Here is a 281,032-nt window from a genome sequence, read left to right on the forward strand (position 1 = left end):
GAGGTCCACCTCCCCCCACAGACCTTTCCACTCGCCGTTTGACAGCATTTGCTTCTCAGTTTATTATCTTGCGGTTTGAAACAATACAGGAAGGATGTAGGTGTTTGCAAGAAGAAAGAGAAAGAGGAGGGGGAAGGGAGGAGGGCTCGCCAGCCACTGTCGGGCTCCTTGGTGGGTGTCACTTGCTGGAAACTGCTCGCCCACACACATTATTAAAGGTGATGAAATTAATTTGGGGGAGAACAGAGCAGAAAAGGGTCAAGTTCCCACCAGAGTTGGACTGGGAGAGGCAAAGATGCTCTTATGAGTACCCTCAACCATGGGTGATGGCTGTCCTCCATGGCAGCCCAGGCTGGTTCCTCTTGAAAATCAAAAGGAAGCTGCTGATGGGGATGAACTGGGAATGCAGCACAGGATGAAAGTGAAAAATTAGACTAGCCGGGACCAGGATGAGGTGTAGGCAGGCCCCAGCCAACAACCCAAGGACTGTAGGAGGCCCAGCAGCGTGCAGAGAGCTCGGGCAAGGCGCTGCCAGGAGCCCAGGTGCTGTGGGTCAGTCCCCATGGGTTTGCTGTGAAACACCTGATGGCCAAAGGGATGGAGCTTGCTCGTGCAGCCTACGTAGGTCCCAGTGACTTACATCTGCCATGCAGCGAGCACTCGGGAAGGAGTGAAAGCAGAGTGAGGAACGGACAGAGGTGAGCACTGCGTCTCACCTGGTAACGGGGAACATCGCAGGAACAGCAGCGAACGGGTCTGAATAAGGAGCACTCTGGTCAAACCCCATATTTCCACTACGCGGTAGCATTCTGACATTTCTCCTAAAGCAGAATAAAAACAAATATTTGTGTAAAATTCCCCATATTGTATATAACATCCCTCCTTAACAAGAAACCTCACCAGACCAGCATTACTTTGAAAAACTTCACTTTGGAAAAATATTGAATTGCTTTTTGGAAAGATACCCTTATCTTCAATTTTATTGCATTGGTATTATGTTACTGTCACGTCTGAAGTTGGGCTTACAGCAACAAATGATCAAACTAGTATTTTTTTTTTCCAAGAGAAACCTCTCCAGGCTGCACAGACCACTGTGGCTGATCTCCAAAGTGCCGGGCACCCCATGCAGGTGACCATCCATCTCCCGTGCCCAGCCTGCCTGGGAAGCCTGGGACCTGATGTGGTTTCCCCCGCAGGGTTTTGTCCCAAGTCCACAGCAGGACCATGGCACGGCAGTGGGGCCATGGGAGAACGGCAGCGCCTTGGTGCAACCGCACAGCCCTTGAAACCACACAGCAGCTCGACTCTGCTTCAGGGTCCCGGGGCACTGATGCCCAGGCACTCAGCGTGACCCCATCCCCACAGGAGGGACCCCGGCACTGGGAAGGGAGCTGGCAGCTCTCCAGGGTGGGATTTGAAAGGTGTATCGCTGCTTCGGTGACAGGAAAGCTGTTCTCTTGAGCGGCGTTATCTCATCTATTTTGCAAATACAAATGTGATAGAAATCTGCAAAATAAGGAATATGCATTAACTTCTGAAAAGTTTTGACTACATATCATTATCTGTAATTTCACTGCTTTGATTTGCATATTCATAAAAGAAACATACAGCACGGATGTGTCAAAGGCTTTCAGATGAACACAAAAAAAACCGGCAGACTTGCAAGCTCAGTTCTGAAGTAATTGCCAAGACGCCTTCGCTTTCCCTGATGTTAGTGTAATATTTTGTCCCTGAGCTTACAAAGCTCTTCCTAGGTCCTGGTCTGGTTTGCGCAGTTCCGAGGGCGTGAGCAAGCATTTTGGCTGGGCAATGCGCCTTTACATGCAGGAAAAGCAGCCCAGTTGGATAATACACGTGGTCCACAAGCAAGACAGCTTGGTGGGTTTCCAGCCTGGATGCTGGTATTTGGGCTATCCCAGCTCTAGCAGCCCTGAGCATCCACCGACAAGTGAGGTGACATGGGTGGGCAGGCTGCACCCCGGCAAGCTTTAGGTGCTCAGCTTGTACATGCCCCATCCCATCTCTATTAGCAGGCACTTTCAGAGGTGTTGTGAAGCCCTTATTTTTCATCCATGCAACACAAACAGGCAAACCTGAGGCTGCCATCCCTGCAGGCAGCCGAGGAGGTGGCAGCACCTGCAGCACAGCTGATAGTAAGGTGATAAAAAGTGTGAGTGACTTGGCTTTTAACTTATTTCCATGCTTTTAAGCTGTTGAGTAGGTGAAGCAACTGCAACTGCCGCTGCACCAAGCCACTCTTTGTGCTGGTACTCTCAGTATCACAGCAATGTTATTCCAGTACTTTTGGGGCGCTTGTGATTCATATCTGAGTCTCTCCATCTTTATAATACACCTGTACCAAAGTCTTTCCTTCCTTTTCCTTACCTCCTCCTTTTATAGAGGAGGAGCTCATCAGAGATGGGGTCCCATGCTTTTGTCCATGCTCCTGGGGAGAAGCAGCACCCCACCGCGTCCCCCCCAGCCGCTTGCACCCAGCTCCGGCAGCACCCGCCGGCACAGAGCTTGTCAAGATGCTTGGAGAAATGCCGGTTGCTGTTGAAGGAAAGCAGGTGTGGCAGGAGAAAAAGGGGAAAATGTTATTTCTCAGTTTCCCTTTGACATTTTTCAGGCGGGGAGCAGTGGGTTTTTTTAACAACAGAGAGCAAAGCAGAGCTGACAGGCTCAAATATACACTGGTCTTCAATGTTGTTTTGGGTGGAGAGTGTGAATTCTTGGTTATAAAAATAAAATGTTCTGGTTTTGAAAGCTTAACCCTTCCCCTCCCCCAACCACCAGAAAGTTAACCACTTTGGCAAAATTTTACAGAAACATTTGACATTTGGTTGAAGGCACTCTCTTGCTGAAAAGGTGTTGTGCACCTTGTGTGTGTTGGACGCGATGTGCCGAGGCAGAAAGGATCTTCCCCAACATCATGCCCATGCTCGTGGCCATGTCTCATGCTCCTCTGAGATGTGAGCCAGGGGGAAATCTGAGTTTCTTGGGGGATTTTGAGACCACTGAGAACGTGGCCAAGCTCAGGCTTCTCCGTGCATGGCCAGCACCAATGCCAGCCACTGTCTCACCCCAGGGGCATCCACGGACCAGCACCACCACGCCGCCTCTCCAGCCGCACTCCCCAGAGCAGCCTTCTGCTGTGGGTAAATCAGCAATTTTGCTTAATTGCTACAAGCATTTTTTTTTTCTGTCACCAAACAGATTTTATTATAGGACATAAATAAATTTGTCTCTTTAGAGAGCAAATGTAAACCCAATAAGCAAAGACACGTTATCAGGTTAACACATCATGGCATAAACAATGCCATGGGCTTGCTGAATTGCCGGCGCTGGGCTGGGAGCAGAAGTGGGAAGGAGCTTGGGCCATGGGGATGGCCGGTTCTCCTCAGAAATGCCCACAAAATATCCCACAGGCACCTGAGACTGGGAGTAGGTGAACGTGAGAGAGAAGGGGAGGTGGGTCAGGCCCAGGCTACCAGGATGAGGCGTAATCCATCTTGCTTTTCTTATCCCACAGAGCAAGATGAATGGTTTGACTGGAGGGATTTCATAATCCTTTCTCTCCCAAAAACAACCTGCAGGAGTTCATGCCCAGTTTCAGACCAAGCCCAAGTGATTTTTTTGATGGCCGTTGTGGTGCCCAGCTGCATGGAGGACTGGAGTTACAGTTTGTAAGACACCTTCTGAGATTTTGAACTGGAGCAAAAGAGCAAACAGAAAATCCCTAAAAGGGGAAATTCCGAACAGAGGTGTTTGTGGCGGACCCAAGGGTTTTACTGAGAGATTGACTTCTTAACTATTAGCAACAGAGAATTTACAAAACCCCCTTTTTTTTTTTTAAGGCCATTCAAAATGAGAAAAAGAGATATTTATTTCTGCAACTGCTGATTGGAGATATGCCAAAATTGCCAGTTATTCCCTTTCAAAGGGAAACAGTGGGAGATCTCCCTGTTTTCCATTTCTGCTCTTGCCAGCTTGTCCCCTCCAACCCTGGGCCATGCCACAGTGCAGCCATTGGGCACAGGACAGCACCACCAGCCAAAAGCTCCCTGTAACCTGTCACCATGTCCCCTGCTGCTGCACAGAGCAAAAGTCCTCAAAAGACTGAGGCAGCAAGGAACATGCCCTCTGTGAGACATGGTTTGGCGTTTTCTTTTCCAGCCTTTACAGTCCTTCCCCCGCTTGGTTGCTGGGTGGAGACAGACAAGAGAAATGCTTTGACTGTCCAAGGAAGGCTTCAACCAGCATGTGTCAATGCTGATGATGCACAACTAGGTGCTGGTTTAACTGGGATGGGGTTTCGTAGGGTGAGGGGAATCAGCCCATCTCTTGGAGCAATGCCTGGTGCCCTGATTGCTCCCATTTCAACCCAAAGTAGCCAAATTCCCCCTTCCTAGATCAGAGCCAAATCCTGTGAGTAGGATGTTTTCTCAGAGTCTTGTCATGGAAGGGAGAGACCGAGTGGGAACAAGTGTTAGTGCTTGAGCATTGGCCTTGGGTTTGGGGCTGAATCAATCATTCTGGCACCAAAGCATCTCCTGTCCCAAAGGCATCCTGGGTATGGAGGGCAGGCCCAGAGCAGACTCTGGCATCACTTCAGTGAAGTCCACCTGCCACCCCTGTCACTACTGCAGCCTCCCTGGCAAGGGGATGGGTTCGCATTGCAGCTGGGGAAACCAGTCAGCAGCCCAGGGAGCAGCCTGCACCCTTGACTTGCAGCACCTAGAGGAAAAAAGGGCACCCCCAGCTCCGCAGCAAGCAGGGATGGAGGCTGCAAAGCACAGCCCTGCGAGGGAGGAGGGCTGAGCTGGACCTGCCACGCTCCTGCTGCAAAGGCTGAGGCTAAACCCATCCCTAAACACAGGGCTGCTGGTCCCTCTGCATTACAGGGCTTGGCGTTTTCTTTTTTCATGCAGCTGCAAAGTCCCTCCTCTGGCTAGCGTCCAGTTACTTATGTGAAGGCAAAAAATAAGCTCGCCTTTTGGTTTTAAAGGGAAGCCTGAAAATGGAAACACTGCATGCTCAGAAAGCAAAACTGAATACCCAGAACTCAAGATGTATGATTTTAAAAACAGATTTTTCTAGTCATCCACCCAATGGGTGTCACGAATGATGATTTTTGAACATTCAGCATCGACTCCAGGTTACCAACCTCTACCTGCAACTGCCTGTCCCCTGAGCCTGGAGGGCAGCCCAGGTCACCGAGCAGTGGGAAACCCGACCCAGGCATGTGCCCGATGTGGTGGGGCTGCCCTCGCTGCGTCACAGAGGCAGCACCTGTACCCTCGCAATGCTCCAGCACGCTGGCCAGAAGCTGGACACACAGACCTTTTGCAGCCAGTGTGTTGGGTGAGATGGGCTAATAAGCAGAAGCAGGGACACGCTGTGTTTCTCAGAAAGCTCACCTGGGACTTTCCCTTTTCTCACAGCAAGAAGCAGCCTGGGAAGGTCTGGGGCAGGCTCTGGGCTTTGCAGCGATGTGGTGGGGTGCATCTGAGGTCCCTGGGGCGGCAGGGCTGGAGCAGGCAGGACAGGCCACAGGGTTCAGCTCTCCAGCTAAAATCCCTGTGTGCAGCCAAGTGCCTCCTTCCCAGGGAAAGCAGCCATTCCTGTGGGGGACTTACCAGGTGCCTCCTGCTGGGAACAGCCCGACTTTGGCCCATGTCCCCTCCCAAAGTGCACCCACCCCTGCTCCCCTCCACACCCAGTCCCCAGGGTCCCTCCAGCTCCTGTTTCCTACCTTCTCTCCTGTTTGCAACCCCTCCTCCTCCTCCCTGCAACCCACCAACAGACATGATAAGGCCCAGTATGTGCCCAGTGTTCACCCACCTCATTGCTGCCTTATGAGGACACTGGGAAAAGAACATTTACAACCACCCTCATTGGAGGAGACCCCTGGTTGGGCTTCCTCAAGCACCCAGCCACAGTTGGTGTTTGCAGCCATGGCTGTGCAGCTCTCCCCTGTGAACCTTGGATGATGAGCAGTCTCCAGGGAAGCATCCAGATCTGCAAGTCTCCTTTCCCCCAGGCAAAGCTAGGTCAGCACCCACGGTCCTCTCCATCTGTTATCCCTTTCCCACTTGTCCTGTTGGACCTCTTTCCTACTCAATAGGACAGGGTCCTGAGATCACCCTTCTCAATAGCAGCTGGTGTTGTCCCCCTTTTCCCATGTTCACTCTTTCCTGATCCTCTTTTATCTTTTCACCTCCTTTGGCCCTACCCCCTAAACATCCCACAAGACCTGGACAACCCCCAGGTTCTCTTATTCAGTCCCAAACTCCCACCCCAACACATTCCATAAGAAGCACCCTTCACCCCCTTCTTTCTTGGCATGGGTCCCTGGTGAGCAGTTCCTCCATGGGATCCCACAGTGACAGGGACAGTGGCTTCCTTGCCACCCCTAGTAGCCTGAGAGGACAAGGCTGGCCAGGTGCCACATCCAGCATTACTCCTCTGAGTCCAGTCACTGCATCTATTTTAGCCATTAGCCTGTTTTCCTTACAAATAATCACACCTCACCTTTTGGGCCCAAATTGCAGAGAAAATAACTCAAATTGCATCTTTTGTTAAAATGAATCACTTCGTTCTGATGAAAGGATGGTATTTTCATTTAACTTTTCATCAGCAGAGAAAAAAGCACATTCAAGATTTTTTGAAACCGAGGAAGTTCATGTTAAAAAAGCAAACTGACCAGAATTCTCTCATTCTTTTTTGAGTTACTTTTGTAGTTTCACATTAAAAGCTCCACAGCACTGACAAGGAGTCACAAATATTTTCTAACCCCCAAATTTCTATCCTGGAGCACTGTGCCCAGATCTACTTTGATGTGACATGGCAGTGACAAGCATGACAGCCATGGAGCTGCTCCATGGGTGGGACCTGCCCTTAACCCAGCGATGGTGGGTGACCACCAGCACCACGGATTGGAAAGTGGCATCAGCTGAACACCAACCTCCTTCCCACAGGCCCATCCTCAAAGGCTATCAAGGTAAGTCCTTTATGTGTATCTACATCCACCCCTGCAAGCCATGGGCTTGGACAGCCAGTGCTCCTCACTCCTGCCTGAAACCAGTATTAATGTGTGCACTTTTCAATTGTTTCTGCTGGTCTTTGTGTTCTCTGAAGCTGCTCGACCCAGACAAGTCTCCAGTATTCCTGGCCAGGGCTGCAGTTCCTGCAGCAGAAGGAACTGGTCCAGCTGGCAGTGGGTACAATCAAAATTGTAATTTTAAAAATAATTTTCAATTTATTCCCTTCTCTATGCAACTCAGATGGGAGTTAAATTGATTTTTTTACACTGCCTTCATTTAATGTACACAGCTCTTTCACTCTCTCTGCATCACTGGAAGAAGCCTATGAAAATCAGTTAAATAAACACATCTGTGCTCAGAGCCCTGGAAATGCAGAGTGGGTGTCTCACTGGGGAAAACAGAGTGGTTTGCAGAGTCCAGAAACAGACCTCTCACGTACGTGGGGGCTTAAGAATATCACACCTAGAGGAAGCCATGTAGACCAGTGCCTCAATTTGAGACATGAACTGGGGGCAAGCCAAGGACATCGTAGCAACATGCACAGTCTGGTCTTCTGCTTCAAATGGTGCTTGATGCCCAGAGCCCAATGCGCAGGAAGCACAGTGCCAGCACAGCCAGCCGGTATCAGCGTGGCTAAAAGTGTCACAGAGCATCCCGCATGGTGTTTCCCACTCTACCCTTCAGCCACTGGAGGCTGTGTGGCAACCGCCATTGCCCTCGCCATCAGCATCACCCTGTGGTCCTTCTGCTGAGCTCTTCTGGGGATGACAGGGAGACTTAGGTGACAGACCCAACCACCAGCACTGTGTAGTGTCAATGTAGTTCCATTAGTCCCTGCAGAAACAAGGAGATGGGAAACAGGTGGTACTGGGCAGGGGTGTGGACCTGGAAGAGGCTGGGATTTCCCTAGAATGACCCTTTTGGTGACAGATTTCACCCCAGAAGAATCAAATTGCATGGAAAATGTTGTTGGAAGTGTGCTGCTGAGCAAGTCTGAAAGCCCAGGCCACACACAGGCTGTAGGAAGGTTGCAGCAACCACACGGTGTACCTTCAGCATCTCACTGGCATGGTCTGAGAGGTCCCGAAAGACATGTCCTTCCCCACCCTGGAACCACCAGTTCTTTCAGGAACAGGATCCCTGGCTTTGCATCCAGGCTCTGCTGATGTAACACACCGCCATCCCCAAGAGAAGTCCTCCCAGCCTCCCGCAGGCCCCAACGGCCTGTCTTCCCCACCTTGTCCCCTCCCTAGTCCATGGCATGAACTAGATCTGAAACTGGAGTCAAACCAAAACTCAGACTCATTTCTTCCTACAGGAACTCTGGTCTCATGTCTGATTCAGCATGTTGCTGCATAATTTCAAGCCCTGCCCTGAAATAAGGACATTCATTCCCTCCTTGACAGGAGTGCTCAGACAACTCCTGGACTCTCACTTGGGTTAGCTGCTTCAGGCTGCATCTCTACAGCACATGCTACCTTCCCCACATGCTGTTGTGTGGTGAGCAATGAGACCTTGCACATACTCCCAGGCCTCCTGCTCCTTCCTTTACTGGGTAACCTCCTCTCAGAGTGGGAACTGTGTCACTGTTGTCCCGGGATAGCTGCAAAGGGCACCCTGGGCCAGACTCAGTCCAGCTCCTGCCCTGCGTGGGACCTGCTCTCTGCCCACCAGATAGCTCTTGCAGTGTGAACAGAAGATGGTCTCTTTGATCCACAAGGAAACTGAAACAGTTCATCTTTGACATCATGCTAAAGCCATCTTAGATTAATTACCAGCTCCAATGGAAGGTGCACCGCAAGCCAGAGGCAGAAAATATCTTGGCTAATTGTAACAGGTCCTGGGAAAAAACAGTTCTGGAGTAGCCAGGTGAGGTGGGAGCTTTTGGGTGCCAGCACTGTGCCTGGCTCACCAGCTGGCCCACATATGTAGTCAGGGCCCAGAAGAGAAGCCGGTGCTAGCACCTTTACCTTGCCCTACCTGCAAAAGAGACTTCAGCCCTTGCCTCCACATCGGTGCATCACCACCAGGTGACCCAGTCTGACTGCAGCTGTGCTGCCAGCACTGCCCTTGATCTGCTTGGGTGGTCAGCAGGAGCAGGTCTCCAACAGGGAACCTGGAACATCAGGGTAGGAACAGGCGATGTGGAAACTGTTACTCTTGAGCCCTCCATGACAAGCCTCAAGTCCCCATGTCACTGTGAGGGAGCAGCAAGAGCAGAGCTGCTCTTCAACAGACAGGGAGCAAGGCAGACCCTGAGACAGCAGCCAGGTCCAACCAAGAGTCCAGCTCATAAGGCAATATCGTGGTGATGAAGCAGGCCCAAGGTCAATCCTGGGAGTCAGACATCAGGTTTAAGACCAAACTCAGCAACTACCAGACCAGTACCCCGCAGCACAGCTTATGACTAAAGGCCAACTGCTGAGCTTAAATAGAGCTCCTAGGCCCAGTGATGTGGCTGGAGGCTCCACGTGAGGCTGGTCAGGACCATTAAGGCTTATTAGTGTCCTCAGAGCCCTGACAATCATCTTTGAAAAGGATAATATATAAAACGGCTCCCATTGCCCTGGGGAACCAAAGGTTTCAACCAAATGTTTATGGACTTTTCTGCTTGGAGAAACATGGTGACACTCTCCCAGGCAGGTGCCAACTTCATGCCCACCATGCAAAGCAGACGTAACTGGGGGGCGGTACCTCTGTGCCCCAGGAGCAGGCATCTCCTGTGGGTGGAGGGGAGGAAGGAGAAGGATGATCTGGGTGGCCACGGTGACAACATGGCTTGAAAGAAGGCACATCACCTCTGGCTCTAGGGCTGGGGCTGCCCAGGGACCGTGCAACCCCTGGGGGAACTGGGGGTGCAGAAGTACCTCCCACAGGTGGAAACCCCCCCTGGATTTGCCCACCTGGACCCACAGGAGTCATGCATGCAATGGCAGATGTTTTCAAGGGAGTTTGGAAGAACACAAAACTTCTTTGGGGCCTGTTTTCTGCACTGACTATAAATGTTTGTTCGATGAAGAACATGCTCCCAGAGGTATGTACCTAATGGATCTCAAGGAGCCACCATCTCTTTGCTGATGGTTTATAAAGCTCAACTATTCAACCACTGGAAAAACAGAGACTTAATAAAGGCATATTTCCAATATACAAAAAATTAATGAATTTGTATGGTATCCTGCCTACAAGATGCATTAATTTAGATAGACAGCACTCAAGGCTTTAAGAGCTGGTACTGCAGAAGGTGGACAGAATGAAAGCAAAGGAGAGTAAACAGAGGAGAGATATCTAAGTGCCCATGACATTTGTTCAAATACTTTATTTCAATCAGCTTAAAAGGGAAACATAAAGCTGAGGTTGCTCTAGGAAAGGGAATGAAATTGAAAACCAAGTAATGCTCTGAGTGCAATTCAAAGGGAGCTGAGAGGCAGCTGTCTGCTGCAGACAGGGCGTGAGCAGCCCCACCAAGGACATGCTTTTGCTCTTCTGATGATATTTTTGTTTCCAAATACCATCTCACGTTGTCTTGTCTGTGGAAGAGGAGCCACTCCAAAAAACAGTGCCTGAATGACACTGGGAGAGTTTCACCTGCACAGACTAAGTAATCTCACGTTTATTTTGCCAAGTATCCAGCATTTAAAGCTCATGTGCAATTTGGTTTAGAAACACCAAGAACCATTGCAGGGAAAAAAAAGCAAAAATAGAAATATCATCTCAGAAAAGGTGTGAAATTCCACTTCAACGTTAAAAATTCCTCTTTCCAATTCTCCAGCCTCTTTCATGCGAGCCGGGAGCATGCCAAGGGGAGGTGTGCGATGTCCTAGCCGGGTGTACTTCCCCGGGCAAAACTGTCGGGTGCCGCTCTAAAGCAAGACTTGATGGAAGCTGCTCCAATTTCCATTACAACCCCAACCATGCCCCGCAGCGAGGCAGATGCTGGGCTGTCCTGGCGCCTCCATGGCATCAAACAGCAGCACCAAGGTGGATGCTTAGGTGGAAAAGTGGATTTGGGGCAAAGTGCTACTTCTGGCTTGGTTTCCAAGGGAAGTTGTGATATTTTTGTTTGAGAAATAGAAACCCAGCAAGCTGAAGAAGAAGACAGGCTGTTCATGACCACCTTCACTACAGTAGACTGTGGGGTAAAAAATGTATTTGTTCAGCAATGTAATTTACTTCTAGTAACAGAAGAAAAAGGTGGGGCTGTTGATTTATCACTATTTTGTTTGTTTTCTTCTTTTTTACATTCATTAGCTCACAGGGTTTCTTTTATCTGTGAGCTGTCTCTGACAGTATTCAATACATTTAGCATTTCTATAAATATGTAAATATAAGATCTGTATGTGTAAACACACATGCATAAATAAAATGGTATCTGTATTTGTGTACATATAAAAGCTAAATTATCTGCGATTTATCCAACATCCTTTATTTCTCCTATATGCATTAAGTTCCTAAATACATATAGTCTTTATATTTGTATGAAAATAGTACCTATGAGGAATACAGATAAAAGACTAAAAAGTGTTTCTGGTGGAAAAGTAACTCCTAGTTCTTTAATTTCTTTTTACTTGTTCCCTAGAGCAGACAGTGGAAGATACATAAATAAGTCTGCACACATTTATTTAACCTCTTTGTTTAGCTGTTTCTCATGTGGTTTGTATCAGAGAGACTGAGCTGATACCAAGAGGAGCGAGCGATTCTCCCAGGAGCTCCTCTGCTGCTGGTGCTTTGGTCTGGGTCCAGAGCAAAGTTTGGAATTATGAGTAGGGAAAAATAAGGTTGTACCAAATAAGGTAAAGGCTGAGAGGAAGGAAAACATCCCAGGGAGACCTTGAGCTGAGTTTTCCTTGAACCTCGGGCAAATGGGAGGCTTACGTCTCTGAACTGTGTGCGAAGAGCTGCAGCGTCTTGGGGAACTTCCCCTTTTCCCCATGCACACAATTCATCCTAGTTAATGCTGAACCTTCTCTGGCTGTTAGAAAAGAAAATCAGATGAGAAAATTCCCTGTCCTTATTAAAAACCATGAGATTGTCCAGCAATACCCCAAGATCCCAGCTGTCTCCCAAAGGGTGATGCCTCTCAGTCACCACGATCTCTGCTGCCACCTCCACCCTCTGCCCGTCTCCTGGGAAGTTTTTGCTGGGGCAAGGAGGAAAGATCCTCCCATAAAGGCTGGCCCACGGCTTGGGGTATTTTGTAAGCATCAGAAAATGGAGCCCAAAGGGCCAAACAGAGCTCAAAGAGCCAACTGCTGCTCATGGAAATGGGCACAAGGACCACGAAAATCAGCGGTGTTAGTTCAGATGATGCATGAGCAGTGTGAGCCCAAAGATTGCTGCTCATTCTGACTTATTTCGGGACAAAGCAGTGCTCCAGCCAGGCAAAAGCTCTGGGGGTATGCAAAACTTTGACTCGTTTGCAAGACAATATTCGAGGAGGAGGAGTGAGGAGGAGGATGAGGAGGAGGAGGATGAAGAGGTGGAGGATGAGGAGGAGGAGGAAGAGGCAGAGGATGAGGAGGATGAGGATGAGTGAGGATGAGGATGATGAGGAGGAGGATGAGGAGGAGGAGGAGGAGGTGGAGGAGAAGGAGGAGGAGGATGAGGATGAGGATGAGGATGAGGATGAGGATGAGGATGAGGATGAGGATGATGAGGAGGATGATGAGGAGAAGGAGGATGAGGATGAGTGAGGATGAGGATGGTGAGGAGGATGAGGAGGAGGAGGAGGTGGAGGAGAAGGAGGAGGATGAGGAGGACGAGGACGAGGAGGAGGAGGAGGACGAGGACGAGGACGAGGACGAGGACGAGGAGGAGGAGGAGGGCCGGGCCGGGCGGGGCGCGCTGCCGCACGGCACGAGCTCCCCCTGCAGCGCTCTGGGAAAAGCGACCGCGCCGCGCCGCCGGCCCGCAGCCTGCCCAGGGATAAAAATAAGCCCCAACTGTCTGCTTTGAGCCAAGAAATCACCCCGGCAACTGGTATCATGCCAGGCCGGGGCGCGGGTGAGCCTCCAGCGCGGCAGGCAATGCTCGGAGGGTCTCCGAGCCCTCCTCTCCCTGTTTTCCCCATTTCCCATGCCTGCCCGGATCGAGTTCGGATTTGAGTCAACACTGCCGGCTCCAACACCCAGCAGCACCCGAGGGAGACCCACAGCTGGAGCTGCTGGGGGGTCCCTGCAGTGGGGGGGGGGGTGGCAGGGGGACCGACCGAGCCCCCGCATCCTCCCACTGCCACCAGCCCCCAGCACCTGGCTCCCACCTTTCTGCTCTGGGCAATTTTCAGGAATCTTTTACAAACTGCATTTATTTTGCACCCTGTGCCTATAGGTCTAATGGAAGAAAAAAAGCCACTGATATTTTGGGACTCCTGAAAGAGCCATTTCCTAAATGCCAGTGCCCTGGGATCATGTCGGTTAGAGCGCCATGCTCTACCCTGTTGCTGGTGGCTTTGGATGCAATTTTGGATTTGCTCTCTAATGGAGCAGTGAGGTAGTCATAGCTCCAATGGGATGCACTGGGCATTAACGCTGTCCTGGAGCCAAGAACCTCGATTCCAGCTTTTAGGCTAAAATAACACGGAGATCCCTGCCACCCCACAAGGGAAAAGGAGAGGCTGAGGATGCTGAAAAGCATGCTCGGTGGGACCCAGAGCAAATCCCCATTTGGCTGCAGGATACGGAGGTGGGGGCTGGAGCCCAGGTTTATGGGGTTATAGGGCTGGGATTCACCAGTTCCCTGGCCCTGGCATTTTGGTGAGAACATGAGCAAAGCCTGGCAAAGCCCCACCAGCACAGGGGATGCTGCACTTGCCCCTGGCCACAGCAGCATTGCCAGGGGCTCTGCAGGCAACTTGCACTGCTCTTGCTTCCCTCCAAGATGTGACGGTTATGGGAATTACCATCCACTCATCTCTCACGCCCCTGAGCTAACGTCCTTGGGATGAGGATGTGCTGTGGGACAGGGGAGCTAAGACGTAGTGCCCAAGTCCTGCATTTATCTATGGGTCTCAAGAGCCCCTGCTTTCTCCAAGATATCTGTAGAGATGACTTTTCCCTACTGCAAGGACACCCACATAGGGTTTTCTCTGGGCAGCAGATTACGCGAGCCCCAGGTCTATGCTCTTATTAAAGCCCCTGGAGAGGGACTTCTGCCGAGAGCACAGGTGCCGGCAGCATCCAGGGATGCCATCTCCCTTCTCTCGGTGTCCAGAAGGATCCAGAAATATCTCCAAGTGTTTTGTCAGGAGAGATTTAGGCACTGGAACAGGCTGCCCAGGGAAGAGGTTGAGCCTCCATCCCTGGAGGTATTTAAAAGATGGGTAGACGTGGTGCTTAAGGACATGGTTTAGTGGTGGACTTGGCAGTGTTAGGTTAACAGTGGGACTCGATGATTGTAAGGGTCTTTTCCAACCTTAACGAATCTATGATTTCCTGGACCAAGTGCTGCCAATCTGCCCCGGGTGCATGCGAGCATGGAAGGGGACTTCATGGTTCGCCACAGTCAGTGTGCAGAAGGAGGAGGGAGAAATAACAGTTAAAGTAAGGTCAGCTTTTGCTGGCATCCCAGCAGCCAGAGAGGTTGGAGCCAGCACGGATGATGCAGCCAAACAACCCTCCAGCCCATGAAGGATTTGCGGGTCTTTCCCAGGCAGAAGGCGAGGTTATCTCCATCAGCAATTGCTAATGATGCTACAGAAACCTTAATGGTCAGGGGCACCAGTGGGAAACACAAAGTGTTAGTGGTTTCTGCCAGTGGGGATATGGTCGTGGATGTAACCACAGCGGGGAGATGACAGCTGGGAAGGAGGGGAGCAGTGAGCTGGGAGTCCCCATGGGTCCTCCTCCGCCAGAGCCCTGGCTGCCCAGCTTCACTGGGGACTCACAAAAAGTGTATTTTGACTCCATCCCTTCCTGGGCTCATCTGAGCAGCTCCCTTCCCTGTGGCAGGAGCAATGCCGGGCCAAAACGCCAGCTTTGGCAGGGCAGGGCTGGGGAGAGATGCTGGAAAAGAGAGAGAAGAGACCCGATGAGTGTGTCGAAGATGGGGAGGACCAAAAGCAGGAGCATCCCCAGCCAGCTGCCATCATCCAGCCAGGCACAGCACATTCCAAGCCCCCTGGTCCCCCTGCCCTCACCTGGACCGGAGGGAGCTCACTTGCAGAGAGGCCATTCCCCTCCGGATTTGCGGGAAGCAGCACAAGCCATGAGCTCCCAGAGGCTCCCACAGGGCTGCAAAGGGGGGACAGTGGCAAGTGGGACAAGGACAATTAGCCCCCGAGCTCCCCTGCCACCCGGTACTCCTGGGGTAGGGCCACTTCTCTTTGCCCCTATATTTTTGGGTCAATTTTTCTCCTTTTTCTCCCCATTCCTGGGCCAGCTTCCCTGCTCCATGCTGCAGACAGCGCCTCCAGGAAGGGTTCAGGCCGGGGGGCCCCAAGGGGGTGTTTTTACCCCATACCTCGGTGCTGCCAGCAGGCAGAACCCAAAGATGCACCAGATTGAACACCCCAAAACCCAGAGAGAACCATGAAATAGCCCCAAACTACTGAGCAGTCCCCAGCACTCCCAGGCTCCTGTGGCTGCCAGGGCATCCCTCCTCCCTCTTTGCTGAAGGATCTGCTCCTCCACGGATGGTCCTGCAGCCCTTGCGTGGGAGTGCCAGGGCCACGGGCATGGGGGACATTGAGGTCCAGCCAGGTGCTCCACACCCAGAGCAGCGCAGCTTCCACAGGGGATCCCAGCACTGCATCCCACCCCAGGCAGGGTGCTGAGCGGTGCCCACTGTGGTGCAGACGGCTCGACTTTTCCACTGAGCTGCTCACCCCATGCTGCTCCTGGCTGGGTAGAAAATCCTGGGTATCCTATGGGAGAAAATACAGCTTTTTTTTCCTACCCCTTTTTTCAAAGTGTTCTGCAAACCTCAACACATCCTTTTTTTACCATTGGTGAAATGCTGATTTGCCAGCTCCAGTTTTCAGCCTCTTTACAAAATTCAAACCCAGGAAAAGTTCAGCCAATAAGCTGGCTTTCCACAATTTTCTCTTTGCCAAAAACTCAAAGCCTTCCCAAAAACCTGCTGCAGCTCCGTGGCTCACAGCTGGCTGGCACGTGTCCCCGCAGTCCACACATGCCACGAGGATGCTCGGTGCCTCCCGAAGCTGAGGCTTTGGCTACTGCCACCAGAGCTCAGCGGGGCGCCCCCGGGGCTCCCCTGCACCCCACGCCACCTTGCACCAGCACAGCCCCATGACTTCCAGCCTTTGCCACCAGATTTGCATCACTCCAGGTATACACGTTGGGGTGGGCCTCCTCCGCGGTGGTCTCCGAGTCATGTGCACGGGAGCACGGAGGAGATGGAGGCAGCTGAGGCCTGGATGCAGCCATGGGAAGCTTCTCCATCCTCCTGCCAGGTCTGCATCCCCCCTCCCGACCTGCGGCAGGCTGCAGAACTGCCGGGATCACTTTCCTGACTCCTCTGGCTCATTCTTCACTCTGCTGCCCAATATTTCATCATCCACCTCAGCAAAATGTATATTTCCCTTTTAAGAGCTCTCCTAGAATAATATATTTTTTTATTATCGTGACAGTGAGGGCTCCTGTTGCCATGGATATGTGCCCTTTGCTAGAGCAGGAGCTTTCTGGGTGTTGGAAATTCTGCTATTTTTCCTGATCTACAGCATTTGATTTTTTTTTTTAATTTGGTATTTATTCCCATTATCATCATCTGAAACAACAGATCATTTATATTGCATATGGATATGTCATTAGTACAGTAAAGCCTTCAGAAACAACCTTCTGCTTTTAGAAGGAATTTTTTTAGGAAAAAAATCTACCATGCGGCATTGGTAATATATATTATAACAAAACCACAGAAACTCTGAAAAGGTCTCATCTGTATCTCATCACATTATACATTAAATCCCATTTCTGGCTTCAGGACTCCTGAATGAGTGTTATAAAACCAAGTCCAATTTTATGTGGTTTTCATACTCTTGCTGTAGAACAAACCTGTATCTTCTGGTTGTCAATTCAGCCGTCCTCCCGTCCTGAGCCTCTTGAAACCTAATCTATTTGAGAACACATAGAGCGAAATTAAATGGATATATTAAATGAAGAGATAGATAGATAGATAGATAGATAGACAGACAGACAGACGGATGGATGGATGGATGGATGGATGGATAAATCAAGTCAAATCATTCCCTTACAGGCAAGTGTTGTAATATTTACATTTACAAAGGTATCACGCATACACAAAGATATTACAAGAACTTTTCCAACACACTTCATCCCTCAGGGTAATTAGTGGTGCAGGATTGCGCTCTGCTTCTGCTGCTCCCAGCTGTCAATGCACACTGGGAGGGAGCAGGAATATGCCCATTTTACAGAAAGGAAAACTGAGGCACGGAGCCAGCCCATACCTGGTCCCAAAGCAGATGAGCAGCAGAGCTGGGGAGAAAACATCCAGCTTTCCCTGGTTTTCTGCCGAATCTTTCCCCAGTGTTTTTAGTGACCGCATCCATACCAGCTGCCTCCTCCTTTCGTGGCGAGGAGGAGGATCGAGTTGTCACCTGTGGGCTCGTTTTCCTCTGTCTCGTCAGGACCGGAGATGCTGCGTGAGACCCATTTGCTTCCCTCTCCTTGTACTCTCAGCTTTTTTGTTACTTTTTTTAAAAATCAAAAATAGTAGAAATTAGTCAAAGCAGACTAAAATCACATGGGAACTCCCAGATGAGCAAACACTACAGAAAAGGTCCAAGATTTGCCTACAGTAAGGCAAAAGGTTTGCTGCTGAAGTTCTAAAGGGAAACTGCTGAAGTGAGGTACCAAGTGGATTTAACAGTTTATACAAACCTGCATCGAGCAGATGCTGATACTTACTGGGTTCAAAGATTATAGCTGGGTGGGAGATGGTTTAGACAGTTTCCCCAAGCCCCGGTGAAGCCCTTCGCCCTGCACAATGCTCAGCCAGCAGCTTTGTGAGGGACCCCTGGGTGCCCAGGCTGGGCAGCTCCTCGTGCATCACCCCCCGGGTCTCTGCAGCATCCATGGCCCCCCAGGTTCAGCAAAGAGATGGGGGGAAGATGAAAATGCGGGTGTGCGTCGCTGTGTTTCACCCCGGAGGGCTGGAGGTGCTGGAGGACCCTCCGCTGTGGTGGCCAGGACCCGGGACCCCCCCCCGGGTGATGCCAGCAGGGAGGGAAAGGCTGCTCAGAGCCCCTTCGCCTGCTGCTGGGGCACACGGGAGGGCCCTGGGAAGGGACGTGGAGCTCCCAGAGAGTGTGTGATGGCACGGGAGCATCAGCTGGAAAAGGGAAATAGGGCCCATTCCCATGGAGAAATGGGGATGTCCTCATCTGCTGGTGGGAAACCGGTTAAAAGATGTCTATATCCCCACCCAAGCCTTGCGGAGACACCACCGCTGCCAGAACTGGAGGCACGGAGAGGTGAAGGGATGCCCCAGCGGTGCCCAAAGAGATGGAGGAAAAGCTCCCGCTGAACCAGGGGGTCCTGCCTGGGCAAGGCCTCTCCCTGCCCGCACCAACCAGCTCTGTCCCCACCCCAGACAAGCAGATTGCCGCCCGAGGATGCGGCTGAAAACCTCCGCTGTCAGCCACCCCACAGCATTTCGGGGGAGAGTCTCCTTGAGAATGTCACGCATTAAAACATATCCCACCGCAATTTGATTTGCCTCTAATACAGAGGGGAGAAAAGGGTTATCCATGACTCATTTCTTGTGCCAGCCGTGCAATTTTGCATCACGCTCTGTCGCCATGGAGATGTCACACACGTGGGCTGGAAGGGGACCAGGCACAGCACCGGGGCAGCAAGGAGGAAACAAATATTCTCCATGAAGAATGAAAGGAGGAGGAACAGTGGCAGCCCAGTGGGTGCAAGGCAAAATATTAACTACCGAGGTGCGGAGCTGAGGTCCCTGCAGGTTGGGGACACACTGGGTGCTGGGCACGGCTTCCAGCAGCACCCATGGGGCAGGACTGGGTGTTTGGGTGCCCCATGCCAGCGTCCCAGCATTGGGGCCAGCTGCAGTTAGTGAAGCCCCCACAGTTTTCTAGAGACAGCCACATTTGAGAGCTGACCACATTTAAAGTGCAATTTTTAGGTGCAATTTGATAAAAGTGAGAAATAAGCCTTTTTAAAAAGAAATGTTGCTTTTTCTGTGTTTCTCTTATTTCTTGATGAAACTGGCAGGCTGTTGCACTGAGGATGCACATTGCCACAGATGCAGCTGCTGACGGCGTGAGCGCGATCGTGCAAGCGGCCGTGCCCGAGCCCCCATCAGTGCTGCGGTGTGCTGGTGCTTCACAGCGCCCGAACATCTTTATCTCCTCTGTCCGACCACTGCACCCTGCCTGACCTTTCCTCCCACCGCCACCACCAAGCGGCACCCGAGCAGAGCTGAACACTGCGGGAACATTGTGCAGACAGCACTCTCGTTCCTCTGAGCAAAACATTCCTGTGTCCGGCTACTTTGGGAAATGCTGTTCGATGCAAAGTGGTGGCAGACACAAATGGTGATCCCGGTTCTCATGCAAAATCCTAACGGGATGTCCCCACGCAGCAGAACAACATCAGTACTTTAGAAAAGCAGCACATGGAGCATTGCTGGGAAAATATGGCAATAAGAAGTGTTTTGGACATGTCATGCTCTGTTTTCTGTAATTTAAACAGATCTATTAATTTCTTCAAATGTTGTATTAGCAAAGACAGAGAAGGGTCATGACTCAGCCAGGTGGGACAGAGTATTTCGGACTGTTTAAGCCTATTTATGGGACAAGGATGTTCGTGGGCAGGGTGGAGGGTGAGCTGTGTTGCCCCAGTTTGCAGCCCATCTGCTTTTGCTGCTTTTTGGAGAGGCAAGAGGAACACTGAAAGTCAGCAGCAGCAGTATGGGAAACCTTATCCAAACATTTTTTACTGGCTTTAACTTAAGTGGCTCAAGTGGGACGTTATCACACAGGAGAAGAGGCAGGCACCGCTGTGTGAGCCCAACCCGGGGAGCCACGGTGGAATGGGTGCAGGACCTGGGGGCTCCCAGGGGTGTTTTGGCTCTCAGCACACTCCAACATCCCACCAGCTCTATATCCTCACCAGGCAAACACTGCTAAATGCTCAGGGCTCGGTTCCCCCAGAGACGGGCCTGGAAAAGCCCATCCATGCCCAGGGACGTGCACAGGGACGGCACAGCCGAGCAGCCGCCGCGGGGCACGCGTGGGGCTGTGGACCCACAGCAAGGGATGCACCAAGGGATGCACTGAGTGCTCACTTATCGGGCGAGGATACAGCCAAGGCTGAATGAGAGAAAACATCCTCATTACTGCCTTGGATCCTTAACATTTAATGTAGCTTCTCCGCTCCCACAAGGCTCTTGCCTGGGTAAGATCACTCCTGTTTACATTAATCAAAAGCCAAATACAGTTTCCCTGCACCCCGAATGGGCGACGTCTGTGGGATCGCCAGGGCCAGCATGCCGCACTAAGTCCAGATGAATATTGACTTTTTAATGACAAGCACTCTAGTACAAATACCAACCGATGCGATGCAGGCCCAGGCAGGCAGCTGAAGGGGGCCGGCACGCCTGTTATTCAGCAAATGAATTATTTGATTCTCGTTCCCTGCAGCATGCTGTCTGCTAGGAAATTTTCATTCGGTCTCTCTAACTCGAGAACCAATTGTAAATGTCAGCGCTAAATGCTCAGATTTAAGTGTTAGGTTGTCTTGTTCGATTACGGCACTAAAAGGTCAGAGCCGACTAATGGAAAGTACAAGCAGTATCAGGAGGGAAACAGTGTTCTGCTGTGGGTGAGCAAACACCTGGGGACAACCTAATCACTCTTCCCACAGCATCTCTCTCCTCTCCAGCTCCTTCATTCGGGGCTGTTTTCCAGGTCTCGTAACCTGGAAAAGCCATTTCTGGGGAAAATTCCTGCTTGCGACGTTGCTGCCAGGGTTGCTGACAGCGCCGGGTTTCCCCATGGAGGAAACAGAGAGCTCACCTTGCCGTGTCCCAGATGGATTTGTTCCCAAAGGGAAAGGGATGGCAGGAGAGCCAGGCTGCTGCCAGCCCCACTGCCATCACCCACTTCTCTCCATGCACAGCTCAGGTCGGCAGCGAAGCATTTTGGGTGCCAATGTCTCTGTGCCTCCATTTCCACCCCCACTTTGGCCAGCCTCTGGCAACCTGCGCCCCAGGAGCTCCACACAGAGCAAAATCAGGCTTTTTTTTCCTCCTCCTTTCCCATTTGCCATCTGTTTCCCCAACACTCATAGCATCTTTAAAATCCCCTTTCCCTGAGCTCTTTCAGTCATGGTGGCCAAATAAAACTACAGTTGCCTCGAAGTGACTCAGCTGAGGAAATCTGCTTTTTATCTGTGCCCGTTACCATCATTCCAGTTCTATAAGCCCAGTTCATTATATTTATTTTAAAGCCACTTTGAAAAATATTAGTCCTTCTGCCATAAAAGTGCCTGAAAGAATAAAACCCCAATGAGCTGTTCTCCCTCCCTGGGGAACAGCATGGTGTGATCCCAAGCAGGAGCGCTCATCGCCCCATAGAGATGCCATCCTGCACCAGGAGCCCGTCCCTGCTGCCAACCCTGAAACCTCCCCTGGGCAGAGAAATTCAGTGCCAATTCCAGGTGAATGTTTCTGGACATTTACATCAATGAGAACTGAGGATTTTAGGAAAACTAGGAGTTTTAGGAAATAATTGCAATGATGTTTTTTCCCCAAGACTTTGGCGTCTCTGATAAGTGCTTGTCTTGATCCTTCAGCACCAGCCTGGAAAATAGCCACTGTCCCCAGGATGCTCATGCCACCTCTCCGGGCATCTTCCCGGGAACCACAGATGCTGCAGGACTTAGGAAGATATCTCCAGCTGCCATGGGCTCCTCTTGGGGAAGCAGTTTCTATCCTCTGTTTCTGGGTGGTTTATGTTACAAAGTCCCACATCACTCTGAGAAATAAGAGGCGGTTGTCGTATTCACAGGCCCCTTTGCAAGCGCATCATTGGGGAAAGGGTCCCATTAAGCAGAGGATGGTGCCAGAAGGGTGAAGTGGCTGAGAAATCACCATGAAATACATGGGAGGGGGGAATCCCAATCCCATCACTAATTTCAAATGCAAAGAAATCAAAGAAAAGAAACATCCTATCTCTGAACTGAGCCATTTCTTTCACAGCGCAGGCACAGAGCGGGACGGTCTGCCTGAGCTGCACTGCTAAAGTCAAGGCAGCTTGTGGTCTATAAGATTAATAGGAAATCTGCTCTGGATTGGGAGTGATTCCCTCTTTTATTGGAATGAACCCCAAAGAGTAATGGCTGTAGGGCAGGAAGAGGAAGGTAAATTGCAGTAATAATGTGTTTCTTTGTGCAGACATGCTTTTGATCATAGAAAAATACACCATCTGTTTCTAAATTACTTGTTGTATTGATTTAACAGTTAGTAACGTGGGGTTTTTTTTCTTTTTTTTCTTTTGCAAATCCATTTTGCAAGGTCTCCTGGAAATCTGACAGTTATGTGCAATAAAAAGTAGGGGCTTGTTCATCATAAAAGATTACTGCTGCCAGGCATGGGACTCTGTGTGGGAGGGATGGGCTGTACCTGCGTGGGCTCCTCAAGCCCCCTCCTCTCCAGCACCCTGTCCTGCAAAGAGCTGAGCAGCTGAGTGCTTATGTGCCCCATAAGAACCATTTCTTTACACCAAATAAGCTGTTCCTGAGCTTTCTCCCTGCTCAAACCGCATGCACCCCACTGCCCTTGTTGCTTTGCTTTTTTATTGCTTTCCTTCCATTCTTGGCAGCTCATGGCCTGCTTCTCCCCCTGCACCCCAAAGGCTGCAAGAGCATCAGGGTGCCTCGACCTGCGAGCTGTTCCACACATGGCAAACCACGGCCTCCCCCAAACGCCTCCCCCAAGACGCACACCTTCACAGGGGCAGCAAGGGCAGCCTCTCCCCAGCCCCAGTAAGCTTGCCCGCCCTCGTCTGCCAAGGACCAGTTCATCTTCATTAGGCAAATCATTAATTTTCCAGTTGAGATTTGCTCTAACCAGAGCAGAACCCCTGCAGCTCGCAGCCTCCTCACCTACAAGTGCCACCTCTGCTTAATAAGCACCCAAGAAGCAGCACTTCGCACACACAGCCGATCCGGGATAACCGGGATTCCCTCCCTCAATCGAGGCTCCAAAGGGAACGCCCGCTGCAGCCCAGCCCGTGATGCTGCCGATGCACCCCACCACTCTGATCAGTGCCGCGCCGGGCACGACTCCATACAGTGCAACAGCATGCATGAGGTATCATTAAAACTTATATTATTTTGCTGCTAATTAGTTGCTATTATTCAGCCTGCAGCCTGAGCATTAGCCTTCTCCCTGGCTAATGGCTTTCCTGGGAGACTCTGGGCTCCCCCACGTACAGGGTCAGGACAAAAGAAGGTTAACCCAGAATTTGTCACTGTGCAGCAATGTGAACGTGGCCCTTTCCCGTCCCGGTGTCCCTGTGGGGGTGCAGATGCTGTGCTGAGAGCTCTGCTGCTGCTGCCGACCCGGGGTGCTGGGCTAGCACATCTCACAGCCCGGTAGAAACATGTTGGCAACTCACACCTCTCATTAAACCATGCCAACGGCTGCCGGCACCAGCGCAGCGCGTTCCCCAAGGAGACGGGGGGACCACTGGGTGCCTGACTGCTCTTGCCAAGCTCCCGGAGACCCCTCAAGGGCCAATGTCCACACACAGCCTTGGTGCTTCGCATTGGGCATCCTCTGGCCATTTCTGGGCATCCTCTGTGGCTCACCCGCAGCAGCCGCCGCCGCACCACAGCCCCTCGCTTTTTGGGAGAGAAAAGGCTTTTCGATGCCGAGCCCCACACTGACAGGGATTCACCTGGGGCAACAGTGGAGGAGATTAATCTGGGAAGCACTCAGTAAATATTGGCTGTGCTGCGCACGTGCCGGGAGCCCACAGACACCATAACCATGCCACGGAGGCTGCCTTCACTGCCTGACTTTTCCAGCAAGGCTGGCACATGAAGGGAATCTTCAAACCCTCTGCTTTGAACTGTCCAGCCAGGCAGTTACTTTTACTGGAAAAAGAAAAATATAAAAAGCAAAACACACAACTTTTTTGAGTTTGGAAACAATGCTCACCCTCCGCTGAGCATCCCAAAGCATTAAGCAAAGGTTATTCAAACCCACCTGGTGTTGCCAAAGCTGGTGCAGGCATCAGCATGTCCCTCTCTGCTGCGTCCAGCTCAGTGTCGGGAGCCTTAAAAGACTTTTTGTCCCCATCTGAACACACCCTACCCCCCGAGTCCCCAGCACCCCCAGACCAACACCACCGGCTCACAGCAACATCCCACAGCCTCCAAGCAAACCCTTCCCCCCCCCAGCAGAAAACATCCCAAGGCACAGCCCAGGTTATCACCCACAGACAGATTTTCTACTTCTCCAAGCGAAACCAGGAGACACATCTTGGCTCCTGCTGGTTGTGATCTGCAATGTTTATTTGACACCCCCCCCCCCCCCCCAAAAAAAGGCATTTTCATGCAGAATCTTTTGGTTCATAAAAGTTGTTTCCCAGCAGCCACCTGACAACCTTCCCCCCAAAACTGAGAAATAAAGTGGCCCAGGAGTTAGCAAAATAAAACGAACCGTCCAACTCCGACAAAGAAAAGTGGTTCCTATCATTCAGTATAATATGGAAAAATTTGGCAAATAGAGCTGAACCACAGTTCCCATCTCTCAAGCGCTACGCAGCTGGCTCCAGTCTCCAGCCCTCCGGTTGTCTGTCTGGGGGACAGACACACGTCCTTGTGCTGCAGGACCTGGGGACTCTCCGGGGGGTCCAAGCCAGGCAGGCGAGAGCTGTCGCATCAGCATTTTTAACTGGGCGATATAAATATAAAATATCGATACAAACAGGTTCTTTGTGCAGAAAATATCATCTCACAAGGCACTGGGGTGATGACCGTGTGGCCGCTCATGGTGGGCTCTGACCGGGCTTCTCCAGCCACTGCTGAGCATCAGAGTGGGAGGAAGGAGGGGAAGAAGGGACCAGAGAAGTCCCGGTGCTGCCATCCAAGAGGGATTTCACCCCACCGCTGCCCCCAAACACCCCGGGAGTTAATCTTCCCAGCCAGATGGTGCTTTTCCTTGGTGGGGGTGGCGTGACCCTGCGGGGGCTCCGGTCTCCTTGGGAGGGCTTGGGGCTGGGGCTGGCCTGGAGGGAGGTGCATAGATCGGCCAGGGGCTGGGACTGCTCTGCCCAGCGTTCCGCTCCCTCTTCACGCCAGCAGCCCCAGCCGGGTCACCTTGGCCGAGAGGAAGGAGTGGATGATGAAGACGATGGTTTTGGGGCAGGAGTGAAGGTCCAGTTGCTGCAAGAAAGGAATGTTTGCAATGGGGAGGGCTGTGCCTGGAGCAGCCAGCTTTCTGCTTGTGGTGGGGAGGGCAGAGACCACCCAGAGCCCCCCAAACCCCACCACAGCCTTACGGGGGCCCTGGAAGGGCTGTGCACCATGGGGGCTGCGTCCAGCCAGGGGCCGGTGGATAAGCCCTGCCTCACCCCCACATGCCAGGCAGGATGGGTGATGTGCACAGGGTGGGTGCTCTGCTCCCCCTCTCCCCCCAGGACCGGTGGGAGTGTGGGTGGGGGGTGGTGAGGGTAAAGCCAACTCACAATCTCTCCCTCCGGGCCTCCAAAGTCCAGGTAGAGCATCTTGGTGCCATCATCGGAGGACATCTGCAGCTTCTCGAAGGGCTGCTGGAGCAGGATGGTCTTGCTGAGCCCAGGCTCGGTGGTGGAGATGGTGAAGCCCTTGTCGATGTGGATGGACAGGGTGCAATCCTGCCCCTTCCATGTGCAGGCTGGGGACGGGGACAGGGGTGAGATGGAGGCCACCCGCCCCGCAGCCGGGGCCCTCCCCAGCTCCCCGCTGACCTGTCGAGACCTCCTGGACCAGCTCGGCGGCGCCGTGGGTGCCGTCCACCAGCAAGCGGGTCCACAGCGCCAGGTCGCGGGGGCTCTCCAGGCTGAAGAGGTGGGTCTGCACGCCCAGCCGGGTGCCGGTGCGCAGCGCGAACGACAGCTCCGCCTCGTACAGCGCCGAGCCCTTGGCCGGCCCCGAGTGCACCAGCCTGCGGCACCGCACCGCGCCTCAGCACCGCGCCGCGCTCCGCATCGCGCCTCAGCACCGCGCCACGCTCCGCGCCTCAGCCCCGCGGCGGCGGCTCCGCGGCGCGGCCGGCAGGGGGCGCCGCAGCCCCGCGGATGCGCCCCCGCGCGGCGCCGGCGGCTGCCGCGGCCGGAGGGTGCCCCCGCCTGAACCCCCCCGGGCCCGACACCCTGCCACCGCCCCGGGGCTCGGCCACCACCCCTGAACACGCTTTGCCACCATCTCCAGTGCCCTGCCACCACCCCTGGACACTGTCACCACCCCCAGGACTGTGCCGTTATCCCCACTGCTCTGCCATCATCCCAGGGCCCCGCCACCACCCCTGGACTCTACCATCATCCCTGGGCTCTGCCCTGACCCCTAGACACTGCCACCCCCCGGGGCTCTGCCACCACCCTGGGGCTCTGCCCTGACCCCTGGACACTGCCACCCCCCTGGGGCTCTGCCCTGACCCCCAGCCCCTGCCACCACCCCCAGTCACTGCCACCACCCTGTCCCCCGTGCAGGGCAGGAGGGCACTGGGCCAGTGGCCCCTACCTGGTGGCAATGAGGGGGTAGTTGTGCGTGGGCTTGCCCAGGGCATCGCGGCTCTGTGGCAGGCTGCCGTACAGCAGCAGCTCCTTCTCGGTCAAGACAGCCAAGAGGTTCCTGGTGCCGGCGCTGGGGAGCTGCAAGGGGAGGGGGTCAAGGCCACTGGCAGCATGGTGGCAAGGGGCAGGAGGGGGCATGGGGGTACCTGCTCCGTCAGCCAGCCCACGTGCTTGATATCCCGTCCGGCCACCGTGCCAGCACCCGCCAGCTGGGCTCGCAGCTCCTCCTTCACCCGTGGCAGCAGCGCGCCCGCGTTGGCCTGGATGGCGCTGAGCCACGACTGTGCCGTGGCCTCGTCCTTTGCCCGCAGGAAAAGGGCAATGCGTCCATCTGCCGAGCACACCTCCAGGTACCTGCAGGGACACAGCCCCGATGGGTCCCCGCCAGCCCTCAGCACCCCGGGGCACCACAGTGGCATCACCACCACCTAGCACCATGCCCTGACCTGTGCTCCGGGTCGGCGGGGAGGCACTTGCGGGACACATAGCACATCTTCAGAGGCACAGTCCTGCCCTCCCGGAGCTCCCGAGGCGGTAGGAGGGGGGACGACCGCTTCTGCAAGGCAGTGGGAGAAGGGTCCCAGCTGACCGTCGCCCCCGCAGAGGAGTTCTTGAAGTAGGGGGAGATCTCCTTCATGTACTTCACTGCAAGAGAGGCAGCACCCAGCTGAGGGCATAGCATGGGCCATGGCAGCCTCATCCTGCCCACCAGCACCCATGTGCCCCCCTGAAACTTCTTGCATCCTCCCTGCACCGAAGCTGGTACCTCCTTTGCTACCTCCCCAGAGCCATCACCCATGGGTGCTGCAGCAGGTCCTCTGCAGGGTGCGGGGAGGGGATGGCACTGGTGGGCGAGGTCATACCAGAGGATGACATGACACCTAGGATCCTCCCAGTGCCTCTGCCCCACCATCCCAGCCCGGGGAGCCCGCTAGGGGGGTAAAAATGGCCTTTTCCCCCTTTCTTCTTTCCTTTAACCCAGATCAGTTCACAGATCCAAGCCTGAGTGGGTCCCTGGGGCGGCACATGGAGGCAGGGGGGCAGGGAATGGGCAGGAGTCCCAGGCCAAAATTACACAGTCCAAACTGTGCTGGTACAGCCTGTCCCACTGCCAACTGGGAACAACAGCTCTCAAATACCATGGCTTAGCCCCAGGAAAAGCCTCGAACTGCGTGCTCACAGCTCGGATATCCCTGCCCCATGAGTTATAAACCAAGGACAAGAAACCAGCTTTCAGTTCCCAGCGAGTCTGGCTCCGGAGCCAGAGCCCTCAGAGCCGCGCTGGGACAGCCGCTGGCTCCCAAGGTTTAGGGGAAGGGGGAGATGAAAATCACCGTGAATTGATGGGGCCCTGTAGCTACATCCTGAAAATTAGGCCGACAGCACCAGCCAAAAAGCTTTGACTGAGCAGGGGAGGATGGCCCCCATGCCGCAACCCAGTGGGACCAGTCGTGGTCCTGCCCTGGGGGCCATGTGGGACCAGCCGGTGGCTCTGGGGAAGGGCTTCTCTTTGGTGGCCCTTGGGGAAAGGACCACGGGACAGACACGTGCCTGTTGCCGTGTCCCCACCCGTCACCGCTGGTTTCGCTCCAGCTCCAAGTCAGCAGTGTGGGTGGCAAGAGGGAGACAAGAGCTTGGCTTTGCAGCCAACTCTTGTAGGTGGCTGGTTCATGGACCAGCTCCATCACTGCAGGAAAGCCACAGCAGCCTGATTGTGAGCCAGAAAAAAGCCCTTTTCCCACCAGGAGAGAGTCTGCACGCAGAGCCTACCATCCCCATCCTTCACCTGCCCACCACCACCCATCTTCCCCTTCGTTCCTATCCCAGTGAGCTCCCCAAAACCTCTGAATCCTGAAATCCCGCAGATGAGCAACGGTGGGGCATGCCGGGGAGGCAGAGCCCCGCGGGGTCCCCGCTTAGCCCAGCCCCAGTGGGACGCAGCTATAAATGGCTGCGAGGCCGCTGCGGCATGTGGGTCAGGTTACCCCGCACGGTGGCCGGGGCCAAGGAGGCGGCGTGGGGCTACCAGCCTCGTGCCCTGCACCTCCCGTTATAAATAGCCGCTGCACTCCCACAGGCATTTGAACCAGGCTGGATTTTACCCTGAGTTATTAATCTTGGCAGCAGGGACCGGCCATTATCCCGGTGCCTGGGAACTAATTGGAGTTCAGAAAGATATCATTCAGCCGCTGAAACCCAAGCAGCGTCCCCGCGCCAGCCTGTGGCTCCCTGGGCATGCGGAGGACGTCACTGGCATTAGCTGTGCGATGGTGGGGTCACGTCCCGACGGAGCAGAGGAGGAGAGGAGCAGTGCCCAGCCCGGGACAGAGCACAATTAGGAAATGGCCAGTGCGTGTGCCTCTCCGGCACATGGCTTTAAGGAGGATTTAAGGCTGGTGACAAAGCACCAACAGGTTCCTGCAGCACGGGGGGATCCCGAGCCGGCGCAGGGAGCCAGGATGTGATGGGGGCCATGGTGCTCCCCGGGGAGCTGCGCACCCAGGGCCGGGCCACCATCCCATGGGAGCTGCTGTGTCCAACGACAACAGCAGCAGGCTGCATTTCAGAGACGCACAGCACGGCTGGGGGACACAGTGTGACAGTGCCATCCCCAGCCCGCTCTGCAGCGGCAGCCACTGCACCCCTGCCCATCCCTGCAAAGCAAAAACAAAGCTGTGGAGTTTTCCCGGCACGGGCTTTATAGTGAATTGACTTACACTTCTGCCACTCCCTTCACTGCAGCGGAATCGCCTGGTATTGAATGGATTAATTAATTACACCCATCTCATTAAAGCAAATGACTGGGACCATATTATGCATCATCTCTGCTACTCGTAACTGTAATTCTTGTACTGGTGTTTGGTGGTTTTTTTAATTAACACCTTGCAGTGCTGGGGCTCCCAGGCTGGCAGCCCTCTTCTTGTTAGCCAGCACCCCTCCCAAAATCACTCGGCAGAAATACTCCACCTCCAGCAGGCAAAGAGCCCTCTCGGCGGCTGCTGGGCAAATCCACGCGGTCTCCAAAGCCACGCTGCCTCCACGCAGGCTCTCTGCTCCCCTGGGGAGACGGCCTGTCCCACTGAGCTTCTCTGGCACGGAGGAGAGGGGACAAATAGGACATCTAGCCACTCTGAATAACACTGAATAACTCTTTATTTTAGGTTTTGAGGTAACAGCAAAAGTCTCTGGGGAGGCCACGTAAGAGCAGCTGCTTGTGGCATTGCCGGAGCGTCGTGTGCACCCCGAACCCTGCAACAAGCTGCACTGGGGACGTGTTCAACCGAAAGCCCTAGGTCTGCCCTGCTCCTGTCTCTGTCGCAGTTGTTTTTTTTCCCCTCAGCACTCCAGAAAGAGGGGCAAAACCATCAAAACACCTTGGGTTTACTTCTTGGGTAACAGATCCTCCCCCTCCACAAACCCATCCCTCTCAAGGATGGGGAACAAGCCCGAACCAAGCATTGCTGCGCCCTCGATCCTGAGTCACCACAACCTGCCCCACACACGCCCTCGTGGCTCAGCACTGCCCGAAGCAAAGCTCCTGACCCCAGGGGGCTTTGCCGAGGAGCCACAAACCTTCCTCCAGCCAGGAAAGCAGCCCCAGCCACACGGACACCCAGCAGCAGGCTTGAGAGCACCCACCTGCTGCTCGGGCCACCAGCCGGGTGCTGGCACGCTCTGCTTCAGCCCAGAGATCACAGCACGGATTCACAGCGGAGAGGCTTAAGCCTGCACTGCCAGTCATGGGTAGGATGGGTCCCACTGTTTTCCCGCCAAGAACTTTCCAGCAGCATCCGTACAGTGCTATGAGTTAAAAAGGTCCAACCGTACGAGAAGGCTTCCAGAGAGGTCCTGGAGATCCAGTGCTGGCCCTAAGGAGATGCTAGGCCCATCTCCAGCTGGTCTCTCTCTGCCTCAGGACTAACGATGCAAAATTAACACATGAAATCGGAGGGGTCAGCAAACACACATCCCAAAGAGACACTCTGAAACGACCTATAAACTTCAAGCCGATGCTGTGATGTGCTTCCAAAACGCTCAATACAGAGGCTGCCACAGCCACCCTGTCCAGCATCCCACCCAGCGACCGACCCCTGCCCCCGGCTCCGAGCACGAACAAGGCAGCAGCTGCTGGTCCCAGCTGCCTCGACTCAAACACTTCTACTCCACAGAGGAAGATGCCATGGGATGTTGCAGGACGGGGGTGCCACTGCTGTCCCTGCCGCCCCAGGACCCTGTCCCAGCCCTCAGTGCCAAATGCCATGCCCCAGCTGTTTCCTAAATATTCACCTGTGCTACATGGCCAGTGGTGGTGACCCATGACCCAGGGGGATCATGAGACAGCTCTCCATATTTCCACGGGAGGAGAAACATCCCCAGAAAACTCCCCAGGGAAAGCAAAGCTTCAGGGCAGCGAGGTGTGGAGGAGGCAGGAGACTGTGGACCCTCACTGTCTCTCTGCATCATCCCAGGGCAGGTCCCAAAGCCTCTGTTTCTGTTTTGGTTCCTTACCACGTTTAAACCATGAGAGCACACATAGTGTGGCAGAGGGCAAAGCCCAGCCGCTCAGGCGCCGAGGACCATCACACCCGCCAGAAGACATTCACTTCAGTGTCCCATAAAGGGCTGGAGGCCACCTCAGGGCTTCCTCTCCTGAAGCCCTTCTGAGCTCCGAAGGGTGGCAGCGACAGGGCACTGCACAAATCCTGGCTGCCACCACCCGCCTCCACTCAAAACCCCCTTCCACTCTGCATCGTGTGCTATTTACCCCAGGGTCACCCAGATTTTGTGGGTATTTCACATTTCACACCATCCACATCTCCACCGTCTGTGACCTCCTGGGCTTCCCAGGGTTTGGGCAATCAGCCTGCCGGAGCCAGGCATCCCCAGCACTATACCCTGCCGGCACCCCTTAGCTTTTCTAAATTTCAAGCTTCTAAGTTATTACTTGGCCGAGCGAGTCCTGGAGAGCTGCGACAGCCCCAGGAGCTCCCCTGCAGCCAACAAGCCCCGCGCTGCCATGGAGGCAAGATGCCTGCGGCTGTCCCAGCTCCTCCTCCCCACTGCTCCCAGTTCTCTCCCCGTGCCAATACGGCACAGGGACCTTGCTGGGAAAACCACTCCTGGCACCGAAGCCCATCCTAGGGCAGCTAGAAGTGTGTTTAGCAGCCTTTCCCCCGCCATGGAGGGTCTCTGGATACCAAGCAATGCAAAAAAGAAAAAAAACAAAACAAAACAGGGAAAAGTAAGGTAAGGGAGAGCAACTCTCCCCAAAATAACAATGTAATATAAATACAGTCGAACTCCTCCTGCAAGTATCAAGAGAGCAGTTTGGCATATCCAAAAAAAATCTTGTCAGGACACACTGAGAAATATATGCATGTCGTCATGCCCAGCCAGCAACGACATCCAGGAGCCAGAAGCCAAGCTGAGCAGCCCGGGGTGAGATCTGGCACGTGGAGCCACTGCCGATACTTGGATTAAAACACGTCACCTCCCAGCTCTGCCATTTTGGAGAGGCTCACCCCAACAAACCGTCCCGACGCATGGACGCAGTAACCATAAGGGAAGTCATAGTCGCCCCTGGCAGCGCACGGGGACCAGAAAGCACCTGCTTGATGTTAAGGCCACCATGTCGCTTTTCACCATGCCCTAGAGCGAGCCCAAGCAGGAGAAGGGAGCGGGGAAGCTCCCCCCTTGCCACCCTTCAGGCCCTTTAAGGCCACCCTCTGCCCCCCAGCCCTGCCACCCCTCTCCAGGGCAGGGCGCTCGGCCGGCCAGCTCCTGGAGAGCCACTGGGGTGTCAGGTAAGAGGCAGGGGACACCCCGTCCTGAGGCAGGGCCATCACCTCTGCAGGGCAGCGACAGCCCGACAGGGACCACACCACGGTGCCAGCCCCGCCATCCTCCACGGGCAGGGCTGTACCAGACCAGCAAACCCAAAACGGGGAGATGGAGATGCACCATGTGTGTACCCAATGTCCGCAATCAGACGAGCAGCACAGACCCCTGCCCCACTCCGGCTGTTGCCTGTGACATCCCTGAGCAACATCACGCCACGGGAGCCCAACGGCATCAGCTACAAACTAATCACAAAGCCTCCAGCGTGCCGTGGCGGGAGCCAGCCCAGCACCACTCTCCTCCCAAGGGTACCTGCTGGGAGTTTTAATTAATTAAGAAGCCCAGCGGGTCAGACCTGAGCTCAGCGAGCTACAGCGAAGGCCCTGCCTGCAGCTGCCTCCTGGGAGGGCAACCTGGCAGCACCCGGCTCCCCAGGGGGATGGAGGAGGAGGAGGACGAGGACGAGGAGGAGAAGGTGGTCCAAGGAGAGAAGTTGTTCTCTACAGAAAGGGCAGCTCATCTCCACCTCCTGCAGGACCTCTAGCAGAAAGGAAACCCATGCCAAAGTAAAGGATGAAAAGAAAATAACAGAGAGGGTGGTCTGAGAACAGCAGCTATGGGGAGGAATTTCGCAGACTCAGAGAGAAAGAGGCTCTTGTATTTCTCTTTGGTCAAAAAAAAAAAAAAAACCCAACCCCACCAACAACCCTATCTGCTCCCAGCAGCTGTGCAGAGCAGCACATTCCTCCGGCTGAACCGTGGTCCTGCGGCTCCCAGGAGAGGAGGAACCCACAGCAGAAAGGGCTGAGCGAAGCTAAAAACGAAAATCTGGAGCTGAGACAATCTGGGGAAGGCGCAGGAAAGCAAGAGCCACGGTGGTCGCTGGCAGCAGAAGACACAGAGCTCTTCTTTGTCCAGGCAGAGCCCAGAGCACTGCTCCCAAATAAACCCTCCCTTTGGGATCTGCAGTGCTAAAACCGCATTGGGAAGGGTCTTTGGTGCCGAGACCCTCCTGGTCAGCTGGGGTGGCCCAGGGGGCTGGTGAGGTGAGGGAAGGGCGAGGGGAGGGGAAGGGTCCCATCCTGGGGGACAGACCCTGGGTGCTGACGCCTGCCCGGCCAAGCTGGCAGAGGGTGGGCAAGTGCAAACAGACACAATGCAAAGCGTAAACGGGAGAAAAGCGGGGTCCCTCCTCCCACGGTCCCAACCCACTAGCCCTCACCCACTCCCCAGGCAGAGTTCAGGGGGCTCCCACAGCCTGCCAGCCCCCACAGGGCTGGGAGACTCCAGGGACCGGCTGCCCGGTACCAAGAGGGAGCCCATTCCCAGAGGACCGGCTTCAGTCTCCCCTGGGACTGCATGGGCTACAATCCCTGGGATGTTTGTAGCCTCAGCTGCCAGATCTGGGGGGGCCATGGTTGGGGTTCAGCTGCTGGACACCCCCCAGATAGGCAGCTCCTGCAGCTGCGCTCCTGAGCTGGCCCTGCCTGCACCCAGCAGCCTGCTCCTCCTGCCTGCCCAAAATCCGCCCCAGCAAACAAAACCATGCCCAGCAAGGAGGGGGGTGCCAGTGTATCCCCTCCTGGCTGCTGTAAGGCTGCAGAGCCGCACGGCTCCGCTCCAGCCAAGGATGCGGGTTGAAATGAAAATCACAGAAAAAGCAGAAAGTCTTCCATGGCCCCAGGAACCGCAGACCTCAGGGTGACATCATATGATAGAAGAGTTGCAAACGCCATAAACCCACACCACACCTCCCATCACTGCCTGCCTGCGGTCTCCAGAGAGGGAGATCCCAGCAGTTACCTCCGGCTCTCCGGATGAGCTGATCAACCAGTGTGCACATGTTGGTTTCCATTTGAAAAAGTATGCAAATGTGTATACAGATGCTGTGCCACCCCGATGCTCCCAACACATCGCAGGGAAAAATGGGGGTCAGCCCTCCAGAAGCAGGAGGACCCTCGTCCCCCCTCGCATCCTCATCTCCTACCTTCCAAGACCACCTCCTTGCCCGTCTTCTTCAACGCCTGCACCGCCTCGTCGTGCGTCGCCTCGGACAGGTCGGTCCCGTTGACAGAGAGGATGGCGTCCCCCACATACAGCGCCTCGGTCTGATCCGCTGCCAGCCCCTTGAATATCTTGGAGATCAAGATGGGCATTTTATTCTCTCGGCCACCTTGAAACAGAAGAGAAACGAAGTGGTTGTGGCTGTTGTAGCACCCGGAGCAGACGGTGGGGAGGGGGATGCTCGGGTACCCACCGGCCGCAGCGAGGCTGAGCCCTTCTCCCAGTGCTCAGCCGCGCCGTGCCAGGACATCCTGCTGCCCCGTTTCCTCGGATGCCCATGGCACACTCGTAACAACCACAGCAGCCAAAATACCACGAGGCTTTTACAGCAGACAAAGATGATTGCTCCAAAACCACGCCGAACAGTCGCAGACTTCCTCGCAAACACATACCCTTGGCCATCTCCCCATCAATTTTGGCAGGAAAGCATTTCTTTATTTGCATTATTAATCGTGTGTGCTGAGCGACCATCCCTGCTCTGAGGACTTCATGATCTAAGTAGATAAGACAACTGAATGTTTTTGGAGAGGCAAAAGAGCCAGAGGGAAGTGAACCAATCTGGCTGTTTGCTCCTCTCCGCACAGTAGCCCTATTTACCTGCTGCTCCCCATTCTCCAGCCTAAAGGGATGCTATTCAAACCTCCCAGCGGCTCAAGGAGATCACTTTGCACGTTAACTTTTGAACCCGCAGGGAGATCCGAGCAGCGCTGCTGCCTGCGTGCCAGGGAGATGTGGTGCAGCAGCTACCACCAAGCCCCAGCCCGGGCAGGAGCAGCCGGGGATCAGCAGCCCCGACGTACCCTACGCCCAAGACGCCCCATCCCGAGGAGCCTCCGTGAGATGATCTCTCAGCCCGGAGGGAGATGTTGAGCCCAGCCTGCTGTCACCGCCCGCCCCGGGGCTGCTCCTGTGCCACAGGCATTTCCTCGCTCAGACGCCTGCCAAGCCCCTGGGAGGGCTCTGGTTATCAGCTGTCAGAGGCCCCTGCGGGGGCTGCTCCGAGCCGCCGAGCCCGTCCTTACAGCAGCGGCTCCTCGCCCGAGCTGCCTGCACCGAGAGCCCCTGCCAGGACCAGGAGCCTCGGCCAGCTCGGCTCCCCGCCGTCCTGCCAGCCAGGGGAAGGCCAGCCCAGCAGCTATGGCGCCCGTCCCCTCGCCACGTCCCAAGGCAGGACACCTCACCCACATCCCGGTTTGCGGTGAAGCATCCCCGGGTGAAACGCGGCTGGCACGCATTTTAATGGGGAAGGGTCAGCAGCCCAGGTGAGAAGGAGCGATGTCCTGCCCCAGCAGCAGTGGTGGCACCGGCAGGGCTTCTAGCTCCCAGTTTGGGTGGCAACTACTTGGTTTTCACATACGTCACTGCGAACATAAAGTTTTAACTGAACTAAGTGACGTTCCTCCTTTCCTGGGAGATCCACATAACCTGGCAGCCAAGGGGTTATTACGAAGAGGGCTTTATGCTTCCGAAAAGGAAGGGCTGGCAGGCTCGGGCACCCCGCAGACCCAGCCGGCAGCACCGTTTCGGTCCAGTCCCAGCACCCAGACATCCACATCACAAAACCTCCCCACTTCCAGAAGGAGCTGGAGGCTGCAGCCGCGTCCCCTCCGAGCTGGGAGAAGAAGCCACGTCAGGAGGCGAGAGCCGCCCTGCCGCTGCCCGCAGGGCTGCCGAGCCCACTGCCTGCCCTGCCCGCACACGGAGTCACGAACCCTCTCGCCCACGCACCACGATGGCCCTTTGCCTGCCTACTTGCTGCCCGTTTCATTCTCCTTTCACGGAGTTCCCAACATGCTCGGAGCCGTGTGAAAAGCAAAGGCAGGCAGAAATGCCATCCCTGCCCCAAGAAGTTTCCAGCCTGAAGTTCAGGCGAGCCACCAAGGAACGGAGCAGCTCGGGAGGGAAAGCAGGGATTATAACACAGAGGCTTCCCACTGCTCAGCTCTCCCGGAGCGGACGTCTCCAAGCGCGTTGGTTTAACACCCCAGCTCTCTGTGCCTGGAGGTCTCCAAGGGGTTTACAATTGCTTCCTTCGTTTTGCCGACAGTGTAAAAGGGGCATTTCTCAGCACAGGGGCACGGAGAGGACACGGGCACGCCGGCAGAGCCCTCCCTTTGGCTGCAAAAGGGAAGCTTTTGTGTAACCGGGTACCCTGCGCGTCCCACCTGCCTCATGAGACAGCACCCTACCCCTGCCTGCAAAGGGGCAGCAGGAGCCCCCTCCAGCTCCCCAACGCCGGGGACCGCCGCTCCGGCCAGGGCACGGCGGGCAGGGGCTGGCCGGTCACCGCTGCACCCCACAGCACCGCTCCTTCCCTGGGCTGGGGATGCTTCGGGTCCCATCGCTGCCACGCGGCCCCTTCCTTGCCCTGCACGCAGGCTGGGCAAGGCGTGAGGACCCCAGCCCCTGCCCCAGCCCCGCTCCCCCCGCCGGCTTTTATTCCAAGCCCGCTGGAAAGGCGGCAGCAACAGGTCCCGGTGCCCGGTTCTACCCCCCGCCCCGGGACCCCCCCGCCGCCCCGGCCCTCACCTTTGATGCTGATGCCGAGCCCCCCCACGTCCTGCTTGACGACGCGCACCGTGCGCCTGATGTTGGCGAGCGCCTCGGGCACGGCGGAGCCCGGCTCCCCGCCGTTCAGCTGCGCCGCCGGTGCCTCGCCGGGGCCGGCGGCGGGGCCGGGGCCGTCGGCGGGGCTCACCCCCAGCACGTCCTCGGCCAGGGTGAGGAGGACGCGGAGCCACTGCCCGCCGGGGCCGCGCAGCTCCAGCAGCCCGGTGCGCGGGGCGCGCCTGCCCGCCGCCATCTTCCGCGCCTGCCGCGCCGCCCCCGCCGCTCCCGCTCCGCGCCGCTCCGCGCCCCGCGCACCGCCCCGCGCACCGCCCCGCCGGGAGGGCGCCAGCGGGGGGGGCCCTCTCCGGCCCGGGACGGGGGGCCCGGGTGCCCGGTGCTCCCCGCTGCGGCCCGGGACGGGGCACAGGGAGGCATCCAGGCCCCCCGCGGCTCCGCGGCTTGTCCCGGGTCTAGCCCTGGACGTGCCGGTGGCCGCCGTGCTGGGCTGCGTCGCGGGAGTTGCAGCGGGCTCAGCCCCTGGTCCCCCCCGGCAGTCACAGCCCCCCTCGCCTGCAGCCCACTCCCACGGCGGGGTGCCCGGCGGTGGCGGGGTCTGGCGGCCCAGTAAAGGCACTGGGTGAAGGCCCGGGACATCAATCTGCACGGCTGGGCGGGATGCTCGGGCAGCCCAGGGAGCACCCCGCTCCCGCACCCCTGCCCGGGGGGGCCGCCCAGCCAGACCCTGCGGGGCGCCTGGGGGTGGGTGCTACGTTACAGGGGTTTCTATGCCATGCACCAGGTTTCCAAAACGCTTTTGGCTCCTTTAGAGGGGCCGGCAGCAGCCCAGGGGCAGGCGGGGGCTCTGGACGCCCCACTGGGCAGGGCAGGGCAGGGGCTGTCTGCAACCAGCCCCGGACCAAGGAGTTTCTTGGTAGCCAGTTTCTTTGGGGTGACCCCAGGGCAGGCACCTCCTAACAGCCCCAGCCGGTGTGAAACAGCAGCGAGGCAGAGGGAGATGGTGTTTACAGACACTCAGAAGAGTCTGTGTTGCTTTTCCCTTGCTTGTCCTGTTTCTTGAAAACAGGAATGATATTTTGTTTTCTTTGGCAGACGGGCATTTTTTTCTGCAGCCAAGAGGCAGCAATTAGGAGTAGAAAATACCTCTAGGAGTGGCAAATACCTCTTGGTGCATCCCCTTTGCCCCTTGCACTCAGAGAGCTTTTAGCGGCTCCAGAAGCCTCTGGGATGGCGCTACCGAGGTGCCTGAGCCTCTGCAAAACACAAGGATTTATAAGAATTCAGTGACATTTACCGCAGGCTGGGAAGGGGACACAGCGAGGGACTCTGGCCGCCCGGAGCAGGGGGGTTGCAGTGTGGGCTGTGCAGCACAGCCCTTCCCCGGCCGGGGGCCGCAGCCAGGCCTGAGCATCAGCCATGCACAGGGGGGAAAAATGCTCCCCGGGCTCCCTCCCACGCAGTCGCAGCTGTGGAATTTCTTGAGGTTGCAGCAGAGGAAACCGTGAAGGTTATTTCTTTACAAAACAGACTGTTCAAATATTCCTGATTTTCTTTTTGCTAAAAAGTCCAGGGTTTGGCTTAAGTGACTCCTTGCCTTTGCAGGACAGTGCTGCTCGCTGTAGCAAGTACTTCTACACCACCCCGTCACCCAGCCAAAGGTATTTCCCTATGACCCTGTCCCCTCCACACGCCACGGGGCCATCCGGACCCCGCTCCGGCTGCCTGTGCCGCTCAGTTCGTGTACAGCAGAGGCGAATTTTGTCCTTTCATCCTTGAGTCGAGACAGGGCTCATTTTCCCTGTGCCACCCGCTCTGGGAGCACTCACTTTATGTGCCAGCTAGGCAGTTGCAATCAGCAGTTTGTCTGGGGTTTTTTCCTTCCCAGTGCTGCTTTCCAGCCTTTAAGGCCATGTTCCGTCTGAAGCGGCAGCGGGAACCCTAAATAGTGCTTTTAGTGCAGCAGAATGGCACCGTTTGGGTGGTTGTCTTTCATTTCTCAACTCTGTGCCCAGCAGTGTGGACGCTGAGAAGCATGGCCTGGATGCAAGGAAGCCATCCGGATGGTGTCAGTGCCAGGCAGAGCGAGGAGCCCTGCCTTTCCCCGTGCACCATGGTCCCTGGAGCCAGGGCACAGCACACCAAGTTCACCTCCCTCACAAAAACAGACACGGAGGTGCCTGCGCAGCCCCTGTGCCGCTCCCTTTCCAGCAACAGATTTGCCTAAATAAAAGCATCACTTATTTCCCCCAAGTCACCCATGTCCCTGCCCCGGGGTCGAGGGAGCTCTGAGTTTGCAGAGACGTTTGCCGCAGCCCATCCCCACCAGCAGATCTCCCTCCAGCCCCCCTGCAGACAGCCTTCGTTAGAAGATGGGTTTCATTAGCACAAAGGCGCTGAGCCTGGGGAAAGCGGATGCGGGACATGAGGAATCATCCTGGAGCTACGGGGGCTGCAGATACGACAGACCTGTTGGCCCAGCCGCACTCGAGGACTCCTAAAGCCATTGGGGTCACGGCAGAAAACTCATCCACGGCCTCCACTGCTGCACGGGCTGCTCTCTCCTTCCTCAGCAATTAATATTCCTTTGGCAATTGCATCAATTACTTATGTGGGATGGAGACCCAAGGCAAGTAGTGCAGGTGTTGGTTTCTTCTAATGCAAATTGGGAGCCCAGAGTGCCTTTAAGACCCTGGTCCCAAATGGGGAGGCCCAGTTGAGCAGGGGTTACGTCGTACGTCAGGAGGGGAGCAGCAGGGCTCAGCAGACTGGCGCAGCATTGGGGGTCTTGGCTCCAGGCTTTAATCCAAGACAAAACCCATTCACTGGCTCCTCTGCACAGCTGGGTCAGGCAAGAGCTGTGGCCTGGGGAGGCTGGGCACTCCATGTTCTTGGGGGTCCTGCTGTCCCCCAAGCAGAGGTGCTGCTGCTTTTGGGACTTTCCTGCAGGCTTTGCTCCCCTGTTCAGGCTCTCAAGCCTGCTTTTGCTCAGGTTCCTTCAATTCCTACGAATTCCTTCATGTCCCAGGGCTGGGAGCCCAGGGCATGGGGTGGTCCCGGCTCGATTTGACCCTCTGCAAGATATCGTGAGCCTAATTCCCGTGCCATGGTGCTGCAGGATGGACTGCGGGATGGGAGGGGGGAGGACGAAGGCTCAGGCGGGGGCTGGCACGCGGGAGTGAGTCGCAGCTTCCAGGCATGCCAGCGGCGTTCGTCAGGGCTCCTGCTGGAGGGAAGCAGGCGGGGGGGGGGGAGTTGCTTGAAAAATTGCTATTCACAGAAATAGAAACTTCCCGCAGAAACACGCGTGCATTGGTGACAAAAGCCCAGATGGGAATTTCTCCCTGGCAGCAGGAGCGGTGGGAGGGGAAGGGGCCGGGGTGCACGGGAGGCTGCAGTGTGGGGCCAGGGGTGCTGCCAGGGCCCTGACCCTGGCCCTGGGGGTAATCGCTGCTTTTTAGCTGGAAAGAGCCTCCAGCCATCCTCCAAATGGTCCCCAGGAGGAGGACCTGGCAGTGCGGGCAGCAATGGGCTCCATGCCCCCCACGCCGAGCCGTGCTTTCTCAGCGACCTGTTCAGATGCTGCTTCCCCAGCTGATTTCCATCGCAGGGCTGAGCCCGTCCTGGCATTTTCTCTACATAATCTCTCCAGTGCCCCGAACTTCATCGTTAAGCAGCTATTTTTAGACTCATTTCTTGGCATAGCCAGGAGCTGTGTCAGAACCCACCAGTCTATTTATGGAGTGCCGTGAGATGTTTTGTTACTTGTGTTAATTAAATTAATCCCTTCTGAAACAAAATTAAAGACCTTAAAAGCTCACGTTCAGTCCCTGGGACAACATTCCCAAACCGTGGGGATCCAGGTAGCATCTCAGGCTGCCAGTGGTGCTTGGGATGCTCCCCGACAGTCCTTAGCCCTCAGCACCGGCAAAGTGCTGCTCTGCTCAGGAATTCATGGAGGGCACGGCACCGACCCTGCCCTGCAGGACTGAGCCCCATGAAAACCCTGGAAGGGCTGGGAAGGGAAATAAAGTAGCTTTTATTGTATAGGTAGATCTTCATATAGATAGATTGTAATATAGATATTAATAGATTTAGATATGCAATACGTATTTAACAGATGGATTAATCCTTTGTTGAGCAGAAAATGGCACAAAATGGCATTGCCTGACTTTAAAAATCACTGGAATCTCCAAATCCTTTAACTTGAGAGCACTTTCTCTTTGCTTTGGGACATAAGTAGTCCCTACAAAGTTTCTTCCATCTCAGTCCAGGCTCTTCTCTCACCGGATCCCTGTAAGATAGCCACAATCAATCAGCTGGGTTCTTGAGGTGTGAAAATACTTTTGCTATTGTGTGGCAGATCTTATCAGGGCAGGATCATTTCCATCAAAGAACAAGAGACCGAATGGGAAAAAGCAGCACCCGGGAGCTAAAATAGCTTTGGGAAAGGCGAAAGTTGTCATACATTAAAGCCCAATATTCACTACCTGCTGCAGCTTCTGGCTCTCAGATGCTCAAGCAGCATCAGTGTCAGGGACTTCAATCAGCCCCTAGGGTAATTTAGCGGGCATAAATTAATCATAAAACTCAGCACATGAACTGCAGATTGTAAAAACTGCTGTCACATTTACAGTTTCAATTGGGTGGATTCACCCCACTGGTCTCTTCCGCAGGGAACGGGGCAAACACCCCGTGTTTTGGTTAACTTGCAGCTCGCAAATGGAAATGCTGGTTCCTCCCTACCGGGCACTAGGGAAGAGGCATCCCTTGGACTGCAGAGTCGGTGGGATACACTGCTGGAGATACCACCCACGATTCTGTATGTCCCCTGGCACCGTGGCTGCAGTTTTTGCAGCACCAGAGCCAGAGCTCATGGGGAAACTGAGGCACAGAGCAAGGGCGGGCAGGTCCTAGCTCAAACCAGGCCTGCAAGGAGAACTGGGTGCATCGCTGCCATGTTGCCCGGCTGCACGGACGATGCACAGGCACTCAGAGATGTTGTCTGCTGGCCAGCACTGGTGATGTGGCCTCTCCTGTGGGCACGGGCGTCTTCTCTCCGGGCAGCATGTGCCCAAGCAATGCGGCATGCCTGCTGGGGTGTTTGACCTCTGGGTGCTTTATTTAGTGATATCAAACCCTTCCCTGCTCCTCAGCTGCTCCAGCCTGGCTTCAGTTGCATCCCACATGTTTGCTAGGGGGGTTGCTAAAATCCTGGGGTGGGCTGTGAGTTCAAGGGGGCGATGGACAGACAGACAAACACTTGCAAGCAAAACCCTCCTCCCTGGCAAATGCAGTCCGACACACAGAGAGAGCTTCTGGATGCGGCCCTGCAGACAGGGACCCCCACGCACCCCTCCCAGTGCCTCTGTGCCCATGCAAATGCCGATGTGCCCCAGCAAAGCCGCAGGCTGAAAGCTTCGTCCCCTCCTGGCTCCTCCATCGCACTGGGATGCCCGTGGGAGATGCCAGGTCCCCCGGTGCAGGGACCTGGCAGCATCCTGGCACTTGCAGCTCCCCTGGGCTTTTTTTAACGCAACAAATACAGCTTCAATAAATGTCACTTCTTTCTGCTGCCATTTTTTTCTCTCCAGTGGCCCGTCAACATGACAACACCGAGGTCGTCTGGAGCAGGAGACCTTGATGGATGTTATTTCATTCCCTGGCTCAGGGGATGCTGCAGGAAGAACCTCCTGTCCCAAGCACAGCGCAGAGGGGCAGGAGGGATGGGAAGAGCCTTGTCCCCTGGGAAAAGGTTGTTTATAAGCCCAGAGGGATGTTCCCCCAGGTCTGGCTGGAAAGCCACCTTCAGCACCAGGTTTTTGAGTTCAGCGCATCCTTCTACCGAGGGTTCACCTTCCCTGCCAGGGCCACGTCTCTGCAGGACACTGCTGGCCTTGTGGATGCCGCGGGCAGATGATGGACCCATCCTCCCAGGGACTGTTCCTCCTTGCCACGAGTGGGGCAAGGAACAGCTCTGGGACGAGTTTCAGTATCGCTCCGTGGAAAAAGGCAACTGCAGGATTTCAAGCTGACAGCAGATGCCAGCAAAGAGCTGCTCTGCAGCCAGCTGGGGCCTGTCGTGGGCAGGGGGGTGGTCAGAGCCCCCCACCCTGGGCGCTGGGGCACCTTCTGCCCAAACCCACCCATCTGGCTGGGTGTGGCCTGCTGGAGGGCAAACCCCTCCTGGGACCCGGAGGAGTGCAGGCGGTGCTTTGCAGCCAGCTTAGAACCCCCACGCTCAGCTCTCAAACTGCAGCATCCACCCTGACCCCCTCCCATCCTGGGGGAGTGAGTGGGGCAGCGGCTGCTGCAAAACTGGTGGCACCAACAAGACAAATGGGGGACGTTGCTCCCTCCAGCTCATCTCAGCAGGCATGACTTTGTGCCTCAGAGCCCCGGGCCAGCACCCACGGGGGACAGGGGACACACTTCGCCTGGGCAGGCCACTGCCTGCTCAGCCTGTTGGTTATCATAGACTCACAAAGTGGTTTGGGTTGGAAGGGACCTTCAAACACCATCCCCTCCAGCCCCTGCCATGGGCAGGGACATCTTCCACTAGATCAGGTTGCTCAAAGCCCTGTCCAACCTGACCTTGATGCCCCGATGATGGGGCATCCTCAACTTCTTTAGGCAACCTGCTCCCATATCTCACTACCCTCATTGTAAAAAAATTCCTTCCTTATCCAGGCTAAGGGGGCACTGGAGAGGGATTCTCACGTCTTCTCACTGCCCAGTTAGTCTGGGCTCTGGGCTAGCCCCAGCCCGGGATTTTGTGGGGTGGTGTCCAGCAGGGTCCCCTGCATGCCCTGGCTTTCTGCTCAGCACCGTGGCCCCAAACACCACCCTCCTCTCCCTTACCAAATTGCTTTCATAAGGACCCGGGAGGCACCTCGCGCTCTCTCTCTGCTTGGCAGGCGTCCGTGACACTCCTGCTCCACAACAAGAGCTATTTTTACCCCCTAGCTGCACACACGCTCTGCCGGCTCAGCCTCCTGCCCTCCCTGTGCCCAGTACCATCCCCGGTTCCCAGCTGGGAGCCCACTGCAGCTGGGACCAGGCTCTGCTTGCACGTCCCAAGCACCCCAGAGCCGGTGGGGGGATGCAAGGCCCCTTCCCTTTGTTGGCAGGCATCATTTCTGCGGGCCCCATCCACTGCCCCATGCAAAGCTCTTTTTTCAGCCTGACAAGTAGCTGGAGCTTCTTTTATAGGAGGACATATACATATATATGTGGCTCCTGCTCTTTCCCCCTTACCCAAGGTCTTTTCAGGTCCCCAGCCCAGGTCCCTCAAGCGAGATCAGGGCTCCCTGGGGGCTCGGTGCTGGGAGCTTTGCCAGGTCTTTTTGATGGTCAGGAAAAGGTGTTGGACCTGGAAAAGCCCTGGGTTCTCGGGTTCAGGGGCCAGGCAGGGTCTCTGAGCACTCCCCATCCTTCCCCAGGCTGCTGGACCCCATGTGCCTCAAGGGGACCCGCCACAGCCCTGAGCCCCGGGCTGCTGCTGGCAGTGGGACGTACACTGGCCATCTCACTGCTGCTTTTAAGGGCTCCCTAAATCACGCATCAGGGCAGCGGCTTGAACCCACATGGCTAGGGGAAGGCTGAGCAGGAGGATCCATCTGCATTCCAGGGTGGATGCTCCAGGCATGAGCCCTGAGGGGGCTTGTGCAGGGGCTGGAGGGGCTGCGGCAAGGGGATGGGGGGCATCACCCCTGCTATGGGCTCCCCATCCAGCCCATGGCATCTCCAAAGGAGCCCCCCAGCACAAGAGGGGACCCAGGGGCAGCAGCAGTGGCCCCCCTGGGGAAGGATACCCTGAACATCACCCACTGCCCCAGGCTGGCCCCCGCTCACCTCTGATACAGCCCTTTGCTCCTTTCCAAAGAGAGGTTTTAATTTACCCTCTTGGCTGGTGAAATCCTATCCCAAGCAATTCCCCAGCCGTTCCTCCAAATCACAGTAATTACTTCATTACTTTGATATTAATAGAATTCATATGGCCTGGAGAAGATAATTGAAATTAGCCTTGCACCACCGGCGAGGGGGAGCAGAGGGGGCAGCGGGAGCCTGAGCTGGCTCCGGATGAGGGGTGCAGGGCTGTGCCCTGGCTGGATCCTGGCACTCACAGTGGGTCCTGGGGCCAGCGATGCCCATAGGGCTGCAGCCTGGCCAGTCCTGGCCCCAGGCATGAATTGTCGCCTGGAGTTTGCCTGATGGTACCAGAAGTGCGTAGGCAGGATGGATGCCCATGCTGGTCCCTGTTGGGCTCCTGCGAGTCAGCCTGGGAGTATGCTTGGCCGGACCCTGCCCCTGCTCTCGAGCTGCTCACCCTCTCGTTGTCCCCTGCCTTGTCCGCTTCTCCGGGACAGGGCATCCAACAACCCCCATCAGCAAAAAAAAAAAAAAAAAAGGATTCATTATCTGGAAGAGCAACAAAGGCAGCATGGTGCTGAATAGCTCTCACAGGCGATGCTGTGCCCCTGCAGCCGGCCACTGCCCGGTGGGGCCGTGATGGAGCCGTCCCGCCGACCCTCCAGCCCCGGGCGCGAGTGGCTCCCACCCCACCTGCTCCCCGTCAGATGGGAGGTGACCCCCGACAAAGGCCGGGGCCACGTCTGCCACCCTTGGGCTTTGCCCTGACACGTGTCTCCTTAACCTCTTCCTTGGGACCAGCTGCTACCAGGGGACCCTCCTTTGTGGCCCCGGCGCGCAGCAGACGAGTCTTCCCATCTGGCCGGCAAGGCCTTGTCTGTTGGAGACCCCCTGCCCTGGCTTATAACGGCATTAACCTCTCCCGCTGTGCCCTGCCCCACTCCCACCCCCCTCCGTCAACTGTCACCGAGCACCCCAGGTCCCCACGGGGCCCTCGGGCTGAGGACAGCCTGCATCCCGGGCTTATCACACCGTCCAGCTGGCACCTCGCAGGGATGGGCATCCCTGCCTGCACCTCTAACACTGCCTGCCTGAGAGCTAACCCAAGTACAGAGCGGGGCTGGAAATCTCTCTTCTCCTCTCCTAACACCGTGGCATAAATACTGCATGTAAATGCTGTATACAAATGTTGCATATAAATGTTGCATGTAAATATTGCAGGTAAATGCTGCATGTTGAGGCGGCATGGTATAAATGCTGCATGTCACTGCTGCATGCTGTATGCGCTGCACACAAATGCTGCACAACATAAATGCAGCAAATAAATGCTGCTTACAGATGCTGCATATAGAAATGCAGGGTCTGGGAGCCATAGGGGCTGGGGGAGCAGGGGGCAGCTGAGGAGAGTGCCAGAGCTTGCAGCAGCTGTGCTGCACCCAGCCGGGATGTCAGGCAGGCAGACTGGGCTGGCTCACCCCTCAAGAGGGCACAGGAGATGGGTGTCAGGAACGACGCCTGGACAGGGACCAGGCAGGACAAAGCAGGGGGGGAATTTGCCTCCAGGGGCTTGAAAAGTTCCTGCACTCATGGCTGCAGGTGGGGTGAGTCCGGCCTTGGCTTCTGCAGTGCTGGGGCTCCGGACCAGTACCCCAGCGCAGGGGCTCCATCCCAACCCCACTGCCACCAAGCCATGTGGTCCCCTTGCCCCTTTCTTGGTCTGGCACTGAGCTCCCCAGGGACCTGGGGGATGCTGGGGGATGCTGGGGCACCCCGGGGTGCCTGGCTGGCAGGGGACCATCAGTGATGGGATGCAAGGAGCAGTGTGCAGGGTCAGGCCCTGGAGCCCGTTGGGGAAAAGAGCCAAGGCAGAGGCTGGCATCCTCTGGCTGCTGGAGGCCCCGCAGGCTCCTCTGTCCGGTCAGCGGTGTCCCCAGGCCAGGGACAAGAAGAGGCGAGACTCTGCCACCGCCACCTCCCTTGCCAGACGTCCCTCCCTGAGGAGGTGTTATCTGCTGCTAATGCTTCGCAGCAGCCTCCCCAAAGCTTGCGGGCTTGGCAAGATGCTCCGAGACTGCATTTGCTCCAAATGGATTGTATCGGGGGAGAACAAAGCACTGGAGAGTTTTCAAAGCAAAGTCATGATCGCAGCCCGCAGGAGAGGCAGCCAGTCCCCTCCAGCAGCACCTCGCTGGGGACTCAGCAGGGAGTGGGCTTGGCCCCAAAACCCTCTGGGCAGTGTGCTGGTGCCCCTTGGCTGTCCCCTCCTGGCCCCGGCTCTGCTGTCCCATGATGGTGGCCAGGCAGGAGCCATTCAACAGGTGCTGGCCAGAAGACAACAGCTCCATTTTCACTGAAAAATGTTTTGCTGCAAAATCTGGCCTTGCTCCAGCTGCAAATGAAAAAATAAGGTTACTGGGGTTTTTTTTTCCTCCTCCAAAGTTTCTTGGAAAGCTGGTGCGGGCCAGGCTCTGGAGCAAACGCTGACCTCAGCATCATGCCATGGGGCTGGGGGTTGTTGCATGGGTGCTTGCCTGCTTCACTCCCCATCCCTGGTGCAGGCAGTTCCAGGCAGCAGCTCCTAGGGCAGAGCAGCTGGCAGAGCGGACTTTTTTTCCTCCAACGCCCTCAAGGACTTGGGGGAAAATAAGGGAAATATTCTCTCCTCCATCGATCTTAGCATAAATTGCAATTGCATTGTCAGGAGGGGTGCTAACACGGAGGCTTCCCCTGCGCAGTCATCGCGCCGAGCCCTGGGACCGTCAGCAGAGACGGCCACGGGGGATGCCAGGACTCACCCAAAGCATGACAGCCATATGTTGCATGAAGCAAGGCGTACACCGTGCTCATGGCGAGGTGTCCCCGAGGAAGCAATGGCACACAGGGAACCATGCTTGTCAGGAAGGACTGGAGGAGAAGGAACCGTGTAGGCAGAGGAAGGAATAAGAGCAGAAAGTCATGTTGGCTTGGCTTCCCCTCCGATACGCAGAGAAGATGGTGTCAACAGTGAGTCAGCTCCAGGAGGTATGTGAAATCATAATTGAAGAATGCTGAGAAAACAGCAACATCCCACAAAAAAAAAAAAAATGTGGGGGAAAAAAAACCAACAACCTTCAAGCAAAAGCAACAGCGTTGGTGTAGACTCCAGAGCCTCAGCACTGGGCAGAGACATGAAAGAGGACGGGTTTAGTAACTGGACACTCTTCAGGGTGCAATGGGATAACTGCAAAATTGCATCAGGGCCGGGGAAAAAGGAAAACAAACCCACGAGCAGGGGGTTTTGCTGCGGGACAGTCAAAGGGCACCACATGGCCCTGCAGCATCTGGCCCTGCAGCGGTGGGCTGGAAAGACCCACGTGAGATCCCAGAGACTCTCCCAATGCATTTCCAACCCACGAGAAATGTTGCGGCCGCGAGGGCTCCTTTGAACAAGTGTCATCAAGAAGCTGAGGAAACAATAGAGCTGCACAATGCCAGGCTCTGCAAAATGCCTGACTCATGGCACCATTGCATCTTGAACAACAAACTCGTTTGTGCCAGATTAGCAGGAGGGAGAGGGGCAGGGACTGCTCCATGGAGGCTCAGATGTCCCCGTGGCCACAGCAAGAGAGATGCAAAGAAAGCGAGCAGCCTCCTGCAGAAGGTGTGGAGTGGTTCACTGACAGCCAAAGGGGGAAAGACATGGGAAAATCAAGAAAAATGTCACAAATTCAGAAACTCAAAGAAAAAGGTGTAACCAGGCAAAGGGAGGTCTGTGCGCCTTGCGGGGAGAGGCTGTGAGTGGAAGAGCTTTGCTGGGGGCTGCGGGCAGCCCAGGGGGACAGTGCTGGACGGTGGTGGGATGGGGAGAGGGGAAGGGTCCTGCCCATCACTGCTGGGGACTGCACCCCGTCCCAGCCCTCCAGCCCTCCTGGAAAGCCCCAGACACCCAGGCAAGGAGGGGAGCAGGGACTCAAAGAACGGGGCGTTGCACAGTCCTGGTGCAAATGCAGCAGAAAGCAGGGAAAATATCAGTGCTAAACTCAGAGCAGCAGCAAAGTGGCAGGAGAGTGAGCTTCAGCTGGGTGTCCATGCCCAACAAGGCTGTGAAACCTTCTTCATCTGCACACTGAAGATGGCCAGAGGGGTAGGGGGAAACCAGATGAAAATTCAGCAGTGACATAAGCCCAGCCCACGTGGCCCACAGGTAGCATGGAGGGCTTCAGGCTGCTGCCCCAACATCACAGCACCGCCGCGATGAGCTACATGGGGTGAGATCAGGTCACACGTGGCACTCAACCCAGGACAGGAACTCATCCGTGGGGACACAAGCCACCCCCGCCCACCGGGAGAGCACCCATGCCCTGCAGCATCCCCACGGGTGTGTGAGCTGGGCACCAAACCATGGCTGCAGAGTCCCAGCTGGGGACCAGGGCTCGGTGTTGGGAACCAAACAAGTGCGAAACGGCAACAAAAGATGGTCTTTTGTTACCATAAATAAATCAAACAATCCAGCCAGTTCAATGTATCCTTCAAAGCATGCCCACTGGGTAAGACAAAAATGATGGCAGTAAGGAATAACTGTGTGAAAGTGGCTCCCAGTGCATGCTGAGGAGCAAGGGTAGGTAGGAGCACCATAAACTGCACTTTTCATGGGCATAGGCATTTGCAGCAGTGAATATTGCATACTAGCAAACAGCCATCACTGAAGAGATGCTACTCTAGATGGCTGACATATTCATAGAATCACAGAATGATAGAATCGTTTAGGTTGGAAAAGACCTTTAAGATCATCAAGTCCAACCGTTAACCCAGCACTGCCAAGTCTACCACTAAACCATGTCCCTAAGCACCACATCTCCCCAGCTTTTAAATACCTCCAGGGATGAGGACTCAACAACTTCCCTGGGCAGCCTGCTCCAGTGCCTGACTGCCCTTTCAGTGAAGAAGTTTTTCCTAATATCCAATCTAGACTTCCCCTGGCTCAATGTGAGGCCATTTCCTCTTGTCCTATCATTTGTTACTTGGGAGAAGAGACCGACCCCCCCTGGCTCCAGCCTCCTTTCAGGCAGTTGTAGAGAGCGATGAGGGCTTCCCTCAGCCTCCTCTTCTCCAGGCTGAGCACCCCCAGCTCCCTCAGCCGCTCCCCATAAGACTTGTTCTCCAGACCCTTCACCAGCTTTGTTGCCCTTCTCTGGACACGCTCCAGCACCTCGATGTCCTTCTTGTAGTGAGGGGCCCAAAACTGAACACAGTATTGGAGGTGCAGAGCTGGTAGCATTTCCAGCTCTACCCTCCAGAGGTGGGCATTGACCATGGCTCTGGGGTGAGCAAAGCCCCTGGCAGAGCTGGGCTAGGCTGTAGCTTGGTGCTAGATCCTCACTGGGCTCCCCAAGGCAGGGACCTGCCTCCAAAGAGCTAAAAGCAGTGTGGGAAATGCCCATAGGGACTGTGGGACAGGTAGGCAGGGGAGGTCCTCCTCTGGTGGTCCTCCTCTGGTGTCACCATCTGTGCAGCTGCAGGTTCCACCCCCCCAAACTGTCCCAGCCCCGCAGAGCTCTTTGCCCTCAACAGGGAGGATGAACAAAGAGGGTTTACATAATCCCATGCGATCTGCATAATGCACGGCCCCCAAAACGTGCCGCTCTCACCCACCATGTCACACAGAGCTCCTGGATGTTCCTCTCTCTTCTCAGCCTGCTTCCTCTTTCCCTGGCCATGTATTGCAGCCAGGAGCGAAACCACACACTGAGCAGCTCTCCCAGCCCTCTAGGCATGGGTACCCACAGCCCAGCGCTTTTAGGGATGCTGCCAGAGGCACCCGTAGCCTGACAGGCAGCTTTTGCTCTGGGACATAAACACCACACGGTCGACTGGGGAGAGGTCAAACGTGAAAGCATGTTGAGACATTTTCATGGGGACACTTTGAGGGTGCCACGCTACTGGTGGCTTGTCCTGAAAGGTTCCCTTCTCCACTTCCCCCATTGCCTCTATCCCACCCCCAGGGAAGGAAACTTCTGCTCGAGCTCAGGTGCTGAGCTTTAGCTGGGGCCGAGTATTTCAGAACCACAAAATTCATCCCCCTCAAGCTGAGAAAAGAAACCGCCCCTTGGTGATTGCTGGTTTTGCTTTAAAATATGAAAGCGCAGCAAAAAATAAACCCCACCGGTCCCTGCAGCCGGCTGCTGTGAATGCAGAAGATGCAAAGCCTGATGTGTTTTCAGGGCTGGAAGTGGCCACATCCAGCGCCTGAACCCGTGCCGGACACAACCCTTGGCCTTACTGCTAGCTGCGATGACACAGCGACAGATATGCAACACAGCCGGCTGCAACGGTGCCACGTGGAAGCAGCCCGGCACAAAAGTGGATCTTTCCCCATAAATCACCCCAAAGGGAGGGTGCATCCAATGCCAGCAGTGCAGACCCAGTCGGGTAGCACCTGGGGATGTGCCCGGGCGCCCGCTCACCGCTGGACAGGCACAGGCAGAGCTGGTAGCATCTCAGCATCTGCAACCATCTCCAATAATACCACCCAGAGGCTCCAAAATGTTGGGGAAAAAATAAATATAGCTCAAAAGAGACTAAGAGATCGAAGGGAAATGGCCATTAGCAACCCTCCATCTGCAGTAAAAAAGCCAGCCATGTCCGGCACTCCGGATCTAATGGGTTTTTAATATTCTCGTGGCACGCACTGTGGTATATATGGTAAGAGACACTTGGAGGTCTTGCATGAGCACCATTACTCGGGGGGCTGCTCGCGGAGTTCAGGCTCTTCCTTTCCCTGCCAGCTGCCTTGTAGATGTAGATGTTTCAATTATTCTGTCAAGCTGCATATTCCAAATTAAGGCCAGAGAAGTGTCTCTGTCTTATATAGAAACAAAAAAAAAATATATCCCTAAAAGGAAAAGAAATGAACTCAGAAATTAATAAGGCTGATTGACAATGCTGCTTTGGAAACTCTGGTACCATATGGCATCCTTGAATGGCTGCAGTGCTGTTAGGATGGAGCTGACCAGCTGGAGAGTTACTGTGGGTTGTTTGTAATTGTAATAATGGATATCAGATGGCTGGTGTGGAGCAGTTTATAAATGAGAACAGACAATGAGCCGCACTGTTTGTCAGGAAATCATTGCTGATATGGGCTTTGCGCTACCCACCGCTCCACGTTTGAGCTGGCTGCTCCCAGGGCACCCTGTGCTGCCGGTTGGTCCGGCTCCGGCCGGGAGAGGTGCAATCCTGGGGCAGGTACCGCATCGGCAACCGGGGCGGGTGGTCCAGCCATGAGCAAAACTGCCAAAAAAAACCCCTCACCCTCCTGGTACTTTGGGCAGAGCCCCAGACGCCACTTGGAGATGCCGGTGAGGCTGATGTCCTCATGCAAAAAACATGATGTGCAGCCAGGTGCCTCTTTAAGGGAGCCAAAGCAAATGGGGATCCGTCCAGGGATCCACCAAAGCCTCGGGAGCCATCCAGGCTCTCAGGGCTGATGGGGGCTCGAATGCTGACACTTCCAGATTGGTTTTTGTGCTGAACAGCCAGAAAAATCATGACATTTCAGAATTTGCCATTTAATGGATTTTTTTTTTAAAGTTGGTAACAGTGAAATTCATTATTTCGATTTCTGCTGATCTCCAGCTCTATGGCTTATCACATAAAACAAAGCCTGAGTTTGGAACGAAAAGGTCACATGCTTGTTCCCTCAACTTTTCCAAAATGAAATTCCATCCAAATTAACACAGGGCATTGCCCAGCTGAAATTTCTGCTCTGCTCCAGCAGAAGCCACCCTGGGCCACATTGCCTGGCAGCTGAGGGCATCAAGCCCCTGCCCGGGGGGACCAGGGCAGGAGATGACTGGGAGAGAAGACTGTATTCGAGGATTAGATGTTACGCCTATTTTTATTTCCCTAGCCTTCCTGGTTTTCTTTTTTCCCCAAAACTTAAAAAAAAAAAAGCCATAACCAAATTGGACTACGCACCCCCCCACCGATACCCAGAGCCCCTTTGCTGGGGCGACCCGCCAACAGCCGGCAGTGCCGGCCAGGCAGAGCCAGGCGATGTGGCAGGGTAGGAGGAGCACACCCATGTGTCATTTCACATCACTCACACGCACGCCCGCGAACGCAAACACAGCTGGTCGCTCTGGCAGGTCTTATTTTGGGCTCGGCAGCCCCGGCGCAGGGATGGAAGGAGTCCCGGCACTGCTGGGTTTTCTCCCTGCTCAGCTTCAGGCTGATGGCATCTCTGGTGTTGGGGCCGGGGAGCAGCGGGTGCTCCGGGACCAGCCGGCCGGCAGCAGGGACAGCTTTCTAGGAAAGTAATCTCTGAGGGAAGGTGGTCAGGACTGGAGCTGGGGCCACGGCACATGCCAAGCACCGGGCAGAGCATCCACGAGGCAACGTGCCCCTCTGCAGGGCATCTCCACAGCCTTGAAACGCTCCTACCTCTCCAGCTCGCTGCACAGAGGAATCGCGGCCGCTGCAGGGGTATCCGGGAACCCCCACATCCAACGCACCAGCTGCTCTGTGCGATCCCGCCAGCTGCGTCTGGGGTGCACAGGGAAGGGTGGACAGAGGTGCTGGCGGTGCAAGGGCATGGCCTGGGGGAATTGTACCTAACTTGGCACCCTCAGCAAAACCCCTCCCTCTGCTCCGCCATTTCCAGCCCTCGCTACCCGTAACAGAATTGCTGCTCTCTGGTTTTGTTCAGATAAGAAATGAAATATTTCTTATATATATATTTATTATATAATATTATATATCATACATATTTTTATATATTTACATGTTTATATGCTTATACATATTCTTATATAAATATTTCTTTCATATTATTCTTCCATATTATAGAAATATTTCTTAGAAACCCCAGGGTGTACAAATCCTCAGATAAAACCCTTTGTCAAGCTGGAAATGGGCAGGGCAAAGCAATTAAAGTCCGTGATCAAAATCAGCAGGCAGGAAAACTTGCTCTAAACCATCACCCCTAACCAGGCTCTGTGGTTATTTCCCTGAAGAAAGACCAACTCGGGCTCCCAGCTCTGAAAACATGCCCATTTATACCGGGGCATGACTCTCCCTCAAAGCCCCAGCATTTGTTTTTTTCCAGTTTGGAGAGGATTATTTGAGTCTGCTTATTTGGAGTCTCGGTTTCTAGGCTTTCATATAAAATGCAAGTAACCCATTCATTTTAATAGCAGAGATTCAGAGTTTGTCTTAGTTATATCAACCACTATTTAGGGAAAATTGGCATTCGATTACCATGCACCGAACATCATAACCAATTGGTTTTAATCAGTAAGGGGACGCTGAGATGCAGTGCAGACATGAGACACAAGCGTGTTTTGGACACCCCCTCCGGAGCTGGACCTGGCTCAAGAAGCGGGAGGGCTGACGACATCCCCCAGACCCAGCCATTGCATCCCTGTCCCCGCATCCCTGCAGACCTCCGGGTGACCTGAGCGCATCCTCCTGGCTTTAGCCTGAAGTTGTCACTCGATAGGAAAACTCCCCCACTTTCTCTAACTCAACTTTGGCTGACCTCATCAGCGAACTGGACTAATCGAAGGAAGCAAAGTCAGAAAGTAGCCCAACGGCCCTTCCTGACAAGGCGATCGCTGTCAAAGCTTGTTCGTCGCATCACCCAGCCCCCTGTAATGAGCTGCAGGTTCCCCTTTTGACTTTGGCATTGTGGATGCATTGCTTACCGCTCACTATCACGTTTTAAATCACCGTAACTGCAAGCCCTGACATACGTCATCTGCAGTTTAAATGCAAAGAGGTTTAGATTTCAAAAGAAAAAGATATTCAGCATGAATCCTTACTCAAATACACTATTTTTTCCAGCACAGGCACTCTGGAAATGCTGTGCACTCCAGGCTGGGTGCAGTCCTTCACTGGCACCCGAGCATCCTATAGCTCATGCAGTTCGGTGCGCTCAGCTTGGCTTGACATCACTTTCGGGGTGTCATCTGTTTAATCGGTCCCCATCACCCCCTGCGCTGCCCGCAGAGGGGCCCCACTCACAGCCGTGCCAGCGTCGTTGTTGGCTTTTATTTTACAGGGGTAATAGAGCCTACCCACATCCTCCCGGCCTCGGCTCGCCCCAGCTCCCACCCACGCACCGCCAGCATTAATGGGTTTACTTTGCCGTGCCTGGCAGGTAACGGCCTCTGAAAGCGAGTGTCAGTTTGTCATCCCAAGCCAGCAGCTGTGCGGCAGGCGAGGAGCAGGTGGCAGCCCCATGTCCCCTTGCATGGCGTGCGATGCTCGTGGGATCAGTGTGTCCTGGAGGGCCGGATTCAGGATCACCGTCTCCCCTCTGAGCCCTAACGCATCCCCAGCCCTGCTGGCTCCCCGTGCCCCTTCTCCTCCCTTCCAAGGGAGGTTGAAAAATGCACCAAGAATCTGCTGGGGGGAGTTGAAAATCCAAGGTAGGAGCCGGCTGAGCGCCGGGATGGGCACATGGTGGCTGTGAGCATGACCCCCACACAGCCACGCCAGCGCAAAACCCTTGGTGAGCTGCTGGGTGGGACGAGCGCACCCACAGCCAGATGCAGGACATGGGAGGTGATGAGCACCACGGCTGACTGCGAAGAGCTGTCCCCAGCTGGGAGGAAGATCCTGAAAGCACCGTGCCAGGGATGAAGCCGAGGAGGTGCGTTAGGAGCAGAGGGGTGAAATAAAGTCAAACAGTGGGTGATGGCAGAAGTGGCGAGCTGCAAGATGCACCTAAAGCTCCTTCTGCTTCAGACATCTGCAAAAACGATCCTATTAAAACTGAAATTGGGCTCCTACCCCTGCCTCCACTCATCCCCTATTTACTGAGATCCTGAACACCTCCAGGGTGGCAGCTGACTTTTGCTCTGTGTCTGTGTTGGGCACATATGTCCCGTTGCATTGGAAAATGACAAAAAATGATAAAAACACTGTGGCAAACCCCAGAAGAGGGCTGGGTGCACACGTGAAGATGGGGACAGCCACCAAAGCTCTTCATGGAGGAGCAGCAGAAACCAGGAGTGTGCAGTGAGCCCCCATCCCCAAGCCTGACTGTGCTCTGATGGGGGCTTCAGCTGTGATTTGCAAAATGATCACCCCTTAGAGAAAGAGAAATTATGGGGTTTACCCCACGGGTGCGGATTCAGCTGGAAATGGAGCACAGCGGCCAGGCTGGAGGCGATGCTGCCGCCCAAGCAGGGTTTCCCACCTCAAGACAGCCCTTCTGCTTCCCCAGAGCCCCTCTGGACAAGGGTCCGCTCCAAGCATCCCCAAACCCTTCGTCCTCCAGCCCATCTGCCACTTGAATCCCCGCTCCCCGGCTGCGACGTCGGGGCACCTCCCGCTCCTCATTAGAGGTCACAGCCCCTGAGCAAAGATTAATCTGGCGCTTGTGCGAATTTATCTGCTTGAAAAGAGAGGGACCGGCTCTGACCTCGCAGTCTGGAGGCTGGTGGGGAGTTTACTATCCCCTGAGCTGTCAAGCCAATTCCCTGCAGTACCAAGCTGTTGTTCTTGGCATCTGCTAGGCAGAAAGACTATGAAACACCCCAAATATCTGTTTGTTTTAAAAGGTAAATATTAATTTCAGGATGCTGTTTACATAACCAGACTCTTCGAGCTTGAAGTCATTGCCTTTTGCTAGTTGTCACATGGTATTAGTGTGTATTTAACATTTATTTAACTCTACTTGGTCCTGCTTGTGCCAGATGGCAGGCAGCCTGCGTGGCTAGGCACGGGCTTAGCTGAGTGCTGCTCTGAAGTGAGAAAAGGGGGTGGTTTGAGACTGAAATGAAGTTTGAGCAGTTTTGCGGCTGCAGGTCCCTGAATGGCACTGATGCACACTGTGGCTCCATGTCCCGAAGGCTGGGTGGTGTCCCTGCCCCCAGAGCACGGCAGAAGCCAAAAGCAAGACAACCTGGGAAGCATCATCCTCTGACAAGTCCAAACCAGTGCAGGGGCTGGGCTTTCCTCAGCTCTTGCTGTGCACTGAAGCCAAGGCAGGGTCTAACAACTTGCCTTTGACTCTCTGGCTCTGCATCACCTTGGCCTGATCCTGCCTAGCACTGAGCCCCCTCACTGCATCGGGGGAGCAGGGCTGTGGACCCTGGCAGAGACCTGTCCCTGCAGAGGCCATCGCGGTTTGTGTGCACTGTGTGGGAAACAGAGCGCTGAAACCCTGAGCTGCAGAAGTGTGCGGGTGTCTGGCTGGCCAGTGACCTGGAGCAGCAGATGACATGGGAGAGGACCCACTCGCTATCTCCTGAGATTCTGAACGTCAAGTTTCTTCATCTCAATGAAGAGCTGAGAGATCTCGCAAAGTGATGCACATCCCTGATACACAGCCCCAACAACCGAATGCTCACACGTCTCTTTTCCGCCCCTCCAGTCATTTACTCAGCCAGCACAGGGCATTTTGGGGGTAATGCAGCACTGCTGGTGTCACTGCTTTCTCAAACAATAAAGAAATGCAGCCAGATCGCCCTTGGAAAACAAATACGATATTCAAGACAGTATCACCATCTTTATGGCTGCAGCAGGCACCCATCAGCTTGAATATGCAAACGAGGAAGATCTGAGATGGTTTCAGGGAGGATTATGGTTTCTAAGCTGGACTGGATGCTCTCAGGTTCAAAAGTTTGAAAAAAGGGACCTGTATCCTAATATCCCCAGATTTTATCACAGAATTATTGCCTGTTTGAGCTCGATAGCTGCTGTGAGCTCTGCCTCCCACCTAGTGAACAGGTCTCATCCCACCCCTCCTCTCCTCCAGCGGTTCGAAGAGATGCCATCCTTCTCCCCCTGGGCACGCCTGCCTCTCCGGGCAATGCTGACCTGCTTTTATGCGCTCGCATCATGCCAGGAGAAACACACCAGGACTGACCTTGGGAAACTCCACCAAGCTCCAGACCTCCCCTTCTGGCACCATCTGCCCCGCTCTCCTTTCACTCCGTTCTCGCCAGTGTTAATGATGCTTGTACTAAACTTTCTGTTTTGCCTTGTTTTGAAAACCAGTTCCCAGCCAAGAAAGCAGGCAGGTTACCCTGCCCCGTGAGATAAACCCTTTATCTCTTTTCCCACTCATTTTTATGACAGTAATTACTCTTTCTTCAGCATTTTTAGAGCTACACACACCTGTGTGAGGAGAGATTTCCAAATAATGCTCCCTCTTGCTCTTGTGTTCGCTGTTCTTTGATCAGACCCATTAATCTTTGCCACTAGATTTGCCTGCCCTGTAGAGGGAATGGGAGGACTGAGCTGGTGTGGGGCCTGGGAGGGGACAGTGAAGGGGCAAGGAAGAGGCAAGACGAGACTGAAGGAGCTGAGCTGTGGGGAGAAGAACAGGCATATATCTTTGCCCAAGAGAGCTCATTCCAGCCCAGGGGGTCACCAGCTGAGACCTAGCCCAACCTGGGAGCTGTCCTGCTCCCTCCTTTTAAAATGGGTGTGCAGAGAGGGTAACAACCTTTGACTGCTCTCATTTAACTCATCAGCTGCAGGGACAGAGTCTAGGAGGGATATCTAAGTCTTTAAGACCTTCTGGTGATCCTCCTTGGTCCGTACCCTGCTGTACAGGGCCTCCCTTGGGGTGGGGGCTCACACAGATCCGCACCTTGGAAGAAGAGGAGCAAGGCTATGAAGTCCAGAGGCTGAGCTTCCCGCCTGCAGCCACCTTTGTCATGTTGGTGGACAAGCTTTATTCAGAGGGGGACTCAAGGCCATGCAATGAAGGAGGTTTCCTTTGGTAGGACCTTTGCAGGAGCTGGGGCAGAAGGTGGAAGGAGCACAGTGAGTGAAAGGGGATCAAACCCAGAAGCATGCTTTACATTGGTGCTCGGGTGCGGGTGAGGATGTGGCAGGACAGCAAACAGAAATGAAAAAATGCGTCATCAGAGCACAGCTCACTCAGCGTGGCACGAGCCGTACAGAAGTACACCATGGAAAAACACAGTCCACGACTTGACTGTCTGATATGCAATGAAATGTGATCATATGTTTAAAGACGATGGGGGCATTTCCTGAGTTGTGAAGTGCATGTGTGAATATTTTAAGAGGTTTTGTGTTTTATCAGCCATAGATATATAACGTGTAAGAGCCTGTGTATTTATAGTCATAAAAATGCTGTTTGCAAACTGTGGATGCTCAGTCGGGTGTAATATATGTACATATATTTAGACATACATATCTACCTCTCTAGGATGCGTGTGCCCACATACTGCACTGGGCTGAGAAGTCTTCTGCCTCTTGTCCCAAATACACCACGTTTAAATGATTAAAAAGCAGGGTTCCAAAGTCAGTCCATGTGCCTTTAGAGCTTCTTCTCTAATACACAAGCCTATTTCAAGGACATAGAGAAACACCAGCTAAGCGAACAGGTGTTGCTCAGTTGGACACAGAACATAAATCCATACTCATAAAGGCTGTGTGGGGTTTTTTCTCTTAGAGCAAATAAACCTTGCTCTGAGTACCAATGTACCAACAGAGCAAAAATTGCAACTGCCCCCTTCCTTTGATGGCTGTTGATGTTTCCCAACCCATACCCCAGCTCCAGAGAGCACAAGAGAAGCTCAGCTCACTGTATGGGTTAAAATCTGGGGGGCTGGAGGCAGGGAAGGGGTGCTTTCCTCAGGGCAGGCTACAGCAGCGTGTGTCTCAGGGTGACACGGTCCCCCCGCTTGCAGACCATCAGGATCCGGAGCTCATCCTCCCTACAGGATCTTGCCCATAGCCTCGCCCACAACCCTGGTACCACTCATCTCAGATCTCCTGAGAAAGAGCACAGAGAGCCCGTTCCTGGCTCACACCTCTCTGTCTCTGTAGAAGACACTTGCTGGAGGAGCGGCAGGATGGCCACATTTAAAACATGAGCTTGTTTCTGTGAGGAAGTCGCATATAACTATGGAAATGTCCCCAAAGCTGCTGTCCTGAACTCCTACATCTTTCATTGGCATTGAGGTCTGCAAAATCAGTCCCTGTATGTACCCTGTCCTGGTACTCTGCGGGTATTATGAGCGTTATTTAGCACAATCCTCTCATCTTTGGGGTTTCCGTCTGCAGCTGTTTTATCTTTAGGAACAAAGCAGCAATGCATGTAATGGAGCTGCTCTGTGCCCACCGTGGCTTTACCTTGGGCAGCACCAAAGCTGTTGAACAGAAAGGAAGATGAAAATACATTAGCTCCTCCTTCAAATCTTCCCCCAGCACATCTCAGCACTCTGCTTTGCGGCCCCAGCCCTCCTCGCCTCCTCCCCATTCCGAGCAGTGACACTTCACACCAGGGCACATCCCCCAAGGTCATGGTGCCCGGGAGGGAAAGGACATGGAGCAGGGGAGCAACGGCCCCAACCGTCAGCACAGCAGTTCCCATCTCCTCCTCCGCGTTCACGCACATGGAGGGCTCCAGCGTGGGTGAGACTTGGGGAGCTGCCAGGCTGCGGCTGGGGAGCACAGCCAGGTGGCTTGGGGAGCTGCTCCCATCATGTTGGTGAAGCCTCTGATGGAGCTAAATTGGAGGCTAGCTAAATTAAAACAAAGCCCTTATCAGCACCCCACACAACAGCCCTTTCTGCTTCACCAGTGTAAATTTGGCCACAGCAAGGCTGTAGATGACACTGAAATGGTGGTAAACACAGGCCAGAGCCAAGCTTCAGCCAGCATGGCAGGAGATAAGGGCCATGCAGGGGATGCAGGCTCCGGTGGACAGGCTGGTCCAGGGAAGCACTGGTGCCTTGCAAGGGGAAGCAGCAAAGCCACAAAGTCAAAACGAGGACGATGGGACTAGATGGATGCTCCTGTCATTTTAGCACAAATTTGGATCTGCTCCATCATGGGATGTCTGGGCCCAAGAGATGCCTGTTCCTGGCCAGCAAACTCAAAACGAGCCCATGGCTCCCTGAGCATCTAGAGCTAACCACTGCCAAGCTGCAGTGTGCTGCAGCTCACCCGCAGCTGAGCTTTCAACAGGCTGCTGGCCAGCAACCACCAGCCCAGAACTGGGGGAGTTCAAACCCATTTTGTAGGGAGCATGGTCCTACTGGGAAACAGCAGCCCAGACCTGTGTACCCTTTTTTCCCCGAGAGCCGAGTAGGGCCCACAGCTCTTGCTGCCTTGATTATACAGGCAGCAACTTGCGGGGATGGATAGAGCCTTAGGGCAGTCCGTTTTGATCTCCTGCTCCATCCCAAGAGCTCTCCTTCACTGGTGATGAGCTCTGCTGAGGCTGAGCCAAGAGACAGCAGGGCATCAAGAGCCACACTGGTACCAGCATGACTTGCTAACTGGTGATGAGGACATCTACCTAGGACAGGAGACTGGGTCCTGGCCCTGCTTCCAGGACCACATGTATATTTTATTGCTGGGAACAGAAACCCCAGCTATAACCCAATTTGCAGACACATGATCTTCCTCCTACAGCTACTTTCAAGTCTTTCGGGAAGTCCCTGACCCAGCGGGCCTCCTTGCAGTGTCCCTAGAGAACACCTATCATGGCAAACCCCTCCAGGATGGGAGCAGGGTTGCGCTTAGTTGTCGGATGCCGATCAGATGTCAGCACAAGGCTGCAGCCTTGGCAAACCCCGGGCAGGGCTCTCAGGCTCTCGGTGTAGCTCTCATGATCACAACTCCAGCATTTCTGGGCTTTGAGGTACCTACCAGAGGTAAATGGCACTCAGGAATTGGATTTTGACAGAGTCAAAACACTCGCGTCTCAGCTCAGATGTGGATATTTGACTTAACTTTTGGGTTATTTTCCATGTAAATCTAAAGGTGTTTTCCTGTGGTCAGACTCCCTGGGGCATTTGTGGAAAAGCAGCAGCCCACGGGAGATCTCCTGACACACAGAACTCCCTGGCCAACAAAGTCACACCTCACCATGAGACCTTGTAGCAAGGCTTTTCGGGTCCCCCCCTTTCCACAGAAGGACCATGGGGTTAGCTGGTCCTTGGGAAGAGCCCCATTCTTCCTTATTGCAGCCTTTCAATAGATAAAGGCTTCTAAGAAAGATGGAGAGAGACTTTTTACCAAGGCTTGTAGTGACAGAACAAGGGGCAGTGGTTTTAAACTCAAAGAGGGTCAGTTTAGATTGGACGTAAGGAAGAAAGTTTTTACAATGAGGGTGGCGAGACACCGGTTGCCCAGAGAAGTTGCGGATGGCCCATCACTGGGGCATGAAGGTTGGGCGGGGCTTTGAGCCACCTCATCTAGTGCAAGATATCCCTGGGGTTGGACTAGATGATCTTCAAAGGTTGCTTCCAAACCGCTCCACCAATTCTTCATCCCGCTCGTCCTGCAACTCTTGAAATATCATCTCCAGAACCTGATGTCCCTCCAGGCCAACCTGGCCACCTCACTGAAACCAACCCCTCCGGGCATGGGGCTGCAGCTGGGCTGTGGGAAGTGCCAGGAGGCATCTCAGACATTTTGGTTACAATACCTGAGGCCCCGGTGCTGGGCTGCGGACTTTATCAGCACCGGGGCCTCAGGTATTGCAACACCTCCATGTTAGCAGGGAGACCTCAGCGCAGAGGAGGGGAGAAGGTGAGATGGTTTTGGGGAGGCCATAAACAGTAATTAGGCTAAAGTTAATAATTAAATTCAGCTATAAAGCGTCGCCTCTGACCAAAGAGGGGCCTCCCGCTCCGCTAACCGGCAGCAGGCCGGGCCTCCCGCGGCCTTGGAGGGGCGGGCCGGGTAGGCCGCGCCCCCGGTCGCGTCACGGCGAAGGGCCGGGCCGGGCCGGTGGGGCCGCGGCGGGGAGCGGGAGGAGGCGCCGAGGAGCCGGGCGATGGTGGGGATCCCGGGCGGCTGCCAGTGTAAGAGCCGCGGCGCGGGGGGGAGGCGCCGGCCCGCTCGGCGCCGCTGGGACGGGGGCGAAGGGCCTAGCGGGGCCGGGCGGCGGCGGGGACGCCTCGGCCTGGCCGGGCCTCGGGCGACGGGGGGCGGCGCGGCCGGCGGCGGGGAGCGGGGTGCAGCGGGGGCGCCGGCCCCGCCACCGGGCTCAGCCCCCCCGGGCCTGCCCTGCCCTGCCCTGCCCGGCCGGGGGGTGCAGAGAGGGGTGCTGCGCCCTGCTCGGCTCTTCCAGCTGCACACGTTTATATATAAAAATGTATAATGTACGTGCTTGCCTGCGTGCGTTTCTCAGCATGCGGTTCATCGCCCTCAAAGTGTGAGGCAGCCGGGCTGGGAGCAGCCTCGGAGACCCCCACCTGCAAAACCCACGCGGCAGCGGGGGGCCCACCGGGTTTATTTTTAATTCCCAGGCTGCATGGGGGTTTGGTGACCCAGCGCCGGCACAGGGCAGGGCGGGCAGCGGCAGGGCTGCTGCCTGCAGCGCCTGGGGTCAGCCCTTGCTTGGCCAGGAGCAGGCCGGAGGCTTCAGTGGTGGACAGCCCCATGATGTGCGCTCAGACGGGCAGCGACCGGGCCGGTGTGTGCGTACGTGAAGCCTGGCCCTTACAGCATCCTCTGCTGTTTGGGGTTGGGAAGGTGAATAGCTGGAGCTCCGTTTTCATTAATTTCTCAAAACAGGAGGTTTGTTTCCAGAAGAAACAAACTTTGGGCTGGAGTGTGTCCAAAGAAGGGCAACGAACCTGGCGAAGGGTCTAGAGCACAAGTCTTGTGAGGAGCGGCTGAGGGAGCTGGGGGTGTTCAGCCTGGAGAAGAGGAGGCTGAGGCGAGACCTTATTGCTCTCTACAACTGCCTGAAAGGAGGCTGGAGCCGGGGGGGGTCGGTCTCTTCTCCCAAGTAACAAGCGATAGGACAAGAGGAAACGGCCTCAAGTTGTGCCAGGGGAGGATTGGGTATTAGGAAAAATTTCTTCATGGAGAGAGTGGTTAGGCATTGGAACAGACTGCCCAGGGAAGTGGTGCAATCAAAGTCCCTGGAAGTGTTCAAAAAACGTGTGGATGTGGTGCTTAGGGACATGGTTTAGAGGTGGACCTGGCAGTTAGGTTAATGGTTGGACTTGATGATCTTAAACATCTTTTCCAGCCTTAATGATTCTATGATTCTAAGAGTTGCACTTTCTCTGAAAGCGATGAGGTTGTCAGGAGAGCAGGGAAGTGCGTTGCTGCTGCCAAGGAGCAGGGTAGATGGTGAGCCTGTGCCTCCCACCATATTAACCTCCTGATCATTTTTCTCATCTGTGCTTGTGCACACAGCATTTGTTTATGCAGAGTCGGGAAAGGACTGTGAGCTGTCCCGGGCTGAGGAACGAGGTGCCGGATGGAGCCGCGATGTCTGCCGGTCATGGTGACAGCCTGGACGGGCCATTGCGCGCAGGGCTGGATCACGGCCTCGAGGCAACTCTGTTGATAAGTCCTAGTTCAGCGAAGGGAGAAAAGCAGTTAAAAGTGCATCCCAAAGCTCAGAGGAAATGAGGGAATTTTGAAATGAAGTGTAATTGCTCATAGGGAAGCAATGTGAAGATAGATGCTGACGCTCATGTGGAAACCACCCTGAAAGCTGTATTCCCAATACGGAGAAGGAATTACCCAGTGACAGAAATTGCAGAGGGTAGGCGAATACTTTATCGTGCTGCTTAGCGCAAAATGTGTGGAGCTGTTCGGGGTGAGGTTGTTATCCCTTAAGGCAGTTACAAATATTAGTCTGTCAAAGCGTGTGGACTTGAAACAGCCAGCGGCCCAGGCGGCTGCTGTGGGAGGAGGGCACAGCAAGTGAGCAAGCCATGTTAACATACACGAGGGTTTGCAGAACCCTGGTACCTGATTGATGGGCTCCTAACCTCTCTGCCAGGGAGGGCTCTTTGCTTTGTCCGCCTGGAAGAAAAGGCCCCACAGAAGGAGCTCGGGTGAGATCATCTGCTTTAGCCTCGCTGTCCAAAAGTCAGTCCTCTGTGCCTGATCTCCTTTCTCCAAGCTCCCTTTGCAGTTGCAGCGGAGGAACAGGCGCTTCCGAGGGTGATTCACCTCGCCAGTCTTGGACACCTCTCTCTGGATGAGATGAATTACATGCTGGAGGTGCCTGAGCTTTTTCATTGACTGCAAGGGGAGTCCAGGATAATTGGCTCAGGCTTTGGCAATGAGGAGTTAGATGAAACAAATCCCATCCCATGTGTCTGCATATGGTGCAGCTTGGTGGTGTATGCAGAAACTGGTCAGATTCCCTGTTTCTCTTAGACTGAGCACTGGGAGGAGGCAGGCCTTTGAAATCCTACTTAAAAATAATTGAAGCTAAGGGAGACAGCAATCTTGTGCCTAAAGCCATAGCTTCAGAGTGGGTATGTGAAACCAGTTCCTCTCTCAGCTGTGACACTTTCTGCAACCTTGGGCAAGTTGTTCAAATGTTTTGCTTGATCATGGCAGGAACGTATAAACATATATGTAGCCGCTCAGTTTTGCAATATTAAACCATGTCTGAGAGTAGAGCTTTTCATCTGGGTCCCGTTGACAGAACTGGCTCAGGAAGCGATTGCATTGACCTTATGCCAGCAGGTACAGCAAGGCTGTAGCCCCTGGCCTGGGAGGGTCACAAGCACCTGGGGTGCTTCGGATGGCTCAGTGGCAGGTAAAGCATCATTTCTTATGCAGCTTTGATACACCTGTGGCTCAGCATCCATTGGCGAAGTGCTGGTGATAAGCCCTGTGAGCCATAAAGCTGTTTTATAAGGATGAGCACATAAATATGCAGTACAGTCTTCGGCAGCTTTGTAAATAGAGCAGGTAATGATGTCCTGTTAGCGCCAGTTGTTGAACAGGCTGAACGCTGGCACAAGGCATCGCTTAGTTCTTGGGCCTAGCATCTGCCCACAAACAGTGCTGTATTTTATCTTTGGGCTCAAGCAAGTGAATAATCAGCTGTAGACTCATAATTTTTATAAGCACAAATTATATGCATTGCCCTGGTTATCAGCCCAGTGATTTCTGCTGTATTATAAATACAGTTACTGGCAATGTCAGGAGGTTGTTTGATTTCTTTGGGTATGTATTACAGAGAAGTGGGTCAGTGCTCAGTGTGAAAGTAATGATCCAGAAAGAAAGGAGAAATGTGGGACTCCTTTGAAACTTTGGGATGTTCCATATTGGCTTAAGGCACATCCTGACTCTTGTGAACATGCCTTTCTTACATGGATATTTCAGGGACTTAGTCTTGATATTCATGTGCCATAAAATAAAAGGCTTAAGGTGTTACTCTTGCCTTGAAACAGTGTTTGGGAGGGTGAAATATACTGACTTTTTAAAGCAGTCAGAAAAAAGAAAAAGGTTTTTTATTTTTTTATTTGCAGCTTCTCTGAGGATAGAAAAGAGCATATACTTCAGGTAGAGCTCATGTAGTTGGCTCCCTTAGAAGTAGGACTGGAGTGGAATAGCGAGCGGAGTACAGTTTCCATCAGCCTGGACTGCCAGGGCTTCCCAGCTAGGAGATCTTGCCATAAACCACTGGAGCGGGACTGCTTGGGTTTCCCTTTTGCTGTAAAGAACCAGAGGTAACCTGTTTGACTTCAGAAGAAGGAGGTGGCTGTAAAACTCATGCGAGTGAGAGTGAATCTCTCTCCCCCTCGGTTACAGAAAGTCCCAGAAGCAGTGGGACTTTCAGTTCCACCCAGACACATGGAAGACCTGGAGCTCTTCCAGACTGAAAATCACCTTCCTGAAGGCACTTGTTCAGCCAGTGTCTGGGGTGGAAAAACTTCTCCTGTGTCCTTGTCACCTTCCCATCCCTCCCTGCCGCACCCCACGTGTGTGCGCACCCATGTTTGATTCGGCTACGAAGGTGTCACTGGAGTTCGTTTTGGCTGTTTATGTGCAGTCCAGGTTAATCAACCCTGATCTTAGAGCTCAGCTAAAATGTTCTTCACTCCATTTCATGTTCTTCTAGAGAGAGAAGCACTAACTTCTACAGGTAGTAAATTATCTGGCAATTGGACTTTGAGGTCAAAATCTGCATGTTTGTCTCAAGGATGTGCTTTGCAGTGTTGGTATAATTTGAAGGATCAGACTATTCAGGCAGGGATTTTCTCTAGTGCAGATTTATGTTGGCATTTAAGATAGTAGTTGATAATAGCCCTCAACCTTGGGTTACAAGGATATTTTCAGAAGAGAAATGGCATGCTCTTGTCTTGACTTTAGGTCCACAGGTGACACTTTGAAGCTTTTTGAAATATTACATACTTCTCTCATTACAGGTATGGTTTTGAATGGAAAGTGTAGCATTAGCCATTTTTTTCTGCGGATGTCATAAAATAATCGGACGAATATTTAGGGAATGTTTGCAGAAATACTGCTGCTTTTTTCCAAGTGGACTCGATAGACACATCAGTTTGTTAGCATCAGTACCAGCTTCTCCCTGAACTAAATACATCCGCATTTTTTAATCCTTGTGATCTCTTGGGCATTGGTCTGTCGCTTCCTAATCGTGCACCTAGTTGCTGTAGCAGCAAGTTCCTCCAAATATATCACCTGGGACCTGCCTGCGTTTTGTATGCATTTTATCATGCCGTTTCTGACAGGAGGCAATGGGGGGAGGAGAAGGAGGTATAAAATCCTAAAGAAAAGAAAACAGGGAGGCTGTATGTGCTTGGTGTACGTCGGAGTAGGCTGGTCTGGCCAGGGGCTGGTGAGGGATGGTTGGGTCGAGCAGTCGCTGGCACTGGTGGGACTGGGCTGGTGGCCGAGAGCAGCTCGGCAGCGCTGGGGAGCTGATCCAGGGACCCTCCCTGACACCGGCCTGGTCGGCATAGAGTCTTCAGAGGCCTTATCAGGAGCAGTGAGCACACAAATGCTTAGCCTAATAACTCATTACATCCCGCCTATCTTTTGTGTCTGTTAGCCAACAAATATTTGCTTTATACTTCTAAGTTGCATCCTGCCTGCAGAGTCTCTTTGCATCTGGCTGAAGGTGCTTGAACAAACTGCGATGGAAGAGGGGCTGTAGTGGGGGGCGCATCTGTGCGGTCCCACGTTGTCCCGGGTGGGCAGAGCTCCGGGACTCTCACGGTTGTCTCTTGGAGCACGATCAGCTTTCTTTTCTTATGTGAGTATTGTGGGATATGATATTTTGTGGCTAGATTCTTGGGAGCAAACATTTCAGTCGGTCGTGGTTAAGCAGAAACTTAATTTAACACATTTTTAAAGGATGGGGATATCTCAGCCTGCAGCATTTCCAGGTGCGGATGAGATTAATTTGCTTATCTTAGGTGATGGCAGGTAATTGCATGTGCTGGGGAGGTACTGTAGTCAGGATGTTAAAACACAAAGAAGTCAAATGGCTCCCATGTTCCTCCCCCGCTGTGCAAGCTCTTTTGCATTAAAACACCCCGTCTAGCAGATCTGCAGGCAGGAATCTTCCCTCCTACTCCTCCCTGATTAGGTTTGGTGGGGGCCAAGAAGCCACTGATGAATTGTGTCTGTAAAGCACTGAACTTTTGAGGGGGGATGAAAAAAACCTTTGAAACATTTGCTGCCCTGGCACCGTGGATGTGGGTTGGTAACAGGGTTTATCTTCTGACATCATTAGGATCTCTGACATTTCTAGCTTAGAAACAATAACTCGCCTTATCCGTTGTCATGTTTTTCTAATTAAAAACAAAGCTTGGTAAATATTTTTTAAATGATTGAATTTCCCAAGTATGGAAAACACATGTTAGGAGTCAGGCTGGCTGCATCCAATGCGCCTTTTCCCATAGCGTCCCTTGGAGCACGTGAGTGCAAATACAGATTTAGAGCTGTGGGTGACAGGTTTATCTGGGATGATTGGCAAGGATTTATAAATGAGGAGGGGATTTACTTCGCTCTCTCTCCCTCCTCTTTCTCCTTCTCTTCCCCCCCCCCCCCCAACCCCGTCTCAGAAATAGGAAATTGGGATCACATTAAACCCTAATTGGTTTGGCTCCAGCGCTAGTTCGGTGGCTGCCAAATAGTTAATTTATTGCGTGAGAGTTTGGCCATGTGTTGAGAGGCAAATTTGCTTGAAGCAAGGGATCTTTGTAAACTGTACATCCATTCCCGTGCCAGGTCCTGTTTACAGCAGCACCGGAGCCGGGTGCGGGAGGTGCTTTCCACACCCGTCCCGGCAGGATGGCGAGGGGGAGACCCTGCCGCCCGGCTGCCGTTCCGCCTTTCTCTCTCCCCAGCCGAAATGCTTTCAGCAATAGTTGTCTAAAAGAGCTTAAAGTGGTTTTAGCTGGACTTGGCAATCGACATTTGGAAACTGCCGGCTAGATAAGACGTGGGAGGCTCTCAAGAGAATAAATGCATCTGTTTGGGAGATAACAGCAGGCCTGGGCTGTCACCGCGGAGCAAGGCCAGGTGGGGAGTCCCCGGGGGTGGCAAGATGGCTTTTCCTGGATGATGTGAGGAGGGGCAAACGGGAAGCAGGCGTATCTGGCTGGCTTCCCATGGCCCTGCAGGAGCCCTCCTTGTTCCTGCCCTTCTCCCTGAGGTCGGTGGCTGTCGGACATCCCAGATTTGTCGTTGCTTGCTGTTGGATCCCACGCATCTAGTTGCATTTGGCTCCTGTGAAGGTTTCTGGAGGTTGGGCTCCAGCAGAAGGGCTTGCATGGGCTTGAAAGACAAGCAGCCCTCACTTAGGCTATCGCGGACACCGCCTTCACTGGCACTTGAAAGGGACGTATTTGGATTAAAGAGGATGCTGCAGCCTGAGTTAAAGACTCTCGCTGCTAGCATGGCTCTGGTTTTAGTGTATGATTTGAAAGAGTCTGTGTAAGGAATAAATCCATGGCTGTGGCATTTTCTTTCATTTCTCGCTGAGTTAAATAACAAACTTTGTGTAAGGGAGCTGCTTCCAGCTCCGAGGCAACAGAATTATTACCGCCGTGCTCAGCGGCACCCTTTCTGTGTCAGCTGCTATTTCCATTGTGAACTTGATACCTGAAGGCTCAATATTGTGATCCTTTAATTTTCAGCTGCTAAAACGTACCATGCGAGTTGGCTAAAAGGGAAGAGCTCAGAGGGGAATTTGAAATAGTTATGCTGTGGGAGCAGTGTGTTTCCTTGGGTATTTCTTAAGTGCTGAGTGTTAAGGAGAAATTGATAGGTAGCAGCAATGCACTCTTAGCAATACTTTTCCTTCTGTAGCTCTTGCTTCCTGGGATGTAATAAAATCCATTAAGTTCTATTTATGATCTAAGGCCCAATATAGTAATAGTTTTATTTGGATAATTGTGGCTGTTGTACCAATAATCAGAATACTGAACACTTCCAGGCGTACTGCAAAACCCAGGCTGTGTATTTAGGGGAGTGCAGGGTTGGCACAGCCAAATGTTAGCCAGTTTTTCTGAGGAGTCAGAGAGACATCAGTTCAACAACAAAAAAAAGCCTAGACCAAGCCGAGCATCTTTGTAGGAAGGCAGTGGCTGCCGCGCTGGGGCTGTGCTGCCCTGGATTTGCCAGCCATAGCATGGAGGTGCTAGCAGGGTTAGGCAGGCAAAAGGGAGACAGATTGGACACGTATTGGAAGCAAACAGCAATGGTTTGTTTTGGAGAGCATCATTTCATCCTGAGGTCTGAAGGCAGGTTAAACATTCATCAGGGAGCCACTCCCCACTTGTGCATCTCCTGTTTAGTTTGAAATGCAGCCATTTCTGGGATAAGCTCCTGTAATTACTTTAAAGTACATTGTACTTCCACCACTTTTGGCAGCAAGGACGGAGGAATACTGCGCTCCATCGCCAGACAAAATAGAAATCAACAATTGGGATTTTTCTCAACGAGCGGATCTATCTTCTCTCCCATTAAATCTGAGTTGGATGGAAGCCTTGTGCCCATTTTGCATTCGTGATGCGAGCGTGGCGTTCTGCAGCACGCAGCCTGTGCAAAGATTTAAAGCAGCAAATTCTAGCCAGAAATTCTTTCTAGTGCTTTGCTTTCCTTCTGCTGTTTGCTTCCCTCTTTGCACTACGGATGCTAATGGATCACCCTCCTGTGGTGAGTAATGATACACGCTGTACTTTACGCCATACTGAGAAACTCTGTCGTCTTCAGGAACGTCAGATGCATTGCCACTCCTAAACCATCGCAGATCGGGCAGGACTGAAAAACCTTCAAGCCTAGCCTGAGATTACTTGTGTCAGCCCAAACACCTACCTCCTGTTTGTTCCTGGGCACGTGCTGGAGGATGTATCAGTGCTTGTGCTATGGCTGGGAGCATGTACAAGCTGATGCATCCAGGTTTCTAGCTTTCTGTGCATTCTCTACTCTCTTCTTCCTCCCCCTTCATAGATGGAAATTGTATTAAACTTGATGTCCTCATCGCAGAGCCATCTGTTTCCCAGGACCAAATTTTTTTGTTAGGAGACCTGCTTGGAGGTGGAGAGATGGAGGATGGTTTCCAGAAAAAAAAAATACGGTAAATTTGTGGCAACCATGAAGCAAACTAGTTTAGCAGATCTGGGAGAGCTTCCCCAGGACCTTCGTGGAGATGAAACCATTCAGGGCTGTGGGATGGAGAAGCACAGAGGCAGGAACGGATCCTGTACCTGGTCTCTGCTGTCACCTGTGCATCCATTTCTCCGGCCAAGCCACTCCTCACCTGTAAAGGCGTACACAGAAAGGAGAATTTAGAGATGCAGGCAGTGGCTTGTTCATAGAGCTTGTAAATCTGACTGTGGGGTATCAGGGACTGCAAATCAGCATCACACAAACTTGAATTTATGGTGGATTGTCTGCATCCATTTACTACTGTTTGTTTACTCCTCTGCTGCAAAATACCTGGCTCCAGATTACTGCCCTTAGTCCACCTGAGACTCCACATTTCAGAATACACTGGTCCATGCCTTCTTTTCCCCCAGGGAATGATTTTTTCTGTGAAAGTGTGGTCTGCCCTCTGTATCTAGGTATGCCGAGCACCTAGAAGTTAATTTGATGGAATCTTCTTGGGAAGAATCTTGGACAGCCGCAGATACTCCTCTTTTGGAAAGCCTATGGATGAGGACCTTGCACAGGGAGTGGCGGAGGCAACCTGTGCCCGCTTTGACGTTAACTTTACCATCCCTGCCGCCCATATCTAGTAGCACCCGCTTGGCCTTGCACTGCGGTACTCCTGAAATGTTCACAGGCACTTGTCCATCCTTTTTCTACTTGAATATACTTGTCTCATTGAACAAACCTTTTTTTTTTTTCCCCTGTGTTGTACTGATTTGAGCAAGAGGAAAAATAAAACCTCTTTGTCCATGTGAATGGGTACACAACTATCAGAGCACACAAACTGTTGGGCAGGTAATTTTTAGATGTTTCTTGATTTGCCTGCTACCAGTTTTATTTAAATGTTAAGTATTCAGTCACTGTGGCTACTGTGTTCATCAGGTTTTATTTCCCATTTAATAATTACAGCAGTTTCCCTTGAGCCCTGTACCTCTAATTAAGAAAGCGAAGTTTGATATAAATGGAATGAAATTTGTTACATTTTTATGGTAAAATATGCTTGCAAAAATAACATTTGTAGACTCAGTCACCACTCCGGAACATTGTTTACCACATCTCCTTGATGCTCCATCAGTGCTGATGATTTTTCTGATGGTGCATGGACAGTTGAGCAAACCATCGGAGACCAGGATCTTGTCGGTGCAGAAATTCTTGCCTTCAGTCTCACAGATACCAGATATTTTGGTTGGCATAGGACCTCTGCTTTCCCTTTTGCATGTGTCAATAAGGATTGCCTCAGTTCCCACCAGCACTGCACTTCTACCGTTCTTCTGGTGCTCTTGGTGCTGTAAGGTGGCCCAGGAAGCCTTGGAGAATCTGGCAGCACTGCAAGGAGCTGGTCCTGCTTCAGGTGGACTCTGGGCAGATGTGACTCAGCCACCATCCCGGCTCCGAGAGCCCCATTCAGTGAAAGCCCGCTGTTATTTCAGGAATATTTCCCATGCTCAGTGACCTATGAGCAAACCCTGTTAGGAACAGACGTCAGAGGTGCATCTCCTCGCACTGTGCCGCTGTGCTGCAGTGGTACCCCGGTGCCTCCCCAAACGCACCAACCACCCCTTTCTGCCCTGCATAAAGCCTCCCTCAGCAGAATTTTGCAGCAAGTTGATTTTTGCGCTCCTTTGTGCAGGATTTCAACAGCCATTGCTGGTCCTTCTGGTCTGAAGGCCAGGGTGATGCCGGTTCTCCAGTTAGCCTCAAAGAAAAGCAAAAAAACCCAGATGGGACAAGAAGTGGTGGCATGCGTGGGCTTGTTTGGGTGACCACGTGCAGTAGCCTTCTCTCTGCTGACTCTGCTTCTCCAACATGGGGTGAGTCTGTAGATCAGCAGGAACAACCAGGGTGAGGATGAGCCAATGGACAGATCTGCCTGCGTCCACGCAGCATGCCCGGTATTTAAATCCGTCACCAACGGTACTGTCCAAATGGCTGTGATTCTCCAAGCGGCAGCTCTGTGACTGGAGGTGCACCTCTTCACACCTGTTTTATAACACAGAAGCAAAATATTTGGGGCATCCAAATAATTTATCCCCTGACAAACAAATTCTGGCAGTGGGAGTGTGAGTTTCCATCTCATTAAGCTGTTGGCAAAGCTCTGGTAATTCCAGTCACTGATATAGCGCAGAAATTACCCCTCGACACGACTGGTTCTGTCAGGTCAGAGCATCACTGTTTTTTCTCAGCAGTCGCGTGTTTATACTTGAGGGTAAAATAAAGTGTTGAAATGTCAATTCATTGGGTTCTGCCCTGGTGCCGGAGCAAGGTCTCACGAGGTCAGAAAACAAGTGTCTGAGGATTTCTGTACAATAAGCATAAAGTGGATTTTTACATCTAAGTCGTAATGAGGAATTGTTTTCAAATCTAATGTTTTTTTTTAATGCAAAACCTGGCACTGATTCTCAGTTTTGTAGAGGCTTGAAGGTTCAGCTTGGAGGTAACCAGCTCAACTGCAGCCCAGGTTGGCTTTGACAAAGTTCCTGCTGTCTCACAGCTGTTTGTCTGTCTGTATGAAAGCAGCTGGTGGTTTTGGTCCACTTTCTTGGGGACAGGTCAGCTATTCCACAGTTGGTCCCATTTTCGGCACGCAGGACAGGTGCCATGAGTTGGAGAGATGGAGCTGGATGAGCTGGAGATGGTGGTGTCCTGGCTCCTCGGGCAAACAGAGGATGTGGCATTTTGTTGAAGGGGTTGCACGCAGATGTCAGTTGGCATGGGAAATTTGCCTCCAGCACTGTTACAGATTTTACGGTGTCTTGCAAACAAGAAAGAGCAGTCTGCTTTCCCTGCCTTGTGTTACGTTACATGGCTTGAGACAGGCACATACAAAATTCATTTTAGAGGTCCGTCATCCAGTCCCAGAGACTAAGGAATGTTTTAGTAGGGCTTTTAAAAAATTTATATGCTTTATCAAAGGTTCTGTTGTTTCCTCATTAAAGCGGGATTATCTCTCTGGGATTAGGTGTTCTGCGTGGGTCAAGACAGCCACACTCCATTTTCATAGTAAACTTCTGCCTGGAGAGATGTGCTGTGAAACGGCCAAGGCACGTGGGAGGCTGAGTACCCAGGAGATACAGGGATGCAGGTGTTTGGAAATGGGACCCAAGAGGAGCTTTTACAAATGTTGGTTTGATCAGACTTGACTCTTGAACACACGGAAAAATTTCAGTGGGCTGCACCTCCAGCACTACTTCTTATCATTCGAACGTCCCATCTCTGAGACTCCTTCTGGTGTTAAACAGCCTCTGTCGTTGGTGCGAACCTTAGGGGGTGAATTTGGAGCTTTTCCATGTGCCGAAACAAGAAGGCAGGAAAACATTTTAATTTGCACAAGTATCTTCTATAGTCAATACAAGTTGACCCCACAGGCTTTCTTGAACTAATTCCTGTCAGTTTGTCTTGGCAAGATCTAATTTTTGCCCTCAAATTATCTCCTTTCTTCCAAAAGTTTATTACATCTCATGGATTTTTTTTCCCATATAACTATGATTCTGAATTGGGTTCAAGTCATCTAAAAATGACTGCTAAGTAACAGATAGCTTCTTTTACTGATGCTGTAGTGTCCAGATGTTTGGAGCCTACTGGGAAGTGGTTTTGTTTGGGTTTTTTTAAGTGCACTGTCTGTTTCTACAGTTTGTAGTCACAGAGTTGCATATTCTTGTATTCCTAATATAAATATTGTCATCACTGAACAAGGACTTGCAGGAAAGTGGTGAAAAGAAATGCTGAAACAGCACTGCTAATCAGGTAGATGTATTACACTGCTGTTTAGTTGTAAGAAGTCTCCAAGAAGAAGAATGAACTCTTGGACTAGAAGCCTGCTCAGACTGCAGTATTAACTTGAAGAGAGGTGTTATTTGAAATGGCTGCTGTAAAAATCCCTCAGAAAATGATTTTAGTACTTCTCTTGCTCTGCTCATAATGATGTTCCCTGGAGGATATGTATTTGTCATCTATTTTTCTAGATCTGCAGAGAAGTAAAATTAAAAGTGCTTATGCTATAGCTTGGAGCATCAGGTCAAACACGAGCAGTGAACAGCACGCATGGTCTGCCTTCCCCTGCACCGAGCAGAGCATCTGGTGAGCCTTGCTTCCAGGAACACGTCGTGGTGGCTGGGCTCAGCTGCGGTGGCGCTGGAGAAGCTGCAGTGTGCCATGCTTGCGCCCGCCCTGGCCTGGGCTGAGGCCCACCAGCAGCCCCGGTTGGGTTGGTGCAACCCAAAGCTGTTGTGCGGGGTATGCAGCTGGTTGTAAGGTACAATGGTGGTCTACAGCCCTGCGTAGGACCAGTGGTGTATCTGTCACTCATCTCTTCCATACCTTCAGTTGTTTTTTTGGTGGCCCGTCAGTGGAAAGCTGTCCATGGTCATTAACTGTATGTAAGTGAGCCGTGCTGAACTCAAAACTCAGCATGCAGCATTTCAGGTTACTTGGGCTCAAAGCAGCCAGGTTACTAACCACGAACGCAGCATTTGTAATCCAAATGCTGATATGGCCTTAAATAGGGCAGGAGCTGCTGTGACTCTAATCTCCCCCTGCAACCCGGGCAGGGCTGTGGCAGGCCAGGTGTTTGCCTTTAACTGCAGCTGCTCCATCTGCAGAAACAGGTGGAGACATTCAGGACCGTCAGCAAAACACAGCTGGGAAAAGTTAAGAGCAGCCCCACAATGTGCTAGTTCACCTGGGCACAGCACACCCCAAAGCAGAATCGCCGGCGATACACATGGCTTCACCTCAGTGACGGCTCTGGGTCGGATTAATGAAATGAAGAGGAAGTAAATGTATGCTCAAGCTGGTTTATTTTTTTTTTCTCAGTAGCAACACAGCCAAATCAAATCAGCTATTTCCAGAACGCTGCCTTTTAACTGCCTGTGCCATCAAATCCAGCCCCAGTTCGGAGAAGCTTTCCTGATGAACATCTCTTTCATCTCCTACTCCAGGTTTTTATTATTGTTTTTAAAATTAAGATGTTTCTTTCTTATTCTTTCCCCTGAGATCTACTTTTTTTTTTTATAACTCATGGTGTAGAAAATCAAGATTTTGACAGCTATTGAAGTTTCAAGTTTAGTAAATCTGAGTTTTGGATTGAAGGTAATTTTTGGCCTCTTCTTCTTTCCCCTGTGTACGTGTTCATTAACTTCAATATATAGACATTTGACGACTTCTAGCTTGTGACAGTTGTCTGAACATGTACGTCCGGTGCGTGGGGTGGAAGACGTCTGACTTCTTTGATGTGATGCTCTCACCAAACGCTTCTTTCAGTCTATTGAAAAATCTTCTGTTTTTACCATCTCAAGTGTTTTTTAGCATATTATCTACCAGGTTTGGGGGAGCAGACAGAGGCAGAGGGTGCTGGGTAGTCACTCTGCTCGCTCCACTGCTGCAAGGAGCTTGCCAGGAGGAGCACAAAACATGAGCGGGTCTCCCTTTCTCCTACGTAGAAATGATAGGGGACCTGATGCCTCCTGTCCCTTTGTGTAGGGATGCTGTCACCTGGACGTAAAATGCTCGAATCCAGGGCAGGCAGCTCCTTGGTAGTGGTATGTTTCCTCTTAAGCACTTAGGATAGAAAAATAAGTTTTGAGAACTTTGCATGACTCTCTCCTCCCCGTCTCTTTGACTCCATTGGGAGTTTTGTTGTTAGTGCTGTCGGGTTGACATGGAAAGCGCTCGAATGCCCGGACAGCGAGTGGAGATGTGCGCCCCTGGGTGAGGTGGGTGCTGGGGGCAGCTACAGCCAAAAGCGTCAGGTACAGACATGGTGGTGTTGAAGGGAGTTGATGCCTCCAGCTCTTATGAGCCTCCTCTTTAGCTGGGTTGGTCTCGAGCTTTTGCATGTTAAATCCTGAAAGTTTTTAAGGCTGGGTGGGTTGTGCTTTGTCAGCCTAGTTTTCTTCAGCTGTTTCTCTTGGGAGAAGCTAGCTGTATTTTTTTGAGACTTGATTTTCTGTACCTGTTGTGTTTTGTTGAATGAGTTTGTTTCAGAAGAATCTTCTGATTGAATCATTCTTCTGTTGGAAAATGTCCATTTGTAAAGACAGAAGCTTTCCCTGGGACCAATACATGCTCAGGACATCAGAAACCACCCTAGGCGCTCTGTAATTGTATTTACTAAACTGTACAACATGGCCTAAATAAATATATACTGATTTGAATATGGTTCTTTGGCATCATGGTAGAGCGCTGGCTGCTTGACCTTTGGCTGTCCTGATGTCTCCTTGTTTTGTGTAATTTTTGAAAGAGGGCTGGGGTTTTTTGTTTGGTTTGGGATTTTTTTAAATAACCATATGGAAGGGGAAGATTTTAAGTCCAGGTTTCACAGGATGGGGCTGTTTCTGCCCAGGCCTCCTGCTTGCTGAAGGTAGCAAGTGGTATCCTCAACTCGAGGTTCAGCATTTGAAGTTTTACTCTGACAATGTGGCTTTTCTGCACGGGGAAGTTGCTGCGAAATCTGGGTGTGAATTTGCAGCGTACCAGCTGCTGCACTAACGCCGTCTGCAGAGATGCACAGGGTGCCGGAACGCCTTTGTGCGAACCAGCTTTCTGCGCTTCCCTTTCAGGAAGGCTTCGAGGCGGCTCTGCTGCCAGAGATCTGCTCTGCAGCTGGCACGGCCCTGCTTCGGGGTGAAAGCGAGCTGCCGCTACCTACGCTTTCTGGTTATGGGCCGTGGTTTCACCATCACTCACACCTCTCTGGTCGCTGGTGGCTGTGGAGAGGGCTTGATCTGGGGTTGAGCTTGGGGGGGAGGGTGGATTGTGTTGCATCCTGGCAGATCCTGGTGGATCCAGCAGCACCACCAGACACCACTGCGGTCCTGTGTGTGCGCTTGTTGGGAGGGAAGGGGCCACCCCAGTGTGACCATGGGTCGAGCTTGACTGCTGACTCTTGGAGGAGCAGCAATGGGAATGGCAAGGGATTTGGACCGGAGGAGAAAAATTCATGTTAGCGCCTGAATATAGTTTTTCATCCTCTTAAAATTCTTCTGTTTCTTTGAAGTGTGCATCCCAGATGCTAAAAAAGTATTTTTCCAGACATGGCTATGCTGTCTTGCTGTGTATTTTCCACCGAATTGCTGAATTATTGTTTTCCTTCTGGCCTTCAATTTTTTTCATAGCTTTATCTTTTTGTCTGGATGTTTTACATGGCTAAAACTTGTTCCTGTCTAGCATACCAATCTGAGAACTCCCACGTGAGACAGCGTCCCCACTGAGCTATTGCATAGGACAGGAATGCTGGCTTTTTTTCCTGGAAACTTGTAAACATGAACTTCCTGTTGACACGAGCTGTAAATCTGCAAATAGGCTCTGCTTCCGACAGAAGATGAAGGTAATAAAATTTCAGGTCCACGTTCACTGCACATAGTCCTCCTTGAGCTGCGTCCAAACACCCCAGAGGCACAGGAGGGAACCTGCTGGTTGCTCTGCACCTCTGGAAGTGAGTCTTTCCCTTTATTTTTTGCTCTTTTCTTTAGGCACCCAAATACAGATGCAATCTTAATAGCCAGTTGGAGAATCTCAAAACCCTAATGAGTCTAAAATGATGGTTCATCGGTTGTTTTCTCCTTTCGTTTCTCCCTGCCTCTCCCACCACAGAACTCATCTTCAGTTTCAGGGAGTTAACTCTCCTACATCCAAAACAGGCCTTTTTGGGTAATGAGCTGGCCAAATTCTGCCAGCTGTTAGAAGACTTTGCATGTTACCACCCGTGTCACTTAATCTTGCTGTTATTTCTACCTCCAAAGAGGAGCTCTGGTGGGACACACAACGCACATAAGTTGTCGGTTTTCGCCTTCTATGCTTAATGCTTTGCTCTTCTGCATTTCATGCAGCGGCAGCTTGTGAGCCTTGTCCCGCATCCAGGGGCTGGGGGCCTGACCCAGGGCTGGGGGCTCCGGGCAGCAGCCGGCTGCTCTGTCGGCCTTGTAACGCCGATGCAATGTGAAGCTGTGGCTAGCGAGCCAAATGCTTTACCTTCCTTCTCCTGGCACCAAGACAAGCGTGCCCACAGCTCACTGGGAGAAGAGGAAGCAGTGTATGGAGAATAGCCGCCTGGTTCCCCGTGCTGGGTGTTTTAGAGGCTGATGTATGCTTTATTTCTGGGTAGGTAGCAGAGGCAGGCAGCAGATAGCCAGCTGAGCTTGGCAGATACCATGGGCTTATCATGGTTGGGCATGACCATGCTGATCTTCAGGATCAACTATTGGGAATGCTGGGGCTTCTCCGTGTTCAGGGAAGGGATGGAGGCAGGCAAAGGACTCGGAGATGATGAAAGCAGAGAGTGGAGAAGGGTAGCAGAAATAAGGCGAAAGAGAGTTTAAAAGCATGGTAGTGGAAAGGGAAAAAGGATATAGAAAGGAAGGAGGGGTGGTTACAGGATACCGAAACACAGGACGGAAGGAATGGAAACGAACACGATAAAAGCAGAGAAGGAAGATCTGGATGGAGGCTGAACTCTCTTAATAAGCATCCCATTAATTAATGCTTTCTCATGCGGCAGCACTGGAGTGTGGATGAAATCCAGCCCTTCTCAGCCTGACCTCTGTGCTCTTCTCGCTCGCCACTGTGCTGGTTTCTCCTTGGCTTCCCGCCCTAAGTGAAACCGCAACCTTTCCGACTTCTCCGGGCAGAATGAAAGGCACATGGCAGTGGTGTAAGAGGAGCCTCTCGCAGTCGTCTGCGCTTGGGTGGGCGTGCTGGTTCTTTCGTAAACTAATAGCTCCCAGCAGTGCTACTAAATCAGACTTGGTGGAGCCGGGAGCGGAGAGTTGGAATGCTGGGCCAGGCGCAAAGGGCTGCACTGGGTTGTTTCTTTTTTTCTTTTCCTTTCCCCAAATCCACCATTTGTTAGGTCCAAAGGGCCAGCTGACAGCAGGAGAGGGACCTGGCAAGGATGGACCTTGCAAAAAAAACATGTTTAAAAAATAACCCCCCCAAAATAAAAACCCCTCAAAAACCCTGTTTAAAACATAATTGGTTTTGTTGTTGTTTGGCGAGGTGAAAAGAGAGGGAGCCCTGTTCAGTGCTAAACCTGCAAAGCCAACAAATTGGGATGCTACTGGAAAGCCCTGCTTGAAATCCTGAACTGGTGGGTTTACTTGATAAAATGAACAAAACAATGGAGGACTATTTTTTTAAGCATCTTAAAGGCAGGCTGTGGTTTGGGTGAGAAATTCAGGGGTTTTTTTTGTTTAGGTTGGTTGGGTGTTTTTTGTTGTTGTTGTTTTTTTTTTTTTTTTTTAAATCAAGGTTACCAGGTTAGTGACAACTAATTACCAAGAAAATAAACCTGCTCTGGTGCCTGTCTGATGCCAGGACGTGGCTAGGCAATGAGATGGAGAGTTACCACCTCCTCTGAAGGGCTAGGCCAGGACCAGAGCCCCAACAGCACCCTCCCAGGAACTGGAGGGGAGGGACGCTCAGGATAAAGGGGGAAAAGGATTCTGTTAAAGGAGCCCAAGATAAAGAAAGAAAAGCTGCTATCAGGGGAAAAGCCACAGCCTGCAGGAGGGAAGTCAATGGTTGGAGGGAGGCGCAGGAAGCGAGCTGGGGCATAATGACCCTGCTGTAGGGAAGGGGCTTGGGATCCATCACGTGCATTTTATTGCTCATGTTTTTGATTGTAAATGCCCTTTCTGGGACAAGACCAAAACCACAAGTTCTGCTAACAAGTCCTGCTTTGGTAAGCTTTAACGTGTGCTTTCTTAATTGTTAAAGATCTTCCACCGGGGAGATGGTGGGGAGCGCCAGGAGCCCAGACTTCAGAGTGGGGTGTCTGATCCAGGACACAGCTCTCAACACATCACCTCACCTGCAAAAGGGAGGATTTCTGCTTCCAAAGCTTGTCTGCACCATAATCACACGCTAAAGGGGCTGGCCCTCTAATGACTCCTGTGAAAATGTCAGTCTAGGCAGGTAACTGGGTTTTCTGGAGTAGCAGGGTGGTGCTCGAGTCAGCTGCAGCAGAGAGCTCCATCAGCACAGCTTCCAAAGCCAGAAGTGGTCCTGATCCCCCGCCTAGGTGTTGATGATGATGATGAGGGGCACCAAAATTACAATTGGAAGGGAGTGGACGTATGTATTTTAACAAACCTCTGTAATCGAAGGGAGCTGCTATTGATCTGGAAAATATTGTCAAACTGCAGAGATGTTGGACTAGACTTAATCCTCTGCAGGCTGGGTTTTACTCTCTCCAAATAGGGTTACTCATTTTTTTCCATATTTCTGTGTTTGGTTTAAATACCCGTGACAGCTACAGAGGCTTGGATTTCTAATCAGAGGAAGGGTGTTAGATTTAGGAATTGGTGCGGTGTTTTCGGGGGGATTTTCTGAGTAGGACATCAGTTCCTGGGTGTTTTTTCTTTGCATATGCGGTCATATAGCAGGAATAAGGTAGCTTTTGCTTAGGTGCTCCCAGCCCTAAATCAGTGGCCAGAAGTAAAATTTCAGTAACTTATTTAGGTTGTGCTTAATTCCTTGTTGCACCTTTGCTCCCAGTGTTTTTTTGCAATGTCTGATCTTAGTTGTTCTGCATGTAAATTCTGCCAGATTGGTTAAGGCCAACTTTTAATATGATTTTTCCCCTCTCTGGGCAGTATTGAAATGGCACAAAAGCCAAACACTACTCATGTTCACTCCTGGAGGAGGCAGTAGGATTACATTTACTTGACAAATTAAGCTTGTTAACATAATCTGCCATGTGCTAATTTAAATAATGGCTGTATTGAAAAAAGGATGTTTGTTAAATGTGATAAATTTGCTAGGAATGGAGAGGTCTAATCTCCGTTGGGGGGTGGGGGGGGGTGCATGCCTCTGTCTGCTAAGCTTGAACTCAAGTCAGCAAGCCTCCCATGCAACCCCACCGAGGGGTTCAAAGGGAGCAATCCCTTCTTGGCTCCACTGACGTGTAAGTAAGGCATAAAGAAGGCAATAAAATATTTGACTTTCCTGCCAGACTTGAGCCTGGAGGAGGAGGATCCCAATTGGTTTCCACCAGATTCCAGTTAGCATGAATTTAGTTTCCACTTAACCTGATAAATGGCTTTGGCTGCCTTGGTGCATTTGGATTTATTTTTCTGTGCGATGGAAAGTGGTCAGCTTAAAAAGGCAAAGGCTTTCCAGGGTTGCTGTGAATACGAGTGAAACTTCTTTCCGAGGTAAGAAGACAGCAAGCAAAAAAATAAAGCTGCGTCGCGTCATGAAATATGGGTGAAATAGAAGAGAAATCAGAAGTAGTTCAGGTCTCTTGTGCTTGCTGTGGCAATGGGCTGTGATAGGCATAAAAATTCCACTGGAAACTGGAAAAATTCTTAAGATTTCCTCGCTTTCCTCAGAAACCACACTTAGCAGCAGGTATCAATAGCTCTCAGTGTTCAAACTTTGTTTGCATCGTTCTTTCCATGGAACATTCCCATGAAAAGAAAGGAGAAGCAGATTAATGTAGCAAGCCAGGGAAAGCGATTTCTCCCATGCTGCCTGCAGTCCTCCTTCCTTCCACTGTAGTGGTGATGCCTGGGTTACAAAATCTATTTTAATGCATATTTGGGGAGCAGGCTAGCCTCTTGGTTATGTACAGGTGCTGCTCGCGGTCAGTAGATGACATGTCTCGGTGTCTTTTATTAGCGCGTTGCCTCTGCTTCCCCCTGCTGCATTTGCAGAGGCAGTGGCAGAGCAGGGCACGGCGTGCGGGGTGCTTTCTCCTGGCTCGCTTTGCAGTAACGGGAGCTACTGCATCGGCGCTGCTGGAGGGACCGGCTGGCAGCGGCATGCTTGCCTGTGGCTCCATGGACCTGCCTCTGCTAACAGCGAGCTTAGGGATGGGTCGCGGTTTGGGTGAGCTTAGGGATGGGTCGCAGTTTGAGTGAGCTTAGGCACATGGGTCATATTTAAGATACAATCCATGAGATGTTCAAAGGAGGCTTTGCAATGGCTTCTACTCGGGGTGCCCAGGTGTCCCCACCTTTAGTTTTTATCCTTGAGAGCCCAAAACCACACGCACATCTTCCTTACTCTGGGGCTGAGCCATGAGGTCTGGCATATTCCTGCCCCAACCCTGGCCAGATGTCTGTCCTGAGGATGCTGGGGTTTTGATAGAAGTTGGCCTGTGGACACCATGGCAAAGGGGGGTGCGTACATTTTCATAAAGGTTTATAAAGTCAAATCATTGTAACTACACTTAAAATACTTGAGTTTTTGACGTTTCAAACTCCATTAGGTTGTAACAATAGGGAAAAGACTTATTTGGCCATGGGGTCACAAATGGTAGTTACAACCCAGTTGTCATAGTTGGAGACAGCTTTCGTTTATGTAAAGTGTAATATTTACAAGCTGTTGAAGTCCTTAAGTTAAAATATGATTAAAAAAGAAGGTGGGGGAACATCTAGTGCTGGTTACCTATTTCAGATAAACCCTCCAAACCCCAGGCTATCCCATGTACCGTCTAAGAGGGCTTTCTCTGATGACTTTGACCCAGGCTGCATCTCTTGAGCATCTTGTCATATGGCATCCCCCTCCTCTCTCGTGCTTGGACCAACGTCAGCTTTTGAATTCGCTGGCCAGTTTCAGGCTGGTTTGGTGATGTCGGGACAGGGATGGGCAGGGAGTAGCGGTACCATCTGCCTGGTACCATCTCCACTGGGGGCAAAGCTGCAACATGAGCTCACTTCTTATAAGACATCAGAGAATCCACATGAGAGCCACCACTGTTTGGACAACCCCGGCTGGGGAGGGCTCCTGTTGGGGACCTCACAGCGTGAGGTGCCAGGGAGCAAATCATGAGACGCAAGTCCACAGGAAAATAACTTTAATTCTGGTGCTCGTGGAGCTGCTTGGTTTTTGTCTCCCTTCATTGTCTGTATAATTTAGAGATGATTTTTCCATCTCGGCTTATGAAATATTGAGAGCTTCAGTATTTTGCGCAACCTTCATCAAAAGCGTCAGAAGCCCCAGCAAGCTAAACTTTCTGAAATTGTTTTATTGATGTGCCTTGCCAGCAGCCCTACCAGTGGGGACTGGGGTGCAGAAAGAAGTGGGTGCCAGGAGGCACTGGTGGATCTGCCTGCGGCGTCTGCCTGTTCCCAACCCGCTTTGCTGCCCAAGCATCACTTCGCAGGGCGCTCCAGGTATCTGTCTGCTGATACTTGATTGTGATTCACTTTTTTTTGAACTTAAGCATGTGAAACCCCTGCTCTTAGTTGAGGTTTGGAGGTGGGAAGGTAGCTGTAAATCTGTGCCCCCTCTGCCTGCAGCCCGGCTGCCCTTCTCGAAGCGATGTGCTCCCCCAGCCAAGGCTGCAGCAGCTTCACGTGCTCCTACAGCACCTGGAAGTCTCCTGCCCAAATGCCTCCCCCCAGTTATCATCCAGCATCCTGCCTATGCTGGGGGGCCTGTCCTCCGCAGGAGGAAACAGGGCCCGTGTCTTCATGAATGTATGCCCTGCCTGCTTGCAGAATGCTCTTTAATACTTCCTTTAAAGCACTTTTTTTTTTTTCCCCTGCCTCCCTTTCTAGCCTTTTTCCCTCCCAAAGGGAAGTAGAGGTACCTTAAACTAATGAGGAGTAAGAGGCAGAGAAGGTGGGGGTGAAGGGTTAGGTGGGATGCCGGCAGGCAGTACTTCGAGAATGTTTGTGGACATGGCTTGGCAGTTAGCAGTAGCCTACCAAATTTTTGGAAACTTCATAAAAAGAAGCATTTCGCTGCCTGTGAGCAAGTAAATATCCCACCACGCTTATACCAACTGCAGAGAATTCAGCTCCTGTGATTTCTGGGCTTTTAAAAAAACAGCATCCCTCAGCTTGGGCAATGGCAGGCTTTTAGTTTGCTGTCCTGGCAAGGTGTGTAGGTCTCTGGTTCTCAAAAAAGTAGCTGGAAGGAGAGGTAGTGTTGCCTGCAAAGATTTGGAAAGGATTATATTGAGACCTGAAGCCTCTCAGCTTAGAGGAATACGGACTGGAGCGGTGAATCCCTCCTGAGATCTTCAAATGTGCCTGTGCAAGGTCTGCAAGCAAAATGCAAATGTTGCTTCTCCTCCTCGGGTGGTTTTATGGGATCTGGGAGGAGGGTGGCATGGAGAAGGATGGTCTGGGCAGTAACTGGAGGGGTGGTTGCCTCTTCTCTGGGGCAGTACGGCAGGCAGCCAGGGACACCCGGCTGTGTGGCAAGGAATGCTGTTGTGTAAATCCTTGTTTCCCCAGTGCCTGACTTGCAGTGAATGGTGCTGGGCTGATGGGATTAGTCAGGGGCCTCCAGTTAATAGCTGTTGTTCATGCTGGACGTCGGGGAGCGGCTATTCAAAATTACCAGGAGGTTTGTAGGTGGCAGAGCGGCCACGTCTGTGTGTTAAGGGGGGGAAAAATGGTCAATTGTGGTTGTGTCCAGTGGGTTTCTGTTATGAGCCTCCCTCGCTGCTGAGAGATCCCTGGTGGAGTTTACTCCCCATATAAAACATTTCGGATTTACTTTTTCCTTTAACACTTCCTCTTCGATCCGAGTAATATGTTACATGTTTAATTGCTCTTCCTTTGAATTTTCCAGTCCTCCTTTGGTACCCTTGCAACATCAGTATCTTGTTATCTTGTTGTTGCTTCTAATTGCTAACACATGCCAGCTTTCCAGTGCTGGAAACTCCGGCGCTGGGGCTTGGAGGGGAGTTTACAAGGGAAGATTTACGTGCATGGGGAAACCTTCAGAAAATTAATTTGCTAGTTTACCCAACGGCTTATCCAGATTGCAAAACTGAGGGCTAAAACGAAGGCTGATTTACACCCAGCACTGCATAAGGCAGAGCCGATTTCAGGAGGGTGGATCTGGTGGAAGCGACTCACAGTGCCTGTGCCGGTGAAGCCCTCTTTTCCTCTCGCCGCCCCGCCGCTGTCTCGCTGTTATTGCCGGCCATAAACAAATTACGTGTATTTAACAAGTTAATGTCAGCCCGGCTGCGAGGCGCTGGTAGGTGTGTGCTTGGTGACATCAGCTGGCGAGCAGCCTGGCAGCAGCGCGGCGCAGGCAGGGAGCAGGCAGGGAGCCGAGGGTGTGTGCCTCTAAGCTGGGTATTCTGGCAAGGTGGAGAGCTGGTCTGTTTGGCAGGACCTTCCCATCTGGGATCCATCTGTGTTTCCCTGGAATCGGACAGGCGGCTCCAGGCAGTGAGAAATCGCAGATGTGCGGGACCTGACACATGTCCAGCTAATGAAAGGAGAAGGCAGGCTGGGCTCCGGCTGCGCTCGAAGATCACGAGCTGAGGAGGAGGAAGAGCGCTTTTATTTATATTTCAAAGAAACTAGGTGTATTCAACAGCAGCTGGATCATTGCAACCTTGCTGTTTAGGGTAAGCAATAGATGGGTCTATTTTTAAACAGGACCGGGTAGAGCGCAGCATGTTTGGGGGCAGCGGGGGATGCTCGGGGGGATGCTCAGCTGCCATGCTGCCAAGTAGGTTTGAATAGCGATGTGGGTTTCGCCGGCAGTCTGGGGAGAGCCTCAACCTTGAGCGCAGGTAGAGGGAGAGGGTGGGAGCGGCGCCGACCGCAGCGCTTCGCCACCCAGCCTGCCTCCGGTCGACTGCAGTGGCTCTGCTGGGGGAAAAACTTCAATAGAGGAGCCGGCTGCATGCGTGGATTCCGCAGCTGAAAAAATACTAAACTCTCTCTAAGGAGAGCTGTGTTAGAGCTCTCTATTGGAGATATGGAATGTTGTTGTTTGTTTTGTTTTGTTTTTTTTTTTTTTTCTTATTTTTATTCCCCCCCCACCCCCGTGAGCAGAAGGCTGGGATTCAGCATTTTCTGGGGAAATGGAAAAGCAGGAAGCTTTTTGTGTCTTCTAGCAGAATGTGTTTTTCCGTTGTGCCTAGCCTTACTCTCGTTTGTTCGTGCTGATATTGAAGGCAGGGGGGTAAACCTGCAGAGGCAGATTTCTTCCACCACCTCCCAGATTTCCTTAATTTTCCCTGTGTTTTCAGTGCTTCTCTGCATTGTGGCAGAGGCTGCTCCCTTTTTGTCTTTGCGCTCCTCGAGCAGCAACTGATGCTACCAGCATCTAAATCTCTCAAATCAATTTTGTGATACTGGAACAGACCTCCCTGCCCTATAGATTTTCACTGTCAGGCTGCAGACTGCTGTATTTTCTTTTATTCTATTGTAATCTCCCGATCCTGCATGTCTATTTGAAACCTGCCCTTTCCCTCCTCTCCGTTTTTTGGGGAGGTTCAGCAGTTGAAATTGCTCCTCCAACCCTCCGGAGCAGCTTGTTGTAAAGATCCCTCTGTTGCACGGTTGCTGAGCCGCTGCCCCGGGTGTACACTGCAAAATATTACTGGCTTTTTCTCCCCCCCACAGCACTCGGCTCCTGTGCGACGGTACTCACAGTCCATTTTATGTGCTGAAGAAATCCTGCCCAGCCGCGGGAGATGCACCAAAATCAGCACTCAAAGTTTGGGGAGCTAAAATGTGGCTGAGGATCACTTCCTATCGAGCTGGAAAAAAAAAGAGGAATATTTGCCAGGCTGTCTGGTGCAGGATGATTCCCTTTGGGGCACTTTGCTGTTGCTTTGTCCGGGTTAGTTTTAAGCGTGCCAAATGACAGGGTTTCCCCGGGGAGAGCACGGTGCAGCTTGGCTGGGCTTCCTGGCAGGGTGCTGCGCTGCTGCATGGGCTGCAGCTCTGCGCTCGTCCGGGTCGGCTGCTGCATGTGCCACCTTAAGGTTTTCCTTCTCTTGCAGCATGCAAGCATTTGGGTATAGGCTTTTGAAAAATATATCTTGTAAGTCTGCTTCTACAGACACACCAAACGCCTCCTATGCGTCCCTCGCTGTCCCCGGAGAGGAGGCAGGAGCGCATGCTGCCTGATGCTCTGCGACTTCAACGTCTCAAAGTGCACCAGCACAAAGGAGGAATGAAAACCAAAAAATCACCAGGAGAACCGTACAGAGTGTGACGATATCTAAAAGCAAAGAGCCATGCTTCTCTGCTGTGGCTCTTCCAAAGACTTCCCGAATTTGTGAACGCAGCACAGCGTGTTGGAGCATCTGCTCCTGCAGTCTCTTTGCAGGCTGGGCTCTGATTAAGCAAACGGAAGTTTTGCCGGCATCAGGGTGGCATGATTTGGCCATTAAACAACTAATTTGCTGGTGTCTTGCTCAAGCCCTGCAGAAAACTGTTTTCTTCTCAGGTTCCTCTGTTTTTGGAGAGGATTTGGGGTGCCTGACGAGCTGAGTGCTTAGGTGAGAGGTGGTTGTACTTGGGGGAAGAGGGTGGCTTGAAACTTGGTGGCCAGTCATAATAATTTTATAGAAATGGGGTAGCACATCCAAGTGAAGACTTGTTTTGGTTTGTTTTTTTTCAGAATTGTCTGCTGGATGATGTGATTTTCACTATTAATATGGAGAAGATGTTTAGTCTAATTTTTGGGACTACCTAGGCTTCACCTAAATGACTGTGGGTCCTCCCCAGCCAGGTACTCCTACCCCAGCACATCCACCAGTTAGAGAAACCTGCAAATAATGCAAAACTAAGAGGCCCCAGTGTAAGAAACAAGGTAAAAGGGGTAAAGCAAAGGCAAATTGAGCAAATATTGCCAACAGGAAAGTGCAGTAAGCCAAGTGAAGGATTTGAAGAGTCTGAGGAAGGAGCAGAATTGCTAAAGGCAAGGAGAATAAATCGTTAATCTGAGAAGTCTATTACACAGCGAATGCCCTGAGGAGAAGAGCAGAAACTCTATTTAATAGTGAAAAGGCCAAAACAGTGCTGCCAAGTCGGGTTCTGCTCTGCCCGGGGACTGGAGCCATGGCCCCTGCTTAGTTCCAAGATGCTGCTATTTTTGCAAGTTGCATCTGCTGGTTTTTGCAGAGGCTTGTTTAAACCCGCTGAAGCCAAAAGCGAGGGGAGCTTTTCTCACATGAACTGTGGGTCAGGCTCTTGGGGTTTTTTTCCTTCTCTTTTATTCCTTAGTCTTACAGGACCAGTGTCCTCGAGAGAGCAGGGTTTCACTTCTTAATGCTGCCCTGTCTGTCGGATCCAGCGTGAGTCCCAAATTATTTTACTGCTGCTTTACAGGGCTTTGCCACGCATTGCTCATGGTGGATTTTGACTTGTAGAGGTTATCATTGGGGGACAGTAGGCAAGAGGGAAAGAGTGTGCTTTGATTTCAGAAGCTGAGTTTTCAAAGCAACCAGCTCTTTGGTCCCCAAATTGACCCATAAATGCAGTAACCATCAGCAGTATTTTGCAGGAGGCAGCGCTCTCCCGTGGTTATGTGCTGGGATGGGTGAGCCAGGTGGCCTCTTGTTTTTTCCAGCTCAGTTTTTTTAGGGTTTGGATAAAAACCAAGATTTGTTTGTTGTGCATGTGTGATGTTTATAGTATAGCTGGATAGCTGAATAAAGTAATTTGAGGACTTGGGCATATGTAGGAGTTTTAGGGCAACGCTGGCTAGTTCTTAAATCTGAACAGGAGATAGCCATAATCTGTTGCATTTTGGGTTTTTTTCCCATAAGACCTGTCTTAGCTATACTTGTTCTGGGCTAGATTGTAAGCTTGCCTTTATCTTAGCATCTACTGACTATTTCCATATCCGATTGCTTGTTAGAAGCTAGGTATGAAATGTGTTTCGACAGACACTCCAGAGTGGTCCCTGGGGGCCGCATCACTGCAGGTCTCTGGGAGCCTGTTCAACTTTTGTTTTTAGGATGGAGACTGTCTTAATTCATGCAGCGTTCAGGGAATGGCTGGAAAAAACTTTGTTTAGAGCAAGAGCAGAAGCCGGGAAGAACTGGTGAGCGATGATCCCGCAGTTAAAGTGCAGCACAGAGAGGCCTGGGTTCGGTTCCTGGGTCTGCAAGCAATCTTCTAAGGCAAGACCTTGACCTTAGTGCTGCTTTGTGTGTCAGAGGCACATCCAAAATGACAACAGCGATTTCAGAGGTTTCAAAGCATTTAAAAGTGTAACTATCACGCCTTTTATTGGGCTGGGTAGTGGCATTTTTATAAGCCAAGCTTAAGATTTTAGAATAATGTGTATTGAATTTTCTTGGCACGCTCCCAGCTGCAGGACTCCTGTTTTTCGTGTCCGTGGCAGGGCTTGTGCTGTTGAAGGAGGACAGTCACAGGTGGCCAGAAGACCACTTAGAAGAACCAAGACTGTCGCAGATCTGCTGCTTGGTTACTCTCCAGTCCTACGGAAACTACAAAGCCAAGAGTCAGCTTTGCTTCCAGCAACAGGACACCACAACCTAATGGTGGGATGGTGCATAGCCATCTCTTTCAAGGGCATCTCCTTCACCAAAAAACCCCAAGAAAGCCCCAAAAATATTGATAACCATCACTGAGCTTGCCCCAGACAAGGGGGGGAGGAGGAGCACACTGTGGCCCTGAAACAGCTCAAACCTGTTGCTCCACAGCAAGCTGTGAATGTTTAAAGACCCGGTATTACTTAGGATGCTGGCGGAGCGTTGGGGGGAGCGGGTTATTGTGCGGGGAACAGATGTGCCGTGCGCTGTTGCCGCGTGCCGGCTCTGTGCCGCTGCTCCCGGCACCAGGTGCAGCCATTGTTCTGGCTGGTCCCTATTCATCCGCCCTCGGCTGCCGCTCCGCGCCCACTCCCTCATTGTTTCTCCAGGAAATTAGCATTAAAAACCCATCCGAAACCGCCATGTCCCTCAACTGCAGGTGACTGTTATTGGCCCCAGCTGCCACCCTTGTGCTTGATTACTTCCATATGGGGTTGTGGCAAGAAGGAGGATCCACTTATTGATTTTTTTTTTTTTTTAATATTTTTTTCCCCCTTTTTATTCCTCCCACCCCACACAGACACTTCAGCACTCACAAGGAACAAAACCCTGAAATCTATTAAGTCCCCAATAGGATCCAGTTGCTATTAAAACTGGGATGAACATTTTACAAGCAAAGCTAATTACACCCTCTCCCTGCTTTCTTCCTTTCTTCAGCCCCCACCCCATAAATGTAAAATAACCAGAGGGCAATTGGTAGTAAATTAAATCTTTACGGTGTCCTGAGAGGAGGTTTTCTTGCTAGCAGGAAGAAGTCTGCTGGGCTTTAGATGTTTGGTTATTTGGGGTTTGGTTTGTTTGGTTGGTTTTTTTAACTAGAAAATGGGAAACTCTGGTCTCTGGCATATTGCTGTGGCACACCTATTAAAGGGACACACAGATCCCAACCTGGATCTGGATAGAAAAGGCAAAAATAATTGAACAAGTGGGTTGTTAATTTGTGAGTGTAGTCAACTGTTGAGAGGAGCCAAAGAGAAACTACACGCCAATTGAAGTTACAAAATTCTAGGAACAACATGGTTTTCTCCTGGTACGATTCATCTGCAGGGCAGCAGGTTGCACAAAACCCCAAACCCCCTGAAATCTCTTCTGGGTTTCCCACTGGCAGAGTGGCATGGAGCAGCCTGGGTTTGCCTGGAGGCAAGATGCGCTGCAGGTAGTAACAGGAGAGAGGGAGGGCGGCATCTCTTGCTGCCCTACGCAGGACTTGGAAATGAAGCTGTTCTGCAGAGGCACGGAGCATCTCCGGCGAGGAGTACAGGTGGGTCGTGTCCTGTGACAAGGGGACCAGCCCACGCAGCCCTGGCCTACTTTGTGCCAGGCAGGAGCAGAGGAGAGCAGCATCTCGTCTCCGCACGGGAGGCATCAGGCGTGGCTTTCCTCTGTGCTGCTATCCAAACAACTTGGGTGACAAAGCCCTGTCTGAGTCTGGAGGTCAGTCGGTCAGAGTCTATAGCTCTATGGAGAAAGGTTGGGTTTCCCTTATGGCACACTGGGCCTCCCAAAAGGAGTTTTGTTTTGTTGCAGCTGATGAGGTTTGTGCTGGTGGCTCCTGACAGAGCAGCTTGCTGGGGGATGATGGTCCTCAAAGCACCACGACCGAGGTGTTGCATGCTACTGCCTGGGCCTGAACAGGCTGCTTGAAGATGGAAGCCCATCAAAGCCCCATAAGTCTCAGCCATTACGGCTTGTGAGGCTATTTCATAGATAATCAGTAGGTTTTGTGTCTTTGCATTCATGGTGGTGCCTCAGCAGCTGCTTCTATGGGGTCTGCCTTGTTCCCTGCTGGTGATGCACTGGGCAGCTCCTGCTGAGACCTGGCAGGGTGCTCCGGTGTGACATTGGTGTCACAGTCTCCTGTTGCTGTACAGATATACAGGTGCAAACCTCTGTCTAGAAAAGATCCTAAGATGTTCTCCTCTCTCCTCAGAGCAACCAGTTAAAAACTGTGAATTGTCCAGATTGAAGCAAAAAAGAGGGAAATCAGTGCAGACTGTTTTTTTTACTTCTGCACTTTTTTTGGGGGGTTATGATGAGTCTTTAGAAAACAGCTCCTACCAGCGGAGGAACTGTATTAGGATGCTTGGGATGGTCAAGTCTCTAGACTCACTTTCTCCCCAAGTCAGAGAAGGGAATTTCCATTCCTCCCCACCATGTCTTTCACGTGGAAGATACGTTCAAAACAGGCAATGACTTTTATTCTGATAAAGCAGTCCCTGTTGCTACTCTGGAAGTAGATGCTGCAGTGAGTATTTACTCAGGTACAGAAATCTTTGGGAACAGCTGGGGCTTGGTTGGTTGACCCTCAAGATTCGTAGATGCAAACTTACTTATAGGTGGGGAATGGATTTATCCTGAGATTTTTGTGTCTCAGCATTGGTTCTTTGGCATTCGTCAGGTTGGCCTCCGCCTTGAGGTCCATCCTGCCTTGATGGGTGGGACCCACCAATGCAGTTTGTGAGAAGAATTTAAAATAAAAATTCTGGTTGGCATCTGAGGAGATGGCCTTAACCAAAGGACGTGGGTTATTTACTGCGTGTACCTCCTTCCTGCTACAGACCCATCCTGGCTTGGCTGCCCAGCATGGACCACCCAGAGCTTTGGGAAGCAGCCATGCAGGTGCAGCGCTGTAGGTTGTACACCTCTGGTAGTGGACTTCTAAAAACAAAAAAAAAAGAAATCAGCCCCTTAGAGGTGCTGTGCGGCATGGGGAGAGCCGCCAGCTAAATCGGGTCAGAAGGATGGATGAAGCTAGCAAGATACTAATAGAGTATCTTGAGCAATTTTCCTCATGCTTGTTTTAAACCCTTCAAAGTCAAATCTCAAACTTAGGGGGTTTCTTCTCCCTAATTAAATTAACAGGCCATATGGTGTTTACTGTGAGCGCCTGCAATATGGAAGGAGCTACCTCCTGGATCACTTTCTTTTTTCAAAAGAAGCTGCTTTACCTGATGTCGCTGTTCTGAAATGTTCTTTTTAGCAGCAGGCGCGAGGGGTTATTTCAGCCACCTCGCTGGTGTTGGTGTCACCTTCTGATCCTGGGGATGGGCTGTATCATAACCTTTTCTGTTTCTGCAGCCTTCTTTTTCTTCTCCTGCTTTTGTAGTGCCATTTTGCTGCTTAGCGGGAGTGTGTTTAGGTCAGGGGTTTTTCATGCTTTTTCACATGCAGGTAATGATTCTTGTTCTTGGAGCTGAGGAGCATAGAAAACATCTCAGGGTGGTGGGTTTTTTTGGGGGTGGTGGTGTTATTTTTAATGACTACTAATTTTTTTGTTGAGGGTAACATTACTGTCTCAGGAATGTGTGAAACTGAAAGTTTTGTAGAGTTTTGTTCTTTATTAATGGGTTGTTTAAAAAAAGAAAAGTTACTTTGCATCTGCTGCTTTTATCTTTACATGAAATCTGGAGGAGGAAATGAAGACTTTGAGGAAGAAAACCATTGGTTTATTATCAGACCCTTGCATTTAGATGAACAGGAAAGTAGGGTAAGAATCTCTAAACCTGTAGGAGAAATGAAGGCATTAGATGTCTCGGATTTTGCTGTTTTCAGCTACTCTAACTCATTTAGTAGGGTTTTTTGGTAAGCATAATTCCTGTGTGTGAGTAGACTTTGCTGTGAGCTCATCCTGCATCTCTCCAGTGATGCACGTTAACCTTTCTCTGCAATCTTAACTTCTTGATGCATCTTTTCTGTAGGGGCTTGGTGGTAAAAGGGGAGCTGGATGACCCTTCATCTTCAGCCAGGATCAGCTTGTTCTGGGGTATCTGAGCTCCCAGAAACAGATATATTCGTGTCCGCTGAAAACACCCTGCCACATTAGCATATTCCCTGTAACGTATGCTCAAAGGGTGTTTCTTTGCAGAGAAGCCTCTCTAAAGATAGCATCGTGAAGTTCTGTGTTGTCAACCAGGGACACTTGATCTAAAAAACAACATTTGATACACAGACAAGGTTTGCAAGTGCCATCTGGATTCTCGGAGATGAGCTAGGTTGTCTCTGTTTTGCGTACACTCACGAGGAAAAAAAAAAAAGTAAGTGCAGGCAGATTAATTCTTCAGGATCACCTGAGCAGGACCGTTTAGTCCACACAAATGTCCTCGGTGACACAGGACACCAGTGTAATCCCATACTGCTCGGCAGCATGTGCTGGTGCACCTTCTTAGGGTGCTGGAAATAATTCTGTAGTTTACTGGTATATTTATTGAAACCCAGGTGGAAATAATTTAAATTCCCTGGGGCCAGTAATATTTTAATCTACTATGAAGCATACTGCAAGGCAGAACCTGCAAATGATGCAAAGCACTGCAGAAATGGGCATATTTTTAGGGAGGTGGGGATGCAGGGTACACAGATGTCTTTGTCTGGCTTCAGTTCTGCGTGGTGGAGAGACCATCCACAAAAATACACCAGCGCTAAGAACAGAAACATGGAGAACGTGAACATCAAACACAGCCCTGGGTTGCATAGCAAACTTACTGTCCGCATCTTCCCAGGGATATGTAGGTTATAAAACGTATTTTACTTCAGGGTCTATTTCTTGACTTTCTAGTTATCCTCTCATATGCAGATCTAATTTGTCTAATGGGCTGGTGAGTGTAATTGAAAGGCAGCCTGCACTTACACGATAGTGAAAAGTCTCACCTGTGCCCAAGCACAGATGGGTCTCTGCCTTGCTGCTGCATCATTAGAGGAAATTTATAGGCACTGTGTCACAGGCTTTGCTGTGACCGCGGGAGGAAAATAGCAGTTTAAAACAAGCTTGGGGTTTTGCTGGTTTTTTTTTTTTGTTTGCAGGGTGGGCTCTTTTATTTCCTGGGTTTGCAGTTTTGGTGGTTGCGCTTCTTGGTTAACATCATCTTTGTCTTTCCCTTGTGCTCCAGTTGGTGGTGAGCAGCCTAACGCAGGTTACTACTAACTAGTTTAGGACAACCCTAAGAATGATGAGTTGGAAAGTCTTTCCTGTGCTATGTTGCAGCATGATGCTTTGAAAGCAAGTGCGTCAGCAGCTGAGCCAGCACCTTCACTCTGTGGTCCCTGTGCATCACTGAATCTCCAGAGGTTATCCATGGAAAATCTCCACCTCTGCTGCCTATTACAGAGAGAGGAAGGAGGCACAGCAGGGACAGTTACTGCTGTGCGTCCATCTCTGCTGGGGTCATTCCCTGAAGAGACCAAGAAGTAGTGAGCTTTAATGGCTCTCCTGTCCACCCCCGTCTCTCCATGTCTGGGCTCTGCAGGAGATGCTGGCTTGTGGTGCTCCAGCACCGCACCAGTGGCCCCACTCCTAAAGGTGTGTAGGTGCCCATCTACATCATCAGGCTCCTAAACACCTGGAAAACCCACCCCTAAGCATGTTGCTCCTGTGCTTCCCGCTCTGTGGGACAGTGGAAAGCTTTCCACATGCTGATGGAGTTTGGGGCGAACGGGAAGAGCAATTTGTGTAGTGACGCGAGGAGTGTTTTTAAGAGTCAGAATTGTCATCTTGGCAGGGCTCCTATGTGTGTCATTGATCGGGAGTGAATATTAGCTGGGCAGCAGTTAATGTACGTAGCGCCCAAGTAAATGAGGCATGCTCTCTAAAGAGACCCAGCGTGAGTTATGGCGTGATCAGAGAGTCTTGGCTACATCGTGATTAGAGAGTCTTGGTACATCGACAGGGTAGCAAGATGAGTGTTAGTGTGTGCAGCACTGCTGGCGTCGGTGCAAGGGCTGCAGTATGAAAGCCACAGTGGGCTGTGGGGTGAGGAACGCTTGTGGTCCTTAGTTTGGACTTTGGCACTTGCAGGAAGTTATAAATAATGGAAAAGACTTGGGAAGTCTTTTTCACCCCAAGTTCCTCCTTGAATTCTTGTACAACTTGCCCAATTTTGGCTAAAGGTTGGTGGAACTTCAGCCCCTGAGCTGGCTGGCAGTGGGTGAGGTCCTGCTCTTCAGCCTCCCTCCAGAGAAGGGAGACTGCCAGTTGGACTCTGCTTTGTGTTTGGAAAAGAGAGAAAATGATATGACTTCAGGGCCCCAAGGGGGATTGTTTTTCTGTGTCCTTTGATTGCTTCATTTTGGGTTTGTGGTAGAACTTGGATGGTGGTTTGTTTTGGGTTGGATTTTTTTGTTTAGTTTTCTTTTTGCGGGAACGACCATTGTTTTCACCTAAACTAGCCCTTCTGACTATGAGCTTCTGGGCTGCTTCCTTCTGCAGGTGGTCAGGACTTGTACCTGTTCTGTGCTTAACAAACAGTTTTGTTTTTTTTTCTAGTTTAATTTAGGCTTTTAGTAATAGCTTTGGGTGTTATTTTGGTGTTATTGGTGCCTCTCTGTGGTCTAATTGATTGTTATGGATTAAACGTGGTGTTCTGCCTTGAGATCTTCTCACTTCTTTAAGAAATGGCCTTGCTTTTTTTGAAGTGGCGTTATTTACCAGTTATTGGTAGTGGTGCTTGGGCTGCTGGCACTGGTACTTTGGGTCTGTCTTGTATGCATAGACTTTTTTGTCTCAGTTCCTGTATTACTCAGTTTGATTTTTTTTCTACTCACTGGATACCCTCACCCCTTAAACACCAGATCTGCTGTACCAGTTCTCATTAGCTTCAGATCCCCACATGCTGAGCAGCGTTCGTGATGCTATAAGAAATCCAGATTTGCTCAGTATTAGCTATTTTTTGAGGTCGGTGGTGGGTTTTTAGGTTGATTTATAGTGGTGGAAACCAAATCATCAAGCAGCAGGGTTTGGAAGATGGAGGACTGAGAGAGGGATGTATTCTTAAATTGTTGTTTTAAAGCTTCTGACGTAAACTTCCTGTACGTTTTTAGTAACCAGGTTTAAAGTTCTTAAATCTTCAATTACTGGATTATTTTAAGGGGAATTTGTGGTGGTTTTGAATCCATCCTGTTATTTTAAATGAGACTATTTCCTCCTCTAATGATTTTCCCCTTTTACCTTGTGTTGTGTGAGTTTCTGAGGAGCTCTGGGATGGCTCTGCCCTAAGCTATGTGTTTCTGTGAGGTCTGCCTGTCTGTACTCGTCTCTCGGGTCAGGCTGAGTAGTGCAGGACTGAGAACTTGTCCAAGTCATGGGCAATGCCCGTGGTAGTTGTACCCGGTGAGGCAGGATCGCTGTGAAGGTGCAATCTAATCTCAGGGGTGCTCAGGTAAAAAGACAAGCTTATATAGACAAGGGCTGTCTCTCCCGAAGGAGGCTTGTGTTTTCCTCTTGCTGCTGTGGTTGAAGCATTTCTGGGTTCTCTGATGACACAAAACTCGAGTAAACCTTGCTGTCGGCAGCTTTCTGCAGCCCAGGCCGTGCCATCGCTCGTCACGCGTGGGTGCTGCTGGGGCTGCCTGGGCAGCAGAGCCCGCGCCAGCTCTGTCTGCTGCGGGAGTTGCTCATGGTGTTTCTTGATGCCTCTCCTGGCTCATGTGGGCTCTGAAAGGCAGCAGAAAACCTGCAATTTTGATCCCCAAAGCATCGTGGTTATGAGCTACTTAGGAGTTCCCCCATGGCGTGGTGTGCTGGAGAGCAGATGGGTGTGGAACTGCAGTCTGCAGTCCGGAACCTCAGGTCTGGGGCACAGGGATTTTTCTACCTCAGACCTATTGGTCTGAAAGATCCTCTTAATGATCTGTGGGAGCTTCTGTACAAACAAAACAACCTGTACACGTCCCAGTAGGAACTGGTGCTGCATGTGACCAAACTGGTTCCCAGCAGCTAACGGGGAGCAGAGGCATACTGACAGGCAGGACTGGAAGCCCCAGGAGCTGCGGCCTTGGGATCCAAGCTCCCCCAGCACTGCGGCACGAGGCTTCACACCATCACTTAGCTGCTTGGAGTCAGGGGTTAAAAATGCACCAGGAACTGAAATGGCCCCTGCTTGATGTTGTGCTTTTCTCAAAGGAAACTCCCGAAATGATTACTCCCCAACAGGCAGGGGTTCATCCTGCAGCAAGCAGAGAGTGACTGCTGGTGGGAAGCCTTCAAGCAAAGGGGCTTGCTGTGCTGACCCAGAAACAGCATCTTTCTCAACATCTGCTAAATTTCTTACAGAATTGGCTAGAAAACTACCTCCTATTCCACAACTTTATTTTTCCTACTGAAACTAAGAGCTGGGATATAAAACACCAGGCAGTGAAAAAGAAGGGTTGCTAGCCTGGTATCTCAGAATAGACCATCACTGTTTTTTTTCCTCACACACACACACACCCCCCCCCAGCTTCCAGGAATGAACCAGACTCACAGCATGGAAGCTGCAGGACCCAGCAAAAATCCCCTGGGAAGGGGCTTGGGTGGGAAACGTGGTTCCTTTGGGGAAGCCATGGGAATGCCAGACTCGCAGCGCTCACCTGAGCTTTTGCAGCAGCCTGGCAGGGAGAAGGGGGCTGTATCGCCAGCGAGCGCTGCTGCAGTGTCATAGCTGTGGCCTTGTTGTGCAGCACCGGCGGCTCTTCGGCTCAGCCGGCTGGGAGCAGAACAGCGCTGCAAAATCGCAGCGCTGCTGCTGCTGAAATGCTTTTTGCAGATTTCCCCTTTCTGAACTGATTTGTTAAAGAATAAAGTAGGGCAGCTGAGGAGGCATGGGGTCCCAGACTTTCAAAGGGAGTTTGTTGTGTGGTGGTGAGGTGAATTTGTGGCTTAAATCTCTTCTGTTGAGGTCTTGCTGATGGATTTTAAGCATTGAGCACCACTGATGTTGTGTCTGCTTGGACACCTCTAATCGCAGTGTCCACGCAACAGGCTCTTGTGCAGGACCCGCTGCAGAGAAGCTGCATAGCAGCCATAACCCTCTGGAAACATTTGCCTGGGTGAGACAACCCTACAGCCTCCCTGAGGCTCCTCCAGACCTATACCTGCCACTGGAGAAGCCCAGCGAGGGCTGCAGCGGCAGTGGGTCCCATGCTGGCTCCTCCATGGGGAACCACGGTGGTGGCCTGGGTTCCCCTGGCTGCAGCGGGGTTGTTCCTAGGAGTCTGCTTCAGCATCTCTGCTGCTCTGAAGCCTGTTTAAATCAGTGGATGCATGTCTGTTGACCATTATGAGCTGTGGAGAGCCCCTCGGAGCTAATTAGTAATAAGAGGATGCCAATTAAACACTGCTCCCTGGGCTCTACCACTGCTTTTCCGGTACTGCTGGGCTGGAGAGGAAGGTAACAAAATGGAGCTTAGTGCATATGTGTTTCATCTGGAGAGCAGGAGAAGGGTGGAGCTGCTTGTTAAATGGCCAGCAATCCAAGTTTTAAAAGGATTTATGAGTGCTAGATAAAATCACATCCTAAAGGCTGTCTCAAAGCCTCTGTTAAGGTAGAAAACACTTTCAAAAGTTAGAGCTTGTTTCACGGTGTCTTCCCCCTTTTGGGTTGCCCAAAATTTTACAGGTGCAAAAGTTGCAGCTTTATTTACTCTATGGCGTTTAGCCTAAGCAGGAAGAAAAAAATATTTCCAATCCCAAAATTACAGTGCTCAGTTGTTGTTCTTCTATATAACCTATGGGATTTTTTGATAAATTATTTTCTTTATACCTCAGCAGAGTTTAGCACAACTTTGGTTTAAAACCAGTGCTTGCAAAAGTTTAAAGTTTTAAAGGCAGTTGCATCTGTTCTAAAGTTTTCTTTTTTCAACACTTGGGTCCTGTTTCAGAATTAACTGCATTTCATGTTGTTACCCTGTACAACAGGCTGGTGCTGCTCCAGAGAGGGTTTACGCCAGCTAAAACTCGTGGGTATTGAATAGACATAAAAAACTAGGCTGCTAATTAGAAATAAGAAGAGTTTGAGTTGCTTAATGGGTACCTCTGCAATCAAAAAATGCTGCTGAGGAACATCGAAGATGGGGAGGAAAGCCGTGATATGCCAATGGTGGGTGTGGAGTAGTGGCAGAGCTGGTGGCTTTGGTGTTGAAGTGCAGAGGATGGCTTGCACGTCTTGCACATTCACTGTGCTGGTGAACCGTGGCAGAAGTGAGCATTAGTGTCTGACGCTTCAATTTGGGGTACGTGGTGCGTGCACGGGTGGCTGGAGAGGATGGAGCCTGGGCGAAATGCCTGCCTACCTTTGTAAACGTGGTCCCTAAACTGCAGCAGAGTTCGAAGAATGCTAATAAGAGGAATGGACTCTTGGTGCTAGCATTGCTGGGGGAGGCTGGGTTAGCATGTCCTTCAGCTGCGAGTTTCCCACACGTTGGGTCACTTTTTACTCTCTGGAGTAAACTTGGTGTTTACTCCCTGGACCGCAGAGGGGCGAATCGCCCTGTTTGTGGCCTTGCTCTTCTGGGCAGGGAGCAATTTCAGACCTTTTGGGGGTAACCCCTTAAAGCCAACTTTTTAAATGACTTTTCATATCTAAAAAGTAGCAAAGATGGTACAAGTGCTGTATATCATTCATATAAGCGTGGTTAACTCAATTCTTGCTTTTGCTATACATAGCATTTACTATAAGTGAAACTCAAGCTCTTTTTTTTTTTTTTTCTGACGTAACATTTCTGTATGTAGAAGGCCCACAAAATAATCATAAAAAAAAAAAAATCTTTGATACTGAGCTGTTGCTCCAAGTCTGTTTCTAAATGGTATCCCTTTTGTACGTGTGGTGTTTGGGCTCCACCGGAGTCGGGAGCCGTTAATATTCTTGGTGTTTTCTTCCCTGCGGCAAATGAGAGACAGATGTTCCCATCTGGAAAGTTTGCTCCCACCACCGTCGTTTCTCTTGGAGTCGGAGGATTTGGAGAGCAGTGCAGCAGGCTGAGACTTTTAAGAACTAATTTTTGCATGATTGTGATAATTGCCTGTTTGATATCTGTAACTGCTTTCATTTTTCATTCAGAGTGCTTTAGCCTAATAAGTAAATAGTGCGGAGAAGTAAATATTTCTTAATATTGTAATAGGAGTAGATGATTTAAAAAAAAGTCTTGATTCCGTAACTTTAGATGGAACAATAAACTAATGAAAAACTACCAAAATACTTTAGCAGTAACTAAGCAGAAGTAGTGAGCATCTCTGGCTGTGTTTGAACACAGCTGCCCTGCCCAGCCCCTGCCCGTGTCCCAGGTTATAATGCTGGCCGAGGAGGCCTGAGCAACCAGGGGGGTGGTTTTGGGGAGGGAGGAGTGCTCCCGCCAGTCCCCAAAGCGCTTCCCATCCTAAAACTGAAATGCTGGCTTCTCTTTAGGCTTTTGTTTCCAGGATCACATTCCGCTGGGATGTATTCCAGGAGTATATCCCTCCTTTTGGGGTGGCTGCCTCTGATGGGAGCAGAGCAAGCAGCTAGCAAGGATGGCGAGGGTTCCCTGCCCTGGGGCATCGTGGGCTCCCCAGCGGTGCTCACTGCACCCCTTTCAGACAGCCAATGAGCAAAAGCTGTTGGTAGGGAACTTGGGTCCCCAAAACTTATTCACATGGGCACTAGCAGTGTGGGAAGGGAATTGCTATGGCGTGTTGGTAAGAGCAGCAACAGCTCCCAGGTGGCTGCCGCACCATGTGTAAATTTTTAGGGCAGCTTTTACGGTCTGAGTGGCTATTCCCTCGCTCCTTCATTGAAAAGAGAGCAGGAGCGTGGGGGGTACCACGCCAAAGTGGTTTGTGTTCTTGTAGAAGCAAGACAGTCAGAATTAGGGGGGCTTGATGTATACCCCACTCTGGGGGCTGTTGGATGCGATAGCTTGTGGGATGGATCCTGCATCCATGGGTTTGCACTGCTGGCCCTGGTATGAGTCCGTGGACCAAGAGGAAACCAGGAGCTAAGGAGGCAGGCATGCCGTGCAGGTGGGTTTGTGCTGATGGGTCTGACGTGGCTAAGGCAAGGGCAGAGCCGGAGCTGCCACCGTCTTGTCTAGGTGGGAACACAGCAGAAGAGAACTGCTGTGAAGTCCAACCTGTGCTACCGATGAGTTTGTAGAGCCAGGCACATTAATAGGTTTTTATAAAAATCACTGAAGGGCAAGATAGATAAAGATCTGCAGTCTGCCTTCAGGAATAAATTATTAATCTTATTTCCCTTATTAACTGCTTTCTGGACTGGTTGCGAACGATAACATACTTTGCTCTTTCAAGTTCTTCTATCTGAGTTTCACATTGAATTGAGATTTAAAGTGAAACAGCTGTGTGTGGGAGAGGAATAGATGGCAATGGAGATACACACGTTTATTTTTGATTTATAAAATGTCTATCCCAGGCTCAGCAGCTCCCTCCTGTGTGACGCGAGGCTCTCCTGCGAGGTGCTGAGTCCTCTCCACTCCCACAGCATCTTACAGCTCAGGAGGCTAGATGTGCTATAAAACCAAGCTAAACAGGGTAAAAATAGGCTGATCGCATTTAGTGGAGGAACTATCTGTGCAGTAATGTAAGTTACCCACTGCAACAGATGCTATATGATCATCTTGGCCAACTCCGTGCTTTGGTGTGGAGGGAGGAGGACAGAGAAGGACCTCAGCTGACCAACATTTGCTGCTGACCTGTTTATGTGACATGCTCATGTCTCCCAGTTCTGGTTGTAAATTATCGTTTATTGACTCAAGCAAAGGGAGACCACTGGAAACCACCCTACATGGAAATAAATGTCAATATTTCTATAGAAGTGTAGTCTTGACTGCAAACCTCTTAACATCTCCCTCTCCACCAAACTGGGACTAACCCAACCATCCTTATTTTTCTAAGGCTGCTGTATTGGCTGCCTTGTTTCTGATGCTTATCTTCAGTCTTCCCCCTCCATCGCTTTTTGATGCAGTGATGCTGCAAAAAGATAAAATATTGGCTCTTTCCTCAATGATGTTATTTCAGTTTGAGCTTGGGGGAAGCTGTCTGGAAGCAGGTGATGGAGGGATTGCAGCGGAGTAGCATTAAACAGCGTCTTCTGGAAGTCTGCGTAATGATACCCTTGCTTTGCATGTAGATAACCTCTCATCTGCATGCCTTGAAGAGCTACAAAGGTGCTCTACAGATGGCTTAGAGCTGTCGAGGGGAGGGAGAGGCAACCTTAGAGCAGAGGAAAGATGCTAATAAAATTTAAATGTAATTCTTCCCATTTCTCTGTTCCTAAATGTGAAAAATATTAGCTTGGTGGAGACTGAAAACAGATGGTGAGCAGTTGGAGCAGATAAGCATGTTATTCAAAATAAACATTCGCCAAAGCTGGGGAGGTGGCGAACCATATTTCATTTCACCCTATTTACATTATCAGGTCAGGTTACACTGATGCTGCCTCTCGTTTGCATTCAGACTATCAACAGGGAACCCTGCGACACAAGCCAACTGCAGCGTGTCCTTTTCATCATAGACGTGTTTGAGCTAGAATGGATGGGTTTGGGCCATTTCCCTGGCTTTTTCTCCACGATGATATATTGAGCTAGCTATCTTACAACAGCTCTCTTAGGCTGTAGGCAGGGTCCTGTCAGCCACCAGAGAGGGCACCGAGGTGTGTCCTTCCTTTCTTTCCCTCTTTCAAATGGTCTCTTTATCCATTTAGACAAGCTTTGCATTGCTTTATCTTAAACCAGAGACTCTTACCCATGTAAATGGTGGGGAAACAAGCCTCTGGTTCAAAGGACTGTTTCTAGGAAGGGTTCATTTTGCTGACTTGTAGGTGATCGATAATTCATGCCTCTAGTCCAAGTGGTCATCCGAGGTGGTAGGGCCAGGGGAAAGAGAGGTGTGTCTGGAGTGTGGCTTATCTCCCTTGCTTTGATGAATGTTTTGGGATGGGCTGAATCGCCTTTGGGAGTGTCTGTCTGTCCGTTGGCTCCAGAAGAAGCTCGGACCCGGCTCCTGGATGACCAAAGAATTTTTCCTGCCAGATGTAACCTTCGCTGCTGCTACTGGGACAATTCTCCAGTCCCTTGCTCTCAAGAGGCAGGTGTGAATTTTGGGGTCTTAACTTTTTGAGGTGAGGAGTGGCTTTTTGGGTTATGAGCATATTCTGCCTGTTCTAGATGAAAGTTGAAAACATCTGCTCTGATTCAAACTCTTCTTTCTGTATGAAACAGTTATGTGCTTTCACTCCTGAGACTCTGAACCACTGGGCAAACCCTTGTACACAGTCTTTTGTTTAAAAGACATCAACTAAAACCAAAACTTTGTTAATTTGCAGACTTTCAATCTAAGCACTTAGTGGTCAAAGCCTTGTTGACCAGGTTCGATTTTGAGTCTGCTCTCTCTGTCCTGCAAACTGCAAAAGGGAAAAGCAAACCCTCACCTGTGTATAGCTGCTGGTTATGCAGTGCTGTCTCGTCTTTTTTTCTCTTATTTCTTCCAATATGTTTCATGTTTTGACTTCTACAGAAAGCTGGCAAACGGGTTTGCGAGAAACAGTTCCAACTTCATGCAGCTTATTTTTAAATGGGATCTACAAAATCACTCCCAGGCCAGGCAGGTTCCTTCTTCCTTCTTAACTCTCATGACAGTGAATTAAGGGGAATCCTACATCTGCGTCAAGAATGGCTTGACGCACCCAGCCACAGACTTTAAATCCATTTCCCATGAGAGACAAGGAAAGGCTTTGCTGTCTTGAGCTGATAGGGTTTAACAGCCTGCGCATACTCTGTGTGCTCACTAATAGAGGTTACTGGATGGTGCCCATGCAGATGCTACGGTGTGAATTTGTGTAAGGCATCCATGTTTTCTGCACTGTAGCAGCGGCTTTTTCTCTCTTCCCTTGCTCTCGGCAAGCTCGCAGCTCTGCCGTTGCAGCTAGATCAAGGCTTTCTCTTGAGCATCATCCTGCAGAGCAGAGCACCGCCAGCCTCGGGCGCTTTGTAACTGCCCATCGCGGCTTTGAAATGCGACCGACAGTATGGGAGATGCAACTTGGGAGTTGCAGCCCCAGCAAGGATGCAAGACAGGTTCACGATCTGCTTTTTGTTAATAAATACAAATCTCCGATCCTGATATTGTTCTGCTATCTGTCGGAACTATATTTTGAATTTTGGGAAGTGGATGGGGAGGAGACCATTTGTGTCTGTCTGCCCACCCCCCGGGGTTGTTCCTGGCTCTCTTCTCCAGTTCCTTATCTTGCTTTTTGGGGGAAGGTAACATCCAGTTTTCCTCATGCAGTGTTTTTGCTTCTTTTTCATCACTTAGTTTATTCTCTAATTGCCAAAGGCATTTAAGGATTAATTTAAATTCCAGTGTACTTGAGATACTCCCTAACTTGTCACTATTTTTTTGCTTGTGCCTTTTCCCTTTTCTCAAACCCACAGGCATGAAGAGATGAATAAAGTGGCTTCTTTATACAGTTTACAATGTGAGTAAATGCTAGCCATTCTTCAGAGGTTACCTGTCAACAACAGCATTCTTTGTACTAAACACCATAGGTAGAAGACTTCTTTAAAGAAAATAAATACGATGAAATCTGTCTCGAGTGGGTGTTGAAATGCCCCCTCTAAAACGTGCTGCTGTGTTGGAGAGCTGGAGCCTCGGTCCCCCACGAGCGCAGGAGCAGGACTTCTCTGGGGACCAGTCGAGACCGCAGGTTTTCTCCTGGTGTGCTGTCCTGTTGTCTCACTTAGCTCTTTCTGCTCTCCAGAAAGGAAAATCATCAGCTGCACTTAACCTTGACATATGCTCCTTTTTAATTTGTTAGGCTAGGATGAGAACTGGAGCAGCAAAGGAAATACAGAGCATACCGACAGTCGACACAGAGAGTCAGATAAAACCAGGGGCCTTTTCAGCGTGTCGCTGGAGAGCAGAGTGATGAAGGTGTATTCAAAGCTCTGGGGCTTTCCAGTCTCTTGCACACCTGGGCTCCGTAAATGGGACACACGAATATATAGGGCACACAGCATAAACTGATACGTGCCTACAGCTGTCCTTACCCAGACAGCAGCTTTGCAGCATCTGAAATCTGTAACTCCAATCGCTGTGAAATCTGGTCTTCAGGCTTATCGGCTTTTGGAGAAGATGAAATTCTTGCATCAAGCCAAGACTAAAACAGCATCTCCGTGATTGGGTTTCATTTTACTCCAAGTGAATCGTCTTCCCATGTGAAACTCCAGCATGTTCAAGGCTGGGAAGGCAGCTGGGACGGCAGCTCTCCCACCCGGCTGGGTGGCCACGTCGCTGACACCTCTTTCCCTGGTTAACGTTTGCAGGTCCTGGGTGCAAAGTTGAGTATGTGTGACTGCAAAGTTTTGACATTTGGCAGCTTGACAGCAAAAGTGTTGTGCCATAAACACGTTCAATCTGTGTGGTGCAGACACGGCTTGAAAAATAGCGACATAACATTTCTAAATGTTTTAAGTCCAGGTAGAGTTTGGAAGGAGGAGTTTTTGAAGGAAAACAACCCAATGTTTCCAGTTTAGCCCAGTGTCCTGCTCTGACACTTGGAGTATTCAGTCACTGACAAGAATTATCCTTCTTTTTTGGAGTATCATCCAAAAATCTATTACAGCATTTGACTCTTTAGCATGATTTCAGGTGACCGATATGGTGGAGTGACTTGCAGGAGTTTTGAGGAGCTTCTCAGCATCCTCTCTGTGCATCTGGAGGCAGCACCAAAATGTTGCTGTTGGTGAGCCAGTAAATATTTCTGAACAGTGAAATGCAGAAAAAAGAGACTGAGAAGGTGGCATTTCTCCAGGGACCATCTCCCTGGCTCATTTTTAGCCCCAGGTCAACTTGAGGCTGTCTCAAGTCCTTGTTCGTAGTCTGGTTTGCTCACATGATTCTCATTAAATGAATGTGTTCAGGCTAAAAATGAGGAGTTTTAGAAAGATGGGTTTTTGTCTGCATTTATAGATGCCCCAGGTCATTAGCAGGAAGCTTTTAAATTTAACAATCCTGTTTGCTTCTTGTCTGTCGGAGTGAGCTCGGAAAAGAAAGTGTTGGCTTCTCGTGGGCTTTGGTTTTGGTGTCTCATGCAGTAGCCCAGCAGTAGCTGGTTTTATTTTGGGGTTATAAATTCCATGTGACTTCCCCCCCCGTAAATTAACCAAACTAGTTCTGCTTTCTTAATGTGCCCTAGGAGCATTTTAGGAGGCAAGAGGAGAAATCTTAAGGATTGGTTTCGCACTGTTTCTCTCCAGAGCATGGTAATATCAGGTTGCCCATATATGCCTGGGGAAGAGGGTTTCATAGGAAGGGGGTGCAGAAGACCAAACGAGGCGGACAGGTGGCAGTGCGTTGGTATTTGGGGTGTGTGGTGGGAAAGGGCTGGCAGCGCAGGGAGCGATGTGGTGCTCTCCTTGGCATTCCTGCAGCTGGGCAGAGAGCTTGCAGAGAAGAGCGTGAACTCCATCTCACGTCTGCTTCCCAGGAGCGTATGCAAACAGGTCGTGGTTGTCGCATATTAGCTCACGGTTTTGTAATTATTCCCATATTCTGAGCAAACATGTTTCCGTCCCCTGATGGGCATCAGGCAGCTGGCACCGAGTGGTGGATAGGCACAATTAGTACTGTTTTGATTGAAAAATTTGGGTCATTTAGCGACATTTCCTTTCTCTGCCTGGGTGAGTGAACTCAGACTTTTTGTGGTAGAAATGCCTGTAACTTCATGCACAAAACCTGCTCCCTGACTATTTTGCTGCATTTATTTAGAGAAGGAGGAAGGGCAGGGCTTTGTCTCCTTCTGCTCTTGCCATTAAACTCACCTGCTGGAATAGGTACCTACGTGCACAAATGATGACATATTCCTACATCAATGCATTGTTATTCATCTGAACGTCATATTCATGCATGGATATGACAGAGTCAGTGTTAAATCATATAAAAGGCCAAATATATGTGAATAGTACTTTGCAATATTATACTAATACGGTTATTATATGTTAAAATTAATAGTAGTTTCCCATGGCTTTGGTATCTTCCCACTTTGTTCATGAAAGCAAAGCCCAGAATTTTTTTTTTTTTTTTTTTTTTTGAAAGCAGGCTTAAATAAATGAAGACATGGACTTTCTGCCATGGAAGTATTGTGGACACAGCTTTCATAGCAATTCCAGCCCCATCATCCCAGTTATTCCAGCTGCACTGAAAGGGCGGGAATACAGGGGTTTTCAGTGTGTATTCATCTCTGCTCCCCCTTCCACAGACCGTCCTGTAAACAGCAAAAAAAATGCTAGAAATAACGAACTTCATTTGTTACCTTGCTGGCATTAAGGATGACTTGCCATAAGGAAGATAAATGAGCCAGCTCGTGCCTGATGTGTGGTGGCAGAGCAGGTGCTGGTGGCTCCCGGAGCAGATTCCAGGCCAGTGGCACGAAGGGCTCGGGTGCCAATTCGCATCTTTGCTCTCAAAAACAGCATTTTTGTCAGGAGTTGTGAAGTAGCAGGTTTTGTGGTTGTATTTCAGTGCAAAACTTTGCCGTCTATTCAGTGCTTCCCTGCTTTACAGGAATACAGCATTTAATTGCTTTGCCAGAACTTGGAAGCTGCATTTCTTACAGCTGATAGATGTTTGTAAAAAACCTGTGGATTACAAATTAGATTGTAATCTAATTTGATTAGATTACAGCATGCACTTTAATACCTTTCCTCTGTGGCTTAAAGAAATATCAGGGCTGATCCTGGGCGGCAGAGAGCCCCTGTGCCTGTGTCTTTCAGCCGCGCCCCCTTCAAGGAGGTGCACTGGGAGCCCCTTTGGCCGCCTCGCCAAGCAGCGATGCTCGCTGTGCGAGCCGCTGTGTCCAAAGCGGTGTGCTTGGCTGCCGCCCTGAAGCTCCGCCTGACTTTCCCACTCACTGACAGCCAAAAACTGCCTGAGAAAATTCACCGGTCCAAAGCCCAGCTTGCATGCACCGGAGAGAGGTGAAAAATGAGTGTCTGTATCTCCCTCACCCCCTGAGCCAGGATGCAGATGGGCGCGCTGGGAACCCGTTGGTGTTCCTGCACAGGGACATGATGGAGCGCGGTCACAACTCGTTAGCAAGCTAATCGAATGAGGCGAGCGGCGGCTTGAGGAGCAGGGAGTGGTGACCACGTTCTCAGAGGGGCGATTTGCCTCATGTTGAAAAGTGCGGAGCTCGCGAGCTCCGCAGCCAGGTGGGCGCCGGAGCCGCTGGCAGTGCGACGCGGAGCACCCCTGGGGTGGTGTTGGCTCCCATGGGAGCTGCGCTTTGGAGATGCTTAGGGTATGTCTGCTGAGCTGTCTGGGTTTAAAAAGCAAAAACCCAAAAACAACCCGCCGAAAAAAGACCAAGAAACCCCAAGGCCTGCATAAGCACAAATTTCCTCCCTTTCCCTCTTTTCTCCCCAAGGATGCCTTTTGAGGCCAATTTTAGCCACTGGAGCCAGGAGCATGGCCACACTGTTCAGCTGAGCTGGGATGTCCCACCAGAGCCTGGGTCCACAGGACAGACCCTCAGAGGCTGAAAAAGAAGCTGTGGTGTGAGCTGGCGATGTATTAGACACTAGAGACTGCACGTGGGAGAGAGGGTGTGAATAGCTGATATCAGCTCATCTTTACAACTCTGTGACCATTTTGGTCGCTTGTTGGCACAGCTGCACCAATGCTCTCTGCACACTGGGCCAGCGCCCACCCAAAAACCAGGTTGCCTGTTGGCATGGGTCTGAGAGAGGTTGCAGTTCCTCCGGAGAGGCCACCTCGGGGCCAGGCAGCGTGGGCACGGGGCCCGTGCAAGGCTGCGTGCAGGCTGCCATGGGGAGGCCGCACTGGGCAGCGAGGACCACCCTGGTGTGAGGGAGAGGAGGTGCAGGATTGTTTAATTTTGAGGTTGGGTGGTTTGTTTTTTTGTTTTTTTGTTTTTTTTTTTTTTTAAAGCAAACATGTGAAGCAGGTCAGAGAGCTGTTTCCCAAAGTGGCTGCTTCGGAGCATGTTTTTGCTGGTTGGGGAGCAGGGCTGGAGGTGAAACCTCAGCACCCCATGCTAGCTATGCATGTGGGCATGCCTGGGGAGTATCAAGGGGACCTTAAATGGGGGGAAAGCAAAGCAAACAGGCAGATATACTTTGAGGAAGCATCTTCAGGCACGAGGAGTGAGAAGATGCAGTTAAGAGACTGGGATGGTGGACACGGGCATCCTGAGCCTGCCTGGCAGCATCTCGGGACACGCGCTGCACCCCGGGGGCCTGTCCCCCAGCTCAGGGCCATACCCTGCCTCTCCCCTGCAGCGGCTCGGGGCCATGCAGAGCAGCGTGAGAGCCTTGGGTGACTTCCCCCTGCCTCTTATCTTCACCCTTGCAATTGTACTTCGTGTGCTGGGCGGGTAAATGCTCATCCATGACTCTTACTAAGCGTTACCACCTTCTCTTTGTACAGTTGCTGGTGAGAAGAGGGTGCCAGTGATGCCCGGATCGCCCGTGGAAGTGAAGATACAGTCCAGGTCCTCTCCTCCCAACATGCCGCCACTGCCCCCCGTGAACCCCGGTGGCCCCCGGCCGGTGTCCTTCACCCCGACTGCACGTAAGACCCCAGCAATGCTGCTTTTCCTGGGGACCAGCTCTAGCCGGGAGGAAAGGCTCTGCTTGTAGAAGTCACCAGGGTTGCCGTAGCCATTGGCCAGGGCTGCTCACCAGTACAGCAAGCATTAACTGTGCTGCACAGCTGTAGGGAAGGGGGGACTGGGGCTTTCCTGCTGTTCTGCTATGTATGCAGGACAAATAACAGGGTCTGTGATCCCCCCCTGCCTGCTCCTGCCTTGTTCTCTTGAGTTCTTCTCTTTGCAGGTGCAGCCTTGATTTCCACCATAAACTCCTTAAGAAATTGAAGTCCTTTATCAGGTCTGCTTCAAACAAGCCAAGAGCTGGGCTTTTCACTGTATCTTTTGGAGGAGTTAATTCCCGCTCTGCCGTATCTCACTTTGCAGACAGCGTTTCTGCAGCTAAGATGAGAAAGTTTTCCTTTTTTTGATTTCCCAGCCTTGAAAATTACTTGCTGTACATCCAGATTCTCTTTTCTCTATCACTTCTTTATAGTCTTTCCTATTAAGCCACAGTCGATCCTCGTCCTGCCCAGCTGTAGCGCAGCCTTGCACCCACTTCTAGCTCAGCGGTGTCTCCATGGATGGTATGGACATACAGCCTTTTCTTATAGCCTAGAAAGAGTCTTTTTTTTCTCCCTTAGCCAACATTTAAGGCATTTAATGTCTTTTAAAAAGCATCATTCCAGAGCAAAGCCGCTTTACTTTGTTGGGCATGGAGTTATCTAACCCCCACACGTGGCACATACATATTTTCCAGGCTCTCCTCACCTCTTTTCCCTGCACTGAGTTGTCTCCCTAGCTGATTCTGCATTGCTTTGCTGGTCACGTTGGTGTCTGGGATGTCTCACAGTTTCATGCTGGCAGTGGATTTCGGAGATTTACAATCCAGCCTCTTTCAGGACACACACTAACGTATTGCGTGATGCTGGCAATAGCACTAATTGCCGGGTTATCCCGCCAGACACGTTGTTCCCATCTTCATGCGCTGAGGGGTTTTTAAAGGCTCTCCTTTTGCTCAGGCAGAAAAGGACCATTAGCAAAGTGACAGAAATTAATTTTTCCAATGAGGTTGCTTGGCACACTGTTAAGGGCCAAGGAGCCTGAATCTGCTGATTGCAGATGACTTAATTGCCTCTTTCCAAGATAGATGAGAGATGCAACCTGTAGTGAAGTTCATTCTTGCTTTTTTACTTCTCAGTTGCACCAAAAGGTCTTGGTCAGAGTCAGCAGGTGTGTGTCCTGCCCTGTAAAAGCCCAAGCCGTGGGCAGGTGAGGAGGAGCATGCTGGAGGAAGGCCATGCCTGCCTATGGATTGCTAACAAAAGTGTTGGAGAAGCATCGAAAGCCTTTGACTATTGAGGGCCTAAGGCAGAATTTATCAGAGTAGCCCTACATGATGACTTTTGTGTTCCTAGGAATTTAGCATCCTCCTCTCCCCAAACCAGTAATCCCACTGGTCTCAGTATGCCGCCTCTTTTGCTTCAGCGCTGTCTTCTCACCTGGAAATTGAGGTCCCAGCCCGGCTCTGTGGTCTGTGGTGGAGCAGATCCTGGCGATGCGCAGGATCAGATAACTGCCAGCTGCCCTGCGGTAACGCCGTTTGTAGGAGGGTCAGGCAGGGTAAGCCTAAAAACACAGAGCAGTTACGGGGGCTGCGTCTAACGGCAGCCCCAACCAGACCCAGCTTGCTCTGCTTCCATGGCGTCACCCGAATTCATCAACGTCCGCTGCTCTCATCCTTGGCAGCCTCTCCCAAGGGTCCCCCACAGCCCCCTAGCCCCAGGGAGGGTCGCACAGCCCCTGCTTCTCCCGGGGTATAAATAGAGCCCGTTGCTTTCCCTAGTCTTTCATTTCAAAGAATAAGAGGAAGCGAAATAGAGAAGGGGTAAAGCACCTCTGTTGTGGCTGCTGGAGAGCACGGAGCTGCGTGGTCCTCTGCTGTTTGAGAGGAGCTTCTCTGGGCGGCTTTCCCCCCTATTTATAACACTTCTGTTGTGAAATAAATGCTCTTTATGAGTAATTGCCAGAAGCCTTGCTTTTTGCATAGCTCTGTGTTTGCTAGTACTCCATGATAGCTGACCCTGCAGGTATGTGCCATCTCTGCAGGACATCTCTGGTCTTTTGATGCTTTGGAGAAGCTGGTGTGGACAGGAGTTTTTCAGGTTGCATTGCTCCATAACAAAAGGCATGAGCTCGCTTTGCCTTTGCACCTTCGTCCTCTCAGTCCTGGCCTTGGCCTTTATTTCATCATCTCTCCTGTGTACGAAAGGACGCATCTTTGTTATGCCCCCAAAAAGCCTGTCGCCCCTTATGGTTAGCAGGAACCACCTCTGATGGTCTCTTTAGCCTTATCTTTCCCTTGCATCTTAACTGACTCTGGTTAATCTTCTCCGGTTCCCTCCTGTGCTCAGCCCTGCAGGTCCAGGTGTGTGGAGCCTTTCCAGTCTCCGACCCTGGCGTGCCCCAGAGTGGTTTAACTGTTCAAGTACCTCCTGCCTTCTTCTCTGAAAAACCCTCACTGGGGTCATGAGGATTTGGTATGATTCTCACAAAGCTGCAGTGGAAATTTTGGCATCTTCTTTTGCAAGTTGCTGCTCCATCACAGCACGCACCTTCCCCTGCCCTGCATGCAAGGGGCAATTCTGCCAGGTGGCTTCAGTGCTTCTCCTCTGAACGCCGTCGTTTGCAATGGTTTCTATAGCTTGTGGCCTTCTCTTCAGCACTTGCATCTGTAAGGTAGTCAGGGCTGAGCTTTTAATGATAACACAGTGGATCAGCAAAAACTATATTTACGATGATGTACTTTTCACCTCTAAAATTCTGGGTTTACACTGAGTTGGGGCCTCAGCGCACAGCTGCTCTTTAGACAGGGCTCTAGATTGCACAACAGCGGCGCAGGGATGTCAACAATTTATTCTAATCCCTTGCTGAGTTCCCAAACTTCCAGCCCTTCAGTCTGTTTCGACATGCTCACCGCTTATAGAAGGCAAAGTTGCAGACGCGACCAGGTTGGAAGAAACAACTGCGTTTGCGAAACTCCCTGTAAATCCCCGGGGAGGTACGGCGGGCGCCACAGGGCAGGATGCTGTCCGCCCTCCTTGGGGTGAGGTGGAGGCACCTGAGCTGCAGTATCTGCTACTGGGACCCTGGCTGTAATGAGCACTGATGACTTATTGTAAACGATGGGGCTGGGAAGGATCATTGGATTGTCTGGTGTAATTTTCTGCCTGATGCGGGCCAGAAAATGCTGATCGGTAATTCTTGCCGAGGGCTCTAAACTTTGAGCTAAAGCACATTTAATTCCTCAGGCTGAGTGTACGGCGCAGCTCGGACTGCCGCAGCAGCAGCTGTACGCAGCCTGACCCCGTGTCCCTCTGGGCCACCTCAAATGCAAATGGAGGTGTGCCAGCTCTGCTGAGCCCTAATTCTGTTGGTGTTTGATGGTCCTGGATATGAAGCTTGCTGAGCAGAGGAGAGAGATGCCGGGGAACTTGCTGGCTGTGGCGTACATCACACCTGAGCAATCCCATAAGGAAAACTCCTGTGGATGCCTTGGCTGGGCACATGGTTCTCACGTGCTGGGTGCTGCGGAGCATCCTCACGAGCTCAGGGGAAGGTTGAGAAGGCACACACATTGCCGGTGACCAGCTCCATTGCTGGGTGCCCTCTGGCATGGCGTGCAGGCTCTGCTCTGGCCATAGCCCCTTTTCTGGTTCTTGCCTCGTTAGCTAGCAGCAATTGACCATCGGCAGCAGGCTCTTGGGTGGAAGATGGATCCTCTTAAACACCAGACCGCAGGGACGTGCCCGTCTGATGCTCAGTATTGCTTCTGTCTCCCATTTGCAGTGCCGAGTGGAATAAACCATTCCCCCCCGACGCTGAATGGGGCACCATCCCCACCTCAGAGGTTTAGCAATGGTCCTTCCTCCTCCTCCTCCTCCTCACTGACGAACCAGCAGCTCCCGGCCACATGCGGCGCCCGGCAGCTCAGCAAGCTGAAGCGCTTCCTCACTACCCTGCAGCAGTTCGGCAATGACATTTCTCCAGAGATCGGGGAGAAGGTCCGGACCCTCGTCCTGGCATTAGTGGTAAGCCCAGCACACCGGCCCGGGCTGCCTTGCTTTTGCCGGACCGCTTTGGCGATGGGATCCTGGCAGCCAGCGCATGCCCATGTTACACAATATTATCTGTTTGAGTCTTCACAAGCAGAGCTGTTGACTGAGCAAGACTCTGTAATGTTTATGCTTTCTGGTAAACTTGCTGACTTCTTTTTTTCTTGTCTTTGGTGGGTTTCAAAAAGCTGTTTGTCCAGCGGCTTTGACATGAGCCTGTGTGCAGCTAAACTTAAGGAAACCGGGAGGGATTTGGACAAAGCTTATCTATAAAGGCCACAGGTCTGATGCCATGGGCTCGCTGGAAGCCATGGGCTATGCTGGGCTTCTCCATTTCCTCTCGTAAATGAAAACTTTTCACACAATTCAGAAGAGGCTGTAGTTTTGTACTAGGGAAGCGTTTTCTTGCTTGTGCAGATTTATGATTGCCTGACCCCGACCGTGGATCTGTTTATCTCTGATCTGCTTCCATACAAAGAAATGCCAGTTCCAGCCACTGCTTTGTTAGCACTGTCCTGACTTCAGTGTGCTCAAACTCAATGCTGCTTTGCTTGGCAAGGCAGCCAGGTGTAATGGAAAAAGCAGGGTCCTATCACTAACAGAGACTTACTCTGGAAAGCTGTTAGTCCTTCTCTGCTCTTGAGTGTCTAGAGAATATCATGACACTTCAAAGACTTTATTTATTGATATGTAGCGATGTATTTAATGGACTTTTTTCCTCTTTATGGGCTGCTTCTGCATATCTTAAAACAAGCCCACTGGCATAGCAAAGTTAACTATTGCCAAGGTCTGCGGAGGATGGGAAGGCTGCTGTTGCAAAATAGGAGGTCTGGGCTTCTGGTGTGCTGCTGCTGCTTTGTGTGATTGCATATTTGCATTACCAAAGGCATTGATTCTTCCAGTCATAGTCATGCCTGTGACAGTCTGAAGGTGCAGCTACAGGAAAGGGCTTGGAAAATAACTTTTATGCATCTTCTGCCCTTCTGCTGCATTCCTACGCTTGAATTTGCAAGAGCTGGAGTTGGTGGAAGCGTGTGCATGTGCAAACAGTGTGTGTGCCCTCATGCCCTTTAGCAGCTATGGACAGCTGAAAACGCCCTTCAAAAACCAATTGAACAGGTCTTGCTGTGGAATTGTATCTAATATTTGCAAGTATACAAACTAACTAATAGAAATGCTGTGCAAGCCCACAGCTTATACCCTGGAGCACAGCACCACGTCGCCGGCCCAGCTGCGGTCCCATGTGGCACCCAGCACTGCTCCCGAGCTGATCTCTGCTTTTTGGCACGTTTCTTTTGAGGCTCAGCATGCAGCAAAGGTAGCTAGACTGCAGCAGCCTGGGGTATTTCTGCTTCCAAGGCTGGCGTGGGCAGAGCGAACGTGAGTCTGTCCACATCCTCGGGGGCTTGAGCACTGGATGCAGAATAATGTTGCTGCTAAAGGAGGCAGGCATACATATTTCCATGGGTGTAGGGTAGTACCTTAGCTTACCTTTTTGGAAAGGAAATGATAAAGTGTCCAGGTTCCTTGGACTGTCGTTCTCGCCACTAATTGCAGTAATTGCTGCAGGGATGAACTTTGTACATGCAGGTTATCAGATGCTGCTTATCCCAGGGAGCACCCAGCCCGAACAGCCACAGGGGACGCAAGGTTGGGCCGGGGTAGCACCATGCTAGTGGGGTGAGCAGCAGGCTGATAAGAGATTTTGTGGATGGCGGATAGGTTAGACGAGGTGAGCTGAAAGGGAGGATGGAGGAGAGGAAGGTGTGCAACTCGGAGCAGCTGGAATCGCTGCCTGGCTCCCTGCAGCCTGGCTCCCTGCAGCCTGCCCCAGGCCACCTGGCCAGGGAGATGCCAGCTGGGTCCTGCTGCCTCCCAGAGCCAGTCCCTGGGCCCCAGAGCTGGGAGGATGCTGGGCCAGGCAGCGCCTGGCTGTGCGCAGCGTTCACCCCTCGCCTAGTGCAGCATTTCTACTCCCTTGGCCTGGGTCTTTTTGGCTGCGTTAGACAGGATCCGATGCAAACGTCGTTAGTCCTGTAGTGGCAGATGCAGTCTCCCTTCCAGTTCTGTTTGTTTGGAGCCATTTCCCACATGTCTAAAAATAAGAACAAATTGTCATTTCATTTCTTAATTTTTTTTCTCAGAACTCAACAGTGACAATCGAGGAATTTCACTGCAAGCTGCAAGAGGCGACGAACTTCCCCCTCCGGCCGTTTGTGATCCCCTTTCTGAAGGTGAGAGGGAGCTGGTGGGGCTTGCCTACGCTCCATGTGCCGGTCTGTGCCGCTTGGCAGCATGTCATTGCTGGGAAAGCTCTCGTTTCAAGCACCACAGCAATTTTGTTAAAGTCCAAGACAGACTGCACAGACCATAGCGGTGGCCATGTGGGACTGGCTTGCGGAAAGCTAACGTTATAACAAGTGGCACATATGTCTGCTTGTATGTTAGGGATAAAGGAGACAAACCAAGCTCCATTCGGCAGCTTCTGATCCTATAATCTTATTTGCAAGTGTTCAGATCTAGAATATTTGAAGTGTTGGCATACGGAGCATGTCTGGGGTGGGTAGATGCTGGAAGCACAGAGCACTTCTGTGCACTTGGTTTTTGGGTGCACCGACGTCAGGCCACCCTCAGCTCTCGAGAAAATACAGGTAAATCGGACAGTGCAGACGCCAGGAGCTGGAGGATCTTGAGTGGGGGCCATAGGCTCTAGGTGTTCTTGCTCTGAGGTATTATGTGCACAGAGCAAACCTTCTGCAAACAGCTGGAAACACCTTGCCCTCAGCCTGCGTAAACCAGACCCACACTTGTTTTCCAGGCCAACCTCCCGCTGCTGCAGAGAGAGCTGCTGCACTGCGCCCGGGCTGCCAAGCAGACACCCTCCCAGTACCTGGCGCAGCACGAGCACATCCTGCTGAACACAAACACCACGTCCCCCGCTGACTCCTCCGAGCTGCTGATCGAGGTGAATGGGAATGGGAAGAGGCACAGTCCAGACAGGTAAAAACACCTTTCGTTGCTCTGCCAAGTTCTTGAAGTCATGACTTTTGTTTCAACTTTGCTGCTGTCAAAGCTTCAAACAGCACCCAGGGCTAAACTGTAGGACCTTATCACTCCCAACAACTATTCTGGCTGTTAATAAGACACCGATGATTGCTTCTCCTGCACTGCGAATTCAGGTGGGGATCCTCTTTCAGGCAGGTTCTGTCCCAGAGGGACTTGTTGGGTAACACTGAAAAGCCTGAGCTGCAGAGCTGAGCAGTTCTCCGCCTCCCCGGGCAGCGAGCAGAGGTACTGTCAGGGCTGGGAAGGATGCGGTTCATTTTCACCACTTTTATTCCAAGTTAAAAGTTGTTACGTAATTATGTGGAGCATGCCTCGAATTTATAAAAACTGTGAAATTTTAATTTGGTCATGCTCGGAAAGATGAATCACAACACTTGGGCATCTTGAACTTTCTCTTTGACAGGGTCATTTTGTGGATTTGTTCACAAGTTGAGCATGTTTGTTTTAGCTCCCTGCCTTTACCCTCTGGTAGAATCATCGCTGCCCAAACTCTGCTGATTCAAAATCTGCATCTTTCCCTTTCCGAGTACGTTTATGCGGTGCTAACGAACACCTCTCTCTGCCGGTGTGGTTGCAGAAGGGAAGACAGCAGCTTTGAGAGGGAGCCGCTGCCAACCGAGCCTCCGGCCAAGAGGGTGTGCACCATCAGCCCGGCGCCCCGGCACAGCCCTGCCCTGACAATCCCCCTGATGAACCCCGGGGGGCAGTTCCACCCCACCCCACCGCCCCTCCAGCACTACACCTTGGAAGATATCGCGACCTCCCACCTCTACAGGGACGCCAGCAAGATGTTGGAGCACAGAGAGATTCGGGACAGGCACGGCGGTCTTGGTGAGAAAGACTGGAGGGCTTTTAGTCGCAGAGGCTGTGAGGTCCAGCAGTTGAGCTTTGACATTGGTCCCTGCTTGGCCACTGGCACCCAAAGCTGTGTAATGCTGGGCCCATCCTCAGCAGAGTTTTTGCAGGGAATTCAAAGAAAACAACTGGCCATGGAAGGCTAAAAACAGGAAGATTGTGAGTTTGTGTTTCCCTGTATACATGTAAAGACTGGAGGTGAGGATGAGGAGGAAGGACCTGGTGTGTGAGTTGAGTACAGCCAACCCAGCAGGCAAGAATGGAGGGCAGGGAAATAGAAACTAACTTTTCCAAGATCACTAAAGCAGGAGAACAGAGCCTGACCCCCCCCGCCCTGTTTCTCCACAGGGGTGTGTGGGAGGTGCACGCTGTGTTTCCAACAGGGCAGCCTGAATCACAAGCTCTGAGCTCCTGTGGCCTTATAATAAGGGAGCCAGCTCCCCAGGCAGGTCAGATCCAGACCCGTGAGTGGATTGTAGCACTTCTGAAACAGTGACGCAGACAAGGATAAAAGCACTGGCATGGAATTGCCCCTGTAGAGCCACCTCCTTGAGATGTGTTTTAAAATCCCAGCTATATGTAGCTGGAAATACAGCTCTTCATTATTGCTTCGGGGCCACCTTCCCTCTCCAGCACTGAAAGCACTCAGTCCATCTAATCACTCTTCTGGCTGTGGTTTGTTGCAGGTTTGAATGGAGGATACCAGGACGAGCTGGTGGACCACCGCTTAACAGAGAGAGAGTGGGCTGACGAGTGGAAGCATCTCGATCATGTAAGGATTGGCAGGAGGTGTGGGAAGCTCTGTGGGATGCGGCAACACAGTGCTCCGCCTGCTCCAATTCATTATTTTCTTGTTAATGATACCATGTCCAGGCTTTCCTAGTGGCTTGTAGAGGAACAAGCCACTACAAGAAGATGGATGGTGGGGAGGGCAGATAGGAGCAGTAGCACTTTCCTGGCAGGTTTTCTCTCCCCATGGTCAGTGGAAGCCTGGTGGCTCTGGACGAAGCATCTGGAGCTGGGGAGCTCCTCCTGCAGAGCACGGCCATGTGCTGCCCTGGCTGGCTGAGCAACCCGACCCAGCCTTGTCCCTGCACGCGTCTTTTCTGCAGCAGCCCAGGCCACTGCTGTACCGACAAGCATGTAGGTGTGCTACATGCATCAAGAATGTGGAGTTTACAGAATAAGTAAATGCATCATTATTTTTTAAAGACTTTTTTTCCTGGGCTGCCAGCCTTTTATGGGCCTCAACTAAGTACCAACAGCAAGACTTGGTACTTCTGGCAGACTTTCTGCAGTCTGTTTTTTCCCTCTGAGCAAGGCTGCTCATCCAAGCACTTCACTGGAGTGTTTCCCCCAAAGAAATGGGACTGAAATTCAATTTTGGTCACAAATGCAGAGAGACCCCATGCTTGCTTATGCTCTAAAGTTGATACGGGTTTTTTTGGGGGGGAGGGGGCGGGGTAGTAGAGATGCCATAGCCAAATAATTGTGAGTTGGGATGCAGCTATGGAGAGCTGGCACCAGGATCACAGCCAGCCCTTGCATGGACACCCTGTTCACATAGGAAAGGGGATTTTTTTCACCTCCACCTTTAGAAGCATGGCTGTAAACCTCCTACGGTGACCAAAGCCCCAAGGAGCAGGTGTGACCGCCTCCTTCCCAGCTGGTGCTGCTCAGCATCGCTGCTGCACGTGTGGGCACGGGACCTGATCTTACCTGCCTGTTTGAATACTGCATTATCCGAAACACTGTGCTCAGAGCCTGTTCCTGTGAAATGACCTCATGTTTCATCTTCCTGGAATGGTCCCTGCGGTTTCTCCAATGAGAAATTCAGGAGATGACCTCATCGGTGGGCAGCAAGACTGAAAATGGGTTCCTCCCTGCAGGCACTGAACTGCATCATGGAGATGGTGGAGAAAACCCGGCGCTCGATGGCCGTGCTGCGGCGCTGTCAGGAGGCCGATCGGGAAGAGCTCAACTACTGGAAGAGGCGGTGCAGTGAGACGGCCGAGCCACGGAAGGCAGGCAGCGAGCTCATCTCCAGGCAGCACAGCCCCAGCAGCTCCGACTCCATCGGCAGCGGTAAGCGAGGGGTGGGTGTGCTGTGCCAGGACCTTTTTAAGTAGGTGTCTAATTACGACAAAGCTATATTAGGCATAAAGTGATGATAATATATTCAAATTATAATATAAATTAAATCCTTAAGCAGCGCATAACTGTTCTCAAAGCTTTGAAGAGAGAAAAGTCATGGGACGTGTGGAAGCTCCTGGGTGAGCTCCTGGAAGCAGTGTTTGCTGAAGGCACCTTTGGGAAGCAGCAGCACCTTCTGCTGGTGCCAGGAGAAGAGCGTCTTCCTTGTCCCTGAGCTGTACGTGCTGACCAAACCGAGCCAAGTTCATTCGAAGCTGAGAAACCAGAGGGTGAAAAGGCAGAAGAGGTGGTTGGTTCCACCCCTCTTCTTCTTCCAGTCTGTCTTGCCTAAAGGATTTTAAATGTCAAGATCTCCTAATTCTAAAAATACTGAAGACTGCTGTAAGAACTACTACCTGAGTTATTAATTCTATTTTTGTATCGTGAGTCAAATTAACTTTATTAAAGCTGACTATTTTTCCCCTCCAGTATGCAGGAGTTTTGACCCTATACAAGAAACAAATCTAAAATACTGATTTTATGCATTTGGATGCAATTCTAATTTCTATCCAAACAAATATGCTGCAAATAAAATGCTGGGGGGGAAAAAAAAAAAAAAAATCTGGTCATTCAATAATAAAAAATGGATGCTTTCTAACAATAAGAATAAATGTCAAACTGAAAATCTCAATTTGATATATATTCAACTTGTTTGTGTACAAAATAAAGAGTGAATCCTCCTGCATGTCAAAAAGAACCATCCAAATCGGAGCCCAGCCCAGATTTAGCTGCAATTGAACAAGTTTTGATAGTTCCCAGACAGTAAGAACGAGTATTTCCTGGGAAAACAACAAGTACACAAGAAGAAGAAACTAAAATAGAATATATCAATCCGAGTTTCTCAGAAACCAAGCGCCTGTGGCTCAGCCCTAGCTGCAGAGCAGCATGCGGCGAGCCCGCGGGGTGGCTGGGCGTGCCTGTCAACCTGCTGAGCACAGCCAGCTTTTAACCCTGCTATATTTAAGTATATCATGACTAATATACTTACAAACCCATGTTAAAGGTGATTTTTTTTTTTTTTTTTTTTTTATATTTGGAACATTGTTGATGCTTTCTCCCCTCATGGGACCTAGGGCTAATTTTCAAGCTCTGTTGCTGTTGTGAGAAGGTGCAGTTAAACATCAAGAAGCATCCCCAGGTGTGCTGCAGGCTTAAATAACCTCACCACCTTCCTGGAGTGCTTTGGTTCTCCCACCAGCCTTTGACATGAATCAGATTTTGTTTTGACCCTTCAGAAAGTTACTCTGAAGCCTTAAAAAAAGGGATGCAGATAGAACACAGGATGAGGCTTCTGAAAAGCTTCGCTGTGTGACTGCAGTCGGTGTTTAGGTCCTCGCATGGCCGTCCCCATCTGTCACATAGGCTCTTCGCTGGCTTCTGGGTGCTGGGGAATGTATACACCTCTCACTGTAAGATGTCTTGCAGGACAGTTTGTCCATCAATTCAAGCCTTTGATTGCCCCTGGGAGTGGAAAGTGCTGCGTTTGATATAAACTGCTGGTCGTATAGATTGATGCTCAAAGTCGCTGGACAGTGCAGATGTTTGATGGCATATAGTTATAAGCATCACCTGTTGTTACAGAGTACCAGGAGATGGAAATGGGTTATACAATGTCATAAATTATTCAAGGCACTAATTAAATGTTGTAATTTATCATCTGTGTGTTTGATGAACGGCTTTAACTGTAGAAATTCTCTGCTTTGAGTTTTAGCTGGTTAATTCCACCCTGTGCCATGATGTACTGAGGTACCGCTGAGCACTTAAACAGCAGCTGGGTGAGACAAAGCTTTGCCAACCTTTTCCTATGTCCCTTATTCCAACAGATTCTTTGCGGGAGTTCAGCAGCAGGTCGGGAACGGGCTACGTCACTGAAGAGATATGGAAAAAAGCTGGTAAGTGTTTGCTCGTAACCTCAGCGAGGGATTCTGCCAGATCAGTTGAGGTAAACACAGATGCTGCAGATTTGCTCTGCAGAAACAGGAGAAGCCCAGCTGCAGGAACGCCCCAGGATGTGCACATCTGGCTACCAACGCCCCCAGCCTAGGTTTTCCAAAGGGCTCTGCTCCTTCTGTACAATGCCAGCGGAGATCCCGTGGGGCTGAGCCTGACCTCACTGCTCCTCAGGCGGGTGGGTGAAGCTGCTCTCTTCTTCCAGAAGAAGCTGTGAACGAGGTGAAGCGCCAGGCCATGTCGGAGGTGCAGAAAGCGGTGGCGGAGGCTGAGCAGAAGGCGTTTGAGATGATTGCCTCTGAGAGGGCTCGGATGGAGCAGACCATCGCGGATGCCAAGCGCCAGGCCACCGAGGATGCTTTCTTAGTGATAAATGAGCAGGAGGAGTCTACAGAGGTAAGGTGCAGGGAATGTCCTAGGAAGGGACTGTCAAAGACTCACAAAGTCTCCAGGTCCTGCCCAGCAGTGACTTGGAGCCTGCGGGTCCGCCGTCCCCTTTCCTTTTAGAAGTCTCTCTCCCATCAATAACGAAAGGGATGCACTGATAAAAAAAACCTTTTGCTTTTGATTTTGCTGGCAGGGGAATCAGCCTAAACAGTGCCTGCAGCACCCATGTGTGCGCAGCAGCCACATGAAGGCACCCCTGGGCACTGTGAGCTGGGCCCAGTGTAACGACCAGGGATTTCTTGGGATTGAGGGAGGTGTGGAAGCAAACGGAAAGGGATGCTGGTGGATGCAGCTCTCCACTTAGCTCAGAAATCTGCTGTTGGTGGGGTACTTGATCTGCGCAGAAAAGGAATTGCCGTTTGTGGGCTTTAAAATAGCACAGGGTAGAACCTAGGCTTTAGGTGAGGCTATGTGTGCCTGATGGTCTGTACCACGTCCTGTAGCGCTGCAGACCTGCCTGGTGCGTATATACTGTCTTGGACGTTGTTTCACTGGCTCTCAAAACATGGGCCCGGGCAGCGTGTGGTCACCTCATCTCCAGAAACAGGCTCCCCATGTCTCTTGCTATGCCGCGCCTGTACGTACGGGGATAGGTGGGAAGTGTCTGTGCGGGGTGGCTGTCCCTGCGTTACGGAAAGGCTCGTAACACCTAATGAGACATCTGCACGTTGGAAAAGAAGAGGTAACTCTTAGCTTGCCATAGCCGGCAACACCTGCTGAATGGGTGTCTTAGAGAATTTCTTTCTACTCCTCAATCATTAATTATCGTCACAGTTGCTTAACTGGAAGCTCACTTTGTTAAGCTTTGGAGATCTCAGCTGGACTGGGCAAGGAGAATTGCATGGCTAATTCCTGCACTGTCACATCCCATCCACGTGTGGTTTGCTTCTTGTTTTAATTTCTCTGCATGAATGTAAGAGCAGAGGCTTTGTTTCTGCCGAGCAGAAATCTGATGGGAACGTGGAGTTAATGTCTGCTGGGACTGTGCAGGCAGCGAGTCCACTTCCCTCCTCCTGGGGGGTTTCTGTCCGCCCTGCTGGCCGGGGCTCGGGAAGGCCGGGTGCCAGGGTCCCTGTGCACGGCAGGAACCATGTAAATATTAGGTGGTATTACAGAGAAGTATGTCTATACTATTTCCTGATTAAATCACTGCAGGACGAATGCACCCATCAGTAAACACATGATGGGAGTGGGTGGAACTGCTTGGGAAGCCACGGAAGAAATGAGACAAGTAATGATTTTGCCATAGGGGAATACCAGAGGAGTGTCCTCTTCCTCCTCCGGCTGTCCCAGGAAGCAGTGCAGGACCTCGGGAGCAGCCGAGCATCCCCCCGCCAGCACGAGTCCCAGTTCCCCGGTACCCAGAGCTCTTCTCTAAAGGCCACGCTGAAAAGCTGCCACGTGTTCTGGCACACCATGTAACCTTTGAAATACGGTTTAAAAACACCACTTGAAGTGTAAACAGCTGTAAAGCAGTGACCCAGTTTTCCAAGAGTTACCGCAGGCTTCGGTGGGGGTTTTTCTTGGTCACGAGCCCTGCTTCTCTAGGGGAGACCAAGGAGCCATGGGGATGTGCTGGCTCTGGAGCAGCTCGCTCCCAACCAGCTCGCTTTGGCACTTTGCTGCTGGCCCATAAACCATCGCCGGGAGCTGGTGGCTCCGGTGCGCACCCCGGGAGCGAGGAATCTCACTGCCCTTCCCTGCAACAGGTCCGATACAGGTCAGCATCTCCCACCACCCCACTTTCCTGCTTCAACAGCTTTTTGCTTGTGGTTGCAGAAGTGGTGGCCAGCGAAGGGTGCCCTGTTAGGCAGGATTAGAGGCAGGCAGGCTCTGGCAGAGGCTGCTTTTCCACAGCTGAACTTGCCCTCCCCAGTATGCGATTGCTAACACACGAGTCCAGCTGCAGGAAAGCTAATCCGCCTGCTCCCCTCCTCGGAGCAGCTGCAGCCGCAGCTCCCGGCGCTGGCCCCTTGCTCCCACGCTCATAAGGAAGCGGTGGCACACCGTAAGCCCACTATCTGATAGCTCTCCCAGCAGCCAGAGGCGCCTTGCTCCGCTTCCAGATTGAAGCTTGGGCTCTGGCAATGCTTCCACCTGGCTGGGAGGCTTTCAAATGAGCTTTTTCTTTTCCAAATTAGCCTGCTCTGACCTCTTGTGCAGCTAGGCAGGGTGCAAAGCAAATGGTGCCTGTGCAGCATGCTGTAATCCCTGCAGAGAGCACTTGGCTGGGAGCGATACCAAAATAGAGCTGCTTCAAACAGGAAGTAAAAAGACCGAAGAACAGCATCTGCAGCGTGTTTTTTAGTCCTTGCCTGCTGTTTCCTCTATGCATTTGGGTGGGTCTAGGGGAGAGGATGTGACCAGTGCAGTCTGGCAGGCAGTTTTGGGCAGAGCAGAGGAGTAGGGGTTAGTACCCTTGGCAAAGGGCTGTGAAATAGCAGGGATTCATGGATTGCTCATTTTAATATTACTAAATCTAGGCCAGAGGGGAATGAACAGTTCCCTCCAGAGCTATTGAGTCAGCACTGTCCTCCAGCTCTTGGAAACTAAACCCATTTTAAAGTGTGGCGTCTTTGGTCTTGCAGAGTTGCTGGAACTGTGGTCGCAAAGCCAGCGAGACGTGCAGCGGCTGCAACATCGCCCGGTACTGCGGCTCCTTCTGCCAGCACAAGGACTGGGAGAGGCACCACCGAATCTGCGGCCAAGGCCTGCACGGCCAGAGCAAGCCACTGGCTCTGCCCACGGGCCGATCAGCAGCCGCCGCCGCCAAGAGCCTGGACGGCGTGCCCAGCCCGGCCCTCGAGAAGACTTCGGCGACCACCTCCCGGTCCTCCACCCCGGCATCCATGACAGCAATAGATACGAACGGACTCTAAAGGGGAAGTTTTGGTTCAGTCCATTTGATTAGTTTCCCTGGGGTTTTTTTAAGCTGGAAAAAAAAAAAAACACAACAACTTGTATCACTTGACACATTTGACACATCGCACCGCCGCCTCAGAGCGCCAACACTCGGGCTTTGCCATCGCGTTCTGCCTTTTTTCTTTTGTGGCTCATGAAGAACTGGGGCTGGCCTTGCCCGCGGCGCCTCCGTGCCCGTCCCTCTGCAGGGGGTACCAGAGCATCATTTGGGACCTGGAGGAGGCCGGGCACTCGCTCGGGGGGGACCTGGACTCGGTGGAGAGCGCTGCTCATGCACATGGGAGATGCTGAGCCCTGTCCTCACGGGTCAAACTTGCCCAAGCTCCTTTCCTGAGGTGCCTGAGCCGCCTCCTCCTCCAGCTAGCTTTCTCCATAACAGGCATCTATTTTTTTTTTTTTTCCCTTGCTCCCAGACGGTGACGTCTCAGATGGCCATGCTGGCCAGTTGGTGCTGTGAACAGACCAGAGCCAATCTCCCAGCAGGAGCATCTCGCCCTCTAGTGCAATGGCAAAAGCCGAGCCCTCTTCTCCCGCTGGCAGGTTGGCAGCTGATGGTTGCAGAGAGGGAGGAGAGGATTCTTCTGCTCTAAACCAAATGTCAGTACCAGGGAAGGACGGACGGTCGCTTCTGGGTGGCCTTATTTTAATCCTGTTCTGTGATGGGACAGCCAGTTGCGTGTTACCCTGGGTGGGACCTTTGCTGGGGGAAAGCGCAGAGCAAATCTGGATTGGTTGTGGGCGGTTATTGCCCTTTCCACCTGGGTGCCGTTATTTTGCTATGCAGAAAGTGTTTGGTTTTTTTTCACTGCATGGAAGGTGTTGGTTTGAGAGTTACTGCCGTTGTTTTTAACCACAGAGATCCTCACGCGATTGTGATGGGTTATTTATAGTCTGTTCTCTCCACGCGCATTGGCCAAACTGTTAAAATAAATGCAGGACTTGGTGTCCTACGTTGGTTCTTAGCCCCAGCCCCAGGGGGCTTCTGCGGTGCTGCTCGGATGCCGGCTGCACTCCTCCGCAGAGATGCCCAGGGATGCGCAGTCACCACCGCCTCGTCCGGCCTTCAGAGACCATCCCAAAAACGCAGGCAGAGAGCAAGGTCCCACGGGGATGCTGTGGTCAGCCTGGGGAGATCCATCGCTCGGAGAGTCCCTGCTGTGGCGTGGAAGGAGGGGTTCAGGGCAGTGCAAACCCTGTAATCGGCACCGACCCGCAGAAGGGCTGCTTCGGGGCACAGTGGGGCTCATCTCAGATGTTTCACGGAGGCCATCAGAGGCGCGGCCCGTGGGAGGGATGGGCACGTGCCCCCTGGGGAGCTGCACCGATTCCCCATGCTGCACACAAACGGGCTCTAGAAAACCATCTATTCAGCAAAGCCATGTTTCCGTGACTGTTTTTGTATGATTACTGGGCTGGAGCCCAATGGGGCGAGTAATTCCCAAATTATTTTTGATCACTTTTTCAATTGGAGGCGAATAATAGAGATGTAATGAATCGTCATTGAGTTTGCAGCAGTGTAGCTGGCTGCTGGCTGCCTTGGGGATAAACGAGCGATGTGCTGAACCAGCTTTGTCCCTTAGGGAAAGCCGTTTCGGAAGCTGCTGTTGTGGGATAGAGCGGGCGGTTCCCGTGTCTGCAGGGTTTTATTATGCAAAAAAAGCCACAACGTCGCCTGCTGTTCAAGACAGCTCTGGAGCGGCAGCTGACTGCATCCTCCAGGACACGGTGCCAGGGCTCCCGGCTGCGGCAGAGCCCTTCGCACGGACACAGCTCCTCAGAGGTGAGCACAACGGTGCTGGGCTGTTGCAGCCCTGAATTGGGGTGGCACTTGAGCCCCAGCGGCCCCGGGAAGGCGTCACCCAGCCCGGAGGGTTTTACCCCAGGAGCGACGGAGGCAGCAGGGTCAGCCCCGAACTGCAGCAGCCCTGCACCACCCCACGTGCTGTGCCCCTCGCAAAGGCCCTGGGAAGCGGCTCTGTCTGCGCCGCTGCACCCAGGGCTGCAGCGTGGAGGAGGAGGCCGTGTCGAGCGGGGAGGAACAGCAAACGCTTAGGGCTTGCTCCCCGGGAGCCGGCGGGGCTGAAGGGCTCCCCTGCCCTAATGGGATGCGTGCAAATTCGGAGCTGCCTCAGGTAAATAAAGTCCAGTTGCGACGTCCCCATCCTCACTGCAGTCCTGACCGTACACTGTGGGTCAGCGGCAACCAACTGCCCCCAGGTCGGACGTGGAAAGAAAAGCAGGGCAGGGCTGGAAGAAATTGTTTGTAAATAGGTTGTCTTCCATAATTCTCATGCAACTTTGATGGCCGTGTACTAAAATTAACCCCAGTGTAAATGAATGAAATACTAACAGTCATGGTTAGAACGATTGCTTCTTTTTTTTTTCTCTCTCTCTCTTTTTTTTTTTTTTTTTTTTTTTAAACATGGAATGATAAATGTGAAATTCGGACATGGGAAGACATTGGGTTGAGGTTTCCATTTTTTTTGACATTTAATTCTGTAATAGAAATTTGTTACTTCATTCCTGTGCGTAACTTATTTAATGTACTGTATAAAGGAACCCAAACTGTTACAGATGTATTTAGTTTGTTCTACTCAAAAGTAGTCAATAAAAAGACTATATTCATCATACAGCTCCCCCTTCCTCTCGCAGGAGCAGAGGTTTGCTGCCGTGCTCAGGCCGCTGGCGGGGTTCCTGTGGGAACTCTGCTAGGCCGTGGCCAGGGGAGCCGTGTGGGACGAAACCTGCCTCCCCTGTACCCTGCTTCGCCCCGACCCTACCTCCCCTGCGGGGGTGATGCTGCTGTCGGTCCTGGGGGAGCTGTCCCCTGCAGCTCAGGAATCCCCAAGCCAGCGCCTGCTGCAGCTCTGCCATTCGTGGCTGCCCGGGTGCCCAGCTCTAACCCACGCCTGGCCGTGCCCGGGCCTGGCTCACCCCTTACCCATGGCCCACGGCACAGCTCTGGCCCCCGGTCCCCTCCTGTGTGGCTGCCATGGTGGTGCAGGGCCTCAGCTGCCTGAGCAGGGGGCTGGAGCCGCCTCCTCTGCCCCATGATCACAGCAAATTGTGGCTTTGGCCAGGGAAATGAGCAGTTACCAATAATTAGGTAAATAACTGGGTGCTGGGAGGAGGGGTCCCACATGGCTACGTGCTCACCCCATCCCTGGCAGGAGAGCATTTGCTGTTTGGTTGCCTGAGGCTGCCATGGGACGGGGTCTGACAGTGCCCATCTGAGCTGGCAGCAGTGGATACTCCTCTAACGAGTTCTCCTGATCCCAGCTCCACAGATCACGCCCGTCGTCAGCCAGGTCACCCTCCCTGCACCCCAAACCCGGGGAGCCCCTGGGAAGCTCCTGCTGGGGCAAAGCACCCCAAACCCAGCCACACCCCTCCCCACTGTGGCCCCACGGTACCAGGGCAGAGGGTGACACTGTGCCCAGCACAGCTTGTATGCAGTGTCCCCGGGGTGGAGCTGTACCCACTGCCCCGTCAGCCACAAATTAACTGCATTTTAATTACTGCACCTCAGGACCCGGGAAGAAACAGTCAAATTAGTGTTTCTGGGGGTGCTGTGGGGCCAGGCACCCAGGCGCACGAGGGCCAGGGCGCGGGTACCTGTGGTGAGCTAGGTGAACCATGCCGGGTGTCGGGGACAGGCAGGGTGCAAGGGCAGTGGCATTTCCCATGCCAGGAGGCATTTGCCTCTGGGCATTCACTGCCCTGCCGGTCCCTGCCTGCCATGCCCAGCCCCGCTTGCCCTTGGTAGCACTTGCTCTGTGCTCCAGTGCATCTTAGAGCAGCTCAGCAGAGGATCTGCTTCTCCAGCACCAACAAAGAAACCCCCAGTGTGCAACCCATGGGCCGGGGGGGCTCTGCTCCGCTGCAGCCAGAGGGGCTTCCCCACTCATCTTGTGCCCCCGCCACTGACTCCCATCACCATTAATTCAGCTACAACCTCTTCTGGGCAGCACTGAAACTGCTGCTAACTCTGGTTTATGTTAACTGAGCTGCAGGATGAAGCAACAGAGCTATTAGCCACACTTGCCTTCCCCCGGCGGTGCGCAGTGGTTTACTGGGGGGACGTGCACAGCCATGGAGACGGCGGGGGGGGCACCAGTCCAGTCTCACAGCCACTTCAATGGCTGCACAGGCTGCTGGCATGGCCAGGGCCGGATCTGGCACGCCTTACCAGAAATACTTAAATTTTTTTCTATAAAACACTATTCACAATCCATACAAGGCGGCCCAGCTCCCTGGGCAGAGCCGCTGCTGGCCCAGGGTGGCTCTGGCAGGCTGGGTGCGGGGATGCCACAGCAGGCCAGAGCCATGTCCCCCAGCCTGTCCCAGCACCCTGTGGAGCCTCGGCCTGTCCTCAGAGCCAGGAGGAAGAGGAGCACGGGGAGGAAGAGGACCCAGGGTGCGAGAGGGGCTGAGGGCTGCCGGGACACAGCACCCAGACCAGTGCTCCCCCAAGGGCTGGGCTGCCACCCCTGAACACGACTCCCATGAGCGCTGCTGTGAGCACCCCGCTCCCCCAGGCAGCAGGAGACTGTCGGGGCGGGGGGGGGGGGGAATAAATAAATTAACATTAAAAGAGCAAAGGAGTAAAACACTGTCAAGGACGATGGGCAGGCAGCCCCCACTGGTCCACAGGAGGGGACGAGGGACAGGGAGGTGACGAACACAAGGGAAAGCGATGGCTGTGCCAAGGGCTCCGCATCCTTCCGCATGCTGATGGCGTCCTGGAAGCAGCCACCCAGGGTCAGTTGTTGTTCATGATCCACCAGGAGGCTGGGGAGAGAGGGGAAGGGGTCAGGGATGCGCGGTGTTAAACAGGGGAGGGGGATTGGGGTGGCAGAGGCGGGGGATCTGGCCCTGCTTGGGGGCAGCTGAGGCTTTTCTGCAGATCCCTGGCACCCAGCTCTAAAGCACCCACCACCCCGCGGCAGGGAGCACAGCCATGGCATGGCCGGGAGATGGGTGATCTGCTGCAGCTGCGGTGACTTCGGCAGGGGAGCACTGGGAATGCAGTCAGTGGGACTGGCAGGTCAGGAGGAGTATCACCAGCGTGGGATTTAGTCCAAATTAATCCGTGTTTCATGTTATTTTACACAAGACCTGAAAGCGATAGCAACCCGGGGCTTAATTTGGGCTTATCTGTCACCAAGCTCTCCCAGTTCCTCACATCTTGTTCAGATTGCTGTCGGTACCATTGGGAACATGCATTTTCCCTGAGCTAGTCTCAGCACCGCTGAGCTGTAACCTGGACACAGCCACTGGGAATGACCAGTCCCAGTTTGAGAGCATCCTGGTTTGAGAGCATCCCCCAGGCAGGGGAAAGGCCCCGCAGCGCTGCCAGCACACACAACCAAATCTGCCACGGGAAACAGGTCTCTCTGGTTTGAAAAACACAATTTAGGTCACCCCCAAGCCGATCTTCTGCTCTGGAGGGAGCCCAAGTGCCTGTTCCCCGCACTGCTCCTGCCCTCAGCAGACCACCCAGAGCAGGAGCGTGGGCCTGTGGGCGTCCCGCAGCCCCCCAGGCCAGCCCCACGGCCCCCCCTCACCTGGGAAAAGCATGGTGGTCAGCAGCTCCGGGGACTCCAGCAAGCTGATGATGGCCTGCTGGAAAGTCTTGCTGCAGCTGGACTGCAAGTGGCTGTAAAACAGGAGTGCAGGGTCAGGAGGGCGCAGGGCTTGTGCGCACCTTGTGCTGTAGGGGAGCAGCTGTGCGCCAGGATCCCTGCCCACACATGGGGAACAGGGCTGCCTTTGCACCACCCAGAGCAGGACATCCACTCCTGCCCTGCCCCCCAAATCCTTTACCAGGGTCTTCACCCCCTTCATTCCCCCCACCCAGAGCATCTGGACCCAGCCCCACACAAGGAAAGCCTCCAACCTTCTCCATGAAGTCACGTCCTGCCAGAACTCATAAAGGATGAAGCAGGCCTCGTCCGTCAGCTTGCAGGCAGACACGCTGCGGGGACAGGAGTGACCCTGAGATGGGGCCTGGCAAGGTGGCACGGTGCGGCCACATCAGTCCTGCCAGGCGTGGGAGCGAGGGGCACAGGTCTGCACATGAGCCTCAGCACGAGGCTTTCAAAGAGTGGTTTGGATGCAGCCACTATTTGTGGCTGCCAGGGCCGGCACACGGCTCCAGGGGATCCCGAACCCAAATCCTTCATGCTTCGTAGTTCCTGCAGCCAGGCAGCAGAGGAGCTTTACAGCTATTAAACTGCTCCTTGCTGCTGCCCAGGAACCACCATGTTAAGTGTTTTATTAAGTATTTCTTAGCGTGTCCCTAGCACTGCAGCACACAGCCTGATGAAGGAGTGAATCCTTCCAGCCCTTTGGAGTAGGTGTGTGTCATCCCTCCCCCTTCACACAGCGAGAAACTGAAGCACAATTGCAAGGAGCACAGCACAAAACCACAGCTCGCTGCCCCCCAAAGTGATGCTGTTTCACCAGGCGATGCTTCCCACGCTGCCTTCTGCTGGAGGAACTGGCTGGGGCTTTCTCCAGTCCATAAGAAGATGGAGAGGGAAGCAGCAGGGAGGCGAGAGAGCAAGGCTCAGGGTGCAGAGCCTGGGGAACCATCTGCACTCAGCTGCAGCATCATGAATTCCAGCTGAGGATGAATGTCTCCTCCAGCTGCTGCTAAGGGCTGCAGGAAGGGACCAAGCCCTGGGGGGGAGAGCAAAGCAAGTCACCCGGCAGCTCAGAGGCTGCAGCCCCCGCGCAGGGGCCGCAATGCGCTTTGCAATTCCCTGGCGTGAACCAGGACGGCAGAGTCTCCCCAGGCTTCGCTCCAGCTTTCCACTCACGTGGAGAGCCTGCCCATGCAACGCTACCCAGTTGTCTACACTAATAGTTCTCATGACAGAAAAGCCCACCAATTCCAAAGAAAAAAAATACCATTATTTTCTCTGCCACACGTGTCAAAACAAGTATCTTCCTTTTGTTTGGACTGAAAACGCAATTTTGTGCTGTTGGAACTGAAGAGCTGAAAAATGACACTTTAAAGGGGAACAACACGAACATTTCCCACTGAAAGCGGCTTGAAATCTCCCATGGGAGAAGGAAAGCGCCTCTCAAAGAGCAGCTGTGCAGTCTCCAGGGACACGCTGGCAACAGCCTCTCACTGAAGTCAGACCTGGGCTCCATCCTCGGCAATGTCTGGAGCTCCAGAGCGGTGCTGGGGGCAGAGCCTTGGTCTCATGCGGGGGTTAGCTTCAGGTGTTCATGGCCACTTCCCACCAGCACTGCACACACTTTACATAAGGCAACGCTGTGACATGAGCTCTCCCCTTGACTTTTCCCCCACTACTTTCAAGTCCTTCAGTGCTGGAGGAATCCACGCATCCTCTTACATGTGCATGCCACAGCCATTTGTGCATAAAAAAACAGCCTTGTCCTTGCCACACGCTGACAAGTGGTTCTTGCTGAGGGAACGTGCAGCAAGCAATGGGACGGTACCGCAGGCACTGTGACACTGTCCCATCCTCTCTGCAAGGTCAAACCTCCACATGCCAAGCCCACCCATGCACCGACTAGCACAAAAAATACTCTGCAAAAAGACCCCTTTTGTCCCCCAAGGGTGCTGTGTTAAAAGCTCCTGTTTCTGGGCAAGCCATGTCACAAAAAGCCCCCACCACCTGCCACACTTACTGCAGGCAGCTGCTCTGCCCGGCGGTGACCTCCGTGTAGGACCTGAACGCCTGGCGAAACTCCTCAATGTTGCTGGTCGCCACCGAGATCTGCCTCTTCGCCACCAGGATGTGCTGTGAAGGGACAGCGGACAGGCAGCATCAGGGACTCATCTGCCCCTCCTGCCCTCCCTGCTCCCACCCAGCTGCGGGACAAGGCGGTGCCGAGCAAGAACAGCACCGCGGGGGAACGGGGGAAGCTGCAAGAAGGGGCTGGCACCACAACGCTGGGGATAACGCCAACTTAAAGTGACTTCTTCCTACCTGGGCAGGTTGCCTTTACAACGAGGACCACACCAACAGGAGATGCTCCATCCCCCAGTGGCGGGGTCCTGCTTTGGGGCTTGCTGCAGTTCCCCATGTCCTTCCCCCAGCAGAAAGGGGCCTTGGGACCCCTCCACTGGGGCTCTGTGTGGTCTGCGGGTGCTCGGAGCAAACCTGGGGGATCTGGGCACTCACAAGTGGAGCATTGCCTTCCTCTGGGCTGGCCAGGGGCACTGCCCGGGGCTTTCATGGACCTGATGGAGCTCCATTTGCCCTGTGGATGGTCCCACGCCCAGCTCACAGCTCTGAATCCCATCCTGCTACATCGCCGAGCAGTGGACCCCCCACGACATCAAAGCCAGCAGCTCACCCAGGTGACTCCAGTTGCGGGGCACAGGGGCTGCGCAAGCACATCTGTGCGAGAGAGGGGATCTGTGCACACTACGGGGTTACCTACAAACAACAAGCAGCAGGACAGGGACTTACTGCATCTCTTCCTTTGCACATGGCTTCCTCCTTCAGTGGCTCCAGGCGTGGGCTCTGTATTTAACACCACAGGAAAAATCATCGTTACTGGGAGAACTTTGCAACAAGATAAAATGTGGCAGTAACCCACAGCCTAGCTCAGCTCAGCGTGACAGATGGGTACCGCTCTGGGGACGTTCCTTCAGCTACCCAGGAGAGAAAAGGGATGCGACCTGCACAGCTGTGGGGCTCGGTGGGTCCAGACTGACTTGTCAGATCAGCACAGGCCATGGAGAAGCCAGGGGAGGGTCAGCACAGCTGAGGGGAGAAGGGGGGCTTTGGAGACACCAAGGGATGAGCAGCCTTGCGAGTTTGGGTCTGGTGAATGGGTGCAGCTCTGTAACAATGCCAGGACCAAATACCAGGGCTGGTGGCACAGGGAGAGGTCCCAGCGCCAGCCTGGCCAGCACCAAGGTGCGGGGCAGCCCCCAGCCCACCTCCCCTCTGCCACGCACCTTGCACTCCAGCTTCTCGATGAGCTGTTGGAGCCTGTTGATCTGTGCCATCCACTGGCTGTTGTCTTCGACACAAACGCCTGCACAGGGAAGGGCAGGAGTTATCACCAAAACAGTTTGCTTTTATCACAGCAAAAGCTTGCTTAAGACTCAGAAAACCACAAAAGCTTCAAGACCTTGGATTTAAACCAAAAAACTGATTTGGTTTTCTCCTGAAACTTTTCCCACTACTTGAGAGATACAACATCCCAGAGAAGCTCCAGCTGGTGTCTGGGTGCAACAGTCCAGGCTCTGTCCCGGACAAGCCCCCGCTGTCCCATGCTGCTGCTCCCACACCCACTCCGGGCTCCAGTGGGGCAGGGGCAGAGACACCGAGCCAAGGGACAGCCGGGCTGTGGATACCTGTTGTTAGCATCCCAGAATAGGGGTCCGTTGGAGACAGACAGATGTTCTTCTGTCCTCTGCGCCCGCATCGTCTCCCTGACCTCAGGCCAACCGAGGTCTCGGATTTCTTTATGTCCTTTCTGAAAGAATAAAATGCAAAGGGGGGGCTGGAATCATTCACTATATGGGTCAGCTTCACAGTGGCTTGGAAAGGGCAGATCCTGCTCCCAGATGTACCCCCCCTAGGGGAACCCGTGAGTCCTGCCTCATGCTGTGACCCCCACGAGCGGCGGTGGGGAGAGGGGGAGGACGGGAACATCCCACCCCATTACCTCTCCTGTCCCGCCTGCTCCTCCACGGTGTCCACGGCACACTCGAGCGAGGCCTGCAGGGACTGCAGCTGGTGCATGGTTTCCCGCAGCAGGAAGCGGGTCAGGAACTGCTCCATCTTCGAGGAGGTCTCATACCTCTGTGGGAAAAGGGAGAGGATCTGTCAGATGCCCCTGACCCTGCGTGGGGGTAGCAGAGCTGCATCTAGGAGGGGTTGGCCCTTAAATAAACCCAACAAGGTGGATTCCAACCAAATTTTTAGGCATCATAGGAAACGACGACACTGTAGGACAAAAGCATCCTCTGACTGCACACCTGTGAGGTCACATGCATGGTGTGACCCCCCCCTACCACGGCCCCAGCACAGCCCCTGGCTGGCACGGCCCCGGGGAGCCGTGGGGGACCACAGATGGACACTCTGAAGCCCTAAGTTAAAGGCTGCTTGCAGAAATAGCCCCCAGCTCCAGGGAGGGCTCCAGGGCAGGCAGAGCCAACGGTTCACACACTGCTCTGCTTGCACCAGGGCTCTTGGGACAAGGCTGGCAGGGCACAGACTTGGGGTCAGGCTAAGGAGAGCCCGCAGCAACCCCCCCGGGCGCAGGCAGCCCCTTCCAGTGAGCACCCTGCCACTGGCAGGGCAGGGCAGTGGGCTGGTTTCGTGCCCTCTCTCCCCAGGAAGACAGTGCTGAGCCTCTCAGCTCCGATGGGAAGAGATCCCTGCTGAATTTCCAACGCACGCCTGCTCACAGCTGACTTGCTCTTGCGTGAGAGCTGCCCCACATCGCAGCCCCACATCACCCACGGAACACGAGTGACAGGCGCCAGGAGGATGGCTGCATCTGGCTGTGAGTCCCAGCCAATCCACCCTACGGCGCTGGAGGGGTGTCCATAGAATCATAGAATCGTTAAGGTTGGAAAAGACCCTTAAGTCCAGCAGGAACGCAGGGCTGCGTGCCCTTTCCCCACCACTCTCCTCCCTGGTCTGACGTGCAATGGGACGCCACGGGCATTAGTGCTGGGGGCAGGTAGAGGCAGGTCCGGGGGGCATGCAAGAAGTGCTGGGGAGAATGAAGTGGTCACCGTGCATCCTGGCAAGAAGGCAAGCTGGCCCGGAGAGCACCCAAACAGTAGGTCAGGATGCAAGCCATGCCCCAGGAGCAGGTCTGAGAAGCACAGAGAGCCAGGGAAGTGCCTGGACACACACAGAGGCACCCCAAACTCCCTCCTCCCTTTGCCAGCTGTGACCACAGATCCTCTTGGGCAAAAATCTGGGTGCAATGACCAGCCGCAGCCCAGAGCATGGCTCCTTTCCACGTGCCATGGGTTCTGCAGGCAGCACCATGCCCTGAAACCTGGTCCAACCACCCTACTTTCCCGTCCAGTTTTCACTTGCTTCCTTAGAACCCCCTGGAGTTTTGTCCTTGCACTGTTAGACGACTCAAGGGCCTGGGGCAAATCTCCAGCCCCCAGGGATGGAGACAAGGTACCCAAGGAGGGATGCTCAGCAAGGCAGGGAGCGAGGAGACAGGAGGAAAGGCTGGGGCACATACCCAGAGACAGACACTTCTAGGGCAGGCACAGTTGTCCTCCACTGGGGCTGAGCCACAGGCTCCTTTGTGGAGCAGGTACCTGGCCTGGTTTGCCCCCATGAGACCTCTCTTGTTCCACCGCAGGCTGAGGCTCTTCCTCCCTCCCCGGTGTCCCTCAGTGCCAGTCACGCCAAAGCCTGCAGTCATCACAGGCAATGGCAGCAGCTTCACCTGGGCAGGCTGTGCAGGCCAGAAGCAGCCCAGGTTTGTGCTGAGGACCGTGATGCTGCATCCCTGCAGTTCAGGCGTGACGGGGGAGACCCAGCAGCATCCCACTACTGTTGAAAGCACAGTGAGCTTCACCATAGCACCCAGGACTTACCCACTCAAACACGGCATCGTTAAGGACTAGGACAGCATGGAAAACCTGTGGAGCCACCTCTTCTTCTGTGGCCTGAAAATCCTCCCAGAGGAACAGCCCGTGCTCACAGCTGACTCCCCTTCTGGCCCCTTCACCAACAGGGAAAAGTTGGTGGAGGTGCTTTTTGAGAGCTTCAGGGTGCCAGCCCTGTATACAGCTAACACCAGGTTTCTCTCCCTCTGTGCCTACAGCAGTCACCAGTCTGGCCATGGAGGTTGGGGCAGGAGTGTCCCATGCCACCTCCGTCTGCCTGGGCCAGACCTGGAGGGAGGCCACCTACCACCTCGGGGTGGCTGGTGGCTTCCTCTCCAGCTACCTGCACAGCCTGCTGATGGAGAGCCCCAACAGCCCCTCAGTGCTGAAGGCCTTGAAGAAGACAACAGTGATCCAGCTGAAGAAGCAATACTGCTATGTCTCCATGGACTACAAAAACCTCCACAACCAAGGTTACCATCATCCAGCCAGATTTCAGGCTCCTGATGGGCACTGGATAACCTTGGACAAGGAACGGTTCTGTTGCCTGGAGCCGCTCTTCCAACCGAAGCTACTCCACCAAGGCTCCCCAGGGCTCCACCACTTGGCCTTGCAGAGCCTCCAGAAGGTACCCGACCATGCCAGGAGGGACACGGTGAGTAACGTCGTGCTGTCAGGGGGCCCCTCAATGTTTTCTGGCTTCCCAAGAGGATGTTCTTAGAGCTGAATGCCCTGTTCTATGGCACAGGCTGCCAGATTCAGGTCCTGACGAGCCCAGAGAGGAGTGCAGCAGCCTGGGCAGGGGGGGCTCGATGGCAGTGTCACTCATGACCTCTCAGCATGCATGGATGGCAAAGAGTGAGTACCAGGAGCATGGTGCTGAGTACACGCACAAGATATTCCAGCACGCAGACAACAACCGTGCACTCGAAGCATCCCACTGGTGGGGCACAGCTCCTGCTACAGGAGGAGGGTCTTCTTGCTCCGGGCAGAGCTGCGGCAGTGGTGGTGACTGCGGGCCAGCTTCTGCGCTGCTGCAGGTGTGCAAAGTCAATTCAAATGCTCTAAAAGAAGTAAACCGCTTTTCATTTACACTCCGGGTTATTTCTATGCCTATCCACCATCACTCTAATCAGCATGTGTTCTATCAATCAGGCTGGCAACACAACCACAGCTTGTACTGTGAATTCAGGGAATGCTGACTGTCTGCGTACAGCCGGTCAACAGCCAATCCCCAACGCTCCAGGCTGGAGGCCATGCACAGCTAGAGCACTGCAGCAAAGCTGTCCTTTTTGAATGCACTGCCTGCAGCTGCGAGCATGGGGAAGGGGGCTGCTCCAGCAGGCAGGAAAGCTCCTTCCTGCAGTCAGTGCAGCAGGACCCCCGAGGTCAGCAAGGAGCCACAGGGGTGGGAGGAACAAGCTGAGAAGGAGAAGGTCCACACGGCGCCTGCACTGCAGCAACTTTACTATGCAAGGTGATTTCTGATCTTGGCGCTCAAGCAGCTCAGCACTGGCTACAGAGGATGAGCTGGTGAAAACCAGGGAACCGAATTCACCCTTTGTAATTTTGGTATAAAGGTCATTTGGTGCTTCAGGGAGCCGATTCAGCTCACTGAACAGGCAGAAAAGCACTCACCTGGCTTTGCTGCTGCTTTAGTGAACTGACTCAGCTTAGCAGACTATTAGAGAAGGATCAGAGGTTGCATGGGGGAAGCAGCTGGTAAGCACTGCCCAGCTGTCATAGCAGACTCCTTTCCCCATGCCCAGCCCCCATGCCCAGCTCCTCAAGGAACACAGGAACCACGGGACATCACTGTGAGCATTAAGAGAGACAGAAGTGGCAGTGGGAGGTCAAGGAAGGAGTCTCCACATGATGCAAGAGGGCTGGTTGCTCCACAGGAGCATCCATCAGGAGAGGTCAACCCTTTCCTTCACAAGATGAGGAGGCAGACTGGACCAGCCTCACCTCTGCCTTCCCCATGGTGTCCTCATGTGCCCCCAAGGCTGTGTCACAGATCAGGAACCAGGCTGCCTTGACCCCCCCGAGCACCACGAACTCCCTCTTTCATGTCCAAAATAGAGCCCAGCAATGGTACCACATTACTCAGGTCAAATATTTCCAATTCCTACTGTGTTTCTCTCCAACACACAGGAGAACTGAGGATCTTGAATTCCAGAAGCTCTGCACAAAAGCACATGGACGTAACCCTCCTGATGCTGGTGTCAAAAATCTGTTGAGGAGCGGGGGCAGCAGGGAGCGTCTTGAGCCACACGTGGTTTTCTGGTTCCTCTGCACCACAGCCGAGCCACCAGCCCAGTCCCGGAGCTGTGTCCGCCTGGGGCTGCTGGCACAGCTGCAGCTGGCCGGGAGGGGAAGGTAAGTGGAGAGGATGCTCATCTACTGAGCGCTGCCAGGGCTCATGCTGGAGTGGGTGAAGGACAGCCACAGCCACTCCCCACACCCCACCGCCACCTGGGCAAGCAGAGCCCTCCGCCCAGCAGCCATGGGTTTTCATCTGTGCTTGAAAATGAATCTCAATTTTCTGCCACAGGATGAGGATGGCAGCGAAGCCAATCCAATGCGGCCATGGGAAGCTGAGCTCCAGCTCTGCATCTCCGGGCTTTCCCCAGCGACGCATCCCACATGCTGCCACAAGCCTTCCTTCCCCACAGCCCCAGAAGATGGAGAGCATGGGGCTGGGGACCCCAGGCAGGGACCCTGCCGCTCCCCCTGCCCACTCCTTCACCTCCTCACTCCCAAGGGGTGCAGGCACCAAAATCCCCCCCAGCGCCACTCCTCTGTGCTTGCCAGCCCAGACACGCATCCCCTGCTTACAGGGGAACAACTGACACTCAAACCTCCCCACGACAAGCCTGAGAAAGAAAGGTGAAGAATACTGATTGACTGAGTCCCCACTGGGGCGCAGCGGAAAGGATACATTATTCATCCATCGCATGGCCAGGCACAGCACGTTTCATTTCGGGAGCTGGTCCAAATCCAAATGCTGTCACCCCTCTTGCTGCACAGAGGGCACTTCCCACGGCAAGCAGCCTCCGCAGCCACATGGATCCGCTTAATGAGGTGCGTTCCCATCTCCGATGCATCCTCCCCAGCCTCCCCACTGGGGCCGGCTGTGGCCCCCACAGCCTTGGCATATGGATGCTTCCCCTTGCACAGGGACCAGATGCTTCTCCCCAACTGCATCGCTCCCCTTCAAAGGGCCAGGTGCCGGGAGAAGCCCCAGCTTCAAGCCAGCCTCCCAGCACTCCCCATCCTCTCAACTTTCATCCTGAGAATGGCCTAATCCTGATGTCCTCTATGGATGACGTAGGTAGATGGAGTTTTATCACAGGAGCAGGCAGCTGCTCCCAGCGACATCGTGTCACAGCTGCGGGGAGCACGTTCAGCCTGCCCTGAGCCCTGCAGCTGGTGCCAGCGCAGTCCTTGCACCCCAAACATAGATGCACAGGCACCAGCCTGGGGTGCCACCCCCCAAAACCCAACTACCAGCCTGGGGTACGCCGTGCTCAGAGGGGACTCAGCTCTGAAGCTCGCTGTGCAGAGGGCTCCCCATCCTCCTGGTCCCAGCACACCCCAGCCCACCTTGCGAGGGCAAAGCAGGATCCCACGCAGACGCGTCAGTATTTTGGGCGAGCATTGCACATGACAAGCCAGCTGCTTCCTGTCTCTCACCTCATCAAACACAGCACACCCAGGGGAACGCGCCCAAGAGAATGATGGAAATGACCATCTCTCAAGAGAGCCCCAAATGCTGTTTCACCCTTCTGCATCGACTTGGAAAATTTCATGCCAGGGGAGGGAATCAATTGAAAATGCGCCTTCTCTTCGGTTCAGCTGCCCGGCCTCCCTTGCAGTCCTCACTTGGGGGTAAACAAGCAAAACCCTCTTGTCAGGTGTTTCACCACGCAGTTCAAACCCCTCCGTAAATACAGGCTCAATAAAAACGTGCTCTGTCTCACTGGGCACAGCATTTTCTGTTCATAGCAAAGACTCATGGAAAGGAGTCAAGGAGGAAATAACTCAGCAAGCACGAGACAAGGCTTTTGGGTTGTGGACTGGTATTTCAGCTCCGTTGACTCAGATGAAAATCCCAAAGTTGCCAAGAACTGCTGTAATTCTGCTTTTGAGAGGTTTTATTAGTTTCTTATGATGATAAGTTAAGCTCGAGACAGAGTGGACTAGGTGATCGTATAATTCCTGCCAAAGAAGACGTAAGAGTGCCTGACTTGGAGAGGTATTTATAGATTAGTTTGCAGTGTCTGTGAAATGGAGAGTGGAAAGATTTTAGTATGTGGGTCCCCTGTAAGAAATATCAGACTGTTTCCCAAGGTATTTCCACAGCTCACTTCTTACTCTGACACTATTATATTGCAAATGCAAAGCTTAGCCACTGGATAAGCTGTATTTAGTATACTGCAGCATAGCTATCAACAGTTATATTTTACAAATGTAAGTGCGAATGACGGAACTTGGAGAAAAGCCCTCTTTTCTTGAAAAGGCATCTTTTCTTTACCACGTTTCTATCAACCCATTGAGGAAGGATGGGAGCGTAGGAACCCCTAATGATTTGGTTTCCTCCTGCCAACCTGTGGATCCATAACAAAGATCATGAGCCAGTTTGCTGCCCACACGTACGCTATTTCCTACAGTAACTGCAGTCACTCACACAGCGAGGACGACGAACCCGGCTTGCGTTTCCCATGCTTTATCGCAGTGTTTATCCTGCAGTCGACAATGTGCACAGCAGGCAGCATATCAAGGAGCCTGCCAGTGAGGAGACAGCCGCTGAGACACACCGTTGATCCAGTCCAGGTATGCTGACCCACAGCAACCATGATGGCACGCGTGGAGGTGGGAATCCTCGATACCAAAAAGGCTTTCGGCGGCACTGCTTCAAACCACAGCTCCCAAACACGGAGCCGCGGCATATTCCCTCCAAGCTTTGGTTTCCTTATTTCCCTCTCTCTCCTCCCCGCAGCTCATCACCCTGGCATGGTCTGAGCAAGCCTAAGGCATCTCCCAGGCTCCGCTTTTGTTGTGCTAACAAAGCAGCCCATGCTCTCTGTCTGTTCTCCTGCTTGTAAAGTGGGCTCGTATTTTCATGAGCGTTTTTACGGCTGTGGAGTAAGTACATGGAGGATGCAGGGGTGGGCCATCCTGTGGCAGCAGAAGTAAGGAACTACCAGAGATGGACCATGCCCTAACCAAAAGATGCTGTAGTTCAACTGGTGAGACCCGGCTCAAGTCAGAGATCCCCTTCTTCTTCTAGCTGCCTCCTTGGGAGTCACGCGAAGCTCTCTTAAATACAGCGTGGGGAAAAATGGGCAGGGACTGAAGATCCTCCAACATCTGTTGACTCCACAGCCCTGTTCTGGAAGCACAGCTTTATGGTGAGGGCCGTTGGAGCGGGCAGGTCTCTTCCAGTTTGCTCAGCGGACAACACAGCTGCATCTCCAGCAAAAGCAGCTCCCCAGGATGAAGTTTCATTCAGCTCTTCCAGGAGGGTGGTCTCTGTGCAAACTGGGGCTCTCCATCCTCAGCCATGGTGGCATTAGAGGTGTTTGAATCAACAGAAATGAGGGGCAGACGTGTAATATGGAAAATCTCTGTTCTCTGCCCCCTCCCCTGGATCAGAGCGGTGTGAGCTTTGGCTAAAATCCAACTTAATAAACTCACTAATCCCGTAATGACCCAAGATCGATTCCCATTTTGGAAATACAAACATGGGAATATATTCAGGTCACAGCAGGTAAGAATGCAGCATTTATCATCTCTACCAGCCTCTAGCAGTGGCAGATTTCCCACGGCTCTGCAAGAGCCCTGTCCGCAGGGTTAGAGCATTGCCCTTTCCTGCCCTCTCCCCAGCGCAGAGCCCAGCAGACCAAGGGAGCACAGAGAGATGCTTCCCAGGAGGGTCAGTATCTGCATCGGAGCACCCAGGAGCTCAGGGCTGGGATCAGAGTACCCCGATCAGCGCAGACCTCGCCCGGGTGAGTGCAGTGCTGTGAGCATCGGGCTGCTCTGGACTCCTGGCTCTGGGCAGATCCAAACACAAGGGGAAAAGCGAGTCCGCAAAAATCTGCTTCAACACAGAGAACCTGCTTCTCTTTTCCAGGGAACACCTGTGGCACCAGCAACTATTAAGTGAATGAATACATCATATCAATATTATGAAGCAGACAGTAATTGTGCTGTCCTTTGGGGAAATACATGAATATACAAATTCATTACCAAAAAAACCCAAAACAGAAAAGAACTGAAATAAAGCATAGGTCTCTGAAGAAGATTCATTCTCTCCCTCTGGACTTGCATTTAATAACTGTGAAGGGGGCCGGGCAGCTGAACCAAAGAGAAAACGCATTTTCAAGTGATTCCCTCTCCTGGCATGAAGTTTCCCAACGTACAGGGAGATGCTGCTGAGGCTGGATTTGGCCAGAGGGAAACTCAAAGGGAGGGCAAGATCGTGACAGGCACTACCGAGGCACAAACACTTCCATGACTTTGCAGAGCTGACAGTGGGACCGGTCCCCCTTCACTTCTCTGCTCGATCAATAGGTCAGTGGACGGTGTCCACGTGGATGATGCCCTTCATCTGCTTCTTACCAAGCATCAAACCGCCCCATCGAAGGGAAAGAAAGGGCCGGTCCTTCCCATGGCTGTAGAAGAGCATCAGCCCCAAGCACATGGCTAAACCATTTAATACATTTTGGATGCAAAGGGGGCTGCTGGTCCCTGAGAAGGGACCCTTCCAGTATTGGCCACTGCTTTTTTGCAGCTGTATTTAGCCCATGACACTGCACACTACAGACCGCCGCCCTTCGATGCAGAGGCAGGGGAGCTCACAAAGCAGGAGGCTGCTTGCCCTAATTAGCAGCCTCCAGTCTGCCTCCCATCAGCACAAGCTGCAGGGAGAGGGAAAGAATTCACCGCAGGGATGAACTTGGCACAAGGCTGGGAGTCAATGAATTTCACCCTTTCCTACCTTCTCCCAAGTGCCTCTCCGTTTCCCAAAGCAGCCTTCCTGCCGCAGCGGCTCCTGCCCCCATCATGGGCAGCCAGTTTTTGTTGCCGTGAGCACAGGCTGTGCTGAGCAGAAGCTGCTGCGGTCAGTCCAGAGCAGGCTCGACCCCAGAGTCCCCATTTCACACCACACTGCTTTGTGGAAAAGACCTTGCTTTGACTCAGAGATGCAACCCATAGGTTATCAGCAATGCTCCCAGAAACCCTGTCCCCAGGCAGGACCCTGCAAATGGTCTGCAATGAGCTCTTGAAACAACCACTGACAGGACCCTACAAGGAAGGAGGGCTCGAAGAAGTCTCCAGAACACAAAAGCACTAGCCCTACTCTTCTCCTCCGGCACAGCTCTCCCTCTTCCAGGCATGCTGCAGGCTGTGCTGCTGTGGCACTCACTGCACATGGAAACAACGGAAGCATGCACAGGCAACCCCATTGATCTGGGAGGTAGCATATTTGCTGCCTCTGACACCTAAGTTTAAAGCTAAGCAAGCAGCTAAGATCACCACGGCTTCTGTTATGCACCCATCTCCCCCGCTGCCCTCCCGTGGTCCCATCCTTACCAGCTTGGTTTTGTCCATGGCTGCCAGGACTGCAGAGTTGAGGGCTTCCAGGGCAGAAAGCACATTCCTGTATTCTCCGAGATATGCTGAGAAATAATCTGAAGCAGGAGAGAAGACCACGGTGAGCTTCCCGAGTGCCTCCATCCCTGCCTCCCTTGTGCCTGCTGCTTCCCACACACAGCCCAACGCTGCAGGGGGGCTTTCGTGTCCCTCTCCAGAGGGACACTCCCACCTGGACTGAAATGAAGAGTCCTCTCCTATCCCCAGGGACAAAATGTCCCATCCCCTTAGGAAAACCACAGATGCCCTCTGTACTGGGATTCAGGCACAGGGACTGTCAGTGCCACTTGACCACCCAGCCCTGTCCAGGTCAGATATGTACAAAGCCCCACCGCAGACCCTTGAGAGAGGAAGCCCTCTGAGGCAGGAATATGAACCCACTTACCGCACAATTTCTCTGTGTCCACATTGCTACAAGAAACAGAAAAACAAACTCTTGTTAGATGGTGGGGCTGGTTTGGGAAGAACAGTTGTGGTGAGCAGGGTCTTCAGGGCTTGTCTTGAGCCCCCAGTGGATTTACTGCTCCTCCCATGTATTTTCCAAAGCTGTATTAGAAAAATAAAAAGCTGCACAAGTTTAGAGCCAGCAGCTCAGAAGCCGTGCCCAGAACCTGCAGCAGCCAGGCAGAGCTGCAAAGCATCACCACTGCTTCAGGGGCTGAAGGAGCAAGCGAAGCTGCTCCACCAGCATCTCCTGGAGCTGGAGTGTGTTGGGAAAGTGCCTGTGAGGGCAGGATGGGGCTAGGAGGGAGCTCAGGGGAGGCAGGCAGCGCCCCATGCCCCTGTGCTGGCCAGCTGAGTTGGCAGCCCCATTTCTGAGCCCTGGAGCTGATGAGCCCCAGAAGCTGCTTCTTCAACCCAACCTCTTCCCCCAAAGGTGTGAAGCACTCAGCCAAGGCTCCCTCCTTGTGTCTCCCTTGACCTCAGCCCAGGTTCTCCCTTGTGGCTGCCCCATGACACCAGGCACCCTCCTCTCCCATCTGCCGCACCAGTGCCCCCGGCTGCTCCTCTTCTTCCCTGCCTTCAGAGCCCAGGTGATGTGGGGCTGCCTTCAGGCAGGGAGCTGGATGGCTTCACAGCCCACGAGAGGGGTTGTTCCTGCCATGAAGACCATTAAAGCAGGGATATGGGTCCAAAAACCTGCAGGCGGGGGCCAGCCCCCCATCCCTTCTCAATAACAGAGAGGACTGCACTGGAGTATCAATGCTGGCATCACTGTAGGGCTTGGACAGGTCCCTCCTGTTGTTAATAAAGGCTCTGCTGGGGTGGAGAGGGAGGAGGAAATGTCCAGAAACAGCCCCATGTTTTCCGGACGGGATGTCAAGCAGAACTGTGGGTTCGCATGAAGCTGTTGGATCCCCTCAGGTGGCCAAAGCCACGGAGACAGAGCTGCTTGCGATGCCTGGCATCACCTGCAGAGAAATGCCCCAGGATATCATTTATTCAAATCAGCCTCCGCTCAAGAAATTCTGCTGTCTCAAAATCCCCTAAATGATTATAACCATTTTTAATCCTGATTGGGAAAGTGGAAGAGAGCACAAAAGAGAATTTTTTAAGTGTTTAAGTGCTGTCACATGTGGAGGAACCAGTGATACCTGGAGTTTGCTGGGCTCCAAGCGCAAGGACGGCCGCAGTGCCACTGCCCAGGGGAAGTCAAACCACGGCTGCCTCGCCCTGCCTCCCCGTTGACACTGCTCACAAGGCAAAGAGGCAAAAATGCACCGAGGTAAAATTAAAGGAGAGTGTGGGAAGTGTCCAAAATGCCATGGAAAGTAGAGGTGTAATAATTTAAGCAAAATCTTCCTACAGCTTTTCCCCCAAACATTAAAGGCTGGTTTCTGCATCTCTCTTTCTGCTGGGCTTCCACTTAGTGTACTTTAATAATAGGCAGTGCTTCAAATCATCAAAATATTTTGGTGCGAGACATCATTGCAGACGCGCAGCGGTGGGACTGCAGACCCCTCTGTTTAGCTAATCGCATCAGGCGCCTTCTTAGGCAATGGAGACGGGCAGTTTTAGGATGTGATTTGGCTCATCTATTTTAAACACCTACCACAGGAGCTGATTAAGGCAGGGCTCTGGCGCACTGTCCTGGCACTGCAGACAGTTTTTAAAGTGCATAAAAAGAGTGTTCCCCTTGAGAGGCAATACAGATAATCAGCAAAACCACAGCCCTTTCTTCTGCCAACTCCACTCCATCAAACTTTGCTGATCCCATCTCTGAGCAGCTCCATGCATCCAACCACAGCTCTGCTAGATTGAGTGACTGGGGTTTGAAGCACAAATTTAAACTGGAAAAATATCTTGTTCCTTCTTAATTTTTCCACATATTTCTGAAAGCTGCCTGGAGCCTGCAGAGCCGCTGCTGCTGCACTGCCACAAGAGACTTGGCACCACAGCATCCACAGCATTGCTTGTTAGACCCGTGCCCCAGAGCAATAACCGCAGCCGCTGGTTCCCATCCAAGAGACAGGTAAAATGCACAAAAGAGGGGATATGGATGTGAGATAACAAAATACACGGTGAAACACCTAATGCATACGTTACCCAGGCATTTGCATCTGTCCCCAGTGAGAACCTGGGGCTGGGACTGGTTTCATCAGGAAGAAGAAGGGCTCTAGCGAGCAGGCGTCCGTGTGACAAAGAGCTACTATCAACACTAACCCTCCGGCTTCTAAGGAGAGGCCAGAGATTATTAATAACTCTTCCTGCCTTGTCTGCTGCTTAAAAACAAATGTTAACTAATCAATCACTAAAACACTAAACAGTTAAACACTGAACCAATTGCCAAGATCTTGTGGCAAAAATCATCCCTCTGGGAGTTGTCCAGTGAAGATCTGCTCCCTTCCCAACGCAGCCTGGTCCGTCAGCATCCCTGCATGGCCACCTCTTCCCATGTTCCGCATCCTGCGGCAGCCCCCACGGCAGAGTTAGGGGTGGGACAGGGCGCAGGCAAGCAAATTGCAGGACCGATGGTGCCATTTTCATGCTATCAGAAGCTACTTCATACCAGAAACCAGGAGGAGCTCATGTAAAGAACCTGCATGTCAAATCCCGGCCCATTTTGCAGGGCTGCAACAGGGCAGCAGGCTTTGCTCTGCTCCTCTCTCTCCCCCATCCCCTCTCCCACTCCAGGAGAAGAGCCATCCTCTGCCTCCAAAGCACTCATCCTGAGACTCTCCACATTTCCAAATAGCTGCATTTTGACTGTGCTCAAACCACTGATTAACTGTAATTAAGCTTGAACTGATGATGAAGGATCTTGTCATCATTATGCTGTTGGGATTTTGTCAGAATGCGCGTGGAATTTATGCAAGAAAACAGCAATCAGCTTCAGCAAAGCAGATGGGAATTTTTTTATTTTTATCATTTATCATGTTGGGAACCTCCGCGGCCATCACAGATCTGGTTTCCAAACCTTTCCAGTTGACCCAGAGTGTTTTAGTCACTCTCAAACATTCAAAGACTGGCAGACGCTGCGGCTCTGAGTCTCTGATTAAAGAGAAGGGAGGAAATTTCATACAGGTCCCTTCTTCCACAGAACCAGAGGCTTGAGGTTATTTCCACTGAGAGTTTTTGAAAACCACCAGGTCAGCACTCCCACCTCTTTCACTTGCGCCTCAAGGTCAGAAACACAGGCTCTGGGCAGTCCGTACCCAATTCCTGCCACCACCGTCTCACCGCTCTCATGCGAAGGAGGATTTGCCAGACCTTATTTTTCTAAATTTTCCTGACAGATGCAGGACAGAAAGACAGCTGAGGTCCACGCAACACTTTCCTGAGCGGGTTTCACAGTCCCCTGCAAAGAGCAGTAGGCATGCAACCTATACAACACTACAGCCTTCAATCCAAAGCCCTTTGTAACCTACTCTCCATTAAGTTCTCCCTGTGACCCTGGGATCTGCTGCCATCCCACCCAGCTGGGCTGCAGACGGACACACGGCTGCTCAGAGAGCAAACCGCACTGTGCGTCTCCCAAGACGCTACTGCAGCAACTGAGCTTTTTCATCCCTTCAAAAACATTTGTCTCTTCTCACCCAGACGTTTCAGTGAATGAACATGCACTTTTCCAGGAAGACGAATCTTTCTGTTCTGTGCTGGTGCCAGAGCTGGCGCGGAGCTTTCTGACAAGCTAAACGAAACGGTGGACCTAGCTGTTATACTAAATTGCAATAAAAAGTTGAATTTGGTTTCAATATAATTTTTAAATGTCAAAGAATTAGATCAAGGAGATATTTTAAAGCCAAAATGGAACAATTTTCAGAAATGCAGAACAAAAAAAGCATCATGGGGAAACGTAAAACCTGAAAGAAACCCAACAGAGGTGCCTGATGCACAGGCCACAGCATCCCGCCAGGTGGATGGGAGGTGGAGTGAAGATCGGGTGGGAAGGACGGGGAGAAAAGGAGAGTGTGGTGCCATGGGCTTTCTGGAAGGAGAACAAGTAGTGTATGAGGCCTCTGAAACATTCATCTTCCCAGGTGTCAGTTTTGGGAGCCAGGGGAGCAGCTGCAGGTTTGCAGTGATGGGTGAGGGTCAGGACGCATCTGGGCAGCACTCCGTTACTGAGGCACAGAGAGTCTGATCTGATCTGAATTCTCTCAGTGCCAGGAGGCACACAAGGCGCGAACATCGTTCTTCCACTTCGATCGGTCTGCGGCTGCGTGCTCTGGAGTCCCAAGGGCCACAGCGCAGTCTTCTGTTGTTTTTTTCCTCAAGACATGACCGATCCAGTTCCATCTCCTCCTCCTCACTTCATTACTGATTTTCTCCATCTCTGCCATTTCGTGTTTTTGTGGTTTTTTTGGTTTTTTGTTTTTTTTTTTTTTTTTTTTTTTTTTTTTTTTTTTCTAAAGTTGATGCTCGTCGTTTCTGCAACTTTTTTTTTTTTTTTTTTTTTTTCCCCGGGAGGAGGTAGTTGGCCTCCTGCCCAACCCCCATGACTTGGAGGGCCAGTGGTTTTTCTGTCAGGGTGGCCTTCCCTTAGGCTGCGTTGGTTCGCGGCACCTTCTTCAATTTTATCCGGTGCACCCTCCAGAGAGGGATCCCCTATCCACCACCCAGTGGACGCGCCTTCTAGCCGTGCAGCCCCAGCCGAAGGAGGCACAGAGAGTGCCTGGGTATAAAGGTCTCCGCTACTGTCTCTCCTTGGGTCCGGCTGGCACTGACAAAGAAACACAAGTTTCAGCCTAGACCTGATGAACACAGCACCCTTGTGGCCAAATCTGGATTAAGGGTGAAACTTTCCCATCATCAGAGAAGCTACGGGACATGAAAGAAGCATGCCAGATAAGTTTGTAGAGCTTGTAGCTGCTTTCCAGCTTTGTAATACTTTGAGTATTAACTCGAGTAATTCCAGAGTATTACTCTTGAATCTGGCAGCAAATTTCAGCCAGCTCTCAAAAACATTAAGTTCCTGCAAGTGCAAGGCAAGCAGGCAGCCCGGAGGAGAGGGGCTGTCCAGGCCCCCATTGAGAGGACAGCAGGGCACCAGCACAGCCCTTACAACTCACCAGAGGTTGTACAAAGGAGCAAGTCCCCCTGCACACCCCAAAAATGAATGCCAGGAAGTCCAGCTCTACACACAGAACCACAGAGGCCTCTACGAGGCCCAGCATGCTGAACACTGCTTGATTTCTGTTACCTGCCACTGTGCAGTGGGCAAGCAGTCCCTGGGCAGCCCCTGGGGACAGACAGGGTCATGCCTCCCTGGGGACAGGCCTGTCTCTCCAAGCCCCTCGTCCCAGCAGTCCCTGACCAAGTCCCTGGGTCAGGATCAGAGCACTCTGGCAGACACAGCACTGCCCCACGTTGTTTGCAGGGGACAGGATGCCTCTTACCAGACAATAAGCTGAGCGCCAGGCTCCCTCTCTGGGAGGTCTCACCTCCTCCTCCTCCACAAGCTGGGGATGAAGCTGAAGAAACCATGTACAGTTCCCTGCCGCCACCTCCCACATCCCGTCCTGCTCCCGTGTGCTCACACTGAAGCTGACCCATGCACTGACCCTGTGCACATGTGCACAGACCATGTCCCAGCCAGGGACAGAAACAAGAACTACACCTCCAGTGGCCTCAGGGCTGGACTTTCCCTTCTGCTCTTGCAGAAATGAGGGCATCCTCGCAGGGCTGGAGGGATGGCATCTCCTACATTTGCTTGAAGTCACTGAACGCAGGAATTTGGAAACCAGCTCTGTCCGCAGGGTCCCTTCTGCTCTTCATGGCAGAAAGAGATCAAAGACCCAATGGTCATGCCCTGCTAACAGATGTCACCAGCTCAATGCTGCAACTGCCACGTTGTCATAGCTACCGCACCGTCATTACGGGTACCGAGTTACAGAGAGCACCGCCGCAGCCAGGGCCACGCATGGCTCTCAGAGGCAGCCTGCTTGCACGGGGCCCTTCGGTCAGTTCTGTTTAGCTGCTCTGGACAGAAAGAAGCCTGACCTGAAACCGATGGTAAACCAGGAGATCTTCACCGTTCAGTTAAGGGCACAGTTAAAGCTCTCTTCTTTGCTGCAACCCACATTTTCCAGCGGTATTGTACGGGGGGTGACTCCAAGGTCACCCAAAATGGAGCAAGACAAAATGAGCATTTGCAGAGGAAAGGGAATGGCTCACTGCTAATTCCCTGGGATCACAGCCCAAAGAATCAGAGGTGTTTTCAGGAGACACCTCCTGCTGTCCACATCCAACAAGCCCAACTGGCAGGACAGGCAGCAATGGGCAGCCAGACTTAAAAGAAAGTGGCACCAGGGACTAACACACACCAGCCCACTTCTCTGCCCCATCACTAAAATGGGAGCATCAGCTAAAACCACCACCCCTACACTCAACAGGAGTCAACCATCCCCACTGCCCCAGTCCTGGGTGGATGACGTGGGGACTTGCAGCCAGGGACCACTGGGTATCCACTGTCAGTGGCTTGGTGGCATTCGGTGGCTGTTGGCATCTCGGCGTGGCACGGTCCCTCCATGCCGCTGTCCTGACTCCCTGCTCCCTGGGACCAGCGTGCACAGCTAAGGCTGCTCCGAGTTACCTCTCCCTGGTGGGGACCTGCTCAGACACTGCCCTGGCCAAGGGCGTCAGAGAGGTGCAAGAGATGCTTCCTGGGGTGCCAGGGAAGCGGCATGAGTCAGAGCTGAGCCTGCCGCCCGAGACCGGGAGGAAGCTGCAGCCACCATCTCCCACAGCAGCACCTCTCCGCTTGAACAAGGAGCCCCCAGACAAGCAATTTATCAATGGCCAGTTTCTCCCAGTGCCAAAACACGCTCGTTCACAGCGGCCAGCAGGGCAGAGGGATCCCAGTAAGGCCATGCTAATTTCCAAAAGACTGGGATGAGAGAGCCAGCCAAGCCCAACAGACTCCTCTAGAAAGCACCAGTCAAGAGGAGACCAGGGCTAAGTGCAATTACTTCTCCTGTTCTTTGGGGGTTTCTTTTTTTAAAAGTAGCTGGCCTACATTCACAGTTACACTCATACAGTTCTGGTGGAAAGCAGCTCTTACGTAAGTGAAATGTGATGATCCCTGTGTCAGCAGGGATCATCGTCCACACATGCTCCTCCTGCAGACACAACCTGCTCTACAGAGCTGTATATTTCTGGAATACATTTTTCAAAGTAACGTAATGTAATTTTAAATGGATGCTTGCTTTTACGAAACTACAGTAAATCTGATAATGACTGTTCTTAAAATGTCTGGCTTCTCTCATCACCGATGCTCGTAGCTGGTGTTCAATGGGTTTTAACATCTGCGTGTTACAAGAGGTAGGTTTATCTTACCCTGACTATTTATCGCACCCGCCTCCAAATGTCCTCCATCTACAGTCAAGCAGTTTTACATTCTCCTTCGTCTCCTCTCCTCTGTGCCACCACGGTACTTACTCTGAATGATGCCTGTCAATGCCACTGAACAACTCCCACAGCTCCTCCGAGCTCAGGATCCCATCAGCGAAATAGTTCTTGAACTCCTCAAATGACAGCTTCCCATCATCTGCATTTAAATAAAAGGGAAGAATAATTACAAATCTGCAGAAAGAAGCATACAGGCCCCAGCGATCCTCCCAGCAGCCTCTCTACCGGGAGCGTGGGACGGTTGGGTGTGTTGTGCATAATAATTAGAGCAGATATCTCATGGAAAGCACGTCCCTCCAGTCCCCATCAAAAACCCAGGAGCACTGGCAAGCAGGGCCACTGCTGCTGGAATTTCGGGTGGGAATTTCAGCCCCTTCCAAAAGACCTCACTGTAACGTTTTCAGAAATGCATGCAGACACTCTGTACTTAGATGACTGTCCAAGCTGGCTGTCCAAGTAGAGAGTCCATTACAAAAAGCACAGTGAGGACAGCATCAGGTTTTTATGGGAAGAAACTCTCTCCATTGACTCAAGAGCTTTTTCCTTCCTCTTGGTGGAGGACTTCAGCTCCTGGGCTGCATTTTGATCTGCAACAAAAGCAGCTCCTGGAGCCTGAAAGCTACCATGAAGGAGAAGAGCCCAAGCAGGGGTGGGAAGGCTCAGAGAAACAACTTGTGATTTTGGACTTCTTGGTTTATGGGTGCCAGATTTAAAAAAAAAAAAAAAAAAAAGGTAGCAGAGCCTAACTCTCAAATGGCAGGGCCACCCAACCAGGGGCACCTGTAAAACCCTGCACTGAGCACAGAGACTGAATCAATCCTGCAAGCAACTGAATCAAACCTGCAGGCGGTCTGACGGTCCCTGGCCTGCCTGCTGCACAGCTTGCTTTGCCTTCCCTTCTCGCTGCTAGCAGCGCAGAGGACAGATCGTGTGCATGCAAGCAGAAGAAGGGTTTGGAAGGGGCTCTGTCCTGAGTGGCACATGGATGGTGAACTGGGGGAGCCCACTTCCCCAGTCCCTGCCCAGGCCCTTTGCTCCAGTGCCTTTTCCTCCAGGTGAAGCAGAAAAGCATTTTTCTTGCAGCCAGAGAGCTGCTTGCCCTTATCCTCCTTCACTCTTTCAGCCAAACCTCCCAGTGGGGACAGGCTGCGCTGCTTCGCTCAGACTCAGGTAGGGAGAGGGAAAGCAGAGGAAGGAAGAATGCACTCACCATTCTTGTCGGCTCGTCGGAAAATCTGCAAGAGAAAATATGACAGGGTTTAGTGAGGCAGCAGGGAGGGCACCGCAGCTGAACGGCAAGCCAGGCAGCACCTGGTACCATGGGAAAACTGCCTCCCAGAACCCGGGGAGCCACAGAGAAGCCCCCACTGCCAGGGCTGCGCAGGCCAGTGCTGCACAGGCTGCTCCGGGGAAATTCCCCTTTGCAAATGATTAAAACCATTTCTCGCCTCCAATGCGCAAAGGTCTCAGCACAGCCACCGCTGCCCGAGCGAGCCCAGCACTCACACCGAGCATCTTTTAGAGAACACAGAGGGAGACAAAGTAGAAAGGGCTTTGCTACACCCTTGTGATGGAAAGTTTTTAATTTTTCAGACCCTTTAAATGAAAGAACATTAAGCATAAAACCACTCCATAATGGGAGCACTTTGTGCATCACTACTGACATTTCAACCACCTGCACCGAGGAGCAGCTCTTGTCCTGCACTTTGTAATCACCCTTCTCAACAACCTTTCCTGCGACACCTCGACATGCACCCACACTGCAATTAATAATTAATGAATTAATTAATCTGTAACTAATTCTGCCACAGAGCACAGTTGGAGAGCTGCTCCAATTCAGGGTCTCAACCCAGGTTCCCAGCTATGAGGCTTCTGCCCGCGGCCCAGGAAAAAGCTGGGGCTCCTTATCCCTGCCTGGCTCCTCTTTCTCCAATAATTGTCAGAAGGTCTGGGGCTGACTCCAGCGAGGAACAGCATTATTTGTGAAGTCTGGGAATATCTTGCCAGACCAAACAGTACGAGGTTTTGGCCAGCACATCCTAATGGAGCCAACGACAGAAAGTTGTGTATGTGGCAACTTTCTTCTTTTTAATCATCCTGGCTGATGAAGAAATCTGAAGGTCTGAAGAAAGATCAGGAATGACAAAGGGCAGGAAAAGGGGAAAGCGGACTTTGTTATATTTTTTTCCACACACCTGCAAAGCGGAGACTGCTGATAAAACCGCCCCTGGACCAGCTCTGCTCCCTGCCGCAGGAAGACGCGTCGCTGCCAGCTGCCCCCTCCGCCCCCAGCTCCCTTCTGCACCACTCACTGACAGCTTTGCTGCGTGTTTTGAGGGCACAAGCCCATATCCAGCCACTGAAATGTCCCTGAAAAATCACTTTGAGGTAAAGAAACAGCTGCCCAGAGAAACCTTCACTGCTCACTCCTGAGGAAGCCACTGGCTTGCAACTCGGCAACAGCTTTTCTGATGCTGGTTCCAGCAGGGAGCTCCCTGGTCCTTCCTCACAACCGAAACCAGGAGCAGGGACACCTCCTCCTCGGATGCTCTTCTGAGCAAGGCAAGCTCCTCCCGACTCAAGCCACTGCAGGGAACAGAAGCTGCCCTGAGCCGACCAGCGTTAGGTAACCGTCCCTCCGGGATGCAGGCTTCCAGCCGGCCAGGCTGCTTCCCTTGCAGGAAAGCAGGGCAGGCGCTCTCTGAACGCCCGGTAGGACTCACTGGATGCGCTTTGGTGCTTTACCACCACCAGCTGAGGCAGGAACCTGCAGCACCCACATGCTGGGGATTTCTCTGGGTTTTAAAGCAAAACTTTCTCCAGGCTAAAGGGTTCGCTTGCGCATCGGGGTCTCACGGCTACAGGGTTACACATGCCAGGGCTCCCCGGCTGCAGGGGCAGCTCTGCCTGCAGGCAGGGGCAGCACCAGCAGGTCCCACATGCCTGTGCCACCCTGCCGCCTCCCCGCCTCGGGCACGCCACTTTCCATCAAGGCAAAAGCTTAATCCTCCAGAGCTCTCCGTCATCAGAGGGACATGTGGCTCATGCAATGACATCTCTATGACTCCAAAGGTCACTGAGGCCAGCTAGCTTATCCCAAAGCGTCACCCAGGCACTTAAATGCAGATTCAAGTGAGGTCAAACATTTCCCACTCCCAGGCTGGCCTTGCTCAGCAGGGTCTGTCTGCAGGCTAAGAGGGAGAGCATAATTTCAGGGGGGATCCCATGGGGCTGAGAAGGTCTCTAATCTGGGGTGAGCCTCTCCTGCATTCAGCATAAACCTCAGCAAACAGCTGACACTTCTCCCTCGCACATGGGATCCTCTGCTCCAGCGGTGCATTAGAAAAGCCCTGCCAGTGCATGTACAACAGCTGCCTGAACCCCAAAATAAATAAATGCGGTGCAAGCAATGGAGCTGCGAGGGCCCTGCAAGGCAAGGCCACATCTGCTCCATGTCCCCGAGGGACGGCGGGGCTCTTCGCTGCCTCCAGCGAGCCCGCCCTCGGCCGACCCCAGCTGCAGAAGGGTGCCTCCGTGAGTGCTGCACGCACTGGAAAACACCCACAGCTCCTGTGCGTGAGGCAGGATGGAACTCCAGCCAAGCAAAAATAGCACAGAGCCACTTCCACGCTCCACTGGGTGACCCCTGGCCCCCCTGGGGTGCAGGCACAGGCACGGCAATGGCAGGTAAGCACTGCTCCCAGTGCGAGAGCCCAGCGTGGACATCAGCCCTGGAACAAAGTCAAGCTGGGAATGGGATGAGGTCTGCATCGGCTGCTGGAGAGGCCCTACAGGCAATCCCTCGCTTGCACTCAGCAGGGCAGGCAGTCTCAGAAACACAGGGACACTGCCTCAAACCTGAGAGCAGCATTTCCCTTAGCCCTGGCTCTTGGGCTTGCGTCCAAGTGGCCACAGCCTCGCTCGGTGCCTGCAGCAGTAGACAAGCTGAGACCGATGAAGGAAGCACTGAACCGGCATTTATGTGGGGATAAACTCCTCACATCCCGGGAAGGAGGGACATTAAAGGGCTTCTCCCTGCCTGCAGAGCTGGAAGCAACCGCGGCTGCTGGGCACACCGGCTGTTGGGGAGGGGACAGCTGCCCTGGGGACACTGTGCTCATCGACCCACCGCAGGCTAATGCGGGCTGCGGCCACGCGCTGGCAATAAACTGCGGGCTGTCCAAGCAGCTTTTCTGAACCTCTCGTACAACAAGAGGGGAGTAAGCGAGCCCCAAGCACCGGCCTGCGGGACAAACCTCCCAGAGGTGCGAGATGTCTGCACAGAGAAACAACTGCGATGGCAGCACTGCAGCTCGTACCACGCCTGCAGCGAAGCATGGCAGGCAAAGCCCTCCTCCTCCTCACCTCTCCTGAAGGCAGGCGATCTGCAGGCAGGGAGACAACGGCTCTGGTCCCAGGGGAAGCACCGGCTGCCACCTGGGATCTGTTGGGGGCAGCCCTGCCTTCCCGCTGCCCGAGGGGCAGGTTGGGATCCTGCCCCGCTGCAGCAGGGGGCAGCTCGTCCTGACAAGCCTGGGGGAGGCAGCTGGAGAGCAGTCAGCTGCCCAGACCCAAAAGCAGAGATATTAAACTCACCCTGCCGAGCTCCAGAACTGAGGCGGGAGCAAAGGGAGCCACGGGGAAGAGGAAGGGAAGCTGCCAGAACCCGGAAAGCAGCCGCTAGCGCTGTTAACACTTCCCATTTTAATTGCCTTAATGACACCCTGAGGGATAGATGTGGGACTCAGCAAGCGCCCAGAGGAGCTGAGCTGGAACACAGCTGTCACCACCCACCCCCCTCCAGCCTGTCTTCCATCAGCCCAGTAATTAGTGCGGTTAATAATGCTGGCTGGAGAGCCCTGCAGTCTGAAATCCCCCCATGGCGGCAGAGAGACCCTTACTCTCCACTGGAAGCTGTGAGCACCACCGCAGCCGAGGGAGCCGTGCTTTCCAGCTGCTCCCTGGTGATGCCAGGAGGTCTCCCAGATGAAGGACCGGACCGGACCGGGCATGGCATTCACCTTCCCAAAGTGCTGCCCGAGATCTCGTGCTCCCTTCCTCTGGGATGAACTGGGACACAGGGGATGGCACCACCTGGACCAGGACAGGACAGATATAACAGCCGGCACTGTGCTGGGCTGTCCTGGTGCTGGGACATCACACCAACCTTTGCCCTTAACCCTTGCTTGCTTTCTCCTCTGCAGCCCCTGCAGCAGGGCAGCGGCAGCGTCTCCATTCACGTCTCCTTGGCTCCACAGGGTGACTTAAACCCCAGTGGTGCCGGACACAGGGCTGGTGGCCCACCAGGGAGATTCGGGTGCTGCCCACCTAACCCGGGCACCCTGTAGCTCACGAAAGACAGCCAGGAGCAGGGGGGTTTGAGCACCTCTGATGTGCTCCAACAGCGGAGCTGGGCTCTGACCCAGGCTGTGCCACTTGCCCTGTGAGATGGCCAGGCATGCAGCCGCCTGCCCGCCCTGCCGGGTGCCACAGGGGGAGAGGCGCTGCCCCCTGAGCCCCGGCCCTGGGGTGCGCAGCTCCCTCTCAACAGGAGCACCCTCGCCACGGGGCTTGAGGGGACGCAGTGTGATGGAGGTACCGTGGGAGGACCCGTCCTGTGGAAACGAAGACAGCTGCTATCTGCATCTTCAACTCCCCCCAGCCACTCACAGCTGCCGGGCTGCCCAGCCGACCTCCAGCCTGCACAAAGAGCATCTTCTCCACAGCTCCTGGCGCATTCGGAGCAGACAGGGGGACAGGGGCTGCGGCGGCCACTGGACACGCTCTGCCTGTGGGATCCCATGGATTTTAACAGCTACACAGTACCTCCTGCGGCTTTCCCGCCAGACACACACAGCTCCAGCTCCTGGAGTCATGACAGCCAGCTCCTGATAAGGAGTGGGCTATTTCTAGCCACTCAGAGGCCCATAATTCAGCAAAAGGACACAACACTGAGCGTTATTTAAGACATCACGACCCACGCCTTGATTCACAGCTTCAGGCCTAGAGCAGCAGCAGGGCCCAGCCGCTTGTCCCTCGGGTTTGGTTCCTCAGCCGCGGCCGGCGGGAAAGGGCCTCGCCCTGACGCCGACATGTGCAGAGCCGCCACGGCTCCCTGCGGGGAGGCACCGCGGCCCGCCCGGCCCCTTTCGGCCCCGGGGGTGGGACAAGGACCCGCCGGGGGCCCGCCCCGCGGTACTCACGTCGTGGAAGATGGGGAGCGGCTGGCGGCAGGGCGCGGGGCCGCGGTCGGCTGAGAGCAGGCACACGGCCAGCAGCTCGGCGCACGCCATCATGGCCCCGCCGGGCGCGGGCGCTGCGCTGCCGTAGGGCGCGGTGCGGTGCGGTACGCTGCCGTAGGACGCGGTGCGGTGCGGTGCGGTACGCTGCCGTAGGACACGGTGCGGTGCGGTGCGGTACGCTGCCGTAGGACACGGTGCGGTACAGTGCGATACGCTGCCCTAGGCAGCGCGGTGCAGAGCTGGACTCACCCCAGCAGCTCCGCAGCCGCCAGGCAACTTTGCCTCCGCTGAGGGCCCGCCCCCGCGGCGATGCGGTTGGCCGCGACTGGTGATTGGCACCTAAGGCCGTGCCTGTGGTTGGCGATGGGGAGAGGGGCGGGGCGGCGCGCTGAGGGCCGCGGGGGTGGTGGCGAGGGGGCGGCGGTGGCCGTCGTCCCTCGGCTCCGGGACTCGGTCGGCTGTGGGTTTGCCCTGGGCTGGTCCCAGTTGGATCCAGTGCACCCCACTGTGCTCCCAGTTGGCTCCACTGCGGCCCACGGTGGTCCCAGTGCAGTGCACACACACTGTGGTGTGACCATCCCTGGTTGCCCCAGTTGGTCCCAGTGTGGCCACGGGTGGTCCTAGTGTGGTCACTGTTGGCACCAGGGTAACCCTAGCTGCCCCAGCTGGTCCCAGTTTGGCCATGGGTGGTCCCAGTCTGGTCACTGTTGTCCCCAGGGTAGCCCTGGTTGCCCCAGTTGGTCCCAGTGTGGCCACAGGTGGCCTCAGTGTGGTTGCAGTCGGGCCCAGGGTAGCCCTGGTTGCCCCAGTGTGGCCCCAGTTGGTCCCAGTTTGGCCATGGGTGGTCTCAGTGTGGTTGCGGTTGGCCCCGCGGTAGCCCTGGTTGCCCCAGCTGACCACATTTTGGCCACGGGTGGTCCCAGTGTGGTCACTGTTGTCCCCAGAGTAGCCCTGGTTGTAGAATCGTAGAATCATAGAATGCTTTGGGATGGAAGGGACCTTTAAAGGTCATCTGGTCCAACCCCCCTGCAACTGGCAGGGACATCTTCAGCTAGATAAGGCTGCTCAGAGCCCCATCCAACCTGACCTTGAATGTTTCCAAGGATGGGGTATCTACCACCTCTCTGGGCAACCCGTTCCAGTGCTTCACCACCCTCATCGTGAAAATTTTTTTCCTTATGTCTAGTCTAAATCTACCCTCTTTTAGTTTAAAACCATTACCCCTTGTCCTTTGTACCAACTGGTACATCCCTTGTACCAACTGGTTGCCCCAGTTGGTCCTAGTGTGGCCACAGGTGGTCCCAGTGTGGTCACTGTTGGCCCCAGGGTAGCCCTGGTTGCCCCAGTGTAGCCCCAGTTTGGCCATGGGTGGTCTCAGTGTGGTTGCCGTTGGCCCTGGGGTAGCTCTGGATGCCCCAGTTGGCCCCGGGGTGGCCCTAGTTTGGCCATGGATGTTCCCACTGTTGTTGCGTCTGGCCCTGGGGTGGTCCCCCTACCACACAGAGTGGTTTCAAATGACTTTCTGGTGGTGCCAGCTCCTCCGTGCCCACAGTGCCAGGCAACCTTTGCTCAGTGCTGCTTCCCTCCGGTGCGGCATGCTGGGTGTGAGGGGGTCATACTGATGGTGCTGGGTCCCCAGTACCTCAAGCAGATATAAAACCCGCTTCCCACCCCAAGCAGGGGACAGGCTGGCTGGGGAGGAGGAGGAAGAGGCAGGAGCTGCCTCTATCCCTGCCCGGCACAGGCAGCCAGAGGCCAGTGCATGCGAGGAGGAATAGGACGGACATCCGTGTCCATACCCCAGCCAGTCCTCAAAGGTTTTCACAAACAAGAAACACATAATTAGATAAATAAACTAGATAAAGCTGTGCCTGGGTAGAGCTTCACACCACTCCCAGGGTACACACAGTGCAGTGACTTCTTGGGGTGGTGGGCTTCTCCCCATCCTTCTCAGAGTATCCCAGGATTTTACTTAGAAAAAGGGGTGTGCAACCACTTCACCTGGATGCAAAATCCCAGCCAGGCTTGCCTCCATCTGCACCCCCTCTCCCTGCACACGGGCCTCTCGAGGCCAACCTGTTTTGCTGAGCTCGGCTTCTCTTAACCCAGCTTTCGAAACGAAGACACTTCACTAGCCCAGCGTGACTGAGCCACGGCACGTGTAGTTTGCTCGCTCTCCTCCTCCTCCAGGGACGACCAGCTGCAAGCTGAGCCCAGAGCAGTTGCAAGGATGCATCACAGTTATTTTTACCATCTCCCGGCTGCTCCAGGTGTGTGCAAGGGAAAAGAGGCGGAAAAGTGCACCTGGGACCTGGCGGGGGTATCCAAGGGCTCCAGGGAGCATGTACACCCAGCCCACACGGCACAGGGCTGTCCCCTGCCCCCAGGGAGGCAGAAAGAGGTCCAAGAGCTGGAGCTGTTGAGCGTGGCCATCATCGAATCAAACTAAAATGGAGGCAGGTACTAGAGAAACAGGCAGGGGAGGCCCTACGGCAGCAGGGACAGAGGATCGCCTTGCCAGGAGCGTGGGAAGGGGCTTGGGCAATGGTGGGGTTCTGCTGTGGATCAAAGCAAAGACCTCAGGGGGCCTTTCCGCACTCCTGTGTTGCTAAAGTCTGTGCTCAGTCCCTGTCAGGATGCCTCAGGGTCAGCATGAGTTTCAGCATGGAAAGGAGCAGCTGGAAAGTGAGGGCGAAGTCCAGGGCAAAACTTCTGCCAGTGGCAGGAGGCAGTGGGTGTCCCAGCTCCTTCCAGAGGTGCTTCCAAAGCACGCCCCGAAAGCCACCGTCAGGGAAGGGGGACATGGCCTCGGCCCTGGCTGTGGGCGGGATGCCAGGGCTCTGCTCTGCTCCCCAGGCGGGAGGGCACAGGACCACAACCAGGCAGGAATTAAATGAAGCACCCACTCCCTGGCGTCTTGTGAATAAATGATGCTGCGCTTCACCTCCCTGAGTTACTTGCTTGCAGAAGAAACACGAGTGGTTTTCAGAAGGGGAAATACTGAAGTGTGGGGTGGGACGCAGAAGCGAGGCAGGCAGCAGGCAGCGCTGACAGGGGCACAGCACCCCAGGCCAGATGTACCACGGGGGCCTACAGAGACCCCCAAAACCTGCCCAGACCCTCCAAGGGGGATTAGGTTAAAGGTATAAATTCTGACCAACTTTATGCTGTGTCAGCATCTAATGCTGTCCCCCCAGCCACTGCCAGCCTGTCCCAGAGGTGATCCCACTGCTGGGCTCTCCTGACTCCTCCGAGTCAAACCTTGCAGCATGGGGACAGGAGACCCCATGGCTGCCTGGGCTCAGCACCACAGCCACATCCAGCACAGCTCAGCCTGCGGATGCCCGCCTGCCCGCCCATGGCAGCGTTTGCCAGTGCCAATGGAGCCACCACCACGGCCCAACAGCACCGGGCACCCCAGGGCTGGACAGGCACGGTCCCTGCAGGGTTACTGCCAGGGAATGGGAGATGGGAGTGAACAGGAGCCAAGGACCCACAGGACACGCAGGATGCATGCAGGGTGCCCATCTCCCGCACCGTGTCTGCTTTGCCCGATGAAGAAAAGCATCCACAGTGCAGAAGGCTCATAAAACGAGGCAGTGCCCAGGGCCGCTTCCCAAAGCTGCCATGTGCTCTTTGGAAACAAGAGCCCCTACACAAGCTATCATCAGCTCTTTCTCCAGTGATTCAAAATAGCAGGAGGGAAGCCCTTCAGCTGCATCATGAATCATCCCTGGGAGGCAGAGCAGTTATTTTTAGGGTGCTCTGGCTCGCGTGGAGCCGCCAACGTGTTCCCCGCAAGATGGGCTGCACTGCCGCAGCGGGGCATGCAGTCCTGTCCCTGCCGGGGGCCTGCTTTCATGGGGACCGGGAGTCCCCAGGGCTCAACATCCCATGAGGTTCCTTATTAGGGGAATGTGATGGTGAATGCCATCAGAGAGCTTTGCCTTTGCTCAGGGGAAAAGGGAAAAGCTGCTACTGGGGCTTAGCTTGCTTGCAGGAACAGCTCTGCAGAGCTCAGGACATTGGCGTGAGTCGTCTCCCCTCTCCCTGTGCCTGCTGGCTCCCATGAAAGCCAATGGCCACTTTCCCCTCGCTGGGGTCTCATCCCTTTGGGCAGCACCACAGATCACCATCACCCTCCAAGAAAACAGAACTGAGGTGGGAGAGGAGGAGGAGGGCTGGATCTTGCTAAGCGTGGGGATAAGGATGCGTTGGCATATGGCTGGGCTGGGCACCCCGCAGTAAATCATAAAAGCTTCAGCACCTCTGCCACCTCAGGTGACAAACATCGACCTTGTAAAGAAGGATGCAGCAGGCAGGAGACCAGGGGCCATGCCCACCCACCCGGGTCTCCCCATCCTCCTGCCCCCAGCTCTGTGGGGCAGGACCCCCGTGGACTGGAGCAGCAGGAGAGCTCTTTCACTTTAATTGCCTGAAAAAGCCCCATTTGATGGAGCAACAGTGTGACAGCAAGCCACCGGCTCATCCCACTCAAGCATAGACAGGCTGCGTGTGCCATCGCCCTCCTAGCCGCTGGGTTTTGGAATGGCACGGCATGGCATGCTCCCCTCCTCGCCAGGGCCCCGCTCCAGAGCCCTGGCCAGTCCTGGGGGCTGGGGGAGGAGGGCAGGGAGTGGGGACAGTGTGGGAGCTGGCACCACAGACAGGGCTGAGCTGTGGGGTTTGCCACCCTACACCGGCACACCGCTATCCACGCATGTCCTGCAGTAAGAACACCCCTGTGGCAGCACGAGCCGGGGACTGCGCTCGGTTGCGGGGTTGGAGGCACAAGGACAGAGGTGGGAGGCTAGGCAGCGGTGATGGGCTCGCCATACCACCCCAGCACCCGCTGGCAGCCTGGCCCGAACCCAGGCTCCCATTCCCTGCAAAAGTCGGCACAGGAGCAGCGTGAGCTTATGCAACATGGTCCAGGGTGAAATATTTATCAGGCTGTTTGAAGGAGAAACAGGCGGAAGGCCGGGCAGAAAGAGGAGGGGAGCGAGTGCACAAACACAGGAAGGAAGTGGCACGTCCCTGCCTGCCACTGGGGTGTGGACCACGGCCCCCCTGCGCCCGCTCCAGGCTGCCGGGGGTCCCTGGCGTCCCCAAGCATCCCTCCCTGGGAAGGGGAGGGTGCACTGCCGAGGGGGTTGGGGCACTCGGGGTCAGAGCTGCCACTTGCAGCCAGCTCATCCCGTGAGCAGGGACACAGGGACGTCAAACTTTGGGCTATGAACTGGTGCCAGCAGCTGCTTTCAGGCAGGACCAAGAGGTGCTGGGGCAAATGGAGAAGCTGGGAAGTCACTAGCAGCCTGCCGGTGCAGTGGATGCAAGGACTGGTTTCACATCGGCCCCACGCTGCCTTCCTCCTCCCTGCACAGGAGCTGCAGCCGTGGGCACCCCCATGCAAATGCTGCCCCAAAAGCAGGGGGAAGGCAGAGGAGGGGGCCAGGCAGGAAAGGAGCTGAGTGGGGACAGGGGCTGCCAGAGAACGGGGCTGCCAAAACGAGATGCGATCCCCATCCAGACCCATCGCCCTGTGCCCCTGGGGCACAGCCTCTTTGGAAGAGCAGAGGGTGGCAGGATCAGCCCCAGCTCCCGTCCCACACATGGGAGTGTGGGGAGTTGCAGGGGAGGGAAGAAAAACCCCAAGGACCAAAGCACTTCCTGCAGCCCCACCAGGCAGTGACGTACCTGCTCGTGCGTTTCAAGTTCAAAACAGAAAAAAACCCCACAAACTAACGCCAAGCCCCTTGGTTTCTCAGCTTGGGGTCCCCATCACCCCTAATCCCCCCAGCCACCTGAGCGTAACCCTGCACCGAAGGCCAGTCAGTAGAAACCTTTATTAAACACAAAGCTCAGAGGAACACAAGCTTGTTAAAAGGCAGTAAAAGTGAAAGTGCATCTCCAGCCTGGCCCTGGGACCCCCCTCTCCTCCCCTGGGCCTCTCCCAGCCCCACTGGGCCAGAGAGGGGGAGACAGAGCCAAAAGGCTGAACGGCTGCGCAGGGAGGGGAAGAAAAGCCTGGAGACAGCATTGGGCCCTCACCCGCAGAGATACACCCCCCGGGCCACCCCTGTGTCCCCCCGAGGGGTCACGCACATGGTCCCGGGGCTGCCAGCCCCATCTAGCCCTGTCCCCCCTCCCGCAGCCACCTGCCACCGCGATGGCCTCGCCAGCAGCCCCATTTTGGCTGTGAGCAAAGCCAGGATGTGCCGGTGAGTCCCCGGCAGGACCCGCCGTGTCCCCCACCACCAGCACTGTCCCCCCGCTCCCTCCTGCCCCCCTGTGCCCCAGGAGAGCTCCCACACGCCATAAATAATAAATAAATACCCCACGCTGAGCTGGGCTGCGGGCAGCCCCCCACACAGGGGGGGAGAGCCCACAGCCCAGCAACCCCCCACATCTCTGCCACCCCCTTCCCAGCGTGACACAACCTCTCAGCACCTCCACTCTGCTGCACAGCCCACCCCCAGCCCCCCCTCCCCAGGAAATTAAACGCTGTCCCCAGGGGACAATAAATTAATCAAATCTATACACAGGACTGCTTAAAGCTCTGTAACGGGCACCTGGGGGGCAGCAGCTCTGCTCTGGGCAGCCCCCCCCCATGACCAGGGCCCTGCAGGGGATCCCCCAAGATGGGACCCCCACCCTGGCATGGCACGGGGCTGGAGCCAGGGATGCCGCAGGTCCCCACCGAGCTGGTGGGGCTGGAGGGGTAAGAAGAAAATATTGCAAAAACGGACGGGGAGAGGAGCTGTGGACACTGCAGCCGGAGGAGCTGCCTGCCCTGCCTGCGAGGGCAGGAACCCAGGGCTGCCCCCCCCACCTGGCAGTTCCCCTGCGAGCATCTGGGCAGAGCCTCAGAAGTCCAAGGGCGTGAAGTCCCCAAAGTCGCAGTCAAAGAGCTCGCTGATGCCCTCGCCTTCCTCCAGGCCAAAGTGGTAATCCTGCGCCTGCGGCGGCGACAGGTTGATGAACTCATCCGCCAAGAAACCTGAAAAATCTTCCCTGCTCTGGTCCAGGAGGGCATCCATCGAGGCCAGCGGTGAGAGGCTCACCTCCTCTGCCGGGCACTTGCTGGGCAGTGCACTTGTCCCTGGCAGCAGTGTCTCTGTGGGGATGGGAAGCAGCCATAAATCCCACAATATTTGCCAAAAAAACCCAAAAGAGCAGGCTATGCAGGAGAACCTGCCTCCCCCCCCCTCCCTGCCTTGCTGAGGTGCCTGAGCATCACTCAGCTCCTTGCTTCTGCCTACAGCAAAGGGGCTCACAGCTGCAAACACAGCAAGAGCCCCTGGCCAGAGCCACTGTGTCATCACACCAGTCCCCCTGTCCCCAGCCCTGGCCACCCACCTTGCTCCCCGGGCAGCAGCGGCATGTTCACGTCCTGGGCGGGATGCAGGAGCGGGGAGGCTCTGGGCTGTGAACGGCCAGGGGATGACTCCTCTGTGGAGGCTTTGAAGGGGCTCTTGACAGGGCTACAGACCCCTGAGCTGTCCTCAGGACAGAGGAAGACATCGATGGGGCCCCGAGTGCTTCGCACAGAGACCTGGAAAGCCTGGGGAAAGGAGAGAGGAATGAGACAAGGAGGCACAAGGATGCCTGGGGAGCCTAGGCTGAGCTTTGTTGAGGGCTGTGCAGGCATGGGGAGCAAAGGGTGGCCCCAGCTCACCTCCGCTGGGTCCGAGACCTGCAGCTGGGTCTCTGGGGGGGCTTTGATAACCATCACCATTTGCTCCGAGGGGTCAACAATGCTGCGGAGATCCTGGCAGGTCACATAGGCTGTGGTGTGATGGGTCAAGGAGCAGACATAGGGATGCTTTCATGCAGCAGCGGGGCAGGCAGCGAAATGCCCTGCCAGCAATGTAGCCAGGCTCACCGCGGGGCTTGACTGCTTCCCCCCCACCCAGCCAGCCCCATCCCGACACTGCACTGAAGGATATTGCTGGTTGGCGGGGTCCTCGGTGAGCAGCCGCAGCTGTACCGTGCACGTCTGGATGAGGTCGTCCAGCTGCCGCTCGGCCGCCTGCAGCTCCCGCAGCTCCTTCTCCAGCAGCCGGTGCTGGCTGGTGGCCCCTACGGTGGCCTGGCTGCCCCTGCGGAGCACTGCGGCCGTCAGGAGCCAAACCCCACAGCTCCCTCTGCCCCACACCATGACCATCCCCATCTGGGCCAGACTAAATCCCACCCCATGCTCAGGGAATCAGCCTTGCGGAGATTTCCCAGTAGAGCACAGCCCTCGGGTCCCCTCCTAGAGCCTGGACGCAGTCCCCCACTGCCCAGGCTGGCTCGGGGAGTCCATGGGGGACTTGCAGCCAACACAGGGATACCGATGTTCTAGAGCCACCCACGCTCAAGCACAGCCCTTGCCCGAGGCCGTGGCCCACGTGAAGGGGAAGCCACCACTCGATCCCCAAGTAGATGCTTCAGTGACACCGTTCTGAGCCTCTCCATCCCAGCAAGACCCTGCTCCACCCCGAGCCTGGCCCAGGCAGCTCCCCTGTCCCAGGGGACAGCCAGCCTCAGCCCCATGAGCCCAGCCCAGGGACGTACAGCCACTGGATGTTGTTCTTGGACTTCTTGGTAATGAGCTGGATGCCCTCCAGGACGTTGGTGATGTCATAGATGCGCCTCTTCTGTACCTTCAGGACCTCAGCCGCCCAGTTGAGGTCCACCACGCCATCGGGCGACTGACTCAGCAGCTCCAGGAAGCGCTTGGTGGTGAGGTTCAGCGAGGTTTCGTAGCGAGACTTCTCCCCGGGAGACTTTGCCCCTGCCAGCCGCCAAGGACAACCGTGATTTAGCCACAAGGGAAACCCAGCTGGAGCTGAGAGGTCCCAAAACATCCCCTGCGCTCGCAGGTAGCTCATGGACCAGGACTGGCACCCCAAAACCCATCTGCTTTCTTGGGGCAATGGGGTGACCTTCCCACAATCTCCATGGGAAGGATGCTGCAGAACCTGGCATGGGCTCCAACACCGGTGCTCAGTCGTGACCGCAAGCTCGGTTGTGACACCAAGGTGTCAGGCAGGGCTCAGGGGGGAGATGATGGAGGGTCCAGGTGAGACCACCTGGAACGCTGCACTGACACCATGCCAGCAGCTATGGCTCCATCCCACAGGGAGGGACGGAGCCGGTGTGGTGCCCAGCAGATGGGCAGGACAACTGTGCCACCAGCCCAGGGGACAGCAGCATGGGCTAGAGAGAGACAGTGGCCAGAAACAGCTCAGCCCCAGGAACAACCTCTCCAAAACAATGCAAAGGGACTGGGAGAAGCTGCCAGGGACCAGCCTGAAGGTGCAGCCCAGGCCGTGGGCAGCAGAGCGGGGCTGCTGAACCCCCCGCTCCGGGCTGGGCTGGCGCAGAGGGGTCGGGGGGAGCAGGGCTGGTACCTTTAGTGGGGTTCCTGGCCTTGCCCCGGCCCACCGGCAGGCTCTCCGCTATGTACTGGTGATCCGTCTCCAAGTTCAGCTTTCTCTTCACCTACAAGGGACGGGGCTCCTCAGAGGGACAGCCACCGCCGCGGCCCCGCTGCCCCCACAGCGCTGGCGACAGAGGGCGGCTGCGAGGGACCCCCGAGGGATCCCCCCGGGGACACAGCGCGGCGGGGTACGGGCTGCCCGGCTGCCACGCACGCCAGCGGGGACACAGGGGACTGGCCGGCCGCGGGGGCCCCCGCCGCGCCGCGGGGAGCGCCCCAAGGCAGGCGTGGGCTGCAGGAAGGGGAGGCAAAGCCCGGCCCAGCACCCGGGCGGCGGCTTCCGGAGCGGCGGCTGGGGAAGGGCCGCACTCGGCAGGTGCGCGGCGGGCACGGCCCGGGGGGGCCCGGCCCGGCGGCACGGCTGGGCACGGTACAGAGCGTGGCACGGTGTAGAGCAGGGAACAGTATAGCACGGTGCGGAACGGCACAGCCCGACACGGCATACAGCCCGGCTCAGCGCGGCCCAGTATTGCACGGCCCCGTATACAGCACGGCCCCGCCGGAGCCCGCAGGGTCCCGGGCTCCGCAGCCCCCGCCCCCGCGCCGCCCCCCTCCCCGTCCCGGCCCTGGCCCCGGCCCCGGGGGTTACCGGAGGGCGGCCCAGCGCGGGCCGTCTCGGCGCGGCGCCGGGACGGGCGGGCTGCGGCGTGGCGAAGAGCAGGAGGTCGGCGTCGGGGTGGTGGTGGTGGCCGCCGCCCGCGGTCTCCTCGGTGGCGGAGACGATGAGGAGGTGCGGGGAGGCGCTGCCCAGCAGCGCCGCCAGCCCCGCCGCGCCGCCCGCCGCCGCCGCCATGGCTCACATGGCCACCGGGGCCGGGGCGGCGGGCGGCGCGGCGGGCAGGGCGCGGGCAGGGGCGCGGCCCATGCCGGGCGCGGGGCCGCTCCGCTCCGCTCGGCTCCGCGCCCGCCGCCGTATTGTTCGGCGCGCCGGCCCCGCGCGCGCCTTTGCGCGCCAAATCCTTTTTGCCGCGAAAGCGGCGCGAGCCTCCTCTCCGCCCGCCCATTGGCTGCGCCCTCCGCCGGGCGCCTCGGCGGGGGAGCGGGGGAGACTTCCCATTGGTCACCGACGACGATGAGACGGGCGGTGCCGTCCGCCTATTGGTGGCGGACGGCGGCGCCGGACGCGCTGACAGGCGGCCAATCGGCGGCGCCGCGCCGAGGTAAGGGGCCAATCGGAGCGGGGAGGCGGGGCGGTGGAGCGGGGGAGGATGGCGGCGGCCGCCGCCGCCGCCGTCCTCCGCCGGCCCGGCGCCCCCGGGATTCCCGCTCCGAGGCAGGAGGCCGCTGGCACCCAGCCACCAAGTTCAAAGCCAGTCAGGGGCCGAGGGGATGGAGGCCACAGCCGGGAGTGGCCCCCGCCAGGCCGGGAGATGATAGCCCACCCGCGGGAGACGGCAGAGGCGGCTCCCACCATCAGCATCTCCCGCCTGCAGGGCGCTGATAACCCTCCCGCTGCGTGAGAAGGCAAAAATTAAAAAAAGGGGGGAAAAAAAATATAGACATCCTTTTCATAAAAATAAAACCCACGTTTAAAGACTAGGCCTTTCCCAGGGCCCAGAGATGCCCCACTGCCAACCCTGACCGGCTGTGGAACAGATCCTGACACGCAGGGCCCCTGCACCAGCCTAACAGGTTTCAGGCTTAAAAGGATTTTATGCTGGATACTTTGGCAGTGGCTGCAATTCCCCGGCAGGACAGCTGGCATGGAGAAGCACCGAGATTTCCCCGGATCCCTGCATCCTTAAATACGCCAGTAACATAGTGCATGTCCGTGACCGATCACACTGCCTCTCCATGCCTCGTTTCTTCATCAGCAAAGAGCAAATAGCCATGCTGCCTTGCTTAAAGGAAATTAATACAGTTAATTAACGTTTGGCCCTTCTAATATTCAAGGGCCCGCTCTCCAGAGCCCTTGCCCTGCAGTATCATCATTACCATAAAGCATAAGCAACAGTTAGACCAGATGTTTGCACACAGTTAATGTTTCTTCCATCTGGGGAGGGGGGAAAAAGGCAACCCCAACAGCCGAGCGGGAGCAAATGGCTGGCAGTGCTCTCCCTGTGCCCGGGGAGCCTCGGCCAGGCGCTTCCTGGGGTGACGCAGGGTTTGGGACACAGCTGCTGCACCAGCTGCTCCCGCTCTGCTCACAAAGGCTGGTTTTTTTGTTGTTGGTGGGTTTTTTTTACCCCCTAATTCATGTGGGAGCTTATTCAGGGGGAGCAGGCTGTGCTCTGCCCCCCTCTCCCCCAAGCCGCCGTGCTGCCTGGCTGTGCTGCAACTTCTCCAAGGCTTTTAGTGCCAGCGGTGCTGAAAAAGGGCGGTTGCAAAGATGAATGAAAGGCAAATGCTGGTGGGAGAAGGGCGGGCAGGGGCTTTTCTTGCATGCATATGAGCAAAAGCAGATGAATCCCCTCTCCTGCACAGCTGCAGCCTCCTCCTGGCCTTGCCAGCCCTGCTAAGGAGTGGAGACGTGCTCCCAAGATTAGCTGTCTGGCAGGTGCTGCACAAAGATAAAGTCCTGTCTCCACAGCCCCGCTTGGTCACGGAGAGGGTCAGGAAGGCTATTTGTACGCTTTGTACCCCAGCCGGATTTACCCCACGGCAGTCACCGAGTTTGGGTGGGTTTTGGCTCCCTTGCACATTGGGACAGACTCAGGCCAAGGGGTGCCTGCTGGTCCCTGCGCTGAAGGAAAAGCACACAGCAGGGACGCAGACAGAGCTGGAGCTGGTATCTACGCTGCAAAATCATCTCCTGGCAGCAGGAACAGGCAGGAGGAGAGCTGGCAGGATGCAAACCTGCACCCCTGTGCTCAGTTAACCTTAGCATGTAGGTGTCCCAGAAGCACATTTACTGTGCTGCAAGAGGACCTGCGGAGGGGACCGGCAGCTGGGGAAAGCCCAGAGCCCCCGTAGTCCTGCTATCCTGACCTTACTGCCCTCCACCTCCGTCACCTTAGCCATCGTCTTTTTTCTACAGGAACTGAAGTGATTGTCTGATAGCACGAATAGAATAACTAAAGCTTGCTTGCGGCAGAAGGAAAGCATCACTGGTTTAGGTGTCTTCTCTCAGATCCTAGTCCCAAAAGGAACTGTCTGTTCCCTTGCATCTTGTTACAGAAGACTACACCAGCAGTTCTTCTCCCAAAACATCAGGTCAGCTACTCTCTTGGATGCTGGGCACAACAGATTGAGCAGTGTTATTTCCTTCTCTCATATGATGGCATCTGTTATGAAAGCTCACATCAATGCGTAGAGTCTTTCAGTAGAAGTGACAGGGGCACAGAGCCTGCTTGCCCCCCGCTCTGCTCTTCACACCCAAACAGGACAATCTTGTCCCAGCCTCTGTAAGACAGAGCAGTACCAACACCTGCTTCCCACGCCAGTTGCTAAAAGCCGCTCCGTTCGACAAGGCTCTTCGGCTTCGTTCACTCCAGGCCTGTGGAGGAATGGAGAGGCTGAAGCGTTTCTCTCCTTGCACAGTGGTACATTGTGCAAATAGCCTGGGAGTCATCAAGGAGTACATCTGGGAATAAGCCCTTAATATTGCCTTTGGTGCTTTAGCTTTTACCTGGACTTAGTAACTCTAGCCAGTCCAAGTTCACTTCCCAGGAGGCTCAGAGCATGGTCATTGGCACTGTGAACCCAAAAGGCAGGTAAAGGGTCAGAGCAAAACCTGTAGCTCACTCAGAGCTTCACTTGGAACGGAAGAAGGGCTCAGGTACCGTATGATGCTGTGAGAGAGGAAAAACCCATTTTAAGATAGGACTGACATCAGTTTGGAGGTGTTAAGTTGGCTTCTCATGGGCCCGGGCTGGACACTCCAGTATTACAGCAGCTACAAAGCAGGAGGTTTTGTCTTACAGCTACTCAGCGCTCCCCTTGCAGAGCGACCTTCTGCTTGGGATCAGGACCTCCCTTACCTGCCCGTGCCGTAGGGAGCTCCTCACACAGGGACTCCTTTATTTCCACTATCACGGCTGTTACCTCTACAGCATCTTCTCTCTGTAGCTCTTAGCTTGGAAGAAGGAGCAAAATCATCTATTTACATCCTTATTTTGTCTAACTATTTGTCTATGTCCTTGTTTTGTTTAGCTAATGGGCAAAGCAGGTTCAGGCTCGTGTCCAGTGCCTTGTACCTGTGCCGTGCTCTGGCAGATGGTCCTGCCGCAAGCTGTCTGCCCTAAAGACGCATATTTGGGCAAGGACCAGGCACACAGACTGAAGCCAGGACTCCTCATGCAGTCACTGACAGAGCTTCCTCCAGCTGACTTCTCTTTGAACAGTTGCACGCTCCCTGCAACCACTCGCGCGCATTCCTGGCGGACTGCAAGGCAGCGAGGAGCAGTCTGCTCTGTAACCATGTCACCCCAGGAACACCCAACGGGACAGATGGACTCTTTGTCTTTGCTAGCTGCAATGCAAGAGCTGGTCACACTCTTTCCCATTTACACTGCATTTGAGTGTGTCCAGTTTGTACATGTGTGTAAAAACCTCCCAGCCTAGCCCCAATTTGACTCACTTGGTCTGAAGATACGGCCACGCTAAGCGATGCAAACAGCTACAACGTAGGAAAAGTTTATGCTTCAAACAAAAAACAAAACAAACAAACAAACAAAAAGGATGACAGCCACCCCAATTTGTGTTTGCAGCTAGGATCCTCACCCAAGCTAGCCAGTGTTGCAGTAGTTAAATCTGATGGTCAAAGTAGCACTGGCTGTTGCCTCCAAGCTGGTAACACGAGGGCACAACTGATGCCAAACACACACTCCGTGCATGGCTTCTCTACAGATAGGACTTGTAACGTGCAATAATTAAGCATTACTTCATATATTTTAGCTTAATAATGATGACAGTAAAAAAGAGAAAAAAATAGGTGTTTATTATTATTATAGAAAGCACAGTATTATAATATTCAAAGAGTGATTATAAAGAAATAATCTGCAAATGCATTTGGCAGAAAGTCTTGGATTGTTGTGCTACACCGACTGCACAAGAAGTCAATTCATAGTGGACAGAGCTACTTCAACAACCCACTGCCCTCTCACACATTTTAAAACCAAAACCTGACATATTCCTACAAGCATTCTGATCAGCGTAATTACAAGTTAGCTGAGTTTATGTTCTTAACTTTATTCTACATTGTCAGAAAATCAGGGCTTGGATTGTGAACACAAAATATATATATACCAAAAGCAGAGGTAATACTACTTGTATTATAGAGCATTTAGTTTGTTTTTCCCCCTCCTCATCACCAGTCTCATAAGGAAATGAGACAGATGAAAATTCTTCTAAGTAAAGAAAATAAGTTACCTCCTCCAGCAATCTGGCATGAACACACAGGTTGAAAATTCAAGATTAGCACCCCTAAAATATTAACAGTGGCAGACAGACATTATGCTGGAGAGCATTACGCCTCATTTTCTCTCCTCCCTTATCTGCTGGATTTCAAAACCAGCATCAGAAAACCGAACACATTCTGCTCAGGTTGGCATGATCGAGGAAGACAAACACCACCTGACAAATAGGAAACAGCATGCGGTTTGGGGTATTATCCAAAGGTCGTATTTGTGCTGATGCAGTGAAAATGAGCTTGAGTCACAGCAGTTTCTCCTGTGTGAGGGTATCTGCACGGGGTTCTGGTTATTCTACTAGCACCAGCCCTCCACGATGGCTCCCAGCTGGCTGCAGAGCTTAGCGTGCACAGGGGGCCCTCTGCACTCACAGGGGGTCCCCAGGGACACCTGGTTTTGGTCTACTTCAGCAGCCAGAGATCATCCCCCGACTTCTGCCCCCCACCCAGCTCGGTTTAAAGCAGAGCTTGAACTATTCTACCAAGGTAAGAAAGTCTCGCAGCACCAATATCAAAGCTCTTGTGCAGCCTCTCCCTCCTGACCCAGCTGTCCGGAGCAGGGGTGGTTCTTGCCCAGCCACACGGACGGTGACCAGGACAAAGCATGCTGTCACGCTGCAAACACAGGTTCACACCTTACAGCAGCCACAACCTCTGTACGCACTTCTCTGTGGCACTAATTGGACACGCCCAAGTTTTTCTTTCAGAAATAGCCTCCCCTTAACTGAAAGGATCAAACACAGTACAGAAAACCTCACCTAAACCAAATGTCATGCACCCATTTAATTTTCACCTTTGTTAAATAATGTAATTGTCCCAGAAACGGTTCTTCAGCAATCCTGACAGCCGGCACTAGCATATAAGCTGTCCTCCACAGAGAAGTGAAGCACAGTGGGTATGCTAGGGCAGCATGCAGCGGCAGTAAATAACCCTGAGCTTGCTTTGTTCCTTCATAAAATAAATGATTAATAGCTCACTATAGTCAGTTTGCTATTCAAAGCTTGCTGAAAACTTTTGATCAGTTTGATTCATTAACCTTTAAAACTGCCTCTAAAAGAGGCTTAAAAGCTGAAGGAGAAGCATAATTTTAAAATGAACACTTCAATTTCAGCCAGAAATCCTCATTTTTGACCAACTGAGCTGAGCATTGAGACACTCTGCTCCTCTTTAGAGGCACTCAGCATCTCACAGTCAGGTGCCAAGAAATAACAAGGTAAAATAAAGTTGATGTAGACAAACAAAACCATGTTCATCTTAAAATTCAAAACTGATCAGGGCTGGGGGGAGAAAACGGCACTTCTTTGTGATTCTTAAAGCATTTGGCCGATTTGCAGGTGGCTTCCCAACTGCCTCTTTATTTCTTTTGCTTTTAATGCTAATAAAAAAGGAAGACAAACAGGGGACTCAATTCCCCACACAATGCACTGGGGGAGGGCAGGGAGTGTAACTTACGTATCCGAAAAGTCTGACTCAGACAAATTACTTCTAGTTCACTTCCCTACTACACGCCCACATTGTTCCAGCACCTCGGTAGCATAAGGGGTTCATCCCCAGCTATCTGGTCACAGAAACAGCAATGGGGACTAATGCCGTTAAAGAACTGTTCCAATTACTTCCCTGGGGGAAAAAAAGTGACTTGCAGCTTAACGTCCTGCCCCAGCACAGCGGGAAAACCAACCGTCCGCAAACGCCCGGCTAATGGCTGCTGTTAGACAGGACCCGCTCCTGGGATGAGCCGCAGTTTGTCTTCCAGGGATGGCAGCTGGTTCCTGCATCACAAGTACAGATGGTTTGAGGTTCAGGCACGATTTGCTTTGAAAGTGAGGTTGGCGATAGATTCCCAAGAGAAAAAGGGCATTTTGAACCAAGGATGACTGATGGCCACTGCTGCCAGGTTGATACTAGAAACTTGCTTGTTTTTGCCATCTAGAGAGGACAGAGATACTACGGCAGCGTCGAAAGGACAGGACAGGTCACTTGTCCTTCACATGGCCAGAGAAGCGCTTCACAAGCAGCCATATGGTTGCAGTGGCAGAACTACTAACAGAAGAAAATGATTTCACCTCTAAGGGAATAACAAGCCTTTCTCAGAGAAAGGAATGCCAGCTATAAATGACAAAGGTTAAAAACTTCTTATAGACACACAGCTCACATAACCGGCTTGCATCATCTTTTGCTACAATAATTATACATGGTCAAGGATTTGCAGGTTTAATAGTTCTAGGGAGAAATTCTCAAGTGACGGCTGTCTGATTCTGGAAGGGTTTTCTGAAACCCCATCAAAGCTTGTAGGAATTCAGCAATATTAGCAGAATATTAACATTCTTATTTGGAACAATATTGAGGCTTCTGACATAAAAAGAGTGCTGCACTCGTGCTGCTTCAGATATGCAGTGGTGGAAATAAAGACACGATGTTTATAAAGGAATCAGACCTCACCTGTAGCTTCAGTATTTTTTCTTTACTTGAATCTTTAAGCTTATCTACACCAAACAAAATATTTAACTACAAAGAAACAAAACCAATTCGTAACTTCTATAGCTTTCCTGGGGTCTATCTGATTAAATACTGATTGGTGTTCAAATTCAAGGACCCAGTACAGACCATAATAGCAGGTGATGTTCACAGTTGAAGGCACCACTGACAGTTATTATGACAAAGCAGTATCTTGTCTTTTGGGCACCAAAGGTGAGGATGTCATGGATTTGCATGGGATGAGCACAAAGAAGCTTCCGCCTCTACACTGTAAGATCTCACAGTGAATGTAGTCAGATTCAGCATTAGATTCAGTTCAAGAGTCAGAAGACTCTAGTCCTACTTGACCTGAGACACTCAGGACGTGATTCAATCCCAAACATCACAGCACCAGACAGACTGTGGGGAGGGGAATATTTAACTCTCCCTCTTACTGACACAGAGAGTGGCAAAATAAAGAGCAAAGCAGCACTCAGATGATGGATAATAGTAATAAAAGAGCTTAAGAGGACAAGGAAAAATGACTTAAGAAGAACTCGAGATTTTTTTTTTTTCTGCTCAGAAGCTACCTGAACTTAAATGTACTGTTTCGGTTGGACCATTAAATACGACAAACTGCTAGAGCCTGGACTGTAAAGTGGCATCAGTGGCATTATGAAATAACAAGGTCAGCTCAGGATGGAAAAGCGGATGGGTACAGGGAGACCTAACTTTTTTTAAATGAGAAGTACAAAAGGAGCAAATAAGATAGTCCTGATTGAGACAAAAGGGAACAGTTAGCACAGGGTGCTTAACGACTCTCTTGTGATATCACCACATAAAACCAGTGTGACAGGAATTATTTTAATGTACATCATTAAGTGAATGGTACAGTGTAATACAGCAGTGTAAGTGCTTTTTACTATTGTTTGATTTTATTAATTTTAAAACAGTTTTTGTTCTTTCTCAGCTATCTAGTCAATCTTCTGTTAAAGCCCAATGTGTGCTGCACTATTCCCAGTGTATTTTTAAGAGGAAGATTCACTTGCCACATCCATGGCCTCAACCTGGCTCAGCAACAAGCCTGCACAAACTACAGGTACACTCCAGTTTGATTAGAGCTAACACATACCACTGCTCTGGAGGGTAGATTCTGGACCTAAGAGAAACCCATGTGCTTATCTCCCACCAAAATAAAAGTGCTTGCTAAAAGTGTTGTTTGCTTCTCCGTATAAGGTACCCAGTGTGATATCTGAGGGCGTGCAATGTGCCTCAGCCTGTTTTCAAAGGAGTCTTAAGTTGCGTAACTGTTTTTGGTATTTAGTTCAAGCAGCTTTTAAAAACTTTACAAATAAGTTTAAAGTAATTACAGGCTATTAATTAGTGCACTCTGCAGAGGGACAGATTCAGCCTAAGTGCATGAAAGAAACCGAGCAAAAATAGTCCTTTTTAAGCCCAATTTAACAGGCTTATACCAGACAATCTTAACAGCTTTATTCTCAAACATCTTATTGCCTCCCTAAGGGAAAACTGCAGAGAAGCTCTCTTAAGGAGCACGCAACTGTCCTTGTAATACTTTAAACAAGATTTACAGTCATCCACAGAAATCAAGAAATTATGTCCCTGCTTTCACACCTGAGCAGGTCCCCCACTACCATCACACTATGGTCAGCACAGCAGCACGAAAAAACGCTTCTCTCTTGTGAGCATTCAGACAATCCCTAAAACATTTTTTTCATGATTAGACATACTCACCAGGGTATCATTTTATAAGTATATCTAGTTTCTTTAAAAAATAAAACCACATACTTATAGGGAAAACAAGGTGTCTTAAAAAAGGCTTACGTTAACTCAAGATTCCCAAGGCGTTTTACTCTCACTGAGGACTGCAACAAGTTTCTGTGGGGTATTTACTTGCTCTGAACAGAGCCAAGAGAAGACTAATCAGAACATTTTGGCCAGGACATAAGAAGCAACTGTGCTTGATAGATGTTAATTTAAAAAAATCACCAGTCAAGAGCAACAGAATAACATTTTTTTCTTAGCTGCTGGAAGGTACCATCCCATTCAAAGGTGTTTTACAATGAACCACCTACTTGCTGTCTGTCCTTTTGTTATAAATGAGAAAGTCAGAAATGTCATGCCATTCATTGCTATCGTCATACAGGTAGGTCATGGAGGACTGCAGAGAAGGCTGCAGAGTTTGCCGGTGGTATTCAAAGAGCCAGAGAACTGTCCCCCATATCAGAGCAGCGACAAGTGGAAAGGGATCCTGCTTTGGCTGTGGTACATAGCCCTTATCCACTGCCAGCCGAGACAAGCCGAACAGGATACGAGACAGCAGGTACATAATGATCTGCATGAAGAGAAAACCCAAAGAACATTAGGTAAATAACCTGACCAGATATACTAGCCAGGTTAAGTGATTTAGAGAGGGGTGGAAACAATTTACCCAACTTAACAGCAAACAGGCTGTAGGTTCACATATGAAGCAGTCTTTATAACTGGAAATGTTTCTGTCTTCCCTACGTCCTCAAAGTCCTACTTCTCTGCCGGTGCTCTAATTCAGTAATCAACAAGTTACACTTGATGTAACATATCTTTGCAGTTGCACAACTTTTTTCTTTGCTCAGTTAATGCTACCCTCAGATGCTGCTGCTGATGGAATAGTCATGGAGCAGCCCTGCTAACCTGCCAAGCAGATACAAACTACGACTGGACACACCCTAAAACCAGACTGCAAGTATGCTCTTGCAGGGGACCGCAAAAATAAAACACTTTTAATTAATCTGCATCTCTGTGTTTTACTGACTGATTAATCTGTCACTGAGTGTTAACAACCAAACTTCCCCTGAGCAGCTTTTGTCAGTTTAACCAGCTTAGTTAAGTGTAGCTCAGTAGCTGATTATGCTCTACACTCACAATCTTCAAGCTACAGGGTTTAGCCCTGCAAGTGGGCAGACTAGGAGCACACGCAGTCAGTCACCACAGCTCAGATGACACGCGGGGTAACCCAACGGCTTTGGATTGCCTGACTGCCTCCCTGCCTTCCTTCCTAGGCATACAAGTGCAGCTCTGGAGGTAAACCTGGTCTTTTAGCTCTCAAACTGCACACGCCATTCACGAAGGCATGTAAACACCTCTAGGATTTGTGTGCAGCGCAGCTAAAACCAGAACTTGTGCAAAGAGAAATACGATAAAAGACTAACATTGCACGGTGAGAACCACCAGAAACACACCAGGCTATACCAACCACTTCCTGGCACACGATCATCCATCTGTTGTTTTTTTTTGTCAAGGAAACTTTCAACAAACGGATTTACCTGGCTGTTGATGGGATTGTTCTCACCGAACACTAGCCAACCTCCAATGCAGGCTGCAAAGAAAGAATGAAATGGAATTTTTTTCCCCTGAAGTTGGGACTGCAACGCCATCAGCCCCTTGTAGGTGAACACAAAATACGCCAAGTTCCGGGAATGAGTGTACGTAGCCTGAGCAATCGATTTCAATTTCTCTCTTAAACTGAAGAAAAGAAACAGACAATTAGAAGCGCAAAGAGGCAGTACCACTGCAGTCACTCAACCTGGACACTTACACCCCCCTCTGGCCTGTCCGTCTAGACTGATAGCTCAGGCACCCCACAGAACATCTGCTTTGTGAGGGAGGACATATCCCTTCACCCCCGGCTCACTCATCAGAATACATTCAACAGCTCTACTTAGACAGTGAACTCTGCTTTTGTCTCATTCTATGAGTAGTCAAGGAGCCTTTTTTTTTATTATTATTTTTTATTTTTTGCCTAAGTGCAAACCTCTGGCATAAGTGAGGAAAGCCACAACGTGCACTGCTTGGCTTCCCATATTTGAATGGAGAGCAGAGTGCTGCAGTTGCATCTACTAATTTCTCCTCTGCCCACTGGTTCTCATCCACCACTGCACAAGTGGCTGACCCCCATGAGCCCGTATATTTGTGCACGTGTGCACACACGAGTTGTCCTGTGTAGCCATCAGAACAACGGGCTATGACCACAGCTCATGTATCTTTCTGCTTTTTAAGCGCTCTGCGAACACAAAAGATTGAATGCTTGAATGAAAGCATTCTAAGCAGTAACACAGAAATACAGAACTAGGGTTCGTACCTTCCATTCTTAAACAGGAAAGTCATCACCAGGGCATGGGGGGCACGAATTTTTGCTCCATAACTGAAAAAGTGAATAGGTATTTCAGACTTTTTGTATTACACTATCAAATGATTGTATTTCTATTTATTGACAGCCAAAAGATGCTACTTAAGCAACTACATCTTACTTTTCAGTCAGCCCAGTAGCAGCACACCAAACCAGAAGGAGGCCAGGCCACAGGCTTAAGGGCCCGGGCACCCCAATAAGCCAGGCCCAAAGGGGAGCCCACTAAAACCCCACTTATCCATGAGAGAAACGGAAACGCCTCTTCTGAACCTCTACCACAACAGCCCCGGTCTCCCTGCAGGGAAGGAGGGCACACGGCGGCCCTCCCGCTGCCCGGAGGGAACGGAGACGCCGCCCCCCACGCACACACCGAGCCCGGCGCCCCTCCCTCCCCTCAGCCGCCCCCACCGCACTCACACGGCCCCGTTGCGGAAGCCCTTGAGGACGGCGAGCGCGGCGCGGTACCGGCGCTGCTGCAGGAGGGCGTTGGCGGCGCGGAGCAGGGCGCGGAGCGCGTCCCCGCCGCCAGCCATGGCGCACCTCCCGCCGGCACCGCCGTCGGCTGCCGGCAGCGCGCACAGCTTCCGGGGGCGGGGCCCCGCCCGCCGCACGCATAGGCTCTCCCGGCTGTCCATCGTCGCTCTTGGCCAATAAGTGGCGCCAACTTAACCGCTCATTGGTGGGAAGTGTCTGTCCTGCGGCCAATGGGGGGCGCGTGGAGTGTCCCGCCCATCCCCTCCCGCTGAGGGCGGCGGCGGGGCAGCGCTCGCCGCTGTCGGCCCCACGGGGCGGCCCGGTCCGGCCCGGCCCGGCGCGGGTCATGGGGCCGGGGGCGCGGCCCTCCGGCGGCGGAGGCGCGGGGCGTGGGCTCCGCGGGCCCTCGCGGGCGCCGCGCCGGGAGCCCGAGCGGGGCGGGTGTAGCCGCCGGGCGGTTCCCGCCCTCCTCGGCGGGGCCCGGCCTCCGCGCACCCCCGGGGCGCTGCCAGAGGCGCTGCTCCGCCGCGGCCCCAGTTAAACGCGAGACCCCCGCCAGGCCCCGCCGCAGAGGCCGGCCCCCGCCGCCCCCCCGCCCTCTCCGGGACCCGTCGCGGGCGGAGGGCGCCCCCTGGCGGCGGGCGGCGGCGCCGCTCCCGGTGCCCGCTCCGGCTGGCGGGTCGCGGCCGCCCCGGCTCCAAGATGGCGCAGGCGATCTTCGAGGCGCTGGAAGGTAACGGAGCCGCCGCGCCGGGCCTAGCCGGGCGGCGCCGGGCCTCGCTCCCCGCCCCGCCCAGCGTCGACGCACCGCGCTGCCGCCGGGGACGAGGGGCCGCGGCGGGGCCGTCCCGCGAGGGCTGGCCCGGCGCGGGGGGCTCCCGGCAGCGTGGGGCCGCGCCCCGCTCCCCTTTCGCTCCCCCCGCGGCGGCAGCGCGCACCGGCGCGACCCCCGGGGCAGGCGGGCGGCGCGAGCGGCCCCGCGCGGTGGCGGCGGCGGCGGGACCGCAGCGGGCATCCCCCGCCAGCTCGGTTCCCTGGGGCACCCCTGTCGGCCCCGGCCCCGCGGCACCCCTGCCGCCCCCTCCCTGGGCCTCGAGGCGGCCCCGCGTCGCCCGTCGTAGTGCCCTGTGCATCGGGCAGCCCCTGTTAGCCCGGCGCCCGGGGCGTCCTGTCGCCTCCCTGCTCCTGTGCCAGGTGCCCCATCACCTCCCTGCCCCTGTGCCCCCACCCCAGGGCGCCCCATCGCCTCCCTGCTCCTGTGCCAGGTGCCTCGTCACCTCCCTGCCCCTGTGCCCCCCACCCCGGGGCGCCCCATCGCCTCCCTGCCTCTGTGCCAGGTGCCCCATCGCCTCCCTGTCCCTGTGCCCCCACCCCGGCGCACCCCATCACCTCCCTGCCCCGTGCCAGGTGGCCCATCGCCTCCCTGTCCCTGTGCCCCCACCCCGGGGCACCCCATTGCCTCCCTGCCCCTGTGCCAAGTGCCCCATCGCCTCCCTGTGCCCCCACCCTAGAGCACCCCATCGCCTCTCTGTCCCTGTGCCCCCACCCCGGGGCACCCCATTGCCTCCTTGCCCCCGTGCCAGGTGCCCCATTGCCTCCCTGTCCCTGTGCCCTGCTCATCAGGGCACTCCCATCACCCCCATCTCTGTGCCCAGTGATCACCAGTCCCCAGGGCACCCCCATCACTCGTGTGCCCCTCACCCTTCCATCGCTCCCCGTCCCTATGCCCAGCACGCTGGGACACCACCGTGCAGCGGGGCACCCTCATGCCCTGCTTGCTGGGGTCCCCCCAGCCTCCCCGCACCCCGGGGCGCACACTGCCGGACCCACCGATGTGCCGTGCTCACCGCCTGCCCCGGGGGTGGTCCCTGGGTGGGTGCTGGCCTCTGCTTGTAGGGGGGATCAGTGTTCTCCAGTGCAGCCAGGGCAGTGCCCGGCTCCTGTCCGCTACGCAGGTAAATGGGTCACGCTCGCGTTTGTCTTCAATTTAGTGTTGGGACGCTGTGTGTTACAGGCAGGTGCCATCTGGGGGGGACCCTTGGAGGTGCTAAGCGGTGGCAGTCTGACACTGAGCTCAGGGTCAGCCTGGCTGGAGAAAAACTATTTCGCAAGGCATTTATTTCCTAAATTGGATTACACGCATATTTTCCTTTACATGGGGGGGACACCACTAACTGAAAGGCCTTGCATCAGGATTGTAGCCCTATGCTTTGCAAACAGCACCAGCGGCAGAAAGAAAAGCAAAGAAGAAATGTTTCTCTCTATTTTGTCAGGTTATTTGGTGTGTTTGACAGTGCTCTGTGTATAATCAGGTTCCCTATTTCCTCTTTGCTCTCAGCTCCTCATTGTGTGGGTTTCCTCACAGAATTCAGGAGAGCAAAACATTTTAGCAAATTAAGAAAAAAGCGTGGTTGGTTTTTTTTTTTTAAGATCACAATAATTGGGAGCTTTTAGTAGCTGAGCTAGTTTGTTTTGTCTTGTCGATTTGATTACAAGTCAATGGTGACTTGGCATTCGTGTGCGGTGCTGAGAGCAGCCGTGTCCTGAGCAGGTGCTGTGCGGCAGAGGTGCACCTTCCCCCGCCACCAAAGCACCTGGTGCTTGTGTCCGCAGAAAAAAAGACTCAATGCATGAAATTCAGGGCTTGAGGGAGAAGTAGCATCTGGGTGAAACGGATAGTCTTTCCCTCTGTAAACTGAGAGAAATTTGAAAGGGGAAAAAAAAGCACAAATCAGTAGTCTTGTACTTATATCCTGGTTTCCCCAAGTCACCTTGTTTTTGTCAGGCTCTGAGGAAAGCCTGCTGCTGCCAGGAGAGAAGAGGTGGCTTTTTTCTTTAGGTTTCATGACTGTGAAGAACATCCTGCAGACTGGTGCTGGCTGTAATCATGGCATGGTTATGCCATGAACAGCATCCATGTAACCAAGTAACTCTGACCGCTTGTCTTCATGGGTTACTAAACCTTGAACTTGGTGATTTCCCTCTGTTTCAAGTGTGGCATTGTGCATTTACCTTATGAAACTGCAGGGACTCTGTGGGCATTTGTGCGCATTGCCAAATTAATGAAGACCACCATATTTCTGTTGTTCTGGGCCACTTTTCTCCGCCAGAAGGCTGCATGCAACTCTGACAATGCTGCTGCATCATTGTCACCTGTCTTCAGGTCTTGGCCTCTCCTCAAGCTTCTTCCTGCTAGTGAGATGGAGGCAATCATCTGGCTTTTTTACTTGGAAGATCTGGCTACGTGCCAGAAGGAAACCCAGTTGTCTGGTGCCAAGCACATGAAGAGTAGCATTCTTGATGCAAGCTGTTCTTAATTATCCCCATAATATACTAAACCTGAATTTTTGATCCCCCTTTTTCTTTTGTGTCCTGCTAGCTTACTTCTGCTGAAGAATAGCTGCTCCGTTTCACTCTCTGGTTTGGATGTGCCAACGGGAGCCTGCAGTGCTGCCTTTGCAGTTGACCAGGAGGTTATTTGTAGAAGAGGAGGTATATTTTAAAGCAGGGCTTTGGTCAGTATGAGAAGATCCACCCAGGAGTGCTCCAGCGGTGTTCTGCTGGTGGGGCTATCCTATGGGGCTGGTTGCAGCTCTCCATGCAAGTGAAGGCTTGCAGAACTGGACCTGCAGCTTTGCTGTGCCTCCATGTGATTTATGTGAAAGGGTTCCCATAGGCATGGTGGTAATTTTATGGTAGTGTGTGAAGTAGTGTGATCTGCTGCTTTCTGGTAGCTGTTTGTGCCCTCCGCTCCCCAGCAGCTGGAGAACGGTGCTCTCCTCTCTCCCAAGGGCACGTGCAGCGTTTGCAACCTCTTCTTGGTGAAAGGTGATTGATGAAAAAGGTGTTCATGGAGTCTTAGTTTTGCTTGCTTCACACTGGAGATGCAGGAGTAATGAGTGTTTAGAGTGTCTTTAAAATGCCGTGGATTATATGGGTGCTCCCCATCAGGAAGGTAACGTGCCAGTTGTCCAGGAGAAATTTTAAAACGACAAGAGGAACCTGCAATGGGAAGATGAGGTGGTTGCTTCTGCTGTGCTGTTCCTTCATGCTGTGATCTGTTACGGCATTTCACTGTCCTTCCTGGTGCTGTTTGCTGAGTGGGCTCTCATCAGGAACCGTCCTCAGCTCACTGCTTGGAAAAGATCAGACCGCTAGATTTTACTGCAGCACATAATTCTGAGTTCAGAGCTTTACAGTTTTGTTTTGCAAAGATCTTGAAGAAAAGTGAAAAGCAACCTAAGAACCCCCCACCTTTCTTTTTCTCCCTTAATCCACAAGCTATAACATACAACCCTGGCATGCCATTTGTTTTATTCGTGGGTTCCTTGTCATAAAGGAATGGTAGGGAGGAGTGGTCATAAAAATCCCCCCTTTTCACTATTTTTTTCCCCATAATCAGATTGTTATACCTGTCTTTACATCTGATTTCTAAAAAGAAAGTGTGTCGGGTTTAATCCGCCAGTCACATGCTGCTGGCCAGGTTGTCTCCCTAGATAAGCAGTCCCCATCCCCTGTATTTATCTGGAACATTTTAGAACATTTTCGCTGCAGTGAAAAATATTTGTGCCAAAGCAAGTGAGCCGATTCTGACAACAAATCTGTCTGGGGATGTGTGCGCTCGTAGAGTCCCGAGGGAAATGGAAATGAGAGAGAGCAACCGGCAGCTCTTGCGTGCAAGGTGCCCACGGGGGAGCACGGCACTAGGAGTGAAAGGAGCCACAGTCCAGCTCTCCTGCGTGTCCCAGGACCGGGGTGGCAGCCGGTAGCTGAGCGGGTCCCCCCCAAAGCATCTCTCCCAGGAGCCCACGTTTAATATTTCCTTCTTAAAGCTGTATCTAAATCCTCCTGTAGTTCGTAGCCCTGTGTCTGATCAGACCTGGGAAAGCTGATCTTGAAAACAGGGAGGCATTTCTAACACTACTGCTGAGACAGAGTTGCTGCACACCAAAGATTTTGTCTTCAGTGAGCTCAGCAGCTTGTCTGTGCTGTATCACACTGGGTCCCCAGGGAGATCCCCCCAGGCTGCTACCCGGTCTGGCCCGTGACACCCCAAATATCTACTTCTTAGCTCTTTTCTCTTAGCTCACCCGCTGTTTGTAAGCATCCTTCCTCTCTGCAGCAAATGCCTGAAACCAAGTCCTCATTCGTCTTTCCTTGCCCTTCTTTCCTTTCTTCTCCTTGCATCGAAGGAATGTGGGGAGGCAGGTGGGAGTGTTGCTTTAGTACGATAGTTAATGCTGTGGAGTAGCGGGGGATGAGAAGGTGAGAGTGGCTCTGTGGGAGAAAACAGCAGCAGCCGGCAAGCGGCTTCCCTCCACGACTCATGAGCGAGCTCCCAGCGCCTGAGCGCTCCGTGTTCAGGCCGGGCAAGGTTTACCATCAGTGCTTGTCTCTCCTTTCAGGAATGGATAATCAGACAGTGCTGGCTGTGCAGTCCTTACTGGATGGTCAAGGAGGTGTGACGGATCCATCTGCTCAAAATGTCAACTCCTCCACCGCCATCCAGTCGATGGGTGAGTCCTGGTAGCACTGGGAGAGAGCGGCAGGGGCTGCAGGTTTCTTGCTACAGCATACTCTCGTGACTGTCAGAACAGCCAGCAGAACGGCTGTAGGTGTAGGGCACTGCTACAAGTGTTGTGAGCCCTCAGCAGGACTACACAGAGCAGGAGGAAGAGGGTAAGTGCCCAAGTGAGTTGGTCATGGCAATGGACTGGACTGTGCATTTACAATAAAGGCAGGAAAGGAGGGAGCAGCCGCTGTCCCTGCCACTCGTGCTTGTTACTGTTCACATTTTTTATTTAATGAGCCATTACTTATCCTCTGGGGATGTACGACTGCTCCAGTCATTGAGTATCTCACCTGTGTGAATGAATACGGAAACTGGTGCTCGAGCAGGACTTGCTGGGTGGATACCGAGTTATCCTCTGGAGGAGTTATACTCTGTGTCCCCAGAAATGTTCTACTTCAGGCTGTGAATCAGACAGGAGGTACAGCCTTGTGAGACCGACTGGATCAAGTGCAAAATGGTGTGTACTTTTGTGGTTTGCTAACGCTGCAAATTTCATCTAGGACATGGTAGCTGAGTTGTCTTTTTTCTGCTTCTAATATCAAGCAGAGGTGCCAAAGACCAGCAGTCTTGGGGGGAGCGGCTTTCGAATACAAGCTGTCATTGAGTCTGTGCCCTGATCCAAGTTGCTTCTCTTCCTTTTGCAACCTGAGTAATAAAATCGGCCTCAGCCGGCATAATGCAGGTGCTTTGGAAGAAACTGTTGGACTAAAAGCAGACGGTGCTACAGGAGCAAGGCTGGGTTGCTTGTTCATGTCTTTGGGATGAGAAGACAGACAATGGGATTCGGTTTGTCACAGGGAGACGGTGGGTTTCGTACATGGGAGCAGGGCTGAGATGGGCTCAATCGCATCAGTTGGCTTTAAGGGAGAGCTTGGGATTGGGGAGGAGGGACAGTTTGGCCCTTGCAGCTGATCTCTCCTGATGATGATGTCCTTGAGGTGCTAAGATCCAAAAGGTGTCTGTTTTCCTATGGCTATGGTTGTGCAGAAGAAAGCCTACAGCCGTGATCTGGTCCTCTTAATTGCAGATGACGAAGATGTGTTCCTCTGTGGGAAGTGTAAGAAGCAGTTCAACTCGCTGCCTGCCTTTATGACCCACAAGAGAGAGCAATGCCAGGGAAATGCCCCTTCTCTCTCCACGGCCTCCTTGGCCACCAACAGCGTGTACACCCCCTCCATCACATCGGTGCAGCAGGCTCCGAGCGCCAGCCGGCAGGTACTGTTCTGCGGGCAGAGGCTCTACTTCTCTGTCACCATGGTTTGGCGGGGGGGGTTGCTCTGGGTCATCCTCAGATCCAATGATGCCTCATGACTGGCTTCTCTTCTGGGAAGCTCAGTTGTGGTTGTCTTGGCTTTTGACCTCATGGTTAAAGCTGCCTGGTCCTCTGCAGTGAGGTGTCCTTCAGCACAAGTGTCTGATAGCTCTTTTTTCAGGAGAGGAGGGGTTTCATATTGTGTCTGTGCTACAGCCAGGCTTTGGTTCTACTGGAGAGCCCAAGTGTCACAGCCTGGCAGGCTGGCCACATGCCTGGCTGCACGCTGTGTGGTGCTCAGGGTAGAATGGCTCTCGCTGTCCCCTGAGCCATGGTCTGGCTCATGGGCAGAAGAGGAGGGCAATGTCTGGCAGCCTCCTTCCTGCATCCCTCTTCTCAGACTCCTGCAGATAAGCCCACATAATGTCGTGTTATGAGCGTTAAGGGAGTATCCTCTCTGGAGTAACTCTCCTTCCCAACAGACTTCTCAGGAGTGAATCCCTTGTGCGTGACATGTACTGTGCCTGCAATCGTGGTGGTTTCTGAAGTGCTTTCAAACCAACTGCTTTTTTCAAGTTAACTTAGTGGCAGTGGATGGTGCTGCCCAGGGCTGCAGACACAAGTTGTTTCCACCCAGAAAATGGGACAGCCTCCCTCCCCTCCTATAATCTAACCCCAGCCTGAAGAGATGAGCCTGACATTCACCATCTGCAGCCAGAGCAGCCTCCCTCAGTTCTCCACCTTCCCTAGCTAGGGGAAGCACCCAGGAAAGGCCTGAACTTGTCTGTGACCAGTTTGTCCTGCAGATCTTGTTTAATAACCCCTGATTTGAATTGTAGCCAGTGGCCACTTTCCCGAGCCACTGTGGTATTTTTTACCTCCTTTTCTGAAAAACATTTCTGGAGCTGCCTTATTGTTACGGCTAGAAACTACCATGGACTCAGCAGGAAGGTGTAGCTGAAAGCAGAGACTCTGAGGTTCAGTAAAAAGCAGTGTCATCATTTTTTGTTTATTGTTTTGTCCTGTTGCTGGTCAACAATGCATTTTTTTTTTTTCTTTCAGCAAATTTCTACGTACATCACCGTTCCCCCATCACCTTTGATCCAGACCCTGGTGCAAGGGAACATCTTAGTCAGCGATGAGGTGCTGATGTCAGCCATGTCTGCTTTTACATCCTTGGACCAGCCCATGCCGACGGTCCAGCCCCCAGCACAGGTAAGGGGCACTTGTGGGCCCGGGGAGTCCTGCTGCGTGGGGCTGTGCTTGCACAGCAGGACAGTCCCGTCAGTCAATCAGACTCCAGAGATCTGCTTCGATGCTGAATCTTGGGCACCTTCCCAACCAGACAGCCAGGGTCAGGAAGGAGTGATGGATAAATGACAGGATAGCTCCAGGGCCTGCTCTCTCTTGATGTCCTTGTTGCTGGATGCCCAAATCTTTGTAACATGTTCTCTCCAGCTTGTGAGCCCCCATGTAATGGTTGGCTTCCAGAGCCCTTGTCACTTTGCTCCATGGATCCCTCTGCTCCTGGGATGGTTGTTTTGGGCTCTCCCCAGGGCTGGCCAGCTCTGAAATATAATAACACTCTCCATGCTCTGAAAATGTTCTTTGTAACCAGAAGGATTAAAAGCTTTAAAAGAAAAGCAAAAAAAGCAGTGGGGCTTGAGCACTTGGGTTTTGGAGGAGACAATGTCTGCCGGCAGGTCATGCCAACCCTCTGCAAGCCAGCACAGTCTGGTCCAGCCTGGCAGTTGGACAGTGCTGTGTTGTGTCAAGACATCATTGCTGTTCCTGCAGGTGCTGTTTTGAATTGGGATTGGGAATGTGTGTCAGGGAGCAGCCCCTCCAACTCATCGCTGCTGCATTTTCAACATCTTGTCTGTCTGTCTGTCCCTGTTCTGGTTTTAGAGCAGCTTGAGTATGCACGCTGGGGCTGGCTACCTCTCCCAGCCCCCCCCGCCTCCGCCTCCCCCACCGCCACCCCCTCCTCAGCCTCCGCCGCCTCCCCCCCCGAACATGGGGGCTCCGGGGCAGCCCAGCGCCGGTGGCAGTGGGGTGGTCGAAGTGTACAGTGCGCCTGCTCCTATGGCAGCAAACAGCACGGTGGAGATCCAGACGCTGGGAATGCAGCCCTATCCGCCCATGGAGGTAAGGCCAGGGGCTGTCCACAGGGGCTCTGTCCTCCTAGGCCTCTTCTAACAAGCAAGGCTGCTCGGGAGTTGCCTGGGCTGGAATTGCAAAATGAGAGTCTGGGTACATGTGTTAGGTTATTTGACAATGATTATTTCCTCTGGGAATGAATGGAAGGATGTCGGCAAGATGACAGGGATTGTGAGAACAAGAAAAATGGTGAAGAGGGTCGGGGGGCTTGGCTGGCACGGGCTTAGGAGAGTGTCTGCTGTGGTTGAGGGATACCTGCAGGTGTTGGGAATGAGAGGGAACTGAGGTGAGGGGGCTTACCTCCCAGAGGGGTGCAGAGCAGCGCCCTGTGCACTGCAGGCTTAAGTGGAGAGAAAAATTAACCTGAATATCAATAAGCAAGCTTGACAAGGCAGCTTCTAAAGAGAGGCTCAGGCAGGGGTGGATTTACCAGTGGGTCAGCTGTTCACAGCCTCCATGTTAGCATTCCCATTCACAATAGAAACTACTGGGTGTAACAGAGGTTTGTCAGCCTTATCTTTGTAGCTGGCATCTGATCTGGAAGTGTCAGTGGTCAGAAATGGACAGGGACGTTGGATACTTAGTGCTCTGTGTTAATTTATCAGGATGGGCAACAGAAATGCCCTCAAACCATGTCACCCAAGACTGATGCCTCTGTCTTTTTCTCTAAGCATCCTTTTCTAATATTGGTGCTGATGTAAACAACTGTGCTTTGCCACCTGGAGTTTTCTTGTGCTTTCCTTCCCTTCTGCAGTCCTGCTGGGGCAGGCAGCAGGGCTTGGAGATCCCTGCCTTCAGGGGTGGTGTGAACCCACAGAGTCAGTGGTGATCGTCCTGGTAACCTGCTCCGGAGGGATGAGAAACTCTTCTAGGCATAGGACATAGATGAGGGATTAGGTGGCTCCTTCATAGTGCTTCTTTGCTGTCCTGTTCCTGCTGTAATAACTCATGGATGCTTTGCGATGTTCGGCAAGAGAGTTTCACACTGTCAGGCTGTTAATTTTCTTTAGAGGCACACTGTTGGACTGGTGAACCAGAAATTCGATCCAGTTTGGCAGGAGGCAGAAAGAGCAGCCAGACTAATAGCCTGGTATGGCAAATGTTGCTGGAGATGGAGGTTAGGGCACAGTATGACTCTGTGTAGCAAACCTGTTTCCTCTGATAAATTGCACTCTTGCAGGTACCGAGCCAGTGTGTGGAAAGTCCTGTGTACCCTTCTCCTCCTATGTACAGCCCTGGGAAGCAGGGGTTCAAGTCCAAGAGCACCAGCACTCCCACACCTTTGACCAGTGCAGGAGGAGGCAGCGTGGTTGGTTTTGATTCCACCTCCACTGCCAAAAGTCGGCGCTGTAAAAACGAGAGCAGGCTGCAGGAAGGTAAGTGTCCTTCTAGAACTTGCCCTGCGCTAACCTGTAGGCCAGCGGGCTTATCCCATAGTGAACTGTTGAGCCACGGGCTCTCCGGGTGCAGTGGGGTGGCACTGGCTGTGCATGCAGCTCTGGAGAAGGAACACGATGTCCTGCACAAAGCTATCAAGAGCAGGTGAGAGTGTGGACGTGCTTCTTGTCTGTCACCTCTGAGCGCACGTGAAAGGACTGTTACTGTGCTACTGCACGGGCAAGCTTGTGCTAAATCTCTGCAGCTACATGCTTACTGGATCACACCTGAAATAGGGAGATCCTGCAAAGTTAGGTGTTAGAGCTTGTCGTGGTTTAATCCCAGCCGGCAACTATGCACCACACAGCCGCTTGCTCACCCCCCCACCGCAGCGGGATGGGGGAGAGAATTGGAAGGATGAAAGTCAGAAAACTCGTGGGTTGAGATAAGAACAGTTTAATAATTGAAGTAAAATGAAATAGAATAGTAGTAGTAATAATAATATAATAATAATATACAAAGCAAGTGATACACTAAATAATTGCTTACCACCCACCGACTGATGCCCAGCACGTCCCTGAGCAGCGATCACTGCCCCCCGGCCAACTCCTCCCAGTTTATATACTGAGCATGACGCCATATGGTATGGAATAGCCCTTGGGCCAGTCTGGGTCAGCTGTCCTGGCTGTGCCCCCTCCCAGCTTCTTGTGCACCGGGCAGAGCATGGGAAGCGGAAAAGTCCTTGACCAGTGTAAGCACTACTTAGCAACAACTAAAACATCAGTGTGTTACCAACATTATTCTCATACTAAATCCAAAACACAGCACTATACCAGCTACTAGGAAGAAAAATCAACTCTATCCCAGCTGAAACCAGGACAGAGCTCAGTCCATTTTAACCCAAGGAAGACTGCCCAGCTGCAAGGCCAGTGGGCTAGATGTGGCCTGGCCCTGAAGACTCCCTTCTCAAGGGCCCGGCTGACCTGTCCCTGCCCTGTGTTTCAATGCCTATGAAGAAAACACGCCTGTCTCCAGGTGAGGCAGGACAGGGGCGTGACCCATCACAGGATGGAGGAGGGTCAGATCCTCTGCTGGCTGAGCCTGCCCATTGCTGGTGTGATGCAGGCACACCTAGCTGAGTGACAAGGGAGGTCCCAGGGTGAGGCGGAGGAAAGCCAGGTGGCTCTCCTCCCCAGGAAGGCTGGGCCTCTGGAGTTAACAGCCATACAGATGCTAGCTTTTAATGTTATTTGCAGAGGTGTGAATGATCATGCAGGCTGCATCTCTCAGCCCAGCATTTCCTAGAGCAGCCCACAGTTCTGCTGTTTTCCATTGGTTTATACCCGATCATAGTAGATAGAAGATGTGACTGACTGATCTTCTGGGTGGGAGAAATATGCGTGTGCTCTGATGCTGACCTTGGTGAGTTCATAGGAGAGAGACAGAACTGGGGCCCTTCCTCTTACTAATGCTGTGTCTTCTCCCAGTGCCCATGTGCCTTTAAAGTAGGTGCTTTCTAGCACAGCTGGAAGGGTCCCTGGAGCAGTTAATGCCTGAAGGGTATGCCCTGCCCCCTCCACTACTGCTCTCCTTGGTACTTCTAGAGTTAGCTCAGGCTACGTTAAGTATGTGTTTGTGCCCATAACCTCTCCCCAGTCTGGCCAGGCAGATCTTGTCATAGAATCATAGAATTATCCTTTCATAAGCCCTTTATTCTTGGTCCTGAACAGACATGTCTTGGGGTGAGGGCCCTGTGGTGCAGGGGGGGACAGGGCTGTGCCACACGATCTCATTCCTGTGTGCTCTCTTGCTCTTCCAGGCAAACCCAAGTCCCCCAAGCTGAAATGCACTTACTGCGACAAGGCCTTTACCAAGAACTTCGACCTGCAGCAGCACATCAGAAGGTAACAATGCTGCTAGCCCGGACACAGCAGAGTGGCTGGGGTGGAAGTGGGCATAGCCCCGCTGAGGGAGTCTGCGCAGTCTAGTAGACCTTGTGTTTGTCATGTCCCAGAATCCGTGCTGCGCTGGGCGGTGATCTTTCATCCCCCCTCCTCCAGGACACCTCCCCAGTGGCTGGGGTGAAGGTTGCATCATGGATGTAGTCTTACTGATTATGGGCTGGGACTGGAGACTTGTTTTCCTCGCTGATGAGACCTTAAAAGCCAAACCTGTTGTCACCTGATCACTGGAGCAGCATCATCTCCACTGCTTGCCTCTGCCCTTTCCTCTTCTCTCCCTCCCTAGCAAGCTGCAGCCTTCGTGTTTGCTGGTGTTAGCAAACAATAAGCCAAGCTCAGTGTCTATATGGGGAGCTCTTATAAAAGAGCTCTTCTCTGGCAGGAGGCAGTTGAAATCTTCAAGAGTTTCCCCCAGCATAGTCTGCTGGACTCAGGACAGATGAGAAGGAACAAGTGGTGTTTTGCTCCCCTTCCTGGCCTGGACTATTCACATGACGTACTCCATGTGTTAGAGTCTGCTTTCTCCTGCAGCAGAAGGGCAGGGTAGAAGGACCTTTCTGCTGTGGACAGGGGAGAGCAGATTCAGGGAGATCAGGGGGCTGCAAGCTAGAAAAGATGTGTGCAGGGGAGGGAGGGGTGACAGGAAAGAAAAGGGTTGTACACCTGAGAAAGTGATGGGGTCCCTGAGGTCCGTGCGGAAACCCCGACAGTGAATGCCCTGATGTGGCAGAGGTCTTTTCCTCTCCCACTTCTCCCTTTGATCTCTTGTCATCCCAGATTGCAAGTGTTTTGTCTGTATGCCAGACTTTTTTCCCCAGGCTTCTCACAATCCATTTTCTCTAGTTAATCAGGTCTCAAAGCCCTTGTTTGGCTGGTCCAGGTGCTGGTCTGCCAAGCAGAGTGCTTAGTGCAGTCCTGCAGCAGCCACCCCACCGCAGTCCGTGCCTGGGGGCTGCCTCCTCTCTCTGCCAGCTGCTGATACGGTGCCTTCTGCCTTCAGTCACACAGGCGAGAAGCCCTTCCAGTGCATCGTGTGTGGTCGAGCCTTTGCCCAGAAGTCAAATGTGAAGAAGCACATGCAAACCCACAAAGTGTGGCCTCCGGGGCTGGGGTGCACCATCTCCCGCAACTCCATCACGGTGCAGGTCATGGCCTTGAATCCCAACCAGCCGGAGGACGAGGAGAACACAGGTTTGCTGCCTGGGGATGGCACGTGCTAGGGGCAGAGCAGAGATGTGAGGAGCCTGCACCTCCACACCCGGAGGGAGGGGAGACAGGAGCTGCATGTGCTGTTTGCATTCCTCCCGTGGGGTTTAGCAGCACACACTAAAGAAGTCACGTTTGCTAGATTCCTGCTGGCAGGTGCATTCTTGGGTACCCCAATCCATAGTGGATTCAGGTGCTGGTGAAGACAGTGGCTCCAAACGCTGTGCCAGTACGTGCATGGGGACAGAGCAAGGCGTCTTCCCCCTTCTCCCACCTTGGCAGGTGCAGCTTTGGCAGTGCATGAGCCACACTTGGCAGCTCTGCTCTAGTGGCCGGACAAGCCAGTGGCTTAACATAGCCTAGTGCTCTGTCTTGTTTGCAATGTGCCAGTCATGCCTGGGCTTGGTCTGGCCCTGATGCCCAACTGAAAATACTTGAGGCAGAGAAGAGCTTCTTGCTGGCAGACTGTGTCTGGGTACTCTTTCAGCTGGTGGCCTCAGTCCCAGCGGGAGGGGAGGGAACACTGTGACAAGGTCATGTCTAGGACAACACCCCACTGGAGCTGCTCTGTGCAGGCATCGTGGACTACGAGCTACTGGCTGGATCTTACCTCCTATCTCCTGCCAGAGATGGGAGAAAACCAGAGCCAGGTAGGGGCCTGCCTTGCTCACTGCTCCACGAGGCACAATTAGGTCCCTGGTAAAAGAGAATGGGTCAAGGAGAGGAAGATGGAGTAGTCAGAGCCCTTGATAATCTGTAGACAAACTTAAAACTACCCTGTTAGAGTTTGAGATTCATCTGATCTAAAGAACCTGTCTTTGAAAGGAAGGAAGAGCCTGGCTCCAGAGCCAGGCCTGGTGTTTCTTGGCAGCGTGGCACTTGCATAGCAGCTTTCAGAGCTGTCTCATGGCAGGCTGTGACTTTCTCTCTCCCTTTCTCCAGGTTTGACTCAGCCCTTAAGGAACACTGCACAACCGCCCCAAGACATGAGCCCCTTGGATGAGAGCGAGGCAGGCAAACTGGAAGCCAAGCAGGTTGTCTTGATCGATAGCTCTTACCAGTGCCAGTTCTGCCCCAGCAAATTCAACACCTATTTCCAGCTCAAATCACACATGACGCAGCACAAGAACGAGCAGGTAGGGACAGAGGGTGTCCTGTGTCGGTGGCGAGATTGGGATGGGTTTCATATAGTGCACCAGCTCCCACCGTCTGTCCTAAGCCTCTTACTCTGTAAAGCTGCGAGCGCTTTGCATGTGGCTTGGCTCTCTGCATGTCTAGGTTGCAGCTGTGTGGTCTGGGTGGCTTTGAAAAGCTCCACTGCCTCCACCCTGCTGAGTGAGAAGTCAGCCTAGCAGGTTTGGGTGGCTAGAGAAGAAGCAAAGAAGCGAAGTCCAAAGTTTTCAGTGTAGGTGGCAGCTCTCAGGTCATGGGACAGTCACCACTGGGGTGTTGGGTGTTGTGGTCTCACCGACTCGAGTGGTTTCAGGCGCTCACACCAACACCACTTCCTCCCCCCTTGCTTTCTTAGGGGAGTGCCCTGACAATCTGCGTTTGCAGAACGTTCAACTCCCAGCAGGTTCTGCTGTTGTCTTCACCAGGAGCTGTCAGCCACGTTTTGATGCTGAGCTGCTCTGTGCTGTTCTTTAAAGACTTTTCCTCTGAGGAAGGCAGCAGAGGAAGGGGATGTTTTACCACCACATTGTGTCCTGCTGCAGTGCAGGGCAGGGTTTCACTGCTGTGCCCTGACTGAGCGCTAATATGGCTGTGGGCATGGTGGGATGCTCTGGGAACCACGGTGCTGCTTTGTTCATAACATCAGCTCAGCTGTTCTCCAGCACAGCGGGTCAAGGGGCTGTAAATGACCAGTGGCAACGATTTCCAAAGAGGAAAGCCACTTTGTCTGTTGGCAGAGGATTTTCCCTATTTGTTTCCATGATATGCCACTCCAGTCACTCTCCCTTCTTCTCCCAGGTGTACAAGTGTGTGGTGAAGACCTGTGCTCAGACCTTCCAGAAGCTGGAGTCCTTCCTTGAGCACATCAAGAGCCACCAGGAGGAGCTGAGTTATCGCTGTCACCTCTGCAGCAAAGACTTCCCCTCCCTCTACGAGCTGGGCATCCACCAGTACTCCCACAGCCTGCTGCCCCAGCACAGCCCCAAGAAGGATGTGGCTGTGTACAAGTACAGTAGCAATCCGTGCTCACAAGGCTTGTAGGAGTGAGTGGGTGCAGAGCGTGTTTGGCTGAGAGGTGGGGACATTAGAGGGAAGAGGGGGCCGTATGTTCAGCGGCTGCGGTTCTCATGGGCACCCAAATGGCAAATGGGGGTCCCCTCCACTGGGCTGCTAGGGCGAAGCACTCTGAATGCAAGGAACCTTTCAGAAAGACAGTGAAAGGCCGTGATCAGTTACCTGGGAAGATCTCATCACTGCAAGTCCTCTTATCACCAGTCAAGAGTGAGATGGGCACAGCTGAACCCGCACTGGGCTGGGTCAGAGACCCAGGGAAGCCCATTCCCAGCCTGCATTCTGTGATTCTCTAAATATCTGCAGCAAAGACAGTGCAGGTTGTAGAGGCTGTGCCCAGAAAAAAAGGAGTTATTTCTCCTATCCCTTTGCTGCGAAGGGTTCTATTACCTGGGAAAGGCTTTCTACTAGTGTAGAGGGAAAGGGTGAGGAGTTCCACGAAGAGCTCTTTGGAGCTTTTGAAACGCCTGTAGAGACATACAGGAAGAGTAGGAAGCCCAGAGGATAATGAAGTCACCTAGGAGCTTCATGGAATAAATATCTGCTACTTCTTGCGTAGACCATAATTTCTAGTTATCCTTGTGCTGTGGAGCTTCATCCTGTAGCTTGCTAGTGGGGATCTTTGAGATCAGAGCCCTGCTTATGTTTGAGGAGGTTTTAGTCTGATCTAAGGAAAAGGGGTTTCACAGCACATCCACGGTGTGAGTGCCTCTGTATTCATTGCTGATGATGCATGTCCCCACTGCCCATTATCAGTCAGCTCTGGCAGAGGTCTCCAGCAGCAATGCTACCAGGATGTGTGAGAACAGGTGAGTTAGGTGGAGAGCGCCCAGGTGGTTTCGGAGACATGGCGGCACGAGCCAAAGCTTTGTTAGATGCCGGAGACCCCACGTGGGAGCGTGTCACCTTGTGGCTGCCCCAGCTGTTCTGCTGTGACCCCACTCTCAGCTCCTTCACTGGGAGCTGCTGTCTTCGTACCATGAAGATGGAAGGAGGTGTTTTAAGTAAGGTGAAGCCTTTACTTAAGGCTTTTCTCCATGAGGAAGCAATGTGGAATATGTGCTCGGGTCACTGGGTGCTCCCATGGGTGTCTGTGTGGAAGAGCACTAGCAATTTAAAGGCTTCTCCACCCAGTTTCCCAGCATCTCCCCCTCATGAAGGATGCTAAGTGTGAGTGTGATCTGGCCACGTGGGTTGCTGAGGTTTCGGAGCACCTGGATGTTGTTATTGTCTGTACCAAACCGCCCCTACCAAAAATCAGCCTGGAAGGTGGCTGGTGAATGGGCTGGGCAGCCCTGCCTGGGGTCTGCCTGCGGTGTGGGGTTTGCTGGCGGCAGCCTCGTTCACAGGCTCTGTCCTTTCTCTCCACATTCAGATGTGTGAAGTGTGTAAATAAGTACTCCACCCCGGAAGCCCTGGAGCACCATCTGCAGACAGCAACGCACAACTTTCCCTGCCCTCACTGCCAGAAGGTGGGTGGGTGACCGCTGCCAGAGCCGGTCCTGGACATGTAGCTAGGGCTCTGAGGGGGACGGGAACCCTCGGCTCTCTTTCCTCTCCCTTCCTACCTCAGTACAGACTGGCAGGCTCATGAGGTGCTTTTCAGAGAGACAGAGGTGATTGCACCCCTGGCCTCCAGCTCTCTGGCTTCTCACGCAGAGCACATTCCTCCCCGCAGTGCTGGCTTTTCTCCTGGGTCCCATTTGCTGAACAGAATTTGTCAGGGTTGCTCCCTTATTCCCACAACAGCACAGGACTGCACGCTCTGGGCTGCTGTCCTTATTTCTTAAAAGCAAGTGTATCGGGAGGAGCGAGGCTGATTTTGGGAAGACTTAGAGTGGCGGCAGTGCCCTTGACCCACCATGGCTGGCTACCCATGGCTGGAAGGTTGGGCATGAAAAGCCCTAGGTCCTGGGGAAACTCGTGCACCTCCATTGCAGTCCTCCTGTCACAACAGAAGCCTCTGGGTTCCCCCTCGTTCCCCTCTTTTGGATGAGTGCTCTGTGTCCTTGGCAAAGAGAAACCTGTCTGAGTGATGTGACTGGGACTGGAACAATGCCCGGGTAGGTTTTGGCTGGAAATACTCTTTTCAGCACAGCCCCTGAGGGGGTTTGAGGGGCAGAATTTTGTGGGATTTTAATTCTAATAAATTATTTTTTGAAATCCAGACTAAAATTTGGACCCTTGCTCCTCTGTTTATAGCAAAGGAAATGAAAATCCTCCAGTGGGGGCAGGGACAATCTCAAAGGAGTGACCACTCTGTACTGAGGTAGCTCAGGAAGGGGAAACGCACTCCTGCCATGGTTAGCAACCCATCTTTCTTTACCTGTCTTCTCTCCACTTGCCCCACCAGGTGACAGATGCCCTTATGAGCCTGGGTGGGACTTTCAGCATGCAGCATAGGGGTTGGAAAGCCCATTATCTGCAGCAGTATTGTTTGTATTCTTACTAATATTGCTGTTTTCTGGAGATGCAAGAGCACAGTCCTGGGTACCAGAACTCCTGGCTCTCCTGTGCTCCCCTCAGATGTGTGCTTGCAGCATCCTCATTAGGAATTCACTTAGCTTGGGCATTTTCAGTATCCCTGTTAGCCAAAGGAACCATTCATACTGGCTTTATAAAGACCATGAATGAGTGCCTTTGGTAACAGATGATCAGGAAGCACAAACTGAAGGTAACACTGTGGGAAGGTAGTGTTGGGGGTCCTTGCCCAGCCTGTCCTACTGCTGATTCCAGTGGGAGACTGGGCATCCATCTGGGTTGCTGGTCCTCAGCAGTATGGTGTTACAAAACTTAGCAGCAAGGTTTCAGCTTATGTGTTCCTTAAGGATAAGAAGGTATTGTTTTCAGGTTTTTTTTTTGGTTAAAAGCTCTATCTGTATTTTCCTTATGCAAACTAAAGGTTTCCTCAGTGCGTCCTTTCCAAGACAGCAGTCACCATGAGCTTCTTATGCTTTTTATACAGGCCACACCTCCCATGGCCATGCAGGCTCAGTGGTGTCCCTTGCATGCTGCTGGCTCTTAGCCTTGTTTTTATGTGTTAACAGGTGTTCCCCTGCGAGAGGTACCTGCGCCGCCACATCCCCACGCATGGTGGGGGCAGCAAATTCAAGTGCCAGATCTGCAAGAAGTTCTTTCGCCGGGAGCACTACCTCAAGCTGCACGCCCACATCCACTCGGGTACGGGGTCCCCCGGCACTACAGTGTTCGCTATCTCTGTATCGTAGTCCTTCCTGCATGCTGTAATGCCCTGGCTATTTTCCTGATAACCAGAGTAACAGAGTTGAGTGTATGAGTCATCTGTAGTAACGTGGATTCAGGAAATGTATGGATTTGGTTCAGCTTCATGCCCAGTACTGCACCAGTTAGAAGTGGGACACAGAGGTGGCTTCCCCACTGCCCACAGTTGCAGAAGCTAAGGAAGCTGGCCATGGAGATCGGGAGCAGCGTGCAGTGTGGATTGTACCCATCCGTTTACCCATCAGGCAGGGTAGGGAAGCTTGGGGAAGTTTATAGAGCAGCAGAGAGTGGCACTGCTGCCAGAGTGAATCCTGTACGTGACTAGAGCAGCCCTGCGTGACTGGACTCTCCCTGACTCTTGGTCTCTTTTTTTATCCAGGTGAAAAGCCCTTTAAATGCTCAGTGTGTGATGCAGCCTTCAATCGGAAAGACAAACTCAAGCGACATATGCTGATCCATGAGCCTTTTAAGAAATATAAATGTCCCTTCTCGTACGTAGCGTGTCTCCAACACGGCGGCGTGTCTTAATGGGGTTGGGATGGGTTTGGGAAGGAAGGAGTGTCTCTTGTAGGTATCCTGGGGTACATGTGTGGCATCTGCCAATCCACTACTTCTTGGGAAGGCAGGAATGCTGTCTGCTGTTGAACTAGGAACCTAGAAGTCGCAGTTCCTGTCACGTGAGGCTACATAATTTCATCTCAGTTCATCAAGCCTGTAAAGTAATGCCTGCCTTCATGGGAAGCTTGGGGGATTGCACCTGGGGAGCACTGGGGAAGAGAGGGAGTATTATCTGAGCACAGAGCACAAGTTTGCCTGAATGATGGGCTCTCCCTGACTGCCACGTCTCAAAAAGCACTTGGCAACATAGGAGCTAATGCACAAGCCAAAGAAACCCAGGTTTAGAAGGTGCATCCCCAAATCCATGGCACAGCCATGGGCCTTCTGAGATAACCAAGACTGACTGACTTCTCTCTGCTCCAGCCACCTTGTAGCTCCTTCCGAAATACTTCTGTCTGTAGGCGAGATCTTGAACCTGCTGCTTTTAGGAGCATTCATAGCAAGACACAGGCCATGTGTAGTCTAGCAGAAGCCACATGTCCCTGTAGCAGCCTGTTTATTTCCTGCCCCTCTCCAGAAGGGCTGAAATAGTGGAGCTCCTACTGAGACTGCACTCAGGGACCCATCTGGGTGCTGCTAAGGAGAAGGGTTGTGGATCTCTTTATGGTCCAGGATCTGTTTATACATCAATCCTCAGCTGATCCATGCTGCTCACCAGCATTTGTTGTTGTTACAGAAGCCACACAGGCTGCAATAAAGAGTTCAACAGGCCTGACAAGCTGAAGGCTCACATACTGTCCCATTCGGGTAAGTGCAGCTCTGCCCATGCTGCCAGTGGTTGGGAATGAAGTGGCTGGGATTCGCTGTGGCGCTGCAGGAGCATGTTACAGAAGGAGTAAGCTTGAGAAATGAGATAGGAAACTGTGAAAGTGCTTCTGCTTTATGCTCCCAGAAGCACAGGATGTTCCTTACAGGTGCTTTCCCTGCGGTGTCCCTCCACCCGCTGCTCAGCTAACATAGCAACTGCGTAGTTTTCTGTGGGAGAATTTTCCACCGCGTGTGGTACAGTGTTTCCCAGGTATAGCCCTAAATTCTTAATATAACTTATTAGCTTTAGATTTTTTTTATCTTTGTTGCTGCAGGCCTGTTTAAGTGAGCTTGCGTTTTGCAGCTGTGTCTAAGCTTTGGGCTGTTTTCTAAGGCAATATAAATCTGTAGGCAGGGCCTGCTGGCAAGACTCAGAAGCAGAGCTGGAGTACTCGGTGCGTTTGCTATCAAATGAATATCCAGAGTGCTCTGTCCGCTCATCCCCAATACCATCTCACATTCAAAAGGAGATCTCTTGGGATTTGATTCCCTTCTCTCGTGTTCCAAAAATGATGCTCCCACTCTTAATAAAGACAAATAATTTATTCCCATGCCCTAGGGAATGTTCTGACTTTTGTCTCTTGGGGCAAAACTGAAAGTCTTTTCTTGTGCCTGTGATGTCAAAAGCCCTGCAGAGTGCGATCAGATGGGACTGTGCTGACAGTGCAATGGATGGTTTGTTTCAGACTGTACATTACCATACTTGGGAGGAAAAAAAAAAGGTGAACATTTTTTTACTTAGCAAATACACTCAAAAAAAATCAGGGTTTAAGACTGTTTTGCATTTTCATCACAATTACGTGACATTTTTTTCTGGTGATACTTTAATCCTCTTATTTGAGGCAAGAACTATTGCTTTAGCCCTTCCTAAACATAGGCATTCAAAGTGTCGCCACTCACCCTTTTCTGACTGCAAATTTACCTGGCACAATGTCTTCTCAGTCCATGGGGTTTTTGGTTTGTTTTAATTAGCAAGCTGAAAAAGAATAGAGCTTCCTGGGTGACGAGGTGGCTGTTTCAAGCTTTTATCAGGGAACATCTGGGAAGAGGAGATGAAGCTGTCATACGCTCTCGGTGCAGTGCAGATTTTCCTGAAGATCTGCATTAGGATGCAGGGTCTCTAACTGAGCTCTCTCTCCTCCAATGCTCTGTGCAGGGATGAAGATCCACAAGTGCCAGTACTGTAACAAGTCCTTCAGCCGACGAGCCCACATGATAGAGCATCAGCGCTCGCACACCGGTAACTACAAGTACCGCTGCCCCACCTGCAGCAAAGGCTTCACACGCCACAAGTACATGAAGGACCACAAGTGCCGGCTGGGCTCACCCAAGGACAAAGACCTGCAGCTCAGGAAGCCCCAGAAGAAGCGAGTGGTGCGGGGGCGCAAGGTGGGCCTTTCCCTCCCCAACCAGCTGGGTCTGGCAGAGCTGAAGGACGGTGCCGCTGGGGAAAGCCCCCCCGAAGGTGGCCCTGACAAAGAACCGTTCCAGGAGTCGGACGCAGTCCTGTCCATCGTGGTTGGTGGGTCAGGAGCTGCTGACTCGGACCTTGTCGTTCCTGGGCAGCCCAACAGCATCGCATCTAATTTGGCCCTGGCAGAACTGCAGACTGCCTCAGACGGCCCCTGCACCATGCTGGCTGTCCCTGTTTACATCCAGACGACGGAGTGATAATGCGTAGAGCCACTGTGTGGCTGAGGGCTGCTGCTGGGGCTGTCAGGCTTGGTGCTGAAATTTATCCCAGTGAAAAAGACCAAAGCTCTTGTGGGGAGGTAGGTGGATATGGGAGAGAATGGCTTTCATCTCCACTTGCTCCTCCCATCCTTGGGCAGAGGACTGCTTGGAAACCACCAGCGGCTACAAGGCACTGAAGAGAATGGCTCCATTATTTCTTGTCCGTCTGCATCACTGGTCAGCCTAGGGCAAGAAAGACTGATATCCCTGAATCAGGGTAAGAAGAAGGAGCACCCAAACTTGCAACAAACAGCTGCTGAAATCAGGTGGCTTTGCAAATCACAGCCTGTCCCATCTGTGGTTTTTCTGGCCTAAAAGCTGTATTGCCCAGTATTTGGGTGGCCTTTCTGAGAGCAAACAATTGATCCTTCCTAGTGGAAGCAAGTTCATCCTGAGATCCTTTGGGAACACTGTTCAGAAATACCCTGATAGACTTATCTCTAGTATCTTTCTCCTCTCTGTCTCTATCAGTAGAAAGATCACCTTGTCTGTACTACATGTGTTATAAACACCGTGGACCTCATGTGCCGTGTGGAGTCGGTGGGTGAGAGCATGCATGTGTGTTGGCTCTTCTCTCTGGTTGGTATTCTCTCCACAGTGTTTGTTCTTCTCATGGTTTTTCTCCATATCCAAGGATCTCCAAGTGCCTTAGACATCAATGCATCAATCCTTGTAACAGTTAAACGCGACACCTTCTGTATACAGCGGGGCAGACGAAGGCCTGGGTGAAGTGACCTGTCCAGGGTCACACAGGAAACCTGTGGTGCATCCACGAGCCAGTTTTCTAGCATCGGTTCTGGATTAGGTGCTGCAGGGTACTTCTGTGCACTTCTCTGTCAGCTGCTTCCCAGCCTGCGCATTCCCTTAGCTCAGTTCTCTGGGCCAGTTGTTAGTAGTTTCAGTGGGTCACTGCCAGGTGGGGAGTTGGTGTGGTTAGGTAGCAAGAAAGTCCGGTGTCACTGGGACAATTTCTCTTGTCTGCTTGGCTTCTCTTCTCTCCTTTCCCAGGTAGAAGCCCCAAAGCCAGCATGGGAGCACCAAACCCAGGAACTGAAAATTACCGTTGTGCAACGTTGGTAAAGGAGTTTGCTCTGCTCTCCCATGCTTTCTTCCTGCTCCATGCTTCCTGCCAGCCAAGCTGAGCTTTCCTTGGTAAATTTGTGTGATGAGCTACTAAGTTGTCTGTAGATGCAAAATGCTGCATTTCCAGCCTGTTTCTTCAGGGGTGGCGCAGAGCAGAGCGCAGGTTCAGTCAGCCCTGGGTGCCGAAACTCTGGGTGCAGAGTCCCCTGCCTTGCCATCTGGGAAACAGTGGGTATTTCTGGCCGCTGGAGCAGTCAGCCCAGCGTTACTGGTCTGACCGGCCTGACCCTGATGCCTGCCTGAGCTCCAGCCCATCGCCTGAGCTCAAGGTGCTCTCCCTGTCTCCTTGCAGTGTAGTTTGCTCAAATCTTAAAAACAGCAGCTTGCAGAGACAGCATGCTGGTGCCATGCCCATCGTGGCATGTCTTACTGGTGGCATGTGCTCCCAGACTGCACCCAGTCTGACGATGGGTTACACTGTCACCCCTGGAAGACTGTCACACGGTTCCTGTCAGGATGGGTCCCACCACCAGTTGGCTTTGCTCACTCACTTTCCTGACTCACTTCTTGCCCATTTCACTTTTTTGTGATGCTGCTGTACCTCCTGCTGTTGGCGGGCGTTAGGAAATGGAGCACAGGGCTTACAGGGGGAGGCTGGGAGGAGGGGTGTTGTTCAGGCTTTAGAAGAGGTTACGGAGAGTCTTGCTGCTGCCTACAGCTGCGTAACAGGCGGGGGTGGAGAAGGTGGAGCCAGACTCTTCAGAGGTGCACAGGGATGGGATGAGAGGCAACAGGGACAAGTTGGAACACGGCAACTTCTGACTCGATACAGAAAAAAGCAATTTCTACCAAAAGGGTGGTCAAAGGAAGGAGGCCACAGAGAGGCCATGTGATCTCAGTACCTGGTGATACTCCAAATTTGGCAGAGCATCCTGCTCGAGTGGACGTGCTTGGGAGGAGGTGGCTGGGTCAGAGACCTCCAGACGGCCCTTCCTACTTATGTGTTTCTGCGCTTCTGTGAAATGTCTCGTCTGCTTTGAAGGACAGTTTATTTGCCCACAATGTTTGTTTTAAATACTTAGCACTCACAGGAGGGGACCAGTATCAGGAAATAGTTTGCTAAATATACTTTTCCTATTTTCCTCCCCTCTGTACCCACACCATACGGTGTCATTATGTGGTCTCTGGCGCTTGCTGTGGCGCTGCAGTCAGGTCTATTTTGAGATGATGGTATGTGGGTGCATCAGCTTCAGAGGCACCATCTGGAGGCCTGGCTCTTCCTTTCTGGCCCCTGCTTCCCACCAGCCCTGCGTGCAGGCCAGCCAGTCTAAATGAGATGCTGGAAGCTGGCTTCCTCTGGCTACGCCGAGTATAATTCAAGGAGTGGAAGCAGAGCCACAAAACAGCCTCGTATATGACTGTGGGACGTGGGGGCTGAAAGATGCTGCGCTGTTTGCTTGTTACGTCTTTGCATGTGTCGTAGCGTTGAACCGAAACAAGTTTTATCAAGTTTTATCTTGAGCATAATGATTGTCCTCTTAGAGTAAACATCAGAGTGATTATGTGTAAGATAACCTAACAGAGGTCCCTGATCAGAAGAGAGGCTGGGCTGGCTGGTTGTGCAGCTCTTGCCATTGGAAGCTCTGTGGATCTGAGTCCTACATGTCTCTGATGGATGCTGCAGCCCCAGGGGGACTGGCAGAAGAAAGGATGGGCGGCTGTCTGCAAGTGTGGTGGCCCCTGTCCCCTGCTTCCCAGCTGGGCTGGCTGCACAGGACCAACAGCAGGTCCTGGCAGCCCCTGCAGAGCTGGGTGGGTGCTCCTGGAGCCTTTCTGTGGAAAGGAAAAGAAAAAACACTGTTATTTGAAACAACAACAACAAACCCCCTCTCCTCTGTAGCCATACTGCCTGCAGATTAAACTTTGCCATGGAAGGAAATGTCATGGGAAAGAGAATTTAATTAGAAGACTAAATGCTATCACTGAGACAACATGAGTTACATGCGGTCCTCAGTACTATTCAGTACATGGGGATCAGTTATGCAGGGAAGGTGCCTCGTCACAGCAGGCCACAAACTTCAGAAACTCTTCTATTTCCTGCTGGCCAAAAGGGAAGAATTCTACCCAGAACTTTACCCCACTTCTGTTTGTCTAGCAGGGGCCTGCCCACTGCTCAGCTGCAGCGTGGGCCGAGGTGGATCTAAGCTGCTCAGGGCACTGATTTTGCCCTAGCACCTCTCCGCAGGACTGGTGCCATCCTGAGTCCTGGGTACAATCGTTTTCTTTACAAAACCACTGTCAGAAGCATCTTGGCATTTTCTGGAAGTTCCCTGGAATACCCCAGGGCTAGAGCCATCCCCTGGGAGAACTGGAGCTGATACTGGATCGGAACAAAGGCCTGTGGTGCTCAGCCTCCACTTCTGAGTGCAGATGCTTATGTGAGAGTAAGAAAAGGGCAGGTAAAAGCTCTGCCTCCCCTTGCGCTCTTCCAGCCTCCGATGCCAGCAGCTGGGAGGGCTTTCCTGCCCTGGGGGTGGTTTCTATAAGCCTCCATGGATTTTTCTTATGTATTTTTTGTCTTCTGTGTCTGCCATTACACTGTTACACGGTAGGATGAGGCAGGATCCATTACACAGCTTTGGGGCTGAACTCCCACCTTGCACCTAAGGAGGCTGTCTTTAATTATATTAGCTGGTGCAGTGCCTTTTTCCACTTACTGAGGGCATGATAAGGCTCTTGCCCAATAAGGAGTTGTTTGGTTCATTTTTCCTCTTTGCCATTTGGTGCGTATATCCTGGCCTGTTTTACAGAGCACTAACTCGTCCAACCCTGCTCAAAACCAATGATTAATTTTCTTGGGTGATTTCCAATGGTAAACACTACTATTGTCCGAGTCTTCTAATAATTAACTTGTTTTCACAACACCACTGTGTGTCAAAAGGGGGATGTTTATTACTTTTACAGGTGATAGAGGCCAAGCACAAAGAAACAAGTCAAAAGTATCCAGTAAAGGTTGGTAGCAGGTTGAGGCACTTAAGACTTGATTTCTTTGTTGGACTTTGGAGTCTTTATGTAGGTACTGTGGTCACACAGCACGGAATTATGTCTCCATTGTCTCCACAAATCAGAACGTGTGACTCAGCTGTCCAGGAAATAAGGAATCGCAACTAGTCACCACCAATTAAGCAAACATGACTCTGGATTTAAATAGTTGATTTTGTGAAGTTGGCAAGTTGAGAAAGAAAAGTTTAAAAAGACATTTCACCACACATCGTCTCAACCCCACAGTGGCCTGTGCGCCAGGGGCAGAGTTGGAGGGATGTGCCGAGGCCCGTAACCAGCAGCAGCGTACTGTCGCTTGCTGCGGACAAGCGCTGGAGGAGGAGGTGGTGATCCGGCACTGGCACCCAGACCCGCTCACGGCGGGGCAGAGCCTCCGTCCCCAGCTCCGGAGGGGCCGGGCCCCCACCTTAACCTCTCCGACCGTGGCCATGTTTCCCCCGAGCCGCCCGCCTGTGCCCTGCTCCAGCCCTCGGGCGCCGTTTCGGCTCCCCCTTCCCCATCTATTCACGCCCCCTCCGCCTTGCCCCGCAGACCCAGCACACGCCGCCCGCAGCCCCCGCGGGCCAGGATCCCGCCCAGGGAAGGCCCCCCGCGAAGGCAGAGGCGGCGGCCTCCTCCCGGCCCTTCCCAGGGCCCGGCGGGCCGCGGCCCAGGGCGGCGCCTCCTCCCGCCCCGAGAGCCCGCTGAGGCGCGGCCGGGGGCGGCCCTGTCCTCCCTCGGGCCGGAGGGAGCCGAGCCGAGCCGAGGGCCGGGCCGGGCCAGGGCTGTCATGGCGCCGACTACTCCTTCTTCCCCCAGCCACCGCCCCGCCGATGTCACCGGGCCCCTGACGTCAGCGCGCCCCATGATGCCGCTTCCAGGTTCTGCTGGGGAGACCGCACCTCCCCGCCCTTCCCATCGTGCCCCGCGCCTCGCTCCGGCCGCGACTACATCTCCCAGCAGCCGTCGCGGCCGGCTACCGCCTGACGGCGCGGCGCGGCGCCGCGGAGCACGCCGGGAGCCGTATGCGGCGCGGGGGCGACGGGCGGCGGCGGGGCGGGGCGGTGCGGCGGGCTGAGGTGGGCGGGGTGCGGGGAGTCCTGCGAGCGAGTGGCGGCCCCGGCTGTGCGGTCGGTCGGTCTGTCGGTCTGTCTGTGAGGGGAGCACGGAGCGAGGGGAGCGGGTACTGGTGCTCCACGGCTGTCCTTGCCGCCCCTGCCTCACACCGCGGCCTCGGCGGCCCGGCCCGGCGCAGCCATGTCGGGGCTCTTGGGGAAGCTGTTCGGGACGGGCGCCGGCGGGAAGGGCGCCGGGAAGGGCCCGTCCCCGCAGGAGGCGATCCAGCGGCTCCGCGACACGGAGGAGATGCTCAGCAAGAAGCAGGAGTTCCTGGAGAAGAAGATCGAGCAGGAACTGGCGGCCGCCCGCAAGCACGGCACCAAGAACAAACGCGGTGAGAGGCCGGGCCGGGCCGCCCCTTCCCCGGCAACAGGTCTCCCGGGCCCGGCTGCCGCCCGTGGGGTCGCTGGCTGAGCTCTGTGTGTAGCGCAGACATATACGTGTACCTGTATTTTATAAATTATCGCCTTTATGTTATACCGCGCTGCCTGGGAGCTGCGGCAGCCCTCTCTCCAGGGCCTGCCGCCCTTCCCCAGCAAGGTTTATACCGGAGCAGGCTTTCCCCGGCTGGGGAAGGGCAGCCTTTATCTCCTGGAGTTGTCTAACGTGGGTGCCGCGTCACTCCCGCGTGATAACGGTGTCACGGTGTTGCTCGGCCCTTCTGTGTGAGATTTGCTTTCCGTTCCGTGTGCGTGTTGGTTTAGGGAGAGGTTAGGAAAATATTGCAAAGCAGAAACTGGGGTGAAGCTGGCTGCCTACGGGAGTAGCTGGAAAAGCAGTGTGTCAATGTGGACTACGGCCTTACTTTACTATGTTGTTTTTTCTTCTAACAAACAAAAACCCCACTTAATTTGAGGATTTGGTTAAATACATTTTTATTGTTGTCAGGGTATCCTAAAGCTATAGGTGGCTTATAAATGGATATTAGAAATTGGTGTTCAGCAGGTGGGACTCAGCCTTCTGGGCAGGTCTAGCTGTGTATCTGCAAGCAGTGCTTGATACGCATTAATGTCAGCCTGAAGATAAAAAGCGGGTTGTCAGCTTACATATTTCAGTGCTCTGATGAGCCTCTCGCTTGTTTTACAACGGTCATTAAAAGCGGTGTTTTCAGGAAAGTGTATTTAGATTTTTGTGTTGATGTTGCCCTTCTTGTGCTGGGTTACAGCAGAACGGCAGAGTTTGAAGCAGGAGGTGCAGCCCTGTCTGTGGCACTGAGAGTTGCTAACACACAGCTGTTGGCCAAGTAGCAAGGGTTAATTTACAATAATTACCGATAACAGTTTCTGCTTCATGTCACTCCTTTAGTCAGCATTTTAAGCCTCCTTTCAAACTTCAGAACAGTGTGCTATATCAGGGCTTCTCCCTTGCGCTGTGTTTGAGTGATAGTGCGAACTGAGCAAGTTCACGAGGGCTTGCTGTGTTTGTGGGCAGCGGCAGCGTGGCAGAGGCCTCCTGTGCTGCCCCAGCTGTCTTCTGAAGGACCTCAACAGAGCATGACTTCAGGCTTAACGAAGTTAGTTTTCTAAATCAAATTTATTGCAACAGTTCTAATAAGTCTGAGTTTCTTGTGTGGTTTTTGGCCTAGTTTGGTAATGAGCTTAAAAGGAGAACTAAAACACATCTCTTTCTAGCCTTTCTCTTCTTCTGCAGTTTCTGCATCTTCTGTCTTACGCTGGTCCTCTTTAACTTCTCCTAAACTTCTCTTTCTGCTGCCGGTTGTTCAGGTCTTTGTCTTGCTTTACTCTCTCCGTGCCTTTCTGTGCATGCTGCCTGTCGGTGTGCTCTGGAGCACTTTGGGTAGTGGAGGGATTAAATTTCTTTGGAGGTAGAGCAAGGAGAAAAACCTGCCCATTCACTACTGGGATTCTGGGTCAGACTAATTGAGGTCGAGATCCTGACGAGTAATTAAGGAGCTGTGAAAAGGAGAAGGGCTAGGGATGGTTTTCTGGTGGAAAACAAAACCTCTTTTTTTCCAGAGGACTTCTGAAACTAAGAGGCCAACTCATTATTGGGCTGCTAGGAAAGACAGCTGGTTATCTGCTAGCTTCCTGGGAAGTGAGTTCCCCTCAGGACAGACTAGGGGACTGCTCGTTTATTCTGGGTTCAAGATGTCGGTCATTAGCTGAGCTCCAACAAATTGCATTTTTTTTTTTATATGCAGTTGTTTGGATTTTTCCCTCTCTGACTTCAGGCTGTTTTATAATCCAGAAATTATGTAATTTTGATGCCAAGTCACTTAAATCCATAATTTAAGTGAAAATAAAAATATTGGGTTTATATGTGAAGGTCTGTCTTTTTAATGGGACTACTTTGATATAGTTGAATGTTTTAAGTAAAACCGAACAAAAGCTAATGAACTAGGGATTTTTTTTTTTAAAGTGTTGAATCAACTTTTAAAAAATACAACTTTAAGAATCCTTAAGCTTTCCTAGTTCTCCAAGACTTAAGCATTTTACTCTGGGGATTCCTGTATATGCCTGCTATTTAGAGAGACGTGTACTGTGGATGATGCATATGTCTAATGCTCAGCTGGACACTCGCGCTGACGTTAACGGAAGCTGCTGTGGTAAAGGAGGCAGAAGAATATATGTGTCTGCAACAGTGGGGCAGGGAGCTTACCTGAAAGCTTAAAGCCACCTTGGAAAACCTGGAATGATATTTTTGTTTTCTCAGAGTAAAGATGGGCATCTGGCACACTCGGGGTAACAAAAGGAAACGTTCTCTGCTCTCCAGCACACTGTGCGATTGTTCGGGTGCCAAGTGAGCCGGATTTCTAAAGGCTCATTGACCAGTTCCTGCAGCACTTCTGGAGTCTAACGAAAGCACAGAAGCTTATAGGCCTTCTGGTTCTTGTGCCTGCCCCAAGCACATGCAGGTTTTTATTAATTTATGAACTTCCTTTAAGTGTATATTTTTCATAATCTGCATTTGGGATATCCAGGCTGTATAACTCCTCATGAAATTCTGAAGTTAAAATGAGTAGCTAACTAGTAGAAATTTCCTTAGTTTGTGTTGTTTCTTGGCGTGGGAGGCTTTCAACTTTTAAGAAAAAGCTCCTTTTTTCAGGGTCTTTCTGTTATTTTCTGGCTGCACAGACATGGCAATTTTATGATTACCACGCCTTCTGAAGGAACTCAAGTCATTTTAATAGGTAGTAATTTTTTTTTTTCCCCTTTACTCTAACAATTCCTTCTCATTAGTCCACAATATCAAAATAGCTCCTGGGGGAGGGAGAGGGCAACAGTCTCCAAGTGTTAGGTTGGTGCAAAGGCACCTATACCGCTTCCAGAGCGTGTCAGGGAGACCAGCAGTTACGGCTTTAATGTGCACATGATTTTTTTGTCCATGGGATTAAAAACTTTTGAGGAGAAGACTGATCATCTTTAGAAGGGTTTCTTGAAAAGATGCAAGTTAATATTCCCTTTTCTGGGAAGAAGTTGGGTTATGCCTATGTTTTGTGTTATCTCATGGAAATGTTCAGTCTATTCTTTTGAAAACAGCGTGTGCTCTGGTGTTTATCTTTTTTTCTTTTTTTTTTTTTCTTCTTTCTTCTCAAGAGGCCCTTCAACACTTTTGTTCTAGCTCATGAGTAGTGGACTTACTCCTCTTGGTGAAGTTAATGGAAGTAGCAGTAGTACAGCATGGTTTGAACACCAGACAGTCACCATCTTAGTGGATTTTAAATCTGTCCTGAAAATAACTTTTGCTTTAACAAGAGAAGTGCGCAGCTGTGAGCTTGACGGTTTGGAAGTACTGTGCTGCTGCTGCTGCATCCTTTTATTCCGCTCCAGTTTGTCAATATTGCATTGTTGCATCCGATCTGGGATATTTTATCAGGCAGTCAAACTTCATGAAACAAACTGCTAGATCTTGCGAAGGGTTATGAAGTTCTGGTGCTTAGTATTCAGTTTCAGGATAGCTCAAGCTGATCTTAATCACTGTTGCTCCAGTTTTACTCCTTTCCTTGTGGCTATCACCTGATCCTACAAGATCTAGCTCGTAAAGCTAAGCTCCCAGAGGAATAGCATACACACACAAAAAAGCAAGAGGTTAATTCCTTGATCTCTGACTACTTTGGGTATAACAATTCCAGAATCTGTTTCTGCATTATCTTTTCTGATGAAAACCCAAAGCTCAAGTGAAGATTACAGTAGGGAGAGAAACCTGATGCTCTGCTAGGTGCCACTTTTATCAGTAGTTCACTCTAGAGTTTAGATCCAGGGTGAATCAATGAAGTTATGTTCCTGCCTGCCACTAGATTTTACATTTTTGTTAATGAACGCTAGGTCTACAAACAGTGGAATGGGTGAAAAGCTAAGATCATGCTAATATGCAGTAAAAATATTCAGGCTTTAGCAGGAGACTGACATTTCATGGATTTTTCTATCAACTCTGACTTCTGTTAGTGGTTTTTCTTCTGTGATGTCAAATTTTCTCTTTCACTGTAAATAAATATAATGCTGGTTTTTTCAGTGCTGGTGACTGAGTACAAAATGGATGCAAAACCACTGCCAGATTCCTGCTGTATAATTCAGGCTTTTCCTGGAAAGAGAACACTCCTATGCTCCACCCCCACAAAAAAAAACCAACAAACAAGAAAGTTGGGTGTAGGCTGAAGCCAAAAGTCATAATTTTATGCCTACCTCTGGCTCATGATAGATCACAGTGCTGCCACAGGTAAGTCAGTTCAGCTGGCTGATCTGATCGAAAATTAACTGTTTACCATCCCTGTGCCTTTTCAATCTGTCATGTCAGTCTGCTAAACTGATTTGCCTGTTGCTGGGAGGGTTACTGTCTCTGGCATCAGAGAGGAGACAGAACTGCCCCTTTCAGTAGCAGCTCAGTTAACCTGGCTGAAACATACAACTGGTGCGTGCTGGTGTGGCTATGGAACTGGCACTGGCTGGTCTGGTCTTGAGCGATGTAGCTGCCAGAAGCGGTGGTGCTCGTCCCGCCTGCTCCTCTTGTGCTGGTGTTAGCATTTGTGTGGGCAGTGCATGAGTTGGATTAGTTTGCTGATCTAGCCAAAACCTAACTCTTAAGGGGGGGTGGGGGGAGAGTTTTCTGCACTTAACTGCACAAACGCTAGAGCTGGCAGGAGAGGGAGTCAGGAATGTGACTGGAAGGAGAAGGGCAATTCTGCCCCTCCTGGCAACAGTCCCCCTGCTCGGTCAGCTTAGAGGTATTAATTGTGATAAAATCTGAGGGTGATGTGGGATCTCCCTGCAGGGGGGCCAGCTGATCATTAATTAAAAAATGGAAGCATGCCTGCGTGATGGTGTGGACATTTTTATTTAGAAGTTTGAGTGGTTCAAAATGTTGCAACGATCTGGAATTCAAGGAAGAGAAAGCTTCAGCCTCAGGCCTGGGTATGGGCAGAGACTCAAATGACCTGTGACCATGTATGTAAGGCCTTAGACATTAAGGCATTGCTTGCAAATGTGTTTTTGAGGTCCTGCTTGACATTTGGCAAGAGAAGTTATCTCTGCTCCCAGAATCAAATAGCATGAGCCTGGTTTTGTTTCCATGAATCATAAGATGCTGATGGAGGGGAAGCAGCAGTCCTGCAGCAAACACTATCCAGCCCTTCTTGTAGTACTTCAGTCTGCGTTTTCTGTGTGAAGTCATAATCTAATGTAAAAATGCGTGTTTGAGTTCCAGGTGCTTAACCATAAACCACAGCTTCAGTGCAAGAGTACTGATAGCAGTGCTGACCCGAGTCCTCCTTCTCCCCTGAGGTTAATGAGTTGAGCGTTAACCACCTGGCTTGGAAAAAGTGTGATAATTACTCTTTTTAAATAGGTATTTAAAAACGAGGAAGCTTTTAATTTGGAATTCTACCCTATGTTTAACAAAGGATTTTTGAGGCAGATTGCTGTAGTATAGAACAGCTTAGGAGGGATGGGGGGGATTCACAAACACCTTTTAAAAAACTCTGAAAAGTGGCAGAAATAAAACCAAAAAGCTGTGGTTCTGCCAGATGCATTTTGGTAACTGTATTTGATGCAATACATCCTTCCTCTGTTCCTGTTCTCTGTCAAGCCCTGTCAGAAGGGAAACCTGGCATGTTTGTAGCCACTGACTTTGGTTTTATTACTTTTTCTCTCCAAATGTATTAGATGTTGGATTCTAGTATCTCATTAAGTTCCATCCCTAGTTCCTGAATCCTGCTTAAGGGCTCCTAGTGGTAGTTCAAAACTGTAATTTGCAGGTGATGCAAATTGCTAATTTGGTTTAACCCTCTTCTGCTTTCTCAGACTTGTTCAGAAAACTGCCAGGTTGTTTGTCGCTGGCAGAATTTGTGCTGAGTTGTGTAATGTTTGTCTGGACCGGGATGTTGTGGGGCTTTGCACTTTTATCCTTCAGGCCTCTCTGTCAGTCCTTTCTCGCCCTTTGGCCATGTGTGGTGGCTGTCTCCAGATACTTTCTTCTTGTTTAGCAGCACAACTAAAGTACATGGTGGGACGTGGGAATATTCCCTGCTGCCAAGGTTTACATGGGGTTTTGCCTTCCATTCGAGGACATGGAGCCCATTCTGACTGGATTCCAGTACGAACCATATGTTCATACTTGAACATCATCTGGGCCATGCAGCAGGATCCCAGCTGGACCTCCTGGGATGCTGGGGATGGCCAGGCGCTGTGTGCTCAGGTATGCTCCATGGTGCAATCTACAGTGCTGCTTGGTGGACAGGTCAGAGTAGGAAAGGTGCTGTATTCGGGCTTGGAATTAAAAGCAGTCACTACTCCTTACCTGGCAAATCTTAGTCCTTCCAGGCCTGAAGTGATGGTGAAGGACATGGCCATACTTTGTTGCTGAGCAGGTGATTAATTTACCATGGAGAAGGGAGGGATGGTGTCACATCAAGAGGAGTCTGCAGCCAGTGCTGTCCAGAAAAAGGATTTTTTTTTTTTTTTTTTTTTTTGTTGTTGTTGCCCAAACTGTTTTGGAGCTGCTCCTTGGCATTCATGAATGACCTACCTTAGGAGGGTACCACCACCTCTAAGCTCTTGCAGGGCTCATGCAGACTGTGTTGCCTGTATTACTGGACTGAGTGGACACCCTTGCAGAAGGTCTGCCACGGCTGTGCATGTCCATGTGCCTCTGCGTCTCCTTTTCTGGTAGCCCAGCCTCCCCTGCCTGTATAGAGTGGACCTCCTGCCTGCACACAGTGTTCAGCATTGCTCCTGGGCTCTTGGACTTGCTGGGAGAACCAGCAGGCTGGGGATGCACTGCTGGCACTTGCTGAGTCTAGCTGGGAAGAGACCACTGTGATGAATTTGGCAGCTTTTTGCTCTTCCCTGCGGAATCCCCATCTGTTTTGGAAAAAAAAAAAAAACCAAAGTTTTTAACGTTGCCCTTTCTATTTTTTGGGGTGGTACATGCTGCTTGTTCCAGAGACTTTGCATGGGATGTGGTATGAGTGGGGAGGATGTGGCCTGACGTTCTGCAGCCAGCAATGCTCTGAAAGAGTGGGGGTGGGGGTGGGACGTAAAGTCAAGTCTTGCTGTTTACTCACGCCACTTAAAAATGGATGACACCTGCAGAACTGAAAGTTGGAGCAACTCACGTGCTTTAATGTGCTTTCTGTGAAGTTTGCAACCAGGCATCCAGTAAACTGGAACTCTTGGCACAAAGTGCCTGAAACAAAAAGGATGCAGCTGGAGAATCCTAAATAGGCCATGCATCAGATGTTGATAGCCTTTCCCTCAGACAACCCAAGGCCACAGCACATGGCTGATGATGAGGAGGTTACTTCTGCTTGTAATCATCCTGGTTGAGTCTTTGAGCAGAAGTGGTGTTACAGTTGCTGAAGATAATGGCAGATGCAGGCAAGACTGCTCGCATGGATGTGGCCAGGTGGCAGGTGAGGAACCTGGGGGCACTGTGGACCTTTCCAGTTGCCAGTACCAAGGGCAGTGAAATGTGCCCCCCCCCGGGGAGGGTCACTGTAGCCATGGTAGAGCAGAAGTTTCCTTGGTGAAGTTCAGTGCCTGGCTGCGGCAAAGAACTGTAATGTTCTTGCAGTTGGAAGCCTAGTTGGGAAGAGTCTTCTATGGCTTCCTCTGGTTTCATTGTTTAAATGAAGCCTTGCCAATAACCATTTTTATAGTGGCTAATACAAATATAGGGTAATTATACAGACAGCTGTTGTCTTGTAATGCTCAACTGATTGGCAGCGAACCATCAAAGTTTGGAGTTGGTATCGTCCAGAAAACCGGTATAGCCATCTCTCTTGCACACACTGGGATGTGTTTATCCTTGCGTGCAGAAAGCGAGAGCTGAGCTCAGTACAGGCTTTCATGACTGCTCCCTTCCCATTTCTGAGCTTCTGCACCAGCCTGTGCTCTGGCAGTCAGCTGTTTTCCCAGCTCCTTACCCTCCCCCAGATAAGGGCAGAGAAGTCAGCAAGTGTATTGGTACAACTGATAGTCCATCCCAGACTGCGCTGTTGCATTTGCAGGATCGTATCTGGAGTGATAACCAGGTAGTACCACCTTCCGCTGCAACTGCTTTCCAGACAGCAATTCCTTCAAAACAGAATACAAGATTAACAGATCTCTCATCCAGTAGGTCTGATGTGTTGAAGTCAAGGGTTGGTTTAGGCACAAGGTAAACCAAGAGACTTGGTAACATAGTCACCATCCAGCTGGCACAAACCCATTGAGGTTGACATGATAGTGACTATTTGTGAATTTGGCCATGTAGCTGCATCCTGAGCTCGTTTGGATACCTGCTGCCAGGTTACTCCGTGCATGCAAAGACTCACAACATCTTTCACTGTAAAACCTGTATTTTTGGAGTCCCCCTTTCTGATAAGGCTGTGATCAGCCATGTTGGCTATTTCACTAATGTGGTGGTGTGTTAAGTGTTACCAAGCATCCATATTGTGTGTGCTCTTCGTGGCTTGGCAGGAGTTTATTCAGGTTTAAGGATGTCATGTTTACTTGCAGGTGACTGCACAGAGGTTCCTCAGATGTAGTGGAACTGAAAAGAAACATAAATGTCAGCGTGACAGGAACATCAACTAATGATATTCAGAAACTTGCACATGATTTTTGTTAGTTATGAAAGAAAACAAGTTGATATAAAGCAAACTTCATAATGTGCTAACTAGGAACTGTGCACCCCTGAAGGTGGTACCTTAATAAAATGTCTTGACAGCATCCCTGTGGTGGGCTCAGCACGTGCCATGTCCTGGGAGGAAACTGAGTGCTGGAAAGCCTCTTCTGATAAGTGCTTCCCTGGCAGGACTGCCAACTTGTGATGAGGGCTGCAGGAACGATGCTTATTGCTAAACCCGGCTCCTGGAGCTGATCACTGCCGAAGAGTATGGGATTGCCATTAAAAAAATGAAATTCGGTTCTGGCCTCAAGAGGCATACTGTGGTGTTGCCAGTTAAGTGTTTAGAGGTTGATTCAAGAAGTACAAACTTTTTTTTTTTTAATAAATATGGTTTGTTTTATTTGCTTTATAACTTTTGGGCTTCTAAAGGTCTACGTTTTCAACTTTTTCCCCTTAGTCGTTAGTGTTGGAATCTGAGCATTCATGAAAAAAGTAATTTTTCACATCTCAAAATAGCATAACTTCACCAGATGAGATGTTAAGAGAAATGTAAAATATTTTGACAGCCTTAACGAAATTCTTAGACTTGGCAACACTCTAATAATAATTGGCCAAAGCTGGAAAATGCATGATAGATTACCCAGGCAGCCACTTGTTTTATTCCCCAAGAAGAGAAGGTCTTGAAATGGGCCACTTAAGGGTAGGATCTTCTGAGTTTTGTGACTTAATCACAAAACTATGGTTAAGTATAGGGAATGTGTTTGTTTGGGGTTTTTTTCCCTGTGAGAAAAGGACACTTTGAGATACTTAAGAGCTACTTCTGTTCTTGTAAAGCTGAACCTCTACCTGATACATTTCTGGCAGGGATTCAGAGGAAGACTATAGTTTTTCACTGAAATTCTCTTTAACAAGCTATCTTCAGCAATCACAAAATAAAGAAGAAAACCCATAAAGAGTATTTGCAGGCTGTGAATCCCAAGGAGTCCTTAAGGAACATACTTTTCTCATCCTAAAAGTTTAAACATTTGTTGAATTCTGACTAATTATCTCCTTTTATATACATACGAAATTCTGATGTGAAATAAGGTGCAGATTTTTAACAGCAAAGTTATTGGGCAGTTTAAAAGGGTAAGGGAGGATAATTTACCCCAGCAGCCTTACAACGTATCTAGTTTTATTTGGAAAGAAGAAATGCATTTTGGGTAAATCAGTTTTTGAGATGCCTTGCAATCCCCTGCCATCATCCAATGACATGCAGGACTGCAAGAAGTGAAACACTGAAAATTGGGAAATAGAGGATATGCTTCGCTTCCAGAGGGTGGATCAGATTTAATGTAATAGTTGGAAGCATTAGACCTAGATGATCTTGGCTAGTCTGGCGTTTCTTAGGCTTATTCCAGCTCCTGGGTGGAACAAACCCATCGGCTACTTCTCTGCAATTGGGATCTGTCTTTCCTGGTTTTCTCATTTGGGCTTCAAATCTCACTGCAGTTGACATTTTTTCCTTTTTTTGGACAAAACTGTTTCAGAATCACCTAGAAATTATTTTACAGATGATTAATGACCACAGGATCATTGCCTTGATGTTCAAGGGGCAGAGGAATCAACTGCCAAGGCTGAAGGTTTGCTTGCTTTCTGGACTGAAGAAGGCCGGGCCAGGCGGAGGTTACTCAGCTGGCCAGTTCTGCATCCGCAAGTGCAATATGTTTCCCTCTGTAACTTTCAACCTGAGCGAATTACTTGCTGTTTCAGGAATAAATAGCATTGTAATGATGGATTCTGACCTTCGGAAACACACTTTCTGCACTCCATATGAAAATGACTGCTTGTGACTAATTTGTAATAAGGAAGCGTGACAAGGAAGTGCGTTACGCTTCCAGTATAGCTGCCTTACGTCCCAGCTGTGGGATGCAGAACAACACTAACAATCGCTGGTGCAAAGGTTGAGTTGATGCTGATCAGAGCACTGAGCAGCACTGCAGCTGGTAACGGCATGAAGGTGGTGGTTAATGTATTATAGTTTGGGTAATGCACGTATCAAAGCTTTGATTACTGTTGTACAGGATGCTTTTTTCTTTTTTTGCTTTTGTGTATTTATAGATTTTTAGACCAGGAATGCTTATTGTTTAGTTTAATCTCTTGCATAACAGACTAAATGTTTTGACACTACTCTGCTCAAGAGGAAGTTGTAATCTTCTTGTTTTAAATACAGATAGGACAGAGACCTTCTTATTCTCTGCCTGGGTTTGGATGCCTTATTGGAGTAGTTTTAGTCAGTCACTTCATCTCTGAGCTGGGAATAGTTGCCTTCCTTTGAGGAGAGGGTTTGGGAACTTTATTAGATGTTCAGTAGACGGACACAGATAAGTTGAGGACGAAGGCTGAACTCTGCTCATGATTCCCTGCTAAAAGCACAGCATCTCCTGCAAGAAAGGCCCAAGAGGCTGCTGCCAGCTTTTGCGAGCTGCTCTCTGGGAACCATGGTGGAGACATTAGGCCCTGGCATTGGGGGGAAATGTGTGATAACGGCTTTGGACATCCAGCATAAAGTGACTTTTAGGCCTGTGTATATCCTGTAGGCATCATAAATCTCAGCAGGTGATTCTGACGGGAAAGGAAATCATGCTGCTTTATGCTGTATTGGCCTTGGAGTTGATGTGAATTTATTTTTAACTGTGCTTCGGTACCTCTGTCTTCCAACCACTTTCACACCATGATGCTTAAAATCAAACTTGACTTCTTGGACCTCTGACATTTTGTGCTGTGCCATCAACCTGGCTCAGCGTAGCTGGGTAGTTAGGAATATGCTTATGTATCAGCTTAGTGGCCATACCTCTTCAGTCCATTATATGAGGCCTGTATGTTACTGTCTGAAGGGCTTTACGTTTCTTTTCATGTAGAGAATCTCACTAACGTGCAGGATGTGGGCAAGGCTCTGCTGGAGCAAAGGCAGGGTAGGAAGTATTTCCAGAACTGGAAACAGCACCAAAGCAAAAATGCTCAGGCAGAACTTTGCAGGACAAGGGTGCTCTCTAGCTGTTATAGCTAGAGTAGTTACATGGTTTTGGAAATACCCTGAAAGGTTTTGGATACACCCTGAAAAGATCTGACCTCTAGGACCCTGAATAGGGAATTAAGAGTCACCAGCTGCTGCATCTTGGATTCCTTGGTACTGCAGATCTGATGTGGCAAGGTATTTCCTGGGTACTTTTATACTGGCTTTGGTTTGAACCAACACGAACATTCTTCAGCTGCTTAACAGTTTCTTGAGCTAGCAAATCCCTGCAGAAAGGTATTTATTCAAGGCTAAACTCAATGGTATGAAAGAAGTTTGGTACGACCGTAGCGGGATTTATATCTACCTTTTTATCTGCTTGTAGCATTGGAGGATATTTTGTGAATTGCTTTAAATTACCTTTTCACTTCTTAGGAATTTTTTTGAGATATTGTAGGCTGTTTGCTGATTCGCAGTAGAATGGGAGATGAGCAGTTGCTGCCTAAGATGAAGCTACTCTGCTATACGATTCTACTGCAGGCAAGGCAGCCAATTACTTCTTACACCTACTGGTGCCTCTTGTTTGTCCCATTTCAAGGACGGTGAGGATGTTGTTTGTGATTAAATTTGGTGCAAAGGCAAGTGCCAGGAAAATGGAATGGTATTTTCAGGAGCAGCGAAAATAATGATACTTCTTTCTGTTGAGCAAATTATAGATGGATACACAATATAATGTGCAAGGCAGTCGCCCAGTATTAAGTTGATTACCTCAATCATCTCTAATGTCTGGGCTTTCTGCTAGAGGGGCCAAGAGACCCCCATTTGGGAAGCTCCCCTGCAGCTATCTGGCACCATTTTGGCGCAGCTGACATTTAGTGTACATTATTTTTGAGACTGCTGTGGAACATTTTCATCCCATATTATACAGCTGGTGTCCTTTTGCAGTGGTATCTCTGCTGCTGCCATTTCTTCTCTGATTTGCCAGAGAGAATGTAAGAATTAGATGTGAGATTAAGTTATTTTTTTTTCCCCTCAGTTGGAGTAATCAGAGCTATTAACCCATGTGTCTTCCTCTGGATGAGAAGCCTTTCTATTTTAGGTATCATTGTGATTTTTAGCAGGTTCTTGCAGAGGCAGGAGCTGGATAGGCAGGGAACGTGTGCGTTGTGAGCCACCAGTCAGGACAATTTCCCTGGGTTCACAAATGCGCGGGCCTTGGTACAAGTGTGTTTTTTTGAATTCGGTGAAACTCTTGAATTATATTCCCAGTTGTTCCCAGTGCTTTTTGAAGCAACTGGTCCTCCTGCTCTTCTAAAGTTGAGATGTGTTTTTGCTGGCAGAATTTGGAGTCACAAGTATGTAGGAAAAGAAGTCTTTTCTACTGATGATGTTTAAAAGCATTAATTCAATAGAATTACTGTATGCATAAATATCCCATTAACACTACTTGTCCTACAAGTGTATGAGCAGTACTTATTTGCAGGAGGGCTGTTGATTTTTAACAAAATCACTGACACGTTCGTAGTCAATTTTTCCTCTCTGAGTGCAGTACTATGTAGTAAAATTGTATTTTTATTATCCTGCTAACTTATCACAGTGAACGTTTTCCTTATTTCACTACAAACTGCTGTAAATATTGCAAGGAAAATCTTAAGACTTACAACAGCTCTGTTAATAATTTGCTTGTATACAGGTTGAAATACTTTAAAAATACATAAAATTAAATTCTTCCACATAGCATTTCTTGAGAACAAAGTGAAATTATTTGGGTGAGCAGTCATGCTTTTCAGACTGTGAGTGCTGATGGAGGAGAATGGTCTGGCTAAATGGCTCTACTCTCTTCATTTGTGAGTGTTCATTAGTCAGAAGGAGCAGTGACCGAAAACAGTAACACGATTTCCTGCTTATCAGTTGTGTTGGAGGGCTGGGTGCTGCCATGGTAGGCATAATAATGAAACTCTTGGCTGCTTGTTATTCACTGTGGTGGAACAGTAAGTGTAAAACTTCTGCTAGAATTTCTATTGGGGACTAGCACAGAAATTCAAATAAATACAAAATTAAAAATAGTATTTTGCAGTTCATCAATTCAAGACTGTAAATAAAACCAAACAACCCACCCCCCCAGAAAAAACCCAGAGGAAGAAATGGCTTTTTATGTATTAAAAAGTTTGACTTTTAAAACAAGTCTGTAAAATGTTCTTCAAATGTACTTCTATACATGTTTTTACGTTCAAGTAATTGAAGCAGTCGGTCCAGATCTGACTGCTTTTGACTCAGCTGCCGTTTTACTGGACTTGCCTTCCTCTCTGGAAGCTGACATTTTCTCTGTGAGAATTTCTGTGTAAAAAGGAGCTGCAGAGATTAGAGGCTGATGCTTATTAACACTGAGACAATTCATTTTACTTTGCCAATGGAAAAGAGGTCATAAACTATTTATATCAGTTTTAACTGGTCAGAGCTCCGTGGTGAAATCTTTATGAATAAAAATTGGCTCCAACGTCCCAGTCATAGCTGATAATAAAGGCAATGAATATATCAAAATGTCATATGGAGAAGATAATATTGAGCCTGCTCACCATCTCCTAATGGATGGCAGGAGTCACCCAGTTAGTTTTAAATGTATTACCTTTAATTTAATTGTAATAATGTATATAACTGCTTTTTCCCCAGTGCATACTTCTTCATGTAATCTGCTGAAAACTTCACTAAAATTCAAATAAAGTACAACTAAGTTTTGTTAATCTGCTGCCATTGGACTTGCAAGCTAAAACACGCACTGTGCTTGTCAAGGATAAGGTACGGGTTGTAAAGGTTGTCTGAAATACTGGGTGTTTATTGGCACGTTCTTGCTGTCATCTTGTGAAAACTAACGTCCCATGTAATGATCGAATATTTTTGCTATCATTGGGTCTGCGTTGATTCATTACGTGAAGATTATCTTAAATGTTAAACTTTTTTTTTTTTAAATAGTAAATTCTAAGTCTACCAACAGCTTTTTCTTGCATCAGTTATTTAATCCATGGCTGTTCAGCAGGTCGGGAGGGTAATCTGTCAGTTTGTTCTTGTAAAATGGTTCAGCATCTAGTGTCTTTTCCTCATGTGCAACCTATGGGAGATTTGAGCTAAAAAAAGAAAAGGGGGGGGAGAGAAAAAAAAATCCCCTCCTAAACCAGCCAGTGATTTGAACTGGTACTACTGATTTTATGTGATAGGGATATTTCAAGAGTAAGTTAAGCGCCACCCGAAGGCAGGATGCTCTGGGAGGAGAAACTTGTGGTGTTATTGAGTGACTTTAGTGGGATGTCACTACTCACCCAGGCTCATGGGACAGCGAGTGTGGACCAGGGACACTGCCTGTCGTTTTTCTGTACCGGTTCCTGGCGTCCTTTGTTGCACGTCTGGTGCCTAGGAGCTGGGGAGATTTTTATAGAGAGCGGTTTCCTTCAGCTCTGTGCAAGAGGAACGCCATGTTGAGTGATCCTGCAAGAGCTGCACCTTGCCCCGTACTCACCACAGGCAACGCACCGGACTTACCAGCTGTGCATAAGCAATTAGTAACATGTAGAGATCATAGCTGGAATCTTTCTGTGCTCTATTCTGTATAAGGTGGATATTTCCGTAAGAAATACACAGCCACAACATGGTGAGAAAAAGCGTAAGTCTGTATTTGTTTTGAGCCTCTGAATATCAGGCACTTTGCAGAAGCTGCGGTGAGAGTCTGGTCCAGTGATCTTGTAATCTCGTATAGCTTTTTACTCCAAGATAAGGAAATTGTCACACTGTTGGCAAACTTAGATCAGCTGTTTCTAGAAAAATGTGCTGGTGATCTCTCTAGCAGAAGGTTCTGGGTTGTGAGTGAAGTCTGTCTGGCTATGTTAGAGAATAAATGCTTTAAACTTAATATATGGTTACAGGTCCTACTGAAGCAGTTCCACGGCAATTAAAGCTGGGTATTAAATTACATTGCCTGCCTATGTAATTACCATCTTGGAAGCAATGAAAACATAATTAGGGGTGTGGGTCCTGAGGACTGCCTCTTCCACGGCTGCCTGATGTGATAGCAGTCTTCATGAAGAGCAAAGATAGGCCGTGTTACACTTTGACTTCAAATACACATCTGTTTTTTGCATGTGTATAATGCTAGAGGACATATTTGTAGCCTACTGTCTCTTTTTCATATTTATCTCAAATTCTGGAAACTGATTTTTTTTTTTTTGTGAAAAAGAGCCACTGTCATTCCCTTCAGAGTAAGTATTTATAGCTTTGACTTCAATGAAAACTTAATAAAAATGTATTACTCTATCAGTACATAAGATTTCAGTTTTATGCAGATGGTAAAAACTTTTACAGGAAAAAAGCGGCACAACTGCTCATCAGTTTTCAGAAATCAATGCCTAAATAGGAGAGTAGAGATAAAGTAGCTGTAGATCATAACAGAATCACCCCCTTGCATCTATACATCTGTCAGATACCACTGCTCTGTAAGGTATGTCAAGTATGACGGCAACACACGGAACATCTGCAGCCTCATTATTTGTGCTAGCAAACACTGTTGCTGGTCCTGCATTTCAAGCAGGCGTTGGTGGCTCTTCCCCCTTGCCTGTGCACGGCTGGGCAAGCCCCTTGGCCCCTGTGCAGAGGTCGGCGTGGCTCGCATTTTTGCTTCCAGATGGACCCTTACTCTAGAAATTCCTTGTGACCTCTGAGCTGTGGGTATTGATGCGGTGAAATATTTGAAAATTGGGAAATCAGTCCTGAGAGATGGAAAACAGACTTAACTGTAATGGTGTTAAACAAACAAACATGATTTTAAGTATTTTTCTGAAAGAAAATGCATTTTTATTAACCTTTTTATGAAATTGGATGCTAAGAAATAATCATTTAAGTGATCTGTTTTTTCTATCCGAGACAAACACCAATTAGAAAGGTCTGCACCAGATCCTGGGATTCTCCACCACCCTGCGTAGAGGGCGGGCATGTGGGAACGTGGCACAGAGCATCCTTCTCTGAGTTGCGTTTGTGTCCAGGTGCGGGTGCTTGGGAGCATCCATGAAAGGGGCGCCAGGAGACGGCTGTGCTGCTGATTGCAGCAAGGAGAATTCTGAATGTAAAGTGCAAATCCTCTTCTGTGGTGGGAGGAATATAGGAAATGAATTGCCAAAACTTGCAGGATGAAATATATGTGAGTGACCTAAATTAACTTGGTGTTTTCTTATCTTTTCAGCTTAATAAAATCATCTAGATCTAAACAAGGACTTCACATTAAAAGATAGTTAAGCAAGGAAACACAGATGAAAATAAATTGCAGGAAGTTGTGATCATCTAATTTGAGGCACTGAATACCTTGTTTTACATTCCTTAGTGCTTCTAGCCGCAAGAAATTGCGATCTCTTGTGTAAGATTTTCTTCTTTGCAGAAACTCATTTATCACTTTGATGTTAATTGTCCTGTGCTAAATATTTATCCTGATCTGTCCGGACACAGAAGCTTTACGCATGGCCCTGCATTTGTTGCTGGGGCTGTGTATCGCTCCATGCTCCCTTTAGGCTACTGAAACAGGCATTTCTACCAGTCAGTGTTCAAGCAGATACAGGTGGGCGCTGTAGCCATGGGAAGCTTTGTCCTTGCATTGGCCTTACGGAGGAGAGGGGAAAGTATAAATATCTTCCTTGGCTGCTCTTGGTCCAAAGGAGTTAGAACAGTTTCTAGAAAATACCACAAATCCATTCTAAGTTTTCACTTTAAACAAGGCAAGTTTTAAAGGCGCGTGTTTATATTCCTGTTCCTAGGCAGGGGTCTGTGTGCCAGGCTTCTGACCATAGCAGATCTGAGTGCGGTCGGCGCTTGGCTGCGAGACCAGCGGGAACTCGAGGGGGTTCGGCAGAACCTGGGCAGGCAGCAGTGCTGCAGCCTGAACCCGGGTGAGAGACGCCTGTCATCTTCCAGGTCTCGCGGGGGGATCCCTGCTCAGTTCTGCAAGCTAGAAGATTGCGTACCATGCTTTTGTAAAAGCGGGAGCCTTGATCTGTATACACAAGTGAGAAATTAATCAAGGAAAGGGTTTATAAAACAGAGTGACGGCTGGGGAGTGGTACATTGAACTGGTGTGCATGGGAACAGGAGGGGTAGGGTTACGCACCGGTCGTGATAAACACCCCTGATCACAAGATCTTTTAAAATGACGCTTGCAGTGTTTGGTGTTTGAGCAGCTTGTTTTAAAAGTACATAAGCATGAAATGTAGATAAACTGTAGCTATTCCCAGAGAAAGCTATAGTGGGGAGCTGTACGTAAATTATAGTACTTTACTTGAGTTTGTATAATGGTTATAAATTCTCCAGTTTTGCCAATAATTCTCCATGATGCACAAAATCCTTGATAAAGGATGTCCTATCACTGTCTGATGCTTTCCCAGCATCTGTCACTATATAAACAGCCTATTAACAGTTTTATCTTTCTGAGTAAGAAAACTTTATATATCCTTAATTAAACCATGAGCACAAAATTAACCAGACTAAAATATACCAGTAATGTGTTGCCCATCACTTTATGATCTGGCATAAAGCTGGAATGTTTCAGATATTTGTGTTGTGCTCGATTCTGCAGAGCAAACATTGTCCTTTGTGTTATGTAAAAACCCAGTCCTGTTCCCACTCTTGTCAAATGAGAATGGATGTTGGACTGGCCCCAAAATAGGGGGGAGTTTTACTGGTCATTGGAGTGCAAGTCAGTGAAGGGGCTTGTTTTGAGTCTTTGGCTTCTGTTGGAACAGTCGAGGTGACCTGTGCTTTTGTGTTTTTGATCAATTCTACTAAATCAACCTCCGCTACTTTGTGTGCTTCGTAACCTTAGCTGTACCTTCACAAAGTACTTTTTTATTCTCTGATACATTAGTGTAATTCGAAAGTAATCAAATACAGCATATTCATAACCAATTGTAGAACTGAAGGGATATGTAGGGCTTCTGGATGCCAGGACATTATCTTGAAGGACTGTCAAGCCTCTCAAGCTGGCATCTGACAAAATACGCGGGGTGCCTGCAGGCTTAATCCGCTTTTAGGAGAGGAGCTATTTTGCTTGTGTTGCAGGGACGTACTCATCATGTCACAAAGTTCTTATTGCTCTAGTAGGGGAGATAAGGGAAGCTGTCTGCTGTTGGGATTTCCTACTCCTTGTTTTCTGCTCCCCTCCAAAAAATCTGCAAAGGTTTGAAATAACATCTTTTAAAGATTTAAAGATGTAAAGCCTTTATTTGCCACCATTCCTGGTGCACGTGACTGACTGGTTGGGAGGTCCAGGATGTTGATTTTTAGCAGAGCTGATCCTGTATCATGTTAACTGTTTTCTGCGTTTCACAGGGATTAGAGCATTGAAGAAATGAAGTGCGCACATGGCTGAGTTCAGAAACTGAGAGTAACACTGTTAAGGCAGCAGCTTGTGTCCAAGCTGAGTTTTTAAAGTAGATGGGTGTATTATGTGACCAAGACTGTCACACAGTGGACAAGTCTGTTCATATCAGGAGGGGAAGTAGAAATGCCACAAAGGGAAACTGCGCTCGTGTCTTACTCCATGTGACACTTGGTGTTTGTTCATCAGCTGGCAGTGCTCAGTGCTTGGTAGGTCTTGCCCCCACTGCAGCTTCTACCAAAACTTTTAGCCGCATACAGGCAAGATTGCATGGAAACCTAGTTTGTGTTTTGTGTTCGCAGTCGGTGTTTCGGGAACCGGTCTGTTGTCTGTCCGGGTGTCTTCAGAAGAGCTAACTGTTGGCTGTTTTCAGCCGTTGGATGCGTACCTGTCTGGGTGGGGTGGAGCTGAGCGTTGCAGACGGAGCTGGAGAAGCCTAGCCGTGCAGCGAGTTGGACCAGTCCTCCCACAGGGGGTGATCCCCATGGGTGCGGACCTCTGTGTTGGCGCTGCCATGCGTGGGCTCCTCTTGCAAGAGCAGGCATTGTACAAGTGCTTACAAGCAGCAAATTGCTTAAACCAGTTTAAGTGATGGCATCTCTCTTCTCATCTCTATCAGTAGAGACTGTTGTGTGGACAGTACCTTGTAACAGGAGTAATATGAAACATGCACAAAGTTTGTTTATATATAAATATTTCTATATATGTACAAATATGTGTATTTCACAGCATTAAATAGCAAAGCTGAAGAAACATTTGTCTTGCTTTGTATTTGAATGAGTTTCTTCTCCCAGCAGCTGCCCAGGAGTTCAGCTAGCTGGTAGGGACCCTGCAGCAGCATCATAACCTCATCTGACAGGAGCTGCAACAACAACTGTGCCTTGATGTATTGGGGTGATGGTGAACAAAGACGTTTTTAAGTGGATCAGCTTGCATATTGAAGGCTGCTGTTTGTTGGAGCGTCGTCTCTGGTTTGTGGTGTGTTACGAGTGACTACTGATCCTTGAGTTGCTTCTTGGCTTGCATCCTCGGTGTGGCAGGGGATGGACAGCAGGCATCTGGCCACCTTTAAACAATTTTGTTGAAGGAGGCAAACACAAGGGTTAGGCAACTTAGTTTAGCTAGGAAGAAAAGTAGATTACAAACAGTAGAAGGTGTTAAACATTGCTCTGTACTGAGTGGCATTTGGTACAAAATGTGAATGGCTGTTTTGGGCATAAATCTCACAAATCCTACCCTCTTCTTTGTTGTTCAGCTGCTCTTCAGGCCCTAAAACGTAAGAAGAGGTACGAGAAGCAGCTTGCACAGATAGATGGCACGTTATCGACAATTGAATTTCAGAGGGAAGCCCTTGAGAATGCCAACACTAACACTGAAGTGCTTAAGAATATGGGTTTTGCTGCTAAAGCTATGAAAGCTGCTCATGACAACATGTAAGTTATTCCCTTCTGCATCTTGCCGTGGGACCTTTACTTTGTCGTTTGTTTGATCTGCTAAATGCCAGGTGTTTCATAACCAAAGGTAGAGCTGGAGTAGCAAAATCTTCTTTTAAAAGGCTATAACTTAAACTAAAATACTAGATATCCTTTCAGATTGAACAAAATACGCAAGTATCAATGCTTTCTCAGTTTGACACCATTTTATATGGCACAAAGCCGCTGCCTTTGTCCAACAGAAGGCTAGCACCAGTGTAATCTAAAGCAAATGGGAGTGTGCACCAGTTACAGATCCACCTAGTAGCAGCAAAAATTTTAAGCCTCGAGGGGAGGCTTAAACTTCTTTCTGTGCAGTGGAGTTTGTGTGTGTAGCAATAATTAAAGGTAAACTGCATTATGGAAATGGTGTATTTGCTCCAAAAGCAAATATTGTAGATGTAATATAATAATGCTGGATCAGGGAACAGAGCAAATTATTATTAATACCAGTAATGCAGAACAAAACCTCTTCATGTGAAGTCTCTGTACATAACTCCTGTGAGCAAAGCTTTTAGGGAAAAGTAAAAAATATATGCATAATTTTGTTGAGACCGGGGGGATAAAATTCAGATTTGCATACAAAATATATTTTGGGAAAGGACCTTGTAAATGTCACCACGGTGTGGCACTTCTACAAAAACCAAGAAATACTGTCTTAAGTGTTGATTGGGAAAGTGCCTGATTATATTGAACTCTTTCCTTTCTTTTACAGGGATATTGATAAAGTAGATGAATTAATGCAGGACATTGCAGAACAGCAAGAGCTGGCAGATGAGATTTCAACAGCCATCTCAAAGCCAGTAGGATTTGGGGAAGAATTTGATGAGGTATGCTTTAAATTTGCCTGTGTTTATATCGTAGAATCATTTAGGTTGGAAAAGACCCTTAAGATCATTGAGTCCAACTGTTAATCTAACATTACCAAGTCCACAATTAAACCATGTCCCTAAGCGCCACGTCTGCACATCTTTTAAATACCTCCAGGGATGCTGACTCCTAGGAGATCTTTCTTTTAAGATCTACATATCGCGTGTGTCTAGGTGTAGTACTAGAATATAAAATCTCTCCTAGAACTTGTTACTAGCTGTTTCTACCAGTGCATACAGCAGCTATGACCCTGACTTTATGCTGAGAGTGGTCTGGATGGCCTGATCTGAGAATGTTTGGACTTAGGTTTCTTCTTCTCTTCGCTGCTTTCCTCACCCTCCAAGAGATCACGTACAGGAATTCAGGTGAAGAGTCAGACTCCTCATCTCCTCAGTTTGCTCTAGTCTTGTGTATTTAAGCTGTTTTCGTTAATAATATGACTAGCTAAATCTACTTGCTAATAAATATGACTTAAAATTTCTTCCTTTTTTTTTTTCCCCTCCTTTAAAAAACTAGGATGAACTCATGGCAGAACTAGAGGAACTAGAACAAGAAGAACTAGACAAAAACTTGCTGGAAATAAGTGGTCCCGAGACAGTACCACTACCAAACGTGCCGTCAATAGCAATACCGTCAAAGCCAGGTATGTATGAACCTTTACCAGAAACATCTTGGATTATTAAAAAGTATGCTTATTTAACTGCCAGCTCCTTAGATTTGAGAGATCTAGCTGCAGGCCACGCAGATGTTTTGCTTGAAGTTGCTTCATAAATCACATCTTAGTGCCATTTTTCCATGGGGGTAACCTGCCTTTCATGAAAACTGCGAAAATTAATAGTTATCACGGGAACAGTTATTATCTATTCTAGTACTACCAGTTTATCTCCAGCATGGATGATGGTCAGGGTAGAGTGGAGATGTGGAGACAGGAGGCCTTCTACCATTTGCTGCTGGCCCAACAGGGAAGTAATCTTGACAAACATGCCAAGGCTGTAAAAGGGAGTGGAGAGTTAATTAGCTCTTGGAATTAGTCCCAGGCTGGTTCAGATTCCCGCATTGGACCATGCTTCCTTGCTGCTGCTTTGTTTTTTAATTTGGTCCCTGCTTTTCTGGCTTTTGGGAGGAACTAACCTCAGAGTCCCCTCTTTGGGGACAGCTGTTACCTCCTCTGAGGTTTGCACGTGCTTAAGCCAGACAGTACCAAACTTAAGGTCATCCCAGTTTTAGAGCATGTATATCTAGGAAATTTTAGTTAGTGTGATGATTTTACGTGGAGAACGGGCAAGAAATGTTCATATTTACACAGAGAGTTCAAAGCTGCTGTTAAAAGCTGCTCTTCTATGAACTAGAAGTGATACCTCATGAAATATAATTGAGTTGGAATACCTCTGGCATGCATTAATGGGATATGAAGCTTTACTAGCCTATTTTGCTGAGTCTGCTTTAATGTATTATGAATAAGTTGTAGACTTTGCGGCTCTGTTTCATGTGCTTACTTAGGAAAAAAAGGTCCAAAAAACTAGTGGATAAAAGCAGTCCCAGTTGGTCAGTGTAGCTATAATTATCTTGCTGCCTTTCCAGACTTAAAAGGACCTGGGAAGAAGCAGACACTGCCAAGCAAGGTTCTGCTTCAGGTGGCATGCTATGAAGTTTGCTCCTTGTGCGTTGTAGTTCTTTTATTTTGACATAATTGATTTTGTGTTTTTGTAGTTCTCTTTTGCTAGGCAGAATTGCTGACAAGTGTTGATGAGAGGGGATTGAGTTATATCAAAATATCTTAAATCTGAGACTTTATCTAGATTCAGATCCAACAGCAGGAGAAATAGTTTAAACAAACATGTGCATTACCTTTTTATTTCCTGGCTGGTTTAATGAGGTTTGTTCTCTAAATATTCTTTGGGTATGGACATTAAAACATACTGACTTGAACCCAAATATACGTTTTGCATTATATTAGGTAGTAGTGACTGCACACTAGTAAGAGGCATTGCAATTGTGCACGTATTTAAGTAACTATACAGTGTAAGATTTTTGTAGACATAGCACTTCCTAAAAGAGTAAAATTAATAAAAATTATGAATGTTTTTTGTAGTAAAAACTGTGAGTGTAAAACTCAGTGGTTTATAGGATTTATCTTAAGCTGCTTTTGGATGGAAATTAGAATTCCATTAATGTGTTAAGAGGCATGTTACTTTTTACTTAAATAAAACTACCTCCAAGACCGGCATTTGGGAGACCTTGGGACTCTGGGGTGGTGGGTGGGGATTTTGTGTGGTGTTTTTTTGTTGTTGGTTTGGTTTTATTTTTGTTTTGGTTTGGTTTTTTTAACCTATACTGTTTTTTGCTTAAAATTGACTTAATATACACTGGGATTAAAAGTTTACGTCTGTTCATCGTGGGTTGGACTTTGAAAGGGACTATTTTACCTAACAATGCAGGTACATGCTTAATGTGTCTTTTGGAAATAAGTAATGTCTTCTGTGGTAGAGCTGACTCTTATTACCTCCTTTTTATTCATTGAATGGAAAATGATCATGAGCTTTCTTGCTTTTCCAGTTCTCAGGAATTGTCTGGAGTTTGACTTAATCAGTATGAATGAGAAATTTTTTGATGTTGTCTGTCAGCTAAATGAACGTAGGAAGAAAATTCAGGCAAAAGTTGTTTTTGTTTAATGGAGCCCGGAAGAGCTTAATATAGAAAAACAAATTCCAAACTTGTACAAATGATAGGTCTTGGGTTTGACTTAAAGCTGACTCATTTCTCTGTTACGTAAATGTTTCATTTGGAATGACACAAGCCATTTTGAGTATGAATTATTTGACTCTTCTTTTCCCTTTTTGAAGAGAAAACACTGAGGAAGTGACATCTTTTTTTGGTATTTTCCAAAATTATTGCAGCTATTTCTGGGTTAAAACCTTTTTGCTGAGTTAATGGTTTTCATCTCCAGAAACTGGACTTGTCACCTTATGACAAAGAGCAACATTTGCTCCCCAGGAAGGTCCAAAAATGATAGCAAGGCAGCACGTAGCGTGCTACTCAACAATCACATCCAACCAGCTACTAGTGAGCGTGGGGAGGAGCAGCTACCCAGGGCTCGTTAGCTCTTCAGCCCTTGAAGAGCTTGAACTGACACAGGAGTTGGAGGTCTCCAAATTCTGTACCTAGCTAGACCAAACCACTGTAGCCTCATTTGTTGCACTTTGAGGACTTAATAGTGGAATAAGGAATTTATTTTTTTATGAGGGAGAGACTGTAATACTGGAGACATCAGATGAATTTCTGTAAGAAGCTATATCCCTCTGAGAGGGGCTCAGAAGCTGAAGGCTCAGGGTCTTCTGCTCAGAAGCTTAGCGGTTATGGAAAACAATAGACACTGCTGGTGTACACATCTTAACCTTCATGCATGTTTGCATTCTTCCCGTGTGAGCTATTGTCTTTCTCCACTTAAAGTGGTAATATCAGGAAGTTCAGCCCATGCTGACTTTTTCAGAAGGCACCTTTTACTTCAATTCAAAAAGGTCTTTTTTTCCTCTGCTGGCATTTGGTGCTTCATTATTGATTAGGTCAGGGGCGCAGAGGCTTCTCTCCTGCAAAGAATTGAGACTGGGTTCTGTCAAGATTCCCACTCATTTGTTTTCTTTTAATACTTTGCAGCCAAGAAGAAAGAGGAAGAAGAGGATGATGACATGAAAGAGCTGGAAGCTTGGGCAGGAACCATGTAACCACAGCAGTAATTGGCTGGAAAAAGACTTTGATTACCTATTCTGGGTGCAAATGTGTTGTGTTGAGGAGAAAGCATAAGCAAAATGTCTTTATCTTTAATTTTAACCTAAAGCAGTGGGAACTGCATTGCTGTTTTCTGCATAGCATGGTCTGCACAAAGGAAAGAAAGGGGAGCAGGGGGAATTGCCTGCAGTTCATACGGTTGAATTTCTGTAAAAAGGTATTTGCAAAATCAAACGTTCAGCTTTTGGACTGTGCTACTGCCACTGCTGGATCTTCATCTTCAAAAATTTGGGCCATATTGAATTGAAATAAGCTGAAAAACACTCTGTAATTTTAAGTCAGTTTTAGTGTGTCTAGAAGTCTTGTAAGGCATTTAAAAAACAGGAAAAGTCATAAGCCACCATCGGCTTCTTAATGTATTTAGGCGCAAGAATGCTTTAGGTTTTTAGTTCTTTGCAAGTGATATTTATATCCCTCAACTGATGTGTGGCCAGCCTTGTGTTTGTCACTACAACAATGTCGTCACTATTCCCATTTTAATTGGTGATAATGATTTGCAATGACAAATGCTATCTTGGAAGCAGGGAAGATTTAAATTTCAGTTGTACATTTTTCTACATAGCACTACAATGTTTATTGCTTTTTTGTGATAATTGATAACCCGTTCAGATACATGCCCACAATTATTTTAATTAAGAAACTACTATGGATTGCACTGTATTAAATATCTTGATTAATTTTCATCTGTGGCTACTGTTGTCAATTCTATGTGACGTTTAAGTAATCTGACTATGACTTTTGTGCAGTTTGGGCTCTTTCTACATGAGTGATATATACTCTTTAAAGCTAGCTGAACTTTGGTTGTGTGACTGTGGCGTAGCTGCATAAAACTACAATCTTAGCTGAGCAAAATTGCTGGAGGGCTGCTGTAGCTGTTCTCTTACTGTAAAAACGTTTTGGTCCACCCTGTCAAAACCTCCACACTAAGGTGAAGTCAAAGGTGAATTAATACTAGAAGCAACAGGTTTAGGGACAGAGCTGGGAGCCTTGGCTTTGTATTTTTTGTTGTAGAAATTGTATTTGTTGTGCACTGTGCTAACAAAATGTATTTTAAAGGACTGTCGTGGTTTAACCCCAGCCAGCAACTATGCACCACACAGCCGCTTGCTCGCTTCCCCCCCCCCCCCCCCGCCCCCCCGGTGGGGTAGGGGAGAAAATTGGTAGGGTGAAAGTCAGAAAAACTCGTGGGTTGAGATAAGAACAGTTTAATAATTGAAGTAAAATGAAATAGAATAGTAGTAATAATAATAATATAATACAATAATAATAATATAAAGCAAGTGATACACGACACAATTGCTCACCACCCACCGACGATGCCCAGCCCGTTCCTGAACAGTGATCGCCTTCCCCTCCGGCCAGCTCTCCTCAGTTTATATACTGAGCATGGTGTCATATGGTGTGGAATAGCCCTTGGGCCAGTCTGGGTCAGCTGTCCTGGCTGTGCCCCCTCCCAGCTTCTTGTGCACTGGGCAGAGCATGGGAAGCTGAAAAGTCCTTGACTGGTGTGAGCACTACTTAGCAACAACTAAAACATCAGTGTGTTATCAACATTATTCTCATACTAAATCCAAAACACAGCACTATACCAGCTACTAGGAAGAAAATTAACTCTACCCCAGCTGAAACCAGGACAGTATCCACCCCTTATTCCATACCATATACGTCATGCCCAGGCCTTACACTTTCAAATACATTCCAATTAATCACTACCACTTTTCCAGTCTTTTGATATATTTTTGTATATATATATATATACACACATATAGATATAGTTTTCCTAGTCTATAGGCTATCCCTCCACAAATGTTTGTTGAGTTCATTTAGTCCATGACTTTGGGCTTCATCTGTCATAACCGTCTTTCAGGGCAGGAGAGATGGTGTGTGGTGTTAGATTGTTGCATGCTGAAGTCAGTTCTGGTTCCATCACCGCTGTACTTTGCTCGGTTTCCTCAAAGTTCATTCTTCATTAATTTGGGTGATTCTTATTGTATACTGTTGATATGGCATATAGCAACCATAGTAGTGATGACATCCAGTATTATATAGCAACTAACATTATGCAATTCAGTTCATTGGCTATTTTCACCCAAAATCAAATCCCCTTGAGGTACACATCGGACTTCCCCATCCTCCCGCATCACCCACCAAGTACATCCAGGTCCTTGAGCAAAAGCGATTCCACAAATGGGCATACCTCTGCCTGAAGCAGGAGTAACCCAGACCGTCTTCCCTGTCATATTTTTTAGGTGGATTACAGGGACTTTATCCCCCTCTACAGTACGTAAAAGTCTTGACTGGGCAGGGCCAGCTCGATTGGCAGATCCCCTAGTGTTGACTAACCAAGTGGCCTTTGCTAAATGTGTATCCCAGTGTTTGAATGTCCCACCACCCATTGCTCTCAGTGTAGTCTTTAACAGTCCATTGCATCGTTCTACTTTCCCAGAGGCTGGTGCATGATAGGGGATGTGATGTACCCACTCAATGCCATGCTCTTTGGCCCAGGTGTCTATGAGGCTGTTTTGGAAATGAGTTCCGTTATCTGACTCAATTCTTTCTGGGGTGCCATGTCGCCATAGGACTTGCTTTTCAAGGCCCAGGATAGTGTTCTGGGCGGTGGCATGGGGCACGGGATATGTTTCCAGCCATCCAGTGGTTGCTTCCACCATTGTAAGCACATGGCGCTTGCCTTGGCGGGTTTGTGGGAGTGTGATATAATCAATCTGCCAGGCCTCCCCATATTTATATTTCAGCCATCGTCCTCCATACCAGAGGGGCTTGAACCGCTTGGCTTGCTTGATTGCAGCGCATGTTTTGCATTCATGGATAACCTGTGCAATAGCGTCCATGGTCAGGTCCACCCCTCGATCACGAGCCCATCTATATGTTGCATCTCTTCCTTGATGGCCTGAGGTGTCATGGGCCCACTGAGCTAGAAATAATTCACCCTTATGTTGCCAGTCCAGATCCACCTGAGCCACTTCAATCGTAGCAGCCTGATCCACCTGCTGATTGTTTTGATGTTCTTCAGTGGCCTGACTCTTGGGTACGTGAGCATGTACATGACGTACTTTTACAACCAGGTTCTCTATCCGGGCAGTGATATCTTGCCACAATGCGGCAGCCCAGATGGGGTTGCCTCTGCACTGCCAGTTGCTCTGCTTCCATTGCTGTAACCATCCCCACAGGGCATTTGCCCCATGAGTCAGTATAGAGATAGAGCATTGGCCACTTTTCTCGTTCGGCAATATCTAAAGCCAGCTGGATGGCTTTCACCTCTGCAAACTGACTTGATTCACCTTCTCCTTCAGCAGTTTCTGCAACTTGTCGTACAGGACTCCATACAGCAGCTTTCCACCTCCGATGTTTCCCCACAAGACGACAGGACCCATCAGTGAACAGGGTATATTGCTTCTCATTTTCTGATAGTTTATTATATGGTGGGGCCTCCTCAGCACGCGTCACCTCCTCCTCTGGTGATATTCTGAAATCTTTGCTTTCTGGCCAGTCCATGATCACTTCCAAGATTCCTGGGCGATTGGGGTTTCCTATTCGAGCCTGCCGTGTGATCAGCGTGACCAACTTACTCCATGTAGCATCATTTGCATGATGTGTAGAGGGCACCCTCCCTTTGAACATCCAGCCCAGCACTGGCAGTCGGGGTGCCAAGAGGAGCTGTGCTTCAGTACCAACCACTTCCGAAGCAGCTCGAACCCCTTCATAGGCTGCTAATATCTCTTTTTCAGTTGGAGTATAGCTTGCCTCGGATCCTCTGTATCCCCGACTCCAAAACCTTAGGGGTCAACCTTGAATCTCCCCTGGTGCTTTCTGCCAGAGGCTCCAGGTAGGACCATTCTCCCCAGCTGCAGTGTAGAGTACATTTTTAATATCTTGTCCTGCCTGGACTGGCCTAGGGCTACTGCATGGACTATCTCCTGTTTAATTTGTTCAAAGGCTTGTCGTTGCTCAGGGCCCCATTTGAAATCGTTCTTCTTCCGGGTCACTTGATAGAGAGGACTTACGATGAGACTGTAATTTGGAATATGCATTCTCCAAAAACCCACAACGCCCAAGAAAGCCTGTGTTTCCTTTTTGCTGGTTGGTGGGGACATGGCTGTTATTTTGTTGATCACATCCATTGGGATCTGATGACGCCCATCTTGCCATTTTATTCCTTAAAACTGGATCTCCTGTGCAGGTCCCTTGACCTTACTTTGTTTTATGGCAAAGCCAGCCTCCAGAAGGATTTGGACTATTTACTTCCCTTTCTCAAAAACTTCTTCTGCTGTGTTGCCCCACACGATAATGTCATCGATGTATTGCAGATGTTCCAGAGCCCCACCCTGTTCCAATGTAGTCTGGATCAGTCCATGGCAAATGGTGGGGCTGTGTTTCCACCCCTGGGGCAGTCGATTCCAGGTGTACTGGACCCCCCTCCAGGTGAAAGCAAACTGTGGCCTGCACTCTGCTGCCAAAGGGATTGAGAAAAACGCATTAGCGATGTCAATTGTGGCATACCACTTGGCTGCCTTTGACTCCAGTTCGTATTGAAGTTCTAGCATGGTCCGGCACGGCAGTGCTCAGTGGCAGCGTGACTTCATTCAGGCCCTGATAGTCTACTGTTAGTCTCCACTCTCCATTAGACTTTCGCACTGGCCATATGGGACTGTTAAAAGGTGAGCAAGTCTTGCTGATCACTCCTTGGCTCTCCAGTTGACGAATCAGCTTATGGATGGGAATCAGGGAGTCTCTATTGGTGCGATATTGCTGCTGGTGCGCTGTTGTGGTAGCGATTGGCACTTGTTGTTCTTTGACCCTCAGCAACCCCACAACAGAAGGGTCCTTCGAGAGATCAGGCAGGGTAGACAGCTGTTTAATTTCCTCCGTCTCCAAGGCAGCTATACCAAAAGCCCACCGGTACCCTTTTGGGTCTTTGAAATACCCTCTCCTGAGGTAGTCTATGCCAAGGATGCACGGTGCCTCTGGGCCAGTCACAATGGGGTGCTTCTGCCACTCCTTCCCGGTTAAGCTCACTTCAGCCTCCAATACAGTCAGCTGTTGGGATCCCCCTGTCACTCCAGAAATACAGATGGGTTCTGCCCCTTCATAGCTTGATGGCATTCGGGTACATTGTGCACCGGTGTCTACTAAAGCCTTATACTCCTGTGGGTCTGATGTGCCAGGCCATTGAATCCACACAGTCCAGTACACCCGGTTGTCCCTTTCCTCCACCTGGCTGGAGGCAGGGCCCCTCTAGTCCTGGTCATAGCATTCGTTACTCACTTCTTGTAAATGCGAATCAAAAATCCCTTTATTGAGATCGGAAGCAAAATCAGCCCTTCTACCCTGTCTGGGGAACTGCTCACTGGAAACTGGAGCAGCAATTTTCCTGGAAGAACCACCGTTTGTAATTGTTTTTCCTTGCAACTCACGTACTCGTGCCTCTAGGGTCGAGGTAGATTTTCCATCCCACTTCCTCATGTCCTCTCCGTGGTCATGCAGAATAAACCACAGGGTGGCCCGTGGTGTGTATTCACTATATCTTCTCTCTTGAAGAGAGGGATGCTTACTCCTGATGGCTGAGATACTGGTCTGTACAGGTGAGGAGTAGGGCATGTCCTCTTTGAATCGCTGGAACTCCCGGGATAATTTCTCAGCTATCGCATCAGGCAGTTTCTCCACAGCCGAGACGCAGGCCCGTAGGGAGGAAGAGAGACTTTCTTCGTATTGTCGGAGTTGGCCAGCCAATTCTTCCACTGTTGGTGCCTCTTCATCTTTCCAGGTCATTACTGCCAAAGAGTTTGCGTACGATGATGGTGCGCTCCGTACAAACTTCCGCCACATGGGTCGTGTGCACTGGACTCATCTGGATCTTTGGATAACTGCTCATTGTTTAAGTCATTATGCATCACCTCTAGCATGGCTGATTCTCTCAGGTATTGGATACCTCTCTCCATGGTGGTCCACTTGCCTGGCTGACATAAAAAATCTTCCTTGAAGGGATACCTTTCCTTCACAGCTGCCAGAAGTCGCCTCCAGAGGCTGAGGACTTTTGCCCCTTTTCCAATCGCTTTGTCAATGCCCCCTTCCCTAGAAATGGATCCCAGCTGCTTGGCTTCCCTACCCTCTAATTCCAGGCTACTGGCCCCATTATCCCAGCATTGGAGCAGCCAAGTGGTGATGTGCTTGCCTGGGTGACGACTAAAATCTTTTCGCATATCTCACAGCTCACTCAGGAACAGAGATCGGGTTGTTACCATCTCATTTATGGGTTCTGCCTCTTCCTCCTCCTGTTCTTGTGATGGCCCTGGTTCATCATCAGCCCTTACTAAATGAGTTGATTTTCTCGTGTATTTTTTCTTCTGTATAGGGGCGACTGATACTGGTACAGATTGGTTCTCTGGTGTAGCCACAGCACCTGTTACCGGGACTGGCATAGCCACGAAGCCTGTCATGGGGTCTGGTATAGCCGCAGTGCCTGTTACCGGGACCGGTATAACTGCAGTGCCTGTTGCTGGGGCTGGCATAGCCACAGCGCCTGTCACCAGGACTGGCATAGCCACAGCGCCTGTTGCTGGGGCTGGCGTATCGGCAGTGCTCGTCGCTGGGGCTGGCATAACCACAGCGCCCGTTGTTTTGTTGTCAGATCCAGAGACCTTCTCTTCCCCTTGAGGGTTCTGAATAGTGTTTAGTACGTCTCGGTAGGCATGGGCCAGGCCCCAGCACATTGCAGTGATTTGTGTCTCCCTAGAATTGTCAGGATGACAGCATACTTTCTCTAAATGTTCTACTAATTTTTCAGGATTCTGCACTTGTTCAGGGGTGAAATTCCAAAACACTGGAGGGGCCCACCGTCCTAGGCATTTGCCCATACTCTCCCACACACCCTGCCACTCATAACTATCCAGCCTTGGGGCACATCTCTGGATGATATTCTTAAAATGCTTATTAACCTTAGACAAAACCGAAACAATATTCCCAAGAACTATCAATAGATATATCTTAACTACCCAAGGATGTTCAAGATACAAAAAAGTTGTTGTAATGAAGGAGGAAACATCATCGAAGAAGGCAGCGAAGGTGCCATTCTGTATTTCCTCCATAAAAAACCTCTCAGAGGAAGAGGCATAATTGCTATTTGTCTCCATGAGGTGGTACCCGCAGTACAGTAATGGCTTCAGTACAGAACCCAAATACCAGATAGCGCTCAAGGTCAGTGTTTTAATAACAAATCTCCCAGGCAAAACACCACTAATCACGGCAGAGCACAGCAAACTGCAACACCCAGCACCAAACTTTAACACGTACTGCAAAAACAAGAGCATGGTGCAGATCAGGTAGACTAATACCAAGAACAGATGAATCAATATTATGACCAGCAACTGTTAACAGATACAAATTCCTTAATACACTCTGATTAATCTGTTATTATCTCAAAGCCTTCGAGCCCCACGTTGAGCGCCAAAAAGGACTGTCGTAGTTTAACCCCAGCCAGCAACTATGCACCACACAGCCGCTCGCTCACTCCCCCCCCCGCCCCCCCCGCCCCGGTGGGGTAGGGGAGAAAATTGGTAGGGTGAAAGTCAGAAAAACTCATGGGTTGAGATAAGAACAGTTTAATAATTGAAGTAAAATGAAATAGAATAGTAATAATAATAATAATAATAATAAAATACAATAATAATATAAAGCAAGTGATACACGACACAATTGCTCACCACCCACCGACGATGCCCAGCCCGTTCCTGAACAGTGATCGCCTTCCCCTCCGGCCAGCTCTCCTCAGTTTATATACTGAGCATGGTGTCATATGGTGTGGAATAGCCCTTGGGCCAGTCTGGGTCAGCTGTCCTGGCTGTGCCCCCTCCCAGCTTCTTGTGCACTGGGCAGAGCATGGGAAGCTGAAAAGTCCTTGACTGGTGTGAGCACTACTTAGCAACAACTAAAACATCAGTGTGTAACCAAAATTATTCTCATACTAAATCCAAAACACAGCACTATACCAGCTACTAGGAAGAAAATTAACTCTATCCCAGCTGAAACCAGGACAAGGAGTTGTATTTTAAATGTTGTATTATAGGAGTTATGGGTGAGCATCTCAAGTGTGGTGAAGTGTCTTAATATAAAAGTGTTCAGGTGTAGCCAGGAGAGAAAAAGAAATCCTATAGCACTGTTAACGCGCTTAAGGTTACTGATGTAGAAGCTCAGAAACTGTAAGTGACAGAGGCACCACCTGGCAACCCAGCTGCTCCTGGGTTCTGTTTCCTTTCCTGTTCATTTAGCCAATTGCTTTAACTAAAGGAAGAACCTAGTCTGCACAGCAAGAAGAAAATGCATTAATGAGTGTATGTCGTGATTCCTGTTGACTTTTAGCCAGACAGCTAGGACAACTTTGTTTCTTATAGCCTACTTTTTCTTGATTATTTTAATAAATGATGGGATGGTTTCTTAATCCTACAATGTACTAATATGTCTGAGGACTGCTCATCTTTCTGCTTTGAATATTACTGAATTCCTTGATATATTGCGTAATATCAGTGAATAGCTAAAATGCTTAGAGTAAAACATTTCTTTGCCTTGCTCAGGCTCATTCTGTAGGCAAAACTTACTTGTAGAGAGCACCAAGATGTAACGTGAAAGGAAGCGGCTATCAACTGCCAGCAGGCTTTCGGCAGCCGTACGCTTAATGTGCAGGGTTTCCCCTTCCTAGGAAAGGCAGTCCAGTTCCTGCTAGGAAATTGTTCTCAATTAACTTGTCCTCGTCACACACTTTGCAGCTGCATCGGTGTTCTTTTGTAGAGCTGCTGTTAACGTGTTAAAGGAGGTAATCAGAAAACTGGGATCCAGGTGTTTTCAGTTTGTGATTAACCCTTGTGTTTCCTAATAGGAAAGGTGAAAAGGATTGTCGCTGTTGCGTGTGTGTGATACTGACACATTTAAAGCAGGGCAAAAGCATAGTCTGGGCTGATGGACCTCATTACTGCTTTTCCCCTATAATGCTTTCAGCCTTTTGCAGAGGGGATGGCTGTTATCTCTGCTGTGCAGGTGGAGAAACCAGGACATTGCATTTGTACTTTGACCCTAGGGAAGCACAGCGCTTTCGCCAGGAGAGGCAGGGAAGTATTTTGTATTTATGCTGCTTGTTTCCGTTGGGGAAGTCAGGAAAGAGATCGCTGTGTGCTGGCTGCTCAAAGGCTCAGGATTTCACTCACACCAAGTATCTGCTTTTCTGCCTTTAGAACAGGGTGAACGTGCAAAGAGAGCACTTGCAGAAGGCGGGCCAGAGAGTGGCTGAGGTGGCTTTGCTTTCAGCACTGTTGATTATAAACTTTCAGCACTGTTGATTATAAACCGTCATCCCCTGGGGCTGGAGCACTTCTGTTGTACAGCAGGCGGTGGGACTGTTCCCTCCCAGGAATAATGGAAATCCATAGCTCTGCCCAGTACTGCTTTATATGAAATCAATCTTTAGTATTGTCAAATCTCTACCTTTCCAGATGTATAAATGGCTTTTCTGTGTGCCTTTCCTGGTCTTCTCTCCAGCAGATGCTCTTTCTGGGACTGTTTTAAGACACGTAACTGCAAGAACATTCAGTGTGATGTTAAATAGGCAGGAAATAAGAGGGGGTCCATTAGCTGCTGGTGGCAAATCACTCCCCAGTTGCTTAACTGATGAGCTGTAAGCAAGTTTGCTTGTTAGTTAATGGGTGTTAGTAATGGGCTCTCAGGAGGCGCTTCGTGGGGCTTCCCTGGTGGGAGCGGTAAGAGATGTAGCTGGAGCGCAGCTGGCCTCGCACACTGGTCCTGGTGCAGTAGGTGCAAAGCAACGCATCCTGTGGGGGGCATTTGGGTCAGCCCACCAGGAACCATCTTGGGCTGCGGTGGGGGACAATATGCTCACTAAAATGTATGATCTACTTTTTGGTACTTGAAGCATTTGAGGGAAAGTGTGACTTCTCCAGAAAAAGTCATTGGACCTTTGTCTTTGCTTTGCCTGCAGGGAAGTGCCGCCCATCTCCCCAGGAGCGAGTGCTGTACCCTGGCTGCCTGTCCCTAACGCACCTCCTGTGGGCCAAAGGCTTTGCTGCCAGATGCGCTACCGCTGTTCTTGCACTCATAGGTCTGCCCTTATTGCTTGTGGCTAAATGGCCTACTTGGTGTCAGCGAGGGCAATAGCTCCAGTGCTGAGAGAAGGAGGAGCTATTTGTCTTCTCCAGCTGCTTCAATCTGAGCATTTCACAACCAGCCTGCATGAAGCACTGCGCATCGACTAGCAAAGCTGTGTCTGGGGAAGTCTGCTGCTGTGCACGGCCACTGTCCACACCGGTAGGGTCAGACGTGGCTTCAGCACCAGCTGTGGTGGCAGAAAAGGGGCTTACAGCTCTGGGGAGAGACAGTTTGGAAGCCGGTTCCTGCAGTTGTGCCAGAGCCTGGCTCTGCCCATGCTCGGCAGCAAGCGGAGGTCAGCAGTCAAGTGCCTGTGTGGGCAAGGCTGTACCTGCTCTGAGCGCCCTTGGGGTGGCTGTTTGTTAGCATGATTGCTTCAGGGATGGATGGAGATGTGACTGCTCCCCACAGGCATGGAGAACCGGTGTCCTCAGCTCAGGAAGGTGAATATGGAAGCGGTGGGAGGCAGGCAGCCTTTTTCAAAGTGCCTGAAGTGCCGTCTCAGCCATATTTGTCGGTGCTGTGATGGGAGGGAGCAGGAATGCTTTCCCAGCTCTTCAGGAGCTGCTGCACCCTGCACACACACAGGGCATGACATTTCATTTAGGAGTGAGAGCTCATGGCTGTCAATCAGCGGCCACACTTGCCCTGGGGACTTCCTTTTCCCTCTCTGAAATGCTGGCTGCCACCCCACCTCTGTCACTCTCCCCCTCCCATGGCATCTTACCTATGCCTGTAGAGCTCCTGCATCCCTCCTTGGACCTAGTCCTGATCTGCGGGACAGCTGACCTTATTTCACTGCCAAATAAACTCTGCTTCCCGCTCTCGCAGCAACATATTACAGCTCCCTGGCTCTGTCTTTCCCCCCATGTTGTCTGATGCGAGTTACTGTCTGGTTGCTTCTGCCCCAGGTTTTCCCAACCCTAAATTGACCCTCGGGCTCTGGACTCCTGCATGTGTCTCACTGCTGGGCTTCCTTGCAGGACGGATGGGTGCCATCAGGCTGGGCCCCTCAGGAGCAGCCGATGCGGGCGCCACGGGGCGTGCGCTGGGCTGTGCTTCCGCTAGAGCTGGGAGCCCCTTCCTCCCTTGCTGTCGGGGGAGGCTGGGGCCACAATCATGTGTTTTGGCACTGAAGAACTGCTGTCCTCTGGCCAGCCTGGCCCTGGAGGTCACAGCCTGGGCTAAGTTGCTTCTGCTGCTTCTTTCTTCCTCCTCTTCTCTACCTTGGACCTACCCTGCCTGCATCCCCTGGTAAACCCTGCCACAGAAACCCATTGGATGCTCCTGTGATGCTGCAGCTCCTCCATCCCCAGGCACAACCCCTGTGGCACATCACCTCCTGGGGTCCTGAGGCCACCTCCGGCATCCTTCGCATCGCTGGTGCCAGGTGAGTGTTTAACAGCAAAAAGCGGAACAGGCTGGAGAGCCCCTCGGCTGTGCCGGGGGTGCAGCGCTGCCTGGCCACAGGGTCTCCCCCCCGCCAGCCTGTTCCTCCACGGCTCCCCTGGGATGCTGGCGTCCCGGGAAGCACCGTGGGCTTCTCCGCACCTCTGCGGGTACCCCCAGCGTGTGACAGCCTGTTGGGGTACCATGGCACTGTGGCTTCAGCCCCGGAGATGCCATCACCAGTTGCAACTCTAATCCCTTTGCAGACATATATTTAAATCTCAACCCTTTCATTAAAACCGATCAGCTTGTTGAAGCCTCTGAATGCAGCGTATTTATGAAATTACCCTGGCTGTAAGAATGAATTTCCTCTCACTCAAGAGGTGTAATACCACTAATCGATATAATAGGTTAAACCCTTTTATTACGGCTCTGCTGAGAGGATCTGGAGTTTGACATTTGTATGCTGTGCTCAATGCTCCCTTTCTCCCCTGCAAGTTATTTTTATCATTATTTTGGTTCTTATGACAAAATTGCACTCTGCTCATCTGGAAAGCTCTTCCCCCTCTAAATCCTGCTCGTGTTCGGCTTATGCTCAGCCCTGTGGCAAATAAAAGAGCTCTCTTGACTTAATTTTCAAACATCAAGGTCCATTAAATCAAAGTGATGCTTTCCAGATCTTGCAGCTCTCAGCAGCCCATCCCTCCCAACCCTGGCTCCAGGTGTTTCAGCTCTGCTGGACATCTCCTGAGCTAGTCAGCTGGCAGGATTTTGAGGCCACATTTTAGGGCATTATCAGAGGTTTCCCCTTGTCTTGCCTGTGCTGTAGGAACCCGGTGACATCCTCCTACGTGTCATCTCGGAGCTGTGGCCGAGAGTATCCCTGGTTGGCTGTCCCATGGGTGCGAAGGAGGGATGGTTGGCCAGATCCAGCCGGGCGGGGGTCAGCTTGTGCTTCCCTTCTGGCCAGCTCATGTCACCCTTCTGCTGTTCTTGGGTTTCTCCTGCCCTTTGCTATTTGCTTAGCTATTTGCCTCCACTCGTGCTCCTGTCCTCGTTACCTGCTGTGCTAACGAGGGGAAGCTCCCCATCCTCCTCTGTGACCAGCTCTGTGAGGAGATTTTGCAGAAGGATCTGGAGAGTAGTCAGCAGGGAGGAGGGACATGACACGCAAGGCCAAATGGCTCAGACAGATCTTCCCCATCCACGGTGAGTTCTCTAAAAGCAGCCGCCTTCGCAGCTCTCGTCCCCAGCTGGGGGCACACGGTCCCAGGGACTCACCTACGGGCATGAGGGAGAAGGTGGCTTTGGGGTTAGGTGGAACTGAGACTTCTAGGGTTTTTTGGGGCCTGCGGTAGGCAGCACCCCAGCTTGAGTATCCCAAATGTCCCAGGCACCGGTGGGGTTCAGACTGGGCTATCAAGCACAGAGGTACAACCAAAAAGCTTGTCCTGCTGCTCTGGATTGTCCTATCCTCTGCTGTGCTTGCACATGCATGTGCACATGCACGTGTGTGCACACGCATCCCCCTGCTCTGTATCAGCTCAGCCTGCTGCAGAGACCACGCAAACACAATTTGCAAGCTGTACTGAGGCGTGCAGGAGGATGAGACCAGCTAACGCTGTCTGTGCAATATCCTGCTTGAACGCTTGGAGGCAAAACTGCATTTCTGGACAGATGTGCACCATGCAGCTGCTGCCTCCCTCTCCCTTCTTGGGTGGGGGCCACTGGCACAGCTGGCGGGCATGGCAGGGGCTCCTGCCCACCCTTCCTGCCTCTTCCCTTGAGATTCGGGGGAGGCACTAACCCCAGGTGCTGGGTGCTGCCCATGGGCTCCGTCTCTCTGTGAGAGGTTGTGATGTGGGCCCGAAGCTGCTTGCCCTGAGCAGCAGGGCCCAGCTGCATGGTGCTCTGCCGGGGAGGTGATGGGGTGCTGGTGATGCTGCCGAGGGCACCCTGCCAAGGGCACCCTGGGCCCAAAAGCAGCGGTGGCCAGTCGGCCAGGCATCCCCCTGCTCTGGAAAGCATCTCCCAATGAGGTTTGCAGCCATAAAATAATTTCTGTGTCTCTCTCCTGAACCGCGTTAAACTTCTGTAAATTAGAAACCAATATTTTAATGCTGCAACAGGGCCACTGGCTGCCAACTGTTAATGAAAACCATTTTTTCCCCCCTTTAATTTTCAGCTCCCTGTTTCCCCAAGGGTGAAACCCAGTCCCTGAAAGGCTCCAGTCTCCTTTTCCAGTCGCTCAGCTGCTTTCCTGGGCGCACAGCAGCCAAGCCTCGGAGGAAGGTCTTCCTCACCCAGTCCCTCCAGCTGAGGCCAGTGGTGCCACTGAAATTTGGCCCTGGGGATGCTGTGGGTGCCCAGATGAGCAGCCAGAGGCAGCGGAGTTGCTTCCCAAGGTATTTTAGGGAGATGCAGTGAGGGAAAGGCTTCTCCAGGAGGGATTACCAGCAGAGGGCAATGCCGTGATGGATTTTCATCTCTGTGCAGTTCAGTAGATGTTAAACCAGAGCTGGTCCAGCGTGGGAGGGGGAAGGAGACAGATGCTGGGACCGCAGTCCCCCTGGCCTTTTTGAACTGCCTCAGCCCTGGCGACGTTTCCCCTCAGCAGGCAGGAGCAGGCAGGAGGGCACCTTCTTGCTAGGGCAGGTGGCTCGCGACTGCCTAGCACCTCCCTGTCCCACCGGTGAGGGATGGAGGTGATGGCTGGGAGCTGCCTCCCTGCCTGTGCGGTGCCGCTGTGGGCAGCTCTGGGGAGGCGGCTGCAGGATCAGGGTATCCCAAATCAGGGTGGGCCAAATCCTGGATGATGCTGAGTATTTTGACTGCTCTCAAAGATCAAGGTTTGGGCTTTGCTGCTGGCCTGTTCCCCTGAGGGCAAGGCAGAGCATTCGGGAGGCAAGAGGAGGAGCGCTCACACCGCTCTTCAAACTCTCAGCAGAACAGGGAGGAACGTTGTCTTTGGCTTTGTGAGGCCGCCAGCATCCTAATTGGGTTCATGCATCTGCATCATCAGTAGAGACAAGAGCATCCTTCCAACAGGCAGTAACAAATGCTGCCATTCCCCTTGGCATGCCGATGTCGTCTGGGGAGGCGAGGAGTGCTCGTGCTCACTCAGGCGGGATGCATGTGGGGCTGGTGGGAGCTTGGTCTCCTGTGAACGTGGTAGGGGAGGGGAAAATCTGATTACATGTGGCAAAATGCAGTGGGGTTACACCAAATACATGTAGCATGGAGCACAGAAAAGCACGCGCTTTTGCACAGAAGACCCTAGAAAGCAGCAGCTTTTTTAAAAAAAAAAAAAAGAGAAAAAAACAGAGAAATCTCAGGGTGCTGAGATGGTTGCATGGCACATTCTTGTGGCTCAGCTGATGGGCAGTAATGTGGCAGCTTGGCCACGCAGGGATGCATCGGATCCTGCGAAAAAGTTAAATGCTCTTTTTCAAGTAACTCTGCACCCACAGCTCGCTGACTGTCCCTTGCTCTGCCGGGATTGCAGTGTCCTCTGCAGTGCCAGCGACCCCCAGCTCTCCCACCAAGGTGTGCTGGAAAAGCAACTTGCATTTTACTGCTCTGGCCACCTCCAGAGGTGACAGAGGTCACATCCAGTGACAGCAGCATCAGGTTCAGGGAGCACAAATGCCTTCCTCTGCTGGACCGGGAACTTTTTGTCAGCACAACCACTGGCATCCTTGTGTGGGGCTGGCCACAGCTCCTGGGTGCTGGGCTCCGTTCTCCTGCCCTGCAGCACGTGGGTACCCAGCCAGAGGAGCAGCACCTTCTCAGGGGCCACTGATGCTTTGGCGTCCTTGCTTTGCCTTGCTCTCTTATTTCATGAAGCAGCAGCACGTGATGGTCTCTTTAGTCTCTATTAACAGAACAAGAGCAGGGGAAAATTTGTAGCCAGCTGAAGTGCTGAGCGGAGGAGGTGATCCGTGCCTGCAGCTAGAGAGCGATGCTGCTCCGGACACCGCAGAGGCACTCGTCATCCCATGGCCATTCCCTGCAGAAACAGGAATCAGCTCAGCGGATCAGCTCTCTACACTTACATCTTTTATTTCACCCTCCAGGAAAGCTGCTGGTCCTAAGGCTGCCATAAGCGCAGCCCTGTCCCCAAGCCCTGGAGACCCTGGCTGGGCTCCCACTCTGCATTTTCCAAGACCGCGCTTGTTTGGCTTCCAGGGAAGAAGTTTGCCTCGTTCTTCCAAAAAAGATCAGAATAAGGAAGCCAGTTTCATCATAAATAAAATATACCCATCTTCATTATTAAGTGTACACCTGCTCCGGCATCAGTTATAGAGAAAGAATGTTACTGGCCCTGACGTTCGGGGCTGGAGTCAGAAGATTGTTTGCTGGTAAGAAAATATCTGGGGTAAACCGTCCTCAGCCCTGTTCCTTGGCTGTTTGGGAGCAAAGCCCAGGGCAGGTCCCCACCACTGTGCTCAGCCCCTGCAATGCTGACTGGACAAGCAAGATCAGCTGCAGGTGGGAGATATCACCACTTATTAATGACTCCTGTTTTGAGTAGGGGTGTTGGAATGAACTTGGCTGATGGCCACAAGGCCACTGGTCTGAAGTCTCTGTGGTCTCGTCTGGGACCTCTCCTGGCCAGGTCTGGTGGCTTTTGGGGAATTTGGCCAAGGGTGTCCATATTCCTCCTCTTGTCCTTCCCCCATTGGTCTCGTCACCTCCAAGGCGCAAGAGCTATTTGTGAAGCTCTGAGCAATGAAATCCCTCCCTTGCAGAGCCATCCTCAGGCCGCTGGGCTGAACCCCGGTCTGAGCAGCTCTTCTTCCCCTCCCCAGCCTGTCAGGGTACCGCCCTGCGGCGATGCTGGGGTCTCAGTTTGGCACAGCCTCTCCCCGCTCTTGTGCTCGCCCCTTTCAGGGAGGGTCGGGTCTCAGCTCTGCCCTACCAGCAATGACATGGAGATAAAATGTAAAATGCACTTATTTATTGCAGGAAAGACACAGTCCAAAGCCTTTCTCTCCCATGCTGGCAATGGCAGTACAATTTATGCTCCCCTGAAGGTAGGAGGCCTATAAAGAGACTGTGGTGCAAGCAGTCCCATGGTGCAAACTCTGGTCTGTGGAATAAATCCTGAGCAGGTTCATTACAAGCTGGGTGGATCTGGCTGCAATTTGGGGATGCGGGGAGCCTCTCCCATCCCTCCCTGCCCTTGTGAGTTGGAGGCTTTGTGAAGTGGGGCTGTGCTATCTGCCCAGCTTTCACCTCGGATGGGCTCAGGGCTGGGTTGCAGCTCTCACACTTCTAGCAAGAAAACCATCAGCTGATGTTTGATGGTACGGGGGGGGGATCAGTCTTGTCAGCACAAGTGGTTAAACTGGTTTATAGGTGGGGAAACTGAGGCACAGAGCGGCAGCACTGCCCTGTGGGACAGGCTCTCGGGAAGCAGGGACACCATCTTTTGGACAGGGCCATCTTGTGCCGTGTCGGCATCCTGACCAGCAGCGCGTCCCTCTTGTGTCCGTGGCGTTGCTGTTAGTTAATGCTCCTGGACCTTTCTCTCCTTCACCTCTGCTGGAAGATGAGAAAGTGGAAGTTTGCCATATGGTTTCTTGATGGCATGTTGCTGTAAGTGGAGCTATTACAGATGCAAATAAACAATTTTAAGTGGTGAATGTGAACCCCAATGGCAACGGGATGCTCTTCGTCTCTGTGACACTTTTACTTTGGCAGAGGCTTGTGCAGCCGCATGCCCCAGGTGATGGGTCTGGCACATCGGGACTGAGCTCTTGGTGATGTTGGGATGCTGGGCCTGGAGGCATCACTGGAACAGGAAAACTGCTTTGTGTGGGGAGGGATAAATCACCTTGTGCTGGCTTGGGTGGAGCATTGGAGGCAGTAAATGCTGTGCTGAGCATCCCCAAAAATGGGGGCCCAGCTCCTGGGAGGGGACCATCTCGGCTGTATGTCCCTGAGGACCCATTCCAGTGATGGAGCTGTTCCCTCTGGGCATCTTCAAGGTGTCCCAGCTCTGGGGCTCTTGTGCACAACAAGGGCGAAGGAGGGATTGCTGGGGTGATGGCTGTGGCTGTGCTGGGGCTTTCTGCAGCCACATGAGACACTTTTAACCATATTTTTTCTGTCTGTTGTCCCAAACAGGTCTTCTGCTGGATCTGAGAGTCCCACAAGTGGCAACAGCCCATGGCCATCCTTGTCATTGCCCAGGTCTGCTCCTCCCTGACTGCAGAGGTGCAGAACAGAAACATGGGTAGTGACTTTCACAGGGGCCTGCTGGCATTTTTGGGCACGGGGAGGAAACAGAAACCTCCCAACCCCAGGTCAGATGTGCACAGAGGCAGGATTTCATGCCCGTAACCCTGTGTGCAAGGACAGCAGGAGCATCCAGAATGTGTTTTTTCAGCCTCTGCATTAACAGCCTGCTGCCCGCAGGCGTGAGCTGGGGAGCAAGTGCTAAAGCTCTGCAATGGGACACGTTCCCAGCAGAAAATGCTGACACGTGTCCCGCAGATCGAGGTGGTGTTTGAGAGAGGATGTGTGGCATGGGGAGGGGGAGCAGAGCCATCTGTCACTGCTTTCTAATTAATGTTGGGTTTGATATGATAATTAAATCTGACTTTTGCATTAATTTTTTGCTAATTATTTACAAAAATGTTTTGGATAACTGTCATCATGTTATGCAAAAGTAATATCCAGCAGCCAGCTGGTCTGAGTGTGATGATGGGCTCATCAGCACACTAGCCATGGGGCTGAAGCTGCTGGGGAGCGGGTGGCCCCAGGTCCCCAGGGCCACCACATCAGCAGGGGCTTTTTGGGAAGCTCCACATCCCGCAGTGCTGGGATGGGGGTCGGGGCTGGCTCTGGGGGTTGCAACAGCTCTCCTTCACCCCAGCTGTCCTGGTGCCATGCGTTGGCATGTGAAGGGCTGGGGGAAGGAGGACCCATGGGTGCCCCCCATGGGGCATCCAAGCCTCCGGTGAGGGTGTGGGAGGAGTCTGGGGGGGTGCATCCTGGGGCTGCCCCAGGCAGTGCAGGGGCTGCAGGTGAGGCGGGGTGGGGCAGCAGCATGGCTGCTGCTCTGCTGGTGTCTAATGAATGACCCGATTTTGAGCATCCATTGATGAAAACAAAGGGCTGCTCCTATCGACATTTCACAGCTCTGACCACATCATTTGGAGCTCCGGAGGCTCATCCCCTTGTAAAGGCAAACCTGGGACTGTGTTTGGCATCGCCTCCAGGTGCTGCAGCCAGGTTGCCCATGCAGGCGGCTGCAAACATGTCCCTGCTCAGCAGGTTATGCCGTGGGGGCTCAGGCATGCTCTGCCCATAGCAGGTCCCGGACCTGGAGAGAAAAGCAACCCCGTGGCAGCAGCCTTGCAGGTCAGGAGAACAGTGCTGGAAATCAGGGGTTTTGTGCAATGCCAGCTACCCCAGAGGAGCTGTGCTCAGGGCACCTTGACCTTTGCAGCCCACCTTCACCTTGAGGTGAGGCAGCATTTGCCTCATCCTCGGAGCACCCTGGAGCAGCTGTGCCAGGCACTGCCCAAGTGTCGGCTGCAAAGGACCTTCCCAGCATTCCAAAGCACTGGCATTTGAACAAGCTGCAAGAACGAGAGCCGTGGGGAGGCTGGGGAGCCAGCGGGACCGAGGGGGTGTCCAAGGGATGCAGATGGATGCTGCAGTGCAGTAGAGAGGGACTATTGGGGACCGACAGCATGGTTGGGGTCTCTTGCAAACTTCTTGGCATTATGCCCAAGCTGCTCAGTGCAGTTTCAGCCCCGGGACTCCCTTCTGCCACCACCAGCAGCTGAGGGGCGTGGGGTCTCTGGGGGCTGTAAATGCCAGCCAGCGTCTGCACAGTGGCTCCATTTCCCCCTTTTTCATGGAAACTGGGTTTTGTGGGTCCCCTCCAGCTGTGTTCTGCTGTAACTGCTCACCGCGTCCCTAAACCCTGTCCTCTCAGGTGCTGGCACCAGCTGTGTCAGCGAAGCCCAGTCCCGCCACATCAGCCCAAGGACACTGTGTTGGGGATGTCTTTCCCCAGGAAGGATCTGAACTGTTCAGCCTCCTCCCACTGTGGAGGGAAGCACTGCAGGAGGCTGCCAGCTGCCTGGCAGCTCTGTGGAAGGACGTGCACCGCTTATTTTATTTTTATGGTCATCTACACTGAAATTTGTCAGATGGAGCAGCTCTGCATTGCACATAGGGCTGGGGTGGGCACCATGGTCTCCCAGCCCTGCTGAAGCATCCATGCCTTCCCAGCACTTCCCGTCCTCATGCGTTTCATTGTCTCCACCAGCCCTTGCATGGTATGAAGGGTCTGACTTTGTTCTCCGCAGTAAGGCTGTGGTAAGTGAGGATGGTGGCTGTGCTGGATCCGTGCAGGGCCAAGCCCTGCTGCCAGTGCCTTGGTGAGCCTCAGCTGCTGCCAGCTCTTGTCCCTTGCACAAGGGGAGCAGGAGCATCTCAAAACCATCTTAAAAGCTGTGTGGAGTGGCTGTAACAGATGTTTTAAGTAAGTTTTCCTCCACCCAGGGCAAATTTTGGATGAGAAATATTTAAATTTTAAATCTGTCTTTAAATGACATGCACACCCCCATGTGCACCAGGTTTGGTGAAGATATAGACACTCGCTCCCCACACCGGAGCCAGCACCAGGCACGCAGGCTGTGACCCGCAGTCCTGCTCCAGCCGCTGGCACTGAGCCCCTCTCCTCACTCACACCAGTCTCCCCCAGTAGCTGGTTTTTGGGACACACACTGTTCCTGCCCCAGTGGCTGGCAAGAGAGAACCTCACCTGCTCCAGTAGCTGGCACTGAGACCTCCACTCACTCCAGTAGGTGACACGTTTATACTCCTTTCTGTCTATTCCCCTCTCTGTTCCTCCCTGATTCCCATCAGCTACACATTCTTTTATCGGTTCACATGCTTCCACCACCCCCTTTCAAATATCCCAAATGTTGCTTTTGTTCCCCCTTCTTACGAGTGGCAAAGTCCAGGTTGGCCCTTTTGAACACTGTGCCTGAAAGCACTTGCTGCTTTCATGGCTCATCTGACTTTCCATGCTGCTTGAGAGGCAGATTACTGAGCTGGGTGGGACTGAGCTGCAGAGGTCTGTGCTGGTGGGCAGGCAGGGGATAGCAGGGAGCTGCCCGAGGGCAGATGGGGCCCTGTGCCCGACTGTCGGGGTGCAGGATGGGGTGCGCGAGCTGCAGACTGCAGCGCCCTTGGTCCTGGCTGTTGCTTTTCCTTTCGCTAGTATGAAGTACGCGCGCAGATTATCCCTCCCTGCTGAGCTTATTATAGGTTGCTGGTTTTCTGCACCAGTCAGCTCTCTGGCTGTACAATGTGTAATTCACAATCAATTTACCTAAAGTTAAAATACAAAGAAGGGGGAGAAAAAGAAAAAAAAAGAGCCCTTTCAGTTTAACAGCTGCTGATGCCTCAATAGCCACCACCGTGGGCTATCAATGGCACTTCACAATCCAAAATCTGACATTAATTAGCCTCACTCAGTTCAGTTTCACCTCAATCCTGAGCAAATATTGAGAAATCTCATGTAGTCTTGCCGGTACAGTACTGCAGAACTTTATTTTGTTTGCAGCGCACTCGGTACCATCTATATCCCCTGGACAGGAGCCAAGGGACACAAGTACAAAGTTAAATTGGAAGCGCAAAAGGATGGGAGCGCGAAGAGGCTGTATGTGCATGCAGTTTGCTGGGAGCATTTTTTGGGGACAAGGTCTGCTCCTTCCCATGTTTCTGCACAGGCTGGGGCTGTCAGGGTCTGGTGGCTGTGGGTGTGTCCCCTCGTGGGCATCCCTCTGCGCCCAGGGGCTCTGCTCCTTCTGCAAAATCCTCCAGGCACATCCAAAAGGAAAACTTCTCTCCGTACCATTTCCAGGGACACAGGTATGGCACTGACTGCAGAGAAAGGGTGAAGGCGCGGCACGTGGGGACAAGCCACAGCTTACAGACCCCAGGCCAGAAGGGACAACCCGGGCTGGGCGCTGAGTTCCACTGCTGGAGCCTGGCTGGCTGAGCGGTGCTGCAGCAAAATGTGACGGGAGAAAGCATTGTTCAGGCAGGCAAGCGGGGAGAGTTTTGCTTTGATATTCCTGCTGGGACAGTTTCTAGTGTTTGCTTTCAGAGAGCATGACAAATCTTCCTGCACCCACTGCTTTCATCACTCACCTGTGTTTTATTCTCCCCACCAAACCATCTCTCAGTGAGGCCAGGAGGTGCTAAATCAGCTCCTTCTCAGCACCACAGCTCACATTATTGCTTGGAAAGTCTGGGGCACTTTTGTTTTACCAATCCATCAAAAACCAATTCTGGGTCAGGGAGAGTGATGGGTGTGTCAGTATAAAGACCCAGTGAGCACTGCAGTTTCTCCTGAACACGTGCTGTTGGGATCCCCATCACTCCTGCGGTGGCCAGCAAGGAGATGGGGACTGTCCTTGCTGCAGCTCTGGGGCTTGGTGTGCAGAGCAATGTTGTGGGCACAAACTGGCTCGAGTCTGTTGCCTTGAACTTGACCCAAAGGTTTTGGCCGAGGCAGGGGGAAGGTCTTCTCTTTCTTCTACTTGTCCCCGTGGAGATGGCAATGGGTGCTCAGTGTTCATGCTGAGGTGATGTCCAGTTCAGCAAAGCTCATAGCAAACCAGCCTTCAGACTGTGCTGCTTCTCCCTGGGGCAGAAGGGGTGCCATACATGGCTGAGTCCTTTTTGGGGATCGTTCTGCACCCCTGATGGGCAGAGCCAGGCCAGTGCTTGGATCCTGGAGGTAAAATCCCAGCACTTGAATGGGAAAGACCTGCCCTAGCTCTGCTCGTAGGAAACCTGGAGTCTGCTGGGTTCTGTGGTGAAGCCGGGGTCCCTGGTGCACTGTGGCAAAGCTGGGGTCCCGTGGCAAAGCTGGTCCCCAGGGTGCCACAGCAAGGCTGCAAGAAAAAGGACTTCCTTTCCCAAGGTGGCTGCTGTGGTGTCACCCACTGCCTCACTGCCCAGTGCAGGTGAGTATTTGCAACCCCCCTATCCTATCCCTGGGCCAGCATGTCCCACCGCAGCTGATGGCAACCGCGCGGCGGGTGGAGCTGCCTTCACAGCTGCACAGCTCCACAGGGGCTGTAATGTGGCAGGACCTGTGTCCAAACCTCCCTGTTCCCGCTTTGGGACCTCAGCCGTGATTTTGTCCCCTGGGCTGTTAATTCTCTGATCACCTTGTTGTACCCTGCCCAGCGCAGGAGCTCCTCTGTCCCTGGTCTGGATGGGGCTGGGCTTTGTGGCTGGTCCTGGGCTAGCACACGGAGGGGGAACACTGTTGGTGCCATCACAGAAGTGAAGCAGTGTCAGGGCAGGATGAGCCCATTGCAGCAGGATGAACCCATTGCAGGAGGATGAGCCCGTTGCAGGATAAACCATGGGGGGAGAGAAGCAAGATTTGGGGTACTGCAGTGTCCCAGCCTGAACCCCACCAGACCCCAGCCAGTGCTTTTCATTTGTCAGCATCATGAGTGCTAAAATGGCCCATCTTCATCAAAAATGTGCTTTTTATACAGCCAGGCAACTGAATTTCTCACCTACATCATCCGTAGCATCTTCACCCTACCCAAATCCTGCTGCAACGCGGACCCAAGGGAATGGCGCCGGGGCAGTGAGATGGATGTGCAGAGCCAGGACTGATGGATGGACGAGTGCCTGGCAGGAGGATGGCAGTGGAAGAGAAAGGTGATTTCAATCGACTGGTTAATGACTTCATAAAGTCAGTGACTTGTTGGCAGTGCCTGGCAGTTCATTTTTAACAGCAGAACTCCAGTGCTCAGCCCCAAAGCCAGCTGCCTAGGAAATTTAAAACTCAATATGCAGCTCTGGAGCTGAAAATAAGCTCAGTTTGAATCAAATTGCGCTGTTCCCTGCACTTCGTCCATGATCTGTGTGCTGCATCCTTGCCAACCCCCCAGTTCTGATGGAAGACTCATGCTCTTCCACATGGTATTAATCATAATGATTCTATAACCCAGGACCTAGATAAACCTGTTCGAGATCTAAAAGAGCTGGGGACAAATGGCTTCTGTGCTTTGACCTGGACAGGGCATTCATTTTCTTTCTGGATTTGTGTGCTTTTACACCGTGCTCACCCGCAGCGTGGGGCAGATCAGGCCCCTCAGCAGGAGGCAGCGGCAGGCACCATCTCACCCTCGGTTATTCCCTCCCTAGCCTCGTGTCCTGTACCATGGATTAAGATGGATCATCTGTCTCATCGCTTATCTACAGCGCATGTCTTGAAACACTCATAATATAATTTAATCTTTTTCAAGTCCCATGGCATTGCTTGGCAAAATGCTGGGCATTACTGCTAATCTTCCTGATCTCTGCTCATTTAATTATCTTACTCCACACTTCACCCCCGCCCTCTCCCACCCCTGGCTCTCCAGCCCCCAATCCACAATCTGTGGTGGCTTCTCAGCATGGGTGGAAAAGCTGACCCTGCAGCTGGGGCTTCATCTCCAGCTGTACTCTCTGACTTTAAGGTTTAATTTGAAATCTTCACCTTAAATACCTTTAAAAGCTCCTTTCAACATGCCCATGGCCTGCTCAGCCCCCTTCTGGGTGTCCCTCCCTGTGCCACCCTCCGGCTCCTGCACCCCAGAAAGCATCACAGCTTCTCCCACAGGTGAGACACACTCCTGGCGAGGTCGAAAAAAACAGGATAAAACAGCAATAAGGACATCCTGCTTTGCACTAACTTTATAACAACTTATTTATGGGCACATGCACAAAAAGCATTTCTGTATTTAATCAACTCACTGCCAGTAGCCCGACGGTGATGGGCTGTGTTATTTCAGCAGCTTGGGCTCACGGTTATGGAAACATGGGGTTACAGCTGTGGCGAGGAGCTGGCTGTGGAAGAAAAGTCTCTTCAGCGCGGTGGTGTGGGGTAATACATACTAATTAAGACAAATGTAATTACCCAGGCTGCAATTCATGCTTAACAAATTAGAACCAAAACATGGCAAACATGAAGAGAGAGGAAAAACAGGCTCACTGCTTTGAAAAGCGCAGAGCCCAGGTGGGAGCTCGGGTATCATCTCAAGTCAGCAACTCTCCTAGAGTTCATCCAGGGCACAGGGGATGACTTTTCAGCTTCCTCCACTGTCAGAAAGTCACTGTTGCAAATTAAAGGGGAAAAAGTAAAAAGAAAAAATATCAAAGGGGCAAAGAAAAAGAAAAAAATGTGTTTGTTTCTGTATCAAGAACTTTGGGTGAAAAAATGAACCAGGCGTCCCTGGGTCCTTTGCAAGGAGCGAGGGACAGGGACAACAAATCCACATTCTTATTAGCTTTGAAACCCCTGTGTTTCCTCAGAGGCCACCGCTGGGGACAGCCAGATTCCTGCGCTGGGGACACCAGCACCGAGCACTCCCAGAGGCGGCCGTGCTGGTTCAGGAGGGCAGATTGGAGGAGTGATGCCCCGGCTGCTGCAGCATCGCAGGGCTTTCTATTACGTGCTGCACTTCTTGCCTCCTGCTCATTTTCTTGCCGGTGTGTGGATGGCCTCCATGGCATTGCTGCACTCCTGGGCAAGTATTGAAGGAGTTTAATGCAGACTGCATTAAAAATCTTCATCGTCTTTATGCACAGCCAAAACTAATCAAGGAAAGCTAAGCTCTTGGTAAAAATCCTGAGCTAGGTTGCTTTAGGCTTTAATTTTATCAGGTTTTAATATTTATCAGATCATCTGATTTGTAGCAGATAAATCAGGCTTTAATTTTTATCAGAAAGGACCTGCATGTAAAAGCTTAATGCACTGATCATGGATGGGCACTACTGAGGATGGTGGGACTGAGCTGCCAAGGTTTCCTGTGGGGACATGATCGTGGCCGACTTGGAGTGTGGGGATGCGCGGGTGCTCCTGCACCAGCATGGCTGAGCTTAGTGCCTTGCCTGGGCGTCCATAAGCAGAGTGCAGGTCTGTGGCGGGTGTCTCATTTCATTCCCTGGATCAGACAAGCTGCTTTTGGTCTACAGCCTGGTCTGGTGCAAGTGTCCTGAACCAGAAACCTGCTGGGAGGAGAAGGGGTTATGGGAAAACAAGTTTCAATGAAACCTTTCCATGCTTGATATAAGTGTCAGGAAGAGATGCTGAATATTTCTTGCTCCCCTGGAAATGCCAAAAGAAGCTTTTGATCATGGAGCTGAGAATGACCAAACAGGCTGCAGAAGTGGATGTTGCCCAGAAGTGGACATTGCCCATCAGTGCAGGGCCAGACCATGCACTCCTGCCCTCGCACGCTGGGGGAAAACACTTGTGGCTGTGCTGACACGCTGTAAGGGCTTCATGGGGCTCTCTGGGGCCGCTGCACTTGCAGCCCCCCCCCCCCCCCCCCCCAGCTGCACTTGGCAGGAGCGGGGCTGCATTCACCATCTTGTGGTTTCCACTCACAGAGGGGTGTTTGCGAGGGGATGTTAGAAAGCAAGTTAATGAGCAAGACATTAAGAATTAAACCAATAAAAATCTGCACAGCAAGTAGAGCTGCTGTCAAATGGTATTCCCAGGGGAGATAATACCCCTTTCCCCTTAATTTCTTAGTAATTATGATTAATGCTAATACAGAGGAAACACTATTATTACAAACACGTTGATGATGGTAGAGCTGCAGAACAAATAACACTGGGTACTACTTAACTAATAAGCTGCTGTTTTCAGTAGGACTGTTATCCAGATGCATTAAACTGAGCCTTACATTGCGTTGTCCTCTGGGCTGTCTTTGCTGCAAGGAGATTAAATGAGAAGCATCTCCTTTTTGGCCAAAAGCGATCTCCCTGTAGCACCTTCGTTCAGCTGAGCCGCCCGCTGGTTGGTGGCACTTGTGGAATCATAGAATGGTTTGGGTTGGAAAAGACCTTTAAAGGCCATCTAGTCTAGCCCCACTGCAATCAACAGGGACATCTTCAACAAGATCAGGTTGCGCAGAGCCCCATCCAGCCTGGCCTTGAATGTTTCCAGAGATGGGGCAGCTACCACCTCGCTGGGCAGCCTGTGCCAGTGTTTCATCACCATCATCCTAGAAAATGTTTTCCTTATATCTAGTCTAAATCTACCCTCTTTTAGTTTAAAACCATTACCCCTTGTCCTATTGCAACAGGCCCTGCTAAAAAGTCTGACCCCATCTTTCTTATAAGCCCCTTTGAAGTACTGAAAGGCTGCAATAAGGTCTCCCCACAGCCTTCTCTCTTGCAGGCTGAACAACCCCAACTCTCTCAGCCTTTCCTCACAGCAGAGGTGCTCCATCCCTCTGATCATTTTTGTTGCCCTTCTCTGGACCCGCTCCAACAGGTCCATGTCCTTCCTGCGCTGAGGACCCCAGAGCTGGATGCAGTGCTCCAGGTGGGGTCTCACCAGAGCAGAGCAGAGGGGCAGAATCCCCTCCCTCGCCCTGCTGGCCACGCTTCTTTTGATGCAGCCCAGGATACGGTTGGCTTTCTGGGCTGCGAGAGCACATTGCTGGCTCATGTCCAGCTTTTCATCCACCAGTAACCCCAAGTCCTTCTCCTCAGGGCTGCTCTCAATCCCTTCATCCCCCAGCCTGTACTGATACCAGGGATTGCCCCAACCCAGGTGCAGGACCTTGCACTTGTCCTTGTTGAACCTCATGAGGTTCACATGGGCCCACCTCTCCAGCCTGTCTAGGTCCCTCTGGATGGCATCCCATCCCTCAGGCGTGTCAACAGCACCACTCAGCTTGGTGCAAACTTGCTGAGGGTGCACTTGATTCCACTGTCTATGTCAGCGATGAAGATATTAAATAGTACTGGTCCCAATATGAACCCCTGAGGGACACCAGTTGTCACCAGTCTCCATCTGGACATTGAGCCATTGACCACTGTCCTCTGGATGCGGCCATCCAACCAATTCCTCATCCACCAAACAGTCCACCCACCAAATCCGTATCTCTCCAATTAAGAGAGAAAGATGTTGTAGGGGATCCTATCAGAATTCCAGATAGATGACATTCCCGGGAAGCTGGTGGTGGAGAGTCTTGTGGTGCCAGAGACCAGCAGCTGAAGAAGGAAGCGGAACTAGGACCTGGCATCTCCAGGTGATCCTCAGGCCTACAGGGCTGCCTGTGCAGGGGACCCAAGGGGCCACCGCAGCCCATGGGGACGTGGGCCAGCTTGGGAACATGCACATCCCTCCTTGCAGCCTCATGACTTCAGGGGTCCTCTGAAGGATTTTCCAACACCTTTTTTTTTGCTGCTTTTCCCACCTACTGCAGAAATGCAGTTAGCAGGAGATCTCCTTATCTGGAGTTTGCTTTGCCCGTTGCTGGTTGGCACTTTCATGCTGGGAAATCCTGATAACTGCCTGTGTATAGGGCTTCACCAAAAGAGTGGTACCTGCTTAGGACAAACTGGGTTTGAACAGGAGCTGGAAGGAGATAGGTGGGCTGAAAGTGCTCAAAACATTGATGCTGCACAGGTCACTGGGATCTTGGGGACACTTTTCTTACATTAGGAAAGCCACAGGTTCTTGCAGACCCTTTTCTCATCTTAGGAAAGCCATCGCCTGTTGTCAGGTAGATCTGGGAGCTGTGGGCAACCTTGATGATAGTTATTCCCATTTCAAATTGGAGCAAAGACCAGGTGGGGGTGAGGCAGTTGCCTGCTGTAGCTGCGATGGTCTCACCCACTCCCTGCCACTGTCACATCAATGGTCCCGTCCTGCTCAGCATCATTGTGCAACTTCTTGGCAATTGCTGCATAATGGCCTGGAGCTGGGCTGGAACCGTACCGACTCTGCCAGCTCTGCCACTGCTGCCCAGAGACCAAGTCCCTCCTCTGCACAAGCATTGCTGTCCCTGGGTGATGGAGCAGACTCTTCCCATCTTCCATGCCCCAGCCCCATCCTCTGCTCCTCCTGACACAAATGGGTTCTGATGCCACCGGAGGGCTCTTTGCAGTGCCTTCAAATTAACACATACTTAAAATTCAAATGCAAATAAATTTTTAATTTCCTTAATTAAAATTATTTCCTTGTTAGATCTGAATAATGGGATTTGAAAAATAAAAGTAATGGGACATGCCTTGCCACATTGGAGGGGGCCGAGGCTCAGGCGTGTGGAGCGAGAGCCCAGGAATGGTGGAACTGTGCCCCACACGTTTGGGGAGCCGGAGCTCAGCATGCCTCGCACCTCCAGTAAATTCACTCAACTGGTAGCTTAACACAGTATCACAGCAGTCCCTGGTTTGGCAGAGTTTGAAGATGACGGATTGCTCCCATGGCCTCCCCCACAGCCCAAAGCAAGGTCCAAAGGGGCTGCGGGGGGGTTGGAGCCACAAAGAGGGCTGATGCACTCTCACTTGCATTGCAGAGGACCACAGGAGCTGGGGCCTGCATTGCTGAGCTGTGGGTGAACATGGAGTAAGATCATTGTTGCAGTCCGACGGCGGAAAAGGTGCGCTCCCTGTGTGCCGCTCTGCCCCAAAATGCCTCTGCCGCATAATAACTCTGGTTTTCTCAGCTTGGCTGTTGTACTGGTGAGATGCAAGACACCTGTGTATCAGGACTCTGGTGTACACATGGCTGTGAAAAAAAAAAAAAAAGGGAAAATATATGAAGATGATATACATGCATTTAATCAGCTCTTGCTGCCCATACACACCCCAGTGCATGGACCCGTGGATAGGAGGTGCTGTAGTAAAGACACAGATTAGATCCACTCTGATCTGACTGAAAGAGTATTGAGTGAAAGCATAGACATTTGGACTCCGAGTCTCTGAAACATCCCTTCTGCTCTGTCTGCGTGTCTCTTGTCTGCTCCCAGTCTCTCCCTAGCAGTGTACTGTCTTTGGAAGCTTCTAATATATTTAAATTAATAATAATTTATCCATTAAAATGCTGCAGATCAATGAGTTATTCTTGAATGAGTTGAAAAGCCCGCATGTACAGCTCTGCAGAATTTATTAGCTCGTGTTTTTTCACCACTTGCAGCATGCTTGTTAGATGCTGTACATGAAATGATTTATATGGCTCACTGCCACTTGTACCAATCCAGCCTAGAATAATTCAAAACCAATTGCATAAATCATTTATTAATTATTACTGAAGTATTTATGCACCAAAGGGGTGCCTTCATTTGAATTGTTGGCCTTCTTTTACCAGCATTTGCTGCATTGACAAAAAATTTTTGAGTGTCTAAGGCATCCTGCTAACAGGATGAGCTGATGGCAGGAGTGGCCAAACCCTTGCAGCCCCTCTCTGCGTGGCTGAGGTTTGGACACGCAGCCTCTTGCTGCACCCCCCCGCTCCTGACCACAGCGCGTCTACACGCTGCCTGAAATAACGAGCAGGTAGCCCAATTAATCCTCATTTCCAGCAGCAGCTGAAATGAGCTCCGCAATGAGCACAATGCCATTTGATGCAGATGAACTGTGCTTTGGTGGGAATTCAATTACACAATTTTTCCTTTCTGAATATAATGCATTTTGACGATACAGTAGTTTCAGTGCTAATGAGATGCATTTTAACTGCTGTGAAGGCTGTATTTCTCCCTGCGCTTAGTACACAGGGTCCACATTAATTACAGTTTCAGTGGAGAAAAACCCACAGAGTTACTACCTATATTTTACTCCTGGTAATAGCAGTTTCCTTGCATTGCCAGGAACATTATGGATTCACTTTTAAGCCGCATTTTATACCAAACAACTTGATTGCGATAGCAGGGAGAGAACAACTCTGCTTGCCTTCTACTGCTCAGTCTGTGTTGCAAAAAGGTCACTTATAGCACGGAGATGAATCAGATGCATTCAAGTCAGAACATCCTCAGAATAAAAGCATTTAGGGAAGTTGTTTTAAAAGGGTTTTGTAAGATATATGGGACTCAAGGCCAAATTAAAATGGCAGCTCATGGACCCTTGCAAAGATGCACTCATCCTTTGCCCCCGTGGTGGGGTCTGTGGCTAGCTGGAGCACATCCCCACAGAGCAGCACCCAGCCCCAGAGGCAGTGTACAAAACCACAGTTGTTTTATTCCAAGGAAGAGCTTTGCTCTTTGATGTCTTTTTGAGAGTTTTTGAACTCTCAAGCCCAGCAGCATGGAGTTTCCCTGGTATTTCTCCCGCAAGAGCTGTGCATCATGATGGGTGCTACTGCTTGTTGTAAGTCACAGCATAATCCCACATTTTGGCCAGAGGTCTTGTCTCCTCACTTAAACAATGGTGTTCACCTGCATTTCAGGTTTGTGGTCCTGGCATGGCAGGAGAGCAGGCAGCAGCTCCTGCAGGGTGGGACTGTCAGGATGCAGCAGCAGTGGGGAGCTAGGCTGCATCCAGCTGCAGAGTGTAGAACAGCCCTGGGGCTGCTCTCATGCTCTGAAGCATTGGCCTTGGGAATTTATAACCTGTTTCTTTACAGCCATTTCCCTTTCTCCACACAGCAGTTCAGGCTGAGAGACTGTAGCAGACAGCTTAGAACAGCCGAGCACTTGTAAGTTGCATGAAGAGTGTGTTTGATGAGGAGTTAACAGTCAAAAGCACTGCAGAGGTGTTTCATAAAAGATTGATCAAATGTGTTGTAGCATGTTGTATAAATTGCTCTGTGACCATCATTTAACACTGACTTCTCATCAGTTAATAGCTGGAAATCATTTGTAGCCTTCTATAATGCTTCTCAGCAATTGTTGTGGAAAAAAATAAAACAATTTTTTTCTGCTAATCATTCATGTCTTTACGTATGTATTTTTACATCTCCATTTAAAGTTCCCCTCCCTCTCAGCAGAGGGGAGAGCCCAATCCCATCCATGCCGCTGAACTGGGGAGTGTTGCAGCCAGGCTGTGAACCGGCACCGATACAGGTGATACATAGACAGGTTGTTCTTCAGCCCAGCGAGGCAATTAGGCTCTCGCTTCTGTGGCTGGGGGAAATGGCTGAAGAGACAAAGATGTATTTGTTGTTGAAATTCTTTGAATATTGGGTGTGGTTAAAAAAGTAATATCATGCACAAAGTCTTACTTCACTTCCCTGATTAGCAGCCATGCGGAGACGCTGGGGTCCATGGCTGGTGTGGTGGGCATGGACAGCAGAGGGTCTTTTGAAAAAGGGTTTGCATGGAGCACTGGGAAGAGGGATAGTCTATGCGAAGTGGAGTGCATTTTGGGAAAAATCAGTGAGAAGGGTCTTATCCTGCTTTTTCCTTCTGAAATGGATGCTGCTCTTTTTCCAAAATAGATTCTTTTTTTTCTTTTTCTGCCCCCCCCCCTTTGATACTGACGGTTAAAGCAAAACCAGGAACTCACAGCTCTGTCATGCTCATGGTGCAGGCTCCCTGTTCGCCAACAGCTCACAGCAAGACGTTGTTTAGAGAGAAACCATCTTTTTCTAGAGTCCTCAGGACCTCCAGCATGGTGGATGCTTTTGAAGACAATCAGGCAGGTGCCGAGACCTTGAAAATCTGAATCCTTTTGAAAAAACAGGGCTGTGTTTCAGGCAGCCATGCCCTGACAGATGGTTCTGCTCTGCACTTGCAGAGGCGGAGGTTGCAGCACCAGTGAGCAGCACAGGCTTTTGCAGTGCAACCAATCCCAGGTACTTTCAAGTGGAAAACTAACCAGAGAATTTAAAAAAAATAGATATTCACTGTCCTTTTACTTTCTGTTTGGTTGTGAATGCACCGGAATTGTAGTGTCCTTTGCAGCATCAACAGCTGGAAATATACCGAATTTGAGAATTGTAAAGCATGAGTCTCCAGGAATCCAGTGACTCCAGGAGCCAAGGCTTCCCAAAACGTGGACACAGAGATAAAATCTGGCTGCTGGCCATGTCACAGGTGCAGTGCACTAGATGGAGCTACAGGATAGGTGGCTGCCTGCCCACCCGCTCACAACCCAGCGGAGGAAGGTGACCGGACATAGAGCTGACATAGGTGACCTGCACGGGGACATTGATGGCCACCCCAGCAAAGCCCCCAAGATGCCTTAGGCTGATCTCATTTGATGTCTTCTTCCCGGCTTTGCTCCCTGCAAGAAAAAATTTCAAAAATGTGGAAATAATTTTTCAGGTACTCAAAGGCAACTACTTTTTTTTTTTTTCACTTTAGCAAAACTGAGCAGAGGATATGAAGACATTTGACTCATCTGCATTTATCTGGCCTCTGAGTCTTCTTTTCTGGGAAAGTACGACTGTTCTCACTTGGCCAGCTGGGACTCAGCAATGTCAGTGTTAGCTCTTTGCACTCGCAGCAGGTGAGGCTGGGCCGATGCCTGTGCTGCCCTTCTGCCCACCTGCTCCATTAACCTCTTATCCAATTCCACTGTCTCAGTGAAACATTGCTGGATGAGTCAAGGATGATTTTCTGAGCTAGAAATGCAATCTAAAATAGCAGCTCCTCCTTCCCCCTTCCACCAACAACCTTCTTTTTGGTCTGCCCCATGTCATAGGCAGGAGTGTGCCATCCTCCTTGGTCTCACGACAGTGAAGTACTGGTACATCTCGCCCTCAACCCACCTGCTGCTGGCAACAGCTGTGTCTTTGCAAAGGGGATGTCTGTCTGTCCGAGCAAAATGGGCACTGGGGCAGTCACGGCTGCCGAAGAGGTTTTGCAGTTCATAGATTAAACTGGAATGAAGGGGAGCTCTCTGCAGATACAAAAATATGGAAATACGTAGAAGTAGTGGGGAAAAAAAGAAGTAAAAAATTTATCTGGAGAAATTTACTTGAGGGTAGGGACTCCTCTGTTTCTTTAAATAAAATGTGTTAGAAGGTTCAGGTATTTCAAGTTCTCCTTAAATCTCTGGCGTAGCAGAAACCTGTGAAGGCTTAATAGTAGATATTAGGAAGTACTGGGCCTGGTAATTAAGGGGAAAGAAATGAAAATGCATCAGGTGAGTTGTCATCGTGGAGCTTTTCAAGAGTTCTGAAGTTCTTTGGTACTCAGTGAGAGCCTACTTTTCAGACAGGCATATTCACACTAAGGGTTTTACTTAAAAATCCATTTATAAAGGGTAATAGAGCCTCTAGAAAGACTCAAAAAAAAGAGACTGTTACTTCTTGAATGGGGAAAATGACTCTGTTGGTGAGGCCCTGGCTGGCTCTGTGGGCTTGTGTGGCCAAGCCCGTGTGTCAATGCATTAAACTTAATTGTGGAGCTGTGCTTGTGTAGTGTTTATTTGTTTCTTAGCCCAGGTTTTGCTTCCAGGAAAGGTTCAATATCAGAAATTTCCAACTGTTTTGGGTTTTTTTGCATGAAACATTGCTAATTTTGTGGCTATTGTTGGCCTATGAAAACTTTCATGGAGATGTGCTAGCTGATGAAACCTTTAATGGGGGACATGTCCTGGACAAGGATGGGGGAGGAGGGAGCTGCTCCTTAGGGTGAAGGCTGAGCAGTGTCTACTGCCTAGCTCTGAGCAGGGTTGGGGACAGTCCCACTGTGTGATCTCCCTTTGGGTGCTGGTGAGTAGAAGCCAGCAGGTTGTTGTTTTTTGTTTTTTTTTTTTAGTTTGGGCAAACAATTGATTGCTTGTGGATGTGTTGGGAGTTTCGCTGATGTCCTGCTGCTCAGATCTGCCCTGCTGCAGATGGAGAGAAGGGTGAAGAGCAGTTTCTCACCTGTTGATACTTCTGCTTTTAGAGACTATGGAGCTTTTGTAGGGTAGTGGAAGTGAAGGTCTGTGAGGTTAACTCCAGCCCTGTGTCCTAAGTCATCTCAGGTTACTCTATTCCCTTCTGCCTTTCTCCCCACAAACACAGGTCTACTTCAAGGTCTTTGTTGCAAAGAAGTGGCAGCCATTTTTTCAGCCTCAATGAACTTTTATTTTAATTCTCATTTACGTCCTCTGCAATAATGATCTCAGTTGGGAAGAGAGAACACCTTGCGAATGCCTTATGCCCAGAGTTGTTATTGTAGTTCCACAGAAGCACTAAAAAAGTCTCATAAGCAACCTGGATTAACATGATTGCCAGCCCAGTTTCATTCACCAAAGGGGAATGGATAGTTTGCATCTATTTCAGAGAAGCAGCGGTGATTTTCATACTTTCTGTGAGATTAATTGAACTGTGACGAGTTTTCTGGTTCACCAGCTCCAGAGGTCTGGCCATAGAAATTCTTCCTCTTCTGCTACTTGAAAGCCAATGGCAATTTATTCTGTAGTCATGCTGGAATAATGTCTGTTTCTGTGCCTCTGTATATGGATGGTCAATAGGGAGCAGTCCATCTTAATGTAATTTTAAATATCTTAGAAGATCCAAATATGAAACTCTGCACTTCGGGACTTCATGTAGATTTGTGACCCTCTTTAGAGGAGCTGAGGTGATAAAATAGTGACTGGAATTCGGGGGACATAAATATCATATTTTCATCTGTGACAGCTATAACCTTGCTTGAATATGGCTCATGTTATTTAGAGGGAATATGGGCCCATTTGGTTTATTTAATCAATCTGGAAGTTGCAAGACAGGATGGAGGCAGTAGTTCTAATAATGGAATAAATTGTGCACAACTTTTGGAAAGGCAGCTGTATGTTCTTGGAAAGAAAAATGTAGTTTTTAGGCCTTTCTAAAGGTTCATTTATGGAGGAATGCATGCTCCTGCACTCTTTGGAACTGCCGTGCTTGGGAGGTCTCTAAGCTGGACTGCAGATCTGGAGAGCCTCATCTGTGCTGCCAACTGACAAAGTGCCTGGTGCATGGTCTCAGTAAAGGCATTTGGGGACTACAAGCTCAGGCTGGTCCTCCAAGCATGTCCATATGTTATGTGACTGTCCAAATCTGGGGTTGTCTTGTGAGTGAAGGTCCCATTTTCCATACTCCAGCGCTATCCCAGAAATGGTAGGAACAAATTAAGCCTAAGATAGGCACAACACTAACACTTCTTCCCCCTCTCCAAGGTCAGATACCTATTTTGGGGTTTTAGGGAGTCAAATCGTACTTATGAATAACATTGTACAAAGGTTTAAATTGTCAACACAGTGATTTGTGAATAAATGTTTTCATTACTTGGCTGGCTCTATGGATGGATGAATAATATCCATCAAATAAATTATTCATCTTTTTCTCTCCTTGCCATCATCAGATAAATTCTTTGTGATTTATATTTGTTCATTACTCATCTGGCTATGAGAAACAGACATATTAGAGATGGGTTAGGGGCTAAATTTGATTTATTCGAACCAGTGATAAAGTTCTGGCTTATATTGGAGGCTATACTAACACAAATCTCATCCCATGTAGTTCAAGTGCCCTCTGAGCAGTGATGCTCTGAGTGGCTCCGCGGGCGGTGAGAGTCCCCAAGTGATGCAGCCAAAGGAACGTTATCCTGCTCTGATAACTGATCTCTAAATTCTTAACTTCTTCTGATATGTTACGGCTGCCTTGGGCTACTTCTTGCCAGAAACCATGCGTTAGGGATACCACCCTGGAGGGCTGATGAGTTCTGTCCTTTGGCTAGGTCACGGCTACAGAAAATAGACACGTGTGCTTTAGGAGTGTGCACACTCAAAGGTGTGTTGGAGTCTAGGGATGGTGAAGAGGGGGATTATTGGTCTTTATAGCAGCTTTTGCAGTGTTTTACATAACAGCCTCAGACCCGTGTTGTCCTTCCTTTCCCAGGTTCCCACTTTGCACCTTCCTCAGGCTGCTTTTGCCCCTGACAAAGCTGTGCCAGCACACTCTTTGGTGTAGTGTTTGTAGGATGCTACAAGCAATGGGCCACCAAGACCAGGGCATCAGGCCTGTAGGGGTCAAGTGTGGCAAACTCTATAGGGCTAGACCCTTTCAGCTCCATCACCTTTTAAAACAGGCCAGTGAGTAGTAGAGGGAAGGCAGATGGTTATGTTTATCCTTCAAATTTCTGATTGAAGGGCTGGTGCTTGACAGGCTTGGGACTTCACTTCTTCCTAGCAGCTTCCTCTTCAAAACACTTCAGCAACAAAGATATGTAAAGACTTTCCAGTGATGCTGGTGGAAGAAGGAGGAGAGGACTTAATTTGGCTCCTCTACAAAAGGAAGCAAACCATCACACAAAGGTGACTGAAGGGGTAGACATAGCAGATATCTGCTGCTCTTGCTCAGAAGTGACCTTCCATTTGTTCACCAGATTTACAAGCGTTACGTTATTCCTCAGCCTGGTTACTGAACCAGTTTCAAACTTTTTGCTTTTTTTGCTTTATACCAGTTCTGAAAAGTGTGTCTATGGTTATTTTCTTTTTAAACCACTGGGAAAACAATCTTTCAATTGCTATCCCATGACTCAAAAAAATGACAAAATCTTGTTCAAACACTTTTCCCTCTCAAAAAGTTCAGACAGAAAATATAGAAATTTTCACCTTTAAATATGAATACCTGGGAAAGTTACCTGTATGCAAATAGAGGAGGCAATAACAGAGCTGATTTTGTAACATTAGGTCGAGTGTGCTGTGCCAGGCAGCTGCTTGTAATAACAGGCTGATGTACGTGAGCTATTTGCAGACATCCCTGGAACACAAGAAAAGCTTTGATTTTTCATTCACGGAATCTAACATGACGCTTTCAGCTGAGTGATCAAATACACAAACAGAAGCATCAAGATTCTGCTGGAGAGAAAAAAGACAAGTGAAGAAAAAAAAAAACCCTAACTGAGCAGATGCAAAGAAATGCATCCTCTGCAGGCAGGGAGGAGGCAGGCGGCACAAGCAGTGATTCTTTTAGCGCTTCCCAGCCCACCTCTGTCTGGTGCTGGCTTTGCTCCCAAGCGGTGCTGCTCAGCTGGACCCTGTTGGAGGGGCTGGAAAGACCTGCTCTGTGACGCCGGGTGCGTGAGCCCGCAGCTCCTGTCCCTGCATGAGTACCCCACGGCAAAGCACTGCATGGGCTTTGTGGCTGTCATGGGCAGGGTCCTCTTAAATGCACACTCAGCTGTTGTAATCCATGCCGTGCCCTAAAGAAAGCAAATATGGCAGCAAGCAGGGGACTTTCATGCCTGAAGGACATATTGGAGTATAACTTGCGGAGTGATTGACTTTTTTTTTAATTTTTTTTTCCCCCTCTTGCCAGCTGTCTGGTCCAGGGGATACATCACTCTTTGAGACCTTTCAAACTCAGAAATGTATTTCAGCAGGAAACTTTTGTCTTGCCCACCTGTATGGGCCTGGATGAGTGTGGCCAGGGAAAGGAACAGGGAAATTTTGGGCAACTTAAACAGCTGGAATTTGTATGACTTTCCAAGCTGATGCAGGGGGTGTTTTGCTCTGTGCTTTGTCACATAGCATTAGGCTGTTTCCAAAGTGTCTGAGATGTGGGGAGACGTAATGTTGCTGGACAGCACATACTCCAGAAAGAGCCCTTCAGCTGAAGGGATTAGTAAGACACAGCCCAGGAGTCTTGGTACAAAAGCAAACTTCACTGCTCCCCAAGATAAAGCACTTCACAAAGGGCTGGTTGCTCCTGGGAAAGAGAGACAGGCTGCTCAGGTGGATTTGGGCAGACTGAGGTTGGTGCCTCCTGCTGCTATGTCTTGCCTGCAGCTGGGAAGCACCTCCCCAGGTGAGCAGCCGGGCTCCAAACCTGCTCCAGCCATGCAGCAAACCCTGCTCGCCTGCGTTAAACTGCACCAGGAGCCTTCCTGCACTTTGCAGCATGTTTCACTGCTGGAGCTCTGATCCCCTGCTGATGGGTTGTAATTAGCAGCTCCTGGGAAGAGTTGGGGGCACTCATTTCTGAACCCGATCAGATGTGATCTGCAGATGCCCATCTGTTCAAACTCTTAATTAAAATCCTGCTGCATATCTCATGAGTACTTGAAAAACCTTAAAGGCTTACCAGAAGTGGTTCATGGCCCTGTTTGGATGGGTCTCTAAAGCTTATATATAATAAAAAGCCTCTCCCAACAGCCTTGAAAAGCAAATAAGAATTAAGTTGTGCTTTGACTTTCCTTATTTGAGACAAAGCCTGGTGCTCGCTCGTCCTTTCAGCGACTGTGAGTGGCAGAGAAAGCTCAGGTGAAAGCCCCGGAGCCATCTCTGCCATTACAGAAGCATCATTCAGTCTGTTTTCTAATGCCTTCCTCAATGTATTGATCCATGAGCTACAAAGTGTATGTAGGAGCAAGATTTGCATGTAATCCTTATTTAAACCCCCAGCAATTCGAACAGTAAATTACTTCTTGTTGAGGGTTTTACTGATGCTAGCACCTTTGACACAGACCATCAAAGTGAGGTTGTATCCTGTCCATGCCCACTACCAGTTTGTTCCAAGCTGCAGACTTAACGGGGAATATTTGCTTTGGATTTGGCCCCTTGTTGCCCTCATCTAACAAATCCTTCTGATGTATGCTGGATTCAGCTTGCCACTATCAGCTATCTAAAGTTGAGGCATCTTGTCAGAGCAATTCCTTTTTATTTTTGGCCATGGCAGTGGAGAGAGGTGGTCACCCTAGAGGGCAGATGATCTAATTTGGAGGTTGGTATCTAAAGATAGCTAGGCTGTGTGACTCTTGGGGGGGACATTGTCTCCACAGCCCCTAGAAGCTCATGGTGACTAGGTAAGATTGGACACAGATCTGCATCATCTGACTTTATACTTTTCCAGTGCAAACAGCTGTGTCTGAGAGAGTTATATAGGCTTACCTTGGAGGTGAGTGAGAGAAAAATAAATTTTTCTGGAGTGCCATCCAGGTCCCTTGATTTTGATATCTGAAAAAACTGATAATACATGTCCTGGAGAAGATTTTTTTTTTTTTTTTTTTTAAAATGACACATTCAGAAGGAGTCTGAGTTGGCTAGCTTGGATGGAGACATCTGAGTTGTTAATATCTCAATTTGGACAAATGTGTTTGTTTCCTAATTATAACTCAGCTTCCACGCTCCAGAAGTAAGTGAGCTATATCCACCTAGCTAAAGGAGACCCAAGTTCTCTGCTCTTTCTACCTCTCTTCCCCCCAACATGATGTGAAACACTGTTTTAAAATGTTTTGCTCTGTAAAACAACATATTGCATTGTTCTCCATTCACTTTCAATTTTATGCAACTTTCTTCACTGGAATAGGCTCAATGATCTCAGGAAATAATTGGTGAGCTTGTTAGACTAATGGGATTTTTATTTCCAAGGCTATACATCAAACAAGTATGCCTGAAAACTCATTATACATGTAGTGTGCACTAAATAATTATTCCTACTGATAAAAGTGCTGGAGGAGAGTCTATGACAAGGTATAGCTTTAAAAAAAAAAAAAAAAGGCTTGATTTATCCTTTATAAAGCAAAGTTCATATTAGAGGCACTAGTTATATATTCAGTGACTAGTAAGTCACTTGATTAGGCAGGGTGCAGGAGGAAAGCCTGGCAAGAATGGTGCTTTTTCTTTTTTGACTTTATTTTTGGTTTGGTTCTGAATGAAGTGCCTCTTCCTGAGTTCATCTCCACCTTCTTAGCAGAGATAGCCATTGATGTTACCGGAAAAAGCAGAATTTTGTGTTGCTTCCAAGTGGTGGAAGGGGATGGTCTCCTACCTCCCTCTTCTCTGGGGCTTTGATCTTCACACCTGGGGAAGCAAGAGCAAACTTCAGTGTGCAGCCAGGAAGGAAGCATTTTGCCCAACCCTGCATGAGGACACATGGCAAATGGGACATCAGCAGTAGAGAGCTCATACCAAAACAAAATGATGAATATTAGTGACTATGAGACACGGGCTTTGCAGGGATCACACTCAACCTTGCCATCCTGAGCATTTTGTGTCTGAATTGTAGTTGTTCTGGCCAAGGCCAGGAAGGGTGTTGAGCTGAGATCTTGCCCATGAACTGAGCTTGATCAACTCTGTGTTGTGCCTTGTGTGGAACTAGATGGAGATGTTATGTTTGGCTGTGTGATGCTCTGGGTGAAAAACACTGTCTCAGGCTGTGACTATGTATCTACTCCACAAATAACTTGCGGAGGGTGGTTGTTACCCTGGGACCTGGCCTCTGTCTCACGAGCTAGGCTTAATAACTTTGCTTTTTGCCATGGCTGGGTACAGGAAAGATTTTTCTTATTGTAGTCCTTCTTGCATTTTTTTCTAACTTTCTTTTGAGGAGCGGGGTAGTGGCTGAATTTTACCTTCAGTGTATTTGCGAACTGCAACTTATTTTTGCAGCTTTGTTTGCAAACAGAACTGTCTTAAGGATGATATTTTGTGTGTCTGTGGATTTGTCCACTCATTGCTACTCTTCTATCAAGTATTTAATATTTTCCATTTGTAAAGCCGGTCAAAGAATTTTTCACTGAAAATTTCAATTAAAAAAACTTTTAAAAAAATCACAAATGGATACTGTGTTTGTGGGGAAAATTGATGAATGTTTGGGATATGACAGGAGAAAGAAAATACAAAGGAAAGTCAAAAAAAGATTAAAGCATGAGCTATGACACCCAAAATGAAAATGCTTGCTACACCTTGGAAAAACTTGAAAACAAATCTCCATCATACCTTAAAAATAGTTATTCTCATTTTGCAGGCGCAGAGACTAATTTGAAGTGACATAATTTAAGAATGTCACATCCAGTCTGTTTCATTCACCCGGTATTTGCTTTCTGGGTCACCCATCGTGTGCTTGCATGGGATCACTGTGTGAAGAGGCGGGAATAGGGCTTTAGTTACCCCTCATCGGAGGCTGGTCTAGATACCCTGGCTCTTCTTTCACAAGCGGTTTCTGAGCCCCATGGGGCTGCACACACAAGTGCAGAGCAAAGACTTGGGTTTTCTAAGGCTAGGGTATGAACCATTAAACCGTTTTCCACATGTGCTATTAATTTAATAAATTATTAATCACTATTCAGCCCCTGATAAGAAAAACAGTGCTCTCAAGAGCTATGCTAGTGCCTGTGGCCACCTGGAAACAGTCCATGCCCAGCCTGGATGCTTTGCTTGGAGCAGGGAGGGTTGCAGGCTATTATGCTGGTTCTCCTCGTGGTGAAATGTCTCTTGGTTGCAATGTTTGATAGGATGTCTCCTGGCTGAATCATGGTGAAGTCAATGTCACCATGAACATCCTGACCTAGGATGAATCGTCTTGCTGATTAATCTACAATTCAGGCGACTGAAGTTCATCAATCATGTTAACCATGGGTGTGCTGAGAGAGGGAAAGCCAGCGAGTTCAAATGATGAGTTCCACATCATGGTACACTGACTAAGTGGATAACTAATAGGTAAGCAGCACAATTTTGGCTGGTGAGTGTGTGCTGCATGAGGGGAGTGGCTGCATCCATCCGTTCATGAAACACACTCAGCCCTCTCATGATGGAGGCCATTAACCAGATGTTTCTTCTAAGTATTTGCAACTGTTTGGAAATAGCTTGCTGGGCAAACCATCCAGGGCAGTTTTTCAAAAGACCACAATAGCACCTTTTAGAAATGCACCCCACAGAGCACAGTTTTGAACAAGATGTACACGATTACTCTGCATGTGTATGAGAAACAAGCAATTGAGCATGCTAGCAACCAGCAACATTAATTACTGGCCATTTCCTTCAGTTGCTTCTAACCTCTGGTCACAGCTGCAAAACCAGTTCACATTGTGCAACAATTGCATTTATAGGCATAGAACATCCCCATGTTTTCATTTACTCTGTAGAACTGGGATGATAATATGTAGTTTTACAGGGAAATTGTAAACCTTAACTAATTAATCTACAAGTGACTGTGAAATTCTCAGCTGCAATGTGCTGTGTGAGTATGAAGTGCTGCTTATAATGCTTTAAGACAGGTGTTGGTTTTATACACCGAGCTTCATGAAGGAGTCTGGTCTCACGTAGTTCCCTATGAAGGTCCAATAATGAAAAGCATCTCTGTAGCTCTAGTTGCTGAATTTTAACACTGGAAGCCACAAACAATACCAGAAGAAATGGAGCTGCCCAGGAGGAACGTTTCCTCTCCAGCTGCCAATTATTTGGCAAGTATTACAATGCGACATGTTAGTAGAATTAAATATCTATTTGAACTTGGCTTCTCATGTACTTATGGGTGACAAATTAAAATTAATATTATTTATTCTGTGATTTTCAATAATTCATTGGGATGTGTTCATACCTGTAATTAGAACATGTAAAGAAAAAGAGCTCACATAAATTATTCCGTGGCATTCATTATTTATTTGAGCATTTATACCTGTGCAAAAATTTACTGAGAAAATATGTACATTAATTAACATGTACATTATGATTTCATTAGTCATACTACATTTTTTCAACAGTAAAGATACTTAGATTTGAGTGTGTGAAGAGTTAGAAAGGTTTTGCTTGTGTCTCCTAAATTATGTAAATTTAACAAGGAGCTCTGTGATTAGGATCTGGGAAGAGCTGATTGTGGACAGCCTTTCTGCTGGCCTACATAAGGAATGGGAATGTTGTCTTATCAAATCTGCTGATTCCTGAGCCAAAGTAAGAGACAGGTGTTTGGCTATTTTGTACAATCACTGACACTTCATCTAGAGCAATGAACAAGAGAAAATCTGATACTTAAGACACTCTGCTTTAATTTCTTATAGTGGATGGGACTGTAGGGGAGTGCAGTTGGCATGGTTGTCCCATTGCATTTGCTTGGCTAATCCATGCGTTGTGGCTGAGGTCCAAGACAAGGCTCTGGAAAAGACTGTCAGAGGAGTCCAAGGGACATCACTGACTCCTTCTACCAGCAGCGCAGACCTCGCTTGACGCTACTGTATATACACTCCAGTTCCCATAGTGTGTCTCTGAGAAAAGTCGTGTGCGTCAGCACTGATATACAGCTGAAACGATGACGAATTTGTTCATGCCAGGTAGATTAAAAAAACCCAAACAAACAACCCACAAATTCTTTTGTAGTGTGGAAGGGAAGAGAAACATTTTTAATCAATGCCATAAAACTGATGCCTGCACACCTTTTTCTTACATCATTAATGAGTCCACTGGAGGATGCACAAGGAAATTTTCACATGAATAAACTCCACCAAGTGTAAAATGCTTAGATCCACCTCTGTAACTTAATGGTTCAGCTCACACATGACAGCTGTTATTTGGAGTTTTAATTATTAAGCACAAGTTGAATTTCAGCTTTTGGAGCAAAAACTTTCTCCCTCTGCAGATTCCAGCTGAGGACTTCCTTGCTGGACAATACTGAAGGTAATTTTGGTATACCCTCTTAAAATAACAGCCACAGAGATGCATGTCCCATGGGAACCTCCTGGCTAGGAGTATACTCAGAAAGCACTGTGTCTTGGATAGAGATAATGAACCATTCATGAGGCATCATTCATCTGAGAAATCCCAGTGGTATATTTTTCTGGTTATGAATTACTAACAAAACTCATGTTGAAAGCTGGCTATTAACTTTATCATGGTTACTGCTGGTCAAGAAGCTTGTGACGTTTCTGATTAAAGAGTATCTGGTTGTGGGCTGGAAGTAAAGACATGCTCCACTTCATGGTTGTGATGATTCTCCTTCCCCCAGCAAGAGCTCTGACTAGGTGAGATATGTAACGGGAAACGGTGGTGTTGGTTTGTGGAGAAGCCTCGTCCAGGTTGGTCACCAAGAGGTTGGTGAAGAAAGGCTTGTGAGAACAAAGACTCTTCCTAAACTCACTGCCTTTCCAGGCAAACCCAGGTTCATAAAATATACTTGTTTGCTTTCATAGTTCTTGATTTAACAGCCATAAAACACTTTGAGGTATTTTGGGTCTGACTATGCATGCGCTCCGTTGGTGCAGCACATAAAATGGGAGACCAAAGGTTTTGGGAAGCAGAATAGGAGAAACGAACCATCTGCTTCCCAGAAGGCCTGTAGTGTGAAGGTCTTCAAAGGAAAGCTGCCTGATCTCCTCCTGCCTCTCATGAAGGCCGGCTGAGAACCATGGGGCTCTCGGGCACCATTCCCTGGACTGCCTGGGTTTGGGAAATCCATGGCTCTGTCGTACAGCGAGGCAAAAACCTGAACCCTCATAGTCTTCCCCAAATGCCTGTATTCAGGGGTCTTAGGAGCTTATCTCCCCACAAAGACCAAGGCAGGGATGCAGTTTAGGAATTTGCTTGTTTTGTCCTTACAGCTCTGCTGCCAAGATGCAAACAATAAATTGGTTTGGATCAACAGAAAATACATTTTGTCTCACTGCAGTGAAACTCTGAACACATTCCTATTTGACTCAACCATCTGTTCTTCTGCAAGCGTCTGTTGCTAAATGGAGCCAAAGGTGAGAATCGCAAGGCTACCAGGAAGGCGAGGCCTCCTCTTCCTTCTTGTCCTCATCATCATCCTCCCAAGTAACTTGGAGGTTAGGGTACCTTACTAGGTGAGTGAAACCTAGGCTCGCTTCTGCCTGCTTTTGCAGCCAGATGCTGGGGCTGGCCATTATCCTCCTGTGGCAGGCTGTCATTTGTAAATGCTTCATAGGTGCAGGTATTACAATTTCAGTGTATCTCACTTTGAAGTTTATGTCTCAGCTACTGAATTAGAAAACAGACCACTCCCCACTTCTCTTACATATTGATGGTGCTAACATTTAAGAGAGATGCATCCCAGAGGAGCCTGCTGCTTCATGGCAGATGGTGGAGGAGGGTTGAAGCCCTGTCAAGGAAAGAGGAGAAAGTGAGTCCATCTTGCTATTGTCCTCAGAGCGAAACTTTAGACAACATTGTTCTGTGTATGCTGAAGTTCATGTCCAGAGTTGAGGCTGGCTTTGAAAAAATTATATTTAGTTCTTTCATAGAGGGGCATTTATTTTTCATGGCAGTGGGACTCTCTTGAGTATCATGCTTGAAAAATATGTTTCCTTGTCTTTTGAAAATGATCTGAGGAGCTATTGCATGGTTTCAAATGAGGGCCACAATTATGCTCTGGATGTTGTCGTGGGGAAGGATGCTGCTCAGTCTTTCTCTTTTCTTTTTAGTGGAGCTGGCATGAAAATGGATTATTCTAAGACACCTCTCTGTCTTGCTCTCCCATTTTCAGGTTCCTGCAGTCACATTCCCTGCTTGTATGCTTTCATAAACTGTGCTCCTTTTCCTTGGTTTCTGGTGACTAATTGTAATGAGAAGTGGAAATATTCCAAAATAAATCTGTTCTCAAGGCTCTCTGCAAAGTCCACTCTGAGAACCCTTTGCAGATTTAGCAATTCAGGGCGAAGTGGGAAAGCACAAAATTTACATATGAGCAGTTGTCCTGTTGTATCCCTTAACGCTGCAGTTGTTTCAGTAGGGACTGTATTTTCCCCTAAGGGGCAAATAATTACTATTCAGACCAGGAAACTAAAGGAAAGTAGGCAGAAATCCTGCTTGTCAGGAGCTCCATGGAATGCAAAAGCCAGCAACAGTTCCAAATCTGGGCAGTGATAGAGCAGAGATGAGGCCAAATCCAGAAGTGTTTGATTTAGTTGTTTGCAATGACTTCCTGACACTCATATTTTCCTTTTAAAAATATTTCAGTACAAAGACTATTTTGTCTGGAAATGAGTCTTTCCAGTCCTGAAACTTCCTTTCCACTGTAGACAGTCCCATTGTGCAGACAGTCCCTTTGCC

The 281,032-nt window shown here is 51.2% G+C and overlaps 8 protein-coding genes across 17 annotated transcripts; 4 read left to right on the forward strand and 4 right to left on the reverse strand.

Moving 5' to 3' along the window:
* Positions 1-24,610: 24,610 nt before the first annotated feature.
* Positions 24,611-37,528, reverse strand: SNTA1 (syntrophin alpha 1; the record flags this gene model as incomplete). The annotated part of the gene is made up of 8 exons (XM_082325661.1): positions 24,611-25,435; positions 25,738-25,925; positions 25,999-26,195; positions 26,771-26,901; positions 26,970-27,177; positions 27,270-27,468; positions 34,649-34,834; positions 37,255-37,528. 8 exons carry the CDS (start codon positions 37,526-37,528, stop codon positions 25,343-25,345), a joined length of 1,476 nt encoding a protein of 491 aa, XP_082181787.1. The 3' UTR covers positions 24,611-25,342.
* A 25,333-nt stretch (positions 37,529-62,861) lies between these two features.
* Positions 62,862-126,652, forward strand: CBFA2T2 (CBFA2/RUNX1 partner transcriptional co-repressor 2; the record flags this gene model as incomplete). 3 transcript variants are annotated; one of them, XM_082325924.1, is made up of 11 exons in its annotated part: positions 62,862-62,942; positions 110,988-111,131; positions 114,997-115,238; positions 117,407-117,496; positions 118,081-118,262; positions 118,906-119,159; positions 119,870-119,955; positions 121,073-121,268; positions 123,200-123,268; positions 123,532-123,722; positions 126,362-126,652. In XM_082325924.1, the coding sequence occupies exons 1-11, from the start codon at positions 62,915-62,917 to the stop codon at positions 126,650-126,652; spliced, it is 1,773 nt and encodes a 590-aa protein (XP_082182050.1). In that variant the 5' UTR covers positions 62,862-62,914. The 3 variants fall into 3 exon arrangements, with proteins under 3 accessions (XP_082182050.1, XP_082182051.1, XP_082182052.1); XM_082325925.1 differs by having other exon boundaries at positions 123,535-123,722; XM_082325926.1 differs by having other exon boundaries at positions 62,862-62,917.
* A 4,739-nt stretch (positions 126,653-131,391) lies between these two features.
* On the reverse strand, positions 131,392-160,299 carry NECAB3 (N-terminal EF-hand calcium binding protein 3). Of its 2 annotated transcripts, XM_082325928.1 has the most exons (13): positions 159,999-160,299; positions 155,006-155,030; positions 153,826-153,934; positions 146,330-146,355; positions 145,885-145,982; positions 136,362-136,498; positions 136,048-136,169; positions 135,646-135,725; positions 135,152-135,205; positions 134,364-134,476; positions 132,595-132,672; positions 132,263-132,354; positions 131,392-131,486 (listed from the first exon to the last, which is right to left on the reverse strand). In XM_082325928.1, exons 1-13 carry the CDS (start codon positions 160,089-160,091, stop codon positions 131,458-131,460), a joined length of 1,056 nt encoding a protein of 351 aa, XP_082182054.1. In that variant the 5' UTR covers positions 160,092-160,299; the 3' UTR covers positions 131,392-131,457. The 2 variants fall into 2 exon arrangements, with proteins under 2 accessions (XP_082182054.1, XP_082182053.1); XM_082325927.1 differs by lacking the exons at positions 131,392-131,486; positions 132,263-132,354; positions 132,595-132,672 and adding an exon at positions 133,036-133,379.
* Positions 138,307-139,113, forward strand: ACTL10 (actin like 10; the record flags this gene model as incomplete). Its single annotated transcript, XM_082325673.1, is given in 3 exon segments — positions 138,307-138,500; positions 138,502-138,986; positions 138,989-139,113. Coding segments are annotated over 3 exon segments (804 nt in total).
* A 5,565-nt stretch (positions 160,300-165,864) lies between the features above and the next one.
* E2F1 (E2F transcription factor 1) lies at positions 165,865-170,353 on the reverse strand. Of its 2 annotated transcripts, none has more exons than XM_082326266.1 (7): positions 170,114-170,353; positions 169,436-169,526; positions 168,597-168,816; positions 167,986-168,139; positions 167,716-167,826; positions 167,397-167,601; positions 165,865-167,154 (listed from the first exon to the last, which is right to left on the reverse strand). In XM_082326266.1, the coding sequence occupies exons 1-7, from the start codon at positions 170,315-170,317 to the stop codon at positions 166,904-166,906; spliced, it is 1,236 nt and encodes a 411-aa protein (XP_082182392.1). In that variant the 5' UTR covers positions 170,318-170,353; the 3' UTR covers positions 165,865-166,903. The 2 variants fall into 2 exon arrangements, with proteins under 2 accessions (XP_082182392.1, XP_082182391.1); XM_082326265.1 differs by having other exon boundaries at positions 167,716-167,830; positions 167,987-168,139; positions 170,114-170,352.
* Positions 170,354-170,421: 68 nt separating this feature from the next.
* PXMP4 (peroxisomal membrane protein 4) lies at positions 170,422-182,072 on the reverse strand. 4 transcript variants are annotated; one of them, XR_014229688.1, is made up of 6 exons: positions 181,932-182,072; positions 181,467-181,529; positions 180,652-180,850; positions 179,425-179,684; positions 173,093-173,255; positions 172,881-172,960 (listed from the first exon to the last, which is right to left on the reverse strand). XR_014229688.1 is itself a non-coding variant. In XM_082326267.1 (5 exons), exons 1-5 carry the CDS (start codon positions 182,045-182,047, stop codon positions 172,834-172,836), a joined length of 765 nt encoding a protein of 254 aa, XP_082182393.1. In that variant the 5' UTR covers positions 182,048-182,072; the 3' UTR covers positions 170,422-172,833. The 4 variants fall into 4 exon arrangements, 3 of the variants coding, with proteins under 3 accessions (XP_082182393.1, XP_082182394.1, XP_082182395.1); XM_082326267.1 differs by lacking the exon at positions 173,093-173,255 and having other exon boundaries at positions 170,422-172,960; XM_082326268.1 differs by lacking the exon at positions 172,881-172,960 and having other exon boundaries at positions 172,968-173,255.
* A 284-nt stretch (positions 182,073-182,356) lies between these two features.
* Positions 182,357-207,466, forward strand: ZNF341 (zinc finger protein 341). Of its 3 annotated transcripts, none has more exons than XM_082325899.1 (15): positions 182,357-182,721; positions 187,394-187,504; positions 188,588-188,775; positions 189,875-190,027; positions 190,721-190,960; positions 192,165-192,348; positions 194,169-194,253; positions 195,311-195,501; positions 196,459-196,652; positions 197,488-197,696; positions 199,136-199,232; positions 200,808-200,940; positions 201,380-201,491; positions 202,295-202,365; positions 203,582-207,466. In XM_082325899.1, exons 1-15 carry the CDS (start codon positions 182,691-182,693, stop codon positions 204,094-204,096), a joined length of 2,514 nt encoding a protein of 837 aa, XP_082182025.1. In that variant the 5' UTR covers positions 182,357-182,690; the 3' UTR covers positions 204,097-207,466. The 3 variants fall into 3 exon arrangements, with proteins under 3 accessions (XP_082182025.1, XP_082182024.1, XP_082182026.1); XM_082325898.1 differs by having other exon boundaries at positions 182,358-182,721; positions 192,153-192,348; XM_082325900.1 differs by lacking the exon at positions 182,357-182,721 and having other exon boundaries at positions 187,412-188,017; positions 192,153-192,348.
* A 1,897-nt stretch (positions 207,467-209,363) lies between these two features.
* On the forward strand, positions 209,364-235,663 carry CHMP4B (charged multivesicular body protein 4B). Its single transcript, XM_082326285.1, has 5 exons — positions 209,364-209,737; positions 230,125-230,302; positions 231,057-231,171; positions 231,728-231,854; positions 234,866-235,663. The coding sequence occupies exons 1-5, from the start codon at positions 209,542-209,544 to the stop codon at positions 234,931-234,933; spliced, it is 684 nt and encodes a 227-aa protein (XP_082182411.1). The 5' UTR covers positions 209,364-209,541; the 3' UTR covers positions 234,934-235,663.
* Positions 235,664-281,032: the final 45,369 nt, after the last annotated feature.

This window comes from Platalea leucorodia (genome assembly GCF_965183815.1).
Source record: "Platalea leucorodia genome assembly, chromosome: 13".
In the NCBI taxonomy this organism is placed as follows: Eukaryota; Metazoa; Chordata; class Aves; order Pelecaniformes; family Threskiornithidae; genus Platalea; species Platalea leucorodia.

What these genes read in the sequence shown, in the direction of transcription:
- NECAB3 (XM_082325927.1), bottom strand. Translation starts at nt 160,091, where the DNA reads ATGATGGCGTGCGCCGAGCTGCTGGCCGTGTGCCTGCTCTCAGCCGAC. An exon ending in GGACACAGAGAAATTGTGCG is followed by an intron (nt 145,983 to 146,329) that starts GTAAGTGGGTTC and finishes CTCCTGCTTCAG; the next exon opens with ATTATTTCTCAGCATATCTC. An exon ending in GGGCAGAGCAGCTGCCTGCA is followed by an intron (nt 133,380 to 134,363) that starts GTAAGTGTGGCA and finishes TCTCCCCCCCAG; the next exon opens with GGCTTGGTCCCTTCCTGCAG.
- PXMP4 (XM_082326267.1), bottom strand. Translation starts at nt 182,047, where the DNA reads ATGGCTGGCGGCGGGGACGCGCTCCGCGCCCTGCTCCGCGCCGCCAAC. An exon ending in GGCTTCCGCAACGGGGCCGT is followed by an intron (nt 181,530 to 181,931) that starts GTGAGTGCGGTG and finishes TCACTTTTTCAG; the next exon opens with TTATGGAGCAAAAATTCGTG. An exon ending in TTCCTGTTTAAGAATGGAAG is followed by an intron (nt 180,851 to 181,466) that starts GTACGAACCCTA and finishes TCTTTTCTTCAG; the next exon opens with TTTAAGAGAGAAATTGAAAT.
- E2F1 (XM_082326265.1), bottom strand. Translation starts at nt 170,317, where the DNA reads ATGGCGGCGGCGGCGGGCGGCGCGGCGGGGCTGGCGGCGCTGCTGGGC. An exon ending in GGCCAGGAACCCCACTAAAG is followed by an intron (nt 168,817 to 169,435) that starts GTACCAGCCCTG and finishes GGCGGCTGGCAG; the next exon opens with GGGCAAAGTCTCCCGGGGAG. An exon ending in GCTGCTGCCCGGGGAGCAAG is followed by an intron (nt 167,155 to 167,396) that starts GTGGGTGGCCAG and finishes CCATCCCCACAG; the next exon opens with AGACACTGCTGCCAGGGACA.
- ZNF341 (XM_082325898.1), top strand. Translation starts at nt 182,691, where the DNA reads ATGGCGCAGGCGATCTTCGAGGCGCTGGAAG. An exon ending in CTGCAGCAGCACATCAGAAG is followed by an intron (nt 194,254 to 195,310) that starts GTAACAATGCTG and finishes TTCTGCCTTCAG; the next exon opens with TCACACAGGCGAGAAGCCCT. An exon ending in CCTGCCCTCACTGCCAGAAG is followed by an intron (nt 199,233 to 200,807) that starts GTGGGTGGGTGA and finishes ATGTGTTAACAG; the next exon opens with GTGTTCCCCTGCGAGAGGTA.
- CHMP4B (XM_082326285.1), top strand. Translation starts at nt 209,542, where the DNA reads ATGTCGGGGCTCTTGGGGAAGCTGTTCGGGACGGGCGCCGGCGGGAAG. An exon ending in CGGCACCAAGAACAAACGCG is followed by an intron (nt 209,738 to 230,124) that starts GTGAGAGGCCGG and finishes TTTGTTGTTCAG; the next exon opens with CTGCTCTTCAGGCCCTAAAA. An exon ending in AAAGCTGCTCATGACAACAT is followed by an intron (nt 230,303 to 231,056) that starts GTAAGTTATTCC and finishes TTTCTTTTACAG; the next exon opens with GGATATTGATAAAGTAGATG.